Source organism: Arvicola amphibius, chromosome 14 (assembly GCF_903992535.2).
Source record: "Arvicola amphibius chromosome 14, mArvAmp1.2, whole genome shotgun sequence".
Taxonomy (NCBI): Eukaryota; Metazoa; Chordata; class Mammalia; order Rodentia; family Cricetidae; genus Arvicola; species Arvicola amphibius.
This window is the reverse complement of record NC_052060.1, coordinates 44,255,846-44,542,036: the sequence shown is the minus strand read 5'-3', so window position 1 is coordinate 44,542,036 and position 286,191 is coordinate 44,255,846. Positions and strand designations below refer to the sequence as shown.

General features: G+C 43.5%; 6 protein-coding genes, 1 long non-coding RNA gene and 1 other non-coding gene across 13 annotated transcripts; 4 read left to right on the top strand and 4 right to left on the bottom strand.

Annotated features, from left to right (window-relative positions):
- The first annotated feature begins 11,742 nt into the window (after positions 1-11,742).
- Positions 11,743-49,281, top strand: LOC119801416 (microsomal triglyceride transfer protein). 2 transcript variants are annotated; one of them, XR_005283186.2, is made up of 19 exons: positions 11,743-11,920; positions 17,654-17,841; positions 18,995-19,138; positions 23,836-23,943; positions 25,623-25,739; positions 26,026-26,165; positions 26,839-26,989; positions 27,976-28,133; positions 29,529-29,697; positions 30,327-30,434; positions 33,868-34,080; positions 35,735-35,946; positions 37,713-37,810; positions 37,886-38,007; positions 39,280-39,507; positions 44,645-44,769; positions 46,358-46,528; positions 47,903-48,860; positions 48,922-49,281. XR_005283186.2 is itself a non-coding variant. In XM_038311998.2 (18 exons), the coding sequence occupies exons 1-18, from the start codon at positions 11,860-11,862 to the stop codon at positions 48,075-48,077; spliced, it is 2,688 nt and encodes an 895-aa protein (XP_038167926.1). In that variant the 5' UTR covers positions 11,743-11,859; the 3' UTR covers positions 48,078-49,281. The 2 variants fall into 2 exon arrangements, 1 of the variants encoding a protein (XP_038167926.1); XM_038311998.2 differs by having other exon boundaries at positions 47,903-49,281.
- A 19,029-nt stretch (positions 49,282-68,310) lies between these two features.
- On the bottom strand, positions 68,311-82,197 carry C14H4orf54 (chromosome 14 C4orf54 homolog). The gene is given in 5 exon segments (XM_038311551.1): positions 68,311-68,744; positions 76,750-77,103; positions 77,105-78,172; positions 78,174-78,218; positions 78,220-82,197. Coding segments are annotated over 4 exon segments (5,409 nt in total). The 3' UTR covers positions 68,311-68,744; positions 76,750-76,785.
- Positions 82,198-142,975: 60,778 nt separating this feature from the next.
- Positions 142,976-146,459, top strand: LOC119801311. The gene is made up of 3 exons (XR_005283165.1): positions 142,976-143,083; positions 145,211-145,393; positions 145,949-146,459. It is a non-coding gene; the product is annotated as an uncharacterized LOC119801311 (long non-coding RNA).
- A 13,357-nt stretch (positions 146,460-159,816) lies between these two features.
- Positions 159,817-207,974, top strand: Dapp1 (dual adaptor of phosphotyrosine and 3-phosphoinositides 1). Its single transcript, XM_038311523.1, has 9 exons — positions 159,817-160,003; positions 176,296-176,418; positions 180,249-180,382; positions 191,777-191,907; positions 201,124-201,171; positions 202,633-202,695; positions 204,060-204,145; positions 204,705-204,792; positions 207,021-207,974. The coding sequence occupies exons 1-9, from the start codon at positions 159,903-159,905 to the stop codon at positions 207,087-207,089; spliced, it is 843 nt and encodes a 280-aa protein (XP_038167451.1). The 5' UTR covers positions 159,817-159,902; the 3' UTR covers positions 207,090-207,974.
- Positions 207,975-212,771: 4,797 nt separating this feature from the next.
- On the bottom strand, positions 212,772-222,535 carry Lamtor3 (late endosomal/lysosomal adaptor, MAPK and MTOR activator 3). 4 transcript variants are annotated; one of them, XM_038311823.2, is made up of 7 exons: positions 222,424-222,535; positions 222,181-222,226; positions 221,047-221,081; positions 217,193-217,251; positions 214,671-214,804; positions 214,144-214,207; positions 212,772-213,602 (listed from the first exon to the last, which is right to left on the bottom strand). In XM_038311823.2, exons 2-7 carry the CDS (start codon positions 222,187-222,189, stop codon positions 213,529-213,531), a joined length of 375 nt encoding a protein of 124 aa, XP_038167751.1. In that variant the 5' UTR covers positions 222,190-222,226; positions 222,424-222,535; the 3' UTR covers positions 212,772-213,528. The 4 variants fall into 4 exon arrangements, with proteins under 4 accessions (XP_038167751.1, XP_038167752.1, XP_038167753.1 ...); XM_038311824.2 differs by having other exon boundaries at positions 222,434-222,534; XM_038311825.2 differs by having other exon boundaries at positions 222,376-222,508.
- A 2,974-nt stretch (positions 222,536-225,509) lies between these two features.
- On the bottom strand, positions 225,510-275,354 carry Dnajb14 (DnaJ heat shock protein family (Hsp40) member B14). 2 transcript variants are annotated; one of them, XM_038311722.1, is made up of 8 exons: positions 275,162-275,354; positions 259,719-259,890; positions 253,221-253,366; positions 240,936-241,121; positions 239,323-239,417; positions 238,557-238,666; positions 237,900-238,072; positions 225,510-232,896 (listed from the first exon to the last, which is right to left on the bottom strand). In XM_038311722.1, exons 1-8 carry the CDS (start codon positions 275,292-275,294, stop codon positions 232,772-232,774), a joined length of 1,140 nt encoding a protein of 379 aa, XP_038167650.1. In that variant the 5' UTR covers positions 275,295-275,354; the 3' UTR covers positions 225,510-232,771. The 2 variants fall into 2 exon arrangements, with proteins under 2 accessions (XP_038167650.1, XP_038167651.1); XM_038311723.1 differs by lacking the exon at positions 259,719-259,890 and having other exon boundaries at positions 275,162-275,265.
- On the top strand, positions 228,554-228,657 carry LOC119801565. The gene has a single exon (XR_005283247.1). It is a non-coding gene; the product is annotated as a U6 spliceosomal RNA (small nuclear RNA).
- Positions 275,355-276,330: 976 nt separating the features above from the next.
- Positions 276,331-278,547, bottom strand: LOC119800988 (histone H2A.Z). Its single transcript, XM_038311397.1, has 5 exons — positions 278,390-278,547; positions 277,897-277,974; positions 277,496-277,609; positions 277,022-277,151; positions 276,331-276,786 (listed from the first exon to the last, which is right to left on the bottom strand). The coding sequence occupies exons 1-5, from the start codon at positions 278,390-278,392 to the stop codon at positions 276,725-276,727; spliced, it is 387 nt and encodes a 128-aa protein (XP_038167325.1). The 5' UTR covers positions 278,393-278,547; the 3' UTR covers positions 276,331-276,724.
- Between the last annotated feature and the right edge of the window lie 7,644 nt (positions 278,548-286,191).

The window sequence follows — 286,191 nt, the reverse complement described above, 5'->3', positions numbered from 1 at the left end:
GAAGAGGTTGCCAGTATCACATACGTTTTCCTAGGTGGAAAAAAGTTAAAAGTGAGGTTCTTGGTAAAAATGCATTGAAGTTGGGAATTTTAAGTTTTTTTTTATATCCTTACTAAAAACATAACGGATTACACTCCATTCTTTGAGGCTTTCCTGTCCTATTTTGTGAAACAGTGGTATTTCATCGTTTGTAACATTTGACCTTATATGATCTTTTTGCTAAATATAGACCAAGTCAACCGAGAAAAAAAAGCAGTTATTGCAGACCCACCCTTTTTTAAAAAAAAAAAATAGCCTTTTTGATTGATGACTATTGTAGAATTTGGAGATAAAAACGATTTTCAAACTTTGAAATAGAAGACTGCCCTTTTCAATACTGAAGGAAGTAAGATGTAAGTTGTTCTTGATCCTTGCCCTTTGGACATGGTTACATGCTCTTAGATAAAACGGAAATGTCTCTGAATTTAGTGGCAAAACTGAAGTCTTTCTTTAAAATCTCGGGCTATATTTGGGATGCGAGCCAGGGTTCTGGTGTGGATCTCTCGAATCTAAAAGATTTCTGTTAACTGAGCATGGCGTGAAATGTGGATCGGTTGTGATCTGTTAGTAGGACATCTTTTTTCAGCTGCCTCCACGTCAGGGCAGAGAGGAGCTGAGGAAGGATTAGTAACTGGATAGGGAGCCCTTCACATGTAGGTCGTTAGATTCAGGCTGGCATCGCAGTGTGCCAAATCTTTGAGCAGCTGTTCAGTTGCCCCTGTGGGATCTATTTTATAAATAATGATACATTTTTAGAGGTAATGCCTAGCATCCTGGATATTTAAAAGAGTCTTTAAGTTAGGAGGAAAATCCTCATTTTAATTACATTAGCAAAATTTGACTTAGTTATTTGATTTTGTAGTTGCAGAATCAGTCTGAGGTGTGTTTTAAAAAAAAAAAAAAGTACCAGCAAAAGCTGCAGAAAGACGGAAGCGTAAAAAGAGTAAGGTGAGGTCACGCCATTCGAAGCCGTCATTGATTTATAAGACTCGTGTTTATTAACAGCCATGGAGTTTGTCTTGGGATTTTCTACAATGACTAAATGTTATTTTTGTCCTAAAGGCTCCAGAAGTGAGTGTATACTTAAGATGCTCATAGATATAAAGGAACAAGTGAATGTTTCTTGAGCACATGGTTTCAGAGATCTTGTGATTTTGCTCCATCTTGGGAAATAAGCAGTTCCAAATGTAAAGAAAGAAAAAGAATTTGCAACCCTGGGACCAATAAAAGCAAAGACCAAAATGTGATTGTTTTACCCAATGACTGAAAAAACATTGATAGAACACGGAAGAAAGGAGAAAGAATAGCTCTAAAGATGTTTCTTCTTTGAAATGGTAGAAATACAGTTCCATTGAATGAGTCCTGTAGAGAGCACTAGAAGGAAATCGTACTTAAAAAAAATTAGCAAGTTTAGATTTGAATATTTGTGGAATCTGGGGGATCCGCAGGCATCTAAATAGAGACAGGCTTAAAACCCAACATACGTGCTTGTACTTTGAGCCAATAAAAGAGGTTTCTGTGGGTCACAGGTCTGTTATATCTGTGGATTCAGGAATGTAACCAAGGAGAGATGTTACCTGCAGGGAAGCCTGAGAGGGCATTTCCTTTTTAATCAGATACAAGCTCCAAGTGGCAGTGTGGCCTTAAGGATAGCACACCTTAAGTTTTGAAAGAGAAGCCAGAAGTTGAATTTGATGAAATCTGGTTTCTAGGTATTGATATTGCTTTGCTTTTTAAAATATTGAGAGGCCATTATAGAAAATGGTACAAAGGTTTCTAGAGAAATTGAAAATAAAACTACTTACATAAATCTGAGAAAATTATATCACTGCCTTGTAGATATCTGCTCTACTACGTTCATTGTAGCATTCCCCATCACCAAGACAGGGAATCTAGTATCTGTGTCAGCAAATGAATGGATTAAGAAACTATTAAATATGTACAGCGAGCTGTTAGTCCTGAAAAATGAGACCTTGCCCTCTGCCTAAGTATGAATGAGCTTAGAAGACACTCTGCTGTGAACTAAGCTAAAGTACTTTGTGTTGTCACGTATGTGTGGAAAATAATATTGAAGTATGCAGAAAAGGATTAAAGCAGCAGTTATGAGGAAGGGGACACATAGGGGAGGGGAGGAATATGCGGGTCAAAGTAGTGTGTCTGAGATAAACAAGTCAAGAGTGAATGCATAACCTGAGGACTCTAGGCCACAGAGTTCTGCTGTTGTTCTCATACCAATGACGTGGTTCTAACCGCTCTCACTGCAAAGGAAGCAGACAAGCTGGTTGACTGAAATGATGGATATGTTAATTTGCTTCACCATAGCAACTTCTTTACTATTCATATCTACCCCATAGCATTGTGTTGTATGCCTTGCAGTGACATTCATGGAGAAAATAGAGTTTATATGATTTAATCACAAATAAATATTGAGCAGCCTAAATAAATCATATCTGTGTACCAGTTTCAGACAATTGGCAGCCAGTTTAAGTTGGACCACAGATTGTAAAGTAAGAAGAGAGCTACAGATAGAGCAGAGTTTTAGGACACAAAACATGGTAATAAATGCAATTGTGAGCTTCTCCATATGTTTGGCCACATTGGACAGTCACTAAAAATTCCATTTTTGTCAATCCAATTATGACTTTAAGTCTGAGTACTCTTCACAAGTTGGGAATGGTAGGTGTGGGTCAGAGTAACACTTGTGACTAATTTTAGAGAGTCCAAATGAAATCAAATCTAAAGCATGACTTGAAAGATATCTAAAAAGAAGAAACAGCTTCTTAACTATATTATTTCAGCTGGCATTTTGGTTGACTTAGAAAATAGAGAAAATTTTTAAAGATATCTTAAAGCACCTTGTAATTCATGAATATTTAAGGTACTAGGAAAACGCCTTAGGGAAGAACGTCTGTGAACCCCCTGAATGTCTTTGTTGAAATAAGTGGAGCAGCCATGTAGCCAACTGCCTCAGACTGCTGTAACTAGGCACAAAAGAACCCAAGAGCCCCGACAACAGGAGGACCACTGCCGAGCATTTGCTGCGGTGTAAGGGATGCTCCCTGACACCAACAGGAAGTGTGGCAGATGGTCTAGCAGACTCTCCAGTCCAAGGTGAGTGTAGAAGACTGAGCGGGAAGCTCTGAAGTTGCCACTGTGGAATTTGTAAAAACCTGTGTATGGGGGCACTGCTCTGGGGCTAAGCCCAGCACTTTGGAGAAACTGCTTGGGTCTAAATTGAACAGGTCCAGACGACAGGAAGAGAAAAAAGCAAGGCCAGATGCAAGTGAAGGAAGGGCAGGGATGAAGGTCGTGACACAGGTCCTCATGTGCCATTTTACCAAAGTGACAGAAAGGTGTTTGTAGTCGTGAGAGTAGAAAAGCAGTTTTACCCTCTCCTTAAAAGTACAGATAATGCCCAGCCAGCAAGATGGCTTAGTGAATAAGGATACTTGCTGCTAAGCCCGAGGACCTAAGTTCAATCTCCAGGACCCACAAGATGGACAGTAACTTGACTCCTGAAAGTCGCCTTCTGACCTCCACACGAGCGCCATGGCCTAGGCACACTCACAGTAAGTGTGTCCCAGGACAGGCTCCAAAGCTACAGAGAAACCCTGTCTCGAAAAAACCAAAAAAAAAAAAAAAAAAAAAAAAAAAAATACCGCATTGGATTATGGTTGGATTCCAGTTACAGGTACGGTAATACAAAATTAACAGTGAGGCAGATAGAGGCAGGAGACGACTAACCGGTATTTCACACTAAACATGGAGACATTTTTAAGTGGTAAAATATGAACAAAACAAAAAAATTAAGAAAATAATAGTTGAGAAAAGAATAGTATTAAAAAGTGCTTGTATGCAGAAGATATGCCCAAAGGTCTAGCCAGTGAAATCAACAGGGAAAGGAAAGAAGCAAAATTCAGATGGCATGATTGTCTCTCTATATAAAAACCAAAGGTTTCCTAAATCCTCATTTCACTAATTCCCAAGTAGAGCAGAATTTTAGGACAAAAAGTTAACACGCAAAACCCAGTTGGTCTGTGCCGGCAATGTACGGTCTGATCTTAAAATTAAAAAATGCTTACCCCTACCTTGTGACTTAGCTAGAAAGCTAATAAATTTGTAAAGGGCCTAAAGGAGGAATCTGAAAGGCTGGCGGAAAACCCAGGATCTAAGTAAATTCAGAGCTATTCTCAGGTACTAGAAAGTCAAGACCCTAAGAACATGAGTACCTGCTATCCATACTTAGGTTTTTATGATTTTCAAGCATAAAAGAAACCAGAAAGCACTGGGAAAAATACCTGATTCTAGCAATTGTAGGAAAACACAGAGGGTGAGCCAGTAGCCTGTGAGCACTGAAAACTCAAGCCTAAACACGTTGATGTGGGGGTAGGCCACTGGAACACAACAACAAAACGAAAGGACTCGCTAGTGTGTGTATGGGGGGAAGGGGGCGTGGTGGTTAGGTGGGGGGAAGTGTGTATGAGTATTTGCTTGTTTATGTGGGTATTTGTGAGTTCACGAGCACACTTTGTATGTGTGTGTTTAGAAGTCAGAGGTCAACACCAGGTGTGTCCCTCGATGGCTCACCACCTTACTTTTTGAGGCAGGGTCTCCCTGAATCTGGAGAGCAACTATTGACTAGACTGGTCCGCGGGATCCTCCTTCCTCTTCCTTCCCATACTGGTTTGCAGCTGAGCACAGCCATGCCTGACCTTTTAAGTGGGTGCTGGGAATGTAAATTCAGGTCTTCATGCATTTGAGACTAAGCCGTCTTCCTAAATCCCTGAAAAATCTCTGAATGAATAAAAAATAAGCAATTATAGCAAGATTAAATAAAGTAATATTGGGCTATGGCTCAAAGTATAAAGTATCTGTGAGTTCTAATGTAAAGGATTAAGTAAGTAATTGGGCAAGAGAAGACAAAAAACGTGCCAAAAAAAACCCTATTAGTTCTTGTCACTGTTCCATGCTAGGGATGAATGTGGCTCCCTTTTTAAAGAGGGGGGTTGAGCACACTACTTTCTCCCAAAGAGTCTAGAGTAAAGAATGAGAATAAAAAAATAAGAAAAACTGTACATGGAGAATTCTGACAACTCCAATCAGTCAGGGGCTTAAAGTAACCATACCACTAATAGAACACATTGATCATCACAAACTGTGATAAAAATGAGCCTTGAGCTCTGTGGCCCTCTGCTGGAATAATAACTGGAGTTAATATTTCAAAGTTTTAAATCGAAGAAATTTTACAAAATATCAAACAGGATTCCTCAATATTTCCACAGCCAAGGAGAGATCAAGGGGACATGGCAATCAAATGTAATATGTCCTGGGTAGGACATTCGGACAGGGGAAAGGATTAGTCAAACGCAGGCGTAGTCTAGGGCTTTGGAGAGATGCTCAGCAGTTAAGAGCACTTTCTGCTCTTGCAGAGGACCCAGTTTTAGTTCCCAGCACTGACATGGTAGTTCATGATCGTCTGTGATCTTAGTTACTTCTGAGGGCTCCAGCACAAGTGGTACATGTAATTATATTCATGCATAGACATATATACGTAAAATAAATATGTAAAGCAGCAAACAATCTGAATAAGTATGTTTTTTAGCTAACAACTTGATTATTAATATTAAATCAACCATATTGATATAAAGCATTAGCCTTAGGTATAATAGATACAGGCTATATGAGAAGTCTTTGTGTTATTGTAGTTATATTTTGTGAATCTAAATAAGGTTTTTTTAAGTAGTAGATTATACAGAATGTAAAAAATATAAGATAAAAAACAAAATATGAATAATCATAATAGTAATAATTATTGGTTTTGGTGAATATCCCTTTAGCCCTTTTGTGCTCACATCTATATCTATATTTAAACAAGAAATTATTATAAAATATCTTTATTAGCTATTTAGTATTCTGCTTCCAAAAGACAGTAGACCTATGAATAAACAAACTTGCATAATATTTTAAATGGCTTCGCATTGAATTAATGAACCTTAATTATTTTGCTATGCCACAAAATGATGTTGACATATTTTGTTATTTTTGTATATTTTAAGTGCAGTCCAATTCCACAAAATATTAGCATTTGAAAAGCATGTTTCCTCAAATAGAGGCCATTTCCTTATTCTTCATCTCAGTTTCCAACTTTGAGTTAGGGTCACTATTTTCTGCTAAGGCAGATTTTGTTTTCTTTTCAGACAGAGTCTTACTATACATAGCCTTGACTGAAGAGAGAACTGGCCTCCAACTCACAGAGAGTTCCCCGCCTCTGCCTCCAGGGAGGCGGGATTAAAGGTGGGGTCTACCACACCTTACCTAGAGTAGATTTTTAAATATAACTTTTAGAGAGATCTTTTAGTTATATTTTTTCCTTTTTTTTTCCTGGAGATGTGTTTGCTTCTGTTTTTGGATTAAAACCCTTATTTACATAGTAGAGAATAGTATGCCGATAATTGTTACAGGTGCCAACTACAAATTAATATTATTTACTCTGCACATTGAGGGCATCTTTCTAAGACAGTGTTCTCAACCTTCCTAGTGGTGTGAACCTTTAATACAGTTCCTTGTTGTGACCCCCCCCCCCCACCATGAGATTCTTTTGTTGCAGCTTCATCATGTAATTGTGCTGCTGTTAGGAATGGTGATGTAAATATCTGATGTGCAGGACATCTGATATGCGACCCCTGTGAAAGGGCCATTCCACCCTCAACGGGGTGCTTTTTATTGATAGTGTTAATAATTATGTAGCTGTTTTTCTTACCTTTTAAGGTGGTCTATCTTCTTATCTGGCTTTTCACGTGTCACCTTTCCAATTTGTTGATCTGCACTTTGATTATGATGTTCCTGGGCCAGTGTGTGTGTGTGTGTGTGTGTGTGTATGTGTGTGTGTGTGTGTATGTGTGTGTGTGATTCTGCTTGAAGTTTGTAGAGCCTCTTAAGTCTGTTTGATGTCTGTATCTATGATAGGAAGAAAAACAGCTCCCCAAACCCCAAAGTGCTCGTCTTAATCCACAGTGAACATCCATGTTAACAATGTAGATTAATTTAGGTCACTAATTGGATGACCCCACGGAAAAAGACTGTGCTGTGTTATCCACATAGGCCTGATAGAATCAACTATGCTTACACGTGGAGAAGGCAGACGGAAGAGGCCGGCGGGTGATCTGAGGCTGAAGGATTCTGCCCACTCGTGCTGATTTTGAAGGTGTAGAAAGTGGTGCCTGAGACAAAGAACTCAGGCAGCTCCCGAAAGCTGGAAGCCACAAGGGAATGAATTCTCCCCTAAAGTCTTTAGAAAGCGGTGCGCCAGGCTCCCACATCTCGATTTCAGTGAATGATATTCTTGTAGAAGTTCTGACAGCTACTTAGCACGGTGCTCTCCAGAAGTTCTGGGAAACTTTCAAGCACTATCCCCAAATACCATCTTCTGCATTCTATCCCTCATCTCTTGACCAATCTTAAATATTTTATAACTTTTTTTATTTTAACAGTTGCTTTAGAACTATTGGCTTTGTTTCTACTGTAAATTAATTCATTTATTCCTATAAATAATTGGTCTGTAAACGTAATTGAGTTATATTACATACATCTTTAAAAGAAATTGGTGCTTCTACTTGACATTTTATGTTAGGTTTGAAATTTCCATTTTAAAAAGTGCAATAAAATTATTTTGTTATTCATTCTTTATCATTTTATCAAAATTAAATTTTTATTTTCTTTATACGCGTCTGTTGAAATCACTTTTACTAGTTCTCTTCAGTCTGTCAACCTAGTTCTGAGTGACCAGACATAGTATTAGAATCCTTTTAGGTTAGTACAATGCACAAGGATTTTAAGATTATTGACAAGTATGTGTATATGTGTTTATGTATGTTTGCTTAATTCTGTTTCGAAAAATAATGACTGCTTTTACCTTAGATTCCAAATCTCTCATACTTAAACCTCAATTTTACTTTCATTAAAGTTAGTAATTTAATATTTTTTATTTTAACCAAGAAAATCATATTTATTATTTGATATATATATCAAATATATTATATATTGATTTATAATCATTATATTTAATATATTATTTGTTAAAATTATATATATATATATATATATATATATATATATATATATCAATCATTCAAGCATGCCTTGTCACCAAACTATAAGAATTTCTTAACAGTATGTATCTCAGGATTCCACCAAAGTGCTAAGTCCCTTACTACATTAAAATGCCATCACACTTTCAAAAAGGATTAGCTTTTCAGAGTGATTCAGAGTGTCCTGAGTTTTCTTTCCTTTTCCTCCCGCCCTCCCTCCCCTCTCCTCTCTCCTTCCCCACCCACAGTGCCACAGTCTTCCCAAGAGCAGATCAAAGTGTTCTGATGACACAGATAGACTTTTCTTCTCAGAGCTGTTGTACATCCTGACTTGCCACATCTATATCTAATAGGGTAACTCATTTCCTCTAACCTTTAGTGGGCTAAAGTTCATTTATCTTCTAATCTAGGGAAATAAGTTAACTCCTAACAACCTATGACACTCAACAGAACACAGTTGTACTTTAAAATCAGTAAGCCATCTTTAATTTCAAATCTTCCTCCTTTGTCAAGGTAACATAGTAGTGTGTCAGGGCTGGGTGCCACCAAAGGGGGGTTTGTAGCAAAATGTTGTTTTGAAACGTATTATCTGAGCCAGGGGAGGGGAGGGGCTCACCTTTAATCCCAGCACTTGGGAGGCAGAGACAGGTGGTTCTAGGTGAGTTTGAGGCCACCCTGGTCTACAAAAGCAAGTTCCAGGCCAGCCAGGACTGTTACACAAAGAAACTCAGTCTTAAAAAAATCAAAAACAACCCAAAAAACAAAAACAAATAAATAAAAAACAAAAAACCAAGCATATTATCTGCTTCCGTGCTGACTAGTACAGATGGGTGTCTCCTTGAAATTTAGCGTGGAATACCCTTCACAGAAACACGTGTTGTATAAACTTCCATATTAAATCGTATAGTCTTATGCAAGGGCATCCCCTTTAACTAATTAGCAACATTGTCAATTTTATTCCAAGTTCAAAAATTCAAAGACATTATATCTCACATTTTAAGGTTCATTTTTCTATGTTCCTCAAAGTAGTTTTAATCAATGAGCCTGAGCCAAGAGGAAATGGTTGCTTTGGTGACCAAATGTAAACTGGTACGGACGCCAGCTTTCGGTATTTTACGCCATGCTGTCATTCTTCCTCCCTCGTGTGCCATGCGAAACGCTGGTGGGTTCAGGAGACATTGCTCATGTATGCTGTACGCGGTTTGCTCTGTGTGCTAGTGCAGCAAAGGCTGGGGCTTCGTGCCGTTCTCAGCTCATCTCAGCGAAGCCGTCTTGAGACGCCTTCTCCAATGCCTTTGTAAAAAGAGAACCATATAAACTCTAAAAAGGATGGTGTTAGGACCAACAGAAGCGGCCTATTTGTATGCCTTGTGCTGAAACGATTCCTGAATGTCGTGTGTTCTAGTGGAAATCAGATGTTCAAATGAAACAGCTCTCCCCTGATTAGGTAATAGTGATATGCCTTTTATTGGTTGGACTCTGATCCAAACGCCTGACATCAACTAGAACTTTACCCAAAGAGACACGTATCACACACCACACAGTCTAGAAACAGCTGTAAATATATATGATTGTGACTCTGAGGTGAAAATACAAGACAGTTCTCAAATACTAGAATAAGACTCAAAATAGGTCTTGATTGACAGAAATACGTTTGTAAGCACAAACGACTAGAAGGACTGACTTTCCATGTCTACCCATCTAATGCTGTGGGCACATTTGGGGATCTATTAAAATTAAAGCAAAGCTGGAAAGACCTTGTGCCGTGTGTGTTTAATCCCAGCACTTGGAAGGTAGAGACAGGAGGATCACTGTGAATGAAAAGCCTGTTTTACAACTGGAGTTCCAGGTCAGCCGGGGCTGCATAGTAAAGCCCCATCTTAAAAAACTAAAGTAGCAACAGCATCCCTTAGCTAAGTAGAAAGGAAGTGCAAGGACTTTCGCCTTACATTGTGTATGGGCACCTGGTGTCCCCAGATTTTTCCCTGTAAAGCTTCGTGTGTGTGTGTGTGTGTGTGTGTGTGTGTGTGAGAGAGAGAGAGAGAGAGAGAGAGAGAGAGAATACCCTTGTGTGTGTGAGAGAGAGATAATGCCCTTGTGTGTGTGTGTGTGTATGTGTGTGTGTGTGTGTGTGTGAGAGAGAGAGAGAGAGAGAGAATACCCTTGTGTGTGTGAGAGAGATAATGCCCTTGTGTGTGTGTGTATGTGTGTGTGTGTGTGTGTGTGTGTGTGTGAGAGAGAGAGAGAGAGAGAGAGAGAGAGAGAGAGAGAGAGAGAGAGCCCTCGTCTGTCTGGCTCCAGAAAAAGTGGTAACAACAAATGAAGTTCAACTCTCGAGAGGAGTTTAAAATAATTTTCACCTTTCAATTTTGCATATGAAAACACAGTTCAAAGGAAATGCTTCAGTTTGGAGACTTTTCAATTTTACATTTCCTTTTGCCGTCTTATTGCTTGCTATTTTTTACCTAAGCTGTCTAAAAGACTTAAGTTCCAGGTTAGAGGAGAACCCATTTTAAACGTAAAACATGGCCATGAGTGTCTTCATAGACATTCCAATAGCGCTTGCCACCAGAGTTCCTCCTACCTCCCTCCACACCCACACAGCATGCCACTTCATTTATGTTTCTGTCAGGACTCTGGTGGAAGTTCCCAGTGACTAGTGTTGGCTGGGTCAGCTAGTGTGGCTTTAGATGGACAAGGGCATTCACTTTAACGAGTTTCCTAACTAATACTCTGTTGCAAAAGTGGTGAGATCCTCTGAAGCTCTTCTTAGAAATGCAGCTCAGAAAAGCCAGGACTCTGGTCTGAGGACCCAAACAGGACCAAACAGGTCTCTTGGTACAAGCAGGGGTCTGCTCTGGTGACCTCTGCTGGCCTATTAACACCTTAATGGTGGCCTTCCTGGTTTGCTTCAACCTCTGCAGTTTCACATAGTAAGAACAGTCAGCCACATTGCAGGGATGACGGTCTAACACAATATTATCTTTGTCAATGGCGGTATGACAGTTAAATTATAAAACTAAGTAATTTCTATAATGGTTTATGTATAGTGTAAAATTCAAAAATAAGTCTGGTGGTGGTGGCACATGACTTTAATCCTAGCACGGAGAAGGCAGAGGCAGGTGGATCTCTGTGAGTTTGAGGCCAGCCTAGTCTACCAACTAAGTTCCAGGACTACACAGAGAAACCCTATTCAATCAGGTTCATTGGGGTTGGGGCTAATTGAATCACACCATGTTTTTATTATAAACTAGGGAAGTATTTTAACAGTCAGTTAATGTTCTAGCTTTGGTGATGATTTTGTATTTGAGCAGAAAAGTACCACAGCCAGGTTTTCTTTGTTTTGTTTTTTTTTCTTTTGTTTTGTTTTTGTTTGTTATTTTTGTTTCGGCATGGCTCCTAGGTGCTTCTGCGTTTACACATTTGAAGGACTGTGGACTGGTTTAGTTTGGCTCTCAAGATATGAACTTTCTTGGTTTTCCTTCTTAAGTGATACACATTTCTTAAAAGTGAAAGACTAACAACTATAGCCCACCTAGGTTTAATCATTAATAGTGAGCCCTTCCATGAACTTAGGTCCTGATTTTGGAGTTTGGAGTCTGACCTTTCCCCTATAGATAAACACTGTTGTCGCAGATTCTGAGGAGGGTCACTTCCTTGCTGGCTGTCACCAGAGGAGTCCACTTCTCAGAGGTTCCTGGGAAGTGGATGCCGCAGAGGGTAGCCAGGCAGCATGATCCTCCTAGCTGTGCTTTTCCTCTGCTTCTTCTCCTCATACTCTGCCTCTGTGAAAGGTAAGTGCCTGCTGCCTTTTCCTAAGCTTGAATCTCAGTCGTGCGTGTGTGTATGTGTGCGTTGTGTTGTGTTGAAAGAGTTCCTAACTACACAGATTTTGAAAATATATAGGGTTGGAATATCTGGGGGTAAGTGACAAAGTGGAAATGGGAAAAAATTATTTCTGGCTCTATTTTACAAGCGTGGAGATCCATTTTCATTTCAGCCCGCCATCCCCAGACCAGTATGTCTCTAGCTTCAGTTTGTCATTTCTGGAAAAAGATTGGAGCTATTGTTACCTGCTGCTGACAGACCCACAGAATGCAGTGCCTTCATTTGAATTGTAAAATAGGATTTTAAAAACCCAGTCCTGAAATTTTTTTCTAGTTGCTTAGCAATGGGACAGCAAGAAGAATCAGACCCAACTGAAAGAAGGGGGAGGGGTGTAGTTTGATTGCCAAAGAATTATGAATGAAATGGGAAAACATGTATGGAACTCTGTTGGCATTCAAAAGGAATAGAATAAACCAAGTCAGTAAATTAAAGAAAATAAAGCTGTGTATATGGGTTTAAGAAATAAGACATTTTAAAATAGTGTTACTAGTTAACAGTTTCTGCTTTAAGATGAAAATCATGTTAAAAACATATAAATTGATAATGTCAGAAAAAACAAAGCATTTTCACAAGGAATGGTTTCAAATGTGTTGATATGGAATCTCCTATGAATCCACCAGCTTATAAACTCTTTGGCCTTCAGATTGTTGCCTTGTATAAGTATTTCACTTTTTATAGTTCATAAAAAGATATAACATTAAAACTAATTGATCTAAAGGCAATCTTATGGTGGGGGTAATTTCTAGTGCTACATACGCTGAGTGACATAAAGTAATCACACATAAACTTTAAAATTTGTTTGGGATACATGCGACTTTTGATCATAAAGTGCAGTTTGTCTCAAGATCTTTTTGTGTGTGAAATTTCTATGTGGAAAAAGGAATAGCTGTTATTACAGCAAGATACAGAGGACCATAATTCAATTATTTCATCTGAGCAAATAGATTCTTAAAGTAGAGGAAATATTTTCAGCACTTTCAAAAATCATAGTGCTTAAGAGCTAACCCTTCCTTAGGTACAAACAGAAACTTGTAAATCTATGTGACTTGGAATTGTGTTTTGTTGTTTGTCTAATATGTACACAGTATATTGTAGAACCCAAGATCATGATTATTTGGAAAAAAATGAAGATATAGTGGTTTCCATGGCTTCTTTTTTAATTCCTATTCTGCAAACGAAAAACAGCAAGCACACATGGGCTCACACGCACACACACACACACCAGCAGCACGAAGGCATGCCACCTGCGCATGGGGAAAATGTGGCTTAGAACATGACAGTTTGCTGTGTTCAAGCTCAATGACAAATCCAGGTTTTCAGAGGCCAGAGCTTGTGTAACTATGAGGCTGTCCTTGATAAGACAGTGCAAAAATACTTTATGCTTACAAAGGTTACTGAGAAAAGATAAAGAACCTGTACAGGTTGTGAGGGCCCTCTTCCAAAGTCTTCCGAGGACCCTGGGCAAGTGAGGGGCCCAGAGCTTCTGCTTCTTTACATGCGTTTCTTCATTTCATTTCAAAGGCTTTCTTAGACTAAATATTACAAGCATGCAATGCAGGACTCAGCTCTCTCCATCTACACGGAGTAGCCTTTGGTAGCAGAGGACAGCGATTTGATGGTAGATTCTTTGCCCTCACAATGATTGACATATAGCCAGCAAACGACAAGACGGCTCTACCCTCCTACTAACCTTAGGATGCAGGGTAATATGGAGGGCAGTCTGTTTGTTGAGTGTGGACTTCAAAGGCCCAAGTTTTCCCTGGCTGTTATTGGCCATAGCTGGTAATAATGGATCTGCTCTCATTGCTGACTTGGTGGGTTTTGTTTGTTTGTTTGTTTGTTTTTTAAATGTAGGGCTTTCCCTTCCTGTTCGTTTTGTCACCTCTACTTTATTCCTGGTCTTCGCTCAGCCCCTGCTCCACCTTGCATCAATCTCATCCATCTCTCCTCTGCCTTACACTTTCCTGTCAGGTCCTTAAACTCTGTTACCTCTTCCCGTACCTCGCGAACACATCTCCTGGAGCTTCACTCAAACTTCACCTCGGCTTTGCCTCCTGGCTTGAGCCAATTAGCAGTGCTGTTACACTGCCTCAACTTTCGGAACAAAAATGCCCTTGTGTCTACTCTTAAAGAGCAGCAGCCTAAGACAGAAGCTAAGTGGCTCATAGATTGGATGCCGGGTGTTGCCACACCCTGGACAGCATAAACAGAAAGACCAGAGGAAAGCTGGCAAGTAACACTGGAGCATAATCTAGCCATTTGGACCATCTTAAACTTTGAGCATTTGATGGAAAGGGCAGTCCCTTAAGGCCTGTTGGAAGGGGGAGGAAAAGCCAAAGGAGAACAGGGCCCTTCCGGCTCTGGGCTTCCTTGTCCCAGCAGTCAGGAGCTTCTGTGTCATATGCTCCTTGTTACCGCTAAAGAAAAAGCTAGAAAACATCTGCCTAATAGTTTTGAGAACTTTGGATTTTAAGAACTACTCTCTCCTACACATTCTTCCATAATGATTTGTATCAGAAGGCTCCTTCATGTAGTCCACAAACTCAGATTTCATAAATCCTAAACTTCAGAGCCTACACTGTGGGTGTGGGTTGGACTTAGAGTCAGTCTTTGTCAGCTCCCCTGTTCCTGCTTGTTTTTCACAGTTGCTGTGGGAGTTTGATAAGGCAGCATGCAGTGCTTTGTGTCCTATATGATCTCTCTCTCTCTCTCTCTCTCTCTCTCTCTCTCTCTCTCTCTCTCTCTCTCTCTCTCTCACACACACACACACACACACACACACACACACACACACACACACATACATCACACACAGTCCAGAGGCTGAGACAGTTACAGACTGTCTCCTTCCAGGGCTTTTTAACTCCGCCTTCCTTCTATACGTCATGCCTCCGACTTGGCTGGCCTGTGTTTGCACTTTGCTTTGTGTGATGCCAGCTCTCACTCATCCGTCACCTGCCTCATCTGTGTTCCTACTGAAGCCCTCGTCCTCCCTTTGAACCTTTGTCAGACCATGGAACATAGAATTGGGTCAGAAACCTCTTTCAGCTTCCAGTCTCAAATTCCAAGGCTGTGGCCTTGTCCCAATCTCCCTGATGCCCAGAGGCACCTGTTTAACCTCCTCCTCTTCTGCCGTGTTGTTTACTTTGTCAGTTCCCTTTCTTGCTGCTCTTGTGTCTGCACAAGCCCTCTTCAGGGCCTTTGCACTTGCTCTCTCTGTGAGAATGAAGTGGGAGGGGCAGCGTGTAGCTCTTGCTACAGATGTGCACGGGACCAGCCTAAAGCTGACCTTGCCTCACCGAGGTCTACCTATTCCCTTTCCGATTAGACATGTCTCCAATAGCATGGCTGTCATCCTACGGTGTTTGCTCATACACTGATTTATATTTTATGTTCTAGCTCCTTGTCACATAAATATCAGCTTCATAAGAGTAGATCCTTGTATGTAGGCATAGCAGGTGACCCAAGGAAACTGCCCACATCCTAAGAGTTTCTCCAAGCATTGTTGGTGGAGGAAATAATGAATTCCTGGTGCCTTCCCTAGGAATGAAAGAAAAATCAATCTAGAATTTTAGGGGTTTGTGGTAAAAGTAAGAGCATGATCTTTAGGACCAGATAGCTACATTCCCATCATGTCACCATTATTAATCCCCTGAGTAACCCTGGCCAATGGTGTAATCCCACTGCCCTTTAGTTTTCTCATCTAATGAGGAATCTTAGCACTTATTACAAAGCCAGATGCAGTGCAAAATTATAGACAATACACCTGGAGCAAAAAGCAAGAGAAAGAAGGGTTCCAGGCCAGCCTGGGCTACGAAGTGAGACCCTGTCTCAAAACAAACAACAGCAGACCAAAGCTGAACTGCTTAGATTTTTATGACTGTCAGCATATATAATCTTGAGACGATGAGTGTTGGTCTCTTTTTCCTGGAGTCTGTGCAGTCGTTGCATGGAGTGGGTGGGCAGAAGCTGATGTAGACCAGGCTATCCTCGAACTCACAGAGATCTGCCTGCCTCAGTTTCCCAAGTGCTGGGATTGAAGGCACACACCCCTACACCTGGTTATATGCATACTTTTTAAAGGGAAAGTAAGTTATGACATTCTGTTAGAGTTCCCTGGCAAAGCAGCCCCAGTGGCTCTAAGGAAGAACATGCATACTGCATCCTTCTTGGCTGCATCTGTGAGTACATACATAGAAAATAAAGCCAGTTTATGTGACATAAACTTTTTGTGCCTGAGAAAAATTTAATCCTTCCACTGTGTGTGTTGTGGGGATGAGGTAACCTGAGTTGGAAGCTGTGAACTTCTCCTTTGTGGGGTTTTTGTTTTGGCTCTCAGTACTGATTTCTATGCTATTTGATATTAAATCCCCCTGTCCAAATTTAAGGCATCTTAAGATTTTATATAGTTAGTTGCCTTTTTTTTCCAGGCACAGTTAATTTAAACTTATTTCTAGGTGGCTCTTAAATGTTCCAATTTTCTTAAAAATATCACACAAGCCAAGTGTGGTGGCACATAACCTTTAATCCCAGCACTTGGAAGGTGGAGACAGGAGGATCTTTGTGAGTCTGAGGCTAACCTGGTCTACAGAGTGAGTTCCAGAACCAAAGATACACAGAGAAACCCTGTCTTGAAAAAAAAGATGTATATTATTACACAATAATATGCCTGGTACAGATTTATTTCATTTTTATTCATTTATTTACTTTTGAGTTTTTGAGACATGGTCTCACGTTGTAGCTTAGGTTGGCATGGAACTCACTATGTAGTTCAAGGCTTGCCTGGAATTATTATATAGCCCAGGCTACCCTCAAACTTATAGGCATCTTCCTGTCTCAGTCTTCAAAGTTCTGGGATTATAGGTATAAACCACCATTACCCTGAAATGTTCTTTCAACAAGTTTGCTAATTAAGCTATAGAGAGAACTACAAAGAAATCATTCTAAGTGCAGCAAGTATGTCAAAGAACTGTCTCTCTGAAGACTAACACTTTTTTGACACTCAGCTGTTGAAATTAAAATCTTATCTACTATGGGGCTGTAATGACAGATCTGTGCTTTGATCAAAAGCACTTGGTACTCTTCCAGAGGAGCTGGGATTGGTTCCCTGCGTCCGCATGGTAGTTTACAACTATGAGCTATATAGCTCCAGTGCCAGGAAATCCAGTGCCCTCTTCTGGCTTCCTTGGGTACTGCATGCATTTAGTGTACATACATGCAGGCAAAATACTCATACACATAAAATTTTAAATGATCTTAATGAGTTTGTAAAGCAATTCTTGTCAAGACCTCTGCTTGAACTTACAGTCAAGTGATTCAAAGCAACATGACTGTTGCTTTATAAACCATCTTATGCTCAACCAGGGCAGTGTGGAGATGACTTGATTAAGTGATATAAACAGTGGTTTTCTGAAATGGAAGCTTGTTTGCATGCTCATCGGTTAATTTACTTCTGTGTGGGTTTTAAGCCAATGGCTTCAGTAGACAGAGAAGCACAGCATCTCTGGTTCAGCAGGTGCTTGTTAAGCTCCACTGAGCCTCAGTGAACTGAAAGAACGGAATGGTGGCAAGACAGTATGTTCTCAGGCCTGACAGGTGCCTGATGATTGAAACTTGACCCGTGCCCCTCTTTAATGCAGGTCACACAACTGGTCTCTCGTTAAATAATGAGCGGCTATACAAGCTCACGTACTCCACCGAAGTGTTTCTTGACGGGGGCAAAGGAAAACTGCAAGACAGCGTGGGCTACCGGATCTCATCTGATGTAGACGTTGTGTTACTGTGGAGGAATCCTGATGGTGACGATGACCAGCTGATCCAAGTCACGGTGGGCATTTTCTGTCAGAATGAAGAAGCAGCACCACACTAAGACTAGCTGCCAGAAACACATCATCCAGCAGCGCCTGGTTTGTGCTGTTGGTTATACTTGGCTTGCTGTCTTTCCCAAAAGCAAGCGAAGCATCCACAGTTTTTGAAGTTGTTGCTGATCATTAGTGAGTTTTCTCCAAATCATTGAAGCAGGCTGCTCCAGGCTACTGAGTAACTGAAGTCTGACCTCCAGTCCTATGTAGCATCTTAATATGAATAGGGACATTGTATTGGAACCCATTCAGAATGTCCTGGGAGGAAGGGATTTGCTATGCATGTCATGCAAGGAACCATGGAGATGCATTAGGGGAGGCCTCATTTAACGGGTAGAAGGGTAGAGTTGCTAATGAGGGACAGATTCTTTTAATGGACTGAGCCAAGTACTTCACAGAATGACCATGTTTGGTCAGCCATGATGGTTTAGGTTGGTAAGACTTTTTCTAATGTTGATACATTGTAATCCTATGGATTTCTTTTAAAATTAGTTACTGTCAGATAGGTGCACTGGACCAAATACTTGAAACAAATAGCTTTTTGTAGTAAGATTTATTGCAACCCATCTGACAATTCGTTGCTATTTCTTTGGATGCTTTTAGTGGGTGTTATATTTTCAAAATTGGACTAAGACATCACCGTCCATTCCTCTGAGTCATTATCACTAGGACAGCAAAGCTTCCCTGCAGAAAACATTGCCTGCATCCTTGTTCTGTAACTCGGCGGCTCCCCTTTCATTTCATAAACAAGGCAGCAGAATGGGCAGGAATGCTTTCAGACACCTTACAGACAGGGGGACGATGGGGTAGACAGCAGGTGCTCAATACCAGTGAGAAAAGTGGTAACGGCACGAAAGAGCCAAACTCAAGTTGCACATAACTCAAGAGCAGAGTTGAGCATTGTCACTATTGACTCGGGAAAATATTTCTCCTTTTTAGAGTGAACGTCAAGGTGAAGCTTCATAGCTTGGTTAAGGCACTTGTCACGTGATGTGAGTGACAAATGCTAGGGATCAACATTTGAAAAAATGGCGACCTCAAGTGGTCTCCTTCACCACTTTATTTTTAAGAGGCAGATGTGGGAATTTTTTTCTAATAACTTTTCTTTCTCTACCATAGATAACAGCTGTCAATGTTGAAAATGTGAACCAACAGAGAGGAGAGAAGAGCATCTTCAAAGGCAAAAACACAGCTAAGATCATAGGAAAGGACAACCTGGAAGCTCTGCAGAGACCCATGCTGCTTCATTTAGTCCGGGGAAAGGTAAGGGCTTGGTGGTGGTGGTGGGGGGGGAGTTCTCCCTCCTCCCTGTCGGCTCCCTTTCCGCAGGTAGGGCTCTAAGGGAATCATTGTTGCTACCTTTGTTCTCATGGAATCATTTCAAGAACTGAGGGGCAAAGGCTGCTGACTAAATGTCTCCGAACTAAATCAAATCATGCTCTGAGTTCTATTTCCTACCCTGCTTCTCTCTCTCCTACCCCTTCCTCATTAAAGTCTTTGTAACAGAATGAAGTATTGACTTATGGATGAGAAACACTGCTTTTAAAGCACATCTCTCATGAACTATTAAATTAGGAAGGATTCCAGAGCCAGCATAACCGAGACAATCATCACAGCGTGTTAATGCATTCAAGAAAGTAGGCAGATTAAAATGAAAGGTCAGAGCTTAGGTAAATAATGTTAATTTGTGAGGATGTCTGTCTAGACAAAGCTCAAGACTACATCTTGCTGTGTCACCTTAAAGATACAGCGGCTTTCAAAATATTTAGATCTTCTTTATAAATATACTTGGAAAAGCATTAAATATAGTAAAATGATGAGTGAATATTGTAATATCCATCTAGAAGCCCAGTGAGGAAATTGTGTGAACGCTCAGAAGTTTTATATATGATTGAAATCTAACTGATCTTATGCTCCTAATATGCTGGAACCGAGAAGCAATTGTGAACAGCAAATCATCAGGCATTCCACATTCTGTTAGGAACATTGTGGCCACACCGTGCACTCAAATTCAGTCACGAGGCAGAAATACAAGAGGGAGATGGGGAGTTACAGTTGTTGGTTTGCGTGCCTCCAAAGCTCAGCTTTCGACCCCAAAATAACGCTGAGAAGTGTTTTAACATGAAGACGTCAGAAACCTGGATGGCAAACCAGGATGCACATTTGGTTATGAAGTACTGAAAGGGGGACCAGAGGCTGGCGTGTGCTGTTGTCTCATGGGATCTGAACCCCAGCCTCTCAGAGTGCCTTTCTCTTTCTCCACCTGCCAGAGTCTTGACCTCCATTCAACCTTGGTCCCCATGTCCTTCTTTCTCTGGTGACATTCACACCCCTCTAGGCCAGCTGGTCACAACTGTTTGACTTCCCACCTTCCTGGTGCTTTGGAACCCACTCCTGGCCCCCCCCTCATTTCTCCTTTAGCCATCCATATTCATTGAAAGTTATACTTTTCAGCAGAGAAAATGCCCCATCCGCTTGTACACCAGCCCCTCCACTCCTGGCTCCATGCGTCTCTTCTTTCCCCTCCACTTTGTGTTGACTGGAGCAGCCATAAAGCCATAAAGCCTAACGTCCTCCAGGCCCACCACCCTTTGAGATCCCTTCTATTCAAGAGTGTCAAGTGCATTCTATTCTGTCTCCTGTCCATGGCAGCCGCGAGTTTCTCGGGAGCAGCAATCACGTCTCTCTCTTAGTGCTTCCAGCAACTTCACTAGTATAGTGAAAATTCCTGAGTGTTTGTGGAGTAAATTGACGCGAGCCTAAATGGGCCAGTCCTGGTTTATGATTCGGTTAGTTCGTGCTAAGTAAGGGGAACGCAATGCTTACGGCGTGCTGAGCTCTGCTGAAGACACCATGCACGTTGTCCCCTTCTGCTAGTCACAGACCTAGGTGGAACTTGAGTTCTGAAAAGTTAAGATTTCCAAAGGGCACAAAAGTGGCTGGTCACGAAGTTGGCATTTGAAGTACAGTCTCTGCCCTAAGTTCTGTGCCCCCTGTCCTCTCATTGCCCTCCTGGGCTGACTGGGGGATTGTCTATTTTATTCTTCCCTGCATGTATTCACTTACTTGATTTGCATATGGCTTAACTTTATTAACACAAAACATAGTTCTATCTTCTCTGGACCTCCAAAGTGGCAAGCTTCTTGAGCCCATTAAATATTAATTGCATTTATGATCTTAACCACAGCCTATCATTTACAACGCCTTTGCCAGAAGCTGAGTGCAAAGTCTTGTAGGACACACACACGAGGACTCAGTGGCCCCACTGTCCAAAGGCTGGGTGGAGCTGCCACATCACTGTTCCAGGGACACCGTTGTGCCGGCCCCGTGGGAGCTGTGGTTTGTGGTGATTCGCTGCAGCCACAGGTTAAAGTGCATCATTATCTCGCAATTGTACAATAAAGTACTTGGAAGAGGCTCGACCCTGTAGACTAAGCCGGCCACATCGATGTTAGAAAGGTCGTTGTCATCTCAGATTACAAGGAGAGAAACTGCAAAGGCGGGAAAACTGCTCTTGGGCAGCTTCGCCCTAGGCCAACATTAAGTTCTACACAAAATCCTGGGATCTCCAGAAAACCCTTTTGTTTTTAGAGCCCCTCTTTCTCCTCTCCCCATTTAGAACTCTCAAAGTTACATTTTGAAAGAGCCTAACAAAATACTTAGATACATATTCATTGCCTGTTTTCTTTCTCCCACGGTGACTGGTTGATCATGTGTAAGTGTTTCTGCGTGTTCTGATTTTGTCCCCAGGCAACAAACGAAGTTGGGAACATGGCAGTTACCTGTTAATTCATTAACACTGACAAGTAAAAGGTGCCCGTTTGGTTTCGGTTGTCCGTACTGCTAGAATTAAATTCGCCTCTTATCTTGCATTGGGTCCTGGTGTGGATCTGCTGTCTACACCTGGCTTTATAGCGCCTGCTCACACTGACCCTGCAGAGGAGCTGTGTGTGAGTGGTACCGGTCAAAGTCACCGTGCCTTCCCTTGCCTCCGTCCCATACTTCTTAGCTAGGCTCCGTCTCAGTGAGGTATCAAAGATAAAACGGTGAGTCCCTGTTTGCCGGGATCCGTTCTACTTATTTTTGCTGTTTAGGAAAGGATGTAAAATTGCCTTCCGTACTCAGCCCTTGAATTATGAGGGCATCTTCTTCCCTCTAAGGAAGCTGGCCCCGGATTTGATCACATGACTCTGGGCGTTCCCAGCAGTCTGCCTCGCCTCGCTCTCAGTTTGAGCTCCTTGGGTGGGTGGAACTCTCAGCTTGCTGTTCTCTGGACTCTGGTGACTGCGGTTGCAGATCGGAGGCCTGAGCCCTTGGGTATTGAGAATTCATTTCAGAACTAAGTGAAGTTATCAGCTTTATGGCCTGAACCCCATAAAGCACACTCAGCTCCTCTTGTGAAACAGTGTACTGAAGATTACTGCTGTGACAGCCGCACGGTCAGACGTCAGCGGTGCAGCTTATTAATATGGTCACCGTTAAGTAATTTGACATTGAGGACTCTGGATAAGGGTGTCATCTTTACTTTGGGTCAGATTGGTCTATTCTAAAAGTGAACGGTTTTAGCTTTTGAAACAGCAGCCATATAAAGGACAGGGGAAAAAAAAAAAAGGTGATTCCACTTTTCCAGCTGTGGGAAAACAACTACCAACAGGAAAAATCAAAACGTTTTGGTTGTCACTGAGTTTATGCTGGCCTGATTCCGTACCGTTATTGCTAAAGAAAGGAAATCCAGTTTACAGTATAGAGCATCAGAAAGCCAGCTTGGATCTGAGAAATTGCCTGTGGTTTGTTTGAGAATATGATCCTTGGATTTTCAGACAGTGAGGTCACTGTCACAGTTCCCTTTTAACCGCACTATTCCAACACTGAAGGACAACACAGTGGACGAGCTAACACCGATCACAGATACAGTAGCCAGAAAACCCGTCCCTAGCAGGGTGTGTCTAGGAAGTAAAAACAGAGAGTTGAGGCACTTGGGAGGTTAATTCAGGCACAATATTGTCTCCCAAGACACAGGGAATTTTTAGGTAGGCTGAATTACTCAGATTGGTATTAATGAAATTCAGCACATTATTGAACTTTGTATTTCATTTGAGATTTTCTGCCACTGCCTCTGTAGACCACAGTGATTTTTTACAGGGAAGGCGCCTCTGTCCTCTGCTTCTAAACTGCCGGAAGTGTTTGAAGTTGGTCCAACTTGAAAACAGCAGGCTGCCTTCTAAAACCTCTTTGCTTTTTTGTGCTGTTTCTTAACGATAGGTTGACTCATTAAACTGATAAAAGATGTGGTACCAATGAATGTCAGTGATAAAACAGGCAAGTGCTTCCGCTTCCTTCCTACTCCTGCCCGACCAATCTTCTCATTTCCAACTTTCTCTGCCTCCCGGTGAGAGCCTAAACAGTAGCCACAGGCAAGCTGTGCAGTAGAGACAACCCCGCCAGTCCTTCAACTTCTACCCATCTTCTGTGCTGAGTGGCTTCCATGCTCTGGAGCCCTTCGGCCCCCTGGGTTCCACTCATGGGCAAACCTGGCCCTGTCATAGCCTACAGACATCAGGCGTTCAGGGATCTTAGCTGCCACTTGTGGCCGTTGTCACTCTCTTCCCAGAGCCTTTTAGTCGTCGTTTAGTTTGTGTAAGAGAAACGCATGTGCCATGAACGAGAGGAATGCTCCCGGTTTCTCTTTCTTGCACAAGCCTGGTTTTCACAGAAATCCTGACTCTCTGTAATGACTGCCGTGTTCAGAACCTCCATTTTCAGCTCCTATGTTCCATTTCGTGATGACCCAGCTTCTCAGAAATAAAACCTGCTTCTTTTCACAAGAGAGAAATCACAGCTTTGTGCTAACAACATCTCACACAATCAGTAGGGTGAGAACCCGGCCCCTCCTCCCCATATTTAACCAGATCTGATAAACAATGTGTCATTGCTTCATTTTTATTTCTTTTTCTCTTTAGGTCAAAGAATTCTACTCATATGAAAATGAACCTGTGGGCATCGAAAATCTCAAGAGAGGCTTGGCCAGCTTATTTCAGATGCAATTAAGCTCTGGAGCCACCAATGAGGTACTTAGCGACAATTCTAAGAATTCTGGACCTTGGTGCTTGCCTGTAATCCCAGCAACCTGGGAGCTAAGGCCATATCGCAACTTTAAGACAGCCTGGGTAACTTCAGGAAACCCACCAGATCTCCATCGCCCTTATAAAAGCTGCATATGGCCTCTCGTGCGCTAGTACCCAGTGCAACAGGCAGAGACAGGCAAATTCTGAGAGTTCACGAGCTAGCCCTGTCTCAAGGGAATAAGGCAAAAAGAGATAGAGGAAACCACCTTTGGTCTTCTGTAGTCTACATGCATGCATATAAATGTGTACACACATACACACGGAATACACACATGCAGTTACCACATACACACACATGCATAACACATGCCTCCCAAGCAATAATAAAATATATAAAGGGCTGGGGATATGGATCAGCAGTAGAGAGCTTGTTGAGCATGCATGGGGCCCAGTTCAAATAAATAAATAGGCCAATAAATAAATCAGTCAGCATCTTGTCAATAGGTGTATCCAAATTGAAGGAATTTCTGCCTATTGAAATTCCACAGAAAGTTAGAACCGCGGTACTCTTTTAGAAAAGTTGTCTTAGGTTGGGCAGTCAGATTCATTTACATATAAAATTATTTATTGATTAAATACAAAGTTAAGGAATTGGAATCAATTATGTTAAAGGGACTTTGGGTAATTGTTGAATATGCAGAAAACTATGGGAATGCAATGGTTGTTAGGTGTCTCTGTTCTGATGTCTTGTGGGGAGCATATTAAAAATACATTCATGGATTTATCCCAAGGATGCTGAAATTATAGATAAGCAAAAAGCTGAATATCTTTCTTTCTTTCTTTTCTTTTTTTTTTTTTTAAGACAGGGTTTCTCTGTGTAACAGCCCTGGCTGTCCTGGAACTACCTCTGTAGTCCAGGCTGGCCTCGAACTCACAGAGATCCACCTGCCTCTACTTCCTGAGTGCTGGGATTAAAGGTGAGGGCCACCACCGCGTTTTAATTATCTCAGCTATTTGGAATTCAGTGTCAGTGGGCAGAATCACTACTTTACTCCAAGCCCCCTAATTCAGTGAGGAAATAGAAATGAGTTAGAGAGTTAAGTAGATCTCCAGCTATCAGATTTGAGTCACGCTGTACACCAGTCTTCCTGCCCTTAGTTCATCCAGTCCATGAGTGGCGAGCCAAGGGAATGCGCCTAGCCTGCTCCAGCAGCAGCAGATGTAGCGCCAGCAGGGGCCAAGGGGAAAGCTTGAGGGGTTAAACAGGGTCTAGAGTGGGATGTTTTTGTCTACACTCAGATTTTTATTATGAATGACAATGAATTTAGTTAATCCCATCTTGATACAGCCTTTAAAAACACCTCCCATTCCCCTGATAATTACCCACATGACTAGAGATTTCAGTTATGGTTGGGCAGTTTGTCCAAATCCTAAGCTCAGAGAGAAGTAGGAATTGCTCATGATTCTGGGGTCAAGCTGAGGGCATATTTTAAGACTCAACAAAAGAGAGAATCAGCATCCTGTAGGAGCTGTCAAGTACTTCTGCTTTTTGTTTTGACATCCTGCGGTAAGGTGGGGTTCTGCCATGGATGTCAGGAGCCCAGGAATCAAACCTCTTTCTGTGAGAAGGCAGATGCTCCACACAGTGTCCCAAGCATGACGCTCTTAACTTCCTGTTTTAGGTGGATATCTCTGGGGATTGTAAAGTGACCTACCAGGCTCAGCAAGACAAAGTGGTCAAGATTAAAGCCTTGGACACATGCAAAATTGAGAGGTCTGGATTTACAACAGTAAATCAGGTACGGCAGCTCTTGCTTTCTTTGAGGCATCCTATAGTGACATTCTGTAGAGATTTAAAGTACTAGAGAAGAACAAAGCAATATAACTTGAAGACATTTCTCCTTTTTAGGTTATGTTTTCCCATGTGTCAAATGAATAGATATTTCGGTGTGTTATGCGCGTGGGTGGTGGTGGGCAATGGTGTAAGAGGCACTCTTGAAAGTTGAAAGACAGCTGCCATTTGATCCATTTAAAGATTAAGAACAATTACTTTCTACTTATTCACTTATTTGTTTACTTACACAGGTGTTGGGTGTCAGTTCAAAAGCCACCTCTGTCACCACCTATAAGATAGAGGACAGCTTTGTCACGGCTGTCTTTGCAGAAGAGACAAGGGCTTTTTCCTTGAACTTCCTAAAGACCATTGCAGGAAAAATAGTATCGAAGTAAGACAATGCCAAAATTTTTATTTTCCTTCATATATTATTGTATTTAACTTTTTCTTGTATACATTATTGTATTTGATTTGTAAATAGGTGTGTGTGAGTGTGTGTGTGTGTGTGTGTACGCATGTGCATGCCCACCAGGCTTCTTTATTTCAACTGCAAATTCCTTGAAAAAATTGAATTCAACTTGTTCATCTTCATTTTTCACACAATCTAAAGTAATACATGTGAAATACTAGTTTTTCCTGTCTTTTGATGACAGAAAGATTAAGTTCTAGAAAAGAATCACTATTGAGACCATTTTTTTGGAATAAGCTTTGCTGACCAGCTTGGTTAGTAGATGGCACGTGATTGCCTTGAGCATGGTTTTCAGAAAGCAGGTCCAAACTCAAAAGGGCTGACATCCCGTGTCTTGTCCAGCATCGAGGCAGAATTTCAGGTATTTTGAAAGTCTAGACTTAAACTCCCAAGTCTTTGAATAAAACAGTTATACCAGAAAAATTTTGTAATTTTGTGGGGTTTAAGGTGTCGCTGGAGATGGTGCAGCGTGAGTGTAAACGTAGATTGTTTGGTTTTGTGTTTTCTGAAAGAACCGCAGTTTTTGTACCCCCCCCCCCACACACACACATACATAAAATCTTACCCTATGCTGTTTCCATCTGGTTCTGCACAGGCAGAATTTGGAGCTGAAGACGACTGAAGCAGGTCCGAGGCTGGTACCTGGGAAGCAAGTTGCAGGTGTAATTAAAGCGCTTGACTCGAAGTACACAGCCATTCCCATAGTGGGGCAGGTCCTCCCTAAGACCTGCAAGGGCTGCCCTTCTGTGAGTATGAGCAAACCCAGGACTAACGCTGGATTGGAACTGATCCCTTCCCACCTTCCTTCCTCCCTCTTTCCTCTTTCCCTCCCTTTCTTCCCTACTTTCTTGCTTTTCTATCTCCCTCCCTTCCTTTCTTCTCTCTCTTGCTCCCTTCTTCCCATCCTTCCTACCTTCTTTCTCTATCTCCTTCTTTCCTTCCTTCCTTCATCCCTCCTTTCTTTCTGCAGCAAAAAATATCAGCTAATTCTACGAAGGAATCAGTCATTTTAATACAGACCGCATGGTGATTTACCACACAGTTAACAGTCATGGACAGAATCTAGCATTCTATGCAATGAGGTAAAAAAAAAAATACAGACATGAGGAAGTTAAATTGTTGGCTTGTTTCAAAACTGAAAGATGCCACTGATTAGAAGTATTACTATTTTCAAAACCATTGTCCAATAGCTGTAGTGTGTGAGAAAATGACCTTTTCCTCAATATTGCTGCCCTATAAGCATAGATACAGTATCTGAACAGTTCAAAGCCCAACGACAACATGGCACTAAATTTCACCGTGAGGCGAGTAGGGAGCTCAAAGTATTTGAAGATTTAATTTTCAGCAAGTTAGAAAAGGGGTGCAGCTGTGCAGCAGATATCACTTTGCCCTTCCCAAACACCAGACGCTCTGCTAGCAGTTAAAAGTCTGCACACTTTCAGTAATATGCTCAAAGTCTGGCCTCAGATGCTGTTATCACGACAGTCACTGGGACCAACACATCCAACCATCACTTGGCTCTTGTCCAAGGTCCCGCAAGTTCAGCACTAACTGAAGAAAAAAAACAGTATTGTGGAGGCGTGGCCTCCAGGGGAAGCAGGCCGCTGTATTTGCTTCCAGCTTCATACAACATACGAAATGATCTGGGTGACCACTGTGTCTCTGTGGAGACTACTGCCTTTGTAAACTGGGATCAGAATGAGCTCAGCTGCCCCGTGCCTGTGTTTTGCAGCTGGCAGAGCACTGGCAGTCTATCAGAAAACACCTGGAGCCTGACAACTTGTCCAAGGCCGAGGCCGTCAGCAGCTTCCTGGCCTTCATCCAGCACCTTAGGACTGCAAAGAGAGAAGAGATCCTGCAGATTCTGAAGGCAGAGAAGAAGGAAGTGCTGTAAGCCCACACTATTGCTCGGGGTTGTCTGCAGGAGAATGGTTTACACTCTTACTGTCTTTATTTTTTTTTTTAAAAAAAAAATTCATTTACTTTATGTGTTTGAACACTGCTACATGTATGTATGTACACCATGTGTGCCAGTTGTCCCTGGAGGTCAGAAGAGGGTATTGGGTCCTCTGGAACTGGGGTCACGGGTTGTTGTGAGCTGCCATATGGGTGCTGGGAATTATACCTGGTTCTTCTGCAAGAGCAGCTGCACCCTAAATCACTGAGCCATGTCTCCAGTCCTGTTGTTTTTGTTGTGTAAGAAGGACCCCTTTCAGTATTCTATCCTACCTGCAAACCCGTGCTTCTGCTGGCCTGCATTCTCTAGCTGCTCTGTCACAGGTCAGTAACATAATGCTCACTCCGCTGGAGGTACACCAGTTCTCACACTGATTCTCATGACTGTTGTTTTGTGTCCAAGAGTCTAAATTAGTACTGCCTTGGCTTTACAGTTATGCTCTGGTATGGGGGTTGCTTCACTTCTATGGAATTGTGTTCTCAGGCTATTAATCAACTTTGTCTTGATTAATCAGGTTGCTTGATTTTTCAGGTTGCTCTGTAGTCCAGGCTAACCTGAAACTTACTATGTAGCCCAGGCTAGCCTTGAACCTGGGTTGATCCTCCTGCCTCAGCCTCCTTAGTGCTAGAATTACAGGACTGAGCCACTATGAGCATGAGGTCAGTATGTAGTATTTATATTCATTATTCATATTCACATTCATTCATATGTTCATTAGCATGAAAAATCAGTTACAAATTTTATCATGCCCAGACTCAAGTAACCAAAGATATTTTTCATGGCTAGTTTTTAACTAGAATCTTTCTGTGGAAGACAATAACACATCTGTTGTGAATAAAATAGAGCTATACCATGGCATCTTTATTTCTGAAGGGAAAACACTTCCCTCTTATGTATGAATTTAAAATAGTTGCCCATTTTCTATCAGTAATGGTGCTTTGGTTAAACTAGGCGTTTGAGAAATGTGTATATTTACAAATCTAATTAGAGAAAAGTATTTATTCTGGCACTTCAGCTTCTATGTGTTACTCACATAGAGAACATTTTGAGCCTAATTTGTGATTTTATGCACATAATTTTAACATACAAATCTTCAAGTTGTATTTTGCTTAGGCAAGCATAGTGTAGCAGTTTGTATGTTCTGAGAAGAAAGAGAAAGAGAATCAGAGAAGCTTAAGTAGAATTAAGAGATCTTTTGAAGAATGTATTATTCATACTTTTTGTTCAAAGGAAAAATGTACGTCTTTAGGAAGTTCAAGTTAATGAGTGGCAGATTTGTAGCAATTCCGTTGTAAGCACTGGTACCTGAAGAGACGCCTCCATTACAGGCCTCAGCTGGTGGATGCTGTCACCTCCGCTCAGACTCCAGACGCCTTGGAAGCCATCCTGGACTTTCTGGATTTCAAAAGCGACAGCAGCATTGTTCTCCAGGAGAGGTTCCTCTATGCCTGCGGATTTGCCTCCCACCCCGATGAAGAACTCCTTCGAGCCCTCCTTGTAAGTCAGGGATACTGGAAAGACAGTGACCCTGGACTGGGGTGTAGGAAGGCCTTGGTGTGGATCCAGTCAGAGACGAGGTCGAGAGCGAGCCCTCCTAGCTCTCACATTCTGAGTTCGCTGGCCTCTTTTCTGTGCATCAGTCAGCAGCAGCACAGCAAACCTTCTCACTTAGGGTCTTCGCAGGCCTAGTGACCATCACAGCCTATGCTTTGTGACAGTCTGACAATTATGGCCACCTATCTTACATGTGGCAAAGAAGAGAACACTGGAGCTGAGAGTCTATGTGATGTTTCCATAAACAGTTAAATTACTTTCACTTCAGAAATATTCATCTGTTTCTACATACACATTGATGTCCCTGGTTCATATAAAGACTCGACTAACCTGAATAATCAAACCCCTGAACCCTGAAGGGTTCACAGACAGGAAATAAGATCACCTTATAAGGTTGGGCATTCTAATAATCCTTCATGCAAAACTAAACAGCACGTTTCTAAGTGTCTCAAAAAAATTCTGGACTTGTTGTCTAGAAACACAGGATCATTTCCTCTAGATATTTGTTACTTTATTAACTAAAAGTGTCCCTTTGGAATGCTGGAGTGTTCTGATGGCCTGTTTGTCCACAGAGTAAGTTCAAAGGCTCGTTTGCGAGCAACGACATCCGAGAAACAGTTATGATCATCATCGGAGCCCTTGTCAGGAAACTGTGCCAGAATGACGGCTGCAAGCTCAAAGTAAGTGCCACTGGCCCATGTCCTGCTGCCCAGACTGCCCAGTATAATCCACGCTGCCAGCATGGCCACTCCCCAGCCCCCAGCTTCCCTTTTCCTTTTTGCCTACCAGTCATTCCCATCTCCCGTACTTCACGGTTGAGCTGCCCATTAGCTTTCTTGCTTAATTCTGTTTCTCACTGGGATGTAAGCTCCACACAGTTTCAGATCTCAAGTTTACATCCTTCTTTGATTTTGAGCTAATTCTTGTATGGGAATTAGTTAAGGGTCCTCATTCATTCTTCTGTATATGAATGTACATTTTTCTCAAAGCCATTATTGAAGACACTATTTTCCCCTATTGCATATTCTTGGCATTTTTGTGAAAAAAAAATCATTTGACCATTGCTGTGTAGACCTATTTATTCCAGACTGATACCACTGGCTGTTGCTTCTATAAATTTATACCAACACCATGCCATTTTTATGACTGTGGCTTAGTGCTGTATTTTAAAATACAGTAAGGTGATGTCTCTAGCTTTGTTCTTTTTGTTCAGTTCCTTTGGCCATTCAGTAACTTTTTTATTCTGTACAGATTTTAGAATTCTATTTTTTAGTTCTATGAAGAATGCCATTGATATGTTTATATGGATTGCATTGAGTCTGCAGATGGCTTTGGATCATATTCACTAATGATATCAATTCTTTCAGCGTGGAAGATCCTTTTACTTATCAGTGATATCTTCAGTTGTTTAAATCACCATTTCCTAGTGTTCGGTATACAGTGTCTCCCTTCCTGGGTTATAAATACTCCTCAGTATTTTTGATGCTGTTATAAAAGGGCTGCTTTCTTAACTTCCTTCTCAGACATTGCTGATATTTGGAAGCACTACTGTTGTTGGTTGACATTGTGTCCTGCCACTTTACCAGGTCCATTTATCAGTGCCAGCAGTGAGACAGTGGACTCTGTAGGCTTCCCTGGGTTTAAAGTCATCTGGCCATGAAACATACTTATTTTCCTACTTAATGGCTGTTATTTCTATTTCTTGGCTAGTTATTATGGCTCGGACTAAGCACACTGATGAATAGTAGTGCCCACTGAACATTCTTGTCTTGTTCCTGAGAAACCTTCAGCTTTTCATTGTGTAGTGTGCTGGCAATGAATTCACCACCTATGGCTTTTATCATGTGGGACATTCCTTCTACATCTAATTTGTAGAGCGTTATCAGAACCGGAGGTACCATTTTGTCTCGTGCCTCTTCTGCATCTGTTAAGATGGCCATATTGTTTTGGCCTTCACTCTGCTGATATGGTCAGTTGCATTTGTTGGTTTGCATATCTCCGAGGATATCCAATGTATTATTAAGCATATGGCTCAGATACATATGCTTGCCCCAAGTGGAGCTTGGGTTTCAATAGCAAGCATTTAAAAGAAAGTCAGGTGTTTCCTTGTTGACTTTGTCTGGGTGACCTGTAAAGTCCTATGTATTTCTTGGGTTGCAGTGTGTCCCCTTTCATATCTCAGATGCTCTGTTGTTGCATGTGTGTATGTCGATACTTCTTACTGTTCTCTTGATGACTTAACCCTTTACCACAATTGAATGATCTTCTTTGTCTCTTTTGAGTGATGTGTATAGTATAGCTCTTGTCCTTAGAAGTTGTGGGACTCTACAGCTTCTTCCTTGATTGGAACTTTTTCTGTGATTAGTGCAGTCTTCATATGTGAGTTTTGGTGATGTGAATTTACTTGCTACTGATCACCCAGAACTTCGTATCTTAGTCATATTTGCTAAAGTGTCTTTGCTTGTCTGAGTAGGCTATCAAATCTCTCATCTGTTCCATTAAAAAAGAGAAAATAATTCACTTCATAAACATAACTAAATATGGAAAACCAAGTGAATTAAAATCTAGAAATATCTTCTATAAATGGAACCTGTGTGCTTGTTTCCCCAACCCGAATAATCACACAAAAATTATATTAATTACAATACTGTTTTACCAATGTCTTAGCCATATTCTTAGATAACTCTTATATCTTAAATTAACCCATCTTTATTAATCTATGTATCATCACGAGGCTGTAGCCTACCAGTAAGGTTACTGCGTTTCTCTCCTTCAGCAGCTAAATGGCATCTCTTACTTCATCATCTTTCTCCCAGCATTCAGTTTAGTTTTCCCACCTAGCTCTATTCTAGCCTGCCATAGGACAAAGCAGCTTCTTTATTTTTTGCAGCTTCTTTATTAACCAATGGTAATAAACATATTTACAGTGTACAGAGGAGAATCCCACATCAAATATCAATTAAAAGCCTGTTTTCCTATTTTACAAGGTTAAAATGCTGAATATATATATAGTCCCTTCCTCCCTATTCTTATTATGAGTAGTGTTAGATCCTCTTTCCTCTGCTAAAGAAAGACATCACTGTTTTTTCTTCCAAATGCTTGCTGTTAAAAACCATATGGAGGATCATTCTTGATACCAAATGGTTCCACAGGAAGCAGCTGAAGATAGAATGCAGGATAGGCATTCAAGAAAGGACCAGCAACAACAAGGATGCTGAACATGACTATCAGATTTGACAGAAATCAAAGTTAGTATTGCATCTAAGATATTAAAAAATGAAAGATCTCTATATTTCCAACTTCAATAGTTATTAAACAGCTGATTTTTAAAATCTATTTCTGTGTTCAACTTTGTGGCTAAAGACACAATCCATACATAAAAGCACCCAGTCAGCATTATTTACTGAGTATTGACTTTATACTAGGTATAATAGCAATCCTTTAATATAAAGATGCACAGAATATCATACCACCCCCAAAGAATTTCTTGTCAGTTTATCACCTGCAAAAATATCAATACAGTGAGCCCCCTGCCTGCGGGGATTTTCCATTGGAGACTTAACGAGCCGTAGGTTGAAAGTAGGGAGGGGAAATGCATATGCAGTGGCCCAACACAGCATAGCCACTCACTCACAGCCACCTTATACCGAGTACAACAGATATTCTAGAGATGGCTCAAGTAAGCAGGAGGGGGCACATAGATTCCATGTAAACATTGTTTGATTTTTGTCTAAGAATCCCAAGCACCCATGAATCGTGGTATCACTAGGGGGTCCAGGAGCCAACCCCTTGGATACTGTAGTATTAAACCATGAACGAAGGGATCTGGGGTATGGAGCCACAGTTGTCTTTGAGGTGTGGAGGAAGTTTCCTCCATGTAGAATAACTTAGCTTTCTCTGGAAGTGTGCTGACTGTGCGCATTTGGGGTGTGTTAAACACTAAATGCCTGTTACTACTTATGCTCTGCTTCTCTAGAGCACATAGCATGCCTTTGAGAAGACTTAGTACCTTCAGCAAACTGTACTTGGCAGGCAAAGCAAGGTTCCTAAAAGTTTATGTTTTCTTGTCTGAGCGTGTCATTGGGCATTTGTCTGAGGTGTGTGGTGTTGTAGGCAGTGGTGGAAGCTAAGAAGCTAATCCTGGGAGGACTTGAAAAGCCAGAGAAAAAGGAGGACACGATGATGTATCTGTTGGCTCTGAAGAACGCCTTGCTTCCCGAAGGCATCCCGCTCCTTTTGAAGTATGCGGAGGCTGGAGAAGGTCCTGTCAGCCACCTGGCTACCACTGTGCTCCAGAGATACGATGTTTCCTTCATCACAGACGAGGTAAAGACCTTAGCAGAAGGAGGGAGAAAAAACACTTCTGGTAAACCAAATGCCATGTCCTCTCAAGTCTCTCTGCTTTTGGTTTTGGTTTTTCTCCACCACCCCACCCCTTTGCTTAGAAATAACTCTTTAAGTTGTATTTAAGGCTTTTCTAAATCAGCCTCATATTTTGAACAGATAATTCCTGTATGCTGAAACACAACTTCTTATTTTAAGAAACAAATTCTAGTAGTTGGCCAGGTAGCTAAATCCTCCTTAGAAATATCTTTGCTTTTGTGCATTGCTAACGTTTTCAGCTGGCTGGATTGTGTGGTCTCACCTGCTCACGTATGGTGTTCTAGAAGCCGCCGGCATTGTGACTTTGTTAGAGCCGGGAGTGCTTCAGTGCAGAGTGTTTTTCCACTGAGGACGCTCTCTGCAGCTGAGTGTCCTCTTGCCGCTTTTGAAAGACAGTTGGCTGTGAAGCATGAGGTGTGGGCTTTTAAGAAAGACCAACCTCACTGTCGTTCTGGGTGGTTCTCCCCCAGTTGTTTGTTCTCGGGTGAGTTATTGAATTCCTACAAGTCTGAGAGCAAGGGCAAGATTGAGGAGAGAGAAAAAGGCAAGAGGCAAGGAGAACTGAAGAAAATGGCCTGGTGCGTGTAGAATAAAGATTCAAGGGAGGTGTTGTAATCCCTTATAGAAAGCAATCCTTGAAGGAACTAAAGTAGCCCTGTGAAACCTGTATTCATTCCTCCTGGGGCCAATGCTTCTGTGACCTAATTCTGGTCCATTAGACCTTACCTGTCTAGGGTCCTGCCCCCGTACCACCACCACACTGATGGCCACATGTAAACATTGGAGAGACACATTCAAGCCAAAGCGATTGGTGCAGAATGCCGAATTGGGGGATTGCGCATGAGTTGGGCCTGGGGATGTTTAGAAACTGTTTCTACTTTTAGTGTGAACATAAAACTGCTTTTGGAAACAGGCACATTAAATTTTCTATTGAGAAAGAGAGGAAGGGAATCTGAGGTACTGTACTACAAGAAAATACCAGTTCCTATTGCCTTCTCCCCCCAAATTCCCATCGCCACCACAGGAGCCTTGGGGACTAGAGTAGGTAATGCCAAGCACTGTCACAATAACACAGGAACTGAAAACCCTCACAGCTGACCCACAGTTTGCTCCTCATGCTGTGTCTAACATGGGTTAGAGGATATGTGCCTATGTGTTCATGGCAGTCATGAAAGAGATGCAGAAGGTATGGCAGGTCTTAACTGCCTCCGCCTTAGAGACAATTACATCAGTTCTGCTCATGGTCCATGCTAGCCTAGTCACATAGAATCAGCTTAACTGCAAAGGAATCTAGCACATGTAATCGCACACATATATCTAAATAAACACTTGCTATTTTCACTGCAATATCAATTTTAAATTATTATATTAATTTATTGAGAGAGAGAGAGAGTCACCATGGCACACATAGAGAGTTCAGAGAGCTACCTTTTGAAGTCAGTTCTCCCCTCCATCATGTGGGTCCAGAGGGTTGAACTCATGTTCTCATGTTGTCAGGCTTGGTCACAGCCACCTTTACCTGATGACCCACCTCACTGTCCCTCCAATATCAACCTTAAACTCCTTGGGTGTGCTGAGATTAAGCATCTTCTAATAGGTGAAGAAGACCTTGAACAGGATATACCACCAGAATCGTAAGGTTCATGAAAAGACCGTGCGCACAGCTGCTGCTGCTGTCATCTTAAAGAACAACCCATCCTACATGGACGTGAAAAACATTCTGCTGTCTATTGGGGAACTTCCCAAAGAAATGAATAAGTACATGCTCACCTTTGTGCGAGACATCCTGAATTTTGAAATGCCCTCAAGGTAAGATGCATTCCGTATGCCTCTTCCTACTCAAGCCGATTTGTGTATTGATATGGTGCACACATAGTTAATAATCATGACTTGGTCATTACACAGGGTAGTGTTACATAAATCCAATGAATGTCAAATTTCCCCAAAGAAACTCTTTAGTGAGTCAGATAAAACAGCATGCCTTTCACTGGCCGAGATTTGGAACTTGGGGTAGTATGGTAAATTATGTTTGGAATGTTTTCAACAGGACTATTTTCATAAGCAGCACAATGAGACAAAGCGTGTCCTCAGAAAACAGTCTTTCATCTTAACTTTTCCGATGTAGGGAAGTTTGAAGACTTCTATCCGTGGCCCAGGGTGGCCGTTCCTTAGAGAAGAGGAAACAGGACTAGGATTGGTGGGAGTGAAAGGACAAGGAAATCAGAATAAGAGGAAGGAGATTAGAAGCAGAAGGGAGGAGGACTAGGAATAGAGTAAGAATGGAGGGAGGAGCAGGGCAGACAGAGGGAGGGGAGTGGGCAGGAGCAGGTGGGAGGCAGGGCATTTCTGGCCCGTATGGATCAGATTCTTGTGTTTTTTGTTGTTGTTGTTCTGTGACACTCCTTGGAGGAGGCCCTGGCGTATTTGATGCCTCTGAGCTGTGAACCTAGTGATCTGGAGACAGGAAGGAGGAGATAGTGGGCAGAAAGCAGCCTAGGAAATGGAAAGAAGCCATTGTAAATGTGTACATTGGTCTCAGAAACACACACACACACACACAACCATTAAGCTGGCAGGGATGTTGAGGTCCACCTTGCTTGATATGAACCTCTTTCCAGTGTAGGGGTGTGTTTCTTTTTTTTTTCTTTCTTTTCCTGGCAAGTGGTACCAGACTCCACTTGACTCTCCTCCTTGTCAGGAAGCTCACTGCCACTTGGCAACTCTGTGCCACTGTTGGGACTTCATTATTGTGTTCCTGCACACTGATGCCTTCATTGGCTCTGGTTTTGTCTCTGGAGCACAGCAGAACATGTGCAGTGTTCATCCACATGGAAACCCTCTGAATATTTGACAGCATGACCTTTTCAGTTCTAAGCTAAGAATCTAGTGAGCTGCTGATACTGGTGCATAGGAGATAATGTAGTTCCACTCCTTCTTGCAACGTGTTTCTGCCTCAGACCCATTTGAGGGGGTGATATGTTGTAATTTTACTATTACTGATAAATTAGTATGACTAGTGAGAAATGAAAAGATCTCAGTGCTGATTACATAAACATGAACAAGCCTGAAGTACGCGTGAACACTTTAGAGGAGAGAGTCGTCCTGCAGGCTTTATTGAGCTTTTCCTGTGGTAGAAAATACAAAGCTAGCAATCCTGGAAATTTACTGTTCTGCATCATCTGCCAGTGGTGATTTTAGAAGGTATAGAAAAAGTCAAGAAAATGTGTTCAGCCTCCTGTGTAGCACAGCTTCCTTAAATTCATATACTATTTTAACAACTATGATGATTCAAAGATGTGTTTTCTGCCCAAAGCATCTACCAGTCAGCTGAAGACATCTCTTAACTGGGAATCCTTACCCTTTGTCCTTTTGACACCAAACTGTTTCGGCTATTTGAGGAATGAAGGGGACAGCCTTCATGTTGCCACTGATGCCCAGCTGGCACTTCTTTCAGTTGTGTGGCATGAGGAAAATGTGGCCTTCTTTTTATAACACTGAGGATTTGGTTGCATTCCCAATTTTATCTGGGAACCAGACATTGCCATGAATGAGAAGTCTTCTCTTCTGTGTTGCAGCAAAATGATCCGTCGAGTCCTCAAGGAGATGGTTGCTCACAATTATGACCGTTTCTCCAAGAGCGGGTCCTCCTCCACCTATACTGGCTACATAGAACGTATGTGACACCCGGAGAGCTCCCCCCCCCATTAGTGCTGCCGAGCCGTCGCTGAGCCCTGTGTTTTGTCACTAGGTAGCCCCCATGCGGCATCCACTTACAGCCTTGACATCCTCTACTCTGGCTCTGGCATTCTCAGGAGGAGTAACCTGAACGTCTTCCAGTACATCGGGAAAGCAGACCTTCACGGCAGTCAGGTACCCCATGGCCCATGAGTTGTCAGTGGTAGAAACTGCTCTGAGGGAAGTGACACTCTGAGAGCAGCATTACGGAATATGTCTGTAAGCTGATGGTGGCTTCTGTCGTAAAGTTCCAAATCCAAAGTTGAAACCGAAGAAGTAGTTGGTTCGCTTCACTTCCCAGACGTCTGTCTGTAACTCCAAACACACGTGCATTGGCAGAATTGAAGTTGAGCCAGGATTTACTAGTCAAGCGTCACTCACAGATATGTCCCGTGGGGAGTTCTGAGTATTTAATGTATGCATGTTTGCCGTTTCGTTCATCTCTGCAGAGACTGACTTCCCCTTGCAAGAAACTTCATAACACGGTGCACAGCTCTTAAAGAGTTTGTTTCTGTTTCTCCAGTGCGACCAGGAGAGGAAAGAATCAAGTGTGGGCAGTTGAGAACTGCTGGAATTTCAGTCCAAAATTAAATGATGGTTTATCGTTATTATGAATTATACAATCATTTTAGTTTAATGACGATCAGATTGAAACCTTCTCATCGAAGCTACTCAAGCTTCAAAAATGATCCATAGCTATGAAAACCTGATTGCTCATCAATATGAAATGTCCACACCCTTCAATAGCACCCTGGTCAGAATCCCGTACCCTCCCTGCCGAGGCATTGCCACCTGCTCTCTGATATGCCCCGGGAATGCCAAACACACAGTGGGTAGCGCCTGACTATGCAGGATGGAAAATATGCAGGATTCCTTACCTACTGGTCATCAGGGTGCGGACTTTCTCATGGTGTGACCTTATCTCATGGGGAGGCCTGAAACCGTGACATGGAGGGGTATGAATGTGGCTTCTCAGAGCAGCGGACTGGGCAGCACTGCCCTTGCCTCTCCATCTCCTTGCAGAGGCTCACAAAGATGGCAGGCCCACCCTATGAGACAGAGCCAGGAGATAAGCGTCTCGGATGGTGCCCTCCACCAGAATGCTTGTGGCCTTTGCAGCCACAGAGGAGGCATCCGAGCCTGGCCTCTGCCTCACACTAGTGAATATTCACCCTTCTTCACCCCATCTAAGTGAATCAAATCTCCCATATAGCCAAGGGTAGCTGTCAAGATTACATGGCGAAGACTAATTTTCATTATGTTTAAGCACAGAGGTTTAGTTTCAATCCTTGCCTAGTTACAGAAGTTTGGGTCCTGAAAACGTCCTCTTTGTAGCATCAGAGGCATCTCCATCATTACGGAGCAGGTGGGGAGCAGTGGTCCAACCTTGTACCCCTTTCTCCCCAGGTGGTGATTGAAGCACAAGGGCTGGAAAGCTTAATTGCAGCCACTCCGGATGAAGGAGAGGAAAACCTTGACTCCTATGCCGGCATGTCAGCCATCCTGTTTGATGTTCAGCTCAGACCTGTCACTTTTTTCAGTGGATACAGTGATTTGATGTCCAAAATGCTGTCGGCATCTGGCGACCCTGTCAGTGTGGTGAAAGGGCTCATTCTGCTGATAGATCATTCTCAGGTAACTCTCTACCTCTCTCAGCCTGCAAGTGTTTAGTGTGTGTGGTGTGTGTGTGTGTGTGTGTGTGTGTGTGTGTGTGTTTATCCAGAATGCAGGAGCTGAGCTAGCTGGCATTGTGATGACAATGATTATGAAAATCAGTATCCTGAAACATTTTCATGATGTCATACTAGTGAAGGCCTGAGCCATGGCTGACACCAGCCCGTGTTTCAGGTTCATTCTTAGAGAGGCTTGCTCATCCGTAGAGAACAGAAGTGCTTTCAGTTCCTTGACCTTGTTCTCCAGGATTTGCCTGCAGTGCTCCTTGGCTCTAATTTTATAATACCCCTCTTTATGTGGGAGAGTTTCAGTGACTAGTACACTATGGGATTCGGGTGGCTTGCCCCATTGGACCTTCTGAGAAACACAGGAGGGTTCATCGAAACAGCCTCGAGATGAGTGTCTGAGGCTTACATTTTTTCTTTAATGTTTATGCCTTAGTATAATAATATTTAAATAATATTTAAAATGGAATATTGCTAGGTACCATCTTATGGGGCATCGGTATATACTCATTCATATTTATTATATTGAGCATTATACGAAGATTTCATTTAAAATTGACGTGCTGTGGGACCAGCCTCTTGTGAAGAACAGACCTTCAACAGATCTGAAGATCTTATCCTCTGTCTCATTCTTCATCAAGGCACTAGAGGGTTCTGGTTTTTAGGATCTGTTTATGAAGTCACAGGATTTAAGAGCTGAGGCAACTTTAAGTATCACATTTTGTTAAGACACGCCCCCAAAGCATCAATGACTTGGATTAAATATTTGTCTCTGTCTTTATAGCTTCTTATGTAAATTCAAACTAGACATAGATCGCAAAAAAACAAAAAAGGTAGTTTGGTTTTTATGATGTAATAAGCATTTGGAAGCAGTCCAGGGTTAACAAAGAAATCTTCAGGGACCAGAATCTGTGCACTTCAGCTCAGCCTGACTAACTCACTGTGTAGCCCAGTCTGGTCTCAAACTCACAGGGATCTGCCTGCCTCTGCCTTCCAAGTACTGGGATCAAGGGCGTGCGCCACCATGACCAGCTTTAGTATGACTTTTAATCTCACCTTGTCACCTTGTGACTGTGTGCTGACCATGCACCATCTGGCACAACATCCAGTCCCCCAAGGAAGGAAGAGGAGGGCATAGAGCTGGACGGCCATCCAGAAGCCCTGGTAGAATGTCATTGACCAAAGTGGTGTCATGTAGCTATCTGTAGCTGCAAGGGAAGTCGGGTTTCACAGCGTTGCACTGAGTGGAGATGCACTTTGAAGAAAAGCATGTTTCTCCCCGTGTGAATGAAGAGGAAAACTAGGGGTGATGCTCATACTCTCCAACCCTCTAGTCATGCAAAGCAAACCCTCAGCAAACCTGTAAAGGACAGAGAGTGACTATTTCAGGCTTGAAAGCCAAATGCTCTTGATGCACCTATACAGCCTTATGATTCCAGAGGGAAAACAGCCATCAGCAGGATAGTAAGCGAGGACAGCTGTGTTCCAATAAAATTTTATTTGCAACAACAGCCAGTGGAGCAGAATTTCCTGCAGGCTATAGTTTGTTAATCTCAAACTTAAATTTTCCTGTATGGCTTTCCTATTCATTTCCTATCACAAGATACTTCACCCTAGACAAGGTGTGGTCTGTGAGCGATTGCCTTTTCACTATTATACATAACCAGTGTCCATGTGTGGCAGGCTGAAGTATTCGGCAAAGCTGAGGTTATTTCACAAATAAGCTGCCAAGGCCCCGGGCTCTGCAGAACACTCCAGCGATGCCAATCTAACTTCAGAAGCACATACCACTCCAGGTCAAGTGCTGACATTGAAGGAAACATTGGCAGCTGGCAGCCTGTCACAGCCACCAGGGCAGATAGAATTACTCTCTCTCTCTCTCTCTCTCTCTCTCTCTCTCTCTCTCTCTCCCCTTCTCCCTTTTCTTCTCCCTCTCCCTCCCTTTATCTCTCTCCCTCTCCATATCTGCTTTTCTATGTATATCTCTCTGTCTCTGTGTATTTGTGTGTGTGTGTGTCTGTCTGTGTGTATATGTGTCTGTTCGTCTGTCTCTACATGTATGTCTGCTGTCTCTGTCTCTGTGTCTCTAAGTGTGTGTGTGTCTGTCTGTCTGTCTGTCTGTGTGTGTGTGTCTGTTTCTGCCTCTGTGTGTCTGTCTGTCTGTCTGTCTGTCTCTGTCTCACTGTCTCTGACTGGATTGCATTTCACAGATGAGTGTCTGAGAACAAGGAACCTTGTTAGCCAGGAAATAACATATTTTCCTAAATACAAGAAGCAATGAGATGAACTATCAAAGTGTCTATTCTATAAGAAACACCTTGCAGGTCATAGTTAAAATGCAAAGGGATCAACCCCAAATTCAAAATTGGGGCACCTTCTTCTTCTAGTCCATAGACAAAATGTTAAATAAATGTATTCTGGGCCAGTTGAGGATGTACGTTTATGCTCTATATTCTTTGCAGTGTTCCTCAGAACAGACTTTCTTACAGTGAGACAGATTTGTAACTATGTTTCCTCAGAACAGTGAGACACAGAGTTGTAACTATGTTTCCTCAGAACAGACAATGAGACACAGAATTGTAACTATGTTTCCTCAGAACAGACAATGAGACACAGAGTTGTAACTATGTTTCCTCAGAACAGACAATGAGACACAGAATTGTAACTATGTTTCCTCAGAACAGACAATGAGACACAGAATTGTAACTATGTTTCCTCAGAACAGACAATGAGACACAGAGTTGTAACTATGTTTCCTCAGAACAGACAATGAGACACAGAATTGTAACTATGTTTCCTCAGAACAGACGATGAGACAAAGAGTTGTAACTATGTTTCCTCAGAACAGACTTTCTTACAGTGAGACACAGAGTTGAAACTATGTGACTGCTGTGAAGAGCAGCTGAAAAGTCCCATCCTTAGACACCATCTGGGTGCAGCCTCTCAGCCATCATTTTCCTATCAGCGAAGAAATAAATGGCTCCAGTGTAGATCAGCATGATGTTTAAGTGACTTCTCACGTGTAAGGCTTTAGGCATACAGGTGCTAAAAATCTGTTAGTTCCACACATTTAATTATCTTAAAGGAACACTGCACTGTATGGTTGAGCGCCTTTTACAGAGGCAGGGGTGGGCATGTTGGTTTGCTCTCAGAAGCAGATTCGGTAGAATTCTATGTGACTACATATAAGAGCTCTTCCTTTGCAGGGAAGAAAAGGAATCTCTGAGAAAGCCTAAGTGTTTCTCCAAACCACTGGCAGTGAAAATGCGCTTCTCACACAGACATCCTGACTGCTAACTGTGAAATGCTCTTTCTGTGGCCCGGATGCTTTCACATCCAGCTGGTGTGCAGCCAGTGTGAAGGTCGGGATCTACCTCTTAGGGTCCTACACTGGACTAGATGGATTAACGGGTCTCCAGATTCCCAATCAAGAAAGCATGCTGATGCAAGGCAAGGCGTATTCCTGAGGCAGGGTGTAGGAGTTACTTGACAACAGGCATGGGCATGGCATACAGCAGATGTCTGGTGTCATCCATGGTTTTCAGAGGTTGAAGGACACATTCAGGGATGATTGTTGAGTTTTGCAGGACAGGTTGTGGTTCTTTATATTTGTTACAGAGGATGACATAGCCCCTGTATCTTTGGGCAGCCACATTTTTGTCCTAGAGTAAATATAGCTTTAAGCATCCTTAGGGATGTCACCTCAAGTGCCCCAACCCTGGTACAGAGCACTCAGGAGTGTCCTTCAGAACGAAAGCATTTTCATATCAAGGTCAAACTTTCTTATTCCACTTGGGTGTGAGCCAGTTCTCTGGGTTTTCCTGCCATGTTTGGTATTTCTGTTTGTAGTTCAGCGCGAATAGCACGGCCCTTTCTCAAAAGTGCAGTCATGGCATTTGGTATCTGGCAAATGCATGACTTTTTTGGTCTGCTCATGGCAGCTATACAAAGAAGTTAGTCATGCTCTTAGCTGCCAGGAACTCTTCACATCTCTGGAGGAATACCCACATGAAGGAGACAGAGCTGCCTTCCCAGAATCCTGCTCAGATGCAGCCCTGCCTAAGAGCACCCGGTTTCAGTGTAGCACAAAGCATCTTCAGCCAGCATCACCCCACTTAATGTGCATGAAAAGCATGGTAGTTACAGTCTAAATACAGGCGAACAACACAAACCAGTGGCCTCCGGACAGTAAGAAAACCATCTGGGTGGGCTTTCTTTTTCAATGGCCATCGTGCCTTTGGGAAATACAGTGGAGTTTGTGCTTGGCTTGACCACTGTTTGGAGTCATTTCCGATATCAAACAGCAGGGCGCAGAAGCTTAGTTCAGTTGCCTTCCCTTCCTGTTCTAGCTCGGCCCAGGCAGTTCTGGAAACTTGGATACTGTATTGGGAGTTTTCATCTTGCAGTTTTGTTTGCCAGAAGATGTCATTGCCTGTGTTTGCCTCAACATAAAGCTAGAGATGTACTTAAGGACTTGAAGAGATCCTTTGTCCAATCTTCATATTTTCAAAAAAAAAAAAAAAAGCCATGGCTGAGCTTTTGTTGGAAATACCTTCATCTTCCTGGTCCAGTGGTTCTCAGATTCAGTTCTCAGAATCCCGTGAAGGCATACAAGAAGGAGGTTGCTGGGCCCCACCTTTACTAAATCAGAAGTGTGGGGGGTACCTGAGAAATTGCATTTTGAAACTGTTGCTAGATAGTGCTGACTCTCTGCCGGAAGCCACACGTTGGAAATGAATTGCCCCTCCCAAAGAGAGGCAAGGATTGAAGGGAAACAGCCTTCTCAGTTGATACTCCAATCCTCTACTATTTTTATTGATGTATTTAGCAAATGGGCAATGTCTTCTTTTGGTGACCAAGATTAGGATAACATATTTCCAAGTCTTCTTCACTGGGGGAATAGTTTGGTGGCAGAACCCAGGCCTAGTAGGTGAGAGGCCCTGGGCTTGCACTGAAACAAACAAACAAGTGAGCCTTGCTCTAAGAGCCCCCCCAGCCTCCCAGGTTGAGTGTTCACCGTACATCAGGAAGTCAGTGTGTATCTATAGAGGCATTAGCTAATCTCTGCTTATTGCTGTATTTTCTGCTTCTAGGATATTCAGCTACAGTCTGGACTAAAGGCTAATATGGAGATCCAGGGTGGTCTGGCTATTGATATTTCAGGTTCAATGGAATTCAGTCTGTGGTATCGTGAGTCCAAAACCCGGGTGAAAAATCGGTAAGCACAATGCAGAGAAATGCAGGGCTCTGTCTAGGGTGCTGCCTAGCCATTTCCAAATCTGTGCTTTTTGTTTGCAGTTGTAAGTGTGTGGTTAGAAATGATTGTGGGAATTCATTACATCAATAGCATCTTAGAAGCAGGACAGGAGCATTGAGGGTCTTTCTGCTTCTGAAGACCTCCGCAGACAACGCACATCTGGATGAAAGCTAATTCATATTTTACTTCAGTAGCTGGCAGTTGTCTTCCTCGGGGTCTCTACTGCTGTAGTAAAACACCATGACCAGAAACAAGTTGGGAAGGAAAATGTTTACTGCATCTTGTAGCCGGTCCTCAAGGGAAGTTAAGAAAGGAGCTCACAGCAGAAACAGAGGGCAAAGGGCAATAGGCGTGCTGCTTACTGACTTGTTCAGCGTCCTTTTTAAAATAGCACCCTGGGCCATCACCCTCTGGGTGGCAACACCTACAAGGGGCTGGACCCTCCCACATCAATTACTAATTAAGAAAACGCCCTACAGGCTTGCCTGCATTGAGAGTTCCTCTTCCCAGGTGACTCTAACTTGTGTTAAGCTGACATCAAGCTGGCCAGCACGGTTGATTCCTTCTCTGCTTGATGAACAAACACATTACTGCTAAACCATAACCTTCCCTTTCTTGTTCATCCCCAAGATCTCATATTAATATTACAATATAAAGCAGAAATTTAAAGCTCATCTCTGTTGTTGGCATTAGAATCTCTCTTCATTTACTAATTCCCCTGGGTTAAATAAAATGATAATCTCATTTGTAACCAAATTTAAACCTTTTGTGAGTGAAAATAAGAAATACAAGGAAGGCCAGGACTGCTCCTTAGTGTGGTGGAAGAGAAAGTTTATTGTAGACAAAAGGGAGAGCATTGCCAGAGGCAGGGACTTTGAGGAGAGTGCAGAACCAGTGGCCCTGAGTCTGGCCCAGTGAGGAGAGCTGGGAGGGGAGGGGGAGCCAGGAGAGAAAGCGTAGATGAAAGGGACCCAGTAACTGAAATGTCCGGATTATATAGGGAAAGGCAGCTCAGGGAGGGCAGCCTAGCCCCTGGGCTGGATAAGTTTAGGGTAGGGGGCAGCGAATGCCAGCCTTACCCTGTAACAGGTAGGGACTGAAGGATGCTGGGAGAACCTGGCGGCCAGGTTTTGATATGTTTAATAGGCACCTCAGTTAGCCATTTGTCCCAGGTTTGAGGCCTAACGTTTTTTGGTGTATATATTCATTGCGCATAAGCACGCTTTCAAATAAGTATACATTGTTTATTGAGGGCCTTGTCTCCACCCCCTTCGTCCAGCGTCCTTATTGTCACTGTCCTGTTGCCTGTCTTTCCTTTGCTCATTCATCCACTTAAATAATACCCTAAACATTTGCTTGAGTGTAAAGCAGGAGAAGATCCTGGCTAACAACTAAGGGTTGGAGCAACCCTTTGGCCTGTTTTATACTGAGAACAACAGCACAGACATTCTTTTAGAATTTGGCAGACAAAAATTAGAATTCTTTTTTTTTAATGCGTGGACATGATAAATTTGATTTCATTGTGAGCATAATTTCTCAAAACTTCCAGGGTGGCAGTGGTCATAACCAGCGACGTCACAGTGGACTCTTCTTTTGTGAAAGCTGGCCTGGAGAGCAGGGCAGAGACAGAGGCGGGCCTGGAGTTCATCTCCACGGTGCAGTTCTCGCAGTACCCATTCCTGGTCTGCATGCAGATGGACAGAGCTGAAGCCCCGTTCAGGTGAGCGAGTCCGCGCAGAATTCCCCAGAATTCCCCGTTCAGGTGAGCGAGTACACGCAGAATTCCCCAGCCAGTCCTAGCCCACCAAGAGCTTGCATTCAGTCCTTCACATTCAGTTTGAGAATTCAGAGACTGCAGAAGAAACCAAGTAAGTAGCAAGGTAGTTTTAAAGAAGTAAGAGAACAATGGATAAAACAAATAAACAACAACAAAAAAAACTAATGGAATTAAATCCTATTTAATCTAAAAATAACTTTTTAAGGAAGCAAAGGGACTCGGTTTACTGTAGGAGTTACCACATAGTTACAGAAAAACATACCACATGTGCAGTTTCTGTCTGCAATATCTTCACAATTGTTTCCTGGACAAAGTACATCTGGCCATCCATTTCTCACGACCCAGGAGAACCACAGTTGTTTGTACAATGGCACCAGACCTTGTTTAAGTGTGGACCCGGTCTTGAGAATTCGGCCTTTTGAATTTAGAAAACACGTTTCCCAAAGCTTAGGTCCTTAAAATCCTGTTGTACAATTCCCCGTGTATTCCACCATCCTTCTCCATCCTGGGCCCAGCTCCCCTTAACACCGTGGCCTTGGGTCTAGTTGCCAGTCTTTGTAGCAGAGCTATCCTGTGGAGCTAGGACGATTTGAGTCTAGGTAACACCCAACTCCTCCATAGCAGTTTATAAATGTTTCCTAGAACTTATACCATAAGGAATCATTTGTACATTTAAAATAGCAAGTCACAATTTATATCATCTTTTATGATAACCAGGCCAATGTTAAGTACTTTATTTTACCTTACTTTACTTATTTCATGATCCATATTTTAAAAATGCATCAATAATTCAAGAACAAGTACCACTAAGTCACATTTTCCTAGTACAAGCAATAGTGGCTTACACTCAGAACATTAAATGTTTGCTATATGTTTATGTCTGGAATAATTCCCCATAAATACATGCAGTGACCATAAGCGCAGCCATATGACTAGCTAGCCTGGTTCACCATTTTGCTTGGACCATATTGCTGGGAATAGTTCCCTCTCAACAGTCTACTCTTACATCCTGTTGGATGCTTCGAAGGGGAGTGCTCTTGGGGTGGGGCTTCTGGAATGAGTGGTGAGAGGCAGCAAGGCCTGTGCAATTCAACAGCATCCCAGGAATTCAGTCCTTTATTCCAGAACACGGTGTGGCAGGACCTGCAGCTTCCAGCCTGTCGAAGTGTGCTTATTGGTACCAGAAGAGAAGAAACAAGGGGATGGGGCAGCACCTGCAGCTCCTCTACAGAGTTTCCAGAGCAGGGCAGAAGCACCCGGGACCAGCGAGGGTGGCTTGACTGTTTGTAACTCTGCCCTTCCTCTCTTGTTACGCAGGAAATTTGAGACAAAGTACGAAAGGCTGTCCACGGGCAGAGGCTATGTCTCTCGAAGAAGAAAAGAAAGCCTGGTGGCTGGATGTGAACTCCCGCTCCACCAAGAGAACTCCGAGATGTGCAACGTGGTGTTCCCCCCTCAGCCAGAGAGTGCTAGCTCAGGTGGATGGTTTTGAAACCGATGAGTGCTATTTTCCTTGGAACCATTTCTTTGAGAGCTATGTGCTTTGATGTGCCTAATCTTCGCTCTCCGAGAGCACAGTGTTTACATGTGTACCTGTATTTAAGATATTTGTGAAGAGCCATGGAGAACTTCAATGAATTAAATTTCAGCCTATTCAGGAGATGCCCCAGTGTCACTCTGAGTCACTATATGACACTTGCAACAATACGCCTAATTTTTGGAGTACAGTGAATCTAGTTTTGTTTTAAGAAGAAGCTAGTGTCTGTATAAACAAAGAAAACAAAAACAAAACCCTCAAATCATAAAGGCTTAGGCAAATGTGAATTTGATTCAACAGCTTTCAGCCAGAGTGAGCCCTTTAAGCTTTAAACTTTAAGCTTTAAGCTAAGAAGCACATTGCCTAAGCAGGGCAGGAGTGGAGGGACCCCAAGCAAGCCATTTTCCTCCCTTTTTTCTTTTTCTTCTTCCTCTCTCTTTTTTTTTTCTTGGTGTGTTTTTTTCCAAAAGGTTCAGAGACAGGGTGGAGATAAGGCTTGAAATTTTTGTTAGTCAATCTCAAGAATTACTATTTATGTTTTATGTTAGTTTTATAAGCCTAAAAGTAACAGGATTAAAGCATACTGTGACATGTCCCTGCTAGCCCTGCAGTGAGACCACTTGGTAATCACTCTCCCTAATTTTGGAATTATCATACAGGAATAAAAACAGTTGAGTCTCAGAGCATCCATAGTTTTTCTGAGGATGTGTCTATCGGAAGCTGCAGCATGGTGCACAGGTCTTTGTAGAGCACACCTTGTTGAGGATGTGTCTATCGGAAGCTGCAGCATGGTGCACAGGTCTTTGTAGAGCACACCTTGTTGGTACCACTTTCTACCTCACTTGTTTGGTGGTAGAAGCTCCATCTCTTTGACTACAGTTTGTGCAGCAGCCAATAGAGATCAGAAGGATTGTTGCTTCCAGAAAATGATGGATTTGTAGTTTGAAACTATGACACTGAATAAAGACTTTATTTGTGTGCATTAAAGGGCCACACCAAACATTCGAACATATTTATTAATAAGGAAGATATGTTTATTGTAATACCCACCCCCCAAATAGTCGGGTGCTCATTTGTCTAGCAGACATATGCATAAAATGGAAGTTTAGCTGAAGTAGGAAATGAAGTGATGATGAAATAAATGTATGTAATTTGCTGACCTCCTTTTGTCCCGTGTTGCTTGAATCCATGGTTCTTTGATCTAGCTATTTATGAGCCCAGGGACAGATGCACTGAGCTAAGCCTCTGCAGCAAGCCCCACATCCCGAGTCTCTATCGGTGGGTAGTCAGCTATCTGAAGGAAAGAGCACCAGTTTGTCAGGACGGGGCAGCTCGCAAACAACGTGCAACTCGAGCTTCACCAAAGCAACATAGATGGGCACATTTGTGGTTGTGGGGCTGAGGCGTGAGGGAAGTGCTCAGAAACTGAAGTCAGGCTAGGGGAGGTGGCAGGTAGTGATTGGTAGGAAGCGCGGTCCTGAAGCTACAGGACAGGCAGGTTGATCTGGGACACAAACTGAGGAACTTTACTTCCAAGCCTGTTGAATAAACCACAGCTGCCCCGTGAAATGCAATCATTTCTCTCCAAGGGATGGCCTCAGTGCCCTGAGCAGGAGTGTGTGGCCGTGTCCCCTTCACCTAGCTGACTGAACTCCATCCCTAAAGAATGGGTAGTACTTAGTATGCTCCAATATGCTCCAAAGAGACAAGAATCTGTAAACCCAAGGCAAGCAATAACTCAATTTTAGAGAAACAAGTTGGGAACTTAAGAGAACTGGTCTATATGTCAGGGTAGGAAATGAGGTGTTTGAGTCAGAAACTTAACTATGGGCTCACTGGGAGCCCTCTAGTTCTGGCCCCTTTACTACCATGAGTATGAGAAAGCCTTCATGTTGTGAAGAGGTTTGGAAACTGTGGGATCCTCCTAAGGTGGATTTCCAGTGTCTGCTCAGCCAGCCCCTGCCTACAAGACTTGAGGACTCAGCCTGGCTGGCTTCTCTTCCATGGATTGCGATGGCCATCCCTTGTCCTTGATTGCAGGATGGCCCACGACAAGGTGTTCCCTGCTTCTCATGTTAACATTTCAAGTGCTTGGTAGACTTGCAGGGTTAGTGGCTAACTAGACAGAACAGTTAATTCATTGGTGGGGAAAACAGGCACAGAGGGTGCTTTCTGATCTAGAGAATGATAGAATTAGGACTTATTTCTGAACAATGTCACCTACTGCAGGGCCCCACTGCTCTCTGTTTGTCTTCTGGTCTCAAATGTTTCCTACTAAGAGGATCCAGGTGATAGGCTGTATAAAGAAGCAACAGCAACTGCAAAGATTTGAGGAACCAAATTTGGGAATCCAGAGTCCCGAGAGTTCTTGTGTTCCTCTATAGATTCTTTCCCCACTCTCTGTTGTCCGTCTCTTTTCTTTTCCCCTTATCTTTTGCCCAAAGTCCCTTCCTCTTTGAAGAGTGTTTGGTTCCACAGGCAAGTTTGAACTGACAATAGCATATGTACATTGTTTGGTAAAATATCTATAGAATTAGAATTCACACACAATTGCGTCTTATGGAGAAGTCAATATACAGTGTTGCATAGTCATCATAATCATTTTTAGAACATTTGCATCGTTTCTAAAAGAAATCTGTCCCCTTTAACTGTTAACTTCCAATCTTTACATCGCTTACCCCTAGGAAATCAATAGCATCTTTGAATTCTTAGTATGAGATCTTCAGATTTTCATATCTCCTACTAATGGAATAAAATATAGGACTTGTTATTTGATGGTTGACTTCTTTCACATTGTGTTCTTAATGTTTGTTTACACTGTACACAGTACTTCATTCTTTTTTTTGTTGTTGTTTTTTGTTTTTTGTTTTTTGTTTTTCGAGACAGGGTTTCTCTGTAGCTTTAGGAGCCTGTCCTGGAACTAGCTCTTGTAGACCAGGCTGGTCTCGAACTCACAGAGATCTGCCTGCCTCTGCCTCCCGAGTGCTGGGATTAAAAGCGTGCATCACCACCGCCCGGCCTCATTCTTTTTTATGGTTGAATAACTAACATTCGATCACATAGATGTATCATTTGTTTACTTATTCATTAATGGAATGATGCGTGGCATGGTCTCTTTTGCTCTAAGGACCCTGAAAAATGACCAGAAAAATTCTGCAATGTGATAAACACTTTCAGCAAAGTTGATACACCATCAACATAATGAAATCAGTAGCTTTTCTATATACCAATAACAAACTTTCTAAGAAGGAACCCAGGAATGAAATTCTATTTGCAACACATTCAAAAGCTCCCCAGGAATAAACCTACTGAAGGAATTAACAAATCTCAGTAATGAAAACTTAAAGACACTAAAAAGAATTTAAAGGAGATGGTAGCAGTTAAAAAGACCTCCTGTGTTCATGGCTTGGCAGAATTAATATCATGAAATGGCTACATCAAGAAGAGCAATCTACCATGTGCCTCCACCAAAATTCCATGTCATTCTTCACAAAGGCAGAAAAAAAAATAACTCAAAAGTCCCTAAGGGAGCACAAAAGACCTGGAATAGCAAGTGCAACGCTGTGCAGAAAGAGAGATGCTGGAGGCGCAGCAGTGCCTGACCTCAAATTAACTGTGAAGCCTTTGTAACAAGACCAGCTTGGTACTAACACAAAACAACTGTGGGAGAGAAAAGAGGGCCCAGAAATAAACCCACAGAGCCATAGCCACCTAACTTTTGACAAAGGTATTAGGCGCACAGATTAGAAAAAAGACAGCTTGTTGAACACATGGTGCCGAACAGAATGAAACTGGATCCCTACTTTTCTCTTTGCCTATGTGCCCCCCCTTCTCCAAAATGGGTCAAAGACCTCCGTGTAAGACTTGGGGCTCTGAAACCATTAGAGAAAAATTTGACAAAATATCTCAAGACAGGCATAGGCAGAACTTTCTGTAAAGAAACTCTAAGAGCACCGAAATAATTCTAAGAATTGATAAATAGAATTGCATAAAATTAAAGGGGTTCTGAACACCAAATGAAACAATCAGCAAAATAGGAAAGAAAAATCGCACAGAATAAGGAGACTCTCTTTGCCAACTACACATCAGACAAGATACTGATAACTGTAGTCTATAAAGGCTTTTGCTGTGGTTTGAATACACAGTGCCTTCTAATGACTCATATCTGAGCGCTTGGTTCCTGGCTGATGGTGCTGATTTGGAGAGGGAGTTGTGGAAGTTTTAGAAAGTTGAGCCTCACTGGAGAGAGTAGGTCACAGACAGTAGGCCTTGAGGTTTCATAGCCCAGACACACTTCCTGTCCACTGCTTCCTGACTGCAGACCCAATGTGTTTCGCATTCCTGCCACCACGCCTTCTCCACCATGATGGTCTGCGTCCCCTCAAATCATGAGTCAAACAATTCCTCCCTGACCTGACTTTGCCAGGGACTTGGTAACAGCAACAAAAATAGTGAGCAAAACAGCCTGCAAAAATTAAACACCCCAAACCCCAAAGAATGTGATCAGGAAACAGGCGGCTAAACTGACAGCTCTCAAAGAAAGAAATGAAAAAAGCCAGTAAGGACTTGGAAAAGTCTTTAGACATCAGGGGAAATGCAAATTAAAACTACATCAAGATTCTATCTCATTCCAGTCAAATCGGCTCACGTCCAGAAAACAATCCACAATTGCTGGCGATGATGTAGAGGAAGAACAGCACTTACTATTCATTGTGTGGGGGGATGTAAACTGCCAGAGTCTATGGAAATCATCATGATTGTTCCTCAAAAACATCAACCAGAGCTACCGTATGATCCAGATAGGATGCTCTTGGGTATTTCTTCAAAGGGTGCTAAGTCAGGAGACCACAGAGAAACTACATGTTCTCAATAACCAAGGTCTGAAACTGGCTTGTTGTCCGCCAGCCATGAACTGGTACATATTGTACTTATACACAGTGGAGTTATGTCCAGCTCTAGGGAAGAACACAGTCCTGGTGTTTGCAGAAAATGGATAGAACTGGAGGTCATTGTGTTAAGTGATATAAGACAGACTCACAAAGACAAATAGCACATTTTCATTTTCATATGATGCTTAGATTTCCAACGCCCCAGTGTGTGTGTGTGTCTGCAAGTGTGTGTCTATGTGTGTGTGTGTGTGTGTGTGTGTGCATATAACATTAAAGTAGAAATGGAACAATGAAAGGAAATGGATAGGTAAGAAGAGAGGAAGACAACAGAGAGTAACCATATATGTGACATTAAAGCAGAAAGGAGAAAGGGTGGTAAAGGGACCAGCAAGACAGGGGAGTGTACGTGTGTGTGTGTGTGTGTGTGTGTGTGTGTGTGTATACATATGAAAATGTAACAATGAAGTCCAACACTTTGTGTGCCAATTTTGAAAACATTGAAAGCCAGTAAAAACTTATTTGAATCTCGAACACTTTTATAACCATGGAAATGGAGCCTCAGTGTTTAGAATCTTGTGTTGCTTCTGCAGAGGACCTGGGTTCAGTTCCCAACACCTCCATGGTGATTCACAACCATCTGTAACTCCAGTTCCAGGTCAGACTGTGGAGAATAAGTGACTATTGAATACTCAGTATGAACGTGACATCTACAGGGCCTCCTTTCCCAAGCCTCAGGGAATATAGTGGGCAGGGGCCGTAAGGACATGAGAGCTGAAGAACAAGGAGTGCTGGAAATGCCCTCTCCTGGACATGCATGGCTGCTGCATTCGTGTGCTCACAGCAGCTCTGGTTACCCATACATGATCACGCCTGTCAGTCTTCCAGTGCAGATGAGAGTAGGGGTGAGGCCCCACCCCTAACTGAGGAGGAACTGGCAGTTAATGGCTTCCAGGGAGGTGTGAGTCATTTTTCATTACCAGTGTGCTCCAGCAAATAAACCCTCACCCATGCTCATACAGGCAACCTTAATCAAATCCAGTAGGTTAATTAAAAGAAACAAATAAAAAGCCAATCAAACAAACCAACAAGGAAGCAGGAGGGGGACAGTGGGAGTGGGACAGACATTAGCGAGGGTGATAGGAGATGAACGTGACGAAAATACATCATATATCATGTATGAAACCCTCAAAGAGCCGGGCGGTGGTGGCGCACGCCTTTAATCCCAGTACTCGGGAGGCAGAGGCAGGAGGATCTCTCTGAGTTCGAGGCCAGCCTGGTCTACAGAACAAGCCCCAGGACAGAAATTCTCAAAGAACAAATAAATAGTTTTTCAAGTTCTATTGCTTACATTTTCTCAGGCTATGTTGTGTTACCTCAAGACACCTTAAAGGAAACAATACAACTTACAACAATATCATGTATTACAAACATGTAAAATCCTAAGTAAAGGGAAGAAGAGAAAACAACCAAGAAGTTGTACTTGAGCTGAGCCCCATGGTGTCTTCCTCGCTGCCCTAGTCGCTATTTAATAACTGGCCTCTGGCTTTGGCTGTTCCCCAGTCTCCCTTACTGTCTGGGTCATCTGAGATCCCAGAGCACCGTCAGGTCTCTATTTTCAGCTGGCGTGTGTAAGCAACTTGTGCTCAGAGGCCCAGCTGTACCGTTGCAGACTATGAGGGATAAGATTAGAAACAACACAAAAATTCAGATTCCTGAAATCTCCATCACTGGAGTGAGCTTCACTAATTATTCCTGTTACACCAGGGGTCACAGGGGCTCTAGAACATCAGTGACCCAATGTAGTAAGGAGGCCGCTTGTTTGGTTCCCGGCTGCCCAGCTAGCTTAGACCCGAAATTATCACACAGAAACTATATTATTTAAAACACTGCTCGGCCTATAAGCTCTAACTTCTTATCGGCTAGTTTTTACATTTTAATTTAACCCATCTTCATTAATCTGTGTATCGCCATGTGGCAGCGGGTTACCGGCAAAGTTTCAGCATGTCTGACTCTGGCAGCCGCTCTATGGCGTCTCTCTGACTCCACCCTTCTTTCTCCCAGCATACAGCCTAGCGTTCCCTGCCTAGTTCTGTTCTTCTCTGGCATAGGCTCAAAGCAATTCTTTATTCATTAACCAATAAAAGCAACACACAGATAGAAGGACCTCCCATACCAACCCCCTCCATTGATGAGGGTTAATGTATTCAAATTTGACTTGGAGTATCACACGAACCTATAAACCATTTCCACCTCTCTATTTTTACTAGAAAGACTCCTGCTATCATCCTCTGGGATTCCACAGTAAATTTAGGGTGGGCCTTCTTTTTTCATCCTAGGCTTAAGTTCGAATGACCTGATTGCTCGGGGCGTCAATTCCATCCCGCTCTGGGGATCCATCACCACACTTTTGTGCTTGTTCCACTCACTCGGCTTGATAATCAGCTGTGTGAATGCAGTCCCAGAGCTCTCGTCCAGTGTGCGAGGAGGTGCTTAAAGCCTGACGTGGTCCGATACTCTTCAACTAGTAAGGCGGGCCTTAGTTCAGCGATGACATCCGAGGCGGGTGTGTGATCCATGCAGAGCACTTGGATGAAAGACAGTTCCCAGAAGCTGAGATTCTCCATGCTAACCAAAGTCTCCCCTCCCCTTTACTATGTAGCGCACGTGGTATAATCGCACGTGCATGCTGTGCACTGCTCTAGATATGATGTGGATGTCCAATCGTTCCCTGCTCCTAACTGACTTTGCGGGGAGCAGCTTTCACTTTTCGCTATTACCCGGCTAGAACGGAAGCACGGAAACGGCTAGCAAGTTTACGCATCTCCTTCCAGCCTCATGGGTGTGACGCTTCATGAATAACACCTCCTTCTGCCCTTCGAGGCCCACTTTCCCCAGGTGAGCCCTACACTCACTTGGCTCTTCCTTCCTAGTCTCTCACATTTTCTCTAACCCCACCCAACAGACCTTCCCAAGGCCACCCCCTATCTCATTCCCTGCTCACAGAAGCTGTCGGGAACAAAGGCACCTGTATTCCAAGTGCTTTCCGATGTCCCCAGATGGAATTCCTGCATCAACAAAACTGGACGTTCTTCTTTGTCGTCTCCTGCCATTGTGCTTTAGGATTTCTAAGTTTATTTTTCCTTTTTTAAAATACTTTTTAAATATTTTAATTGATTTTCATTGAGCTCTACGTTTTTCTCTGCTCCCCTCCCTGCCTCTCCCCTCCCCTTCAACCCTCTCCCATGTTCCCCATGCTCCCAATTTACTCAGATCTTGTCTTTTTCTACTTCTACTTCCCATGTAGATTCCTATGTATGTCCCTCTTAGGGTTCTCATTGTTGTCTAGGTTCTCTGGGATTGTGGTTTGTAGGCTGGTTTTCTTTGCTTTTTGTTTTAAAAACACTTATAAGTGAATACAGGTGACAAATGTCTTTCTGGGTTTAGGTTACCTCACTCAAAATGATATTTTCTAGCTCCATCTATTTGTCTGCAAATTTCAAGACATCGTTATTTTTTTCTGCTGTGTAGTACTCCATTGTGTAAATGTACCACATTTTCCTTATTCATTCTTCAGTCAAGGGGCATTTAGGTTGTTTCCAGGTTCTGGCTATGACAAACAATGCTGCTATGAACATAGTTGAGCACATGTCCTTGTGGCACAATTGAGCATCCTTTGGATATATACTCAAAAGTGGTATTGCTGGGTCTTGAGGAAGGTTGTTTCCTAATTTTCTGAGAAATCGCCACACTGACATTCAATGGGGCTGACCAGCTTGAACTCCCACCAGCAATGCAGAAGTGTTCCCTTTACCCCACAGCCTCTCCAGCATAAGTTGTCATCAGTGTTTTTGATCTTGGCCATTCTAACAGGTGTAAGATGGAATCTCAGAGTTGTTTTGATTTGCATTTCTCTGATGACTAAGGATGTTGAATATTTCCATAAGTGTCTTTCAGCCATTTTAGATTCCTCTGTTGAGAGTTCTCTATTTAGGTCTGTACTCCATTTTTTATTGGCATCATTTGTTCTTTTGATGACCAATTTCTTGAGTTCTTTGTATATTTGGGAGATCATATATCTCTGTCTGATGTGGGGTTGGTGAAGATATTTTTACCATTCTGTTGTTTTGTCTTGTTGACCGTGTCCTTTGCTTTACAGAAGCTTTTCAGTTTCGGGAAGTCTCATTTATTATTTCTCTCAGTGTCTGTGCTACTGGGGTTATGTTTAGGAAGTGGATTCCTATACCAATGCATTCAAGTGTACTTCCCAATTTCTCTTCTATGAGGTTCAGTGTGACTGGTTTTATATTGAGGTCTTTGATCCATTTGGACTTGAGTTTTGTGCATGGTGATAGATATGATCTATTTCATTCTTCTACATGTTGATATTCAGTTATGCCAGAAACATTTGTTAAATATGCTTTCTTTTTTCCATTTGATATTTTTTTTGTTTCTTTGTCAAAAATCAGGTGTTTAAAAGTGTGTGGATTAATATCTGGGTCATTGATTTGGTTCTATTGGTCATTCTGTCTATTCTTATGCCAGTACCAGGCTGTTTTCAGTACTGTAGCTCTGTAGTAGAATTTGAAGTCAGGGATTGTGATGCCTCCAGAAATTCTTTTATTGTACAGAATTGTTTTGGCTATCCTGGGTTTTTTTTTCTTTCCCTATGAACTTGAGTACCATTCTTTTGAGGTCTGTGAAGAATTTTGCTGGGATTTTGATGGGCACTGCATTAAAACTGTCGATTGCTTTTGGTAAGATTGCCATTTTTACTATGTTAATTCTACCTACCCAAGAGCATGGGAGATCTTTCCATTTTCTGGTGTCTTCTTCAATTTCTTTCTTCAAAGATTTAAAGTTCTTGTCATACAAGCCTTCCACTTGTTTGGTTAGAGTTACCCTGAGATATTTTATGCTATTTGTGGCTATTGTGAAGGGTCAGTGATGTTTCTCTGATTTCGTTCTCAGCCCATTTATCATCTCTGTACAGAAGTGTTACTGATTTTTTGGAGTTAATCTTGTATCCTGCTACATTACTGAAAGTGTTTATGAGTTATAGAAGTTCCTTGGTAGAATATTTTAGGTCACTTATGTAAACTATTATATCATCAGCAAATAGTGAGAGTTTGACTTCTTCTTTTCCAATTTTTGTCCCCTTGATATCCTTTTGTTGTCTTATTGCTCCAGATAGGACCTCAAGAACTATATTGCATAGATATGGAGAGAGTGAACAACCTTGTCTTGTTCCTGATTTCAGTGGAATCGCTGGGAGTTTCTCTCCATTTAGTTTGATGTTGGCTGTTGGCTTTATTATGTTTAGGTCTATTCCTTGTATCCCTGCTCTCTCCAAGACCTTTATCGTGAAGGGATGTTGTATTTTGTTGAAAACTTTTTAAGCATCCAATGAGATGGTGATGTGGTTTTTATTTTTCAGTTTGTTTATACGTGGATTATGTTGACAGATTTTTGTTATGTTGAACCATCCCTGCATCTCTGGAATAAAGCTGACTTGATCATGGTGGATGATGGTTCTGATGTGTTCTTGTATTCAATTTGTCAGTATTTTATTTTTAGTATTTTTGCATCAATATTCGTGAGTGAGATTGGTCTGTAATTCTCTTTCTTAGTAATGTCTTTCTGTGGTTGGGTATCAGCATAATTGTAGCCTCATAAAAAGAGTTTGCCAATGTTCCTTCTGTTTCTATTGTGTGGAACAATTTGAGGAGTATTGGTATTAGTTCTTCTTTGAAAATCTTGTAGAATTCTGAGCTGAAACCATCTGATCCTGGGCCTATTTTGGTTGGGAGACTTTTGATGACTGTTTCTATTTCTTTAGCAATTATAGGTCTCTGTTTAATTTGCTTATCTGGTCTTGATTTAATTTTGGTAAGTGATATTTATCCAGAAAGTTGTCCATTTCCTTTAAGTTTTCCAATTTTGTGAAGTACAGGTTTTTGAAATATGACCTGATGATTCTCTGGATTTCCTCCATGTCTGTTGTTATGTCCCCCTTTTCATTTCCAATTTTGTTAATTTGGATATTCTCTCTCTGCCTTTTGGTTAGTTTGGATAAAGGTTTGTCTATTTTGCTGATTTTCTCGAAGAACCAACTCTTTGTCTCATTGATTCTTTGTACTGTTTTGTTTATATTTTGGTGATTTCAGCTCTCAATTTGATTATTTTCTGCCGTCTAGTTCTCTGGGTGAGTTTGCTTCTTTTTGTTCTAATGTTTTCAAATTTTGTTAACTCACTAGTGTGGGATTTTTTCCAGCTTCTTTATGTAGTCCCTAAATGTTCATTTTTAAATGCACACTTGAGTGTGTATGTCTGTCTGTGTGTGTGTGTGTGTTATGTACATGTGTAAATGCAGGTGCCCTTAGAGTCCAGAAGTCACTTTCAAATCCTCTGGAGCTGTACTTATAGGAGACTGTGAGCAGCCCAATGTGGATGCAGAGAACTCAGCTTGAGTCCTCTGCAAGAGCAATAGGCACTCACAGCCACAGATCCAGCTCCCTAGTCACTAGACGTTTGTTTTTCTTATGTAAATATTTTCTCAAGTGAACAGTAAGCTTCTCAGGCTAGAGCCACACATATAGTCTGCTATATCCTCTGTGCAGCAGATGGTCTATGCTCACCAACTACTACGCCCCGGTGGTGCCCATGACATCCCCAACATGATCTGCTCTCCAGGTCTCTAAGGGATTTTCAGGAGGACAGGTCACTGTTACAGCCTCCATAACTGAGCTGTTTCTTTTGCTCTCACAGTACAGTGCTCCCAGACTACCCTTGTAAGAACAAAAATAACTAAGGACCAGAAAGCAAAGGTTAGCTCTGGAGATGCAGTCCAGTTTACAGAGTGCCTGAATGTGCCAAGGCCTGGGTCTGATCCTCAGCACAATATAAACTGGATGTGGTGGCCCATAAATGTACTCGCAGCACACAGGAGCTAGAGGCAGAAATATTTGGGTTATCCTCTAACACAGCAAGATCAAGACCAACCTGGGCTATAGAAGACTCTACCTTAAGGAAACAAAAGGAAATATATATGTTTTCACAAATCCCTAGCATTTACTGTCCCCAACTTACAAATCACTGTGGAGGACAATAGGACACTATACAGAAATAACTTCCTAGTCACAACTGCATTGGCATGATGTAGCAAATAGTGCTCAGAAGGCAGCAGCTCTCTTGCTGCTTTCTCAGAAGGTGGCCACCCACAGTGACCAAGGCCCCATAGTCCTAAGACATGTAGTTCCCTAACACGGGCTGCTTCTTGCCAGTCGCTCCATCTCAGCAACAGGCAGAACGTTAGTATTTGTGCTTCACACAGGTGACATTTCCCAAGTGATGCTCACGTTATCTGTATGGGGATCAAGTTGGGGAGCCCCAGCTTGAGAGAGCTGTGACACAGGGAACATGGAAGACCCTTCGACTCACAAGACAGCCTTATCTGATGTTCGTACCCCATGGTGGTGGGGAGAACAGTTGTGTAATAGCTTTTGCCTTCTGTGCTAGAACGGACCTTTCCCCCAAACACCAGCTATTGTAGAAGATTATTTAAAGGTGTGTGACTTTTGTTTTTGCTGCATTTGCTTAACTCTGTGAAGCTGTGATTCTTTGCCTGTCTAAAACACCTGATGGCCTAATAAAGAGCTGAATGGCCAATAGAGAGACAGGAGCAAGGATAGGCGGGGCTGGCAGGCAGAGGGTATAACTACAAGGAGAACTGAGAAAGAGAGGTGAAGGAGGACATCAGGGGCCAAACACCCAGCCACCCAGCCACCCAGCCACCCAGCCACCCAGCCACCCGGCCAGCCACAGAGAAGAGCAAAAGTAAGATACACAGACGTGAGAAAGGGAAAAAGGCCAGAGGCAAAAGGCAGTCTGGATAATTTAAATTAGGAAAGCTGGCAAGAAACAAGCCAAGCTAAGGCCAGGCATTCATAACTAAGAATAAGCCTCAGATTGTGATTTATTTGGGAGCTGGATTGTGGCCCCCGCAGAAAAGCCAAAAGAGTAAAACATCCCCCAACAACCAGGGACCGCATCCTCCCACCCTCAGGGTGCTTTGAAGAAGTGAGTGCTAAGATAGAGGTTTCTCACTGAGTGATTTATGGGATGGCTTGCCATTAAAGAGCAAGGTTTCTCTAAAAACTGATACCTTGCTTGTGTTGAGGATAGCCAAGAGCTGTCTTAAAATCCCTCGCGATAAAAAAAATTTCAAGCTGTTCATGCCTTTTAGTCAGTAATTCCACTTCTAGGATTTTGTGCCATGGACATTAGCAGAGATGCTTGCCAAGAGGTATGTATGCTTCAAGGAGCTCAGTGCAGCATTTAACCTGCATAGCCTCAAGCCGCACATTACATTAAAGACACGTTAGTGTGCCACCGCTTAAACACACCCTGATGGAGTCAGGTGAAGAAATAAGACGTAGTGTTGAAAGCCACTCCAGGGGCTGAGGAAATGTCCCAGTGTGCGAGAGTACATACTATGCGAGCAAGACCCGAGTTCACAGCCCTAGCACATGCATAAAGCCCGGGCGTGGCCACTCTTACATTCTCGGCGTTGAAGGATGGGGGCCGGCAGATCTCGGGAGCTCCCTGGCTAGCCGGTCTGGCTGAAACAGAGCTTCATGGCCAGTGAAAGACCCCTGCCTCCAAAACTAAAGTGGGGCGTGACAGACGACATTTAATACCGCTCTTCTTTAATAATAATTAGTTAATAGCTCCTCTGACCTTCACGTGTTTGTACACGGGTGCATGCACTTTCACACCCACAGGCATGCAACATACATATGATTATCCACCAAGAAATTTATAAAGATGTAGGCTTTTAATATTATGAAGCAAAAATGAAGGCTGCAAATTTGCATTTGTAAAGTATCAAATGCACCTCAGAATATTTAAAATTTTCTAAATTTCCTTCATTGAATTTGCATTACATGCTCAAATAAAAGAAGTTCTATTCCTTGATGGACTGAATATCTCTAAACAATCTGTGTAGCATGGATTTGAATTTTTCAAAGACAGAAGTAATAAAATAAAGGCATATCATAGCAGTTGCTATTTCTTTTTTTAATCGTATTTATTTATAGTGAGTGGTGTGTGTGTGTGTGTGTGTGTGTATGTAGACTTCAGTGCTACAGTGTGCATGCATGCCATACTCTATATTTACCATAGTGTGTGTGAGTGTGTGTGTGTGTGTGTGTGTGTGTGTGTGTGTGGACTTCAGTACGACAGCGTGCATGCATGGCATACTCTGATGTCCATGACTATGCTAACTTTACAGCAGAGATGCAGACTTAGGGAATAAAAGTGATTAATAGGAAAGATAGAAATGAACTTGAATACTCTCTATGCAGTAGTATTGAAAGCCTAGAAGCCTTCCAGAAACATTGTCTGTGAGGGACACTCTGGGGCTTAAGTGTCCACACCACTTCTGTTGGGTAATTTCTGTCTCGGAATGTTGAGTATGCTCCTTCTCTGCACTGTTCCTCATTGCCCTGTTCTCTGAACAGCTACACAGCCCTTCACTCCCAGTCCTTTGCAGTGCATCCCCCTCTAGTCCTGGGCGGGGCTGCTGACATGGCTCTCTCTTTGGTGGCTGTTGGCCAGTTCCCTTTCAGTCTCCATGCCTTTGGCAAGGCTTGGACTGAACAGCTTTATAAGCATTCTCGTCATAGTTAGAGGCTTCCCGAAAACTTAACATCTCTCGAGAAGCAGAATGTCTGGCATAGCTGTCATAGGCGTCCATTTTTCCTCCAAAGGACGGTGATTCCCTCCACACTTGATTGACAGCTGTAATAGATGCCCTCCCTGACTCCAAAGCATTGCCCAACGCAAACACCTACCCCTTATTGATTCCCCTCATTCTAGATTTGCTTTTCTAGAATGTTTGTCTGAGCCTAACTCACTTAAGGGCTGATTTTAGAGCCCATTCCTTAAAAGCACTCTTGAAGACAGCCTGTCGTGAGAATGAGGGTCTGAAACTCAACAGCCAGTTCTTCGGCAAACCTCTCCTAGAGGTGGTGGTTCATTCCTAGCTTCCACATCTTAGTTTTAGAGTTACCTGTTGGATAGAGATGGTGAAATGATGTAGTATCCGTAGCTGAGCGAGGCCTTAAGCAGCTGGCAACACCTGCTTCCTGCCTCCCGGAATTCTCGGTTACGGAGTATAGCCTGGACGTTTTGAAGATGTCCAAGCAGGGAGGCTCCCAAGAGGACCCAAAGTCATTTGGTCTGCGGCTCAGTAGAGCTCTGAGCTAAAGGCAGCAACTCACAAGTCTGTAAGAGAGCAGTAGGAGAGAGTGCTCTCTGGTCACTGTCTACAGCCCTGTGGGATAGAGACGAGCCTTTCATGCCAAGCCCAGCTTAACCTGCAGATGTGTGAGCTACACACATGGTTCCTGCTTGAATCTGCTAGGGGTGGCGGTAGAACAGTGCGCAGCAAAGCATAACCAGGAGAATGGGCATACTCTGTTCTGAAGTCTTTACAATATCGCATGCCGCAGATCTTCAATTATTGGGGTTTTGTCAGGTAAACAAATTTTCTATCAAAATGACAGGAAATTGGTTGGAAGCCAGCAAGCTGGGGCGCAGAGGAGGTCAAAGGAGGGACTGAGCTCCATTATTAAGGACAATGGCTAGATTCAAGTAAACTAAAAATCAGTGAAAATTACCTCCTATCAGAAGAGGCGTGGAACTGTTTTAGAGCAAGAATGCCAGTAGTTCATGGTTAAGGTGTCTGCCGACTGCAGCTGCCAGCCTGTGAAGGGCCACCTAGTGAAGGCGGAAATGATCGGACGCTTAACAAAAAAGGACCCTCACACTAGCTCAGAACTAAGAAAACAGATCGGTGTTTATTAAGGGTTAGACTTACAAAGTCAGGATGTTCTGCTTGGACGATGGACGAAGATCAGATCCAAAGCAAACTGAACAGCCAAAACGGGGGCCCAGGGGCAAGCAGAGAGAGGAAGGAAGGGACGGGACGCACTTCCGCATCCAGGTAAATGGTCCATGAGGCCACGCCCCAGTAGGCAGGTAGGTATTAGCTGTAACCTTCCTGCAGCAACCTGCCAATTTGCAGGCCTTTAACCTAGACCTTCAGAGAACTCTGGTCTCTCTCTCTCTCTCTCTCTCTCTCTCTCTCTCTCTCTCTCTCTCTCTCTCTCTCTCTCTCTCACACACACACACACACACACACACACACACATACACACAGTCCCTGAGCCTGCGAATTTCAGGATTACGTGGTTAGTTTTTGTCCCTTTGACTCAAGCTCTGGTTGTCTGAGAAGAGCAAACCTCAACTGAGACAATGCTTCCATATGTTGGCCTGTTGGCAAGTCTTTGGGGCATTTTCTTGATTAATGATTGATGGGGGAGGGCCCGGCTCACGTGGGTGGTGCTGTTCCCTGGGTAGGTAACCACGGTTGTATAACAAAGCAAGCTGAGCAAGCCTGGGGAGCAAGTCAGTCAGGGGCATTTCTCCTTAATCTGTGCTTCAGTTCCCCTTGGAGTTTCCTGCTCTGCCTTCCCTCAATGATGCGCTGCCCTAAATCACTGAATCTGTGTTTGTTACCATACCAATAGGAAATGGATGTACCTGGTTATACAGTAACTACAGGATATGTTTCTTAAATGAGGAACTTAAACTAGAAGTTAGAAGAAAATAAAAACACACAAAGCTTGCTTTGTGAGTTAGAATAAAGACCAACCACAAATGCTTTCTTTATAGTTACTTTTACTGGAAAATAACAACAACAACAAACATTTTTTTTTTCAAAACTGTCAATATAGAAAACCAATCCACAAGATTGCACCGTCGTTTACAAACGCTGGCAGTTACAGGTAAGTCGGCTTTGCACGCCGAGTTTCCTCGTAGTGGTCTTCTGCATGGGCAAGAGCACTTGAAAAGCAAATCCTGGAGGATTTGGCTGGACTCAAAGTTCCCTTAGCCGTGCTCACAGCACTGTACCATCGAATCTCATCAAACCTCAGCTAGGAACTTCTCCACCAAGAAGACTGCATTGATGAATTTTCAATTTTTACATTCTTTCCACATACCATCATTCATAGTCTGGGGCATAGGTCACCATTCTCCAACAATCAACAATCCTTCTTTATGTATTACACAATATACACTCTTCTATCATACATGACTTTCACAGTTCTCACTTTCTCGTCCAACTCCACTGTCATCGCTATGCAAGAATATAATTATATGTAAATACACAAACACACATCCAGATAAGGTGTTGGGTGGAAAGAGGCTATCTCCCAGAAAACAGATACAGGCTGGTAGGTAACTCAGGAAATCCAGGGAAGGACTCGAGGCCACCACACTAGCTTGAAAACAGCAATTCAGCAACCTGAAGAAACACTAAATTAGTCGTGTGTATTTTATTCTGCACCATTTTGAATTAAACAGGAATAAATCCAATAACAGACACAGGAGTCTTCTGGGTCTTGTGTTCACACTCGTCACAAATGGAGTGTGATTCGGATCAGACTCAAGTTCAAGGCACTCCTGAACAAAGGCTACATGCTGCTCAGTGATTTTATGTATCCATGAGGCCGACCTCAGAGCCAGAAACTAAAGACTATATAAGCAATCTCTTGACAATATATATTACTTATGTATACATCTCCTTAGAAATTATGTAAAAGCCTAACAGCTTATTGATTTGATTTTTATGAGCAGTTTTCTCAAACAAACTTACACATAGTTTTCCCCCATCAACAGTACTGATAAAATACAGGGCACCTTTTTCTTTCAAGTATCTGGGTAAAATAGCATACCCTGAGATTTTGGGGTGCAAACATTACACCTTGTAAACTGCAGAAAGAAACTCCTCAAGCACCACACAAGAAAATGTATACCATGATAGTCTTAAGTATAAAGAGTATCATTGAATGTGTTTTCTGTGCACATATACACACTTATCATGAGATTAGAGTCATCTACTTAGACACCAACACTGCACACATTTATTGTGGAAGCATAGCCATCTACTTAGGAATCAATTCTGTCCTTCGGGCCAAGGTAGATACAGTTCAGGGACTCTATTTGGTTTGTAGCAAACACAGGCTTTTGTTTCTACAGTGGAAGAAGAGAGTCAGAACACATCAAATCTTTTTAAGAAGCAAGAGTGAAAAGGTCAAATCTGAGTGAAGAAAAAGGTGTTTGTGTCATGAGACATTTTCTGGTCATATAAGATGGATTTGAAATGCATGCTAACTTTTGAAACATATCACAAAATTTTTCAAGTAAAATTCATTTTTAGCTTAATTACTCAGAGATGGTCCTTTTTGCACTGATGCTTTATCCTGGGCTTCATTTACTCATGGGGGCAATTTCAATAAGTGTTCAAAGAAATACAGTCCTGGTCAACTGAACTTTTATATTGGCTACATTTGCACTTAGTTTTCAGGAAACAGGTCAAACAAGGCCTGTGTCAACTTGACCCCATACCAATAGGGGAAAGGATCAATGGGTTGGAATTCCTTCACAAAGTTCCTCATGATCATTCTGGAAACTGAGCCTCACACATGACCTGAGAAAAAATTACAAAGGCCAGGCCACGTTCTGTTAGATTCAAGCACATAGCTCTATCCAGGGTACTTTTTTATTAGGGGTTTTACGATATAAAATATGACGGGTGGTTCAGTAGTTAAGAGTCCTTGTTGAGAGTTACCGCTTCTTAGGGGTAGAAGGCTTTCTAGATTCTTGGTTCCTCCCACATTGGTTGAAAGAAGAAGGAACAGCTACATCATTCAAATGCTTATGCCAGCTCCAGAGGTGACAGAACAAAGGGAACAGAGATTGGGATGTATGCCTATGATATGCTTTCTTCTCCATCACTCAAGGTAGGAAGTGGTCCAGCAGATGATGCTGCAACTGTGAAATGGCCAATAGCTGGTATAAAAGGCATCAATCAACACAAATGGTGTGGCTATAATTGTATTTTAACCACTTGGGCACATAACATTCTTGGAAACTTGTGGGAGGGCTCAGCCTTTTACATAAAAGCAACAAATAAAATTTTCCCTGCTTCAATTTCTCTCCTACCATGTGAGAATGGAAGACTCAGCTCTGCTGGTGATCATGAACGCTGATAGTAGCCCATGGGCTTCCAACCTCTGAACTGACACGTTTTCTTGAGAAGTGGTGTCTCTTTGTGGGGAGATGGCAAACAAACCCGTAGGGCTTTCCTGAAAGTCTCCTGGGACAAAAGAATCCTTCCTGGTGTGGGTTCTATCCATGCAATATGCCCATATATTGCATACTTTCCATTCAAATCCTTGAGATTTCACACTGCTGCTTTGGGGCCTGCAGGTTGAGATCTTTGAAAGAAATGGGTTCTAGTTTCTTGTTCCAATCATAAGTGACCTGATAGGTAGCCAGCTGGCCTGAAAAAAATGCTAAAGTTCTGAAGTGAATCTCCTATGAGGAAGAAACCATGCTTTCTAAACATGGCCCAAAGGCTTCTTCCATCCCAGAGATCATGCTTCACAGCACCTGCCTCGGAGACGAAGCTTTATTTCACAGCTATTGGCCAGGACTCAGGGGTCAAAGCCACTGCTCTTGCCTCAAATCTTGCTCTTTATCTAAAAGAACTGAATTTTTAGAACTTGTTTTTTCCCCTTTAAGGGTGGCCCTTGAAGTGACATTGAATCTGTTTGTTTTTGAGTCTGGATTAAAAAACAAAAGCATAATTACAAAGTAGTAAAATTGTGAAAACCTTAGCAAATTCAGTATTATAAGGCAGCATAAAATCCTTCACTTCAAGGAACACTTTTAAGTAGAAACCAAATATAGGTCATCAAAGTCAAAATGATAATTTAAAGACTTTATCAGAATGCTTTATCTTTAAACGAATGAGTAACTGAGAACTTCCTTATGGAAGTCTTGAGGAAATACGTGGGCTTTAAAGGGTTTCTAATCTAACTGATTAGAAAGTAATCAAGAAATTCTTCAGTGCATCATTTAATTGAGACATCAATTAGGACAAGCTGAATGTGTCTGCTCAGTCAGAATTGGGTTATACCTGGTCAGTAAAACATCCCAGGGGGTTGGAATCTTAATATCTGTTAAAAACCTGAAGCAAGAAGCAAGCACCGTGACTATAGATTTCTCCTTTGGGATGGCGAGGGCTGGAGGGAACCAGAGCCACTGAAGCAAAGTTCCTTCTCCAAAACTTCAGGCGGCAAATGGTAAGAGGCAGGAAGGAACCTATGAAGGAATCACGAAAGGGGCAGCTGTGTGTGCTGCAAACTTACAGTGAAGGTCGGATTCTTGAGAGCCGCTAATATAGTCCGAGGAGCTCCAAGGTCATTTGTGATCCTATTATTAATTTGCTGATTTGGTTTGCAATAGAACCAATCAGATTCTACGGCCTGCTTTGAATGAACCGTTCAAATACTCAGTGTTCTGTTTGCCTGGTTGCCTGGTCACACGTGCAGGAAAGAAGGCAGGGATAAGAAAGCATACATCCTGTATTAAAGTATAAAAAGAAGTATTTTATGGGGAGAAACACAACCATTCAGTCATCTTAGTGAAACCGAAGTAACAAAAGCCACCTCAAAAGGGAGCTGCTCAGGAAAATATACAAACTTGCACACGGGTCCTAAGAAATAAAAGTTCGTAACACAACTGGTAGGTTTTCAGATGGACTGGCAGTGTTACGATGTGACTTTTGGATTAAAGAACATTCCGTATTTCTGCCTGGCTCCTGCAAAAGAAACAAATGCAAAGAAAACATGGTCAAAGAAAAGATGGTTGATTCTGAAAGAACATTCCCCTGTAAAGGTGCGAGAAAATCTCACACACACACCCCCATCTGATATTTAATTATTTGGCTCATTTCCCTATAATTTGGAACTTATATTTTTTCCATGTGTTTTTGAAACAATGCCTCTGAAGCTACTAGTCATTGCTGACTTCCAGAAAGGGACACCAAGTGGAACCTGCCTTTGGAAACTGAATCGCATTCAACAACTGTTCAAAATGACTTTAGTGTGAAATGTTTAGTTTCTCTGAAATCGTTCACAAGCACAAAACAATATATTGTATGTGTCCCTAAAATTAGTACATAGAACTATAACATATTTAAGTTAAATGGCATCCTTTGTAATTTACCATGCCAGTAATCTAATTAGACGAATGGAACACAAGGAATTCTTGGAAAGCAAATGACCGCTAACTAAATCATGTGGAATTTCTTTCTCACAGTGTGCTGTTATATAAATTAAATATAATGGTTATTACATGTAACTCAATTAAATACATTTTAAGACAGCACTGTCATTGCTCAAAAGTATTCAAGAAATTTTCCCTTTCTTCTACGTTTATTAATTTTTAGTATAATCTACTAGAACTTTGCTTAAGAGCTCTTTTTAATGCTTAAAAAGTTGATATCCAAATGTAAGATTATAAAGACAAAAATAAAATGAACAGCAAGTGATATTTGTTAAGGAGTAAGAAGTCTCTATCATGTGAAAAATAGCCTTGAGGAAGAAGAATCAAATAACAACTCTCTGTTTGCGATCAAGTAGCAAGGCAAGGGATACTTTAGTCCTGTGACCTAGGACAAAAAGCCTGCTTAAGCACAAGATTATTAAGACAGTGAGCTAGAATAATAATGCTTTTGCAGCACATATGAATAGACTTCAACCGTATCTTTTTGTTTCATATTTATACTGAACAAATACATTGAGGCTAAAGGAAATGTTGGAGCATACAGTGCCCACAATTTGGCAGTCCCCTGGAGCTCACTGATACACAATTTGCTAGGCTTGAATTTCTACCTTAACTCACACAGAACAGCAAGAGTTCTTGCTGAACTGAACGTAATCACATGCAAAGGAGGAGTGACCCTGGGATTAAGAATGATTTCAACTGCATAAAAGAACTTGACAGTAATTTGTAGTGGCATTTCCTTTGTATTTTAATAAATAAAGCTTGCATGAAAAATGGAAAATTAAAATAGCCATACTGGCCAGTCTTATAGACCAGGTAGTGGTGACACACACACTTAATCCCAGTAGCCACAATGACACATGCCTTTAATCTGGGCCGATAGCATCACTAGCTTGCCATAGAAACCAGGCAGTAGTGGTGCAAGTCTTTAACCCCAGAACTAGAGAGGATCATAAAACAGGAGGAGACAGTTCTCAGTCTCAGTCTCATTCTGAGGTTTCCTGGAGGCAGGATCACCATTTTGGACTGAGGTAGAGATAAGAGCCACTGACTGGCTGCTTTGCTTTTCTGGTCTTCAGGTTGAACCCCAATGTCTGTCTCTGTGTTTTTATTATTTGTGCTACAGTAGCTCTGGCTTGGTGCCATCCTAAGGCAAAGTTCATAAGGGCTCATTGAGCAGAGAGGAAGGGCACAATAGGAGGAGGGAAAGGGAGGGAGGAAGAAGAGGAAACTCCCCTTCAAAATGGTAGCCAAATGAGATAGTCTTTTGGGATCATATTCAAGGATCATTAATCTAAATACTTGGTGGATATCCATAAAGCATTTTTTCTGCTTCTATTAATTTTATAGAAATTTTGTTTGAAAATTTGAAAGTATTGATCTAATTCTTATTGAAGGTGATATAATAGTAATTAGCCAATAGATTCCATCAGAGGCCTCTCAAGGGGATCCTGGGAGAAGAGGTGAAGGGTTAGTTATACCACGTTAGCAGGGGCTCTCCCCGAGTGCCTTTGCAGGAGTTTAGACCTGGAACACTGACAGCATTCAGCAGGGATTCAGCGTGGACTTCCCCTCGCTCCTCCCAGGCTGGTGCCCAGACAGAGAGGAAAATCAGCACTTGCGTTGGCAGGCTGGACCCAGAGTTTTATAACATGCTGGAAGGCTCTGAGAGATACTAGAATGCCCTGGCACCCAGCCAACCTGCCTGGAGACCAGCCAGCTCTGAGGGGACTGCAGAGCTGTGGGTACTATCTCCTGTCTGGGAAACTTCAGCTATCTGTGCATAAATCCCTGACACCACCCTGGGCCACTGAAACAATAGGGCTGATTTCCTCCTCTGTCAAGGGCCTGAGGGAAATTCCAAGGTATTTATGGCTTCTTATTTTCAAGAAACGTTGATGGTTACTACATTCCAAACTCTTTGAGGTGAGTTGACAGCTCCATCTTTACAGCATTGCCAAGGTTATTCCCATTTTACAGATGAGAGAACTGAGGCTCAAAGTGTATATAGCAGGGGCCCGGACCAGTGAGTAAGGGTCCCACAGTCTGGGTCCTAGCTGTCTGACTTCATGTGTACCTCTGCTCTGATCACAGTCACATAGTTCCCCTTCAACCAAAGTGTTCCAACCCATTTGCATCCCTGGGGAGGGGGTACCCTCACATGTACATCCCACACCTCTCCTCTCCCAAACTATCTCGTCACCGACGACATAACCTCCTGTGTAGCACTGATGATACGGCTAAGGTTCTCTTTGCAACATAGAATGTTATGGCTAGATATTTTTGACACGAGAAAAAACTCATAGAAGTTTGATATATATTGGATATTATCAGACTTCAACTTATTCCCTTCTCCCTGCCTTTCTTGGCCTTTTTCTCAAACTCAGCACACACACGCATGCACACACACACACACACACACACACACACGTGCATACACACACACACGCATACACACACATGCACACACAGGCATTCACACATACACGCATACACACACACGCACACACAGGCATACACACACTACACATACACACGCATATACACACACTACACATACACACACAGAGACACACACGGTCTCTCTCTCTCTCTCTCTCTCTCTCTCTCTCTCTCTCTCTCTCTCTCTCTCTCCATGCTAGTGAAATAACTAGAAGACTCAAATTTCTCTAGGATACAACTTTCATTTCCCACCTGACTGAATTGAAGTTAGGAAAACTAGCACTAGGGCGGCCAGCCTAGCCATGTTCTGCCGTCCTCTCAGAGGACACAAATGGCACGTAATCAATTTGTTACTAAGCTTACTGGCCAAGATACAAAATAAAAACACTGAAAATTTTCAGATAGGCTAAGTTTTGCACAAAGGGTCAGATAAAGGAATGGGAATATTTCATAACAAAGAAAAATGGAGGTTAAAAAGCAAGAGAACCAGGAGAGTGAGGATCTTCTGTAAATGCACAGGCATAGGCTTCAGATGGCCTGGACTTCATTTACTATGAATTGGGATAATCAATGTCTTCATTTGCCCAACAGGGGTTAAGAAGGTATCCACTTATGCTATGGAACAATCCTTTTGTACACTGGGAAGATGTGTTGCTTTCATTGTTAATAAAAACCTGGCTGATGGCTAGGAAGGATTTTCAGGGCAGAGAGAGAATGCTGGGAAGAAGAGGGGTGGAGTCTCGGGAGTTACTGAGCAAGCAGGATGGGAAGTATGCAGATGAGATAAATGAGCCTGGGGCAGCACATAGATTCTTAGAAGTGGGTTAATTTAAGTTACACGAGCTAGCTTAAAATGAGCCTAAGCTATTGGCTGAGCATTTATAATTAATACTAAGTCTCTGCAGTTATTTGGGGAATGACTGGTAGGACATTGTTGCTGGGTAGTCTAGATGGAAGCGTCTACCTACATACTTGTCTGAGGAAGACGGTGACATGAGACCATGTTTTGGTGAGGAAGAAAATACAAAGGTAGACAGAGAACACCTGTAAGCACAGTGCTTGGGAGGCAGAGGCAGAGGAAACAAAGATTTGATGGGTTTCCCATGAGTTTGAGGCCAGCCTTGGCTAATAAGTGTGTGTGTATGTACAATAGAACTTTGGAGAAAGGTATGAGAATAAGCTAGAAAAAAAAGATTAATTCTATGAAAAGGGAGAAAAGTCAATTAAAATAAAGGACATTAAGAATATTATAGAGTTGGGCCGTGGTGGTGCACACTTTAACTTCAGCACTTGGGAAGCAGAGGCAGGTGGATTTCTATGAGTTCAAGTCCAGCCTGGTCTACAGAGATAGTTCCAGGATACCCAGGGCTACACAGAGAAACACTGTTCCCCCAAAACAAGAGAACAACAACAAAAGATAGAACAAAACTCTAGCTATATCCAATAATTGGAAGAAGGAACCACAACCATGGGGTGGGAGGGGAACAAAAATAAGCTATTGGTTGCGGGATGTAAGTTTGGGACTAACTGAAGATGAAGCGTGGCATTCACAGCAGCTCAGCAACTGGACATTGAAGTGTGCTCTGGTGAGAGAGCTGGCAAGGCTGCCCAGCCCTGCACTTTAAGCTATTTGTTCTGTAATAAGAACAAAACCCTGAAAAGAGTAAGGACGTGAGCATATATAGAGATGTGTGTGGTAGGCTGTTCAAGTCAACTGAGTTGATGTGGGGAAGATAAGGCTAACAAAGACACAATTAACAAAGGGCCCAGACTAACTCCTCAGAGAGCAAGCAAACCCTAAAGCAGACACCCAGGAAGCTATCACAGTGTCCTTAGAGAGAAAGAAAGGATGGAGACGGGAAAGATACTGATTGAATGTCCAGGTTTGCAAGCTAAGCCTTTCACAGAAGGGACAGTAGCTGAGGAAGAATCACCTGACTTCTCAGTTTGATACAAATGGATCTAGGTTTGAGGGTCTCAGAACTCCTCTGGAACCACTCAGAACACACCATGAAAGTTGAAAATGGCTACAGCTTTCTCTTTCCTCTTTAGTTGTTGACATATGAGGCTCTCTCTATTCATGGGGTAGAAATAATCCCAGAAATAAGGAGAAAAGAAAGGTCATGAGACTTGCTCAGAAATGAAGAAATAAGCCTTGCAGAAAAACAAGGGACATTCAATTAAAACAAAATCTTTACCATTCTCGAAGGTTGTACCCTAGGTGGCAGGTTTAACGTTGATTAAAGTTTTGTTCAAGTAACTTAACAAAACAAAAACGTGCACACACACAACATCTAAAGAAATAAAGTACTGACAATGTACAGTGCTTTGTGGGCTGGCATGAAAGCCCCCCCAGCAAAAAAAAAAACAATAAACAAACAAACAACAAAAAACACAACCAGGAAATTAGAAGAAGAAAAAAGGGAAAACTTGTAATGGAACACCCAGAAACAAGACTGGTAGCTTTTACACTCAGGCTACACAAGGACTGCTAAAAATAGACAAGGTTGTCTTTGAGCTGAAAGGAACCTTACGGAACGCTCGAACATCAGTGTTGAAGGGGAACACCGTCTCGTCATGTTGGAGTATCTGTTCCTGACTTACAGGGCCATAGTGTAGCACCTTGCGGGGTGATAGCACACAGTGGCTGCAGGGTGCACGCATGGAATTCATACTCAGTGACTGAAAAGTGTGATGGATTTCCTGAAAATCCATATGGAATAAGCATCCCCCAAAGTAAACGGAGACATCAGTAGTCTAACTACCAGATGTTCTCTCCGGAAGCTCAGCATTCTCCTCTGTCTCCTCCCTTTAGGGTAAGGGCCAGCCCCTACACTCTTTTCTCTCGCTCTTTGGACATTTTAGCTAAAATCTCTAAGTCTAGTTTACCTGTTGGTGGGTTTGCTACTATAATTGGATCAAATCCCTTATGTTTGGAACTGAAATCACATGCCAAGATCACTCAGGAAAACCAATTGGGGGCTTTGGACTGTTTGAGCACTGTTTTTCCAAACTGTCAAAGGAATTAGACCCCGCTTTTTAAAATCTGACTTTTCATTAGAAAGTATAATGTGGAGTTCTGAAGACCTTTAATTCATATCTAAGTTTGGCCTGCTAGATTTTGGCCGGTACACACAAAAAGCTCACCCTTGGTTCCCAACTCCTCTGCTTAGATCAAAACTAACATCCTTCTTCCTTTCTTTAGGGCTCTTTGCTGACGTAAACATGGTGCTTCCAGCGAGGGTGGAAATAAATTCAAGGCTAAAGTTCGGCTCTCGAGACACAAAAGTCAGATTTCTGCCTGTGTCTGATGGAAACAGCATCATACTAAACCAAAGAAAGGCCAAAGGTAGCTGCTAAGAGGACCACATGGGGGGAAGGAACCACTGTGCAACCTCCTGGGCGCCCTGCACCTCCACAGCTCTGCAGACTCCTCAGTGATTAGCTGATCCCAAACAGCCCCAGGTAAACATAGCATCTGTCCAGGGAATCAAAGCACTATCCCTATAAGATAGCATATCTGCAAAGCTAATCCTCCTAGCTGAGTCTCCTCTGCAGGCCCACTAGGGTTCCCTCTGTGTTGTTCCCTACCCTGCCCCTCTTCGTAGGTGGTCATCACATAGCCCAGGGCCTGGGCAGGCTCTCAGAGAGGAACAACCCAAACACTCTTGTCTCTACTAGAGCTGAGTTTGTGTTTGTGCTTGACTTCTTAGCAGAAGTCCCAATAATGTGATCCTATACAGTGTTTTCTTATCTTGGAAGACCCTTTGCAGCAATACACTGTCCCAGCAACTGACATTCTGATACACATAGCATGATAGATATTTATGTACCCAAACTGGTAGGTCTGTTTACCTACACACACACACACACACACACACACACACACAGAGGCTTGGGGGAGTGACAACTGTGTCCCCTCTTGAGATAACATGGGAATCTTAGAGTCTGTCATTCCCTTATCGCAGTCCCCCTTTTCCTTTTCATTTGATGTGACTTTCCCAAGAAATGAAAATCCTGCCTGCTCTGAAGGGCAAAGATTATCCCAGACAAGCCTGCCTGCAGCTCTGACACCCACCGTGTGTCCCTGCCGGGAGATGTCTTCACTGTTTTCTCTGTGCTTGGCCTGAAGTGTCCTGGTTCCAGCCACCCACATTCATGCCACCTATCAAGTTCCACGGACTGTATTTCCAGCAGAAATCCCCGCCTGTGAGTGCAGATCAGGCTAGGCGTCAGAAATGGCTTCTCTCTGCTTCCCTTTGCACTGCAGAAGTTGTTCTTTTTCAAAGGGAGCAATGCAGATCTAACGGTGCTTATGGGAATCGGAATTAGCCTTGGAGCGGAGTGGGTTCAGTCCGATCAATACAGCATGAAATGCAACAGCTCTATCCAACGGGTAACTTTGGCTCCAGAATCTCTCACCCTCTTGTGAAGGTCAAATTGTGTGTGTATGTGTGTGTGTGCTCATGTTGTATATCTACCCACACAGGAGACACAATAACAACACTAAGAAAAGAATTCTGATCATTTGAAAACTCAAAACAAGAACTTGAAAAAAATGTAGTGTTTTGGTGTAAGACATTCCAAGAGGAAGATGTGAAAGACGGGAGAAAGGGATTTTTGATGACTTTAGAAAACATCCATTTTAAACTCTTCTTTCTTACTAAGGAAGTAAACAGGTTAAGTTTGTTCTGGTGACCTGAAGTAGGTTATCTGTCTCCCCAGGAGGTCAGGAACACATAGCCTTGTTCCACCAAATCTAGAACAGGCTTTCATTTCTTCCTCCATCCAACCTTGACTAAAACAAAGGCCAAGAGACATTTGGGAGTTCATTTTCCTGTCATTCTCTGGTGGGACAAACATCAGGCCATTTGCAAAGGCAAAGAGAATAAGCTATCAATGGCAGATTGAGGAGTAGGGAGAGGAGGCAATGTGGAAAATAAATTCGTTCCTTCATTATCAGATGGAGTTTAGTCTCCTTTCCCCAGAATTCCCACGTCGACAGACAGCCACTGTAACTCTCCCACCCCCAACACAAGGACACCAATGGTCCTTCCTCTCGCATCAGGACCCTTAGAGTAAGATTCAGCACTCACCAGGAGCTGCTCCGCTCTGCTGTCCTGAGTCTCTTGTCATCTGTGTTCCACCACGAAGCTCATGGTGGTGCCATCAAAGGAAGGGGGAGCGATGATCCGTGGCCCCAAGGGCTGTGAGGCGATACTGATGACAGGCTTGCCGTGGAGCTGGGCAAAGCCCTTGGCCCCCACAAGCTGGGGTGTGGCTGCGGGGGCGGAGGAGGAAGATGAGGCAGGGGACTGACCAGAGGCCATGAAGTACGGGGCTTCAGTAAATGCGGCAGTTGTCTCTTTGCTGGGGGTGTCTGCTGCCACGGAGAGTTCACCGCCTCCTGCAGTGTGAGAGATGGGTGTGGGCTGCAGGGCATTGGGGGGGCAGCACTGTGGGCAGAAATCCGGGATAGATCATATAGGTGGGTCCGTAAGCCCCAGGACTCAGGGCCAGAGGAGGTACAGGAAGGGACATGGGTGCCACAGGTTGTTGCTGGGAGGTCATGGGCACGTCCACATATTGACCTGTCTCGGGGTCAAACAACCTCCGGGTCATGGGTTGAACGGGCGTGTCCACCAGATAATACTGCCCGGTGGTTACATCGAGGAGCATCTTGCGCTGGGTCTGCTGAGGTTGTGGCTGCTGGAAGGGGTCTGTGGGAACTGTGGCTGGGCCTGCAGGGGCTGGGGCTGCCATCCCAGGTGGCGAGAAACAGAGGACCTGAGGCTGGGCCCCCTGCAGAGTGAAGGGCAAAGCCTGTTGGTGGTAGACGGCTGTGGCCGTGGGCGTATGCTCAGGGCTTTGCGGCCCTGTCGGGGCAGCCACTGTTTCTCGGTGGTTGTCAGGTTTGGTTCGCCAAGCTGGCTTACTGGCTCCGCTGACATGAGAGCCTTTGGAGTTACTGGGGACCTGACTGCGGGCACTCAGCGGAGGTAAGCTGCAAAGAGTGGCAGCTGAGGAGCTGGGAGGCCCGTCTCTGGAAGCCCCAGGCCTGCCAAGCTGCTCTCCTGAAGCAGGGCTTCCTTTAAGGGGGATGGTCAAGTAATTCTCACAGGTGCTATTACTCTTCTCTAAACTGATCGCAGTTTTCCTGTTGTTGACCTCATCGGGCGGTGCTCGGGTGGCTGGGGAGATCTTGAGGGATCTGAGTCCCTGGGATTTGATGCCCTTGCCTGTTGAAAGGCTCTCTGGAGAAGGCCCCTGAGGGAATTTGCCCGCCACACCCCCGGTTTTTTGAGCGCTGCTAGCACTCACCGTGAACACGTTCCGGTTGCTGGGGAGTGGGGGGAGGGGCTGCAGAGGTTGGGTTCTTTCCACGTCCTTGTGGACTGGGGGAATATAGAGAGACCTGGGCCTTTCTCTGGCCATGTTCTCAAAGGCAGCTGCCCGGGCAGACACGCTCTCCGTGCTGGGGTTAGAGTTTCTCCTCTGCAGACGTTCTATGGGGCCCCCCTCTCAGGACCACGCCACCTCTGTGTCCCGTGTCTCGTTGTTCTTCCATATGCCCCCAACTGCTTGGTCAGCTTGTCAGGGTCTCCTTCAGGTCCGGTGACCCCTTCCCTCTCCTCGCTGGCAATGAGGGACAGGACATGGCTGTCAGCCATCATGGGCAAAGGGTCACTTTTGCGCTTCCATTCATTCCTGTTGAAGCTGTACAGCTCTTCCATGGACCTGACTGCAGCTGTTAGCTTCTCCAAGGCATTTCGAGCTGGCTTCGGCGCTTTCCCTTCCTCCTTGATGTCTTCCTCTTTGGTTTTCTCTGGGGTCCTCTGAGCCTTGGAGACAATCTTGAGCACAGGCAGGTAAGAGCCTTGCTCGGATTTATTGGGGGCAATGGTGGCCACAGGCAGCCTGCCAGATGCCCTGTGAACCAAGACAGTCCCTTCTGGGGAGGAGTTCAAGATCCTACTGCCACTGCCTGCTTTGCCCACACCTTCCCTGGCCTCTCGGTCCACACCGTCTTCTCTTGGATTCACAACTGCCTGGCATGTGATCACCATAGGGGACAGGGACCTAGATCCTCCAGCGGCTGCAGCCAGCTGCCTGGGCTTGGACCCCGTCAACCCCTGCTCTGGGGTGATGCTGCCCTTGTCACTGCTGTCCCCTGACCCTTTGATCAGTTTCCTGACATCTCTCACCTGGTGGAGAGGTCCTTGGGCCTTGGACTTGTCTCTAACATCTCTTACCTGGAACTGAGGCACTTTTTCCAGATTGTCCCCACCACGGAAGAGTTTCTGCTGGGTCCTGTTGTTGTCCTCAATGGTCTTAAAGAGGTTCGAGTTGCTGCCACTAGCCAGTTTGGGCGTGAGCAACTTGGCAATGTTGAAGTCTGAGCTTGGCTGTTGTACACTCCCCAGCCGGATCTTGATTTCAGGAGCCTTGGGCCTGATCACTGCCATGGAGGTGGCCTGGGCAGCAGCAGGGTACTTGGTGGCCTGCTTCTCTGGCTGTTTATCCTTGGGCGTCTGCTGGATGTTGGGCACGAAGAGGCGAGACATGATGGTAGACTTGCTGGCAGAGATCTCCCCAAGATCAGCCTTCCAGTCCCCACCTTTGGGGAGCTTCAGCTTCCCGATAGGGGCTTTCTCCTCCAACTTCTCTGCCTCTTTCTCCTTCCACGTCCGGAAGGCGCTGTTCTGACTCCGGAGAAAGATGCCCTTCACAGTCTCTGAAGCACTCTTTTTAATTTCACACACATCTGTGTGTCCATCAGAGACATTCCGGCCGGGGCCGGCGTTGCTCTCTCGAGGAGTACTGGCTTTGAAAACAGGGGACTTAGAACCTACGACAGACCCTTCTCCACCTACATCAGACACGCTGACCACGGTGTACTCGGAACTCGCCTCGGAGTGACGCGAGCTCTGCCTCTGCAGACCCCTCTCCCAGGGCTTCTCAGCCCCAGGAAGTCCTTCTGTCTCCTTAGAGGCGCTGGGGGCGCTGCGGCGCGATGCGTTGGTCACTTCTGTCTCCTTAGAGGTACTGTTCCGGCGCGATGTATCGGTGACTTCTCCTCTCTCCATCTTGAACTCATGTTCTCGCTGCATCTTCTTGGAAATGACATTTTTGAGCAGACTTGAAGCAAATTTGGACTTCTTCTGGGGGCCGTCACTGCGAGAGGCAGGCTTGCTACCCTCAGATGTTTCTGACCCATCATCTGTGTTCACCGACCCTGGGCCTTTGTTGGAGCCTTTGCTGTTTCTGCAGGGCCCAGTGGCTGAGCTGGCTTTGCTCTCACTTCGTAGATTGAGGGGCTCCAGAAGTGTGACAACCCGGGAGCCAGTTTGGACCTGTTTCTGGAAGCACAGGGGTGTCTCCACATGCTTGATTTCTCCCTCAACTTTGCTGACCACAAACTCCAAGGCCTTGGTCTGGGGCTTCTTGGCCTGGAGGTAGATCTGGTCTGCAGTCGCTCGGGGGCCACCACCCTTCCTCAGACCTGCAGCCACAGAGGCGGCACTGCTTCTCAGCAGGCTCTGTTCCACCCTGGCTCCGACACCTCCACATTTTAAGTCCAGGAAAGTTGACCATCGTCCAAAGCCCACTTCAGAGAGCGTGGCGGAGGATTCTCGGGAGCTGATGTTCAGAGCCTCAAAGTAGGGGTAAGCAAGGCTCCGGAAGGCCCTGGAAGTTAGGTTTCTCACCTCTTTGTCTGCATCGTCCAGCTCGCTCACTGCACTGGAGGCTCCGCTGGAGTAGTCCACCAGCTCCTTGGCCCGAATGGCCCCACACCTGGTTTGCAGTCGAGCTGGGACTGCAATGAATTTCTTTGCATGGTCCTGAGCCACGGCTGTAGCCGAATTTTGCTTCTGTGAACTTGAATTGTGTTCAGCAGTCGTAGAGACGCGGAGGCTCATGTCGCCTTCATGCTTGGCAGCATAAATAATGTTTTGCTTTGCACACACGTTGCTAGGCTCATTTATAGCCCGGGAAGTTGGCTTGATTGATAGGAGGATCTGGCTTGCTGCACTCCTACAGCTGCTTGCTGCAGTGGCCGATGCCCCTGAGGCTGCCTCCCGGAGCTCCAGTAAAGGCTCAGGTGGAGTGGCAGTGCCAGGTCCAGTGGGTGGGGGAAGAGTGTCACTGTCAGAGGGGCCGCTGCCCACTTCTGTGCTGCTGGTATCACGACCACTGCTGCCTGCACTAGGGCGAGCCAGGTCACTGCTGATGGGGCTGGGAGTCCGGGTGGTGTTGGTGCTCGGCGTGGTGCTGGCGTAACAGCTGTTGTCATCCTCTTCTTCGGTGGTGATGTCTCCTGGGGTCTCATCACTGCCACCAAAGGAAGCATAGTCCACGAACGAGTAGATCACGTTGTTGTCCTCGAAATCCCAGCGAGAAGCCAGCCCCACATCGAAATCCATGCCCTGCTCCACTTCACTCAGCTGGATCTCATGGGTGGTGATGTAGTGTGCGTCCTCATTCTTCAGGGGGTCCCTCTTGCCCTGCGACTTGGTAATAATGTCCTTGCACTCTGTTCCATCACTGACCCCTCCTCCTCTATCCTCCCTCGCTCCCACCCCTTCCCCTGCTTCTTCTCCATTGTGTTGTTGGCAGCTCATTTCCGGCTCACTCTCAAAGCCTAAAGATGAAGAGGAGGTGGCCAGGACCCCCCGTAACTTGGTGGGATCATCCGTTTTGGAAAGGCCAGTGTCTTCTGCTCTGTTTATTGGGGAGGAGGAGGAAGATGAGAAGTCATTCTCACCAGTCCGGGAGCTGGGACATTGGGAAGAAGCAGGACTCTTCCTAGGACTTTGAGCCTCCCTGGCACCGCTGTTGGGTTCATCCTGGGCTTTTGTCTTTGGGCTCCCGGAGGCCTGCTCCGTAGGGCAGTGTTCCAGTAGTAGTTTCGTGGTCTGGGGGCTCTCCCGTCGGACTTCAGCTGAAGCACACATCTCCACATACTTGGCTTCAGGCTGGGCAGAGTCTGAAGGCTCAGAAAGCAGCGGCAGCTGCTGCCTGGGCTCCGGGTTGTCTTGAGCTCGGCTCAACTGGTCCTCCGCAGGCGCCTGTCTGGTCTGAGGGTTCATGTCGGAAGTACCGCCTTCCATTCTGAGCCCTCGCCCAGGTTTCAGTGACAAGAAGAGACAGTGGTGAGCTCTGGGGCTGTCCTGGGGCTCACTGTGGTCCTGGAGGGGCCGCAGAGTGGCCTGAAACAGGTTCCCACGTGCCTTTGGGGCTGGCCCCAAAGCTGTAGGTACCACTGCTACAGCTGCCACCACCGCCCAGTGCTTCGGCCCCTGTGGTGGGGCCTCGGCAAGCCAGACTGTGGTGGGAGGGCTCCCAAGATGGGCATCAGAAGTGGTCTGTAGCCAGGGGGCAGTGGCTCTGGCCGCGATTGTGGCCAGGGTCCTGCTGCTGAGCTGTCCTGTCCAGTTGCTTGTCTGGCACCGTCCGTGGCTGGGGGTCTGAATGCCATCAGCCAGCGAAGAAGTAGCATCTGGAGGTCGACGCCGGGTCTGCCAGAAATGAACGGAAAACATGTGCTGCGTCTGGTGCAGCCTTGTCGCTTTCCTGGATGGGGAGGTAGAGGGTCACGTCATTCCAGAAATATTTTTAGTGTCCATTCCCTCGCCATATCGAAACTACACTTGAGGGTAAAAGGAAGAGGCTGTGAAGAGCCGCCGGAGAGGAGGTGGGGTGGGAGAGGAATGCGGCTTCTGATTCAAATCCGCCAAATGTTCATTGTAATCTGTTTTAGAGCCGTCTAGCAAGTACACAATTACCCTTCACTGGCTGCCATCTTTCTCCAGCCTCTGATTAAATGAATTTTCTCTCCTTGTTCAAAATTCAAATTTTGCACTACACTTCAAATCAATTAAGGAAACGCCAGAAATATTCTGAGTCCCCCTTGTGCATATGGGAATTTTATATTTGCCTCATTTGCGTGCTCTTTCTCTCTTTGGAGAGCAACATCCCATGAGTGACAGTAATGAAAGTTTTCACAGGCAAGAATTTTTTTCAGCCACCTTTCCTTTGGCCATACTTCAATTCTGTGGAACATGACCGCTTGTTTGAAATGGGGGAACAGGAGCAAGCCTTCTAGGATCCTTACTGTGCTGATTCAAAGCTGAAAGGGGAAATTTTCTGAGATCTAAAACCTCCTTAAATACACTCGGAGCTACCAGCACTCTGAAGAAACACGGAAGACAATATGGACACTGTTTGAAATCGCTATAGTGTCTACTCAAGCTCAAAATCGTTCCTCAACTTGTAAACCCAGGACAAGACAATAAGCCCCGTTAAATATAGCCTGGGCTGCAGCTCAGTGATTGGGCTCCCCTGGCTGTGTGCCAGGCCCGCAGGGCACAGAGTCAAAACGCAGGAAAGAACAACGAATATGCTTACCCTTCCTGAGTACAGTGCGGCTCAGAGGGAGGTTCAGAGGGGAAATGTGAGCCGCTGGCATGCCCCATGAAACGCAGCCAAGATCCCAGTTCACCAGCTCTGAGATACAGCCATTCCAAACAAGTCAAGTGTTGTGCAGTCAGATTTGCCAAGGAAACCCAACCCAGGGGTCTGGGCTAGCAACCTATGGGGCAATTCCCTGGGCACAGTCCATGGAGAACCACAACGTGGTTTTGACGAGATCTGGCCCTCATCACCTGCCAGGCCCGGTTCCACCGCTATACATAGTCTGTGTGTCACTTATGCCGATTGGATAAAGTCCTATTTTAAACATGCACATTTGTGGAAAGCGAAAATAACACCGTCAAGCATCCCCTTTTGACATGAATGCCAACCCCACACTGAAGACTGTTCCTTCCTCTGAGTAGGCTTGTGGGTGGGTGGGAGGTAGGCACCCCTAACAAGTGCAGCTTCTACCTTCTCCCCTATTGGGATGCAGGCATCCCAGCGCATATTCTCCTTGGACAAGCTCTCCTCGCTACCACTGAAACATGAACAGGAGAGTCTGAGAGCATCAAGAATAAAATTATAAAAATAAAGTCATATCTCATGGGAGAAAAAAAAGAAATACCTTCTAAATCTTAGTATCTTAATGAGTACAATAACTAGGGACATTTTAATTTGTGCATATATATGTATATAACATTCTGGTTTTTTGAAACAATGTTTCTTTGTGTAGCTCTGGCAGTCCTCAGTCTCTCTCTGTAGACCAGGCTGGCCTCAAAGTCACAGAGATACGCCTGCCTCTGCCTCCCACGTTCTGGGATTAAATGTGTGTGCCACCACTGCGGTGCAATTTATGCATATATTAATAATCGAATCCTGTTTAGAACCTGATGAGTTAAGTACAGTAACTGTACTGATTTTATAGATGGGGAAACTGAGACCCAGAGATGGGACAGAATTCAAATGAACAGACATTAAATCTGCATGACCACAAGGAAGTCACGTAGCTGTTTGAGTTTGGTTTTTTATTTCATATAATCATCCTGAGAACATGTTATGGGCTCCTGGGATTAAGGACCATGATCCTATTAATAAAATGGAATTAAATACAGTCACCTCTCAGGTAAGCAGCGTTTTCAGCTTTGCATTTTAAATTTTCTTTGAGACTGACCATGCCTTGGCCAGTGAAGCCTCAAGACAGCTCCAGGTACTACAGGGCAGGCGTGCTTCACAGCTGAACAAGAGCAGAGTTTCTGCTTATCAGGCAATTATAATCTAAGGAGGAATAGCTCCAGCACTTTCTTATGGCCTTGTCTATCACAGCAACACAACAGTTTATCCCAAGTTTCTTCCTGTAGTTGACAAAATACAGAATTGGAAGGTCAGGAGCATTGCGTGTGAGTTAATTCCTAATTTCTTCTTTTCTTTCTTTCTCTCTCTCCTTCTCTCTCTCCCTTCCTTCCTTCCTTCCTTCCTTCCTTCCTTCCTTCCTTCCTTCCTTCCTTCCTTTCTTCCTTTTTTTGTTCCTTTCTTTGTTTTCTTTGAGACAGGGTTTGTAGACCATGCTGGCCTTGAACTCAGAGATCCACCTGCCTCAGCCTCCTGAGTGTGGGAATTAAAGGCATGCACCACAACTACTCAGCATAATTTCTTAGTGCCCAAAGTTCCTAAAATCTCCCTCCTAAGTTCTGCTCTCTTTGAGCACAACCGTGGCCAAACCTCCCTGAGATTCAGACACAGCCTAGTTCTAATGTAGGTACTTACCTTCAGGTTATCCGTGTGGCTCCTTCTCGTCTTTCTAGGGAAACAATGCCAATGTAGGTGGGGGGAAGTGAGGAAAAAGGGATAATTCCTTCATGTAAAGTCAATTTCCAAAAAGTTTTCTTTAAGACAGACCACAGGGATTCCTTTTAAAAATCAAGCAAGCTAAAAATCTGCAGTAGGACGGACTTGTCAAAGTGAAGAAATATATAAATAAAAAAAAATGACCAACTTTAGGGTAAAGGTAATAATTAAGAACTCCAAACTGTTTACCTTCGGGCATTTTTTAGAGTTCTGGGTCAGGGAATGATCTCAAATCTGCTGCATAGTCTGGAGTCATTGGTAGCCACGGTGCCTTTTATTCTTTCATATGACTGCAATGAACTTTTTTACAGATGAACTCAGGGATTGCCTACCCAACCTCAAGTCCTGAGCAATCGGCAGTGACTAATCCTGCCAGCATTAACCCATGCTAAGCAGGCATGCTTGGGAATCCAGGCAAGGTGTGCCGGGCCGCTAACTTTAGATGGGAATTCAGAGAGAGCAAAGGAAATGACTCAGCATCCTTGGTCTTACCTCTGTGGAGAAAGTGTCTCAGCTTTCCCTGAAGGTTCTCTGAGATAGATCAGTGCATGTAACACCTTAACAAGATTTTGGAAATTAGGAATGATGGCCAGACCACTTATATTTAGGGTCCAGCCATGTTATAAAATGGTAACTAAGCATGCCACCATTCAAGAGAAAAAACAAACAAACAAACCAATTTACTGAAGGTAGGCCATAGGCCGGAAATGAGGGGATGCATTGCATTAAACTTAGCCTCGGGTTAGATGCCAAATGCTTAGCCAAACCTTCTTAGTTCCTCTGGGGTGGCAGAGGAAGGGAAGGCGGTGGTGCCTTACATTCAGTTGAAGGTCTTTCCATAAAGGTGGGTATAGCTCTCAGCACACATTTAGGTGGAGAGGGCTTTTCTGCTGGCTACAGCCGAAGACCCCCCGTGTGGCCAGCCCCTTCCTCCCAGGCCAGTAGAGACACATGAAAATTAGTGCCTGAAAGAAAGCCTCCAACCATCTTTTTTACTCCCCTGAAAGTATCAAAAGGTACCTATTTATTGAAATAACTGCTTCATAATCATAGGACTAAAAAGAAATTATTATTTCCACTTTATGGATTAAAAAATGGGGGAAGCTGAATAAAACTTGTGCCTCATAAGGCTTTCACACATTTTCCCAATTAACAAATGTGATGTCCTGGCTAGAACTGGATGTCAGGTGGTCCCAGCCTACCCTAAGTGGGTAATTGAGCCCTAAGTCTGTGAGGGTGTGGGGGATGGGGTGGTCGCTGTCACAGGGCCATGCCCATTGTAGGCCAATTAAACTGTTTCATAGCCTCAAGCCAGCTACCTGCCCATGGGACCGACTGGTCCAAAGATGTGGAGAGGCAGGCTTAGAAGAAGAGGACTGTCTCTGTGAAGGGAAAACAGCATGGACGGCAGGGGATGAGGAAGAGAAGCACGTTGTGGTAGCATGGAGCCACAGACACGCTAGATGCAACCCCTTAGCTATGCCCTTAAAACTTGGAAGGACAGGAAGGGACAGTTCACCACCAGAAATAAACCCTTACTAACCAGCCCTTGAGGCTGCACATAAGCTCAGATGTGGAGTGGCTGTTCGCTTTGTCCCTTGAGCCAGGAGGCAGATCAGGGGGTCCATCTTCTCTGGCTGCCCGCCTCCTCTCTTTGTCCTTTGAACTCCTCCTGGGCTGTCTGCTCTCCCTTCCTCGGCTGTTATTCCTCTAAGCCCTTGACATGTTGCCTTAGACAATTGCCTCTGTCTGGTCTTTCTCCTCAGGGAGCTATGGAGATGTCAGGTTCCCCATAGGACTGTTGAAAGGAAGATGCTCCCTTGAAGGCCACCCTCGGGTGGAATCTGTAACACTACTTAAACCAGCCTACCTCTCACTCTTGGTCCATCTCATCCATGACCTGCCTGTCATCCCGGCTTGCATGTTGGGTATCCAGATAGGAGGAGGTGGTACAGCGTGTCCCCCGTCTGTGAGGCCAGGGCAGGGAAGAGGTCTCCCTTGCCTTTCACAAGGTAGTAGTTAGAAGCAGGATATAACTAGCCAAGTTAGCCACTTGGGTAATCACATGTCACGTATTTCTGTAATTTGTAGGAAGCAGGTTTTTTTTTCTTTTTAAATCTTGATGTTACATTTTGAGCCCTAACTCTTGGTGATTCTTTGTAGCTTTTTATTTATTTGTTTGTTTATCTATCATTTATTTAGGTTCTGTCTAATTTGGAAAATGTGGGTTAACTATAATGGTACTTAGAATGATCACGCCATATCTCACCAACCTGTATATTACATTATTAGCAAATCACCTAATGTCTTAGTCACTGTTCTGCTACTATGAAGAGACACCATGGCCAAGGCAACTCTTATAAAAGAAAACATTTAATTGGGGGCTGGCTTAAACTTACAGAGCCTTAGTTCAATAGCATCATGGCAGAGAGCGTGGTAGCAGGCAGGAGTGGTTCTGGAGAAGTAGCTGAGAGGTATATCCTGGAAGAGAGAGAGAGAGAGAGAGAGAGAGAGAGAGAGAGAGAGAGGGCCTGACATGGCTTTTGAAGCTTCAAAGTCCACCATTAGTGACACACTTCCTCCAAAAAGGCTGTACCTCCTAATCCTCCCAAACAGTTCTAGTCCCTAGTGAATAAGCACTCAAATATAGGAGCCTATGGGGAGCATTCTTATTCAAAATACCACACCTTACAAAAAAAATTGAAGCTGATTTACCTAGATTTTCTCACTAGAATTCAGCCCCTCTTCAGGCAGGATTGTGTCTGATTTGTTTATTGCTATTTTATTTATAAATTTATTGGTTTTTTGAGATCGAGTTTCTGGGTTTTCTGGGTGTGCACCATCACCCAGCTGTTTTTATTCTAACATCTAGGATAATGGAAGTCTCATAAAAATGAAGCTTTTCCTTCATACATCCCTGGTGTCATCCCCCTCCCCCTCATTCACTTCTCTCTCCCTCCCTCCCAGTGCAGGATCCGGCACACTTTAGGAACAAAATAAATCTCTGTTAACCTGCAAAGGACTGAACAATAGGGAATGAACAAACACTCGTTTATCCTACATCATTTAGTCAGTGGTTAAAATGTTTATTTGGAATAACTGGAGACAAACTAGCAAAATTCTTTAGGGAGCTCCTTACCAACTGAATAGCTAAGCATGGGTTCCAAGTGAAGCATTAAGACACTCTGACCTGTGTGTATATCAATGCCGTTTCAAAAGACACGTTCTATATCCTTAGAAACAAGACTCAAAAGGAGCAAAAGTCACCCTTTTATTTTCCCTACCTTCTAAATTTCCTTAATGACAACAAAATGTTTAACAGAAAATAAAATTCCAAGTACATTGTTATCAATGCAAATGAAAACTCCCTTCTAAAAATTCATACAAATTAAAAAAACCACAAAGACCATTTTTACAGGTGTAAGATGGAATCTCAGAGTTGTTTTGATTTGCATTTACCTGAAGGCTAAGGACGATGAGCATTTCCTTAAGTGTCATACTAAGTGAGGTAATCCAGAAAGACAAATATCATATGTACTCACTCATAAGTGGTTTTTAGACATAAAGCAAAGAAAACCAGCCTACAGTTGACAATCCTAGAGAACCTAGACAACAATGAGGACACTAAGAGAGACATACATGGATCTAATCTACATGGGAAGTAGAAAAAGATAAGATCTCCTGAGTAAATTGGGAGCAGGGAGACCATGAGAGAGGGTTGAAGGGGAGGGTAGAGGTAGGAAGAGGAACAGAGAAAAATGTATAGCTCAATAAAATCAATTTAAAATGTAAATAAATAAATATCACAATGAAAGGCCGTGGTGGTACAGGCTTTAATCCCAGCACTCAAGAGGCAGAGGCAGTGGATCTGTGAGTTCAAGGCCAATGTGGTCTACAGCAGGAGTTCCAGGACAACCAGGACCACATAGAGAAACTGTCTCAGAGAAGGTAAACAAACAAACAAACAAGCCCACTAAATCCTAAATTAAGATCAGCAGTTGAGTCAAATCCAGACTAGACATCTTCAGGCTGTTCTTCCCTTTCATTAAATTAGACTCTGCCTCCAACAAATTTCTTTGCCATTCATTGATGAGCCTGTGTATGATGTAGTGGCCTCCAAGTCAAGCAATATCACTGAAGACGTGCCTTTGAAAGGTCAGGGGTCGTTAACCAATACAGACTTTGCTCTGCCCTCGGAATACTGACTGCTTTCTGCAGGCAGCTGTGAGTGGAGAGGGCTGCCGGGAGATCTGACTTGCTGCTGAGCTCAATGGGATTACAAAGGAAGGAGAATCAAGCCAACAGTCCCGTCATATATTTACAGCATGTTTTCCTAGTAACCATTTATATGGCTGAAAACATTTTCAATAAAACCCTCCAGGGTCTCCTTTAAGAAGATGGTTTCACATTCCCGACTCAAACACCTGCCTGATTTAATGTGCTACTATTTTAGTATGTCATGAAATCATGTGTTCCCTTCTGTAAGACTCAAACTGGCGTCTGTATGTTTACCATCCATATAGCCTCTTGGAAGAGAAATTGGTGCAGAAGATTCTTCTGGTCACTAATGTAGCGAAGCACGGGCAGGAAAGTAATTTTTTCATCCAGGCTAGTACATCTCAATTTTTCCATGTTATTTCCAACTTGGGAATAGGTTCTCCTAATTGGTGGTCTTTCCTGGGTTTCCCTGACTGTCCTAGGGTGACTAAATAGCTCTGCCCAATTCTAAGACTTAGTAGATAGAAGAGCACACACTGGGCCCACTCAGACTTCTCTCTCGTCTCTATTCCTGGAGAAGCCCACTGGATTAACAATTAGATCTAGGTCAGTACTTGGGAACTGGAAAACATCTGTAGAGTGGTCTTTCTCACTCTGTGGGTCACAGGCTGGACACTGGTCAGGCCTGTGAACTGGTCAGGCCTGTGAAACATAGCTCAACATACAATCAAGCAGAGCCAAAATCATCTTTGAAAACCATTTGAATCACCTGTAAGTCCCTCTTCAGGATCTTGAGGATGTCGCCCTGCAGTGGATGAATGACTGTAATTATGCACAGTGCATGTGAGTACGTGGCTGCCAGGAAACAACACATTTGCCAAATAACATCGCTCAGCGTGTCCTTCCCAGTGGCCGACCCCAGTGCTTGGCTTCGTGCCCATGCGAAGCCCAGAGGTTCAACGAGGATCTTGGCTTCTGAGACAGGTTTATGTTTTGGATCCTGACTTCAGTCCTAAAGCTTTGCTCCCACTCTGTTTTGGAAACGAGTCCATTTGGAATCAGCTGGGCACCTCAGGCAGCGCCTCCAAGGAGCCGCTTCAGCCTTGATTAGACAACCAGAATCCGGGCCCAGCGTCTTATCTACAAAGGCAGGTGGGGCTTTCTTTCCCTCTCTGAGGCCTGATTGTTTTGATTTCCTATTTGTTATTTGCCGCCCTTCTTTTATGAAATGATTTGCTCGTCTGGTTGATTTTTCGGGGTAAGGGTATTTAAAGGTCTCTTTAAAGGCCAGTAAATGGATTTTCCATTCCTTATATTGTGGCATATTATTTAGATTATATATAGTGGCCTAAATGAGCACCTTATGAATGTATTTGGGCAGGAAGCATCAGGTTTTAAAGCAAAGCACTACCCCTCTTAGGATGGCCTTCTAGACTGCACTCTTGCCCTTTTGCTGTGACAAGTGGCATCTTAGTCCCTAGACTGTTGGGCTGCGCTAATTTCAGCTTCCACTGCTGCTGGCATGAAGATAACGCTGGTGAGTTAATTGCACTTCCTGTAGGGGGAGTAGAAGTGATCTTTGCTCTAACTTGTCCCAGACAGTGTAGAGCCTGCCTGGTGAGACCCCAGACAATGCTTTAGGAGTAGCTGCTGAGGTCTGGTAAAGGAGATAACACATAGCTCTTAGAACAGTGCCGAGCACGCAATGTGCCTTCCACTCCTGTGCACAGCTATTGCATCTATTGCTGGGTTTGTGGCAATGGGTACCTGGTAGGAATTTAGATCGAATGCACTTTTCTTAATTTCCTCACCTAAGATACTCCAAAGCGTAGAGTTTACCTCTAGTCCTGGATTTGTGTTTAGAAACACAAACAGATTCAGCCAAGCCTTTCCAGGTTTGCTGTGGTCTTCAAGAAGGGGTGAGGCAGGCTTGTGGATTTTGTTGAAAACTTAATAGAAACGCTCAGGAGGAATGACGCTGTGGGTCAGCTAGCTGAATCCCTCTACCATAGCACTGCCGCCAGAAGGACTTGTGTGTATTAGCGATAAGTAGATCTTTCCTCGTTTGTCAAACTCTGTAGAAAAGGACAATAAAATCATGTTATCTGATCATCCTTAAGGGAATTGAATTCTGTATAGATTTAAAAATTAGCCCTACTCTTGAGATTGATCTAATTTGGAAAAATGCACAGATACTTGGTCAGAGATGTGATTGAGTATTTTTTATTAAAAGGGTTCAATGACTGAATCGTTTGTGTACTTTAACTACCTCCTAAGGACCGAGTCACTTATCCGCAGATGGAGCGATCAAGAGGCATATAAAATGTGACTAAAATTAAACGTATTACTAAAATTATACTTCACTGGACTCCATTGCATGTGCTTCTTTCATAAGAATATGTACAACAACCTGCTATATAAAAAGACTGAGGAATCCAAGAAAAATGGCCTGTTGTAAACTAAATAATCACTGCTACAGATTCGATTATGCATGCATAGAGAATGTTGACCCCACCCTAACACATAAATGGCTTGCCTTGGGGAGGTGGTACAGACTTGGGGACGCAGTCTCAACCTGTGGGTTATGGTCTCTTTGGATTCATCGGAAGCACAGATATCCACATTCTGATCCATAACAGTAGCATAACTATAATTATGAAGTAGCAATGAAAATAATTTTATGGTTAGGGTCACCACAGCATGAGGAACCATATTTCAGGGTAGCAGTGTTAGGAAGGTTGAGAATCACTGGCCAAGTGGAAGTTCTTTGGATCCCTGAGGGTTTGGCCTTTAAAGAGTCCTGTGATATAGCCTTCCTCCTCTCTCTTTTACCTCTAGACATGAAGTGAGAGATTTCCCCCTACCATGTATCAAGATTGCTGTGTGCCCCCAGAAACCCAGACACCTAGTCACAGACTCTTTAAAACAAGGAGACAAAATAAGCCTTGCTCTTTTTTCTAATCTGATTATCTTAAAGTGATGGAAACCTAATTAACCTAACTTATGTTGAAAACAAGACTATACTGACCTTCTATATTACTTTTCAAAGACATTATTGTGTTTGTTTTTGGGAAGCTTCCACACATCATTTAGACTAATGTTGACAGAGCTTTCTGTCCTGCCCAGCCATCATTCAGTCCTAAAGAAATCACACAGGGGTCTACATTAGTTATACACTGATTGGCCCATTAGCTCAGGCTTCTTATTAACTCTTATAACTTACATTAGCCCATAATTCTTGTCTGTGTTAGCCACGTGGCTTGGTATCTTTTTTGGCCACACAGTCACATCTTGCTTCCTCTGTGTCTGGATGACAACTGCAGACTGACTTTTCCTCTTCCCAGAATTCTCATTGCCAATCTACTGCCTGGCTACTGGCCAATCAGCATTTTATTAAAAATAATACAAGTGACAGGATAAAAGACCATTGTCCCACAGCAGACTAAGACCATAAAGAAATTAGCTTAAACTTTGTTCCTGTATCTAGTGTCATTTGACAGTCATTATTCAAAAACTTTCCATTCTCATAAACTTAAGTTTCAAAGAAGTTTATATATAGAGATCCACCACCATACTTCTGCTGATACCACTCCACACTGGTTGCTGTTAATGAACCTATAACAAACATAAAGGCCAGACTCCACCTGTAAAGAATACCATGCTTGTTTTTTCACATGCAAACATATCTGACATGCTTGTCTGTGTGTCTCTAGCTCCAAGCACAGTATGGCATACAGTGGCATAAGCAATATTCAAGTTGTTTTTGATAACCAGAATTAAGCGATAGCTGCTATGTATGTGGAATATTTTTTGAATAGATATCACCAATTAATGTCAAAGGGGTAAAGAAGAAGATAGACTCCCAAAGGATCAGACTCCTACGGAAGTCACAAAACCGCTCAGAGGAACCTGGCCATGGGGTCAGCTCAAGACAGAAAGGGTCCCAGGGCCTTGGAAGGATAGAGCCAATGGTTAACTCTAGATGAATAAATATATCTTTAATCCCAGCCAGCCCTCAGGAAGCAGAGGCAGGTGGATCTCTGTGAGTTTGAGTCCAACCCAGTCTACATAACAAGTCCCAGGCCATCCAAGGCTACCTAGCAAGACACTGTCTCAAAACAAAATTCAACAAAACACACCAAGGAAAGCTTTGGGCCTTTCCAGTCCTACAGGAGTGCCCCTTATTATAACCACACTGCAGTATAACTGGTCTTCCTCCTAGACTGCTAAAGACTTGCAAACACTCCCAGCTTCTGTTTCCCTCCAGCCTGTCCCCATTGTGGACTATTACTTTAACTATGCAAAGGTGTGTTGCATTTGTTTATGCTGTGTTTGTTTCATCGTGTAAAGATATGTGGCTTGGCCTGCCTAAGACACCTGATTGGTCTAATAAGAAACTGAATGGCCAATAGCTAGGCAGTAGAGGGGTAGGCATGCAAAGAGAATAAGTAGGAGGAAGAATCCAGAGAACAGAGAAAGTGGGAGAAAGAGAGGGAGACGGCCAGGGCCGGCCAGCCAGCTAGGCACAAGAGTAGGACATACAGAATGGAAGAAAGGTAAAAAGCTCTAAGGCAAGATGTAGATAAAAATAAACAAGTTAAATTAAGTTATAAGAGCTCATGGGGCAAGCATAAGATAAGGCCAAGCATTTGTAATGAACAAAGTCTCCTTGTCTTTATTTGGGAGCTAGCTGGCAGTCCGAGAAAGCCTGCTGCATATCACCAACACAAGAACATTCCAGACTGTTTCCTTTTAATATGTTAGGTATACAGTATTAAGTATTATTCATTCTATGTCTTAATTTTCTGCTTTGTTTTTTTCATATTTTTATCATTTAAAACTGCCGCCATATTCTGAAATCTCCGCTGAAAGAGCAGCCACGGTGGCCATTTCTTCCTCACACACCTCCCCTCAGTCACACTCCCGTAGTTAACTCCTTCCTCCTCTTTCAAGCCCACGCTTCAATGTCACTCTGTCCACGATGCCCACCCTAGCCACTCTCTGCTCAAAGTTGCTCTGCTCCATCTCGGCTCTTCTCCATCTTCTCTAACCGCTCAGCTGTTTCAGGCAGCATTTGTTGCTTTCTAATCCACTGTATATTTAGTTGTTTGCTTTTACCTATTATTCTCTGCATTGTGGACCTGTCCTCTCCTAGAGAATCAGCTCACCAAGGATAGAGGTTGATGTTTCCTTAACTGACTGCTATCCCACGTCTTCTAAAATTCTGGGCATAGCTTTATAGATGTACTTAAACGATGTGTATATCAAAGCCACGAGTGATGATGTATATGGAAAAGAGACTTCTATGGAGGGCTTGGAGCTAAAACTGGAAGACCAGCTGAGAGTCTCATACACGATGTCGGGTAAGAGATGGTGGGACCTGGAGCAGGCAGGAGGACCCGAGTGCTCCAGTCACCCTTATGCATTCTTAGCAACCGCTTGATGATTTGTCCTCACTCCACCCTGGCCTGGCTTTCAAATCTTACTTACAGCATCCTTTTAAAGCCCAGTTTTCATCTTCATACCCCTGAGGAGCCATGATCAACTTCTGCCAAATGCTTTGCCACATCATGTTTACATAATGTCCACCATTGTAGCTGAACACTGGCATTCACATCTTTGCATAGTCACACACGGTGAGTTCTCAAGACCAGCACACATATTACACTTGGTGAGTCCCTCAAGACCAGCAAACATATTTTATTGATATTTACTTTTTGTAACTATACTGGGATTGTGGTCTACTCATAGACAATAGTCAGCAAATCACTAGGAATTATTTTAGGACAAATTTGATACATTTCATTTGAAAGTTGGGTGTATTTGCCAGGCTGTAGTGGCCCATGCCTTTAATCCCAGCACTCAGGAGGCAGAGGCAGGCAGATCTCTTTGAGTTGAAGGCCAGCCTGGTCTACAGATTGAGTTTCAGGACAGCCAGGGTTACACAGAAAAACCTGTCTCGAAACATTAAAAAAAAGGAAGAAAAAAAAGTGGGGTATCTTTTTGTCTTAATTGGTTTTAACTTAATCATCTGGTAACAGCAGATGCTGAAAAACTCTTCCTTGAAGAAGTTATGCAATTTTTAAGTGCATTTTTTTTTATACACAGGTGAGGGAATACCATTTCTGCAATTTTAAAGATTTCAAATGCATGAGAATTCAAGCGTATCAGCTTTTGCGGCTCTTTAAAAATCAGATTAACATTTAAAATTTTAGGCTCTCACTTTCTACCCTGAGTTTCTAGCCTTGAAGGTTTGTTCAGGGTGTCTGGAGAAGCAGATTAAACCAGTTGTGCCGTAGGCTTGAAGCACTGGGCAGCCAGCCAGAACTCCCCAAAGATATTCCCCCCTTTGTTTTTTCCAGCCTGGCTCTGGGGATGAGTCTGCTGTGCTAGAAGAAGCTACCGGAGATGAGTCCTGTTTTACGCAAACTTCTTGATCAGCAAAGCTCTGTTTGGTCACAGGAGTAAAGGTGGCAGCCCTGGTGGTGATCCCCCATGGGGGCCTCAGAGTTCTCTCCTCTGCAGAGCCATGGAAGGGAGGATCAGGTGGCCCTTGGCGGGCTCTCAGATCAGGCTCCATTAGACTTGCCTTTTCTAAATTTAGAGCCCTTCAGTAAACAGCACTGTGAATGTGCTGCGTCCTGGCTGGGAAGCACATGACCTCCTCCACCAACACCTCACACACATTTATAGCTGCTGGGCCCTTCTTCTCACCAACCTGCCACCAGCTTCACCTTTTTACCTTAAAATTCAGTCTCCCAACAGTTTGTGTTCCGTGCCATCAATAAATTAATTTGAAGAAAAAAATGCTGACTCAGAACTAAATAACATTTCACTGATGATTAGGTTCTGGTCTCCAAATGTGCTGGGAAATGTCAGCCAGGCTGTTGAGATCACTGTCCCCATGATCATGATGGGACACTTTGATCCATCTAATAAAACTGTCGGACAAATGACGGCACTGTGCTGCTCTGCCCAGATGAGCCTGAATAGTGTTGCAGGGGCCATGATAAAGAGGTGGACCCTGTTTGTGAAGACGCAATCTTTTTTTTCATCTCATGTTCGGCTTTGGCCCAACAGAAATCTTTCTTTTCTTAGCAAGCACCTGATCTCCCAGTTTCTGTTACCCTCCCCTAAAAAGCAAACGTTAGAATCGGCAGCCCATCTTGTGTGCAAAGCGCAACCTGAGTTCAGAACGGGAAACTGTGAGAGCAGCGGGATTGCGGAGGGGGCGGTGCCGCCAGTGCGCACCGCCCCCATTGCCCGTGCTTTGTGACACATGGTTTGAAACAAGGCCTCTCCACCTTTGGGGTCTACTGTTGCCCCAAAGAATACACAGCACTCCAAAACATTTGCCCACACCCAGCCAATTTCTGTTATTAGATTAGCATAACAATCAAAGAGTTTATAGTAACAATTTTATAAAAAGAATCTTAGTCTAAAAACAAGTAGGGAAAACGTGGCTATGGTGTGATGTTAGTTAAATGTGAAAGAGATTAATACACGGGACAAAGCAAGTGAAAATAACCGGAAACTTTGTCAGAGGTTTATATTTTCCCGTTTTGATTTTCTCTTCTGGTGACCACCAGTTATTTGTGTGTTCTTTTTCATTATTGTTTCTATTGAGCTATATATTTTTCTCCACTCCACTCCTCTCCCTTCCTCTCCCCTTCTACTCTCTTCTATGGTCCCCATGTTCCCAATTTACTCAGGAGATCCTGTCATTTTCTACGTTCCATGTATTTGTGTGCTCTTGACGAGCTCCATCTGCCCTTCTTCAAAATAGGTTAAATAATAAGACTTTGTGCATTTATAAATGGACAATCCTATTGTAGGGGAAAGTGTCCCATGCCATTTTCTTTAATTTACAAAATGTAAATTAGGGTTTCTTCTTTACAAGAAAAGTATAGTAGATGTTTTTAAGTCAGAATATGCCAAACAAAGGCTTTACCAATAGGTGTCGTGCCACAGGAAGAACCAAAAGATTTCAATTAATGTCCCAGTATTGATTAGCTCTTTGACCTTGACCACTTGAGTGGTTTTGTACTTCTGTTTCCTTTTTATAAAACAAAAATAGTAACACCTACTTCACAGGCTTCTTAGGATCAAGTGAGATCACCTCCGTCCTGCCAGCCTACTCAGTTATCAGTCCAGAGACTGCTCATTATGTCCCAGGGATTCAGAGGGGTTTGGTGCTGAAGCTGTGATTCCCCAAAGCCTGGGGACTTTCCACTGCAGTTTTCTACCTTTTGTTAAAATGCTGCATGGTACTGGATCCTATCAGACCTGTAGTAATTGGATACATTGTTTTTTGCTAAACTACCATTGTACATTTTAAGAATATCATAATGATGAGAACATGTTTAAAATCAAATTTGATGGCTGGGTGGTGGAGGTGCACACCTTTAGTCCTAGCACTTGTGAGGCAGAGGCAGGTGGATCTCTGTGAGTTTGAGGCCAGTCTGGTCTACAGAGCAGATACCAGGACAACCAAGACTGTTACACAGAGAAAACCTGTCTCAAAAAGCCACACACACACACACACACACACACACACACACAAATAAATAAAATTTGGTTTCACAGCTTCTTAGGAATACAGCCACTGTTTAAGGTGAAGGGAAAATTGTTAGAAATAAGTTCAGAATCAAAGCGAGAGAAAGCACCAGCCCAGTGGAGTATCTGGATAAGGCATGCTTTCAAGGGGGTGAGTTTGCAGAAGTGAGCCCACAAACGAGAAGTGTATGGTTGTTTTTCTTCAAGAGGGTGAGCTCGGAGAAGTGAAGACAAGACAAGAAGTATACTTGGTGTCTTTTCTAACTCAGGAGTTGACTGTGTGTGTTCCTTATTGCCTGGGGTACAACCTCACAGTCTTGTTCAAGTGACTAACATTAAAAGAATTGGCGCACAGACGTGAGAAGGGACCAGCTACTTTAATCTGAGAATGCTGCAGGACTTTGGGTAAACAAAGGTCTTACTTGGGAGGCAGGGGAAAGGATAAAAACATTTGCATAAAAGGCCTACAAGGTGAGGGAGATTAAAAAGATTTGAATTACTTGTCATAAACAAGTTTTATAGTATTTGAAAGAAAAGACTTATACTTATTTTTTTTGTTTTATTCTTACAAAATCACCCATATTATTTCATGTTTTTCAGATATATGAGGATTGTGACCAGAGTCTACTTTAAATAACATGCCACCCTGACTGGACAATATAAAGAAACAGCTTTGCATTCTTGGGCTTTCTAAGCAAAACAGAAGCAGCATGTCTCGTGACTTGTGGGTGTGGATGCCGTCCAGGGGCTCAACACTCTGGAGACTCTTCCGCATTCCTCTGTAGTCTATTCCGACACCCTGCGTCCAGTGCTCTGGCAGGATATCCCTGCGTTTCCAACACCCGTGTACAACAAGAACTGTTCTGGAGTCTTACAAACCTCTTCTACCCAACTAAAGAAGCTACGGAGACCGTCTCATGAGGCTTTGCCTAGTCACAAGGAAAGTGGCTGTACTTGTATAGCTCAAGGATTCTCCAAACGGAGCCTAGTCTATTTTAGAGCATTGTCCTAGAGTCTTACGGTACACAGCCTATCCAGCCGTCCCTGATAACCCTGAGGAAAATTACCAGGTCTGGACCATTCCTTGAAATGGAATCTGAAGCTGGGTCACTTACAAGCTGTGCATTCTCTGCTCTCCTCTGGCCACTTTCGTCGAGCTCTGCAGACAGAGAGCATTGCAAAGCTCTGTCCAAGCCCAGCCCTGCTTAGTGCCTTGGAACACAACCCCTAGCCTCGATCCGGACTGTCATTGCCTTTGTTCAGGGTTCTTTCCTCTTTCCCTGAATTATGATAGCAGCCTTCTCGCTTGCCTCCTTGCTTTCAGCCCCCTCCCATGCCCTGTCCATTTTTTGGTGTTGACAAGCTGACCCATGTAAATCAAACCTGATACTTTCATTCTCCTGCTTTTGGTCCTTTAGAAACTTTCCATTGTCTGAGAAAAGAGGTCCAAACTCCTCAGCTTGGGTGGAAGAGAGTCTAGGGCTGCTCGTGACCGGCTCCTACGCTAGCTAGCTTTGCCTTCAAGCCACCATGCTTCCTCAAGGGAATGTCTTTGAGCCTGGTGCTGCCTGTGCCTAGAACACCTTTAATTTCACATCCGCTTGAGTTGACCAAGCCCAGCATGGATATTGCTTCCCCTAGAAGCAACCTGAAAGTAGAATGATAGACTCTGAATTTAGCAGAGAGAATGCTTGCGGGACCCACGGAGCATCTAAAAGTAGCAGTCTTAAGAAAGGTCAAAGTGGTGCCCGTGGCACTACCAGATGCACATGGACCAATTGCTAGTTCCAAACCCAGTGAACTATACAGGGTGAAGGGGCCACTGAACTGAATTGCTGTTTTTCCTCTTAACCAATGGACCAACACCAGATATACCAAACAATGGGTGTCCATGAGTAACTCTGGGCTGCGACCTGCTGCGACCTCAGATGATCAAATGGCCAAGGTGCCCCAGAAGAGGCAGCCACAAGTCACACAAGAAATAAAAGATGGAAAATGGGGCAGAGAAAAGTAAGTTTAGGAAGAGGAAGGCTGAGCTCTGGTCATGGTTATCTTCAGTCTGGGTTTGTTATTTCGATGTGAAAGGACTTAGATTCTCACATTGTGCTTGTCAAGAACACAAGAGCGCCCAGCAATTTTCAAAGGTCAGTGTAGGGGGGGATGGAGGATGAAGATAGCTCTTGAAAAGCACCTCCACTTCTGTGGCACTCTGGTTCTTCAGGGTGAGGGACATCAGAAGAATGAGCTACATTGCTGAACTGTGCTTGGATTCTCTAAACAGATGTAGCCCACCTGTCCATCATCTTCCCCCAGAAGGAAGACCTGCCGCAGCTCCTCCAGCAGGCTGCTTGGGTCCTGCTCTCACATACCCCGTGCCACTCTCCCTGGAGGAGGGGCCACTCACTGTTAGTGTCCCAGGCACCTCAATATCAGTGATTCTTATCACTTAGGTTCTTTCCATTTAGTTTCGTATTATATAAACATAGAGAAAAAGAACTCTGTGTTTTGACTTTGAGACAATGTCTCAAATATTTTTATCTGGCCTTGATCTCACCATGTATGCAGGATGAACTTGAGCTCCTAATTCTGATGCCACTACTTCTCAAATTCTGGAGTCACAGGCTGCCATATTCTGTTTATGCCAGGTTGGGGCTCAAATTCAGGGTTTTGTGTATACTAAGAAAGTGCAGTATTAACTGACTCATGTTCCCACCCCTAAGAACTCTATTTTTCAATGACGGAATACTAGTTCATCAGATAGACACATGAAAATCTCATTAAGTTTGGTGTGTCCACAATCAATCAAGGGTTAATCTACTGTAGACATTGCAAAATATTCTTCTGTCTTTTAGCAAAAATATTCCAATATATGCACGTTATTTTTAGGATCTTTCAGTTTAAGTTTTCTTTTCAGTTCCTGCTAGTCCTCTGCCTCTCTCTCCTCCCACCCCCGTCCATGTGTGTATGTGTGTGTTTACGGGTGTTTACTTAGCAAAACTGTCTTTCTGCAAAAATCAACCAACTTACTGCAACACCTTGGGGCTGGGGTTCTTCCAGGAGAGACCATGACTTGCGCGAACCCTCCCTGGCCTTGCTTCGTGCAGCTGTCCCAGGCTCAATGGCCACTGTAGCACAGACAACAGGGTCATGTCCAACTACAACAGGTGTCCCTGATTTTAAGTCTTTCTTAAATTTCAGCAGAGACTGCAGTATGGTCACGGAAAAAAAAAAGTTGGCAGAGGCGCAGGAAGATTGCTGGGGCTGTGGAGTGAGTGGCGTGCTCTGGACATCTCCAGCGGGGCAGCGTGTTTTCGGTGCCAGAGAGCTTTGCTCGGCAAGCCCAACATGACAAAGACGGACTGATTCTTTTCTCTACTGCCACCGGTCACTGGATGACTTATATTGTTTTGCTAGGTAGTGACAAGTCACCAACCACACTAAACCATTGCTCTGAGATAGTTTGACTGTTTATAGCAAGATCAGCCTTGCCAGGGGATCGACAGAAATGTACTTCGGTCAAGCGAATGAAGTCTATTAGCTGCATGGAGAATGTGCTCAATCATCTGTAGATTCTGAGACCTGAGTAGAGATGTTGGGTGTGGAAAACAGTTTGATGAAAGTTTAATAAGTGTATTTTATTAGAAGGATCTGTTGCTTGTTCAAGTACAACCTTTAGCTGACAACTGAAGTGTATAATGTCTTCCATTATGGCATAAGGCATGAGTGTGCTGAGTGGCATCTTGTCCCCCAGAGAATTCTGCCTGAGAAAGCAGACTAGGTCCTTACACTCTGAAAAGCAAATGTCTGCTCCATGTTACTGCTTTCCTGACCCCAGCACACCACTTTTCTCTGTCGTGCTACCCATTGCCTCATTGCAGATATATTCATTCACCTAATTGAAAAGGGGCTCTTCTGGCTGAATAGATGGTTCTGCTGTCATGAACACACAGTTCTTGCAGAGGACCAGTCTGATTCCTAGCACCCAGGCTTAAACCTGCTCTACGGGATCTGATACAATCTTCTGGCCTCCTGGGACATCTGCACTCACACACAGATACTTACACACAGACACACACCTAAACATGCAATTAAAAATACAAAGTGTTTTTACAACTCAGTTAAAGATCAGTCTTTATGACCTTGGGACTTTATTCTTGATAAGAGTATCATATATCTTCTGTGTAGTGTTACAAGATTTCTTGTCAGACTTGGGCCATCAGCCTGCAAATAATGACTCAGGGACTTATTATTGATTATAAAAGCTTGGACATTAGCTTAGGGTCATCTCAACTAGCTCTTATAGCTTAAATTTACCCATATTTTAAAATCTCTGTTCTGCCATATGGCATTACCTCTCTTCCATCTTGTACCTCCTGTCTCCTCTTCATCTCTGGCTGACAACTCTGCCTTTCTTCTTCCCAGAGTCCTCTATGTCTCTGGAAGTCCCGCCTAACCTCTTCCTGCCTAGCTATTGGTCATTCAGTTCCTTATTAAACCAATCAGAGGGTGCCTTGGCAAAGATACACCTTCACAGTGTAAATAAATATTCGGCAGCAGTGTGGTTACAGCTATAGATCAATAGATATCTGTTAGATATGCAAACATTCCTACTTCAGTAAGATGGATTTCTAACTCAGCAACTTGTTTTATGTACCTTCCTTTAAATGATCCAAATTTCCTGCAATTTACTGAAGTATAAATGACAAATAAAACTGGTAAGTATTTAAGATGTACAAGAAGTGAGAGCCAAAATCATGTTTTAAGTTTAATTACTGTGCCTAAGAAATCCATAAAATAAAACTGCCTCTAACCTAGGATATATGATATATACATATATCAACATACATATATATTTCTTATATATGTCTCATAAATATGTATTCACATATATTTCTCATATATATGACATATTCATTTATTTCTTCTCTCTCTTTACCCTCTAAGTTCCTTGTGTGTATAGTATGGCTTATGTTTAATGTTTTTGTGGGATTTCTGAGTATGCAAATGAGTGGGTTTCTTTTTCTTGTGCTGTCTCTTGGGCTCTTTTCCTTATGTTTGTCCAATTTTGATGCATTAGGTTTTTTATCTTACTATATTTTATTTTATTATATTTTATAATTATCCCTTAGAAGCCTGTTTGTTTTCTAATGAGAGACAGAAAGGGAGTGGATCTGGATGGGAGGGGAGGCAGGGAGGAACGGAGAGAAGCAGAGGAAGGGAAATGGTAATCAGGATATATTATGTGAGGAAAGAAATCTATTTTCTTCTTTTTTTCTCTTTTGGTTTTTCAAGACAGGGTTTCTTTGTAGCTATGGAGCCTGTTCTTGAACTAGATCTTGTAGACCAGGCTGGCCTTGAACTCACAGAGACCCACCTGCCTCTGCCTCCTGAGTGCTGGGATTAAAGGATTAAATTGTTAAATAAATTTTAATGCATACATATTATGAACTATTATAAAGCCATTAAAAATCATGTTTGCATTCTAAATGTCTCATAAACATGGCATTGTCCTAGGAAAGAATATCATGTAGATATTTAAACTGTGTTACATACTTATGCTTAACAACATAGACAATAACCTTGAAGAATACTTCTCAGGTTATAGAAAAGTTGATATAAGTTGGTGTTCCTTTGTTTAAAATTAGTATAAAATTATAAATAGGTGTTGATGATTGATAAAACCCTATGAGAAATGTGTTACACTTACTTGAAATAATAGGTAACAGCCTTATAAGTAATATGTTATTATTAATTATCTTAAAGATAAGGGGAAGGAAGCTTTTAGAGGTAAAATAGCTTCACCTGGATAGCTATGTTCACAGCAATTATCATCAGTTCATCGGGTTTCTTTTTTCCTAACCATAATTTCTCAAATCTATTCAAGCAAGAAGGGTTAACTTTACATTTAAATATAATAAGTTTGATTATGTTTAAAGACATAGAAATTTTAGTGTTAGAATAAAATATTCTTCTACATATGTAGCATTACTGAAGAAGTGCAGTAGAAGAATTTTAGACCCATATAATTTTGATTATTTTTTTAGGTGGAGAGAGAACAGGAAATGGATGCAGTGTCATAAGTAAGTTCTGTAGGCACTCGCCTTCCCCAGATGTCTTCAAGGACCTCGTATTTCCTGTTGTTACCAAACAATTTGCCAAAGTTGCCAGCTGCAGAGCAGTTAATATTGGGCTCCTTACATTTCAGGCCAAAATTTTCCCCCAACTTTCTAAAACAATTAGAACTCTCATTCCTACTCTATCAAATGTCAGATGGGTTTACTGGCACAGGCCTGTCGTACCAACTGTTCCGGAGGTTGTACTGATTAGATTTTTTTTTTGTCATTTTAATACAACCTAGGGTTACTTGGGAAGAGGGAGCCTCAGCTTAAAAGCTGACTAGGCCAGACAGGCATTTGGCAATGCCTGTCAGAGACTGCCTTGATTAACTACTGATGTAGGAAGGCCCAGCCCATCCCTAGGCAGGTGGTCCTGGGTTGGATAACACGAGGTAGAAAGAGAGCTATCAAGGAGCATTCCGTCATTGTTTCTTAATTCAGTTGCTTCTTGAGTTCTTGCCCTGCCTGACTTCCTTTGGTGATGGATTGTAACCTGGAAGTATAATATAAAACAAGCTGCATTTGGTCAGTGTTTATCACAACAGAAAGCTAACTAGAACAGAGACTTGTGTGGGAGGATTGCAAAATCAAGGGTTGCTGGGGATCCGGAGTCAGTTCAAGTTCATCCTGGGTATCTTAACAAGATCCTGTCTCAAGAGAAAAAGAGGGCTGGGATTTGGGCCAATGGTAGTGCACTTGCCCTGCATGTGTGAGCTCCCAGATACAATTCCTAATACAGAAAGGGAAAAGTATAGATATAAGTTTCTGTCCTGCCCAGTTCCATAGCCATTCAGCCTCAAAAAAACCTTACAGAGGCTTATATTAATTATAAAGTATTTGGCTAATTAGCTCAGGCTTATTATTAACCAGCTCTTACAACTTAAATTAACCCATAATTCTTATCTATGGTTAGCCACATGATTTGGTATCTTTTCTCAGTAACGCATTCTCATCTTGCTTCCTCTGTATCTTGCTGGTGACTGACTCTCTGCCTTTCCTCTTCCCAGAATTCTCTTAGTCTGGTCACCCTGCCTACACTTCCTGCCTGGCTACTGGCCAATCAGTGTTTTATTAAACTAGTACAAGTAACAAATATTCACAGTGTACAAGAGCATTATCTCATAGCAGAAAAGTGTGTAAAAAAGAGACTTTTGCTTTTTTTCTATTGCAAATTAATTTTTGTTTTAAGTCCTCATTAAAATAGTTGAAACCTTAATTGGAATGAACTTCATTCTCCTTTATTCCCAGCTGATATCTGCTTCACCTCTGCCAGCACGCCATTCCCAGAGATTAGTCCCTGGGTTTTAATGGGACTTGAAATACCAGGGGAAATGAACGTTTGTTAGTATTTTAGAAATACATGCTCCTTCCGTGCAGTGATACCGAAAGACTGATTGAAATCGGATCCCAGACCAAACTCACCTGGATTCACCCTGCGTGGTCAGCACTAGTCTTTGCTTGGTAGTATTAAGTCCTAAAAATTCCACCCTCCTCTGACTTAAAGTCATCCAGATTTGGCCTGAGGATTTATTGCCCAATGGAGACAGAATCCTCTTTACCTAGAAAGGGTGGTCACCCCAGGTCATGCTGGATGAAACTAAACAAGTACATTAAAGCCTAGGCTGGCAGCTGTCTTTGCCTATTAGATAGTCTTTCTGCCCTAGAGCAGATGGTGTGGGCAGTCACACAATTAGGCTGGAAACACAGAGGCTTTGACTTTTAACACTGTGTACCTGTATGCGCATATACATACAAATATATATCAATCACCAACACTTTCATACTATTTAGTTTCTAGGCTGGTCTGTCAAGTGTCTTTTCAGGGCTCTCTGGCTCAATGCTTGGCACACAGTGAACAATCTACTATTTTGTGGCATCCTTGGTTAAATAAGTAAATGATAAATGAACTAACCTTTGCATAAAAGGTGAATATCCACAGAAAATATGCCAAAGAAAAGACTCAACCCATGCAAACTTTTTCTTTGTTTGCTTTTATTTTGTTTCTTTAAGACAGGTTCTCATGTAGCCCAAGCTGGTCTGGAACTCTTTTGTACCCAAAGATGACCCTGAATTTCTGATCCTCCTGCCTCTACCTCCTGAGTGAGTGCAAGGGATTGATCTTGGTTCCTCATAAATACCAGGCAAGCACTTTGCCAGCTGATCTCCATCCCGAGGCCTCAAAAGTATTTCATCTGAAAATTGGCCCGATAGGTGTCTTGTGGAAAAGAGCATCACCTGGTATGTTACGCCACAATGGGTGATCAATCCCTAGCTTGTTGGGTTGTGCTATGGTGATTGTGGGGTGGAAGGAGGGTTTTCTTCTTCCTTTAAATGAATTATCTTCACAGCAGAGTAGTTCTGCCCAGGAAAGCTATAGTGGAGAACCAGCTCAACCTGAGTTTATTGTCTGACACAGGAGAGCCTCTGATAGAACCGCAGGGAGAGCCAGAGGCAAGCAGTCAAAGGGGTGGCAACTGAGCATAGTCTCCTGAACTTTGTGCTGCAGGGAGGCAGGGATCCAATCCCAAATATAGACCTCACAGTGACAGTGGGAATTCATGTCTTGGTGCCTGGCAATGTTTGCTGTTTCCATTATAATAGTTATGGTCATTAACTTTGCAGTTACCTTTATTTGAAATCTAATAGGTTAAGCACGAGGTGCCCAGTGTTTTGTTTGTAATTACTATTACCTCTCTAGAACAGAACATGTTACAAAAATAGGAAAAGGCTAAATAGCTTATTGGGGCTTTTAGCTGGAGAAAGGTCTTCCTTCCCATCTCAAAAATCCATCAACCTGCCCTGCACAGGAATCCATGCCTATAGTCCTAGACATGCAGGAGGCTGAGACAGGAGGATCTCCTCCAGGTCTGCCTTAGCAGTATAGTGAGACCTCATCTCTTTAAAAAAATAAAATAAAACAATGACACTACATTACCTAGACATGTTCCTTCTGTCTGGATTCCAAAAGACCCTAGAGGGTGAGAAAAAAAGCCAGAAGAGGGAGTCATATCCCCAGGAAGTTGTAAGCCATCATGTGGGTGCTGAGAGTCAAACCCAGGTCCTCTGGAAGAGCAACCAGTACTCTTAACTGCTGAGCCATCTCTCCAACCCCCAAATCTATTCTTTGAACTACTGAAATTAGCACATAAATGTACAAAATTTGTAGACTTTAAGTCAAGTATATATAAAAGATCAATTATTAGGGCTAAACAAGGTGGCCTAACAGCAAAGAATGCTTGCTACTCTTCTGGAAGATCTGAGCTCAGTTCTGAGCACCTCCCAAATGGCTGGTAGACACCCATGACTCCAGCCCTCACAGATCTCGCCTCCACATGCACCTTCACACGCATGCCATACACACATACACAAAAATAAAATAATTTTTTAAATACCTAATTTTATGTTCATGCAGTTATGTGTATATTTGTTTGAGTATGTGCAGGTAGCTGTGGAGACCAGGGTCCTTTCTCAGGTGCCCACTATGCTTTGTTGAGAGCATCTCTCACTGGCCTAAATAGGAGCTCACTAAATAGGTTGGCCAGTGAGCCCCAGGGATCTGCCCATTTCTGCATCCCCAGTATTGGGGTGACAAGTGCCTGCCACCATTCCTGTATTTCTTTCTTTTTTTTTAACCTAAGTTCTGAGGTCTTCACGCTGTTCTGGCAAGCACTTTAATGACTAAACCGCCACCTCGGCTCTATTTTTATGTTTACGGACTTGCAGAAAACATTTGGAAAATATTTTAAATAAAATGGTTCTGAGTAAATTTAATAAAAGTCTAGTAATACCTTTATGCTGAAAACTGTAAAGGTGGCTAAAAATAAAACTGAACAGATTTAAAGAGAATTGAGAGTTGTGAGATATTCACAGATCAGCAAATATCAGTCACCAAGTTTTCAGCTCTTTCTAAATCGACTAAATTAGGATTATGGGACATAGTCCTAAGCCAAACCCTAGGGCAGTTTTGTAGAATTGGGTCCATGGTTTCACAGCTTGAACGCCTCGGATGTATTCTATGACGTAAAGGCTTGGTGTGAAAGTATAGGGACTAAAAGAAATGGCACTGTCATTCCTGCAGAGAAAAACTGATAGGGTGGATTAAAGTATTAGAAACTAGACCCACACATTCACAATTTGTTGACTTTCTACAATCAACAAAAAATAATCTTTTCAATACGGAGAGCTAGATTTTCTGAATAAACGTGCCAAGAAAATTAAACCTCATCCTCTCCATCCTACCATTCTTGAAGAAGGAGAGGCGGCGGACAGCTAAACTCTCCTACATGTCTGAGCCTCAGCGGTGTGTCCCTTCATCTCCAGTCATCTGCTCCACACCATAATGTTTCTCAAGAAGGAGGTTCACAACTTCAGCCAAGAAAAGAAATCAATTTTTATGGTCGAACCAAAATATCCTGGTTGTGTGACCAAGCAGCTTCAAGACATTAAAGTAGAAATATGAGAAGTACAAACGGACCTCATTCATCGGAAGGCACGCATGTCCTTGCCACTTGCACGGTTAATATTGAGCTTGCACAAATGCTCATGGCTGCCCTTTGACAGGAATAGTTGTCACGTCTGACACTGATGAACATGGAATGACTTCTGAACGTCCAGCCTGCTGTGTTGACTCATTAGAATGAGCATTCTCTCCTCTTCCTTAATAAATAGTGCAGCAGTACAGGGCTTCTTTGATCAAAGAAAAGCACAAATATAAGGAACTATAGATATGTTTTCTAATTTAGTAGTGTCTAGCATACTTATGGTGGGTAAAAGTTCTGTTGTACCCAGTGACTTCTAAGGTCTAAAACCATTGATGCTGGGTGCCAGGTATCTCATCTACAGATGAGATCTGCTCTTGATCGTGTCTTATTCTCCAAATGCTGATATGATTTAGGCAGTCTTCATCCTCTGAGCTACACTTTAGACACTGTAAACAGTTTTTAAACTGATGCTAGTGTGTTTTGTGGAGCAAGCATGCCACTTCTAAAATAGAGACTGTGGGATAGTTCCAAGGTTAATCTTAAGGAGGAACTGATACTTTGGTTATGTCCATCACTGACTCTCCCCTTGGGGAAACCATGTCTGCTGTGTTTATAGTAGGTGTAGAAGAATTTTGTTCATGTTAAATAATGTGGGGGAGGGGTAAGGGCTGTCAATGCTAACATCTCAGGCTCTGTCTGGGGGTGAACCATCTTGTGGAACCAGAGACTATAATGGAGATATTTCCATGAGTTTGTAAGTTATGGGGATCTTTCTGTTCTGAAGATGAACTAAGGGCCTCTTTAAGGGGTGAAACAGAATAATAGGGAATCAAGATTGGGCTTCACTCTTTTCAAAGAAAAACATGGGGATCCTGAGTTTCATTATTGCAGAAAGAAATGGATAGAGATTTGAAACAGTGCTAGCTGGGGATCTGTGATTAAAGCCAAATAAAGAATGATAACACCCAGTCCTGATACTAATTCCAAATAGCAGGTGAGGAATCCACGCTTCTCCTGAGAATAAAACAAATATTAGTAGCTGTTGTGGTCTTGTTATAAAACCTCTCAAAACTCATGTGTTGAAGCCTTACTCAGAACTGGAGCTTTGGGGAAGTGATTTGATCCAAGGACAACCCATTGATGATCTCATAGTTTGAGGGCCTTATTGAGAGGTGATAGTCACAAACAACGAAACAAATAAGCAAGAAACTCCAGCATCTATCTGTAATTTAATAAATAAAAAGAAAGACAAAGACAGGAAAAACAAAGACAAAAACAAAACCCAACAAACCCGACCAAGGTCTTGATTTGAGACTTTCAGCTTTTAGAACTATGAGATAATGAACTTTAGTTGTTCAAATACCTGTGGTGTTTTATTATTGTGGTCTTAGCAATCTAACATATCCTGGGACCTGTGTTTACTGAGTCTCATGTTCTTATATTCAATCAATCAAGGTTAGAAAATTTCATCTGTACTGAATATGTATAGGCCTTTTTCTTGCCATTGTTTTCCTAAACAGTGTAGTATAATGATTATTTACATAGCACTTACAAATATGCTAGTTATGGAGGTCATCTGGGGTAATTTAAAGCACACATAGTTTATATACATATCCTTCGTAGCCATTTTATATAAGGAACTTGGGCATCCATAAGTTTTGGTATCCAGAGTACTCAAAATCCATCCCCTACAGATCCTACAGGGCAACTGTACCTCCTAAAAATGGGAACATCCTAATCCAATTAAGCAAACAAAGATGAGAGACAGAACATCAGTTAATCGGTTAATCTGATCTATATCTGCTACTCATATATAAACAAGAGAATTCACACAAAATGTTTATTTTTAAGATTTCTATCTTTGTAAAGAGGAAATATAATATGTGAATGTCTCAGAACTAGATTTCTAAAGTGACTTCAGATCACACTGTTTTGATACATTCAAGTCTTAAAATCATTCATTCAAAAGATTTTAATTTTTCGTAAGTATCCAACTCTTAATTTCAATTGATGAGAAAGGAGACATTTCAGAAAGTTATCCATATCCTCCATGAAAGAAAGCAGAACAGCCTCCTAGGCAGCCAAACAGGAAAGGCACCTCTTAGAAATTAGTCTGCTGGGCAGTCCTTTCTACTTCCACATTTGTCATCCTCAGCTCTACCTGCACCATCGCTCATGGCTACAGTTAGAATGGGTGCTGAGTCCCAGCTCATTAGTGGCCACACAGGAGCAGAGGGGGTCTTCATCAAACAATCTGTTGATGAGGGCCGGAGAGGCTGCTGTCCTGAATCTGTCACATCTGTATCAGATCAGTTTTAGACAAAGCACTACTAATTAGGCAGCAGATCGCTGGTTTCCATTAAATGGTCAAGGATGCGATTACAATTTGGTACACTGCAAGGTCCTTTGGTTGAGCACAGCTACATGCACATGCTTGCCCGATTCAGAGAGCTTAAAATCGCCTTGTTCCTGCATTCTCGGAGGAGAGTTGAGCTTCTGCTTGTGGAGTATCGGTCACCAACCTGGCTTGTGTACACATTTCCTGGGACAAGGCAAAATGCACTGCTAGAGAAAAATCATTATAAAATAAACTCAGTTGCCTCTGCGACTGAAACAAAGCAACCTCGCAGCGGAGGTGCCGTGAGCTGACAGACACGCCTACCGAAACAGAGCTGGCCAATGGACCCTTTCCCGTGGACCGTGCACCAGACACCTGACAAAGAGAAAAGGCAACATTGACACGTCGAAATCAACAGAAGCTTGACATGTGAACAGCAGCACAGAACATCCGGTGAGAGGTCGAGCTCCCTCAGGCGCCATCATTTAAGTCCCCGCCCCCTTGTCTAAGTCTGTACCTTGTGCTTTGACAGAATAGACGCATTTCCATTCTGTAGCAACACCCTCCATATGATCCATGAGCTAGATTAGCTCCATCTCTGATTCGGACTGGAAGAAGGGGCATTCAAAGGGAGGTTGGCCGGCCCACGAATTGCTTCTTAGCCTGTATGAAATAGCTGTCGCTCCAGAGGGAAAACTTCAATTGGAAGATTTTTGTCAAAGGCTCTTTGTTTGTTTGTTTGTTTGTTTGTTTCCCCACTTTCCAACTTTGCAAATTTGAATTTCACAAACATCTGGGTATTTTTGCATTACTGCAGAGGATACCTACATTACTGATTCCATTTTTAAAATTCATTTAAAAGGTATTTTGAAATCATTTGTGTTCAAAGCTTTTGTATCCGAAGCTTTTGCATCCAAAGATTTAAACAACCATAAATCAGAAATGTGGGGAGCGGGGAGGTTACATCAGTACTGAACACATGCTGACTCTTACACAATTCAATCATGACTCCTTTCAAAGTATCTATAGTAGGAGGCTGCTTGTTTGTTCCCCGCTGCTCAGCCCCAAAATAATCACCCAGAAACCATTTTATTTGCAATACTGTTTGACCAATAGCTTAAGAGTATTTCTAGCTAAATCATATCTTAAATTAACCCATCTCCATTAATCTGTGTATCACCTCAAGGCTGTGGTTTACTGGGTAAGGTTCCGGTGTTTGTCTCCAGTGGGGCTACATAGCTTCTCTTCACTCCACCTTGATTCTCTCAGCATTCAGTTTAGTTTTCCCCGCCTACCTCTATTCTGCTCTGTGTAGGCCCAAGACAGTTTCTTTATTAACCAATGGTATTCACAGCATACAGAGGAGAATCCCACATCACCTCCACTTTTCTGTTTAAATAAAAAGGAAGGTTTAAACTTTAAAACAGAAAAATTACATATAACAAAACAGGTACAAGCAAGAATTACAGTTACAATATTTATATCTACTTTATCTTTTATCATAACTGAAGAAAACTGTAACTATAACTATCTATTCATCAACTCCATCAAAAACTCCAGAAGGATATAATATTACCTAAGTAAATAGAAAGTGCATTGTAAGGAACTTTCAAAACTCTAAAATTGACAGAGACATATCACTACCTGGACAGTCACCCACAGTTCTTCTGTACCTTTGGAGCATCCATCTTCAGCCCACAGGCCCATAGTATGCAGCAGACCTTTCCATGAAGCAGGAAATTTCAAAGACAAAATTGGAAGTTTGTTAGTCACTTTCTTCTGTGTCCTGAAGAATGTCTGGCAGACTCTTTCAATGAAGCAGGAACCCCGAAGGACCATCTCACCTTTAGGCAAGTTCATCAGTCATTTCTCTGTGGGTTCTGTATGTCCAGTTCACACAGCATACCAGGCAAGAGCAGTTTCTTGCCCAAATGGCTAACAAACTCCATAAGGAGCCTCTTTGATACTCATCTTCTTCTTGAAGTAGATTGGAGCTGTCAGGAACATATATGTCTCATTGTCATGAACTCTTAAGTTCTTAAAATATTTTAAATGCCATGTTCTGAAGGTCTCTGAAAGATCTGAAGAATACCTATCTAATTGAACTATATCTTTATATATCTAGAAAACCTAACATGACTACACACTTGACTATTACAGATGGCTATCTATTAAACTATATTTCTTAATTATACATTACATTTTTCAATGAGCTGCACACACAATACCTTAATCAAGAGTCAAAATACACATATAACAAAATTGACCTTAAATTTGTACAATAGACGAAGATCCATACCAATGCAAAGTATTCATATCTATTTCAAGTATTCATAGTGCATTAGATATTTTAAGACCTGCAGAGATGACTTGAAGGATATGGACGTGTGTGGGTTGTTCACAGCACCTTCCCAGCTCCCTATATCATTTTATATAAGGGTCTTGTACATTGAAGGACTTGGGAAGGGAGTCTTGGGACCAATCCCTACAGATCCTTGAAGCCGTCTGTATTGAGTCCTACATGGTCACTCTAAACAGCTAATGTCACTAAGTTGAGCTGTCCAAGCTTCACTGAAGACAAAACATTCTCGAGCATCTCTATTATATGAAGACTGACCTGCAGTCACAGTGCTGAAGAAAGCTACGAAGACACAGCAACAATGCTTGGTGAACCACCCTCTGCGGGATAATCTCCTCAACAGTATCTGAAACGGTGAGAGATGTGGAACATAAGGCTGGTTGTCCGTGAGGTTCATGGACATTATTGAGGACAGAGCAATGCCACAGTCTTTTAACTCTGAAAGCTACAATGTTATTGTTAGAGTTAAAGACCTTATCTTGAATCTCCTTTCTCTGTTTCTCAGAGCAAAACAAGGATTAAAGGGGGGGGGGAGTTAGAGCAGTTATTTGCCTAGTTGGCTGATCCCCATGACCAGGTTCTTTTCTTGACTTTGCTTGCCCCGTCACATACATGAGCTACATGGAAAGGGGTCTTGCCATGTTAGGAACAGTGCTCTAATGTTGACCGTGTGCTGTCTTAGCACTGGAGGGTCTCTTCTGACGCCTGCCTTTTTTAGCTGTTGGCTAAGCACAGTAACAACTGGCATTGCAGCAATCAGCATTATTACTTGACCGCTAACCAAATTTATTTTCTCCCAACTTTATTAGCTTATTAGTTTCATTCAGCATGATAATAAACTTGTCTAGAACTCACCATGTTCTACACTCTATCCAGGTTGGGGAAAGGTTAACACTGTTGCAAACCGACACTACTGTGAGCAATTCAACACAGGCTGGAGGTTTCTGGGATGTAGCGTTCATGAATTTTAGTCCGTGTTGATTCAGCTGCAAGTTCCCCGTTCCTTGCAGCTGAATGACTGTCTGGTAACATAGCACAGGCAAGCCCACTCATGGTTGAAGCGTGGCTGCTATCTCTCAGAGGAATGCCAGGGCTTAAATGCTTACATATCATATCCTGAGTCTTTATTTCTAGATCAGTGGGTGGATGAATAGAAAGAATTGAGGAAATACACCTTCCTCTGTTTCAGGGAAGGAAGAGGATTATGGGCCCATATTATTGCCATCAGGTGTGAGGTGAACTGTGGGTGTCTGCCGTGAGAAAGCTTGGGTGCTGAGGAATCCGACTGGAGCCCATGTTCTGTGAAGGGGTCCAGGAGGGCCGCTTAAGAGTGCCTTCCCTAATGTCAGCACGCCCATCTTAAATAACACCCTGATACTTAGATGCAAGACAACATAATTCTATGCTGAGAACACAGATCGTAGCTTCCTTTGGATGCCACATCTATTGCCGTCCTGCTGCTGGAGGAGGAGGTGGTCCAGGGTAAGATTTTTCTTGATAAGAATCACATTATAGACAAGAGCCAAAACATTCAGCAGAGGAGATATTAAACATCTCTGCAGTTTAAAGCAGAGAGCATATGAAGCTAAATAAATTGAAATAGAAATACACAATTGCTTATTTGAGAGAGTTCTGTAGGCTAGGCTGACCTCAAACTTGCTGTGTAGTCAAGGATGACTTTGAACTTCTGACTATCCTACCTCCGCATCCTGAACGCTAGGGTTACAGGTACACCACCACCATGCTACAGTCATGCAAGGCTGGGGGCTGAACCCAACATTTCCCACAGGCTGTCACTTCTCCAGCCCTATAATGGCATTTTTCTGTTCCCTTTCTCCAGGTGTTCTTGCCCTTAGAGCATCTCTTTGCATTCAGGGTATCATGATAATCATTCACCTTTGCCCAGAAGAGCCGTCACCAGCATGGGTTCCAGGTAAATCTAGCTAGACTCTCCTCTATAGGAAGCTACTCCAGTTGTGGGTAAATATAGCCAGTCACTCGTCTATAGGAAGCGACTCCAGCTGAACAAAGAGACAATAACAGGACCTCCGGCTGCTCGGGGAGGGGGGGGGGGATGTTCTGGAGCTCCAACAGCTGCTTCCGGAAGTGTTAGTCCCACCTTTCACAGCCTTTCGGCGGAAATGCTTATCAGCTCACTCACAACAGAAGATCTTTGCAGTCGGGCTAGTTGATATGAAGACGCGTGGTAGGAGCTGGTGACGCTTCCTGAAAGAGCCCACCTCACCTGGCAGCTGAGTTCATCGGAGTGCAAGGAGAGCCAACCGTGATGCTCTGTCACAGACATGGGGCCTGGTGCCTGGGGCTGGTCCTGCTCATTTATTCTGAATGATGTCATTTTAGGTGCCGGATTAAGGTTTCAAAATTAGTATTGATGGAGGGCAGGGATATGGTGGGTGTGGGAGGATGTGCTCCCCGCCTCCCCCATACACACTGTCTTTGTGTTGAGAAGGCAGGGCAAGGGTGCAGAATGGAAGAAACAAAGCCTCTCCTCCCTGGCATCTGCTGTTTGCAATCACCTGGCTTAGGTGGGTGCGTTTGCTTTGTTTGCAATCGCGTATCCTCATCTGTGTCTTAATCCTGCCCTAAAAGGCCACAAATCCCATTAGATTAGATCCACCTGAGTAACTTCATTTAATTTAATTACCTCCTTAAATATCTGAAGATAAGACTTCAGGGCATCCATTTTGAGGTTATGACATTTCTGAATAAATGTACTTTCGGTGCTGGTTCAGACATAAGAGACAATTCTGAGGGTCTGAGAGATAGCTGAGTAGATAAGAGAGCTTGCTGCACCACGCTGACGACCAAAGTTCATTCCCTGGATGGAAAGGATCGATTTCTGACAGTTATTCTTTGACCAGCATGCCCGCACTGTGTCAAGCGTACTCCCACACTTGAGAGTGTGTGAGCGTGCACACACCCACACGTGCGTGCACATGCATGCACAGACACTAAACTTAAAAATAAATATACATCAAGAAAAAATAGAGAAAGATGGAGTGAAATGAAAGCTGGGTTTTATGAGGTGGACTCAGTTTCAGGACTAGCTTGGTTTAGAGGGCTTTGCTCTGTCCATCACTCGAGGGGAGGGACAAAAATAAAAACCAACTCTTATGAAAGGGATGCAGGTTAAAGAACAGCTGTGTGGTGGAGAGAACAGAGTTGTCTCTGTCCATCACCTGCCTACCGGGGCTCAGCCAAGGCGTCTTGCCAAGGCCAGTGACTCAGCAGAGCATGCAGCCAGCAGCTACTGAATGACAGCCTCCAAGCAGCTATGCTGGGCTTGTCTATACCAAGAAGCGGAATAACCAACGAGCCATTGTAACTTCAGTCCTACTATTCCCATCTGGAAATGCATGTCCACCACAGCGTGTCTTCTCTGCACACTTCTGCATTACCTCAGTGTTACAAAGCCATGCAGCAAGGGGCTGATGCCTCAGGTCTTCCACTCCCATCATTCACAAGCCTATTTGCTTCTCTGACTGACACAGAGGGGAGCTGGATGGCTCCCAATTCTGACAAAGGCAGCTCGGAGCAGGTAGACAGGATGTGTTGCTTAGCAGTGTGTTTAAGTCAAAGCACAGGGCTTCTCTGAGTTTTTGCTGTACCCAGAAATGAAGTCAGTCTGCGTGGAATAACCCTAAATCAGCAAAAGTGATAAATCCCAAGCTCACTCCTGCTACAGAGAGAGCTCAACTCAGCACCCTTGACACCCTCAGGGAATTACCTGAAGCAGTTAATCTCCCTTGCTGTGGAAGAGCTTGGGGTTGCCATTAGATGGAGCTCAACAAAAGAAAGAACAGAAGATGCAGGATTTTTATGCATTTGAAAGCAGTTTTCCTAGAAAACCCAATGTCTATCGGGACAGTTAAAGGGGTGCCGTTCATTCTTGCGTGTGATTTCAGAGTAAAACGTGCCGCTCTGTGTTATCAGGACAGAGCTGTAAACGCTGACTCTTATGTGAGGTGAAATTTGGAAGTGTGAGCCATAAAGCCCTAGGAATGGATAGACAAATCCATTTGGATGGTCTAGTTTATTTTGTGTCAGAGTTCAGAATGTACGAGCAAACTCAGATGTCGATATAATTTATGAAATGAGGTCTGTCTCCTTCATTTCCTTATTTCTGCCCCTCCATCATTCCCATCACAAGGAGACGTTTTCATATACTGAAGACTTTCGCAACAATAATACACATGGCTGGGAAAAAGAAAGCCAAACTAATGTTGGACGCATATAGTCTGGGTTTGTCCAATGATGGACATGGTAGATGAGCCTTATAAGGGCACACAGCCTTTCTCTCTCTTACTCAATGGTTAATATAAAATAGAAATATGCAGACCAGGGCTAGAGGAATAGCTCAGAGGTAGAGAACACTCACTTAGTGTGTATGAGAACCTGAGTTCCTTCCACAGCACCACACACACACACACACACACACACACACACACACACACAGAGACAGAGACAGAGACAGACAGAGGCAGAGAGACAGACAGACAAGAGAGAGAAAATGAGAGACAGACAGACAGACAGACAGACAGACAGACAGACAGAAATGATAGTTAACCAGTACACGAAAAATATATGTGTTGTAGGGGGAAATGATTTCACCTCAATACCATAAAAAGAAAAAATAATGATGTCTTTGTTAGTAGCCATCCAGTAATTTAGTTCTATTTTATTATAACTATTTATATTACATTGATTGATACTGAAAATTTATAAAGGACATAAATTGCTTAAGAACAACTGTATGCCAAGACTATATTATTATAGAGATCAAAGCACAGATGTAAAGAAAATAAAAATAAATTGCCACATTTATTTACACACTTCATTAAATCATAGTAAGAGAGCTGTAGTTGTAAGCAATGAAGAGACTATGAATTTTAAATCTGCATGTATTTTATGAACTGTTTTGTACTTACTGGTTTTTCAAAGGAGTCATTTACTTTTTCTTTTTCAATATGTATTTCTTCATTCATTTTGTACTGCTCTGACAGAATGCCTAAGACTGGATACATTTTAAAGGGCAGGGATTTACTTCTTAGAGTTCTGGAGGCTGGGAGGCTAAGGTAGAGAGACATGTATTTGACAGGATTCTCCTATGGAACCACTCCCGTGGAAGACAAGGGCAAGAGAAAACACACGTGAGAAACACAAGGGATGAGGGCCAAGCATATTCTTTTAACAGAAGCCCACTTCCACATGAAAACTAATCTGCTCCATCAGGAAAGTAATTCATTCAGTAGAGCAAGGACCTTACTATGTTAATCAATGCTTAAAAGTCCCACCCCTAATAATATGCATTGGAGATTATATTTACAGCGTATGAACTTTAAGTGCAAGTTTATACCACAGTGATATGTGTCTATAAAGCTGTTTAGTCTATCCAGAGACTATTCACATGTCCTTTCCCTATGCTGTGTGTGTGTGTGTGTGTGTGTGTGTGTGTACTGAGTGATCTCCCAGCATTTGGGAAGCTGAGGCAAGAGGATTGGGAATTCAAGGTCATTTTGGGCTCTGTGGTAAGACCTTGTCCCTTAAAAAAAAGAGAGAGAGGTTCAAATATATGTGGAGACACACGTACACATGTGTGTGTTAGGGTAGTCTTATAGAGTGAGGGTAATTTTAGAAGCAGAGTATCTTCTAATTGAACATAAATAACACATCTTTTGCTATAAATAGATGGATGTGAAATGAAGCAGGAAGAGCCACACAAAGTCCAGCACTGTCGTGATCCCCACATCTAGGGCAGACGTCTCCAATTCAGTCAATCAGCTCATGTTTTCATATAAAAATGCTCTAAGGGGCCACAGTCTAGGTTGGGACTTAAGGCGCTAGAGAAACTGTGGGCAAACAGTCACCCAAGCTCTTCCACTGGCCCTCAGTTGATACCCGTGCACCCATCTGACTTTGAGTCTGTTTACATCAGGCACGAAGGTTCTGAGGAATCCAGTACCTGTCAGCAAAGTCCAAGGAAGCTATTTCCTCCCCAAGAATAAGGGGATCCAAGGGAAGGGTGGAAAGAGTTAGACTATGACAGAAAACAATGAAAGACTGTTGTATTTTTAGCTTGTGGTTCTGCACCAGATCTGACTTTAGAATATTGAATGAGACCATGCTACTTTGGGTTTCTATCCTTGCATTTAAACTACTTTCAAAAAGAGGATGTAGACTCCCCTGAGCTCAATGACTGGAGAGTGAGAGAAATAAAAAAAAAATCAAAGATCACATGGCCTTCCTAATTAATGGATGACCTATTGTTTGGTGAGGTCAGGGTGGATGTTGGTAAATGTCTAAATTTGGTACAGGGCAGTGCTACAAAGGATGTTGGTGCTGTTGCTTTGCATTTATATAATGCTTTGCAGGTTGTAAAGTGTTTCACTATCTCATCTGATGCTCACTGAAGCACAGTGGAAGAATCAGGCTAATTATCAACCACCCTGCCACAGAGATAACCTGAGGCTCCAGATACTTAAGTGATTTCCCAAAGGTCACATGGAAGTCATTAGTGTGGGCTTGAGCTTTGGTCTTTTGACTCTAAGTCTTCAGCCCACTGAGTGTTGTCTTCTTCTGGACGTCATGAATTAGAGTATAGAGCCTCTGAAGAAGAGGACAATGGTCTGTATTGAGTCCTAGTGTTTCTGGGCCAGCACTATTGGCCATGTGGGTCTGGGCTTGTTTTCGCATAGCTGATCTTTGATGGAGTCTCTGCCCTCTGCCCACTATATGCCAGCACCACACTTCAGGCTGTGACATCTGAATTCATCTCCAACCAGTTCTCCCCTGGAGGACAATACTCCCTGGTTGAAAATGGACGATTCGGTCTTCTCATCACAGTGAGCTCCCAGAAGAAATCCTATCAGTTCCTGTGGAAAGCTAATATGTATGCTAGGCATTGTTTAGGGAATGATGAATTCGAATGGAAGGTGAAGGCAAGGATGCTGCCTTGTTAGATTTGTAATGGTTCCTAACAAGCCAGAGGAGAGTTCGATGGTAACTGACCTTGTGGTGGTGTGGGGTAGTTGATGCGGAGGATGGAAAGGCAGAGATCGTGAACGGCTTAGAGGAGGGGGTGGAGCTTGCGTAGCGTGGAACTGAGTCTATTTCTGTCTTTGCTACCAACCGAGTAGTAAGACCTTTGGCAGGTCACTATATTTTTCTGGGCACAGAGTCTGCAGTCATAAAACGAAGAGGTTGGACTCTATTGCCTTTAGGTCCCTTCCAACCAAAATACTCATATGTGCGTATGTGATACCTATTGATCGTAAACCCCACATGTTCCTGAATCTAACTCCAAACAACCCCGAATCAGACACATTAATAATACCATAGAAAAATGCGTAGCTGCTCACACTTCGACAGAAAAATAAGGATTACTAGCAGCCTTGCATCATGAGGTTGGATTTTGTTGACAACAGTTAGGTGTTGCAAGGGCAAACAGAAAATCTTTTTGGCTTTCAGACCCTAGACTTCGGTTCTGTGGACATTGCTTTGTTAGAGTTACTCCATTTCAGCACTGATAATTGATTAACAAACTCTATTACTAAAATCTGAAGTCCATTAAACCAAGGGTATTTTTCAAAGTCTCTAGAAGGTAGAATTGCACTAACAGATCATTTATTTATTTATTTATTTATTTATTTATTTATTTATTTATTTTCTTGGCTCTTAAATGTCCAGGCTGCCTCAACTGGCATGCTCTCCTTCTATTATCTCACCGTCATGAAAATTTGTATATGGGAAAAATATGAGCGCATTTTCATGTGATAAATTTCACAAGCTACCCCCTTGTATGTAGTAATGAAATGATAATTTAGCACATTAAATGTAACTCATGGGAATCTAATGATGAAAATGTTGGGGTTTGTGAGGGTCATACCAACCTGTACTTGGGGAACTGAAAGGGAAAACAAGCCAGTGAGTAGTGTTCCAGAGACAGTGCTGACCGCACCAGCAGAAGCTCCTGGCTAGAACATATGTCAGGTCCTCAGGTGGGGAGAGTCTGACTCCTGGGCATCTCAGGTCTCAAAAGCTCTATAAATAGTGCTGCCAAGCAGGGCGCTTTGCTTCTTTCAATCAACACTCCCCGCTGTCTACTAATCATGCTCCGCACAAGAGCACGAAGCTAATAGAAAGGGCGTGCTCACTGCCGTGAAAGGATATTTGCAACTCGCGTCAAACAGTCCTTTGGTGAGGAGCTGAGAGCAAGGTGTGCTTGCCTCGCTCTGTGCGTCTGAAGCTGTGGGTGAAACTTCAACTTTAGATAGCTGAAGCCACAGAGAAGTCACGAGATAGACTGGGTGAGGGACTAAGGAAGAAAGAAAGGAAGGGAAGAGTTGGCAAGATGGTGTTGTTATTGTTTATAGAAATTGCCTGAGAAATATCCAGCAATTTATGCAGTTATCTGTTCTGTTATGACATACTCAAAACGATGCTGCTACCACTAGTTATTATAATAAATATCAAGTAGTATGATAAGTATTGCGAGTATAGTGAGGAACAAGACGTTTGAAATGTATAGGTTAGTGGTATAAACAGATAATGTATAGATTAGTGGTATAAACAGATAATGTGTAGATTAGTGGTAGAAACAGATAATGTGTAGATTAGTGGTATAAACAGATAATGTATAGATTAGTGGTATAAACATAATGTATAGATTAGTGGCGTAAATAGAGAATGTATAGATTCATGGTATAAAAGGATAATGAGCAAATAAGGAAAAGGCACTTAATTTCAGAAAATGTATAATTGCTGAAAAGGAATCAACTACATGATAAATTAGTATTTATCCCAGCTAGCGTTAATTGTCACCTTGACACAGTCTGGTGTCTTTTGACATGAGGGCCTTGACTGAAAGACTGCCTGGATCAGATTGGTCTGTGAGCAGGTCTGAGAGGGGATTGTCTTGATCATGACCTGGTGGAAGAGGGCAGCCCGCTATGGGCAGCGTCACAGGCTGGCAGCCCTGGGCTGCATGCAAAAGCAAGCAGAGTCTGAGAATAACCAGCAAACAGGGCTTCTTACCCCGCCTTGGCTTCCAGGTCCCTGCCTTGAGCTCCTGCCCTAACTTCCCTCAGGGATGGGTTCTGACCCGTAAACCAAATAATCCTTTCTTCTGAAAGTTGGCTTTGATTCGAGTGTTTTATCGCAGAAACAGCAAAGAAAGTTAGAAGAGCATTCAATTTGTGTCAGATGCTTTTGAAGGGATTCTCAGTAAGGTCCTTTCCAGGAGGTGAGAAACTACAAACTAAAGCCAGACAGACGGGGAGCTGGAAGACTGCCTAGCAAAAGAGGAGGAGAGGAAGGGAGTTGCGGAAGTAGCAGGATCCAGAACTGCGGGGCCTGGTGGATCCCAGATGTCTATTGTTTATAGCAAAGGCAGAGAGTGGTTATTGATTGAAAGTTCAAAACCAAGGTCAGGTCATTAGGGTTGATGGTTTTCAATGAACATGCCTGCTGCTGTTCATTTTCTGGTGTGAATACTTTTTTTTTTATAATCGCTATGTAAACAGACAACCACAAGCTTGATTTTCTGGAGATAATAGCACTTACAGTGACATCACCTGAATCCCATCTTAACCTGGCCGTATTGGACAGAATATTAAAGACTGATGTTCTCTGTTTCCTTTCAACCCTTACCCTACATGTTGAAACATTCTATCTTTCCTCTTGTAGACATTTCTTGATAATTGTGCGTATGTCTGCCCGTCATTCTTTTTTTCCCCCAGGTTGAGATGTAGAATTAGTATTACATCTAAGTCTGTGTGAAAACTAAGTCTGTGTCTTTTGGAGTCGGTTTTTACTTTGTTTTGTCATAATGTATTATTCTTAAGGGGATCACCATTTGTTTCAAGCAGAAGACATGAGCCATGGGGGAGCAACTTTAGATGTGCATATATGCATGCATGTTAGGCTTCGCATGACTTTGCCAACAGTTGTCATCCTGTTAAGACTGTACTTTCATGGTTGGTTGACTGGTTGTAGTGTGAAATGAAGTCAACTAATGAATTTCTAAAAGTAGCAGTGTATTACAACGGTGAACATTTATCTCAGTTTGCATAGGAAGTGGCTTAGTTTCTGCCTTCGTCAGGGTTTCTATTGCTGTGATGAAACACCCTAATCAAAAGCAAACTGGGGAGGAAAGGGTTTAAATGGATTATACTTCTACATTGTTGTTCATCACTGAAGATAGTCAGGACAGGAACTCAAGCAGAGCAGGAACCTGGAGGCAGGAGCTGATGCAGAGGCCATGGAGGGGTGATGCTTACTGGATTGCTTCTCATAGCTTGCTCAGTCTGCTTTTTCATAGAACACAAGCCCGGGAATGATACCACTCACAATGCGCTGAGCCTTGATTAAGAAAATACCCTTCAGCTGCATCTTATTGAGGCCTTTTCTTAATTGAGGCTCCTTCTTTTCAGATGACTCTAGCCTACATTAAGTTGACATAAAACTAGCCAGCACGTGGGTATTTTGTCTTAGGATCTCTAATGAAGCTGCAGTAATAGTCTCCAAGGTCTGTAGTCATCTGCCTGGATCTATAAGATTGACTGTCAGCACCTGGAGGGTGATGTCGAAAATGACTGCTGGTTGTACTCCATCCATCTGCCTCATCCTTCATTGCTGGTCAGTGGGCTGTGCTGAGTTATCACAGCCACATCCTGATCTGCTGCTCTCAGGTCAGTAGACTCGATGACAAGGTGTGGTCCCCTCCTTTGCATTTTCCTTGTCTACAGGAAAATAAAGGCAACTTCTATTGCTGTCATTATTACTGTAGGAATATAAAGCAGAAGTCAGTATCTCCTTTTTCTGAACGAGAATCTGGAAGTCAAAAGATAGAAAATAATAAGAGCAAGTTAGCATTCAAGCTCAGATCTCCAGATGTAAGTCAGCCTTTCTTTTTCTTACCGCTCTATCTTTCTATACAGTAAAAGGAAATATTAAAATAATACCCTAGCTAGAGACTGGAGCCAGACAAGAGTGGAGGGCAGGAGAAAGAAGAAAGCAATGCATTAATTTTGAGCAGAGGAGAAATTAGTAACATGTATATCTAAAGGTTTAGGTGCCCTTATTTTGGGGGATATTTGAGTGACACTATTAAGACAATAACTTACGCATATAAAATGATTTTGACTATACAGACACCAGATGAAACCTTTATGGCAGTTGTTGAAGTAAACACAGTGATAGGTGGGGCTATTGGATGGCTACAAAGCAAGACTAGCCAAGGATATTTTCATACTTTTGAGACAATGTAAGAGCATGGACTCAAGAAATTTCTAACTAGGTTATCAGGTGTGACCCAAAAAAAAAAAACATTAGGAGACATATGAATTAGCTTTCACATTCACAGAAGAGTAATTGAGACTCAGAGTAGGCTGACCGTGAGCAGGGCTGGCAGGGCATAGAGGTGTTGTTTGAACTCAGGTCTGTGTGAACCCAGTCTGCATATACTTGCTCTCCTATCACCTGCCGCAAGGTAATAGCCCAAAGACTTAGTTCTTTTCCAGTTCTGTATTGTTAAGTCTACTAAAAACCTCTTTTTGTTATTTGATGATTCTCCAAAATCTAGACACACACACACACACACACACACACACACACACACACCATGATTCCTGTCCTATAATTTCCCAGGCAATCATCTCAATCCACCAGGCTTGTCTCATTTCTTCTGTTCATCTTCCCCATCCATTTTTGCTCATCCTGGTCACCCTGACTTCATTTCCATGGCATCTCCTTGGATCCCTGCCCAAAGCAACCACCCACTGCAAGGCATCACTGCTTCCAGCCTGCTAGGTTGACATAGTCTCTGAAATGACCTGCGATGATGCCCACCTGCTAATATTTAACCCTTGTCGAAATCCATCCCCTTGAGCATGGAGCATCATAGCAAACCACTTGCAATGACTGAAATAGACAAGGTGCAATGGGATGTCACTTCCAGGGGAAGGCAAGACAAGGTTAGACTTTCTTACTTGTCAGATCAGGGCCAGATGCCATACGAGAAATTGCACTGTGGGGAGGTTCCCTAGAAAGGAACTGAGGAAGGCTTCTGACAAATGGCACCTGAGGTTCCCAATCTGGTTGTCCTTGAAGAGTTGAGTCCCACCAATAGCCATACCCAAATCCTGCCCTTCAGAAACAAATGCTTTTTGAAGCTGCTAAATCTTGAGATAATTATTTTTCAGCAATAGGTAACTTCTGGGAATGTAGTTGTTTGTGTCCTTACCATTTCCAGAAGCCTTTAAAGACTCTCATTTGCCTTCAGAAAAGAGCTAAGCTTCTCAGTCAGGCAGTGGGGAGACTTTATCTTCAAGTCCCAGCATGACCGTTAATAATTAATTGAGGATTATTTGATAGTTGAAGGCAGTAGTGTGTAATTCAGATATCAGCTGATGCCATGTTGTCCTTAAGGGCTAAAGAGAATTGGTACCAACATCTAATACACACTGTGTGGAAAATCTAGCACCCTCCCAAAGTATCTGTTTCCTGATGGATTTAAGTACTCATACCCACAGCTGGCCTTATTTTGCTTCTGCTTAGCAAGCAGATTCTCTCTCTATTCCACAGATGCTACCATTTTGTCAACTATCAGCTCAATCCCTTTCCTACATAAGCACAGACACTCATAGGCGCACACACACATACACACACACACACACACACACAGTATACAATACTGCTATATAAAGCAGATTTCGCAAACTTCTAAGTATTTCTTTTATAGCTCAAATAATTTAAGATGAATATTAGATAGCATTATTAAAATATTTGAGAATGTGAAATAATTCTTTACATTTATTTTAGTTTATATTTACTGTAATGAAGACTACTCGTTCATTTCCCAGCTTCCCAGACTTGAATGATGATAAAGAAACTATATTAATTACAACGTTTCGTCTATTAGCTCAGGCTTCTTATTAACTAACTCTTACATCTTAAATTAACCCATTTCTATTAACATGAGTATTGTCACAAGTCTGTGGCCTACTGTAAGGTACCAGCTAATTTATCCTTTATCATAACTAAGAAAAACTATAACTTTCTGTCTTCAACTGTTTAAAGACCCCAGAAGGATATATCACCTATGTAAAAAGGAAGTACGTTATAAGCAACTTCCAAAGTTCTAGAGTTAACAGAGACATCTTGCTGCCTGTACAGTCATCCAAAGTTCTTCTGTAATGTTGGGGCCTACAGGCCCATAGTATCTGGCAGACTTTTCCATGAAGCAGGAAATTTGGAAGACTGTTTCGCCTATATTGGCAGTTTGTCAGTCACTTTCTTTTGTGTCCTGCAGAAAGTCTGGCAGTTTCTTCTGTGAAGCAGAAACCATGAAGGACCATCCCATCATTTGGAAAGTTCAGCAGTCACTTTCCTGTGGGTCCTCTATGTCCAGTTCATACAGCACACCATAATGCTATGCAAGCAAAAGCAGTTTCTTGCCCAAATGGCTAACAAACACCAGTAGAAGCCTCTTTGATACCCATCATTCACTTGAAGTAGACTGGTGCTCCCAGAAGCAAAAGTATCTCACTGTTAAGAAAAGTCTAAGTTTTTAAAACATTTAAATGCCATATTCTATAGGTCTTTGAAGTGTTGACAATTATCTGTCTAACTGAAATGTATCTCTATATATCTAGAAACCCTAACTTGCTTCTCAAGAATAGGGACCTGAGTTTCAATACCCAAAACCAAAAATTAGGTGCAGTAGCAGCGTGTCTCTGTAATCCCAGTAGTCCAGAGGCAAGATGGGAAGTTAAGACAAGAATCCCTAAGAGCTTGAAACCTATCTAGCTTGGTAAACACAGTGCTCAACAACAAAGGCCATGTCTCAAACAAGTGGAAAGTAAGGAGCCATGCCCAAAGCTGCCCGAAGTTGCAGCATATGCCCATCCCTCCTCACACATATGGTTGTGCACATGTGAACATACACATGCTTCACATGTCTGAACACAGATTTTTTAGATGTTAATACTATTGTGCCACTTCATGTGCCGTAAAAAAATTAATATAGGAATTTACTTAAAGCATCTAAACAAATGACCAATTCACCATCATTAGTTTGCAGCTCAATATGCTCCTGCATCAGTTTGACATACGACAAGTAATTTGACAATGAAATTAATTGTGGATGGTAACTACCACAGCATGGAGCTCTAATCAGGAGATGACCATAAAAGCCTGTCAGAGGAAGTATATGCTCTGCTGTCTTTCTAAGTAGGGCAGCAGTGGTGTTGCAAGAGAGCTGCTTTTTTCCCCCTTGGTCTTTATTCCCCTTTCTGGTCCCCTCGGTGTAACAAATGCAAAAGAAAGAAAGTCTTTGTAGTTATAGATAGGCCAGGAGAGCAGTCTCCAGGGAGGGCTCAGTTAACCTTCATTAGTCGCTAACCAGCGTTGGCAGCTTGTTTCTAAATTAAGTTCTGTGGACTAGCTACTCTCAATCTTTCCATGCACAGAGTGACTGTTCTTGCTCCTAGGAGTGATCGCTAAGGAAGTCACAGCAACGATGATCCATGAGGGGGTGAGAACTAATCTCAAGACCGGGGGGGATTTTCGGAGTAATGGATTTTTTTAAATGTCATTTTCAGCTAGGGATATAAAGTAATGATGTAAGGGTATCAGCCAATTAAAAGGATCTTCCAAATTAGAACCAAACAGAATGCTTTCCAAAGAAAAGACAGGGTTTGTGGGCACGGAAATCATGACAGTCGGCCATCAGTCATGAAGACAGAGGTAAACTGAGAAGAACCTCCTTCCCTGCTTCTCTCAGATTTCACTGCCTAGAAAAGCAAATGTCAGACTTCTTAGTCCGGGCTCAGCTTCTCTAGTTCACAGGACTGAACCCAGCCGGGAACCATTTCAGCTGTTGAGAGAGGTGAGGGATATACACAGAGACATGGTTTGCTAAATTTGTCAAAAGACACCTACCTTGGTGTCGTGTTCAATCTTCCTAGAGAACAGTTCAAATACATGCAAGCAAAGTGTTAAAACACGCCTGTCCTGTGGTGGAGAAATAGAATATCTAGGAAGTTAATAGGGAAACCAGCTGATTTGTTGTTGCAAACATGCATCTATTTGAACCAGCAAGTTTGCTCAGTGGGCGAAAGCACTTGCTTTGCAGCCCGGAAAATCCAAGTTCAGTCTCTGGACCCCATGGTGGAAAGGGAGAACCAGTTTCTAAAAGTTGTCCTCTGATCTCCCTGAATCTGCCATGGCACATGTGAACCAGTGAGCAAGCGCGTGCACACACGCACACACATATACAAACATTCTTAAAAGTGCACCTGTAAGAATATTTGTTATAACTACTTATAACAATGAAAATTTAGGGGGGGGAAAACTACAAATGCCTAACGTTGGAAGATGGGTAAGGCCTGTTATTGCACAGATTATGCGCGTGAGCACTGCCCAGCTCTACACAGTGATGTGATAGAAAATGCGCCGTTGCTAACGGGGACTCTGAGAGGAGGGCACAAGGTCAACAGGGGAAGGGACAAGATAAAGTAGTCGGATATGTGTGGCGTGAAGCCAGAATGGGAGATGAATTTGTGGGGAAGAAGAGGGCTGGGAAGAGGAAATGTGGAGGGAAGAAGGCAGTGGGGAGCAAATGAGAACAGAACATGATATTTTGGTGAAGATGAAAGGTCTCAATGGAATCTCTTACTTTGTGTGGTAAATAAAACAAAAAGAGACAGGAGGTGGTGGTGCACACCTTTAACACCAGCACTCGGGAGGCAGAGGCAGTGTGAGTTCAAGCCCAACCTCTTCTACAGAGTGAGCTCCAGGACAGTCAGGGCTACACAGAGAAATCCTGACAAAAAAAAAAAAAAAAAAAAAAAAAAAAAAAACAAAAAAAACAAAAAAAAAAAAACATGGACATTCCATCTGAACTGAACCTCCACCTGACGATAGATGAAGAAAATGACAGAGCCCCACATTGGAGCACTGGACTGAGCTCCCAAGGTCCTGATGAGGAGCAGAAGGAGAGAGAACATGAGAAAGAAAGTCAGGACCGTGAGGGAACCTCCAGCTGGCGACAGATGGGGAAGGTGACTGAGCCCCACATTGGAGCACTGGACTGAGCTCCCAAGGTCCTGATGAGGAGCAGAAGGAGCGAGAACATGAGGGAGAAAGTCAGGAACGAGAGGGGTGCGTTCACTCATGGAGACGGTGGGACAGAACTAATGGGAGATCACCAACTCCAGTTGGAATGGGACTGATGGATCATGCGACCAAACCCATCTCTCTGAATGTGGCCAACAGCGGGGGCTGACTGAGAAGCAAAGGACAATGGCTCTGGACTCTGATTCTTCTGCATGGACGGGCTCTGTGGGAGCCTTCTCAGCTTGGTCGATCACCTTCCTGGACCAGGGGGGAGTTGGGAGGACCCTGGTCTTAGCATAGAATGGGGAACCCTGATGGCTCCTTGGCCTTGAGAGGGAGGGAGGGGAGGTATGGGTGAAGGGAAGGGGAGGGAAGGGAGAGAAGGAGGGGAGGGTAGGGGGAGGAGGAGGGGAGGGAAGGGGGAGGAGGAGGGAAGGAGATGGAAATTTTTAAATAAAAAAAAATAAATAAATAAACCATGAGAAAAAAAAACATAAGTGAATAAATTAAACTAAAAAATAAAACAACAAGAAGGGAAAACGTATCTACTGAATATTTGTGACACATACTTACCTAAAAGTAAGTCATACTTCATTAAAATATTAACTTAAACAGATAAAATATGTACAATGTGCCAGATAAACTAAGCACTTATATGCATCTTATTTGATTCTAAACAGGTCAATAAAGTAGGTATTAATGGTGCCTGCATTTTACAAATGATATATACTCACGGTCCCATGACTATTACTTGTCAGAGCCACAGAAGAGAGGGAAGGATGAAGAGGGTGAGGAAACAAGGGAAGGAAAAAGAGAGAGGAGGAAGAAGAATGGGATGAAAGAAAAGAGGGAGGGAGAAGGGGAATGAGGAGGCAAGGTGAAAATGAGTAAGAAGACAGAGAATCAGCATCTGAAAGGCCTGGGGAAAGATGGAGAGTGCTCCCTATGATAAAGTGGACTCACATACATTGCCATCTCCTTTGCCTGCATTGAGACCATATAACCGGAGGTGGAAAAAAAAAAAAAAACAAAACCTTCAAATCTCAGTGAGCTCAGTGCAGTCGCTGGTCTCAGCAGCTTCTACACATGCACTAAAATATCGCATTTGTTGACTATTTAAGGAACAGTGGCCCCGCCAGAGTGTGTCTCTTTGTGCTGCCTTCTTCCTGCATGCTCCAGCGGTCTGCTTCTTCTGATGATTATTCCTCTTGTCGTCATCTGAATTTTCCCCCTTTCCCTGTGATAGACCAGGTAGAATCATCTCTGGGGATATCTCTGAGGGATTTCTCTAGATTGGGTTAGATAAGCTAGGGCAGCCCACCCCACATGTAGGTGACATGATTCACGGGCCTCGCTGGAAGGAGAAAAGGAGAAAAGCATTTTCCCATCTCCCAGTCCTGACTGGTTGCTAGGTGACCAGTCGCCTCAAGCTCCTGCCACCATCTTGGAGTGCATCATCAAACTGTGAGCTGAAGTCAACCCTGCCTCCCTGGAGTTGCTGCTGGCAGGGATTGCGCTGGTCTGAAAAGGAAAATAGCTCATGCATTCTCTTGTAGGGCAGCCTCCCTTCTTTTTGTTGGGTCTGAACGTTTCCTAAGTAAAGCTTTTCATTTAGTTAATTAGCAAGCCCAAGCTCTTCGTAACATAGAGATGAAGAAATTTTGAAATGTTATTTCTTCAAGATGACTGTTCTCAAAACATCATGGTAAAATCACGCTTTGGGTCCCAGAAAAGGAGTTCTAAGTGTCCCTCTTGATGACCCAGTAACAGCAACCCAAAGCTTTCTGAACTGTATCAGTCAGAGACTTGAAGCGAAAGGTCAATTCAAGGACGTTTTAAAAAATGATATTTCTGTGGCATAAAGCTAATATGATTAGGACATGGGACAAACTTCAGAATTACAGAATCCACCTTCAGAATTATAGAAAAGATCTAAATCATGAAGAGTTTGGAGAGAGTTGCCAGCTATTTTGCTTTCCTCTAAAGACCCAAAGGAAATCTGCTGAGAACTCTCTGGAAATACTAAGTGTTTTTATCTCTGGATGCCTTGGAACAGAGAGGCAGATTTAGGAGGACTATACAATAGTATTTGTCGAATACACAGGATACATTAAAATCAATGTGAATGAATTCCACATAACAAGAAGAATATAAAGAAATAATGGTGAAGAACCCCATGAAACCACATGCAGCACAAGCTGTCGAGTGAGAGGGGATTGGAGCTTCAAACTTAGGTGGAAGCTCAGCTTACTCATCTCCAATTGTACCGATGAAGTCACACTGGCTCCCCAGAAGCCTGACTAAAGGTTGAGGTTGGTAATTCATAGAACAGTGACTCACATGAGAATTATCATCCAATGACAGTAAATAAACAGTACGGGTCAATGCATCACCATGGGGGTGGCACAAAGAATAAATGCTTAGTAAATGGTTACTAAGCAACATCCATCATCATCACCCCCATTGGGATAAGCAAAGAACAGATGTCAGGGGGCTAGAAAACAGTCCATTCATGGTCAAAGCCTAGAGAGCGCCATTAGGTATCAGTCCAATACTAATGAATGAGAACCAAAAAAGAAAGTGCAGCAGTGCGTGCGGAAGAGCTCCATGCGAACACAAAATGAAAACCAGTATATGTTTGTGTCCCATATGGTTACAGAAAGAAAGTGTAAGCATGGTGCTGAGTTTAGGGAGATCACTGTGCTTGCTGTGATGAGACATATAACTCTGAAGCCACCAGAAAGGAAAGGAAGAGAAGAGAAAAACTTCGCCTTTAGCATAGACCCCTGATCATGGGGAAGCCATGACCTCCTGGCCATATCCTCCCCACACAGCTCCAACAGTCAGATTAGGACCACCCCCACCCCTGACCCCCACCACTCAACAGAGCAATGACACATTGTGCTCTCAGCATTCTTGAGTAGCTCCCAACCCATTCTTGAGTAGATCCCAGAATAGCTGTGATCATCCTTTCAAGGAGAGAGGAGTAAGTCACAAGAAGGCTTGGTTTGTGACAGCCCTCCTTGGGCACAGCATCAGGGAGAGGTACCTCATATTGACCGCCTCATTATGCTTGCCATCCTGTTGCTGCTATTGCTGTCCATGAACTATGTGAAGCTGTCTCTCCTGGTCTGAAGTATAATGGAACTTAGCCCCCAAGATGACGGTGCTCTCTGTCTTCCTCTCTGGCTGTCTTTTCTGGGAGCCCCTCACAATTTGTGATCAGCTAGTGCTATGGCTTGTCACCTCTCTACTGTGCATGGTTGGGCACATTCTCTCCTTTCAGGAATAAGCTTCCACCACTTACAGCCACTCACTGTAAATGTCTGTGCTTATACCATAGAAAAATTTTACAGCTAGGTTACTAAAACTATGATTGGGATTTCCTTTGTAGACTGGGGTCTCATGTATGCCAAGCCAGACTTGAACTTTCTATGTAGCCAAGGATGGTCTTGAATTCCTGATCTTCCTGCCGCCATGATTGTGCCACTGGTCACGGGAAGCCATGGCCTCCATGGGCTATGGGAGTGTGTTTTTATTTGTTGTTGAAGGACACATCCCTGGCTTTGTGCATGCTCAGTGAGTACTCTACCAAAGGAGCCAGATCCTCAGTCACAGGATTTGTTTTTTTAAAAAAAATCTAAACTAACACTGATTGCTCACAATTTTCTCATGTCTTTTCCTTTGGTTGGTTGAGGAGGAGTGAGAGTAAAATCTCTCTCCTTCATCTATGAAAACACTTACATTGAAGAGATTCAAGAAAAAGAAATTTTACATACTGTGAAAATCATGCAAATAAAAGTTTATAATATTTATATTAATATCATAAAGTGTTTTTCTCCCATGATACAAATCCAGAAATTTTTTACTTACATTATTTATTGTAATAGAACTATCATGACAAAAATTATATTCTTTTGGCTCAGTCTTCCCTTTAATTCTCAAAGCTGTTTATTTACATAACTCTTCATGTCTCAAATCATATTTATTAACAGATGAATAATATTGATCAAGCTCAAATTTCCCTAAAGTTCTGAGATTCAGCTGTGCCTATAAAAACCAAAAGCAGATTAATAATTAGCAATATTTGCAAAGCTTTTTAATTTCAATCCATTGAGTTTAGTTCACTAAAGTAAGGGCATTATGTCCAGCAGAGGCAAAGCCAAGATCCTTTCAAATACCAGTTGTCACATAATGGCCCCCTGACACCCGAGTGCTCTGTGACGACCCTTTGCAGTAGGTACTGTGAGAATTTGGATATTATGCACTTACCATTGAGAAACCTGGAAAAGACTTAAGGGAAGCATTGCTAACTCTAAAAAAAAAAAAAAAAAAAAAAAAGGATGAGCAGAAAAATCATCAGGCCAATGAAGAGTTTAGGGATCTGAATTCCAGTCAAGACACTGTCCCCTACATATAAAACATGATTTACTACATCTAACCTTTCAGCTAGATAACATTGTCATCTGTGAAGTTCACACTTGAAACCCATGTTATCAAGTTACCAAAAACAATTCATACTTTTAAAGATAAGTGTGTGGGTTCATTAGTTGGTGCTGGACCACTGTCATCAGCTAAGTACAGCCACATGTGGCCAGTGGGCCACAGGGTGGACATGACATCCAAAGGATGCCTACAAGTTAGGCTAGAACCACATGCAGCCAGTGGGCCACAGGGTGGACACGCCTACTGGAGGATGCCAACAGGTGAGGCCAGAGAAGCTTTCACTTAACCATGAAACTTTAAATCCAACCATCTTAGCCTGTAGACACAGTAAGGACCCTGCCTAACTCCATTTTAATGACAGGAACCATTGTGCAGCATTGTTAAAAATAAGTTTCAGGGCCTGGAGGGATGGCTCAGTGATTGCGAGCACTGGCTGCTCTTCCGGAGGTCCTGAGTTCAATTCCCAGCACCCACATGGTGGCTCATAACCATCTGTAATAGGATCTGATTCCCTCTTCTGATGTGAATGAAGACAGGGCACACATCTGTATAAAATAAATAAATAAACCTTAAAAATAAGTTTCCATTTATTGTAAGAGCTGAGTTTCTGTTTTTAAGTCTATTTCCTGGAGCCTGACCTGCCCCAACCCATGACCTAGACTTGGTTTTGTGAATTAATTTGCCTCCCTAATCACATGCCAACCACATGGTATGTTTTGTTTTGTTTTAAGATTTTTCTGTCTTTCCTTGTTGCCCATTGTCTCTCTTTTGTAAACCTGCTTTCCAACTACTCGTGATTTTACTCCCTAAAAGAGAACCTAAGAAATGGATTTGGGGCTGTTTTGTTTAACCCAACTTAGGAAGCAGTTGCTGTTCAGCTCTTGAGTGCACCCTAATAAAATCAAGCTTATTTCAAATTTTACTCCAGTTGCAGTACAGGGCTTATTCTCGCCCAGTGAGATTAACAATAGGTGTATCCTATCTATCTAACCAATGGAGTTGCAGTACAGGGCTTATTCTCGCCCAGTGAGATTAACAATAGGTGTATCCAATCTATCTAACCAATGGAGTTGGTTGTGGATAATGTGGTGTTGATTCTAGCGTGGGGAACTCGAGCTTCATCTGATACGGATGGGAAACTAATTAACCATAACCAGGAGTGGTCCAGCTCTGATTGGCAATTGGGAGAGCTCTTTCTCCTAGCGGGAGAGGACAGTGCACCTCCAGTTTCTGCCTCTGCTTTCCTTCTCTCTGGGAAGAGCCTAGATACACAACAATGAAGGCCTGAGTTTAGGTCAAGGGACTAAGAAGGGAAGAGGGGAGAGTTGCAGCCACAGATGTGATCTGTCAGACCTGTTAAATATAAGATATGAACAAATATATATGGTGATATATACATATATGTTGTTGTTTACTACTGCAAAAATGTTTGGATATTTCAAATGTTTGTATTTCTGAAAGACCATGTGCACACACAGAGATCTATATGAACTCTGCCTGTAGCCTACCTCTTCAAAGTCAGCCATGCAGGAGCACGGGCAGAAAGTGTTGCACGGAGATGAGCTTAAGAAAGAATTGATCTCAGTCAGCTATGTTACGGTCACACACGTTTTTGTCTTACTCAGCACCACTTCCTATGGCCTAAAATGCACCACACTAGAACAACCCCGAACCAAGCTCAACCCATCTCTCTGCTGGTTCAGAATGTCCCTACCCACTGCCTCTGATTCTCCTGAAAACCTCAAAGGCTTCTCTGTGTCTACTTGGGCCACTGCCTCCAGTTCTGTAATTACAGATTCTCTGCATTCGAGGCCAGATGGGCCTGTTTCCTGCTGTTAAACACATGCCTGGATTATCTATGATCACCACTAAGGTCCTGCCTGACATAAGCCCTGAAATATTATGTGTACACATAAAACAGCAATATATTTTCATCACCAAAATGAAACAATGGGATTTACACAGTGACGGAGTCTCCTTGCTCCTCACTCTTCAGCTAAAACTAGTTAGAACTCTTCCTTCTTCCTGAAAGATTTGGTCCTAGTAACTTCATCTTTCCTTTTCACAGGTTTAGGACACTCTGTAATGTGAACCCCATTTGTTAATTTTACTGGTGCTGTTTACTCACCAAACCTCATTGCACTGTGGGGTACTATGTAAAACTCCTAATCAAAACTAGGGGTCTCCTTAGCTAGTAAAGTGCTCACCAAGCATACACGAAGCACTGGTTCGTCTCCTGCATCTCATTAAGAAGGCATTGTGGTGCAGGCCTGTGATTTCAGTAGTGAGGAGGTAGAACCAGGAGACCAGAGGTTCAAGGTCATCCTCAGCTTCATAGCAAGTTGGAAGCCAGCCTGGAACACATGAGACCATAGATAGACAGACAGATAATAGATAGAATAAAAAATAGAACCTTTAATTAGATTTGGAAACGAATAACTCTTTCTTTGATGTAGGATTCCCCTCTATAGGCTGTGAATGCCATTGGTTAATAAAGAAACTTTTTGGGCCTATAACAGGGCAGAATAGAGCTAGGTGGGAAAACTAAACTGAATGCTGGGAGAAAGAAGGCAGAGTCAGTGAGACGCTATGTAGCCACCAGAGGAGAAAAACGTGAGCCGTCAGCAGGAACCTTGCAGATAGACCATAAGCCTTGTGGTTAAATATAAAATAATAGGAATGAGTTAATTTAAGATGTAAGAGCTTGCTAGGAATACGCTAGAGTCATTGGCCAAGCAGGGTCGTAATTAATACACTTTCTGTGTGAATATTTCGGGTCAGGGCAGATGTTGAACAGCCTCTGTCAACATTTCATCTTCATGTTTGGCAATGGTTACTTAATTTTCCTTTCCCTTAGCATAATAGATTTAATAAAAATTGAGTAAATCCTGCTTTTTTTGAGCCAATGTTCCCTTCACATACAATCACATCTTCTCAAATCAATAAAATTATCTTATTCCATAATTCTACTGTCACTTGCTATCATTTGCCTTGCGATGACCCTCTTTCTTGGTTTCATCACAAATGAACTGATAATAGAAGTTCCCTGTGGCTCACAAGAGCAAAGGTAGTCTGACTTCTTACAGATGTGTCCTGGCTTCTGAAACAGAAATCTCCAGCAGTACTAAAGCCATACAGGTTAATAGGATGCCAAAATAAAAACAGGCAGACCTGGAGAGGGAGGGAGTGGGGGTATGGGTGAAAGGGAGGGGAGGGAAGGGGGAGGAGGAGGGGGGAGGAGATGGAAATCTTTAATAAAATAATGAGAAGAAAAAAAAAGAATTGCTAGGCATACAGAAGGAAAAAAACAGGCAATAGTAGATTCTTAACATTTGAAGACAATCATATTTTAAATTTGATATAATCAAAAGATACATACACATATAATTCTCAAATGATTTTAAGTAAGCAAAGGGGCTAGGCAAAGCTTCTAGCCTCTTCTGTCATTGAGTATTTCTAGTTAGCCACTGGACTAATCCTGTCCCTTTTGGGGAGCTTTTCTGGTTATTGCCTTCCTCCCCCTGTGACTAACAAGATTAAAACAAAATCCCTTTGCCTGAGCGTCTATGCAGAATACTCATGTTGAGTTAGAAGCTGCCTACAAATGACTGAAGCTATCATGTGTGTAAGGTTCACTGCTGCGTTATTTTCAGTCATCAAGGAGAAAACGTTTTAAGCAGCAGTTGGGTCTGGTGTTTAGTATCTGAAGTAGTTTTAAGAATCTAGGGCATCCAGACACTGTCTAGTCATTAAAGCTTCCCTTACATTGCATTCTCTAACTTGTTTCCCATGCCTTCCAATCAGCTCGCATGTCCTTATCACATGGGGCCATGCTGGGAGGCAAAGACAGACACGCAAGGCCTTTAAAAGTCTTGCCTTCCGTCCAGGAAAGTGAAATTAATGTCTTCAAAGTGCGTGAAGCCCATCCCCCACCCCCAAAAAGCCCAAGTGGGTGTCGCTGATGAGAAGTGCAGAGGCAATTTGGAAAAAAGAGAGATGGTGTGTCCCTCATAAGCCAAGGTGAGGCTGTGAGACAGGAGCAGTGTCTTAAGGTGATAGGAGTAAGATTAGCGTGCAGAGGGAATGAAGGACGGCATCACAGGTAAGAAGAACGTACGTCGAAGTGCGGACATCTCTCCTGAGGGCTTCTTCATGGAGGGTGTAATTTTCAACCTCCAGCCTTCCCTTCCTCCAGAATCTATGGATGCCTGGCTACTGTGGGGTTCTGCAAGCCCCCGAGCCCTAAATGTACCTCTGCAGAGAGGCTATGTGGAGACCAGTTCCTAGAATAGTGATGAGCAGGCTCTTGGTTTCTCCAGTACATTTTGAAGGAAAGAAACGAGCAAATGTCAGATTCAAATAGATGGCTCAGGAAAGATAATTTTAGTTGACTATTTAGAACTGGACGCCCGTCTGAGCACGTCCACTCGCACAGATATCAGTTACCTTTGGTTGCTGGAGAAGAGCAGGTGTCTAAACAAAGCTCCTGCTAGTCACACTGAATGACAATGACACTGTACTCCTCCGCTACCACGGGGATCAGTGTGCATGTAGCAGGCCCAAGAGCACCGTCTTTCCAAATGGCTTTTGAGGACATCTGTCCCTAATTGTGTATCATAGCCGGTGGCCACATCTAAGGCTGACACTTTGTACCCAAAGGATCACGGAGCTGTGCAAATATAACACACCAAAGAGCAGACGATATTCTTTTCGCTAGAAAGATAAATGTTCCAAGATAAAAGAATATAAATAAAGGAAGACATGAGAATATAAAATGTGCAGCCTGTTTGGGTGAGAACCATATGCTTCTGGAAGTGATATGGCAGAGCGAGGTTTTTAAAAATAGGTTGAGCTGAAGACCCAACACGCTTTGGCAGGGCCTTTAGAAATCAAGCTGGAACTGATTGGGAAATTTCCCCCTGGTGGCTAGCTCTCATAGTGCAGAAGATGCTGTGCAGGCTGCTGCCGGGAGAAAACTCATTAGTTGTCTTCATTATTACTGTATCCTGAGTGATGCTGTCAGAGCTCAGTCAAAAGCATGAGGCTTGCTGAACAAGGCCATGAGGACCTGTGAGAGGGGCTCCCGGGAAAAAGGCAGAGGGGCCCTTTACCTCAGGCGCATGCTGTTCCCTGGCTTGCTCTTGGATGTGATTCCAGGCCTCCTGCAACAAACATTTGCGTTCAGTCTCTAAGACACGTTCATTCTCCTTGGAGTCAGAGCATAGCTATAGAACCCAGCCTGATGAAAGGATCTGCTCAGTGCCGTCCTTGGCATGCCCCGAATCCAGGCCTTGCTTTTGTGCATTCTCAGATATAATCTATAGTACCTATAGTACGTGCCGGGCAATTGTTTTTCAATTGATCTGTCCTGAGAAGTTCTGGGAAATGGTGGCTCTGTTGATATTTATTATGTGCTTACTATTGTTTATTTCCATGTCTTGTTTTTCTAAACTCAAACAACCAAACTTGGATGGTGGTTTTCTTGGTTGCATTCATGTATAAAGATAAAGAGAAACTGATATAAAGTGGTATATAGCCTTAGACTGAAGTCTGCCCCATTCTTTAAGGTCCTCAAATCCCAGGTCTTAAGGATGGATTTGCATAGGTTGGTGACAGTCACAATAATAACGGGCCAGGCAAAGTTTGCCTATGGTGCAGCAATGGCACGACTCTTAGGGCAGTAATCAGCGACTCTCTGATTAGGTCGGCTGTACAAGAATGAATTCCCACTACTGCGAACCTGGCCGGAAACCCATAAACATGGAAGTCATGGGCCCTAGAAAGGAACCTATGCTGTTGTTTATTAAATGGATGTCCTGTCAAATTGCCTTCTAAATAGTCATGTTCATATTCAGATCTGTGCTTTTTTCAGCTTGCTTGGTTAAAGAAGCTTCTTTTTGCGGTAGACAGTGGCTAACAGAGACTCATAACTGGTCGGAGTACTAAGGGTAAATGACAGTTGAGCGCTCACCTCAAAGTGAGATGTTTATAAGAATCTACCCAAGGAGTGGGGAACATCACAGAAGAAGGAGAAGAAAGGATAAGGAAAAGTACTATTAAGCTCTGTTTTCTAGACATCGCACGGGCGTTACACTATGAACTCACAGCGGCTCTAGTTAACTGCATAAAGTCACATCAGTCACAGGTCCACAGCAGAAGAGGGAGGGGCTCACAAGGCTCCGCCCCAGCTTAGAAGCTGATAGCTCTTGGGAGGATCATGTTTCTTCTGTGGTGTTGCCCCTGGTAGGTGGCCTGTAATCACACAGGCAGCACTAAATGGGCTCAGGGGATTATGAAGAAGAAGGAGAATGTGGATGAGAAGGAAGAGGAGGAGGAAGGGGAAGGGAGCAAGAGGAGGAGGATGGGCAGCAGCATGAAGTTGAGAAGAGAACGAGTTGAGGGTCTTTGAGATAGTATAAGGGTGAAGTTGGGGTGAACATAAAAAGCCAGCACCATGTGCATCTATGAAATCATCAAAAAATAAATTAAAATTTTTAAAAGAGGGGGCTGGATAGATAGCTCAGAGGTTAAGGGTACTGGCGGCTCTTCCAGAGGACTCTGATTCAACTCCTAGCACCCACAGAGCGGCTCACAACTGTCTATAACTACAGCACCAGGGGATCTGATACCCTCACACAGACACACATGTGAGCAAACACCAAACACCAATGCACATTAAAAAACATAAAAAAAGAGGCCGGGTGGTGGTGGCGCACGCCTTTAATCCCAGCACTTGGGAGGCAGAGGCAGGCGGATCTCTGAGTTCGAGGCCAGCCTGGTCTACAAGAGCTAGTTCCAGGACAGGCTCTAGAAACTACAGGGAAACCCTGTCTCGAAAAACCAAAAAAAAAAAAAAAAAACATAAAAAAGAATCATCTGAAAAAAATTCTTAAGGCTGGGAATATAACTCAGTAGTAGATTGTTTGTCTAGTGTGTGTAAAGTCTTAAGTTCAGTCCCTAGCACTGGGAGTGGGGGGGGGGGAGTAGGATGAAGCTAAATGAGAGCCAGCCCAAAGTTAGACCTCGTCTGCTGTGGATAAATAGTAAGAAGTTAATCAAGGTTATGAATGACTTAGAGGTATGCTTCTAGAGACATGAACGATAAACTAAATGTTTTTTTTTTAACTAGTTAAGAACAAAAGTCTCCATCTTGGCATCATACAGTAGGAACTGTACCTGCTCCAGAAACAGTGAGAATGACCCGGGAGATCAACTCAGTGTAAGCCACAGCGAATAAAGCAGAAGAACGACGCACGCTGCCAGTTAGGACTGTGTGGGTGTGCACCATCCTTCACGGCATCAACGCACACCCCACCCTGTGGACCAGTGACTGCAGCTCAGCCACTAATCTAGAAAGGGGCACTTTCATCTTCCAGGTCTTCCCAGAGCAGAATCAGCTATTAGGACTGATATTAGGACTCATACTGGACTCTGGCCTCAAGTCCAGTCACTGAGGGAGGGCTAAGGACACTTCCTGACAAAGATGCAACAGCAACAAGGAGAAATGGGTCACGAAAGACAGACAACCACGGAGGACACAGTTGGTGCTGAGCTAAATAATGTCACTAAGGACAGCTCATCTGGCATCAATCAGAGATGCCACAGCATTTGACAAGTGATCCTTGCTGGGTAACAGACCGATGTGTGTTAAGGATAATAGTCTGTTTGGTTTCATTTGCCGATTTAGAAAGTTATACTTGAGGTAAATTTAAGGTTGTTTCCCGCTTTGGAAAATCTTTCCAATTAGGGACAAGAAGATGAAAAGAATCCTCAGAGGTCAAACCTCTTCTAGAAAAATCTCAGCACAGTGATGTGAATGTTACATGTTTTATTACACACACACACGTATTATAACATGCATATATTATATTATATATATATATGTATATATGTGGCCTAAAGGCCACAATCTTGCCTTTTAAAGGTGAGAAGAGTCTTTTCACTTAATGGCTGAAGTGGAATTGTATTTATTTTGATTTCAGCTACAATACCCAATGATACTTGCCTTTGGTGTATTTTAATAGATTATTAATTACTTTTTAATTACCATGACCAAAATACCTTACAAAAGCAGCTTAAGAGAAGGTGACTTCGTCTTAGCTCATGATTTTCAAGGGTTTATAGCCCACAGTTGCTTGGGCAGATCATCGTTGGTAGCGAGAGCACTTGGGAAGGCATTCTTTACGTCTTAGTGGACAGAAAGCAGAGAAAAGTGGCATACAGGAAATGGCCAGGACACGATATGGCCCTGGGGACACATCCTAATTGCTATGCTGCTTCTAACTTGTGTCCTAATAATGATAACATATGAATCACCAAAAATTCACTTTTTAACTAGGTCAGAACTCATATGATCTAACTGATTCTGGAAAAACACCACAGACACAGCCAACACCAAGTTGTGCTTCATTAGCCAACAAATTACCCATCACAAACAGGTTGGTCTTGATTGTGTCCAATCCTAAGATTCCTGAAGAGTCTACAGTGCATAGGAAGTAAGGCTGTTATTGTGACCTGGGGGAGCACAAGGGTACCCCAGTAACATATCACTGAGCCAAGTACCCATATGCTTTCCTGAGAGGCAGAATAGCAAGACAGCCCTCAGGAAAACAGCTGGCCAAAAGTAGGTTATGTGGAAATTTTGATGATGAATTCTAGATGCCTCTGGTGCAAAGTGAGCATCTTCATTTACTTCCAGAACAATTACTCGTGTGCCACTAAGTATTTTCTGGTTAAAACGGTTCAAAGATTAAAATAATTAGAATAACTACTATTATTTTTGCTTGACCTATGGAGATCTTGAGCACATTAGGTAAATAGACTTTCTTTTACTGAATGTTAAAGAGTTTAATAAAAATATTCTTGAGTAATAAAAGCAAACACATGAAGTGGATTTGATACTCAGCTGTGGAATATTTATGTTTGTTCAAAATGAAGCAAACATGTTCAAACATGTGTTGAACCATTGATACTTTGCGCAAACGGTAGCCTTTGCTCTGGACTCCTGAGCTGGTGCATTCAAACGCCTGACATTCGCCTCTGCTCATAGCCCTTCTACAAGTTGCTGCACAAGAGACTGTATTTACCTCCAAACAATTCTGGATTCTTGTATATTTCCTTACCTTATAGTTTGAGGGGAAAAAAAGCAGTCATTGGAAAGAAAAATACATCTGAGTAATTTACAATTTTTTTTTTGATTTTTACATAGTTTCCAAAAAGCCAAGATGGGAGGGTGTGTGTGTGTGTGTGTGTGTGTGTGTGTGTGTGTGTGTGTTTCTCTTATGAAATAAATTAACAAATACATAACAAGATATTTCGACAAGTCTGAGTTTTGCCAGAGTGTTTGGCTTAAAACCAACGTTCAGAAGTTGTGAACTCTGAAAGGAGAAATGAGCAACATTATCTGTGAAAGCGATATCCTTGCTCGCTTTCTGTCTGTGCCGAGACAACAGGTGACAAACTCAGAACTGCCACCAGCAGCCTAAGGACTTCCTGTAAGCTCTCAGGGCCTCCATTCAGGTAAGGCCCCATCCTTAACAAACCAGTCACTACAGAAAAGAATTTCAGGATGAGCCAGGCTGAGTCTGGATGTTTATTCGAAATAGAGAGGCACTCAGGGAAGGTCAGGCCCACCTGTGAGCCTCTGTATGAGCTTTGCAAAGCGGTTTTATTTACCTGTCTTAAGAATAGCTAATATACCAGTTTTGGAGGCATTCAAATTAGAACTCAAGGGTTATTAAGAAACTGTGAGACCCGAAGTGGTTTTAAGTTTTAATTGCTGTGCCTAAGCGATCCATTAAAAAAAAAAAAAAAAAAAATGCCTCTAACCTGCAAGCCCCTTGCCCAAAGAAAGTTACTCCCTAAGATTCCGGAGGCTGTTGTTCATGTAAGATAACAAGTCATAAGTTTCCACTCCCCTAAATAAGTTTGTTTGATCCTGATTGAATGTAGGAGGACATAGGAAGAAAGTGTCAGAATGCATGCTTGCCCCTGATTGGTCCTGATGGGAAATACGGTGGCCTTATCAGGTTTTTCTTTATAATCCTCAGTACAGTGTGACTCAGAGCTATTTTCAGGGAACCCCGGAATGGACCTGGCAGGATTCCATCGCCCTGGCCAGTATTTAATTAAAGCTTGCTTCAAATTTGACTCAAAATTGTGGTTGTGGGATTAACTACCCCTAATTACGATTCTCACCCAGTTCCGGGATTAACAAAACCTCCTCCCTCTTGTTTCTGATAAGAAATTGCAGGGTGGCTCTGGGGTCCCTGGAGTAGATTACAATCTGATAACATTAACCATGCACCACAAGGGTCGCCCAAGGGGGTTAGGACACAACTTTCACTGTAAATGAGGTTTCTGGTGAGAGCTCACACAATTGAAGGTTTTTGGTTGAAAAGGGAGAGAGGCCATTTGCACTTCGCCTTAAGCTTAGCTCACTGTTAGTTTAACACTTTTCCTTGAAAATATCTCCATATTAAAAAAAAGTCTATGCTTTTAAACCTAAAAAAAAAAAAAAAAAAAAGAAAAAAGAAAAAATGTTGTCTGTGCCAGCAACCTCCTCAGCAGCTGTCAGTAATTGTGCTATAATTCTTGATTCCCAGCTGGCCAAAGGCTTCAAAAGATTCTGGAGTGAGGGGCTCCCTTCCCTCCCTGTCTCCCCATAATTTCCCCCGCCTTTTCATCTTGCCTTGTTCCCACGAATGGGAATGATGTTGGGTAAGTAAGCCTTCCTGGGACACACATTTCCCCCATTCCAGGCCAGTGTGGCATTAAAGGAAAGTGTGAAGTCCACATCCATACAAGAGCTGTGGTCGGTGTCTCAGGTTATTCTTCCTTTCCCAAGCCAGCTCATTCCCGGCAGGTGGTCTCTCTTGCTAATCTTGTCCGAAACAGACAGCACACGCAGGCTGCCCATCATTAAATCAATGTCCCTCATGCATGCTGCCTCCCATCGCCCTGAGGCTGGAAGACTCTGGCTACACAGCACTGGAGACTTCCCCTCTCATCCCCAGGAAACCAACTTCTCTGTGGCAGGTGTCCATGAACTAATCTATTCTATAGATGGTTTGCAGGAGAGTCCCCGGGATCAAATGACTCTGCTCTCTGAAATTCCCTTACTGAGCAATGCCGGCGCCAGGTTCACAAGATAGGGCCCCAAGGAAATGGGTCAGCCCACGTGCAAGCTCGGGAAATGAAAACATGGCCTTGGGTTTAACTGTGGGGAGAACTTTGAGTCGGACTAAATATAACAAGTTGAAAGACAGAGAGGGCTGGGGCCCCAGCTCTGGGACTAACATAGACAACTCTGGGAGGCTTAATTGCCACAGGTGGGTCGCATGGTTCTTTTAACTCTCTTCCAAAAATAAATGATTAATGGAGCCTAACTGCTAGTGTTGATTGTTACAGTCATTTTAAAAGTCAGGCTGAAGAAAGGTAGTTGAGGGGGCAGGGAGAGGAAGTTATCTGTGGGACATTGAGGTGCGGGCTGGTGAGTTGCTCAGAAGTGATTATGCAAATGGATTTTCTTCCTTAGAAGATGGCTTACCTGCTGGGCCTGTTTAATTCTTTTCTAGACGACAGTCACCAGGTTTCTTAAAGCCTCCGGCAAAGCGTTTGCCTTGCTGTGGTTCTCATTCCCCACAGGTGTGGGATGCCATGAGTTCTGTGTATCCTGGTGGTGTGTAGTACCATTCATGGGAAGAGAACCCAGCCTGTAGGCAAGAGGGGTCCTATCTCCAGCCACAGGGATCTCTGTATGAGAAAGCCCAGCATGGATCCCTCCCCGGGTAGATACAGGGATGATCACATGAGGGCCTGGTTCGAAAGGTGAGTGACCATCATTGAGGGGCCCTTGAAGGAATTTTAGCATCTCAATAATCATCTTGAATAATTAGGTGATAACAGCCACCCTCACTGCGTATGAGATGCGTTGGCCAAACAATTTGATATGGAGCATCAGATATAGGTTACTAGGGACAGGGTGCTCAAATCGGTAGCTGGGCCAGGTGGCTCAGGCCTATGAATCCTAGCTACTTGGGAAGCTGGGGCAGGAGCATTGCTACTTTGGGCTACAGAGTGTGTTCAAGACCAAACTGGGAAACTTAGTGAAGCCCTGTTTCAACATTTAAAAAATAAATTAAAGGGCTGGGAGTGTATCTCAGTGGTACTTGCCCATCATTCAGGGGACACAGGGTTCAACCTGAGGAACCACAGGGGAGTGGGAGAAGCAGCAATCTTGTAAGACAAGTCGCAGGGAATAACTTACTTTATGGACTACCAGAAATATGGAGAGCTGACTCTATTCTTAATTGTCATTCTAAATAGCCTCCAAATTTTCACTTTACTCCCAATTTAAAGTCAAATGAATCTTCTTCACTGCAGGTGAATGAACTGAGATGACTCTGTTGCTGTCCCTGGAGCCCAGCTCGGATGTGCTGCCGTTATTTGTGTTCGTCTATGGTCTTCCATGTTTTCCTCAAAGGCAGCGGCCACATGTGTCCCTTTCACTACCTGTGTAGGAGAGGAAAGTTTCCTCCAACTCCCTCCACTAGGGTAGAAAACAAACAAACAAAACATTGACAGGAGAAAAAGGAAATAAGCTATTTGCGTCTTTTATATACACACAGGACCCTTCACAAGAAAAACATAGCAAAAGCAGCAGCTAGGGTCAAAGTCACATGCAGTAAGCTTGATGTGAGTGGTAAATTACCCAGTGTGTCCAGACAAAGGTGCTTAGGAGAAGGCGGACAACTGCAGATTCTTTTAACAATGGCTAGAATACAGGTGTCTCTTGGCCTCCACTCCCCCATTGTTATCCAGGAATCTGGCATTCCCTTTGGTGAGTTCTTAGGCACATTTACAAAAGAGTTTAAAGGCCAACTCGGAAGGCAGGAAGCAGAGGAATCATTTTGTTTGAGAGAAGACAACATTTTAAGCTGGGTGTGGCGCTCACTCAGCAAGCAGCTGAAGAAAGGGCGGGTCTTCAGAGAACAGTGAGAAAGCCCAGGGCTTCGGAGAAAGCATGCTTAGGCTTTGGGCTAGTATCCAAAAGCAGGAAAAACAAGAAAAAGAGACTTAGTTCTGGGTACCGAGAGCAGCCCATTCCAGACTCTTGTGTCTCTGGACAAAAGATTGTGCCAGAGTCACAAGCTTAGCAATAAAAACTGTGTTAAGGGAAAACCTCCCATGACAAGGAGCAGGCTAGTAAGCTGAGGGAAAAACCCCAAAGTCCGGTGTCACAAGAATGGTGACCTTTTATAGGGCATTACATAACATCTGTGTAGCACATTTGTGCTAATGTCATTTTTGCTAATGTCCTGTTATTAAAATGAAGCCCAGTGGGGAGGCTTCCAGTACTTCTCTGCCTCTGCCTAGGTTAATCTTGACACTGCTTCTGCAGGCCTTACACTCCTGCAATACTGGCTCAGGTTTTAAGAATGACTCTCTTCATGGTACAAGGAGGGACCTTGTATATGCTTTTAGGAAGACAAAATGGGGCAACCCCTCTTCAATTTGCTATTTGTCAAGAGCCTTCACCTCAAAATAATTAATATTCCAGAGCAGCATGTGGGGGCAGCATATCCTGCATGTCTTACCTACCGTCACCTAATTCAGCAGTTGTGAGGTATTCAGCGAGCTATGGAACACACTTAGAATTTGCTGTGGTATAATGCTCTTGTAGCCTGTAAAGATTTGTCACTCGTACTGATTTAATAAAACACTGATTGGCCAGTAGCCAGGCAGGAAGTATAGGTGGGGCTACCAGAGTGGGAGAACTCTGGGAAGAAGAAAAAAATAGAGACACTGTCATCATCCAGAAGCAGAGGATGCAAGATGAGAATGACTTAGTGAGAAAAGGTACCAAGCCACATGGCTAAACACAGATAAAAATTATGGGTTAATTTAAGTCATAAGAGCTAGTTAATAATAAGCCTGAGCTAATAGGCCAAATAGTTTATAATTAATATAAGCCTCTATGTATTTTGTTGGGAACTGAACAACTGCAGGACCAGGCAGGATAGAAACTTCTGCCTACAAAAACTCTCAAATTGCAAAAAGATTTCTCACAAAGCCTTCAAAATGAGTTCTCCAGCCACAAACTGAAGAAGGTAAAATAAAATAATAAAATAAAATAAAAATAGCAGATCTGAGTCAAGAAAGCTCTCCCTACTCTGGGCTCAGTTTACCCTCCACCATTAAATTCCTACAGAAGAAGGAGCATAATCCTCCACAAACATCTTTTCATCCTCTCTTCCTCAAGTTTTGTTTCAAGCCTATTCCTTCATATTTTCCCCCTCAAACTCTTTTAAAATGGATAAGTTCTGAGAGCCCCAGGACACATTAGCTTGTCAGTCCCTGGAAAGTCACTGCACAGTTTGCTCCCCAGGTTGCTGGATCCAAGCCATCCATCTGCCAGCTGGGCATCCCCATGTTTGCATGTGTCCAGAAGTTTCCGGAGAAGAAGAGTTTCTCACCGTCCCTTGGGCCTCTGCCTGCAGCTCTGCTCCCTGAGGCTCTTGCTGTTGTTCTGCTCTTGAGGGAGAAAGCCCCTTTCAGGCTGCAGGAGTGTCAGTACCACTGCGGGCCAGAGTGTGATGCCTTGGAGCCATTTGCATATGCTCTATGGTTGCAAATGCTGGTGTCCCTTTCAGGAAGGGAAGACTTTTTTCCTTCCAGTGACCCCCTCAAAGCTGAAGAGCAGGCTGTAAGAGCAAGCAGGAAAGGCTCCTGAGCAGGTGGAGTAAGCCCACAGCAAACTGCTCACCCCGCAATGAGCCACAGGGGTGTTGGAGCAATTCAGCCCCCAGAACCTCCCACTCAATGGTAAGACTTTTCCAAAGCTCTCTAAGCTACGCTCGCACTACCAAATGCATTGACTGCCCTGTCCTAAAGAAAATTGATGGTAAACATCTGCCCCCTCCATACTTCCATGAGAAAGCTGAGCTTGGAGGGACCCTGCAGAGTCTGGGGTAGATGGTGTGGAAAAGAAGAAGCTGGGTAAACATGGGCGTGTAAGCCTCCAGAATGCGTAGGCATCTCCTTGGCACGCCATGTTACTAGATTAGCCAGATCGCATGGATTAGGAGAACCTGGAATTATTATTGTGAGTTATTAAAGAAAATATGACCTCAGAAGGCTGAAGGTACTGGGATCTCTTAGAAATAACACTGTTAAGCACTGTAGTGCTGTCTCCTTCCAAGGCATAAAATCTCACTGGAGAGTGTTAAAAATAATTTTAAGAGGTGCTTCCCTGCCAAAGCAAAGAATTCCAATCAGACCAGATTAGACCAAATCAAAAATGCCCATGATTAATAAATGTAGCGCTCCCAGGTGGCACCGGAGCATGGCGGCGGTAGGGGGAGTTCACACAAACCCTGAGACCACGTGTTTCTTTTCCCTGTGTGAGCCTAAATAGCCTGTGGGAGTGGTCCTGACCCTCCCTGGGGAGGGGGTCAGCGCTTGGTGGGCTTCCGGGAGGTGGAGTCCGGACCAAGGCAACTCCCAGGGGGAGGGGGCGTCCCAGCCGGGTATTACAGAGAGTAAGGTAGACTAAGTCACTAAAGCCAGCCATCTACCTACTCCTGGCCCTGAAACCATGAGTATTCACCTGTGAGATTAACTGCCCCAGAAGCCCCTTCATCATTCCCTGGAATCGTCTTCCACACCTTCCCCCTTTCTCCTTTTCCCATGTCTGACACACCAGTTTGCGGGGATGGGGGTGGGGTGTAAACACTAAATCTGGTAAATTTTAAGATCCCATTCATGGGCTCCCACCCCTGCGCCCAAGGTCATCAGTGTGAACAAGCTACCTCTGTAGCCATGGAAGGCCTTGCTGATGGAAGGCACGTGGGCACTCTCCATGGAAACCACCGGGCCCCCACAGCTAGCAGTCCCCTTATATGCGCTGCAGCCAGGGTGCACAGAGGCAAGGGGACTCAAGATTCCTCTGCTGCTGCCATCAGAGCAGGGAAAGCTGGTCTCTATCCTTCTGAAAGGTTCCCTTTCTTTCTGAACAATAAAAGGAAAGAAATAAAAAGGAAAACATATGACTGCTCCTAGGTGTGGCGGAGGAGAAAGTTTATTATAGACAAAAGAGAGAGCCTAGTCAGAGGCAGGGACATCAGAGTGACCCTGAGCCATGCGAGGAGAGGAGGGGGGAAAGGTGGGGGCAGAAAGGGGGACCAGGTACAGCAGCTAGGAAGGCAAAGGTACAAGACGGGGTAGGTAATCAAAGTGGTTGCATTATATAGGGAAGAGCCTCTTGGGGAAGGGCAGCCCCGTTGGTAGAATGTGGGGTATGCCAGCCATAGCCTGTGATAGGTAGGGACTGAGGGATGCTGGGAGGACCTGGTAGCCAGACTGCTTTGATATGTTAAGTAGGCAAGTCAGCCATTTGTCTAGGGTTTGAAACTTAGCACTCTCCCTATACAGTCCCCTGACTACCAATAGCACACACACACACACACACACACACACACACACACACACACACCGAGGGATGGCAGAGACCTTTTTTGTTTAGGAATGTTGATGGATACCAGCCCTAAAGCTGACTAGGTCCTGAGGCACCGTGACTTGACAGAAGCTTTACAGTATAAACTGTTTCTCCAGGAACCACAAATCCATCACTAAACCATCTTGATCTGCAGACTCTGGCACTGGCTTGGCTGGCAGTACTCAGTCTTTGCAGAACGAGACTCAGTTGTGGGGGCTGTGAAAAATAAGGATTCCAGGCTTCTGTTGGGGAGGTTTTAGGCACCAGCTCTAGCTCCTGCCTTTTATTTCCACTGTGCCAACTCCAAATTGCCCACTCCCGGGCTCTTCTCAGCACACACTTCCAGATTCCTTCAGATTTCCTGGTTCCCTTCAGGGCCAAGTTCAATGCTTCTGCTCTCGTTCCCTAGGTCTCAGTCTTCAGTTCCATCATCTTAGTCTGTGCCCTCCCCTGCTTCCCTCCTCTCTTGACAATACTTTTTCTAGAAACGTCTTCTGGTTTCTCGTAACTCTGCTCTTTGTCCCACTTCCACCTCTTGCAGCCAAGTCAGTCTCCCGGTAGGAAACTATTGCACACTCTTTCCATTGTGATTCTGAGAACCCTAAAGTCGTTTTTACCATTAGAAGACAGGATTCTACTGCAGTCGTTTTATAGATATATTCAGGTTTATTTTAAATGAAAAAAGGGAAAAATTAAAATCTGTGTTTTGTTAAATAGGCTAAGGAGAAAGAAACTAACAAAAAGCATAGTAAATTTGTAGGGGAAACATGTCTTAGGAATAAAATTTACATTTTGCTCATGTAAATCTTTTTGGCAGTAATCTCAAGGTTTTAGAAGTTGGGGATGTAGCTAGCTCAGTTGGTAAAGTGTTTTCCTAGCACAAAGTCCCGCTTTTTTATAAAGTAGATGTGGTCACACAGGCCTGTAATCCCAGCCCCCTGAGGGGCAGAAGTGCTCTGCTATCTGTGGAGTTCGAAGGCAGGTTGAGAAACCTGAAGTTCTGTCTTGACAATTGAAAAACAAACAAACCGGATGGTAGAGGCTCATTCCTTTTATCCCAGCACTCAGGAGGTAGACGCAGGCAGATCTCTGAGTTCAAGGACAGCCTGGTCAACAGAGTGAGTTCCAGGACAGCATGGGCTACACAGAGAAACCCTGTCTTGAAAAAACAAAAGGGGGAAAAAGTGTAGTTCATTATCTTCCAAAAATGTGATAATACCTTGAGATAAACTCATTAGATTTCCACTACTTTAATGATAATGCAAACGGGAAAGGTGAAGCAAGAGGAGAGTTAAACTCATCAAACAGTCCCGGCCCCAGTACAGTATGACTGCCACCTAGTGGCGAGATATCCTCAGCACAGGGGTCCTGACATGGTCCTTGTAGGGAAACTTGGTACCTTGCCACTGCGAGGCTCATCCCTAAACTAAGGCCACCACTGGGTGGCGGGAGTAGTTCTATTTTCTGCAATGCCAACTTTCATAGCTTCCAGGGTTATTGTAAGAAATGCATATCTGTTGGTCCAGTTTCAAAGAAAGTTGTAGAAGGACCTTTAGCGAGTCACAGTAGGACAGCCAGAAGCGTGTTGCTAAAGTCTGTCATTCCCGTTGGCTCAGTAAATAGCTGGTGATTTTTAAAAAGGCGCTATCGTTTGCTGGATTTTGAATCCCTGGGGTGAGTAAAGAAAGAGCAGTGGTCTAAGATAACGGACAACAAGCAAACCCATCCTAAGCCTGGCAGAGCAGAGCCACGAACAGCTCCATATTTCCAAGCCTCTGTTTCTCCCATGACGCTCTCTGGAAGTACCAAAACCCTCTCCTTCATTTCTTTTTTTTTCTATAATTTCTTTTTATTTTTTTAGATTTTAATATAATTACATCAGTTTCTCCCTTTCCCCCCTCCAGCTCCTTTCATTTTCCCACCTCTTGCTTTCTTTCAAATTCATGGCCTCTTTAATTGTTGTGTGTGTGTTCCTAAAGATATAAATACAGCGCTAAGCCCATATAATATTATGTATGTGTGCTTTGAGGGCTAACTATTTGGTTTTGCTTGGTATGTGCTTCCCTGGCAAAGACTATTTCTCCTGCTCTCGGCATTCCTGAGTCGCCTGCATTAGGGCTGAGGCCTCATAAGCTTTCTCCCCTCCACGTTAGCACATCTATGGGTGTGGTCCTTGTTCATGTCGTGTCTAGGTAGCCATGTTGGTGAGTCTTCCTGGGGTAGCTCCTCTGACATTTCTAGCGATGACCTCCCTGTAAAGTTCCTGTTTCTCTGGCTCTTCCAAATGTTTTGTCCCTACTGAGTCTGAGGTGCAGGAGTTGCACTGTGGATGCATCAGCTGGGATTGAGCACCAAAATACAGCACTCTGTATTTTGTTTAGTTGTGGTTTGCTGGAACCGAAGTTTCTTTGGTGAGGTGTGAGGATTATAGGTACCTGCTGGTATAAGAACAGATATTCAGGATGTAGTCAGGTTTGGTTTGCTCTTAAGCTGGTTTGGTAAAGTGTAGGTTCCCTTCCAAGAGCCACGACTTCATTTGTGACAGGTAGCTGGTTGGCTGGGTGCCATGGTTTCCCTCTTGTTGAATGGGTTCCCAGTCATTTGTGAACTCCAACCCCAAAGTGTTTGGAAATCTTGGTTGATCTGTCTCCTCACTCTTGCCAGCCCTGGTAATTTTAAAGTTGACCCATAATCATGTTTAATCTTATGCAGATGCCTCTAGGAAACCAAAACTATCACAACGACTACAGCTGGCCAGTTGCTCTGCTCGTTTTTGCTTATTGTCACTGACGTTGATTATCTCATAGATGAGGGTCAACGAAGAAGACAAAGCAAAGACAGGATAAGGCCGGTAGCATCCAGCAGAGCTCAGATGACTTGGCTGCATCGTGTTGAGTCAGCGGCTGCTTTTGCTGCCTAAACGCAATAACTGGAGAGTTGGAGGTTTCATTTCAGCCCATGCTTTCACCGTTCAGAAATCGGTGCCGAGATGATTAAGCATGACCTTTCCATGCAGATGGTGTCTCGCTTCATCAGCACGAACGGCACCTGTCACAGGAACCCTCAAATGCAGATGTTAGCATGTTTCAGGACACCGTGTCTTGAAGTTGGAAAGCGAGTGGCGCCGGGAAGGCTTGGCAGAAGGCGCCTAATGATCCCCGGTGGAGAGCTACTCTGCGGGTCTAGGAAACTAGGGAGCTTGAACAGTGCAGTGCTCTCCTGATTTCTGGAGTGATGTAGGAACGCTGCTGTCCAAAGTCATGTGGCTCCCTGTAACAGGAGGTTAAATACAAATGGTAAATACATACGAATGGTAAATACACACGAATGGTAAATACACACAATCCTGAGCATCGACACAAAGCCTATGTAAGGGGCGTAAGTAACTCTGAATATTTGTTTTTAAAAAGTTACTTATTTTCTTTACCTAATCAATAGATCAAGGGGAAAAAAGTGTGTTTCATCTCAACAAAGTAGCAAAATGTTGTGACAGAAATACTCAAGTTTGGTTCCACCAAGAGGGAAGTTTAGCCACCAGGAAATTCACGAAATCTAATCGGGAGAGTAGAGCTGGAAAATCCATGCAAATCTGCAGAGTGGGATCCACAAGAAAAGGCAAAACTTATGAAGGCTCTTGACCAATGAGAAAGAGTTACCCAGTGGTGTAGGGGAAGGACATTCTAAACACAAGGAGAGGCAGATAATGAGCTTATGAACTCCTTTAAATTAAATTAAAATGTTCATTATAACCTGCAACTCAAGACATCCTTTTATAAATGACCTGTGTTATGCGAGGGCCAAGCAAAGTTTGGAGGCATAATATTTTATTATTCTTTCAAAATTTCTTACGAGTCTATACTATATGCTGAGTGTATTTCCCACTCTCCCTTCTCCACCACTCCACACTCCTACTGGTCCTCTTTGTTACCTATACAATATTGGATTTGCTTTCATTTAAAATACATATACATAATTTATGGGACTATATGAAATCCTAGAAACCACAGACGAGAGAAAAGACACAATATTTGTCTTTCTGAGACTAGCTTAATTCACTTCATAGGATGGTCTCCAGCTGTATTGTCTGCCTCCATTCTCCCACAAATGATGTAATTACGTCCTTTGTATGATGAAAAATAATTCTATTGTGTATGTAGAATATATCTTCCTTCTCCATTCCTCTGTGTGGGACACCCATTTTGGCTTCATAACTTCACTACTGTGAATATTGCAGCAATATGGAGTCAAAGCCCTTTGTTGTTAGTTCTTTGAAATTTTCATATACTATGTTCTCATAGTATGTATCTGTGCTCCCATTCACCCAGCTCTGCATCCCCTCTTTTCTTTCACCCATGAAGTCCAATTTGTGCTGTTGATGTAGTCTTGGATGTGTGGTCTTCCACCGGAACATCATCAACTCACCAGAGACCACACTCTTAAAGAAAACTTCCTCTCCTGGTAGCTCTCAGTTGTCATCAACGCCTTGCCTAGGAGTGGTCCTCTGTGTCCACCTTCCCCTCCACCTTTGGACTTGGGACCGTTTAAGCATGCACAGATTTTGTGCAGGCTGTCACAACCACTGTGAATTTATACGTGCAGCTGCCCCGAGAAGCTTCTATTATCAGTAGATAGCGGTTACCATAGAGACCCACAGCTGGTCTAAATGAGGAGGATTAGTGATGGCAGAATGTTCAGCCCTAAATGGGACATCTGTATCATATCCCTTCCTCCAAAGGATCAGAGAGGACATAACAGCCCAAGAAACAGAGGCAGTGGAAATCTACAGGGAAACAGTCTCCCCGACACAATAGTTCTTCTACCTTCTCCAACGTCTGCTGTAGAACAATCCTCTGTATGCTGTGTAAGTATAGGTCGCTATGATTGGTTTAATAAACAAGCTGACTGGCGGATAGGTGAACAGGATAGAGTCGGGCAGGAAAGCCAAACTGAGAATGATGGGACGAGGAAGGGAGGAGTCAGAGGAGTCGCTAGCCAGATGGAGAGTGAGTTGGACACACATAATGGGAAAGAGGTAAAAGCCACAAACATGGAGGCAGCATGGAACTTGCCCACAGAATTAGGAGGACCTACTGTGGACATCACCTTGGGGAAATGGCCTGCAGTGAAAAATGACTGGCACTTATTTCTGTAGCTCTCAGCTCAGTGTAAAATAAAGACTATCCTATTCATGAGTGGGGAGGACAGGCAGGTAGAAACAAAGAGAGGGCTCATGATGGTTAGTCTTGACTGTCGACTTCATTGGCATTAGAGACATGTAGATTAGTAAAACATGTGTGTGATCTGTGTGTTTTCGTCGACTGATGGATTCAAAAGTCGAACGGATGATGGAAAAGTGGATTATGGAAAGCGAGCCTCAGTGATGGGTGCAGTCACTGGACGGGTGTCTTTGAAGGGTACGCCTTGGTCCTTCTTTCTTCTTCTTTTGTATCCAAACTGCATGCTGCACTGAAAGTCCTTTACACAAGCCCACCGCCGTGGTGTCGGCTTCACTCCAGACATGAGTGATGGAGCTAGCTCACCATGGACTACAACTAGAAGCCCGGATAAACCTTTTCCTCTATGTGTTATTTGTTCAGATGGCTTGTCACAGTGCCAAAAGGCTGACTAAATGGGGTACCTCCACCCTTAGCTGTGGTAACTTTGGTTCATGGCAGTTGTGAGAAAAAGCATGTGGCCTTTATTTCCCATCTGCACTCAGGGAGCTATGGAGATAAAGAGGCCATGTTTAATAACAAACAGTAGCAGAGGAGCTCAGAGGATGATTCTCTCTGTTGATGGTGATGGTGGGCTTGTCAGGTGACTAGACGAAAAGCAGATGTTGTGATCTCTGAGCTTTCTGTAAAGATAAATAGATAAGAAAAAGCAAAGGCAGTCTTCCCTACCCTCATTAGAGGAGTGCAAATATTAGATGTCTTTCTTCCAATGAAGCATCTTCTTTTATTTGGGGTATTGTTTGTTTGTTTGTTTATTTTGAGATAATGTCTCATTTTGTAGTCCTATTGGCCTGGATAAGAACAGTCATGATATTAACGTGATAATTTAAAGAAAGGTTTACCAGATTTTGATAAAGAAAATGTTTCTGAAAAGATGATGGTCAAAGGGATGAGGAGACGGTGCCGAGGATAAAGTGCTTCCTATATGAGTGTGAGGACCAGAATTCGGATCACACGATGCATCTGAAATCTAGTCAGGAAAGGAGGCTGCCTGCAGTCCCGGTACTCAGAAGGCAGAGATGATGATCTTCAAGGCAAGCTGGCTGGTTAGACTAACCAGAACTGGTTCAGAGGGAGACCTTGCTTAATTAATAAAATGGTAAACAATCAAGAAAGACACTTGACATCAGTTTTAGGCTTCCACATACCTGTGCGTGTGTGACCACATACAACACACACACACACACACACACACACATGATGATTCTGATGTGGAATTTCCCTCTGTATGCTGTGATTACCATTAGTAAATAAAAAAAACTGCTTTGGACCTATAGCAGGGCAAAATTTAGGTAGGCGGGGAAAACTAAACTGAATGCTAGGAGGAAGGAGGCAGAGTCAGGAGAAGCCATGTAGCCACCACCAGAGACGGATGCCTTTAGCTAGTAAGCCACAACCTCGTGGTCATACACAGATTACTAGAAATGGGTTAAGATATAAAAGTTAGCTAATAAGAATCTAGAGCGAATGGGCCAAGCAGTGATTTAATTAATACAGTCTCTGTGTGATTATTTTGGGCCTAAGCGGCTGGGAACCAACAAGCAGCCTTCACTCCAACATGATTCCAGATGAAACTCATTGGTGGAATGCTTGCCTTGAGTGCATGAGGCCCTCAGCATAGCCAAAGGGGGGAAAATCAACAAAGAGTAAGATAGTCCAAAATTGTTTAAACTACTTTCTGCATACATACCTTGAGAAGGTATTTGGAAGCAAAAATGAGGTTCCTTAATACAAAAAAAAAATTAAGGTTTGGAGAGAAATGGCTTGGTAGTACTTACTGCTCTCATAGGTGGTCATGGTTTATTCTCAGCACCCACATGATGGCTCACAGCTGCCTGTGACTCCAGTTCCTCCAGTTCCAGGGAATCCGATGCCTTCTTCAATTTCTATGAGCCTTGGGCACATACAAGCATAAAAGAAAACAAAGTAACTCATAGGCATAAAAGAAATAAATTATGAGAAAAGCAACAGCTTATGTATCTAATATAAAGTGTGCTGCTAAATATGATCTAGTTTAAATTATGCTGTGAAATATTTCTATGTACACCCAGCACTTTGTAGACACCAACTCTTAATTGTGGTAGATAGGACTGAATGATACTGGATGGGTAGATCCGAGGCAGGGCTAGGAAAGGGGGGACACCTAGAGAAAGGGAGGGACACACAGAAGGCTGTTATCAAAGGAGAAGGCAATAGATGGGGAGCAAGATAAGAAAGGGGGCCAGGATTTATCCCTACTGCATGTACTGGCTTTTGGGATCCTATTCTCTTTGGATGTATACCTTGCTCAGCCTAGATATAAGTAGGGATGGCCTTGGACCTTCCACAAGGCAATGTGCCTTCCCCTCTCTGAGGATTAGAGGATGGTGGGGTGGGAGGGTGTGTGGAGGGAGGAGAGGAAGGAGTGGGAACTTGGATTGGTATTTTTTTCTTTCTTTTTTTTTTAAACCTTAACTGAATAGGTTTTTTTTTAAAAGATTTATGTATTATGTATTCAGTGTTCATATATCCCTGTAGGCCAGAAGAGGGCACCAAATCTCATTACAGATAGTTGTGAGCACAAGTGGTTGCTGGGAATTGAGCTCAGGACCGTTGGAAGAGCAGGCAAAGCTCTTAACCACTGAGCCATCCCTCCAGTCCAGTAATTTTTTTTGATCTAATAAATTAAAAAGGGAAAAAAAAGGAAAGGGAGCCCAGGAAAGTTGAGAAAAAGAGAGGGGTCATAGGCTGTTACTTCCCCCTAAAAAAAAAAAAAAAAAAAAAAAAATAGAAAAAAATGGAAGCCCCAGAATGTGCTAAAATGGGAACGAATGAAGAAGGGAGTCAAACCCTGAACAAAGGACGACAGGAAGGGAGAGGCAATCTGCTGCACTGGCTGTCCTGCTGTCCTGCTCCCCCTGATCAGTGCTCACGGTCCCTCCCTACCCTACAAAAGCACTGTAGTTGCTTTGTGTGCTCAGTTATGTGTGTGTTAGCAGGGGTGATTCTTTCCAAGACTGTCTCTGGGAACCGAGGAATTTCTCAGTGGCAACCAGAGGAAGCCAGGGCCCCGGGGACCACTGGGAATCAGAGACGAGAGGAAGACTCCTAAGGAGACAGTAGCAGCTTCTGACTACTGCCGCTGTAGAGCATGCTCTCCCCAATCTTCATTCTAGCAATTTCCTTATGATACCTAATGAACTAGCCCCCTGGAGAACCCCAGTTCATCATGGGATAATGGAGGAGGTACATGCAGGCAGGAGGCTCTTTATACACCCACTCCCGCCCTTCCAGGCCGATGGAATTCACCCATGTATAGAAGTCTAGATAGCACTGCAACTCCAGCATACATCACTCCACTGAAGGCCAGTGAGCGCTAATGTGACCTGCTCCCCCTCAACAGAGGACCAGACAGCTGCTACTCTGTAACTTTCTTTTGAGGTCTTCTCACTGAATCCCTTCCCTTGTTTATTTATTTCTGTTGTTTTGAAACAGGCTGGCCTTAAAGTCACCATGTGGAGGAGGGTAGCCTTGAACTTGTGATCTTTTTGCCTACCTCCTAAGTGCTGGGATTACAGGACTCTCTTTGGTGTTGTGGATGGAACCCAGGGCTTTGGGCATGTGTGTGACATGAGTGTGACAGCCTTAGCCCCCTGTCCTTCTTCCATAAGAGAAATAGTAACTGTCCCCCAACCTAAGCTTCAAGGGGATCTTGGAAAGAAATTTGGAGACAGTACCAAAAACAAGCTAGGATCAAGTGGGACTGGTTGTTTGACTCTAATATTTTTTTTTATTTTTGGGTTTTTTTTCGAGACAGGGTTTCTCTGTGGCTTTGGAGCCTGTCCTGGAACTAGCTCTTGTAGACCAGGCTGGTCTCGAACTCACAGAGATCCGCCTGCCTCTGCCTCCCGAGTGCTGGGATTAAAGGCGTGCGCCACCACCGCCCAGCTAATATATATATATTTTTTTTTAGGACAAGGTTTCCCTGTGTAACTCTGGCTGTCGTGGAACTCACTCTGTAGACCAGGCTGGCCTCGAACTCACAGAGATCTGTCTGCCTCTGCCTCTCCCTCTTGAGTGCTAGGATTAAACGTATGTGCCACGACTGCCTGACTTTCTCGCTTTTTTTTTTCTTCCTTCCTTCCCTTCTTTTTTTTCTTTAACTCTGATTTTTTAAACCCACTCAAAAGATGTTTCTGATGTAGAAGTTTGCTTGGTGGTCCTTGCGCTGGTGCATGAGGTGGGTGTGCGCATGCGCCTTCCTCTACTTTTTGCCTGGGGGGAAGCTCCAGTTCGGCGTTCTCCGGAGAGTCTGAACTAACAGTTCAATCCTGGGTGGGTGGTCTTTCTGTTTCCTTTGGGCAAAAACTGCCTTGGTGATGCACTGTGGGTGTCAGAGGTGCTGCGAGTTTGCACACTTCCTGACTGACAGAACACCCCTGCCTATGCCTCAGGCCCTGGGTGGCAGTGTCAGTGGGAGGAGCAACCAAGTTTCACTTCCTCGCTAGTCAGAGCCTCAGCCACAGCAGGCTCCTGTCTCACTGAGGAGCAGTGTGTGTCCAGCCCTGGAGCCCATCTCTCTCAACGGCACTTGGCAGGGAGGCAGCCATCAGAAGCAAAGGAACGAATGGGCAGAGCGGAACTTCTAGGAGGGAACATGAGTACCCAGGATCCCTCAGAGCTGTGGGGTCGATCAGATGGAGGAGCAGACCTGCTCCAGGACTTGGGGTAAGAGCTTTTTCAAGGAGTGTAACTTGCCACTCCGTGTCAACGTTCCCGTCAATCAGTGCGTAGCTTCTGTATGTCTCTTTCCTCTGCCACCCCAATCTTCTACCTCACCATTCTATTGATTTGTGGGAGCTTGTTGGGGGGGGGGTGATTCATTGTAAAAGTGTAAGCTAATTTTTTCTTAAGTGAAAACAGTTTGATTGAGAACCTGAGACAAAAATGAATGGTTGGGCATCCTGTAACAATTGGGGCAGAAGTGGGGTGTGTGAGTGGAAACTCCTACTTTCTTTGATAGTGTGCTCGTTTATCGCTACTGTGGGGCTGAAGAGTTCTGAATGCTGACTCTTGGCAGCGAAATGGGTCACAGAAAGGCCACACTGTTGCGAGTAAAAGGTTGTTGGTTTTTTTATTCCTGAAGAAAAAGAACGAGGAAGTTTGCGCAGCAATCTGGTCTTTATGGTTCTTTCTTCTGACATGGCACTTGGGAGCTCTTTCGTAGACTATTTTCACAGTCTCTGGAAGGGCAACACACCCTCGTAGCCAGCCACAGTCCAAGAACTAGGTAGCGACAGCTCGGATTCAGAGAGGTCGAGAAGGTTAGGCTAGGTGGGACCATCAGAGCGCATCAGAAGGGAGCCTAACATGAAAAGGCTACTCAGAGAGAAAAAGGGGCTTCCTTGGGGACCGAGCCTTGCACCCAAACATTGTGCTTCCCAAGAGAGGAGATGCTGGACTTGCTGTTTATAAGTAGCTGGAATCCCTCATCGCCCGGTGACATAAGACCTACTGTGTCATCGCCTGGTGACATAGACCTACTGTCATCTTGCAAAGGATGAAAGTGAGCCCCAAACCCTGTTTTTATCGGTCACATCAGTGAAGTAAAGCTGAGAGCACCTGCTAGAGGCCCCCTCCTCCTCTGAAGATAGGTGGAAATCTCTGTTTACACTGAAGAGATTATATGGTTTGGGGTTGTCCTACTGTAAAATTTCTCACGGCCCTCAGCTGGCTCAGCAGGTAAAGGTACCTGTGGCTCAGCCTGAGCTCTTTCCCTGGAACCGGGGCTGTGGTGGAAGGGAGAGAATTGACTCCACAGAGCTGTCCTCTGACCTCCACGTGAGTGACGTGGCAGGCAGGTACCCACATACTCACACACACACCATGTACACCTCTAGTAATAATAAATTAATAAAAATTCTAGAAATAGCTCTCAATAATTCTTTAGATTTAAAGCTAAGGTCTTGGCAAACCAGACTTGACAGCTAGGATTTTTAATAAAGGAAACTCCTCAAGAGGCCATCAGAGTCCCAGAATCTCTTTGTGACTCTCTTTGACTCTAAAATAGAAGAGGTAACAGCTCTTCTGAGAGCATCCAAACCAGGGTTAGAGGCAAGCAGGGCAGCTGCTACCTTTCTGCCCAGCTCTGGAGGCTTTGTAGCTATGTTTTCGGGCCCCTTAGTCCACTGAAGTATGACACCCCAAAGGAGAAGTCAGCCCCAGAAAATATTCGACTCTGTCTCTTTAATTAAATCCTGAAAGCAGGATCTATGCTTCAGAGCGCTGAGCACAGAGGACACGAATGAACCTGTATGTCTGTGCCCGGTGTTGACACAGATCCCATGGCAGAATGAAGCCACTGCAGGTGACCCATAGGCTTCTCTCCCTAAAGAACAAACACCTGACCCCAAGTCCTGAAGGCCTGAAATCAGTTGTGTGTGTGTGTGTGTGTGTGTGTGTGTGTGTGTGTCCAGACATCTCAACATCAGAAGACCTGGATATTTTCTCGACTATCAGAGTTTGGCTTCAAGAACAACGCAAACTCCGGTTGTAGAAACTGTTCTACAGCATGGGGCTCAACCTTGTCTGTGCACAAGACAGGCAAAAGGACATTTTTATTTGGTTATTTTTTTCATTCTTTGCTTTATGACTGGCACGATTCAAGGTAACTGAGGACGACTTGAATTTCTTAGTCTTCCTGACTCCACCTTTCAAGGGCTGGGATCACAGGTGTGTGGAGCCACGCCCCATTATATCAGGGCTTCCAGTATTGGAGGCAAGCGCTCTACCAGCTGAATTACTTCCTCGGCCTCTGTTTTGTTTCAATTCTTGGTGCCCAGGCCATGCATGGCACACACACACATACACACAAATCTGTCTCTTGGGTGGATGGACATCTGTTTCCTTCCCCTACAAGTATCTAAGGCAGGACTGAAATTGAGAATCAAGGTATACAGAGTATATTCTCTGAAGTATTAAGTACAGTTTTAGCATTTATTTTAGTTCTGTTAGGTGTGTCCCTAAATTTCGAAATCACTAGTAAGTTCTCGCGTTCTGTTTGCGAGTTTGGGACCTTGTGGCTAATAACTTCATGGAAGTGCATTTTGCATGTAAATTCACCCAGTCACTACTAGCATCTTTTTGCCTCCCTTGAAAAACAGGAAAGAGCATAGTTCATTTCAACGTAATCAATGGTCTACCTGTGTGGGGAACAAGAAAGCCTTGATTTCTCGAATTCCCCTACTTCCAGACACTGGCCTGTTGGAGCTTTTTGCTCTGCTAAGGAATAAGCAAATAAATGAGACTGCTGGTGATTTAACCTCCGTCCTGCAAAACTGAATATCTAAACACCAGCAGAAGCCACTCTTGGCCCCCGGCACCCCAGCGACAAGCTCTTCATAGGAGATAACCAGAGGAATCCTGGCAAGGACCTGTTGCCTCTGGCCGGATTCTGAATATAAATGAAACTCAGTCTTTGAAACTTTAATCCACTTTGGTGACGTCTGATCTGTACCAAGCCAGAATAATCCAGTTTTTTCGAAACTCCATTTAAAAAAAAAAAAGATTTTATTTTTGTCATGGATAGATAAAAGATGTCTAGATTTAATGACTTCAATTTTTAAATCATTTTAATGAGCTTCTTCAGTTATTAGATGTTTCTTTTTTGTTGTTGTTTTGTTTTCTGCGGTGCCAGGGATGAAACCAGGGACCTTGTGTGTTTTATATAAAGAGATAATTCAGTGGAGGCGTACACCCACAGAAAGGGGTGGGGACTAATCTTGGTTCTATAGAGAGATAATTCAATGGAGGCGTACACCCACAGAAAAGGGCGGGGACTAATCTTGGTTCTCTAGTTCCCATTTTTCTTCAGGCTCCTGAATATGTCATTACTGTAAATTAGACCCAGAACTGCAGCAAATCCATCCCTGGCCCTTCCAGAACACATAGGAACACTGGCTGTATAGTCTCTAAAAGAGACATGGGCCCCCACAAGCCACTCAGCTCCGTTAGAGTGCCAGTCTAAAAGCACTTATTTTCCTCTTCAGTCCATTAGTGAGCCCCAAAGGCGAGGGGAAACAAAGCCCTGTTTGTTCCAGAGGTGTAGGAACAGGGCAGGCCCAGGCAGGAAGGGAGGCAACAAAAGCTGGCTCTGTAGGACCAGCTATGTGGCGGTGGGTCAGGCACTGGGAGGCTCTGCACACTGGCCACCCAGCCACAGCTCCCCTCACCCAGCACACCAGCAAGGACCACAGGACTGTCAGAACCCCCAGGGCAGGAGGTGGTGTTGGGTGGGTCTTGTGTCCAGTCTGTAAAATCTTATCTGAAAAGGGATTATAACCCAGCCACAGACACTCCTACCGAGAGCAAGGACAGGGGAGCAGGCAGGGCCCACTTCAAGTCTACCAGGACATACAGGCACGGGGAAAATGGTGGGGAGTCCTGTGGGTCTTTCAGGATTCAAAGACAGGTCCAAGGAAAAGCTCCAGATGAGTCTCAGAGGAGCTTTTAATGGACAGTAAGGCAGATCCGGCTATCAAGGGAAGGTGATGCAGGAAGGACAGCCGTTGGCATGGCAACTTCTGCCGACATCAACGAAAGTGTCTGCAGGGGTTAAGATGGATGTAGATTAAGCCTCCCTATGAACCTTGCCTGGAAATTCAAAAATAGAACCGTCCTCCTCATTGATCCTACTGCTGTGTTCTTTCTAAGAGTCCCTGGAATTTGAGCTAACAGCTGCCAGGGATACATACCCCTCTCCTTACTGAGTCCATCGGCCCTACTCCCTACCTCAGGCAAATTACACAGGCGTTAAGACTGAGACCCGGGAGTTGGCTGATTCCAGTCTGAAGCTGATGCAGCTATCATTTCCAGAGAAACGTAAAGCAAAGATCTGACTCTTCAAAAAACAGCTGACTTCTCCTCAAGGACTGACATTTTCATGAGGATGAATCTGTTCAGGAGACCTAAACAGTGCAAAGCTGAGATCATAGGTTATGATCTAATTTTAGCTTCTGAAACTAGATGGCCCACGGTACAGAGAAAGACAGGGAGGGAGAATTCTTTTTTTAAATGGGAGTTCACCTGTTCTTAAAAATATTTGCAAAGTGGGGAGCGCGCACGGGCACTCCCAGCAGTTGGGATGCTGAGGCAGGAGGAAGGCTGGTGAGTTTGAGGCCTGCCTGAGCTAGATGGGGAGGCCCTGTCTTTCAAAAAGGAAGGGAGGAAGAAAAACAACCTTTGTTGTTTCTTATATGTAAGAGAAAGCCAGAGGTCAGAAAACAAAACAACAACAAAAAAGTCAGTTTTTAGTAAAGGTACAGGTGACAAATGATTTTGGCTTCATGACTTCACCACAGCTGCTCATACACGCTATTGTGACACTAGACACACATAAGAGAACACACACACACGGCGTGATAGTGCACACGCTACTGTGACACTAGATAAACACAAGAGAACACGCACACACAGCGTGATAGGGCTCCAACCAAACACTAGCTGTGGATAATGGCATATGGATTTTATATACTTTCTCTTTCTCTCTCTCTCTCTCTCTCTCTCTCTCTCTCTCTCTCTCTCTCTCTCTCTCTCACACACACACACACACACACACACACACACACACAAACACTTTTCCCTAACCATTTCAAACTGTCCAACCATCCTTAGCTCTCAGTCCATACAAACCAAACAGTTGGCGGAACTGGTCCTTGGCTGGCAGTTTGCTGGCCCAGGAAATGGACAATGATAAATGCCATGAATTCCCCTTACAAGGCAGTCAATTTGTGAACCCTGATTCTGGCCTCCCCAAAACACACTTACTCCAACTTTACATGTAAGGAGTCTCGGGACCTGAGCAATCCAACTGGCTAAAGCTCCAGGGTGGTTGGGTTCAATGCAAGCGCTTATTTTAAAAAACAGGTGCCTTCCCTGTGGTGACAATCATTAGCCATGCTCACCTACTACACCCACTCTGTGACCCTCATGACATTCACAGTGCTCTATTAGGCAGTGTGAGGCATTCCTTTCGGAGATACAGCTGGTGACTTTCAAAGCCAAGTGAACTGGCCAGGTGGCAGATGTAAGCAGTGGGGGCTGATGGCCTCCCGCTGTGCATTTCTGCTTTGTTGAGTCCCCCCCAATTAAACAATCATGGTGACCGGTAGGTCAGTCTTGCCGGCTTACCACGCACAACGGGGTCTTATGGCCTTTGCCTGTAGGAGCATTTAATTCACATTTTGCTGGTGTTACCCACTCGAGAAAGTGAGGAACCTATTTCTTGCCATATGCCCAGGTTTACAAAACCCACATTCTTGACCACAGAACCAACTTCCTAATTTTCCTCCAACTTCTCTTTTCATTAAAATGGTACACTTTTTGGTACACATGTGAGCTGAAGGAAAAAAGAAAGTTCTATAGCTTCTAGAAATCAGCACAACTTACTATAACTATAAAAGCTGTCTGTCTTTCACTGCTTCACAATAGATAGGCCGTATGGACCGGCCGGCATCCCAGTGAGCCAGAACCTTATTCGATTCTGTGTATGTTCAGTTTTCTGGGCCTAGAAAAGAAAACAAAAACAAAAAACAGGCTAAGAACGTTATCAAGTCAGGAAGTGTCAACAGAGATGTGACCCCCGGGAGAGTGATGGGGCTTGTTTTTCTATGGACTATTCTGAAATCTTGAATTCTAAAAGTAGAAGGCGTCTCTTCCGTGGCTGTTTGATGTTGTGTAAGCAGTGAACTGTCTGGGATGTTTTGGTGCTAGCGCGTTTCCTCTTAAGTTGGCTTCTTCTTTTCCTCCTGTGGGTGATTCCCTTCCACTTAAACATTTGGGAAGCTGCCCCACAGGTCCCTAACATTGGGAGGGGCTGCTTGGCTGCATTCTTTGCTCGTCCGCCCATTCATAAACCCGGCGATGGAATGAGGACATTGTGCAAGGCTGGAAGGGTCTGGAAGGAAAGCGTGGACAGGACAGAAGCAAAATGCACCCTGTGCACAGCAAGAACATGCAACAGTTTGGGCTGAGGGCCTTACGCTGCCTGGGAAACACTCTGTCTCTGGAAGGACACGATGCAGGGGGGAAGGTGGCCCTGGATGATGTTTGGCAGCTGAATAAGAAAACATAGCACGTTATAGGGATGGGGTGGGTACAGGTAGGGTGGGGGTCATGAGTATAGAGATAGGCTGACAAGATTGGAGTACTAAGACATCCCAGGCCCCTCCTGGAGGTCGCATTCAGTCTGGCTAGCTCTAGCCAAGCGGCCATCTGGCTCCTGTGCTATTTCACTTTCAGAACCAGGCCCAGAAGGCTTTTTTAAAATTGTTTTTATTGAGTTATACATTTAGGTCCAATCCCTTCCCTTCCTCCCCTCTCCCCTTCTACTCTCTACCATGATCCCCCCCCCTCATACTTCCAATTCACTCAGGAAATCTTGTCTTTTTCTCCTTTCTTTGTAGGTTCATGTCTCTTAAGGTCCTCTTTGTTGTCTAGGTTCTCTGAGGTTGTGGACTGTAGGCTGGTTTTTCTTTGCTTTATGTCTAAAAGCCACGTATGAGTGAGTACATATTATATTTATCCTTGGTTTTTAAACCCTTGCTTGATTCCTGGCTCAGATAGTAACCTTTTCACACTCCGGCTCATGCTACCTGTTCCTTGCCTGGAGCTGAACTTAGTCTTGGCACTGCCGCTTGCCCTCCTCCAGATACTCTGTGGCACACTCCCAACCCCACCCAGCCCAAGCTACCCAACTGGTATCTAACCATGCTATCTGAATTCTATAAGATTTGCACCTTTAAAACGCATACGTGTAGCCATTTAACTTTGACATTAGGATTACATGAAAGAATGCTGTATTTTGGAGACACTTATGAGATTATATAGGCCTGGCATATCATGGTTGAAGGAACCCCAAAGAGAGGGCTTCCTCTCAGACCCCACATTAGGCACAAACCACACCCAAACACCTGTTTTACAGAGAGATCCTTTATTGAGTGGGGAGGAAAAGTTAAATCGGATGCTTTCTGACTCAGGCAGAAAAACAGCAGCAAATGACCTTGCAGGTGTCATTCTAAAGAGGAGAAAAAGGGGAGGTCTGTGTTAGAAAGGGCAAAGATGTGGTGGTGGAGGAGACAGAGGATGAGGGAGAAAGGTAAGGGGTAGGGATAGAGAGGAGACAGATGCGGAACACGCACTTGGCGGTTTATAAAGAAAGGTAAAGGGGGAACCCTGTGTTAGGATGCGGTGCTTAATTTTATTTGGACATGTTAATTAGTGAACCAGCAGCCTCAGGAGAAGAAAGTGGCCAAATAAGGGAATAGATTTTGGTGGCTAGCTTGAGGGATGTAATCTAACGTTTTCTTCAGTAAGGTGGAGGGGATAGGGAAAAGGGCAGGGCCTGCCAGAGTCATGCTCCAGTGGACTAGTGTCCCTTCAGTGATACGTCAATGTTACTTAACAGTTGCTCATCAAAAACTATATAAAAGAGAGCAAAAAGTTAAAAATGTCTTCTCCCTCAAGAATGGGTACTATTGGGCCAGAGAGAAGGCCCTGTAGGTCAAGGCAGTTGCCACCAAACCTGACAATCTGAGTTCGATCCCTGAGACCCATGTGGTGGAAGGAAGACTCAATTCCAACAGGCTGTCCTCTAGCCTCCACATATGCCATGGCATGCCCATACACACACACGCATGCACACATGCACACACAGACACACACACACACACCTCTCATATACATACACATACACATCTCTCTCATACATACATACATCTCTCATACACACACACATACACACCTCTCTCTCACACACACACCTGCACACATGCGCGCATGCACACACATGCACGCACACACATGCATACAAAATAATGGGTATTTTTAAATGGAAGCATTCTTTCAACTATTTATCGCTCTTCTGTGTGCTTGAAGGTGTTTATAATAAAAAGTTAAAATTATATTGATCTGTTAATTACTAAAATTGGGAGATGAGCCAGGAAATGGTGCATGCCTTTAATCTCAGCACTTAGGAGGCAGAAGTAGGTGGGTCTCTCTGAGTCTGAGGCCAGCCTGGTCTACAGAGCTAGTTCCAGGACAGCCAGGGCTGTTATATAGAGAAACCCTATCTCAAAAAATAAAAAAAGGAATTGGCAAATAAAGACATTAGTCATTTCTACCAAAACAGCATGTCTACCTAAAATGACATTGTTCAAAAATCTCTCCTGTATTATAAATATATTTTTCTGTGAACACACATGTCACATACACAGCTGAATTGTATTCATGATTTTGCTCTGGCTTTTTGGTAGGATATCCATTATCTTGGTCTTTGTTAAAGCAAGTGCTGGATCTCATCTTGGGGTGGGATCTTGTTAAACTTAGGATACTGGGGTTAGTCTGGATTCCAGAGGGTCTAAGATAGATCTGATTAGCAGATGATATGGACTTTTTGGATGCTTGTAGAAAAATGGAATTAATTGCATGGTCATCACATTGTATTTTTGAGTAGGACGATGAGGTAGCTGGGCGTGAGTGGCCACGGTTCAGGAGCCTAGAACGCCTCAGGCAGTTCATAGATTGGTGAATGGGAGACAAACTGCTGACCCGAATAAGGGATGTGGGCGGGAGTCAGGCACGCCATGGAACACTGTAAGTGACTCACACCCCAGAAAGCGGAACTCTACTACTTTTGAATTCTTTTGTTTTGTTTTATCTTTGTGTATCCCCACCCCCCACAGCGTGAATTTTTTTTAATGTAATAAAAGACGTTGTGAAAACCTTGAGACTCACAAACACCTTCTAATTCCTTCTTTGTGTGCTACGTGCTGCGTATTTCTAAAGCTGCCTAGGTTTGTATCACTGCTCCTATTGTCCGGACTCACACCTGTGCCTTTCACGTTTTGGGGGTGACATTTGAGCCTTTGCAGGTGTCAGTGCTATGGTATTTGGGAGTCAGGCCACCTATTTCACCCCTCCTTTTGGAAGGGAGCCCCTCGGGAGCAGGGCTATAGGTCGTTCATTTTACCTTTTCCCTGCAAGCCTACCTTTTGTCAAAGAGCATAAGTGCTAAAACTCAAGGCTGTTGACTTCAGCCTGGTGATGTCATACTCTACTTACTCAGTCCTCGTCCATCCAAGGCTTTTTACTGGTGAACTAAACCAATACCAGTTGGAACCATGTAGTAGACATGAGCTGGAACAAGGATCTCCCTGTCCATAATTTTTACATTCCTTGGGGTTTAGGGCTCATTCCTCATACCACAAGGGTAGGTTGCTACTGGCAAGAGTAGTCCTAAGACAGCTAACCCCGAACCAGCACTTTCTGAGCGATACAAGAGCGAGCAGAGAAAGTGTCCAATCCACTTGATTTCCCTCAGGGGCAGAACCTTCTGAGGGATGCTTGGATTTGGAATCCTTGACCAGTCAGCACAGGCAGTTTCAAGTTCCTACCCACAGAAGGCTTTTCCCAGGGCAAACTAAGCGTTTCCTCTTTCACACTTTCGGGGAATGATGCTCTCACACTGTGCAGGCTGGCCTGGGGCTGAACACAAGGACTGCGCAGTTTCTAGCCTAGTCTCCAGTTAGCGGCTACGTCCTTCTGCCCTTCCAGTAGCTAACGCCTCTGGGCTTCTCTTTGTGTGACTGCTGTCTTCTCTGCCTCTGTTGTCTAGATGGCTGCGTCACTATCTGTGTGTGTTCTCTTGTTGGGAGCTGTGAACCCCCAGATCCTGAATTTCTTGTAAACAACTTGTTTTCCCCGATCTGAGTGCCTACAGCTGCTCTGAGCACGAGACCCTCAGGAGTTGCTGATGTCAGGGAAGTGGTTTCTGGTGGGTTTGGCTGGGGCCTGGCTATCAGTTAAGGATCCCTATATAAGCTGCCCCTGAATACAATAAAGGGGGCATTCTTGGGGCATTCTGGCATCAAGGATGACCTGTGTCTCTGTCTGTGTGTCTTTGTGTGTTTCAATCTCCAGCCCCTTGCCCGGTTCACAAACAGTATGGTGCTGCATTCTCTAAGTTCCAACTGCACAGAACATATATACTTCTGCCTGGCTGGGTGAGCTGTGGGATCCAGTGTTCTCTGTCTAGCTCTCTACCCCTCCCTTCCTCTTTCTTCCTCTTCCTTTCTTCAATCTCTTCTCTCCCTTGATTCTACTTGGAAGTAGGTCCTGATGAGAGAACTCTCGCCCACCCCCAGCCCTCCTCTTTCTCATTCATTCTTTCCCTAATTTTTTGAGATTTGGGTTCACTCTGTAACCTAGCCTGGCCTTGAACTCCTAATCCTGCTGTCTCGCTCCCTTGCCTGCTGGGATTCCTAGCCAGCAGACGACGTCCTGCTGCATCTCTGTCCCTTTGGTTCCTGCGTCTCTGAGTCACTGTATCTTTTCTTCCATCCGTCTGTGTGCTTTCATCTCCCGGAACATCCAGCTTCATTCCTCAGATTCCAATAACAGGTTGATCCTGTGGCTTCAGTTGCTAGGTATTTGTGTGCTGTGCCTCTGCTGTTTCCTAGAGCCTGGGACAACTGGCCTCACTATTTAGCTCTCTAGTAGGGCATATAAATGGGACATTTAGAGCAATGACATGGGAAGTCCCAGCCACGCTGATTCCATCACCAAAAACTCCCTGCTGGAAAGACCGTGGGGAGACTCAGCCTCCCCCAGACAATGTGCTGCGCCTACCTGAGCTGTTCTTTAACTTCCTCAACCCTGTGTAGAGCTTCTGATTGCCTCTCTCTACTTGAGAAGTTTAGCTCAACCCCGTGGGTGTGTGCCACACTTCTGTAGTCAAGACCATCTTGTCTTGGATATAGCCTGACTGCAATACCAACCGCAGCACTAAGAGCTCTTGAGCTAAACAAGAGATGTTTTTATCCGACATTGACAATCTCTGATTGGCACAGAGAGAGGCCAAGAGCTTTGCCTTTCCCACAGTTGAAGCATCTAGCACCGACTCTGTGTCCAAATGAACACAAATGAAGCCAATGCTCAAGCAATCCATTTGGAACAACTCAGATCAGATCAACCCAAGAGAAGACAACTTGGACCAGGGAAGCCCAGCGAGGTCATCTCATGTTTTGGCATCACCGTCTTCACAGGGAATGTGAAGCCAACCCGTAGGTTCAACCGCAGATCTGTGCCGTGGCTTTAGGGAAGGAGAGTGGCACAACACTGCATGTTGCAATGTTTGGGGAGTGTCACTGTCATTCAAAAATGAGGGCAATTTGAAACAGAAGGAAAAAAGAAAGAAACTGTTGAGTTCATGTGCTAGCTGTTCAACTCCAGAGCCTTTTAGCTCCTTTCCTACAACCAGGGGTTTCTATTCCTGCTTTAGGTTTAAATGTATGGCCCTTTATAACTCTAGACAGAATCCAGATCTGCTCTTTGCCAGGAAGGGGGGATTTAATTAAATATGTGAACAATCTGAGCCAGGCAGTGGTGGCACATGCCTTTAATCCCAGCACTTGGGAGGCAGAGGCAGGAGGATCTCTGTGAGTTCAAGGCCAGCCTGGTCTACAAGAGCTAGGTCCAGGACACGTTCCAAAGCTCCAAAGAAACCCTGTCTCAAAAAACCACACACACACACACACACACACACACACACAATCTGTAGTAGTGGAGCCTTACCTAACATGTGCAAGATTCTGGGTTTAACCCCCAGTACTGCCAGGAAGGAGGGGGCAGGGAGAGGGAGGAAAAGGGACAATAAACACCCTCAATGAATATGCAAACCAGCAGCTTTTCTTGCATTATTTTGCATGGCTCCCCAACATGGACCCAGTGCTTCAGCTAGGCATTCTCCTTGTCCCTGTGTGTTATATGTAAGTTGACCCCAATGTCTTTGCTTGTGTACTTTCCTCCTAAGATGTCCTTTCTCTTACTACCTAACAGGTCAAATATCCGTTCTTAAGTTTAGATCATGATCACCTTCCTTCATGAAGCTTCCCTGGATCTTTCCTGCCTCCCATGTAACACTAAGACATCAGCCATGAGGGATTTCTGGTTGTGCTAGTCTGAAGACCCTTCTCCTATAGGTCTTTGCCTCTCTCTTTTCTCCTGATGTCAAACATCAAACTCAAAGCCATTAGGGATCCTGAAGTAAATGAAAGGTCTTAGGATCAAGGGTCTTTCACATTTATGTTTCTCAAATTCCTAGCAGGGTAACTATCATTTAAGCCACAACAGGTCTGGGGACAGGAATATATATTTCTAGCAAGATGTCAGGTGCTGAAGAGGTGGCTAGCCCAGATTTTGAGTAGCAAGGCTTTGCATTGATTTCCAGTGGCAACGTCATTAGTGGTCTGGTAGTGAATTTAGTGGTTTATATAAATATTTGTTCAAAATAAATATAAAAAATAGAAGTAAATAGAATATAAAAAGGATAATATTTTTCTTGTAACATTTTCTTTTTTGATTTCTTTATTTTGTTTGTTGTTGTTGTTGTTGTTGTTTGTATGTTTGTTTTGAGAGGGTTTCGTTGTGTGGCTCTGGCTGTCCTAGAACTCACAGAGCTCTACCTGGCTTGGGTGTTCTTTTAACAAATATACACAGGTGTGTATGTGCGTGTGCATGCATAGTTGTGTGTATGCGAGCATGCAATGATACATACCGTGTATTATTTCAAAAGTTTCCAAGTCTTTTCTTCAAAGGGCAGAGCATAAATGAGACATAAACTTAGACCAGCAAACTAAAATACTAAAATCCAAAGGACAACGTCGCTTAGTGTTTGCAGCATGCTGGAGCAGCCTCCCCAAAGGGTCTAGCCTGAAAAGGCACTGGGATGAAGGCAGGCAGGGCTGAATTGAAGGCGAGCTTTCTGGATCCAGCCTGCCTGTGTTTTCTGTGGTTGAATTTATTTCCTGCACCTTACTGAGAGGCAGCTATGAAAACTATTTAGTGGGTGGGTGTTTCCTAATTTGCTACTGCAGCAGGGAAGAGATAACACCACTGTTTCCTCCAAGGTCAACTGCTAGTTTTGATATTCTTACAAACCCAGGCCAAATGTGCTGTTCAAGTCTGATTGTCTACGCTCTGTTAATGCCACAGACCTTGAGACACAACTGTGCTCTCATGTAAGGAAAAAAGGTGACTTATAACACATTACTTCTAAAACACAGTTACCAGTAGTAATTTCTTCACCTTGTTTCTCTACAGAAAGTAAGACCAAAAGACTTGAAGTAGGAAAATAAGCCTTATTCTAACCTGCATAGCCACATACTACCAGTGGCTAAGGGAATGTCTTGCATATTAGTGGTATATAATTTAGTAAAGTTTGCAGCTTGTTCTTTTTTTCAAAAGTTAAGAAATTGGGAAAATGTATACTAGAAGGTAATATCTCAAGACATGAAAATAAGGTTTTCTCTCTGAATATTTTGACTCTTGGTATTGTCATCTTGACACATAACAACCGGAAGTTTCTGCTGGCAGGGGACCACATGGTTCCTAAGCTAAAGCATTTGGAGCAGCTGGAGCCACTGAAGAAGAGAAAGCATGGCCTCTTCTCCCAGCATTGCTCGCTCTGTTCCCCATATGCTTGGCTCCAAGATGGATGGATGCTCATTAGCTTATGTCTTCTCTTAGCATTGCCCGCTAGTCACCTGGTTCCTTACTGCACTTGATTCTAAAAGTATCAGTCTTACTTTTAAAGACTTACTTTTAAAGTCTTACTTTTAAAGAAGAGCATGGAGCAGGCTCAGGCCACCTTGTGTGTGCCCCATGGCAAGACCAGACAGACATGGTGACGCTCTGTTTGGCACATCAGAACTTAGCTTTTAGATAGAATGCAAAATGCAAAACTTAAAAGGTCCTCAGAGGGAATGAGAGCTCTGAGTGGCAAAGGAAGCAAGAGTCTGTGATATAAAGGGAAGGTAAAGGTGATGGACAGAGAAGGGATACATCCCGGGTGCTTTCAGCCACTTGTGTAATTCCACCTACCAGAGGGTTCTGCTGAAGAAAGGGCCACTAGCAATTGCAGGGTTAGGAAACCGGTGAAGTGCGAGACATAGGGAGCAAATTCCTTCCACAGTCTCACGTTCACTCTTCACTGCCCAGGCTGACGCTTTGTGCACAGCCACATCACCACTGATGCCCGTGCTGTTAGCAAAAAGATGTTCCTTCAGAGCCTCCTTAACACCATTTATCCCATCATGCCGGTATTATCTGAAGGACTGGCCGTCTCTGCCTCACCATCACCAGAGCCCTGGGACTGGAGGTCCCTGCAGTTGGCAACTACCGCCCTACCTAGCTTTCTATTATCTGAAGTAAATGGAAATGATACAAATTAGAATAAGGAAAGGTCACCACAGCGGAGGAGAATTCACTAGGTGTAGCCGAGTGATTCTCGCCGCTTCGTGACAGTAACTAACCTACTGAGTACTGACGTATCTCACTGGTGTGAACATGAGCAGTTCTCACCACTGGCCTGTGATATACAGCTGTTATTACTCTGACTTTGGATATAATGGAGCTGAGGGTCAGGCTGGTGAAACAAATTGCCTAAAGTCTTGCTTTGAGAGAAAGGCGTCACCTGGATTGGGACCCACACAACATGGCGCCAGGGTCACTAACCCAGTTACCACACTGCACTGCCACAATGATGTATTTAAAGACTAAGTGAAGGACCTGTCACTAGGATAAAGGCCCAAGGTGCAGAGCCATGGCCTAGATTGTTCTTTATCCTTGTAGAATTAGGTATCTGTCATTGAAGCCAGAATTGAATGCTAGCTAAATTCATGCATGGGCACATGAGACACAGGTGTGTGGTAAACTGTCTCCTGGAGAAAGAAACAGGGAAACTGAGGCTCAAGGATAAGAAAAGGGCTTTTGTTAACTGTCTTCCTTTCACCACATATATGCATTACCTTTTCTAAACCACGAAGATCAATTGAAAACACAGGCACATGAAGAGATCAATTTGAATCTCCTTGGGACTTTCCCAACTCCTCAGATATTCGTCAACTTGAAACAGTGTTTGACTTGACAGGCCAGTGCTCATTATGAACATCAGGGTTTTTTGTGCCCAGCCTCATTTTTCTCATGACCATGGACTGTAGGGCAGTTTGGTTTCCTCCCCATAAAACTGCCCTGCGCTTGGGAAAAAGTGAGAGAGGACAGAAGAGAGAGGAACCTGGTCAATGCTCTTACAACTGTTTTGTTTTTATTTCTTTTTCTTTTTCCATTGTCATGCTTGTGTGTATGTACACATGCTTGCATGTGTGTGGACACGTGTATATTACGAAGGAGTGATGTGAATGTGAAGGGTTAGTTGATGTTGGGGAATCCTTCTCCATAACTCTTCCACGTTACCCACTGAGGCGACATCTCTCAGACTCAGAGCTTGTGGGTAGGACTAGTCTTGTGAGCAAACTTGCTCTGGAGATCCCCTTTCTCTGCCTTCCCAGGGTGTAATGACAGGCATACTGGTCCATCTCCCCAGCATCTGCTATGGCTACTTTAGCTTGGGCCCTTTAAACACTATTAGTTTACTGGGCCGCCTCACAAACTGGGTGGTTTGGCCAAGAATAATCCTCTCTCACACAGCTTTGAGGGCTACAAGTTCAAAACTGGGGCATCTCTGAGGTCAGCTCCTTCAGAAGGTTGTAAGGAAGACCCAGTTTGAGGTCTCCCACTCTCTGGCTGCCATCTTGGTCACACAGTATTCTCCTGCATGGAAATCTCTCCTCAGCTTTCCCGTTTTACAGGATTCCAACCACACTAGATTGAGCCCACCAGTCTCGCCTCCTTTTCACTTCTCTCAAAATAAGGTCTCATTCTTAAGAACTGGAGGTTAGGACGATGTGGGACCGTCAGAACATAATTGGCCTGTATCACGCTGCTATGGACCTCTTCCTTCCCTCACACTCATCCAGGGGCTTCCTTGTCCTCATGCTGGGATTGAGAGGTTGGCCTCTGGCATCCTTAAGATGGAGAATATTGCTAGTTAATCTTTGAGAGGAAACTCCAGAGAAGGATCGCCCGTGGCTCATCCCGGAGGAAAGTGCTGTTCTGTTTTTTTGTAGGTGGTATCACGGCAACCTCACACGCCATGCAGCTGAGGCGCTTCTCCTCTCCAATGGACGTGATGGTAGCTACCTACTAAGGGACAGCAATGAGCAGACCGGACTCTATTCTCTCTCCGTGAGGTAGGTGCTTTAGGACTTGGTAGATGTCAGTCCCATCCGTCGATTGTTCGCTTTACAGCACTCAGACTGCCAGACAGTAAGCACTCCCTGATTCCTGCTGAGTCACCAGATTAAAGGATTTCAAACTCGGAATAGTAAGACTGTAAAGAAATCTTCTCAGGGCTGGAGAGATGGATCGATGGTTGAGAGCACTGGGCTCTTGGAAAGGACCCAAGCTCAGTTCCTGGCATCCATACCAGGCAGTTCACAATAGCCTGTAACTCAAGCTTCAAGAAGATCTCATAGATCTACATGGGCACTTGCACTTACAGGACACACACACACAGACACACATGCACATACACACACACACACACAGGCACATACACATCTTCCTTATTCCATTCACTAGCAGGAAAAATGTGTCAAAACCAAAAGAGACTTTGGAAATTATTTAATCTCAACCTGTCACTGGACACCTGAAACCCAAAGCGGTAGGCTGTCTGGCTTGACTCAATCAACAATGAAAACAACATTGTCATCCGAGTTCCCGGACTCAGCTCCTTTTTGCTATTCCTTTCTTGCCTGAGAAAAGCCAGAATGATTTGTAACCCTGAGTTTTCATAGTCACAGACTCCAGTAGACAATGTGCAACTTTACATTTTTTTTTCAAAGTTTCCCCACATGGTGAGTTAATCTAGCTCCTCTGAGTTGCACTTGGCTTGTAGTCCTCAGACCCTCCCTGGAATCCTGGCTTCTAGTGGCAAGCAGTGAGTTTCCTTGGGTTCTTGTCACTTTGGCTGGACATGCACACAAGGCTCTACAAGTTTTCCACTAATAATGGCCACTGTATGACTGCGGCAGCACCTCCACAAATCCAGGAGCGCTTGGAGGACGTCGTGCAGTCCCTTCTCAGTGCCTCAAGCCAGTATGGTCCTCTGCGGTCCTCTGTGCCCCCCCCTTCCTGTGGGACCCTGGCTGGACCCCTGCTGCTGCTTGCATCTCCTTTCCATCTAGTGAAGCAATCTGGGTTTATTTGATGTGAAGTTTTGTTTTTAATCCCCTCATCTCTCTCTCTCCATCTCCCTCTCTTTCTCCTCTCTCTCTGGGAATAAGCTGAAAACTGGATAAGAAAATAAGATAGTATTTCCCAGGTTGGGGAGACAGCTTTGTTGGTAAAGTGCATTCCTTGAAAGCACAAGAAACTGAGTGTAGGTTCCAAAACCGAAAAGAAAGGAATGGAGGGAAGGAACCAGGAAGTCAGCTATGGTAGTGTATATTATCAATCATGTTGCCATGGAAACAGATACTGCTTACTGGATAGCCAGACTAGTCTACTTCGTGAGTTCAAGGCCAGAGGTGACTGGTGTCTGGGACAAAAACCAAGGCTGGCCTCTGGCCTCCACATTCACATACAACAGACATGCACATGAACTTGCACATACAAGTACGCATGTATGCAGGTGAACATTCATGAATGCACACACACAAACAAACCCAAAAACTATTTCCCTAAACATGGCAAATTATCAGAATGTAACAGCTTCCAACAACACAAACTGATCATACCACTCTCTCTGCATATGTTAAAGTCCAGGCCGAGCTTGGGTGGGTTCTCTGTTTAAATTCTACCAGCCTGAAATAAGGCTACCAGCTGCAGCTGGGGCTGCTCTCTGGAACTCAGCATCTCACGGTTAACTTCCTCCTTGCCTTTTACGCTTTGCTTTCATTTCCTTGCTGTGGTGTGGCTAGGGACCCTGTTCTCCTAGCTGCCTTTCCAGGACCAGCGTGAACTGACAGATGCCACTTCAGGTCATGCTATGTGGCCTGCGTGATGTACTCGGCTTGGATGTGTGCTGCCTTCCTGGCAGCCCAAGCTCATCTCTCTGATGTCCACTTCTGGGGACAGAGAGGGTTCTCTTTCGCGGAGCTCGTGTGAAGAGGTCAGGCCCACACTGGGAATCTTCCTATTTTAAGATGAACCAATTTAAAGATTTAACGATCCGTGAAATCTCTTCACCATTCCTCTAGATTAGTTTTTACCTGGATAATTGGAACAAGGATATACACTCCATGGGATTAGGCTTGGGGCATCTATGAATGCTCCCTGCCATGCCTTCCATTCCCTAGCAGTGAGTCTGCATGCCTCTTTGAAGGGGAGAGGGAGATAGGTAGAGAGTGAGGGAGAATCCAGGCAACGAAAGGGGAGGTATATCTACTAATGTTTTGATGTTACCCTGGCAAATTTTATTTATACATTCTCTAAGTAACAGGACTAGGGGCTAAGGTAATAGCTCATTCAGTAGTAGTTAAGTCTATGCAAGAAAAAAAATAAGAATAACTTGAGTTTGACTCCCAGCACCCACATAAAAATTGAGCATGTTAGTACGTAATTCAAAAACTACGAAGGAGGACACAGAAGTATCCCTGGGGCTCACTGGCCATAGCTAGCCTTGCTGAGTCCATGAATTCCAGGTTCAGTGAGAAACCTTGTCTCAAAAATTCCAGGTAGAAGACTCTTGAGAAATGACCCCCGAGGTTAACCCCGGGCTTCCACAAACGTGCACACGTGTGCTTATGCACACGTGAGAACACATGTACATCATCACAAAGAGGAAATAAAGAATGGGGACTCAAAAACTACCAGTCCAAGATGGGGAAAAGTTCTTGCTTTCTCTTCTTGATAGTGAAGGTGAGCGTACGACAGGGAGACTGCTTGTTAGGGTACTGTAGTGCACGGTTCTCCCAAATATCTCAAATATACATATAGATTGGATAATAAACATATAATTATTGGATATCGGATATAATTGATGTTTTATATGTGTGGCTCATCTAATCATAAGCTGTTTATAAACAGATTGCATACATTTCATCTTCCTGAAAAATTAAAATATAAGCCATTGGTTTTCATTACAAATACTTGGTAACACTTAGGGGGGAAAAGCTACCAGCAGAGGTGACAGACTCCATAGGCCAGTTGTTGAAAGGTATGATTATTTTTTATTCATGTGTTTGTTCATTTCCTTGATGATAGATATTTGAAAGCATGCATTCTGTGCCAGCCATCTTAATTCAGAGACCTTGTTGGCAAATAGTACAGACTGGTCCCAATAAAAGCAGCTCAAAAGAGGATATTAATAAATCAGACATAAAATAATTAACCTCTAAAAATAAAGCTAACTTAAAGGATGAAACTAAGGTAAAGGATAAAACATAATTCCAAACAAACGGCCGCTGACAAACATAAAAATAGACAAGCTGGGCGGTGGTGGCGCATGCCTTTAATCCCAGCACTCGGGAGGCAGAGGCAGGCGGATCTCTGAGTTCGAGGCCAGCCTGGTCTAAAAGAGCTAGTTCCAGGACAGGCTCTAGAAACTACAGGGAAACCCTGTCTCGAAAAAACAAAAACAAAAAAAAAAATGACAGGCTTGGAAATGTGACATTTTATTCAGTAGACAGTCTCACAGGCAAGAGAGGAGAAGACTAGGGACATATAACTCACGGACAGAAGTGGATTTCTGACTGACTCCCAGACAAGGGAGTGCCAAGGACAAACACATCATTTCTGTCACCTCTGTCTTCTGGAATTTATGCTTTATGGACATTAATGTTCAAAAACCCTTGTGGTCAATCCAAGAGGAGATGGGGGGACCATCTCCTCCCTTCTGGGAGAGTGAAAAGTTAAGAGTATTCTCTGCCAGAAGAAATGAAGGACAGCCTCAAAACTCCTAGTGATTCGGATGGCTTTGTGTTTCGCGTTCTCAAAGGCTCGTGGTGATGCTCACTGTTTGCCTTCAAAAAGACTCATTATTTGTTAAATAACATTAAGTACTTTTGTTTTCTTTCAGAGGCAAAGACTCTGTCAAACACTTTCACGTTGAATACACTGGGTACTCATTTAAATTTGGCTTTAATGAATATTCAACTTTAAAGGATTTTGTCAAGCATTTTGCAAACCAGCCTTTGATCGGAAGCGAGACAGGTAAGCCATCTTTGTCCAGTTGTTGTTGTTGCTATAAACAAATACCTGGGATGTGTGATTTCTTAAGAAGGGCATTATAGTGCATATCTCTGTGTGAGAATTTGCCCAGAATCCAGTGACTCCTGCTGGGGCTAAAAACATTGCATAATGAGAGACAGGGGCTGTGTACATCAAAGACCAACCCCTCACCACAGCCCAAGGTTGCCTGGAACTTTTGATCCTTCTGCCCCAGCCTCACAAGTGCTGGAATTATAGACTCATCCTGCCACACCAGGCTCAAGTCAGCATCTATAACAATCCCATCCTTGGTACAGTCCATTAGCCCATTAATCCGTTAACAATATAATAGATTGATATTTCATGGTTGGGACTAAGCCCAAATCACCTTTGAAAGTTTGATCTGGTCCTCCTGTTTAAATATAATGAAAATTAAATCTAGCATTAGTTTTAAAGGAAACGAATTGTCTTCAAGCCATAGTATAAACTGTAGACTTTACCTCTGAAATACTGTTCCAGGAAGAAGAAGAATAACTGAAGTAGATTTCAACAAATTTCACACTTGTTACTCTTGAATCTTATGCCTGTGATAGGAAATTGCCATGTTCAGAAACAAATTTCATGTTGTTGTTTCGTGTGAAACATTAAAAAATATGTATATGAAGGGGGCTGGAGGGATGGCTCAGCAGTTAAGAGTACTCGCTGTTCTTGTGGAGGACCTGGGTTGATTTCAGGATCCCACACCAGACAGCTCACTACTCTTGGTAGCTTCAGTTCCAGGGGTCCCACCCTCTTCTAGCCTTGTGGACATGCGCGTGCATGTGGTCCTTATACAGACAAACAAGTGCACACACATACATGTAAACAAAAATAAGTATCATTTTTAAATGTAAATATTAGGATTTCAGCACCCTCTTTAGGTGAAAACAAGGTACATTCTACAAAAGTATACATCTTCTCAAAATGCATTAATAGATTGTTCATGGGATATTAAAAGCTCACATAAGCAGGAAGATCCTTGTGAGTTTGAGGTCAGTTGGTTCACATAGTGAGTTTCAGATCAGTTAGGGCCATATAGTGAGACTTTAGGCACTATTTCCTTAGAATGTGCTATTTTATAATACAAACATAAAGAAAACACAAGCCAAGAAGGATTTTTCTCCTTATCAATTTAGGCATGGACGCTGACGGGAAACTGGGTCTGTATGAAGCACGTAGCTTATATGTAGAGAAACATTTTTTTGGATGTAGGTGAGACCCAGAGAGCTTAATTTGAAGCACTTTCGAAGATAAATGTCACACGCAATACCCACAGCGATCGAGTGCTCAATACTGAAAATATTGATTAGAAAGCATTTCTTATGCACAATAAAGGCCCATGTCTGTCACCTTGGCTTCTTACAAAGTTTTAGGACTGGACTTTCGTATGACTTGGAAAGATGTGAAATTTCCCATTTCTGTATTTAGACAAACTGGAAAATTAATATATATATATACATATATATATGTGTGTATATATATATATGTATATGTGTATGTGTATATATATATATATATATATATATAAAGCCATTTTGTCAGCCAGCATTTCATTGGTGTAACAATATTAATCCCTGAGCTAAATGGGCATGTGAGTAGGAAGGGTTTATTTTGTCCGATGGCATCAGAGGTTTTAGTCCATGATGCCTTACCCCATTGCCATCATGATGGGAACACACAGAAGTGAGAACCATTGGGCTCATGACCAGAAAGCAAGTGGCTGAGTCCCATCTTAATACCCCTTCAAGGGCACACCACCAGTGACCTAAATTTTTCATGCTGGTTCCACCTTCTCAGAAGGCCAAGCCGGGGGCCACGCCTTTAACACACAGGCCTTTGAAGAACACACTAGCCTTTGAAGGACATTTTCTATCCAGACTCAAGCACACATGTTGGTGCTTGAATTATGTAACGTGTTTATCTATAAAGAAAGTAAGCAAAAGGTCGCCTCTGAATTTATGGTTTAGAATTCCAGCTTTATTTACTCTAAATGATGAAAAAAAATCTCAGTTTATCAACAGCGGGAAACCTGCAAGAACCTGTAGCCTGAAAAACTTAGAAACACAGCCGATTGCCATAAATTTGCACATATCAGTTTTCTCAGAAAACTCCCGAGTGGTCTTTCTGCACATCAGTGTAGAGGAAAGAGCTGTGCCGTCCTTGGTTTCTGCTTTTGGGGTATGTCGCTGCGACAGACCCCAGTATGAATCAGTGTCTAGCACAGATGAAAGACACAGAAAAGAAACCACAAAACAGTCTCTTCTCTTTATACTGAAAACACCAGGTTTACGGGAGAATATCCTGAACTCGAACCTTCAGCTTTAAATCTGTCCTTTTCCTGGCGGGACTCCTCTGGGCCCGCCCTGATGATTCCCCCCCCCCCCATCCCCGTCTTTAACCAGCAGTGCTCTCCTAAACGCACTGGGGATGGATACTCCTTCCACTGCTACCTTGGCCCGAGCAAGCATTTCAGTTCCCCTGACCCCTGCCCTGCAGCTTTATTTCCTGCTTATGTCGAACCGACTGGATTTTATTCAAATTCTTGGTTTCTAGCCGTGGAGCAGGGTGACTTCATTTCGACCACCCCTTCCTTTGTCCCTCCGATATTTGCGTCAGTGTCAGGACTGCTGTAGCTGCCAAACCATTGTCTCATTGTCACTGCCCACCTTCTCTTCTCCCCAAGCAGAGTCAGTTTTGCCGTTTAAACTTCTCTCCTAGACACTATTTAAATCTCTCTTATGGTTCTCTGTGCTCATTACTGGACCTTCTCAAAATTAAGAGAAAGGTGCGCATCCTGCCTCCAGGCAGATTTCAAAGGCAGGCTGAGACCGAAGTGCATGGAAGGTCACCTTCACCCTGCCTTTGGACCAATAGACAGCCTCCCTGTAAATACATTATCCTGACTAAAGAAGTCTCGCGACCAAGTGTAGTGGCACCTGCAATTCTAGCACTCAAGAGGCAAAGGCAAGAGGATCACAGGTGCAAGGTGAGCCTGGGCTACACAGCCAGGTGGAGGGTAGCCTGGCCTGCAAAACAAGACCCTGGCTTTAAAGGGGACTGGAGTGGGGCTGGCGATTGATGTGAAGGGTTTAGAATTAGAGTTTAGGGAAGTGGTTTCTCCAAAGTTAAATTTTCCGTGTGTTATTACTATGACTCCCATTTTCCTTATCCTGTCCCCTGGCTGTTCTCTCTCATCTCCGTTATCTGATAAATAATTTGCTCTTTGGAGCTCGATTCAGCCGATGGATGTGAGTACCGAGTTAGAATACGTTCACTCTTCTTGCTTATCTGTCCCCACCAGATGAAGGCAAAGCCGCCAAGGCTTGTCCAAGGGAAAAAACTCATGACACTTGAGCGCTCTAATCTGCCCTCTGTGGGAGTAATGGGCTTCCAGAGAACAAGACAGTGTGTTGACGTCATGATGATTGTTAAGCCTAGGAGGACTCCAGAAGTCTGGAGTCACCACTGTGGCCATGAGGGATGACGCATGGCAAGCAGAATGCCACCTTCTAAAAATAGCCGCTTTCTTCTGGTTCACTTACTCGTTGGCTCCTGGTGGGCACGGATGGTGGTACACACCTGGAATCCCAAGTTCAAAATCGACCTGGCCTGCATGGCAAGGCCCACTCTCAAAAAAATAAAACACAAGGACATCTGATAGTAGCTCTGAGTGATCAGGAGACTCCAGGCTACATTTCTCGTGGTTTGAAGAGGAGCACAGAAAAACTCCTTTTTCACACATTGAACAAGGCTCTTCCAGAATGCTTTTCTCTCAGTCTTCCAAAAATCAGATCTAAAATTCAATGTTTTAGGTCACTCCTGTTATTTAGTCCAAGACCCAGCTTTGCTCTGCAGTGTGTTTATAAAGAGAGAGACTTTTGGCCTGACTTGGTGGAACAGGACTGTAATTTTACCTAATCAGGAGACTGAGGCAGGAGCATCACAAGTTCAAGGCCAGACTGGGAAACTTAGCAAGATACTATCTCAAATTTAAAAAATAATACTAAAGAAAATAAAGAGGGGGGTCGGGGCGGGGGCTGGGTCTATGCTTCAGAGGTCCGGTGCTTGCCTGACGTGCACAAGGGGGATGTTGCCCTAGGGGGAGGTGACGCTGGTGGGAATTGCTGCTGCCTCTGAGGGCAGCAGGAGATGCAAATAAAACAGCACAGACCTCAGGTTTGTGTGCCACAGTGGTAGGTGACAGCTTCAGGAGACTGACACCAGAATACGTGGTTGCAGGTCACAAGCAAACCTTTGTCTTAGAGACGGGGGAAGATGTTGGTCCAAAGGGACACACTTTAAGTGCCTGTTTGCTCCTTTATCCCTAGATTCTGTTCCTTAAACACTCAGTGTGCTTTTTAATCTGAAGAACTCAGGCTTCCCAAATCACATCTAACCTATCCTGCCAACCGTGTGCACTCTACAGTTCCCACTTCTGTGATCTCCCTTAGAGTTTGTATCCATTCAAAGTTCTCTGCATTAACATCCAGGAACATGCTAAGGATGTGTCTAATCCCCCAAACCTTAGCATTTCCTATGTCCACAATAGCGCTCTGTGACAGACTCACTTGCCTTCCCTCAGGCAGATTTGATAGTTGTACGGTTTTTATCATTCACTTGTTCAAACCATCTTCTTCTGCATATTAGCATAAACCTGTGAAGAGGAGCTTGTTGTGAGTGTTGCTTCTTAACGTATCCTAGAACTCGAAAGAACAATTCTAATCATTTTCTTAGCATGCCACAGGTGTCGGGGTAGGGGGGTGGGGGTGAGGATGAGGAAGCGAGGGATTTCTCACAGCGCTCAAACACTCCTGACAATTCCAGCTAGCAAAACTAACACAAAGCACAATACAGGCCTATGCTTCTGTGTTCCGTATCTACCTGGTGGTGACTAAATTCAGGATCTGCCTTTCGCTTGTCAGGGATGATATCGAAAAATGTATATTCCTTTTAAACAGCACTCAGTAAACTTGGGTATTTGAGAAATGGGTTTAGTATAGTGAATTTTCACTGAGCCTAATTAGCTAAGTTTCATGCATACAGTCATAAAAATGTAGATAAATGTAGATAAAATTTTTATTTTATTTATACTGAAGTATCCAAGTATTAGCAAAACAAAAAATGACATTTTCTCATATTTAAATAGCTTCCAGTGAAAACTGTCATGTGCATTGGTTTGTTCTTAATAATTCTAGGCAGCTTTCGTCACCTAATCCACACAGGAAAACATGCTCTGTGCTCCAAGCCAGGCCCTCTGTTTCTGACTTCCCCAGCTGGTGCAGCGTTGGAGACCCTATTCGGTTCTTCCCCAAATGTCAAATTTCCACTTCTGTCTTTGGCTTTGATGTGGGGCTGCCCAGGCTTCTGGTAAAAGTCACGGCTCCTATTATTCATCTGTGGCCCCAGCTGGCTTCCCCAGGTGGTAGTGCTTTAAGCTTAATGAGTTTAAGAGTTGTATATGCTGTTTCTGGAAGGAACTTAATGGACAGCTTGGAATTTTTGCCAGACCACAGCCAGGCATCACTTCCTCCGTTCATGCGGGGCAGTCGTTAATGTTCTGCAGTTAGGGAGCGAGCGAGGTGTGTTTGCCAATGAAAAAGACAAGGCGGGTGTGAGGCTCCACTCTGGAGAGCTTAGCAGGTTCCAGGTATTCGGCTCAGGGGTTTTCACACCTATCAGATTATTTAATCTTCCCAGCTGCCCACAGGAACACATGCAGTGACCCCATTTTCAGATGAGGAAATAAAAAACCCGAGGTTTTACATTACTTACCCGAGGCTGTGCGTCTAGCCCTAACCCTCAGAGCTGATGCTGGAATTCGAGCTAAGCATCTTAAGGCGCAGGTACTTTCCGGGTTTACTAAGTGATGGAGGCCTATTGTTCTAAAGAAGGTGGATGGGTTTCAACTTCCGCCTTCCGCCTTCCAAGTCACGGCTGTTTGCACTGCATTGGTGAGATGCCATTTGAGAGATAGTTAAGTATTTTTATTGCATCTAGTTATTTATTATTTATTTTCAATGCACACGTGGAAGTCAAGGGAAAACTTTCTGGAGTCCGTTTTCTCTCTCTCTCTTTCCACCATGCGGGCCCAGTGTGAAGCGCAGGTCATCAGGTTTGGCAGCAAGCGCCTTCACCCACTGAACAATCTGACTGGCCATCTCCTTCAAGCTTGCACTAGAGAGAAACATCTGAAAGCATAAAAAAGCTACCTAGAAAGCATCCTAAAATAGTAGATCATCTTTTGAGAATGGACATCAAACTGCCTGAGTAACTAAGTAAGGCAAATACAAACAGAAGGATGGGTGGAGTGCTCTGGAGAGGGAAATGGGAATCCAGACTGGGAACTGGGACCATTGTCCTTCAAAGGAATGTCATAGTTCCAGGAGGCAGACCATGCATTGGTTACAAAGCTTCTCATCTTCTTCATCCCACTTTGGGGCCCGTGTGTCTGAACTGCTTTCCAGGCAGTTAGAAATGGAACATATCTTGGGACCATTTAATTCTCCTTTACAAATGAACAAACAGACGGGGGCAAACGTTCTCATCCGCGTTCCTCGAACTGCTCCAGACGAATCCCATCTCTTCAAACAGTATTTCCACATGCGAACTCTTGCCCACAGTGGAGAACAGTGTGCATGCAGCAGAGATTCCCATGGCAACACCACCTGAGGCTGGGAATAACGGGCATGATGAGCAGACCTCCAAATTCTCCATCCCATGCTAGCTTCTGCCATTTGCCAGCCCCAGGTCCTCGGGTTCATTATGCTACCTGTTCCAGCTTCGGTTTCACCATCATCTCAAACCGAGCTTGCGGTAATAGGTTCATAGTTTGCTGCCTCTTTGTGAATGACTTCAGATGGAAAAAGACGCATAGAACGATTCTTGATGCACGTTCACCCTTATGACTCATTCGCCAAACCTCTTGGCGATCAGTTACTCTGTCGAACTCAAGGTAGGAGCTGCAGGCTCTCTCTTTGGTAAAGCGTGAAATAATTAGTGACAGGTGTGTCCATCAAATGGTTGTAATGTCGCCTCAGATTTTAAGCACCAGTGCCCTCATATGTGTGGTAGAATCAAGGGACCACTCCAAAATAGGTGACTGACTTGCCTCGGACATTTGACTAGAATCTTCTGCCTTAGCTAACTGGCCTACTTCCCTTTCTCCCCGGGCTGGTAAAGCTGCTATAATTGTAAGTGAATGTTGGCTAATGTCAAACAAGCACCAAGGGACCAGGAAGAAGCACTGTACTATTCATTTAGGATCCCCACCCCTAAAAAGCCACATCCCACTGGCAGGGACAGAAGAACACATGTTGGCATTTGCAAAGCCATTTTCTGAACCCCAGAACAGTAGAAACAAAACATAGATGACTATTATCTCATATATTTAATTTAATAAGTATGACTGAGTGTTAACCACCAGATAGACACTGTTAACCACTGATAAAATAGAGGTGAGTTAAATATCATTATTTTTAAAAGATATTTCTTTTCTTTGTATGAGCATTTTGTCTGCATGTGTGTCTACACTACACTACAAGTGTACCTGATGCCCACAGGGATCAGAAGAAATCTTCAGATCCCCTGGAACTAGAGTTACAGATGGTTGTGAGCCATCATGTCAGTGCTGGGAACTGAACCCCGGTCCTCTGCAAGAGCAGCAAGTGCCCTTAACCTCCAAATCACTGCTTCAGGCCCCTCAAAAACCATTCTTGATCTCAGACTCTCTATGTTCCGCTGGGAGACCTGACAAGCTAACTTTAGTACATAAAATAAATATGAAAATGAAAGTTTCCTAAGAGTGTGCCAAACTACATTCTGTTTGCAAAACAACGCCGGGGCCTGAGGCCATTCCGGTCTTTTCCTGAATTTCGTCTAGAGGAGTCCCTTGGCACAGTCACGCTATGCTGTTGGGTATGGAGTTACAGATGTATCTGTCACGTAAACTCTGTGCCATCAAACCTACCTGAAGGCAGGCTTCATGTCTGTGGCAGGAAGCAACCTTCATGAAGCACAGAAACTGAAGTGAAACTTGGAACCAAGTGGCCAGGGCAGGCAGTTTCTGATCTGCTTCCCTCTCTGACCTCTGCCACGCCTATCCCCCATCTTTCCACAGCCACCCTCCTCCCCTTTGCACTTTTTATCAGACTTGGACTCTTCTCACCAAGTCCTATGGTTCCTTTGTCTACATTGACCAGCCCAGAGTTTCTGTCCTGTAGAGTGAAGACACTCTCTTGGGCTTTGGGTGGAAGAGTCCTGCATCTCTAGCGGGCTAAATTTAAAAACACTGGAGCGGCAGGGGAAGAGGAAATGCTTTAGGGCATTTACGCAGAACGCAAGGACAGGCTGAACCAAAGTGAAGGGAAGAAGCCAGGCCCAGGCTGTCAGTGACGACACTTCTGCAGGGGTTTAGCTCTACCTTTCTCAAAGATGAACCGACTGCCAACAATGTTTGTGAAGCAGGACATAGCAGTCAGCTTCTACTGAAGTTTCTGAGCCTTCCTTCCAGAAGAGGAACTCAATGAAGTGAATCCAGTTACTTCACACATGCACATATGCACATGCATGCACACACGGGTGGTGGGGAGGGGATGAAAGGAGGAGGGAGGGAAGGAGAGAGAAAAGAGGAGAGAGAGAAGGAGGGAACAATGTAAAGAGGACTTAATGCTTAGTGCTGGAGAGATGGCCCAGCCTGCTCTCCTTGCAGAGGGCCAGAGTTTGGTTCCAAGCACCCACTGCCTGTAACTCCAACTCCAGGGGATCTGACACCAGCACGCACATGTACACACATCCATGCACACAAATGCGCACACACACACACACACACACACACACACACACACACACACACACTTTTTTAAAAAAAATCCAAGTTCTCAAATATTTAGTCATTAAAATGAATTTCACTTAAGGACTTTTAAATGTTCTTTATCAGAGAATAATATCTGGTTTTGTAATCTTTCCACAAACACCCTTTATCTGGTGCACAGCTCAGCCTTGAAGGAAGTTTAGCTGTTTGTACCAGTAAGAGGAAGAACCAAAGCACGGAAAAGCTGCACTAGGTCAGCAGGTACAGAGGGGCAGGAGAGGGCCAGTCCAGCCTGGTCTTGCTTGGTGAGCCCAGGAATCCTTCCACAGTGTAGGAGCAGCTGCCTGGCATAACAGTGTGGGTGTTTCTTGGGAGATAGGACGCTAGCCCCGAGCTCACCCAGCATCTTCCTAGGGGAGCAGTGTTCACACAGCCCTGAGCTCACCCGGCATCTTCCAAGAGGAGCAGGGCTCATATAACCCTGAGCCTACTCTCAGACTGCTCTTGATTTAGGTAGCTGAGCTTTCATTCTGACTCCCGCCCCACATATGACTGATACATTCTCAGAAAGGCTCACAGTGATTAAAAGAAGAAGAAAAGGAAAAAAAGTGCATATGATGTGCAGGAGCAGGCCTGTACCCTCTGATAACTGCCAAGCTATTTGTCATTGTGAGCCCAGTGCTACCGATGTGAATAGGATACATAAAGGGACCCAATCCTGTTGTTCTCACAAGCAGCATCTTTTGTCTTTTCTACCCGCCCCTCCCACTTTGTGGCATCCAGGGTATCTGATTGGACAGTCAGTCATGTTGTATGTAAGCACTGTATGGTGTTTTGGAGGGTACCATTATCATTAACGTTCTGGGCTTTTGCACCACTGAGAAGCTATTTTTTTTTTTTTTTTTTGTCACTGTTTGCCCCTTTCCATGGTTTTTTCAACTCATCGTCTCAAAGATGGCCACCTATGAAGACTGCCACTCCCTCCCCCACCTTCTGTCCTCTCCCTTTATTCATTTGTTCATAATGCATTTTATGCCAGAAATGCACTGACCTTGTGCTTCTGGTCCTCAGACTGGATCAGGAAGATCAGGCACCCTGTGTCTGCTGTTGTGGCCCCATGGCCAACGCAAGTATTTGGCACTGAGCAAAGCAAATGACTTATGGCCTTCGGGTCCTGTACAGTTCTGAACAGAGCTACTATAGGAAAGACCCTCTTAAAATAAAAATCAAGAAGGAGACTGGAGGTAGAAATGGGCTCTTGCCTAGCCCATCTAAGACCCTGGGTGTTATCTTTAACAATCCCACCCCCACCCCAGAAAATCAGCAAGAAGCCATCACAGTAGAAAAAAAGAAAAAGCCTTTGACTTTCTTTGTAGTCAAGTCTCTAGTTTCTGATTGACTGATCAGTTAGGGAAGTTCAGGGAATGGGAAATGTCAGAATGCCAAGTCAGAAGTTCTCTGAGCCTCTGAATGATGTTCCCAGGGCTTACTTGTCTGGACCGAACCTCCTCTCTGCCTGAGCCTCTCTTATTGATGGACACCTAAGCAATTTCAAACAAGCTTCCATCCGCTCGTGCAATACTCACCCAAGTCCCAGACTCCCCTGGGGTGCTAGGAGAACATGGGGGAGGCCTGGGAGGCTGTGATTTTGAGGCCCATTGATGTTTGTGTCAGTTCTGCTCTTCAGGAAGGGCAGCAGCATAGACCTTCCCCGTGTCCTGTGCTTTGTCCTAACAGCTTTGTTAAAGTCCATTTGCAAATTTCCTGATTATTGCCTCAGGTCTAGCTCGATCATCAAGTTTCTTGTGAAAGCCTTCCTTCCTTCCTTCCTTCCTTCCTTCCTTCCTTCCTTCCTTCCTTCCTTCTTTCTTTCTTTCTTTTTTTCTTTTCTTTTATTCTTTCTTTCTTTCTTTCTTCCTCCCGTCCTTTCTTCCTTCCTTCCTTGCTGTCTGTCTGTCTGTCTGTCTTTTTTCCTGGTTTTTCGAAACAGGGTTTCTCTGTGTAACAGCTCTGGCTGTCCTGGAACTAGCTCTGTAGACCAGGCTGTCCTCAGACTTTGAATATTCCACTTTGTCTACATTACTCTACAGATCTTATCACCCTGTTCATTTAAATGACTACATTGATTACTCATCTCAATCATGTTATAATATGTCTCTGCATCCAAGTTGTGTGCCTTGTGTGAAGTTGGTACTCTCTGGATGCTGAGAAGACCAGTAAGCACATGTGTATGACAGTAGACGAAGAGGTGAGAAGGCTCAGCTGGGAAGACAGGGCACTTGCTTTACAAGCCTGTGACCTGGGTGTTACTCTGGGAGTCCCACGGTAGAAAAACAAAATTGACTCCAAAAGTTGTCCTCAGACCTCCACATATCACACACACACACACACACACACACACACACACACACACACACACACACACACAAAGCATTAAATAAACAGACTTTACAATCCTGCCAGTCACCTAGCTAACAATTGGGTCTTCCCTTGGGGTCATATTGGATTATATGTATGTGTTATGTATGTATATTTCTGTTTTCATTCAGGGACCTTGATTGTTTTGAAACATCCTTATCCAAGAACAGTGGAAGAGCCTTCCATTTATGAATCAGTCCGAGTCCACACAGCAATGCAGACAGGAAGAACAGAAAATGACCTCGTGCCCACTGCACCTTCTGTAAGTGCCCACCATGCTCTTCATTGAATGCCGTCGGATGTAGCAAGAACTAAAGTTCGTGGGCTCATCCGAACGTTCTAGCTTGGAGCCCACCTAGTGGCACACTCTCATAATCCCAGCTCTTGGGAGCCTGAAACTTGAGAATTGCTATGAGTTCAACCTGGGCTGAATAGGGAGTTCTTTGTTAGCCAGAGCTTTCTTATAGCACCCTGTCTTGAAAAGCAAACAAACAGACAAACAAAAAATAACAAAACAGTTTATTTTAGAAAAAGTATAAAACTTGGACTATATTACTATATTTAAAGGCTATAATTTGGCCCATCTGGTCTGAGGAAAATTAAAAACAAAATGAAACAAAAAACACCCCACAAATGCTTTGGCTGAGTGTAGCTCAGTGTTTCAGGGCTTGCCTGGTATTGTGAGGTCCTGGATTCCATCACCAGTAAAATACACACACACACACACACACACACACACACACACGGGAGGGGGGGGGAATACCTTAGTGATAGGATTTGAAAACTTAGAGAATGTCACTGACACGAACCACACAGGTTTACTGGAGGGTAAACGAGAGAAGCACTCACCGAGTTCACTAAGCAGTCATTCTCTGTCAGGCTGCTTAAAACCTGGAAAAACAATTCCCTTTGCATTTCAACTGTTCATGAAAGAAAAGCCTTCTCCAGCTTCACCATAAGACTTGGGGTACAACTGGGTATGGGGGTGCATGCCTTTAATCCTGGCACTCGGGAGGTAGAGGCAGGCAGATCTCTGAGTTTAAGACCAGCCTGGTCTAGAGATTGGGTTCCAGGAGGCCAGGACTACATAGAGCAACCCTGTCTCAAAATACCAGAAAACAAAAGCAAGACAAAACTTGGGGTGCTATTTTTCTAGCCTTCATTCTTCACTGACTAGCAAACATAGAAAGTATTCATACTTCTTTACAACATGAGCCCCCATTTAGTATGCGTGTTACAGAATCGCTCGCTCGTTGTTCCTCCCAGAGTCCATCAGTGCATGTTCTGTGAACCACAGTCTGTGGGTTCCTCCTGCACCCGCTCCCTTCCCCATTCTCACGGTTCTTCTACATGCTCTCTCTTCCTGGCTTGCTGAAAGCTTCTAGTAGGAGGAGTCTCAAGTTTTGCTGATGATAAGAAAGGGCGATGCCCAAATAAGACACCAAGTCTACACTTGAAAAACAGCCTCTTGCAATTATGCCAGCTACCAACCTCATCAAACCGACGAGGCCTTCCTATCTCCGAAGTGATTTTTTTTCTTCTGTTCTTTGATGCCAAAGAAGGCTTCCTTATATGTACCACACTGGGTGTGATGGTGAGGTAGGCAATTCTAACACCAGGGAGGTTAAATTTGTAGCAAGATGCTGTGCCCATAAACGAGGAAGGATGCCTGGGGTATAACTCAGTGGGTTACACAAGCTGAGGACCTGGGTTGAGATCCCTATACCCATGAAAAAGCAGGGCTCATTGACACACAGGTCCTTATTCCCTGTGAGAGGTGAGAGGGAGAGGCAGGGGAGCCTCTGGGCGCCTCAAGTCCAGCTAGCCTTGTGTGTGTCTCTAAGGCAGAAGGTGAATATATCAAGGTTGCACTTTGACCTCTATATACGTACTGTAGCACGTGAGTGCACACGTGCAAGCACACACATGCAACACGTACACAGGAACAATTGCTTGTGTGTTTTTGTAACTTGAATAGTTAACGGTGTGCCTTTTTTTTTATCATTTTTCTACAACCCCTCAAAAATTGGTTAAGAAAGATGTGTGTGTGTGTGTGTGTGTGTGTGTGTGTGTGGTGTGTGTAAGAGAGAGAGTGAGAGAGCATGCACACGCGTGTACACTTGTGCGCAGGGGAGGCGGCTTTATTAAAGGGTTCGCGAAAGGAAGCATCAGATGTTAGAACCAGAGCAATGCAGGGAAGCAAAGTGAGTGATGCGCATTCCAGAGTCAGAGGGGACCAGACCATCTCCTTCTTCTGCTCAGTTCTGGTTTCCATCCCCCAGTCCCTTCTGTTTCCTCTTTGCTTATTCTTAGCTCTCTAGCCATCACAAAGCCACCTCCTGTGTCAGCTGTCTGCCTGACTCCCCAGTCTCCTCTCCTAGACTTTTTCTGGTACTGAGAAAAAGTATATTCCATACACTCCGGTCACACTCCCCCTTCCCCAGCTTCTCCCAGATCCCCCATCTCCCTACCCACCCAATCCACGCCCTTTCTTCCTCTTTAAGAAACAAACAAAAAACAAGGAATTTACCACAAAACAAAACCCCAAATATACAAGCAAAATGTCAATAAGACAAAAAAAAAATACCCTCCAAAAGCACAATGAGAAAAAGTCTACAAAAACACCAGTGAGTTCGCTATGTGTTGGCCAACGATTCCCAGACATCAGGTCTTCCCTGAAGTGTGGTGAGTATAGCCAGTTGAGATGCCGTTGAAGGAAAATGAACTTTGCCTTTGCTGGCAGGTATCAGTTGCAGGTAGTTTCTTGGTGAGGGTTGGGAACCCATGTCCACCTTTCCGTCTTGGACTCTCCCAGATGATTCGTGGTCAGTGAAACTCTCATCTTCTACAAATATCTTTCTTTTTTCGATAGTAAGAATCAGCCAGTATGTAATCTGTAGCTTTGGTCTTAGCCGGGAAGACTAGGACCCTTTCGAGCAAATTATGGAAGTCATACACTTTCCGCTTATTCCATGTGTCAGACGGTTCACCTGCCCAAGTATGTAGACACCGGAACACAGGAGGAAATTTTTAAGCAGTGTTTAGTGCTTGGTCAACAAGGAACACAGATTATATCATGAGAAACCCATGAAATTGATTCTGTACTGATACTGGCCAAAACAGCAAAGACTGTTTAATAGATCCTGAATGATTCTGTACTGATACTGGCCAAAACAGCAAAGACTGTTTAGTAGATCCTGAATGATTTCTCATCACTCTTTGCTTACGGAATCCTGAATTGGCATGGTCGAGGGAAGAGTTCTGGTCAGATTGGAATTATTGTCCCCTACTGAGCGCAAGGGCTCTCTGTGTCCTAATTGTCCCAAGCAGCCATCTGATGTGGCACCTCTGTCTTCCAATTACAAACTCTGAGCTGTCCACACTTCTGCTTTCTCTTTGGTGAATTCAGTTCCTGCCTGAGCCCGCTCTGTGGAGAAAGGACATTGCATCATACCTGTAGAAGAACTTGCTTGAAGTAAAATTGAAAGTATCCCCATTCCCCCAAATGCAGGCGCTTACATTAAAAAAAAAAATCCTTTGCCAGCTGCATTTAGGGAAATTGTTATCCATGTATTGTAAACAGCAAAGCATTAGGTTCCTGGGATAAGGTTAATTTAATTAATTCACTTGTTGAACTGTTTGAAGTGTCCACCATGAACCTCTCTTTAAGTGCCTTGAGTTTTGCAATAAACTAGACAAAGACCCACCCTCACTGAGTTCCCATTTTTAGTGCACGCAGCAGACCATAATCAGCATAATATTATAATACCAAGCAGAGGACAGGGCAAGCCTCTCTGAGCAAGTAACATTTGAGCAGAAATGTCATTTAAAGGAAGTAGAAAATGTGTTATGTGTGTATATGAAATTGTCAACAAATAAAAAAAGCTTTTGAAAAAATAAAGGAAGAACAGTTCACATTCAAGGGGTAATGCGATAGACAGGGAAAGTACCACAAAGTCCCCGAGGCAGAAATTCCACTGAGTGGCTTCAAGGACTAGGTCAGCAATGCTGGGAGGAGGGAGCCAGGGGGAACCTGAGGCACAAACACAGGAGAGAACCAGGTAGAGCTGCTCCCCAGCTGTAGGAAGGTTGAGGCCAGCTAAATGTCCTGAGGGTGTGAGGAACTTCACTGTCCAGGGCAGAGCCTTTGCTCTGGGTGTGGACAAAGCTGGAGTGTTAGTCACAGCATTTAAGACCTCACCCTTTGAAAGGGAATCTCTAACTGCCAGTGTTCAGTGGACTTGTGGCTAAGTTAGGGGCAGGAGACCTCATAGGACATAAACTGGTCACCTTCAAGATGTTGTGAAGGTATAAGACAACCTGAGGATAGACTGGATGTGTCCATGTGTGTCCCTCGCCTGTGGGTGTGGTGTGTGCGTTTAAGTTCTTCATTACGGAGTTATCTATATATAGCTGTACCCTCTGAAAATCTTCCATGTGTTATATTGTTTTCTAAAATACAATTAAGTAAATTCCTTACTATTTTATTATTGAGTATATCAGTTTACTTAGAACAGTCATTCTGTTGGGTTTTTTTTTCATGGCATTTTAAGATCTGAAACAATTTCAAATTTACAGCAACTGAAAGAACAATCCAAAAAGCTTTGTTTTTCCTTAGTCATTTAAGAATACATTGCTTATAGGATGCCTGATCATTTTGAACACTGCAATGTGCATTTCCTACAAACAAAGACCCTTGCTTACATGACCACACACAACCATCCAAATTAGGAAATTGCTATGCCACAGATCCACGTATTTGTATCCACGGATCTCAGTGGCGTTTGTTTCCTGAGGCAGTCATTTAGAGCACAAAGATCCTGTCCTCAGTTTTGTGGCTCCTGTCTCTTGAGCATCTTTCATGTCTGAACTCCTGTTTTTCCTTGAGTCTCCCCCACTCTCATATATGAAAATTAAAGGCCAATCCTCTTGTGAACTAGTCCCCATGTTGGCTTGTTCTCATTGAGTCATGATTAGGTTGGGGTGTGTGGTTTGGTAGAGACCACCACGGGGGACGACAGACTGTAGCGCCCCTCCTGCGTCCTCAGACCCACCAGGTTTACAGTTTCTCCCATGAGAACAGGTTTGATCACGTGAGAGGTATCGCCGGCTTTCTTCACTTAAGAAGCACTTTATTGTTTTTGTTATTAATAAAAATTCCAGGAAATCTACTGGGGACGAATATGCACACTCTTTTCCTTGCTAAAATTCGGTCCATCTGTTGGTGTTTATTGGCTTCCTTAACCACAGCTTGGGTTACTGAGAGTGATGAGCTCAGATGCTCTTGGTTCGATATGATTACTGCCTGCCAGGCTGCCATAGGGAAAGATCTCCGCTTCTCACGTTATCCAGTATTTTTGTATTGATGGATTAAGATCCTGACCATCACAATTTATTTTGATCTTCCCAAAATTGTGTGGTATTTGGTGAGTAAAAGCCCTTTCAAGGCGGCTTCTGTGTCTATGGCCTCCTAACGTTTTTAGCAAGGTGCCCCAGACTTGACAATGCTTTCCTTGTGCTCATTTCTAGAATCAACTATTATTCTTAAAAAAAAAAATACCTTGTTGTTCTTTGTCTTTTAAAGTGGTACTGTACAACTTTACGTCTGAGCCACGTGTACCTGTTTTGATTGAAATGTCACTTTCCTACCTACTCGGGGATTAGGAAAAGATATATGTGTCGGCATGTGTACCTATGCCTTGATGTCTGTGTCTGTCTGTCCATCGGTCCATCAGTCCATCTATTCTTCCCTCCGTGGATGCACAGCACTGATTGAAATCCTTACCCAAACCAGAAGGCTCACTCTAGGTTTCTCCCTTTGCATGTCTGTGACACCCTTCTCCTGAGGGAGGACTGCAGATCCCATTATCAGGAATTTGCTGATCAATGGAGTGTAAGCAGTCTCCAGCCACTACTCCTGCTGCCCATGCCCCTACCCAGACTTCCTGCTCACCTCAACCATCAGTTCCAGGCCACTGCCACTGCGCTCTCAGTGCAGACGTCTGCTTTACCGCTTTCTCTGTGAAACCACACTGGTTGCCACTGCCACCCATTTAGAAAGACGTCCTCACCCGGCCCAGCTTCACTGTACCCACCAAGCTGCTGCTCCCACAGCATCGCCATCCACATGAGTTCTCCCTGTTCTCTGCTTGGGCTCCACCGCTCTGTGCCCAAGGTGCCCGAATGTCCACACACTCATCCTCCCTGAGGACTTTGGATGTTCATGGCCCTCTGTGAGGGAGGCAGCTTGGCTAGTCTTTTAGCGTGGAGCATCTAGGCTGTTCCTAACCTGGAGCTGTTTCAAACATCTCCCCGGCTACAGAGCATAGTGTGGTTAAGGGTTTGCCATACGATTCTTTCAGTTCTTCTATCTGGAGACTCTATCAAATTGTATTCTCGGCCCTTCCATCTTCAGCATTTCACCTGTCAACACCACAGAAAATACTAGGCTTAATACATTAGACAGAGGTAACATTGAGAATCATGATCCCTTAGCTTGAATTCAGTGGCTAATCCTATCAGAATCCTTTACCAAACATTTTACCCTTAATCGTTTTATCTCTTTATTATCTCTAGCAACCCAAAATGATAATTTTTAAAAGTTTTCTTAATACTTAACCCAGTTTAATTTTTTCTTTTAATTTTAAATTTAAATTTAAAAAAATGAAGTATATGCTGTGCATGTTTTCCCTGCATGTATATCTGTGCTCCACATGCTTTCCTGGTCCTGCATGTATGTCTGCGCTCCACATGCTTGCCTGGTCCTGCATGTATGTCTGCACTCCACATGCTTGCCTGGTCCTGCATGTATGTCTGTGCTCCACATGCTTGCCTGGTCCTGCATGTATGTCTGCACTCCACATTCTTGCCTGGTCCTGCACGTATGTCTGTGCTCCACATGTTTGCCTGGTGTCCCCAGAGGCCCAAAAGGCCCCTGGGTTCCCCTTTAACTGGAGTTACAGGTGGTTGTGAATTACTGTGTTGGTGCTGGGACTTGAACCCAGTCCTCTGGAAGAGCAAGTTCTTGTAACCACTGATCCATCTCTCCAGCCCCTAAGTTTAGTTTTCTTTAACGTCAGAATAATTCACAGTGGTTATATGACGTCAGCCTCGGCAGGCTTGATTAGCGCCGTTGAAATGCACATGTAAGAAGTTCATCTTCACCTTCCTGTCATCAGAAGTGGCTCTGGGCTATTTCTCATCTCTGTTTCTTGGAACTTTGGGGGTTCCTCTTTCTCTTTGGTAGGAAGAATTCACCTCAGGAAAGGAAACTCTGGAAACTCCCATAGAAAGAACCTTGCCATCAACAGCGTCATTTCCCAATTCTTATTTGTTTTCTTCTCGATGAAGATACGTTAAGAGAGCACATTAGAACAAAATAACCTTCCAGGAATTCAGTCTGTTCAGAAGGCTACAGGAGTGGGAAGGTCTTCATTTTAGGGCCCTGGCCTGTGTAGATTTGCCTACCGTTCCATAATTCATAGGTACTAAGTACTGCTGTCACCTTTGAACTAGTGAAAAATAGATTAAAATAAGTGATCCATTTGTATTTCAAATCCCGTTTTGAATAGACGAGGTATAAATACATTTGCACTTCTGACTATCGTCCCCGTGGGATGTGAGTCTCCTGAGATGGCTCTGGAGTGGAGGAGAGCATGTAGGAGAAAGAAGACTATGGAAGAAGACAAATATTGACAATTCTGCTTCATAGTTCTCTCTTAAAGCTTTAGAAAATACAGCCCTGAAATAAAGGAATCCTTTTACTTTTCTTAATATACTGTCCCGACTGTAGTGATCTCACAGTATCAGTCAGGATTCCCAAGGCCCCACACAGATGCCAGTGTCTTCAGATGTCCAAGAGCCTTGTGTACAACGGCACGGTGTTTGCCTAAAGTATCCACATCTTCCCATGTACTTGAAATCAGACTTATCACACCAACATAATATAAACGCCAGGCAAATGGTTAAAAGACTGTTTAAGAGACGATAAGAAAAAGGATATATACATGTTCAGTATAGACTAATGATTTTTTTTTCCAAATGTTTCAATCCATGGTTCGTGAACCCAAGAGTGCAGAGCTGATAGATACACAAGCACCCATTACATATGAGTGCTTATAGACTAGGATTCCTGCAACGACACAAGCTGCTGCTGTTCACAATGTGTACTACCAAACACCACCCACGTTACCAAACACCACCCGCACTACCAAACACCACCCGCGCTACCAAACACCACCCGCGCTACCAAACACCACCCACGCTACCAAACACCACCCGCGCTACCAAACACCACCCGTGCTACCAAACACAACCTGTGGCAGTTTTCATTTTCATTTTTTTATTAAGGATTTTTTTTCTTGCCAGAAGGTGGCGATGCACACCTTTAATACCAGCATTCGGAAGGCAGAGGCAAAGGCAGGCGGATCTCTGTGAGTTCGAGGTTGGCCTGGTCTACAGAGCAAGTTCCAGGACTGGCTCCATAGCTACTTAGAAATCCTGTCTCAGAAAAATAAAAATAAATAAATAAATAAAAAGAAAAAAGAATTTTTCTAATACAATCTTCTCATTTTACATAGCTATGCCCATTCCCACTCCCTCCCCTCCTCCTGCCCCACCCTTTCCTACATCCTAGCACCCCCCCACATCCACTCCTCAGAAAGGATTAATGCTTCCCATGGGGAGTCAACAAAGTCTGACACTTCACTTTGAGGCAAGACCAACCCCCCCCCATATCTAGGGTGAGCAAGGTATCCCCAGCTGTCAGTCCAGAGTCAGTGAGCTCTCACTCGCTCAGGTCAGCTGTTTCTGTGGGTATCACCATCATGGTCTTGACCCCTTTGCTCATATTATCGCTCCTCCCTCTCTTGGGCTGGTCTCCAGTAGCTCGCCCCTGTGCTTAGCTGTGGATCTCTATATCTGCTTCCATCAGTTGCTGAACGGAGCTTCTATGATGACAATCAATGTAGTCCTCAATCTGATTACAGGAGAAGGCCAGTTCAGGCACCTTCTCCACTATTGATAGGAGTCTTAGCTGGGGTCATCCTTGTGGATTCCTGGGTATTTCTCTAGTGCTGTATTTCTCGCTAGCCCTTTAATGCCTCTCTCAACCAAAGCATCTCTTTCCTTTCTTTCTCTCTCTGTCCTTCTCCCTTCTTGAGCATCCAGTTCCCTCACGTTCCCTCCCCTTCTCCCTTCCCCCTCTTTTTTCACCCTCTCCCCCTCTCCCTGCCATACTCCCAATGTGGCTGTTTCCAAGTAACCAACAGATGAGCCAGCCTCCCGCAGCACCTGGGAGAGTTTGAAGAATGAAAGGGGACCAGCTAAAGATCAGGTTTAGCTGGGGGGGAGGGGGCAGTGGGCAAAGTGCTTCTGTGGAGTATGGGTTCACCCCGAGTTCTGCAAGATAAAACAGGACTGGAGCATAGGCCAAACATGGGACAGTTCTGGACTTCATTCCGGCCTTTTTCTTTTGCAGCTTGGCACCAAAGAAGGTTACCTCACCAAGCAGGGTGGCCTGGTCAAGGTAAGGGAGCATGGTTTGCTTGTGCCTCCACAGGGAAGACAGCAACCAGAGGCTCAACTCTTGACATTGACAGATTTTTTTCAAAAGAAAAATTATAAACTTATTTTAAGTCACTTACATTTAATGAAAAATGGCTTGACTCAAGTTCTCTGGCAAAGCCCCGTGTAAGAGTAACCTACAGTTTATATTAAAAAGGAAGCCCCATGTAGCATGCTCAGTGGAAGGGTTAAGAACAAATGGGATAAATTAACTTTTGAACATTTCTGCTCTTTTTTGGTTTGTTTGTATTTTGTTTTTGTTTTACAAAAAGCCAAACTTTTATACAATGTTTACTGAAAGGTAGGCCAAATACATCACTGGTGCTTTAAGAAAGTTACATTATAACGTGCCAAGGTAAACATAGTTTAGGTCTTTACACATCCAGGTCGCCTGATTGCTCCTTGTCTGCAATTGTCCTTTAAGTTCTCTTACATTTCCATGGTGTGTGGCCACTGTCATCTCGTGCAGTGTGGGCTCTTGTCTATCTCAGGGGTCAGAGTCTTTACCCCTCCTTTTCCTGGGAACAGCTGCTTGACTCTATCTTGGCCATGCAGTCATCCGTGTCCTCCCTGGACTGAGTGTCCTCCCTGGACTGTGTGCTCCCCGAGGATGGGAAGCAATCCTATTCATAGCCTATTTGTTGATTTGTTTGTTTTGTGTTCAAATCTCACTGTGGGTCTCACTCAGAGCCCAGGATGATCTCAGACATGCAGGCTTACTCCTCAGTGCCCTCCGTGGTAGGATTGCCAGGCATGTACACCCATGTCTAGCCTGGATGGCTTATTCCTGAGTCTTCTATTGTCCCTTTTAAGTGGGCGCATTGCCAGCTGAGACAGAGCAGAGCTTTGTTAGGACATAGGAAGGAAATAGCTACAGTTTTTGCTGTGAGTCCATGAGTCCTCAGGTAAAATTCAGAGTGGTATGTGGTTAGAAGTTCCTAAACCTCAAGGCTTATTTGTGAAATAATAATGATGATAATAATAATGATAGATGGCAATGCTTTATATGTGTTAGTTATATTTTACTCGATATACATTATATATAAATAAAATTTCAAGAGTATACATGAATACGTCTGTAAGTCTTTGATGTGGGGATACAGCTCACAGGATGTTCACAAAACTGATATCTATTTTTATTATAGTATTAATAAAATAGAAACTTGAGTAGCTCGTTACAAGTCACCTTGAATGTCTACAACAGCTGCATCTATTCATTTAAATAAGCCAGCGCTATTTCTATTGCGTTCTTAGAAGATAAGATCCTATTATTTTTAATAGCTATTTTGAAACTTTTCTCAAAAATTATACATGAAAATAACTTAGGCGTATTTTATCTAATCATTCGTATGCTTTTAAAATGAAAATAAACTGTCAAGTTTAGATATTCTGTATCCAAAACTTAATTTTTTTTCCTCCTCAGACCTGGAAAACAAGATGGTTCACTTTGCAAAGGAACGAGCTGAAATATTTCAAAGACCAAATGGTAAGAAAGACATCAACACCCCGCTCCCCATTAGAGTTCAGTTCTGTAAGGTTCCCAGCATCCTCTGAGGAGTCTAGAGACCTGAGCTCTTTCCCCTGTGTATCTGTTTATAATGGGGTGGGGCAGACTTGCCAGGGAGTCTGTTTGGAGGTCAGAGGACAAGCTGTGGGAGTTGTTTCTCTCCTTCGGAAATGTGGTTCCTGGGGATCAAACTCTGGTCATCGGTTTTGATTTGACCACAAGATTCTTTAGCCACTGGGCCACCTCGCCAGCCTGATCTGCTCTGACTCTGTGAAAAGCAGTTTGCCTCTTGGGTCAGTGCAGCTGTCACTCTGTGGAGCGCACGGTTCCCTCCGTTTGGGGCCGTGGGATCCCTCCCTTGCCACACTTTATTCACTGTCCCTATGAACCGGTGTCCCCTTTTATTAAATGCACATCCATTGCTCGGGTCCATTTTGTCACACCTCCTTAAAATGATCTCCCTTCTCTTTGGTACACAAATTTTCTGCAAAAGTAGAAGTTTATAAAAAAAGATGGACGAAAATACCAATCCTTTCCATGTGTTGAAAATCTATCTCCATCTGATGTAAATTGTCAAAAGCAACATTTTTTTAAAAAGTAGATCTGTCAGTTATGTGCGTGAGTATGTGTCTGTTTTGGGGGTGTGTGCACGTGGGTATTGGTACCAGGCCGGAGGCATGGACCCTTTGGTGCTGGAGTTACAGGCAGTTTTGAGCCGCCTGATGTGGGTGCAAGAGCAGGTCACCCTCTTAAACAGTGAATTACCTGTACAGCCCAACAACGTCTTCCCACTGCTTAGTCTGTGCAAGGCTAGCTCCCAGAACCCAGGGTGTGCTTCCCTTTGCCAGGCCTTCCCATCATCTGTAGTGAGATTTCATCTGAATTTTAATAAATAAAGCTTGCCTGAAGTTCAGAGAGTAAAACAGCCGCACCGATCAGCCTTACAGACCAGGCAGTGATGACACACACCTTTAATCCCAATAGCCACGCTAGTTCACCACAGAAACCAGGCGGTAGTGGTGCACGCCTTTAATCCCGGCACTAGAGAAGAATAAAAGATGGGAGGAGACAGCTCTCAGGCTCAGTCTCATTCTGAAATTCTTGGAGACAGGATCGCCATTTTGGACTGAGGTAGAATAGAGAAAAGAACCAGTGGCTGCCAGTTTTGCTTTTTTGACCTTCCGGTTGAACCCCAGTTTCTGTCTCTGGGTTTTTATTAATTGTGCTACAATCATCTGTTATCTTCATGAAAGGAAACTGAGAGTTGCACACAGCAGAAACCTCGTTAAAGAATGAGTGATGGATGTGCGTGTGTGTTTATTATAGTTTCCCTTTTTCCCCAGTCACCAGAACCAATTCGGATCCTAGACCTAACGGAGTGCTCAGCTGTTCAGTTTGATTACTCACAGGAAAGAGTAAACTGTTTCTGGTAAGTTGCTTTCATAAAGGAAACGTTCCCAAAAGTCTATTAAGCCAAGGAATAGAAGACAACCCCATGTGTACACATCTAGATGGGAGGGACATGAGCCTAACACAAGGACATTGATGTTAGTGCCTCCAGCTGCAGAGCCCATGGTGGCTTCAACAAAGAGGCAGGGTGGCTAGGTTCAGGCTGTGAGCTAACTACACAGCTGGAACTCATTCAACCATTCACAGGCTCTGGACCCCTGGGGGCTCAGCTGAGTAGACTCCTATTCCACAGAAGATATAGACAGCAAAAAGATGGGGGGGGGGTATACATACATTTCTTTGAAGTCTCTTGGGAGACTATAAACCTCGCCTGTAATAATAGAAACTTAAAGTTTCCTAGGTATTTATGTCATTGCTGGTAGAAATTGCTAGGTATGCACCAATTCTTCAAAATCACCATGATAATTGTGGGAGCCCTCATCCATTCTTCTTCCCTTGGAAGGAGCTCACACTATGGGACCAGGGTCTAAACAACTAGCCATGCTGACTACCACACATTCCCGCTTTTGTCTCGTCAGCTTGGTGTTTCCATTCAGGACATTCTATCTCTGTGCAAAGACAGGCGTTGAAGCTGATGAGTGGATCAAAATACTGCGATGGAAGCTGGTGAGTTGCACAAGTCTCCCGCCATCTTGTCTTGATAACTAACACGCTGGCGACTGTGTGCCGTCAGAGGAGGCCCTAGAATCAAAGGGGAGTCTGTCTGCGACCTTGCAGGATAATCTGCGTATGCTTAAAAGGTGTAAATGGAAGAGGAGGCTGTGAGAAGGAAGTGTGGCATTGTGCTTGGGTTTCAGGCTAGCCTTAGCTACAGCTGCTGGCAGTCAAGTGTAAGGCAGGTTGGCCAGCCCCATTTTGTCTGGAAGAGAGTACTGGGATGGGAGGGTCTCAGAGAGGAACCTTAACACATGCTTCAACTTGGAAAGCCTTTAAACTGTCAAGGAAGGAGCTGGGGAAGGAATTTGGCTCCCAGTGTAAGCTGTGCCTTGTGTGTATCAAGAACCTAAGGTGTTTTATCTTCCTGCTGTGTACTTCCCTAAGGGGAAGACAGTTAAAATAATTTACCAGCCTTTACATTTTTCACCATGTACGTTATAGAGTTGATAGCCAAGTACAAGCGTCCTAAAATTTCCTGTAAGTGTGATATGTTGGCAGAATTTTTCATTGAGGCCACTGGTCAGCTCTGTGCCACCAGCCGGCTTCCAAATAACCATACAGAGACTTATTATTGATTATAAATGCTCAGCTGATAGTTTAGACTTCTTACTAACTAGCTCTTTCTTCTTAAATTAACACCTATTTCTTATCTATGCTCTACCACATAACGGTACCTTTTCTCAGTGGAGCGTGTCCATCTGCTTCCTCTGCATCTGGCTGGTGGTTCTGCCTCCTTCTTCCCTGCCTAACCTCTACCTGCCTACCTGTTGGCCATTTAGCCCTTTAGTCTGCCAATCTGAGTGTCACATCTTCACAGTGTATAAAAGGAGTCTTCCACAGCAGTAATATATTAGTCTGGTTTTTGTTTCTCTCATGAAAGACTCGAGGCAAGCTACTTATGAAGTACATGGGGTTCACAGTGTTTGAGGATCAAGGATATAACACAACTTAGCTTCTGAGGAAGACCTCTTGATGGAACATAAAGGCAGGGACATGTGGAGGATGGAAACCTCACACTTCCAAACAGAAAGCCAGAGATCAAGTAGGGTTGAGAGTGTGTGGGTCAAGCTCAGACTGCTAGAACTCTCTCCAATGGCAGTGTACCAGTAACATAGGACCTTCTAGTAAGTCCCTTCTTTTAAAGACATGATCACATCAGTGCCACCACCCTTGGGAACAAGCCTTTACATATTACTGAATTGAAACCCTTGGTGTATTCGAAGGCAAAACACAATTTTTCTAATCTCTCTCTCTCTCTCTCTCTCTCTCTCTCTCTCTCTCTCTCTCTCTCTCTCTCTCTCTGTGTGTGTGTGTGTGTGTGTGTGTGTGTAATTATTATTGTATTATAGGTAGTGTCTGAAAACGGATATCCTTAAGGCCCAGCTTATAGCTCAGATGTATGTGTGTGTGTGTGTGTGTGTATGTTTGTGTGTGGAGGGTAATTATTGTAACTTTTATCTATATGCAGTGTCTGAAAATGGATATCCTTAAGGCCCAACTTATGGCTCAGTGATAAGAACAGTCCTCAGTCCTTCCTGGTTAAAATAAAAAAGCAACAAAAAACAAAAGGGGGGGCATGCTGTGAACATTGTTGAGCATCCAAGTGTTTTGGGTTGCTTGTTTTGCTTTATCTTTTGGTTTGTTTTGTCTCTGGTTTGAAATCCAAGTTAATACAGTGCTCATGTTGAGACTGCTCCCATGGTGATTCTGAGCGGGGGGGGGGGGGCTTCATTATGGCCAACCTGGGCTGAAATCACTAATTCCATGTGCTTTGTTATTGTCTGAGTGACACCTGGTTATTTTAGAAAATTTAAACTAAAAAGTAGTTCAAATACACACTTTCTGACTTCTCCCTGGACAACTGGAGCTTTAAGAAAACAGCCCTTCTCTGCTGGCTTTCATCAGTTCCCTCCACCTAACAGTCTCTGCCAGCATCTTTCTAAGGCCACAAATGCAGACCTGAATCTTCCATTTGTTTGAGCAGTGTTGTATCACACTTTCCCAGAAGCGGTACATCGATTCCCAGAGTGTACACATTGTAAAACCATTCTACAATGTCTGGAGGGAGAATTAGAAACAAACATTAAGAGGGGTAATCTATAGCTGCATGTCTTCCTTACTCCTTCCGTCTGTATCTCAAGTGACTCAATGATAGCTATACCTATTTTTTATTACAGTCAAAAATAAGAAAACAGCTGGATCAAGGAGAGGACACTGTCCGAACTCGGTCATTCATCTTCAAATAGAACTTTCTTGGCTCAAGGGCAAGGTGGAATGTTCCAGGTGCTCTGATCTGTGGCAGGCTTCAGAGGAAAGGTCATTAAGGGATTTCCTCAAACAAAAACAAACACAAAGCAGACCGTGGTCGGGAGCTGGATGCTGTTTGCTGATTCACGGAAAACAGCTGGCAGGACCCAGCTATCTGCTCAAGAACACAGAAGCAGCACCCTGCTGATGGAAACTGCCTAACCTCCACTGCCAGGTGGAGCCACTCAGAACACAGCGCAAGACAAATTGCTGGTCTGCTCTCTCAGTGGCTAAGGCTTGTTGACTTTAGTTGCCTGGCATTCTGCCCCAAGTCACGGTCAGCACAACTAAGCTTCAACAGCAAGGAAGCGGCAATATGTTCGGAGCGCAGGCTTTTTAAGGAAGCAAAACAAGATAATAAATGCCAAGGACTTTCAAAGGAGGGGCTGCTTTCGTTTTGTTTATATACAAAAACCTCAAGAAGGGCTGGAGAGGTGGCTCAGCCATTAAATGTGCATCTGCTCTTGCAGAGAACCTGAGTTCAGTTTCCAGGATCCACATCAGATGGCTCACAAACACCCATCACTCCATCTTCAGAAGGATCGGACGCCTCTGGCCTCCTTGGGCACCTGCGTTCAGGCACACATACTCACACACATGCACATAATGCAAAAAAAAAAAAATTAAAACGTTTCCAAAAAACGAGAAAATGTTCATCATGTTTATTTTTGCTTTTAAGAGGCTTAGAAATCAGACTGGTGCCACGCCACGTTTGACAACCTGAGAGGGATCCCTAAAACTCACATAGAGGTGGAAGGAGAGAACCAACTCCACAAAGTTGATCTTTGACTTCTACATGTATGTCAGCATGTGTGAGCCCCACATCACACATAACACACACAATAATTGCTTTTTTTTTAAAGCTTAGAAATCCAGTGGATTCTTTACTCCTAATGATAACTGTGAGAACTACATGTCTTGTGGGTAACTAGATAGATAGATTTACTATATGTAAATTAACCTATAGTGAGGAGTGAGGATGTACATACAAGAAACTGCACAGTGAAGGGTGATAAGCAGTGGGTGACTTTTAGTTTATGGTTATCATTACAAATGTAATAACACACTTATAAGCACTAAGTTAGAGACGTCCCCATAAAGGATGCCCCCGTCTCTTTGCAGGGTAGGCTGTATGAGAATAGCCCTATGTAAAGCACCCCAAGATTATTAAAAAAACAATTTCTGTTACATAGCTCTTGCAAACTAGGATCCCCCAGTGACAGACTGGTGTTCAGAGGCCACAAATAGGTCTTGACTTCTATTATCGCTGTTGATGTGGCTTTTAAGGACAGAAGTTAGAGGGTGATGAGCCAGCGGGTGGAGAACTGGTGGAACTCTGTTCTCTCAGCACAGCGACAGTGGGCAGCACTTTCGCCAGTGTGACCAAGACACTTGAGCGAACAGCTGATCAGAACGATTACTCTGTGGTTCTTGATGTCTCAGCTCACCATGCTTAGGGTGTGGTGCAGCTGCTCACATCATAGCACGCAGGAATCTGAGCATGGCAGGAACAGGGAAGGGAGGAGCCAAGACAAGAGACCCCAGGAACACGTACTTCCAGCCAGGTCCAGTCGCCCACATTCTACCACGTCCTAGTAATCTGTTCAAATTCTGATCCATTTGAATGAAATAAATGAATTAAACCTGTCATTAGGTCAGCTCTCTCTCTGGAATGCCTTCAAGGACATACCCACAATATTTTTGGTATTTCCCATTTACAGAATTGTTAAATTTTTTGTTGTTGTTGTTTATACAGCTAAGACTCAGAAATTATTTTTTTCCAACAGGTTTTTTGGAGTTGGGTTGTGGATCAGTGGTAGAATGCTTACTGCAAGGAGGGGCATTTAATTTGTTATGTTTGTGTTCTGTGGAATAAAGCAATGTCAAGATAAAATGTATTGTGTCAAGTTTGCAAAATAAGGAGTTAACAATGGCCTCTCCTCGAGATGTACCATTTTGTTTCCTTAGAAAAAAAGTGTTTTCCTTCATGTGTTAAATATTCTTTTTACTTTCTGTAAAATTTGTTTATTTATATTCTTTGGTTCTGTTTACTAAGTAAAAAGTGCATGATTTTGTTGTACATGTCCAGTTTTATTTTGATAACATTTATTGCTTTCGAAGCAGAACAAGATGGAAAGGCCAGTTAGATACTGGCACATTTGTGGTTTATTTAAGGCACTGCCTGGACTGCCTTTTGGACAAGCATGACTTCACTTGCCACCTGGAGCAGAATGACCTGGCAAAACAGCTGCTTCAATGGGTGGTTGCCCTTAACAACCTGCTGACTGCCACCGGAAGCCTCTGTAAAATCTTGCTTGCTTGACCACCCACGTTGTGGTTTTAGAGTATAAAATGAGAATACGAACAGGACCCAGGATGGAGGCCTTTCAGGAGCTGTCCTGGCCCTGGTCCAGCCGTGATGTTGCCTCTCTTCCGCTCTCATCAGCGTGGGAATGTTTTCTCCAGAAAGATTCCCATAGACTTTTAAAATTTAAATACAGCTGATTAATATCCTAAATAGCAATGGCACTTCAGAGAAAACTGGAAGCTTAGGAAATATGACATTCCTCCAGGGATTTAGTGGAATATGAAAAGAACAGTAAACACACACAGAGAGACACATGTGCACGCGCACGCACACACACACACACACACACACACACACACACACACACACAGCAGTCAATGCTGTGAGGGGTCTGGGAAGCAGTGGAGGGGAGTGGGCAGGGCCCCAGACCATCTGTTAGAGGGACTGACAGGAAATGGGGGACCTACCACACACACACACACACACACACACACACACACACACACACACACACACCTATTTGCCTAGGACCAGGTCACACACTTTGTCTGTTCTTGGCTATCCAGTGAGAGCATCACGCTTTTACCTCCAGAGAAGAGCCTGGTCGGGGGCTCTTGGCTAGTTCCCCAAATCCAAAATAGCAGAAGGGAAGGTGTTATGTGCAGAGGGATCAGAGCAGGGAGATGTGGGAGAAAAGTGAGGTATGTCTGTCCAAGTTCCCCTAAGACAGCCAAACGTTAGCCATTACTGTCAAAAATTCCTTCTGGGAAAATCTTGCCCCACATATTCCTACTAGGACAGTAAAATCTCCCCTTGGGTGAGGGAAGGCTAGTGCAGCTGGAGTAGCCAGCCCCCGCTTCAGGGCCCCTGGGCATCAGAGCACTGAGGGGTCCCTCTCTATCCCCTCAATCCTACTCAGGTGGTATGAGGCAGTGCCTTAGCCTCTCCTCCCCCATCCTGATGACGCGAACCCGCTGGGGCAGAGAATAGGAAGACTGTGGCAGAGGAAATAAGATCCTACTTCCCTTTCCTTCCACACTTCAGACCGTCACTAAGCTCTTCCTCACCAAGGAAACCATATAGTGGTTTGAGCCAGGCTTGAGCCATGGCGTCAAGTAGAGTTAACCACCTGTGCTGGAGGACCAGTTATACTTTTTAAAACGTTTCTGGCCTGTCATAGACAGGGCTTCTATAAGTCATTAAAAATGATTTAAGGGGACTGGAGAGAAGACCAGAGAGAGGTTCCTAGCACTCATATCAGAGAGGTCACAACCATCTGTACCTCCAATGCCTCTTCTGGCCTCTACAGGCACCCATACACATGCCTTCCCCCATCACATACATATACATAAATAGCAAATTAAAATGAAGTGAAATTGTAGATCCCATTTGAAATACCAGATTCAGCAGACATCAAATTAGTATAGATGATGATGATGATGATGATGATGATGATGATGATGATTGGTGGTAGGGAGAGGCAAGTAGTTAAGCATCAATAATTTTCTACCAGTATAGAACAGCCTGGGCTATGGGCCACATTCTGAGTAGCACAGGTACAGCTGTCCAGCAGGCAAAAGAGGGAGAGCCCACTTGGGAAGGAATCTTTGTGAGGTTGGCAGACTTTGGGATGCAAATGTGTAGTTAGCAGAGCTGGGCAGGACTCTTCCAGTCAGCTGACAGATCTCTACAGAGAGGAAGAAGCCTGAGTGGAGAAGGTCTCCATCTCTGGGTATACTCCAGTTGCACTTCCCGGGTCCTTGCACCAAACCCTTTTAATGAATACACACACATATAAACCCCACAGATTTGCTCGAGAACCAATACAACTTTCTCCGCAAGTATCTCATTTTGTTTGTTGCTTGAAGAACTTTAAATTTTTTTTTACTTATTGTTATTGTGAGTGTGGCCAATTTGAGCTCGCTCCCCAGACTTAAACAGGAGAGAACTGACTCCCAAGTTGTCCTCTGACTGCCACACATGTACACGTGTGTATGCACACACAACATTAAATAGGTGGGATTTTAAGTTATTCTAGTTTTATGTTACCTTTGCAAAAGAATATTTAGCAATTCCCATCTGTAGGACTTTATAAATGATTAATAATGTATCCAGGCTTTCCCTGAGATAGAAACTCTACAGCAGCATGAACAATTAATAATCTTCAGGTTAGGGGGCTGGAGAGATGGCTCAGAGGATAAGAGCACTGACTGCTCTTCCAGAGGTCCTGAGTTCAATTCCCAGCAACCACATGGTGGCTCACAACCATCTATAATGAGATCTGGTGCCCTCTTCTGGCCCACAGGGATATATGCAGGCAGAACATTGTATATATAATAAATAAATAAATCTTAAAAAAAATTCTTCAGGTTACACACACCTACTCGCACATCTTTCTTTGGGGTGTTCAGATGATGCAACCAATCTTTCCTGCAGTACTGAGGATCAAGTCCTGGGTCTTACATCTGCCAGGTGAATGCTCTGTTGCTGAGCTGCAACTCTATCCTTTCAAGCAAATTTGTTTGAGCATGCCAGAGTTGCCCAGGCTGGCCTTAAACTCCACCCTTCTGTTTCAGCCTTCCCCACAGCTGGCCACCTATACAATTATCACCTCAATAACAAGTTAGCTACTTTATTCTTCTTTGCTTCATGTACCACATTACTGGCAAGAACTTTCCAGACATCAAGTGGTAACCCAGACAGTAAGAATTCTGCATTTTATTGGGTGCATCTCAGAGCGGACAGTTTATAGCTCACCAGAGACCCAATTAGTTGTCACGTGCCCTAAGTAGCTGTGCTTCGTGGCTGTGGAGTGGCAGCCGTCTCTCACAGCACCTGCACACCTGGTTCCCTTCCTGGCAATTCATCTCCTATTGTGCTGGGAAGCGAGGGGAGGAAAACTGCTTCACGTGGAATCCGAGGACAGCGCTAGCACCAACTCCAACATAGAAAGCTGTCCCCAGAGCAGACATTCCAGGCCAACGTCGCCTCTACGGCTGTGCAGTGGGAGCGCTGGAGACTGGCGCACGGGCAGTGCCTGTGAACTGACTCACCCCAGCGACGAACTGACAAGGAGTCATGGCTGAGCCACTCCTGAACCTCTTAGGCATATCTAGCAGATAAAACCTCGTTCCTGATGATTCAGTCAGACCCATGGATGAGGCTTTGACAGTTTATACTAGGTAAAACAATCTCCAATACAACACCCACAAGAAGCATTCACTGCTGATTCATGTAGCTGGAGGACAGAATTAATTACGTCCATTACAGTTTTGAAAGTCTGAAAGAAGAGGCCTATACAAAGCTCATTCTGTACTTTTAAAAATACTATTTTATTTATATTTGTGTATGAAAAAATGGCTATACTGTCATTTTCATATACATACTGATACTGGAAACAGAACTCAGTAACATGGCATGTCCAATGTAGAAAGAACACAGTCATTAAAGCACTGTTACGGAAAGAGAAGAGACATCATGAGCAGTGATTTGAGTTCTCACTGAAGAGCAGCACCCTCGAAGAAGAATCAACTCCATTAGTAATACTCATCTACCGGAGATCACAGACAGAGGAGGTTAGTGATTGTACTTACTTTATTATTTTACTAAGCCATTCATCTTCCTCACACTCAATGCAAAGAAATAAAATATAATCTTAAAAAAAATACGCCCTCATTATTATTCTCATAAGCGTCTCTGTGGCCTGTGGCATGGGAGCTCTGTGCAGCAGGTGTGCTTGCTGGCTCCAGAGCATCCGTGTGCCGCTCTGGTCCCGATGACGGGACAGACACCACTCTTTATCAGACATCCACACAAACTCCATGGGAGCTGCACTAGAATGAACCATTTTTGTGGCGTTCCCAGATCTCACTAAGTAAGAAAAGACTTTATACACATAAATATAACAATTGATCTGTCTATAAATTACAGTTACAGGCTCTCCTTTAGTGTAAGGTGGAAGAGCGGCCCTCTGGACACATAGATACAAGTATTACTGTGGTCTAAAGATTGCTGGACTGACAGGGTGTTGTTGCGGTGAAGACAAGGAAGACATCAAATCCATTGTTAGATTAGGACACTTCCACAACTTTTATCAGCTCTTCAAATAATGGAGCCAGTTCCTTTTCTAGGCTGACAATTAGTCCTAAAAGAGATTTAAGAAATTAGAATGTTAGAAAATTCTTCTTATGAATGGTGAGCTAAAATCAACCCCCGTGAGGGTTTGTCGAGCATCTCACCACAGCAACAGAAACTAAAAAACTAAATTCTCAGTCATGCTCAACTTGTTTATAAGTATTCAAAATCTTAAAATTATAATTTAACTGATGGGTCTATAGAATAAAGTCATTTTCAGCATCAAATGTGTCCTGCTTATGTGTCTGTAACCCTTCATTTCCGTGGACTGTTTTAATGTAAGCTATAAATAACACACGAACCGCAATGCGGGTGTGACTAGCTTCTACAGCACCAAACCAATCTCTTGACCATCTCATTTGCATATGGAAATACCCTGGATGATGGAGAAGCCCCCTCCCCCCCCTTCTGCAGCTGTGGAAACTAGGAATCAAGTGGCCACGGCACAAATGCAGGTGGTTGACAACAGCGGCCACCAGGCCTGGCTCCAGGACAGTACTATAAAGAATACAGGCTGCATGCTGCATGCGCAGGCCATCCTTCTAACATACCTGTGTTGGCATTGCTGCTGGCTATGAAGCTCACCACCAGAGGTAAACGATTGAATTGGACCACCTGGAAGGAGAATAAGGTCTAAATCACATGCCGCACAGTGAAAACAGTTATGATTCAGCTGGAACAACAGATTTAAACAGTAAGGCAAGGCTCTTACCTGTCACAACAGAGGAACCGTGTTGAGGAACCCCAGCTGTGCGAGCTAACGGCACCATCTACTGGAGCTGACAGTGACCTAATGCGCATTTCACAGGCTAACAAGCTCTTAATTTTTAAAGTTTTAAGTGTTTTCCTACAATAATTATTTTCTGATATAAAAACATCAAAAATAATTATTTTGTGATATAAAAACATCAAAAAACCCTAGTTTTAGTTAAGTACTCTGAAGGCTAAATTTTTTTTAAAAAAATTCTGTGCCCCTCATACTAAAATTTAGAATTATACCAAAACAGTTTATACAAAAGATATAAAAATGACAGGTGAGCCAGTGAAGCATCGGTAGCTCTACATCGACTATACCAACCTGGTAGGTGTCATAGTAACAGATGATGCTTTTATTTTTGGAAAGTCCGAGCTTGCCGCCTTGATCTGTGGCAAGGGCGAAGGTGGACAGGAAGCCCGGCCTCAGGGCCTGCTCTGGAGCGCTGTCGCTAGCCACTGTGGGATGAGCGGTAAACAAAATGATGCAGGGCATGGCAGGAAGAGGCTAACAGCAACTTTCAAAAGAGCACAAGCCATAAAAACCTAGGCACAAAGGTACATTTACAGTGCCGAAAACCCCACGACTACTACCTGGGTCTCAGCAACTCAGATGGGAAAAATTACTTAATCAGAAGCTCAGTATTCATAACTCAGGGAAGAAACGGTGACTTCCATGATGAAGTGAATATTCTGGTCATCTGAGGATATGTGAGAATAAAATGTGAAAAGCTACAAAATCGTTTGCTCTCATAAAAACCCCGGAAGCAGTGTCTCTCGTAGACACTTACAGTCCCCTGACTCACTCAAGGCTGGACTAGTTACCCACATCAGCTAAGCAGGGGCTCCAGTGTTTCATGGGGACTCTGTAAAACTGCACTAGGGCTGGAGAGTTACCTGAGCAGATGACCTGCCCACAGCCACCCATGGACAATGTACTCTGTCACGGCTTGTCACCAACTCAATGCACGGCTCCAGACAGGCCGTGTGCTCTCTGTACTTGATATGTTAGTGTGTAAAATGGAAGAACTAACCCAGGTGGTCTCTAAAGAAGGTTATAATCCTAATGTCTAAATTTATATGTCTATCCTGACATGGAAAAGAAACTGTAAACTAACAGAACACCCCACCCCAAAAAGAAATGTTGGCTGAAAAACTGTCAATAGAGGCAAAAGAGTCTTTTAAATTTCCTGCTTCATGGAAAAGTCTGCCAGATACTATGGACCTGCAGGCTGAAGATGGGTGCCCCAGTGATACAAAAGAACTTTGGGTGACTGTCCAGGCAGCAAGATGTCCCTGTCAATTCTAGAGTTTTAAAAGTTGCTTACAATGCACTTCTTGTTAACTTAAATAATATTATATCCTTCTGGAGTGTTTGAAGAGTTGAAGAAAAATACAGTTTTCCTTGGTTATAATAAAAAATAAAATAAATACAAATATTGTAACTGTAATTCTTGCTTGATATCTTTTTCGCTGTATGTAATCTTGCTATGTGAAAGTTAAAACCATCCTTTTTATTTTGACAGAAAAGGGGAGATGATGTGGAATTCCCCTCTGTATGCTGTAAATATTTTTTATTGCCATTGGCTAATAAAAGCTGCTTTCAGTCAATGACTTAAAAAAGTGACGCCAGGCAAAAAAATCTAAACAAAGATATAGAAAGTAGGCGGAGTCATAGAGATACCATATAGCAACCCCCCCCCCAAAAAGATGCAAGCCACCAGCCAAAACCTTACATGTAAACCATGAGCCTCGTGATAAAATATAAAATAATGGGTTAATTTAAGATATAATAGTTAATAAAAAGCCTAAGCTAATAGGCCAAGCAATGTTATAATTAATATAGTTTCTGTGTGATTATTCAGGTCTTGGCCAAAAACAAGCGAGTAGCCACAGCCTACAAACATCCACTTGGATCATGCCACAAGACACAAAAGTAAGCAATCTGAGTTCACACTGACTCTGTTACAGCAAATGCATATTAAAAAAAAGGTGAGAATCAGCCAAATTCATGTTGGGTGGATCAAAACACATGTGTACACACATGACAGCCTCAAGAATTAATAAAGATGCATTTTTAAAACTTCTTATATTCAGATCAACTAAAGTAATTATGACATTAAAGTTTTAAAAAACATTTCGAATAAAGAATCAAAAATCCATGTAAGATTTAAAAACCACCAATCTGAACTAGTGATATGGTTCAAGGATGACCGCCTGCCTGCCATGCACACTCACTTCCAATACTAAAGATATATTTAATAGTTTGCATTATCATAAGCATCTTCAATGAAAAACTGGGCCTGCTGTTAGTATTCAGGCATGTACTGGCCTGCTCTTGGGGTTCCGACAGCTACGTCCTCAGCTGCACTGCTTAGAGCACCTCCTGTGCACGTTCGTTCCCTTTTCAAAGGCCCCTGCCCACCTCCCATTTCTCTTTGTCTGTCTGTCTGCCTGCCTGCCTGCCTGCCTGCCTGTCTGTCTGTCTCTTCTCTTCTGCTGCTTCTGTTCCCAGGGGCCAGTCTCCCTTCTTCTCTCCCCTCTTTTCCCATTCACTTTCACCCATTAGAAAAACCTCTCCACGTGAGCTCTGTCACATGGCATCTTTCTCTCTCGTGCGTTTTTCTAAATGACAACACCTATGGTAAATGGTAAATGCATGCAGATTCTAGGTCCTGCAGACATGGAACCCTGCAGGTTCCACACCCAGTCTCCAACAGACAAAAGTACCTATTTCCTAAAAACTAAAACAGTCTTTCCAATTTGTTGAAATAAGCTTTATGCATTTCTAACTATTTAAAACACATATTTCTGTCAAAAGTAAAATGCACAAAGCACTCAGTTTACCTTTAATAACAGGCACCCCGTCTCTATCTGATACAACAATTGCATGGAGCCCTTCAACGCTACAAGAAAGCAAAAGTCAGTATTACAAAATCATTTTGGTTTCTACAAACATGTACCTCAGACTCACGATGGTAATTCTCAAGTGTATGTGTGTATGAGGGAGAGACAGAGAGATGACGCAGTGTGCTTGTGGAAGGGAGGCGACAACTTCAGGCCTCTTGTCTGCCACAGCATATGCCAGACTAGCGGCCATGAGCTTCTAGGGATTCTCCCACTTCACTACAGGAGTACTGAGTCCAGGCAAGTTCTGAGGACCCAATCTTGGGTCTTCACCCACTGAGCCGTATATTCTCATTATTATTTCTTTATTCTGTGTGCATACTTGTATATGCACCACATGCAGGAAGGTGAGTTCCGAGGTCAGAAGAGAGCATTAAATTCCCTGGAGGGGGACTTAAAAGCAGCTGAACCACCCAGTGAGGGTGCTGGGAACTTAACCTATCCCTGTCGTTTGCAAGACCAACAAGTGCTCCTAATTATTGAACCATCTCTCCAGCCCCTCAAAGTTATATTCTTAAGAGAAAAAGAAGCTTCAGGTTTGGAAAATGTAACTTAAGCAACAAATTATAGAACAAAATGTGTAAGTAGACCTTGTGTGTATTGTGTATTGCACACACACATACATACACGCACATGTGTGTAAACGTGTACACTCATATCTGTGTCTGTTTGTAAGAAATAAATGCCTCTGTCACCAACCAGATGCTTCTAGCAGCAGAACTACATGACTGGACGACAGGCAGAGGAAAATTCTAAATTCTGAATTTTATAAATTTATTGTCTACTCAAAAAAATTATCAAATAAAAAGACAAATGCTCAATATGTTATACATGTTATTCAAAATGATTAGAAAAATCTGTGCACAAGATTTTGTAATTGCCATAATAATTAATTTATATAGTAACCAATGTACCGAAAGAGGAGGTGAAAAAGTAGGGTGTTCATTCTTTTTACTGGATTACAAATCCTCGGAGACACAGCCTAAGAACACAAAACAGCCCCATTCTTAAAGCACTCCTTTCTAGAAACCAAGGCACAGAGAAGCTGTTTTCAATTCTACACACAACAGACCAAGAGCGATCTGCATAGATTTTACTAATAATTGTTGGGTCACCAACAGACAAATTTATAAGAAGTAAATTTTATTATTCAGCAAAAATGTAAAGCTTACTAAACAAACTATTTTCATTCTAAAAACAGTGTTTCTTCCACTAGTTTTAACGACATCAGCTGGGGTCTATGGTGTGGCTGAGTATTTGCGATGTGGCTGAGTGATTGCAGAGCACACATAAGACCCTGATTCAGCCCCTAACTGTTTCCCCACCATCTCAGCAATCCTGCCACAAAAACCAGCCAAACTGTTCTTCATATAATTATAAAACATTGGCTATTTTAAAACATAGAAAGCCTAAGATGTTGGGAAAGGGGGGGGGTTACAACTAGATTTTAAAATATAAACCCAAGAACAATATTTAACAGGGAATTAAAAATACATTTTATTGATACCTGGAACTAGTCTGGTTTTGTGGAGAAGTATAGAGATAAAGCAGTTAAAACCATGGACCTATGAAGCTGGAGAGACAGCTGGAGAGACAGCTGGAGAGAGGACTGGATGCTCTTCCAAAGAACCTAGGTTCAATTCCCAGCACCTACATAGCAGCTCACAACCATCTGTAACTCCAGTCCTGGCAACTTGACACCAGTCATACACACAGTGCACAAGCAAACATGCACATAAAACACCCACACTCATATATAACAATTTAAAAATAAACAAAAACAACAAAAATGCATGAACCCCACTAAACCCACACTTCTAGCAACAAATCTGAGTGTTTGCAATGCTACTGTCCCTCGTTCTTTCTCTTTCTGTTCTTAAGGTGTAATAAATCTGTTTTCAAGAAATAATCTGCAAATATGAATCAGAGTGCACTCAGTCCTTATGAGAAGGGTGGCACTAATCCCTTCCCTACCGTTATGCTATGGCAAATAATATTCTGCCCCTTAAAAGTGCTGCAGACTGAACCTTCCAAGCGCACGGCAAATTCTCTATCACTGACATACCTTCCCAGCCCTTTACAGCATGCTTAAATTGCACATATCTCTTGTATGAGCCTTACCGTAAGGAAAGCAGCCTGATGAAAACACACACACACACAAAGGAAATCTCAGGGACTTCACAGTATGGAAAACACAAAGGAAGAAACACGGAAGCCGATCAGAGGTGACAGAATAGAAAAAATGCCTGTTCCTTACGGGAAGGCAAACAAAAGAAACAGTCACCCTGAAATGACTCGGTAAAACCAGCCAAACAAACAAACAAAAACCACTTCAGTTTCTTTTGCTTTTAGCTGCTGTTTCGAGTTATTTGCAGCTATGTAGCAAGCCTATGGTCGGCAGACAACGTGTGTGGTGTCACACCCGCATCAGTCTCACAGCCGCTGCCCTTACCCACCGAGACACCTAACCCTCGTGCTCCTCTGAGACAGGATCCCCACTTCTGTCACCTTCCCAGTGCTGGGATTCCGGGCCTACCCACACGCCCAGCTCACTTTCACAGTGTTTCTAATGTTTTAGTACACTAAGCAAACACCAGTCAGTGGATCGGTCTGTGTACTGGTGCGTTTTTTGGCAAGTAGATCCAAGGTAGGGTCATGTGGGAAGAGGGAACCTCCACACAAGCCGCGGGGAGGCGAGTCAATAAGCAGCATTCCTCCATGGCTTCTGCTTCGGCCCCAGCCCTGCAAGACGAAATAAATCCTTTCTCCCTGGGCTCCTCTTAGCCAGTGTTTTTTTTCACAAAAATAGAACATAAACGAGGACAGTCTGCATTCCCAAAACTATTTGTAAGTAGTAATGAGAAAAGTTTTAACGTTGGAAGAGTTATAAGGTCAGAAAGCAACTGTTAGGTCTCCCACTAGTCACTAAAGTTTCCCTGCATGGCTTTAGCCTGTACCACTGTTTCTGTGGCCATGTGTTAGCATGTAAAGCTATTAACCGCCATCATGCCGGCCATCTGTGTGAAAAAGAACCAGCAGTTAGTCTCAATAGTTGACCATTTATTCAGAGGAAGATAATTAAAATTAATTTAAAGATTTCCCATTATTTCATTTAACACACCAATAGTGTTTTCTTCAAGACGACATAAGAAAAATACAACATATGAGCTGGGCGTTGGTGGCACACACCTTTAATCCCAGCACTCGGGAGGCAGAGGCAGGCAGATCTCTGTGAGTTCAAGACCAGCCTGGTCTACAAGAGCTAGTTTCAGGACAGGCTCAAAAGCTACAGAGAAACCCTGTTTTGAAAAACCAAAAAAAGAAAAAGAAAAAAAATACAACATATGAATTAAAACAAGAACACACTGTCATTAATTTCTACGGATCTATAATCAGAGTAAAAGCATAAGCTAATATGTGAACACTTTCAACAATTAAAGCAAGAGTCCAGAAAAAAAGAGTTCCTTTTTCCAACCTAAAGATCCAACCTACGACCCAATAAACAACTATGATAAGTTGTTTTAAAAAACTTTAGAATGGCAAGAAATCTAAGTTCTGAGCTCCAGCACCTATTTCCTATTGAACATAAACGAGTCATGTGACAGCTCTAGTTTTCTGTTACCTATCTGTAAACTCAAGCCATTCCTTATGATACTTGGGGTTAGTTATGAATTTAAATATGGGAAATAATCACCATGACACATATAAAATACTAACCTAAAAGGGTGAAACAAAATAATTGTAAAATTAATGTTACACAGAATTTATTTGGCAACAAATGAGTATTTTCTTACCTTGGCAACTTTTTGTACAGAAATCGCTTTAGATCCTGAAAGAGAACAATGTTTTAAAGATCATATTACAGTCTGCTCTCATAGCCCTGCCATATCCCCCTGAAAGGACATAAGTCACTATTTTTAACGGTCTTCCATCTTTTACTTGTATAACTTGGAAGAGTTAACTAACCTTTTTTCTAGGCCTCAGCTTCATTAGGTTTCATTGTATGTACTCAGGGATAATCACACACTCTGCATGACAAGAATGCTGAGAATTTTAGTAATGTATGTATGTCAGTGTACCTGGCACAGGGAAACACAAATACACACTTGCCGTAAAGCGAGATGTGTTTCACAATAACTTACGTCCTGATAACACTGTATTCACTTGGCAACAGTTTACGAACCTCCTCCCATGTCCATAGAGATTTTCCATAACCGTTTTTAATGAGCCTAAGTCAATTAGATAAACTACTCTTATATTCAGTTTGACGAAAGACGACAATGTGATGCATTTAACATAGAACATGGTTCAGACTAAGAGAACAGAACGATCTCGTCTCATTACAAACTCATCTGGAAACAGTCACTGACAACTGAGGTATCAATTATAAGCTCCACCCTAAACGTGGGCTGATTTCAACCTTTATCTCCAACCCTGAATGAGTATTTTATTCCATGTCACCGCCACGAACTTACTTTTGCTCTCGTCTTAAACAGACACACAAAAACGGAACAAAGTTTGCAAAAGGGGCACCCGTTAGAAATCCTTTTACATCACAACAGTGAACCTAATGAGACATCACGAGAACTTAGTGGGAATCGGGAACAATACCAATGGAACAGGCACTGATGGGAGGGCGGCCATACCTCCTTTAGAAGTGTTAACTGCCAGGAACTCCTGTGAGCCCCAATAGGATTGGGAAGTGGGAAGAATACAGTTCTCTCAGGCTAAGACACATTAGTGGTCCACCAAAACCGTTCCTGATAGACACCCAGGACCCTGCGAGTCCACTCTCACATAAGTCCCCTATAACGGACCCGGGAAGACGGGCAGGGCTCAGGACAAAACCAATTTCTACCTCACCCCACTCAGTGGCCTCATGCAACCCTCCCACATCCCCTTTCTTATCGGGAAGGGGTGCCACTCACATCCGCCATGATGAACCCCTTTCTCCAGCAGGATCAATCTGTACGCCTAGAAGAGAAACTTCGTGACTCCCCCAGCACCCCGGGCTGATGTCCCTTCCCAGACCCAGCATCCCGGGATCCACCCTCGCCAGGCCCGGCGAGAGCCGTAGTTCTGGGTCTTGAAACCCAGCCGGGTGGCCAGCCCCGACGGCCCACCTCCGCCCGCCTCGACAGAAGGGGTCCCCGCGCGGGAGAAGGGGCGACCTCTGCAGACCCTCGCGCGCTCCAGCCTGGGGCGACCTGCCCGGGTGTCCCCACAGTTCAGTCTCCTCTCGGAAGCCGCCTGTCAAGTCGCTGTCACATGACTCGTGACCTCCTCCGCGCCCCAGGAAGAACTTCCTATACCCTCGCTCCCGGCGATTCGGAAGTTCCGGGGAGGCTTGGAGGAAACTGCGCCTGCGCGCTGCGCCAATTGCTGCCGGGCTTGCTCCTGAGGTCCTAGCACCGTCTCTTTCACCCATCTCACCTACAGCGGAAGACGTTCCTGTGCGAGTATGCACATCCTTTTCCATATATATATATATATATATATATATATATATATATATATATATATATATATATATATATATATATATATATATATATCACATTTGAGGAGCACGGACTGAACAACCTATATATGCTAGAAGTCCCAGGTCCCTAGATGACCACATTTTCGTACTCTTTGAATTTTCACTTAAAGTCAGTTCAGGAGCCATGAGCGGTAGGCTCGTTTGTCACGTCCGTTTTAAACATGCAAGTACTGGGCTGCCTCTTAGGCTCTGGGTCTACATTAGTTGTGTCTTCTAAAAACTGTCTATATTTTGTTTGGTGTTTTGTACATTCATGAAAGCCTAGCGTAAGGGGAAGACTAGAACGCTAGCAAAAAAGGAGAACACTCCAATTTCTTTGGCCCAATGTTTCTCATTATTGACGCTTTGGCAATTCTTCATGGTAAATGGCTGCAATGAGGTCAGCTTAGTGGACTCCTGTAGAAGCCCAGAAATCACCCGGGATCAAAGTCACAGCCCAGTGGCCAACTGTCTGGGGTCTCAGGAAAAATGAAATTGGTGGCCTTTGCTACAGATTTTCTCTTACCTCATGTATTCTTAACAGAAGTGTACCTTGGGGGAAAAAGGCAGATGTATGGGAATATATACCTAATCTTCATTTCCTATCCCTAAAAGTAGGAGCGCAAACAAAGACATAGAGGAAATGTTGTATTACCTACAATTGTCTGGGAGGATGGCACTGTTAACTACTCAGCTCAACAAATGACCTCTGCCTAATCAGTTCAGATTGTTTCAAGTGACATGAGAAATTGAAAGGGACATTCTTAAAAGTCTTTGCCTTTTCATTATTAAAGTACTTCAATTAAAAATTATTATTTTGAGATAAGGTCTCACTTTATGTCTGACTGGCCTAGCATTTGCTATGTGGACCAAGCTAGCCTCAACCTCACAGAAATCTACCTGCCTTTGTCTCCTGGGTGCCGGCTCTAAAGGGCTGGCTAATTTCTTTCTTACCTGTGGGAAACTGCATAACATGATTCAGGTCCCATTCTCGCTGGTTTCCTAACTCTTCAAGTCATGGCACCTGGGTTATTATCTTGCAGTTTTATGCCTTCCACAATGAATCTGTTTGGAACCTACCCTTTTCAAGTGTGTTCTGTCTTCATCTGCTCTTGCTTACTGAAAGCTGAAAAATGTCCTTCCTGTATCATCTTGCTCCAATCCAGAAGCTCTCAAAACACCAAGAAGCCTGATTCTCCTTCGACTTGTCTTGGAATTCCGCCTCTGTCAACCAACAGTTGTATTTGTTGACCTCTTGGCTTGCACCGCGTTTTCTCTAACAATGACTCACATGTACATTTTTCAGTTCTGGATTGAAGCCCTTACTTCTCGTCAATGAGACCAAATCAGTTTCCATCTGTGTTAAGCTTATTATTAGTCTAATAGTCAACTTAGTTTGGGCTCATTATTAGAAGTTTCTTTTCACAACTAATTGGTTCTGTTACTTCGCATTGGCACATCAAGATGGGGCATGTTGGGGGATACGTGATCAAGTAAACCATTGAGAGATACTGAAGACACAAGCTACATCGCCACTTAATAATGCCAAAAAAACTGCTAAAAGTGTGCATATGACCAGGTGCTCAGCAAGTTGTTAGAAATATATTGTCGTAGCCTCCAAAGAACAACTAAAATTATACTCTAAAAACCCAAATCTAATCCTATAACTCCCTCCTTAAAGGTCTAAGATTTTTTGACAACTGACCTGAGGTGTAATATCATCACCATGATTTGTATATCGTCTTCTGAAGATTAGGGCCCTATCTTAATTCTCTACCTACTTATACTAAATCATCCCACAAGTTTTGTTTTCATTTCCATAAAGTTTTAGTGCTTTTATTCTTTGGAAATTTCATACAATGTATTCTGATAAGACTCAACTCCTCCAAGGTCCACCCTCATTTCCATACCCCCAAACATGGTGTCCTTTTTCCCTTTTCCCAATAATTTTTCAAGTCCAGTTTGTGCTGCTCATATACTCCTGGGCCTGTGGGACTATCCAATGGAGCACAATCAACCTACATGGGACCACCCTTAAAGAAAACTGACCCCCTCTCTCAGAAGCCATCAACTGTCCATAACTCCTCAATTAGGGCCCATGAACCCCTCCCCACTCCATGCTAGAATACTGACTGGCTTGATCTTGTGCAAGCAACCTAAGCTGCCATGAATCCTAACACTTTCAGGATGACAGTTGGCACACACTGTATGAAGCCTTTCTCTAGTATTTCACCTTGCTCTTCTTTTTTTGTTTTTTTGCCTTTTTGGTTTCAGCTTAAGTTTACTTTCCCAGTGAAATCTTCCTTTACCTTTCCAGGACAGCTCGGGTGCTCTAGGTAAAGGTTCTCATTGTCCTTTGTGATCCTCTCACATGTATCAAGATTAAAACTAGATTTTCCTTGACAATAATATTTTATTGATTTAAATTTACACTTAGAGCTTTGTCTTGTTCAGTGAATAATTCCCAGCTCTCAGCTCATGACCTGTAATACAGCAGGGATTTGTACATTTATTGAATGATTGAATGAATGAAAGAATGAACATATGAAGACACAAAATATGCCAGTAGGTGGTGGCACACGCCTTTAATTCCAGCACTCGAGAGGCAGAGGCAGGCAGATCTCTGTGAGTTCAAGGCCAGTCTGGTCAACAGGGTGAGTTCCAGGACAGCAAGAGCTACAGAGTGAGACTCTGTCTCAAAAAACAAAAGGATAAAATATAATGAAGACAAGCCTCTTATGGTGAGAACATCCCTTCTTTTTATTAATATGTTGAGATAAATTACAGACTGAAAGACAAAAATTCATAAATCATTCATTACAACATTCATTAAAAATCAAAAGCAGCTTAAGTTCTCACAGGAAATCTTAGATAAGTCTGATATAACATTAAATTTTTACAAATCAGACCTTTCATTTTAAAACCTAATTATGTGATCTTGAATGCACTGTGAAGATCTCCTTTATTAATAGTACTTCATTTTCCTAACACAAGGCTTCCATTCAAATCTCACCAGACCTTGAAAATATATATCACATCCTGGAAATGACCTGCAGCTTTAAAAAAAAAACAAAAAACAAAACAACAAAACGAACAAGAACTTTAAATGGAAAGTTTCACACATAGCAACCTAAAGACCAAAAATAAAGCACTTTTAAATATAAATAAATTATAAATACGAATTCATTCTGAAGGTAATGTGAAAAGGCTATGGAATGTCACTCAAAAGTCCCTTCCAATGTTCACAGTACCGCTGGAGGGCTAAGCAGAATCTTGCTGGTACTTGCATCAGGTGTCTGTTGCCTCTATGCAGTTACTAGACATTCCAGCAAGCAGTTACCCCGAGTTTTAATAACTTCTAAACTAGGACATTTCAAGGACCACTTCTGGGTTACTGGACTCAGAAAGATACAATTTTACTTGACGCATGGGCCTTAAATTGGAAATCTGCATTAAAATGTGGACATAAACTGAAAGGTTTCACATCAATGAAATCCTCTTCACTAATGGTCAAATTTTGAAATAAGAATACCTACTGCTAATGGAAGCCCTGCTCTGTGCAAACAGTATGGTATTTACTAAACAATCACACATCTGAGGTATTAGCTGGAAAATATATACATTATATATACACTTATACATGGACACACCCACAGAATATTCACAGATCTATTGGCCCCTATACCAGCAGAAGATCAAATTAATTGAAAAAGAATCACGTAATAGGAAAAAGTTACACAGCAGGCATTTACAAAAATGTGGTTACATAATCCTTAATATAAGGAGCATGTGTTGAATCATTGCTTTGAGGAAAAAATGTTTTCCATTTATATGAAAGTATCTGTTTTATAGAAGTGAAAGCAAACAGGGAACCTGGCTTCAGGACTGTGAAGCCGACCAGATTATTAAAGGTTGTGCAAGAATTGCTTAAATAACCTGGTTCTTTCTGCTTTTGTTTTTGTTTCTTATTGTAGTTGAAACAGTCTTACAAGATACCCAGGCTAGCCTCAAATCCTTAAATCCCCTGCCTCACTTGGTGGTTTAAGTATTGGGACTATATGTATGAGCTACCATGTCTAACTTCTACTTGTAATGGAAACTGGATTTATAGAAAAACAAAATGTAGAGGTTATTGTTAGGTTTTTCTTTTATTTTCATTGGTTTACAGAGAATTTTAAAGATTCCACTTATTCTGATATGGCTGGCAGACAAAAGTTTTTTTAGCTCATGAATTGGAATTCAGGATGTTCATTTTCACACACTTTCTATGTAGATAATAAAAAATGCTATGGGTTTCCTTTCCGTTTGCCTCACTCAATAAAAAGCTAACCAGAACCAGATGCTCAAGCGTCGAGTGGGGAAGCTAAGCAAAGACACTCGTTTCTCTTTAAACCGCTTGGTCCTTTGCTATAACACTTGCCTGATTGAAAGGATGGCTCATGCGGCCCTCTGGCCCACCAGTAATCATTTCACCGCTTTAAAAAGTGGGGGTTTTAAAATTAAACATCTCAGAACACAGTAACAAGTGTATCGCGTGTGAAATAGCTGCATTCCAATGTTACTAATAAAGATAAGGAGAGTGAAAACTCATTTACTTTACATATCAGTGTAAAAGTTTGAACAGCAAGAAAAATTCAGCATAAAAGTGCATTTGAAGTCAAGGGCTAGCATTCCACACTCCTGTTCTTGGGGACACCTGAGCTGAACAAAACAGTGCTTTCACACTCCCGTGCACATGAGCACATGTGCGCGCGCACAGACATCCTATATACTGTAAGGACCTTGATTTTGCTTATCAATTATTTGACAATCATGAGTAAGCATGTAGTAGTTACGAAATGATCGTACTCTCAAATGCAATCAGGTCTCAAAATGTTGTTTTCGCTTATTAGACGGAAAACTTGAGATTCCTCAGTGGTCAGTTAGCCTATTTGGTCAAAAAAAAAATCCTAAGACTTCAAGATAACTAAATAACTAATGTTAATGTCTTCAGGAAGAAGGGAATGGAAAAAAAGGGAAAGTGCTGTGTTCTTTCCTCCGCAAGTGTGTGGGTGAGCGTGTGTGCATGCTTCTCTGTGTGTAAGGAGATGAAACATCAGTTGCTAATAGTGTAACTACCATTCCCAAACTTCCTAGTTAATATGCAAAGGTAAAGAGCTACTGGGTAAGGATGAAAGCGAGCAAATGAAATTGGGAAACTTCATGTGGCTATAAGGCAGGAAAATATTGGGCTTTGTATCACAGCGTGAGTAGCAAGCACGCAAAAAATCTTTCAGCTCGAGCCATCTAAATACACATGAAGTTAAATTCAAAGCCACCAACTATTTCCTTCCACAATTCAGGCATCGTTAACAATTCAGTCATTGCTTGTTTACTTTATATGTAGCTTAAGATACCAGTCACTCAGTCAGCCACGACCACAGCTAATTCCAAATTCTGTTTAATCTAACCCCATAAGTGTCATAAGAATGATGGGATACAGCAATGAACCAGAAACAATACTGTCCGAAGCCATGTGTGACTCTATGCTGTGTTAGTGTTTCTCAACCTGACCTATCTTCTTCTATCCCTTTAAGGATGGGATTTAAGTAGGTTTGGTTTTTGTAAATATCTATCACATTAATATAAATTTCCCACTAGAACTGGAAAAGGAGCTTAAAGATTTTCATTCAAGTTCCTACAAATTTCTGATAGATACAAGCTTTCAAAGTTAATTAGAACTCTATATTTTAAGTGACTTATTCTACAGGCTCAAGAGAATATTTAAAATTCTGTGGCGTGTGCGCACTTTTGCAGCACATGTATTAACAGCAGAACAGTACAGAGAAGAGCATGGCTCCTGTGCAAGAATGACAGAAAAATTCATGAGGTTTCTCTATGTTTTAATCCAACGAAAGGCAAAAAGAAACTGAAAACAGGCACAGTGAACTCCTTTGAAGAAAAAAGTGGGAAGTAAGATCAGGGACGTCAAGACTAGCAAATGCAAAACCATGAGGCTCACAGGCCACACGGGGTGGAGACAGAACTTTTCAACTGCAGGTTTCCACTAAAATGAAAAGACAGAAAACTGTTATTGTGCTTGTGGGTGAGGGCTTACCGCCAGCTTTGGTCAGAGAAACTGATTTCTGTAGTGGGCAGAAGTGACTTCAGAGCTCATAATGGTCACAGTAATGAGGAGACATGACTACTGAGTGTTCAGCGTAAGGGGATACCTGCACTACCCACTTCTAGGCTCAGAGAACACTGAAGAGCAGGGGGTGGAAATAACGCGAGAAGTGGTTATGTGTTCCGGACCACTGCTTTCTGGCCACGACACAGTTACCACACCGTGATTCTGCACATGGTCTCTATAAAGTCGGGCCTAGCCACATCCCATTGTGGATGGGGGGGGGGGGGGGCTCATGAGTATCTGAGCATCTATCTAGCGGCTGATGAGGGAGGGAGACATTTCCTTCAGGGTTGCAGGCACTGGTAATGTGCCGATGTTCCTGTAAATAACCCCTCACCTATTCCCTACATGCAACACAATGAAAACTCCTTGGGTCATCATCATCATCATCATCAACAAAAAGACTGAAGGAGAGAGGGCCATAGGGGGTGAAGATGATGGAATGTATTATACATGTGTATGAACATGTCATAATGAAACCCATTACCATATGTAACTAATATGCATTAATAAAACACAGCTTTTGAAAAAAAAAAAGGGAGAAAATGAAAAACTTAAACCTAGTCACCAGGGCGAAAGAGCTATAGCATGAAGAGGCTGGAGTCTCTCTGAGGACACTGCCTATGGAATTAAGATAGAAAAGAGAATCTGAGGGCAGGCTGGTGAGATGGCTCAGTGATAAAACACTCCCTGCACAAGTCTGAGGACTCCAGTTCAATCCACAGAATTGAACAAGGCATAAGAAGAGAACTCACTTCTGCAAGGTGCTTTCTGATCTCTACATGTGCACCTTGGCGCATGTACACACACACACACACACACACACACACACACACCATAAACATAAGAATAAATAAAATTTATAATAAAACATTTCAAACAGTCGCAAGAATCCCAGGAATGACCAGCGGTTGAAGCCCTCACAAGCTTGCGTAGAATGTTCCAGGTTAAAGGCTGTGCTAACAGAGCAAGGCAGAAAACTGAACAGACTGGGACAATCAGTGCAAATCTGGCTGGAGACCATAGGGACAACTAAGGAAGTTACTGAGCTGAAACAGTGTGTACAACACGTCATTCTTCAGATCAAACACAGATAAAACAAGACTTCAAAAGTGCGCTGGACTTAAGAAACCCTTACAATGAAGAGCAGAGGACTTACATGAACAAGAAACTTAAGAATTTAGTTGTCACAGATCTTTAAAAACAAGAGTTTTGAAATGGATATTTCAATGGCTATGTTAAACATAAGAGCCATGATTTTCATGGGAAATGGAAAACTATGTGTTCTTCTGAATGAAAATACACATTATAGCCGGGTGGTGGTGGTGCATGCCTTTAATCCCCACACTTGGGGGAGGCAGAGACAGTGGATCTCTGTCTACAGAGATTCAGCCTGGTCTAAAGAACAGCCAGGGCTACACAGAGAAACACTGTCTCAAAAACAAAACAAAACAAAACAAAACAAAAAAGAAAACAAAAAACCATCCCACTTTATTACCAGGTGTGGGAGCACATTCCATTAATCCCAGCATGGGTGGGGTGGGGCACAGGCCAATCTCTGTGAGTTCCAGGCCAGCCTGGTCTACACTGAGAGCTCCAACCAGCCAGAGCTACGTGGTGAGACCCAAAATACAGAAAGAAAGTGATGCAATGAGCAAGCACAAAAGCATCACAAAAGCAGCATGGCAGTCTCCTCAAGGACCAGAGGACTCTGGGAAGAGAATCACTAAGTCTTATCATCTTCTTCCAGAGAACAAGATCAACAACTGATGGAAATACAAAGAAGTTAAAGGAATAATAACAGTTTGATGCAATTCAGAAATCTGCAAACTGGACGCTGAAATGAGAGCTGAAAAAGATTTGAATGAAAGAGAAGTAGAAAAATACAAGCAGCTATGTTTAAGGCATGCAACTTTAGGGAACCATTCCCATCAACTAAACAACTCTAATTCAGGCTAATCGTCAGACAGGAAGTTTGCTGAAGGAAGCAGAACAGAACTTGGAAGGCTCTGAGAACAAGGCCCAGAGTGCCCTGGAATTGTGAATGTGACATTAGTGTAAAACTCAACCCCAGTTTATCACAAGCAAAGAGCAGTGATCCCTACATCAAGCCCTCGGCCTTCGTGAGAACATGGAGAACCCATGGACAGACACATACTGAGGAGCTAGAGGCAGCCACTGTGGTACATGGTCCTTTGAAGGTGTTCCTCAGAAGCTAGAAAAGTCAAGATTCTACTTTAGAGAGTGACAGAAATATGGATGATGGTGAGGAAAAGGTTCTTACGAAGCATGACTAGATGTGCAGCGCTTTAATAGTTTTATATTAAATGTATGGTGTGAGAACTTCAGGATGAACCTTTTCTTTGCGTACTCCTCTTGTTACAGGTCCCGTTTTTAGGCATGGTGGGGCTGTCCAGACACCTAAAACCATGTGTGTAATTACAATCAGGTCTTTCTTCTGGATACTCTGACAACAGAATACAAGAGACTGTTTTCAAGACAAGTCAACAGATGACAAAACAGCAATATTTAGAAAAGAATCCATAAGCAAAACCACAAAGTCTCTCTACCTAACATTCTCATTCTTGAGCAATGGGATAGGACAAACTACCAAAACTGTGTTTGTAATTCCTTAACTGTATGAAGCAAAACCATGAAGCCATTACTATTGTTAAACATAGAAGACCAGAAATCATTTCAAACCTAGAAAGCACCAGAACTTCAAGTCCCAGCTGTGTTTTCCCACCATGTATTACAGATTGAGTTACAAGAAGCTGAGTCTAAAGATCTGATGAGTTGCCTGGGGGCAAGTGAGCTTAGCTCAGAATGCTCAGATGAGGTCTTGCTGTCAATCACAGCTCCAGCTGTGAGATCGTGCTCTGTCAGGTAAGTCAGCGGCACTTGGAAAGGCACATCGCTGGGTGTTAGTGGTCATTTTGTTCTTATTATATATTTGTAGAAGAATCCATTTGCTTTGGGGTCCTGCTTCAATAATATCCATGTAATTGAATTTCCATGGGAAGAAAGTTCATCTTTTGCTTCATAAGCTTCAGTAGCCTTGAAATGAACATTTGGGGCTAACTTTTAATTACCGGAATTGTGACTGGCATAACTGCAACTTACCATTGAAAAGTCATTTAGCATAATATTTGTCATCATATTTTCTTTAAAATCTATCTTATAGCATTTTGTTCCTATGTATGGCTTAGCAATTCATAAAACTAAAGAGCATACTGATAGTATATACCAGTTCATTTATCTCATTACATATTCTGGAATATAAGAACAATATTAAAAATGTCAATTCCTTCTACACTGTTATAAGCTTTTACATAAAGTTTTGTCTTTTCTTTTTGAAAAAGTTTCATTGTTTAAACTCCACACACCCAAATACCTAATGGAAAATGGTACTGTGTCATAAACATTCATTCCATCAGCCTAAACGGAGCGCCTCATGGAGCTAAATGCTAAAATAATTTAAATAAAAGGCAAAGCATTCATATATACACAAAATGATTCTAAAATTATTTACATGGCAAAGGAATAATGGAGAATCACTAAAACTGGCAATTGCTACAGGTGTGATAATCCTCTCCAGACATCGTAAGGAATCATGTAAGATTTCAGAGGGAAAGTAAGTGCAGAAGCATACTAAAATATTTAGTTTTCCGCTCTTACTACTGAATGCGCCAGTAGGTCATCAACAGTCCAAGATTTCAGGAGTCAACTACTCAGCTTAGTCTTTAATCAAGTCTTCTTCGGCTTCACGGCGAAATGAAATGTACAGAAAAGACAGAGTACGTGGGAAGGAGTAGGTGGGACTTCCGGCTTATCCCCCCTTGTAGAGACTGGTCAGCCGCTCCAGCTCTTTGCAGTTGTCCATGCTTAGAGCATCTGCCTTCCTTCGCAGCCGCTCATCACGGTACACTTTAGCAGCATACTGCATATCTGTTTCTGTAAACAAATATTCGTTAGTTAACAACAATTCACATCACCTTAGTTGATTAAATTTAAATAACACTTTAGAGAATTCATACACACACACACACACACACACACACAAATAAATTTCTCTGAACTGACTTTAAAGAAAGAACCAAATACAATTCCTATAAACAGGGTCTCTCCACAGACCTGGCTGTCCTAAAGCTCAGCCTGTGGACCAGACTGGCCTTGAATTTGGACGTCCTCCAGCCTTTGCCTCTGAGTGCTATGATTAAAGGTGTGTACCATCACACCCATCAGGTTTTTTCTTTAGATATAACTTTACTTTGACTTAGCACACAAAACCAACACCAACAGAGAATAAGGCTCGAGCCCTGCCATCTCCTCCCAGAGCCCTTCCCCTTTACTCCAGAGCCCAGTGGCTAAGGTGCTGGGATAACTTCTCAGCTTTTCTAAAATATCACCTGAAACCAGGACTTACCATGGCTCTGTGTGGTTTATGATAATCCCAACAATTAAGAACACAAATTAAGCTGGGTGGTAGCACACACCTTTAATCCCAGCACTCAGGAGGCAGAGGCAGTTCGAGTTCGAGGCTAGCCTGGTCTACAGAGCTAGTTCCAGGACAGCCATCAGTACATAGAGAAACCCTGTCTCAAAAAACCACTCCCCCAAATAAAGACACAAATTAAAATAAAACCCTCCTCTCCCTCCGCTTTCTTTTTCCTCATGAGAACAGATTTCAAGATATAGCCCAAGCTGGCTTCAAACTTGCCGTCCTTCTGCAGCAACACCCTAAGTGCCAGGATTGTGTGTGCTTTCACACTTGGGGAAAAAACTGGAAAATACAGCAGTCCCCCACATATACACAAGTACTGCCCCCACACAACTTGAAAAATAAGAACAATTCCGCCTGCAAGAATTAGATGATAAGACTTTACAGCTGAACATATTACATGGCTTGGTCATAGGAGAATCAAACTGGCAAAGCTGGATGCCTTCTCCTTCCCAGACAGCCTTCATAATTACAAAAGGAGTGACATAGGCTATTGGAGAACTATCATCAGCTGTGGATGCTGGGTGCTGGTCTACTACCCTGCTAAGCAGTGTGTGCCCATCGTACAACAGCGCCATGGTTGTTATGGGGTAACTAACCACATTCTGATTGGACTTGAGGTCCACTCCACAGGAAGGAATTCACACCTGGTACTGTAAACCTGGTCACAACCCTGTGGCTGTGAGATCATAGGCCCAACTGGAAGAGCTATGCTATTGTTTTGCTAAATGGACACAGTAAGCTTGTCTTTAAACACTTGTCTAACCCAGTGAATAACACGCCACCAGCTCTGAACAGAAAGGGAGGTGCTCTCTGCCGACTGTGACTGTGAGTGACTATGCTAAAGGCTCCCCCATGGGGCATTCCCACCCTCCCCACCTAAGCTTGGGGAGAATGAAGGGAATGAAAGCTGGAAAGGCTGGCTGTGGAACGATGTCTACCAGGAATGACATCACTGATGCTCTTGAATCACAGTGGTTGTGATCTGCAAGATCTGGGTCATCAGTACTCTTGCATGGAGCGGGAGGAAGGCCCCAGCCCTCTCTGAGGTCTCTACCGAGTTAACAGTTGGCAAGGGGAGAGCATCATGAGGCTCTACAGCTATCTGCGGTTAGTTGTTGCTGAAGGGAAAAGGGAGAGAGATTTTCTTTAGTGGTGTTACAGAACCAGTACAAAGATGCCCATGTTCCTGTACATACCCACACTCCCAAAAGGAGCCCTAGTTAAACACGAGAGAGGGAGAGAGGGAGGGAGGGAGGGAGGAGAGAGAGAGAGAGAGAGAGAGAGAGAGAGAGAGAGAGAGAGAGAGAGAGAGAGAGAGAGAGAGGAAAACAGGAAGACAACTGGGAAGAAAAGAGGGAGGAATCAGCAGGAGTGTGAGGGAAGCACGGTGGTACTGGGAGGTGAATATGATCAAAATACTTTATATACATGTATTAAATGTACAAATTGGCACCCACATGATCAACTAAAATCCACTTAAAACCTGAGAGGGCTTGCAAAGGAATTATAGACACTAAAAGACAAACTTTAGCCACATTTTTCCCCTGAATGGGCTATGCTTGCTGGTGGCATATGGTGACTCCTTTAAGAGAGGTTTTCATGATTCAGCAGTAGCAGGGAAAAAAGCTGCAGTTTTGAAATGCCAGCTTTCTGGGCCATGCTGCCAGGACAATGTCTTTCGGGAGGCCAAGTATTTGGATGGGGTTTGTGAGCAGAGGCTGTGGCTTGCTTGATGGCAACTTGGACCGGCTGTGTGCCTGGAAGTGGGGCAGTGTACATGGCTCTCAGAGATGGCTAGCGGCTTCACCATGCTGGACTGGGCAGGGCAAGCAGGAAATTCTGTATTACCCCTAGCAACGATGCATCCTAAGTTTTTAAGAAGTGCTTAGCATTTTAAGAAGCCGTCCTGGTCAGAAAAGGATTACAGCTACACAATAAAAACAGATTCAGACACATATAGACCTCTAAATGGGTCACATTGTTAGATAAATGTACATAAGCTTGGGAAAGAGAAGAAAAAGAGTACAGAGAGTTATAAAAAAGAGTACATAGTTTTTTAAAAAATAAAACAAAGTCTTTAAAGAGTCAGAGTACAGACAGTCATAGGTTAAAACAAAGATAACAAAATAAATATTAAACTTGTAGAAAAAGTAATAGACTAAAAACAAGCCATGTAAAGATGGAAAATTCAGAGAGTCTGGATTATATTTAATTCTGGGGACTGCTAAATTAAACCAAGTTAAATTATGTAGTTATAATTTTCCTTAGGTATGATCAAAGATAAAATAGATATAACTGTAATTCTTGCTTGATAACTTTTGTTATATGTAATTTTACTATGTTAAAGTTAAAGTCTTCCTTTTTGTTTAAACAGAATAGGGGAAATGGTGTGCAAGGTCCTTCTGTCTATTGTTGCTTTTATTGGTTAATGAATAAAGAACTGCTCTGAGCCTATGGCAGGGACAGAACAGAACTAGGCAGGAAAACCTAGGCTGTATGCTGGGAGAAAGAAGGGCGGAGTCAGAGAGAAGTCATGGAGCCGCTGAAGACTGATGCTGGGAACTTTACCGGGTAAGTCACAGCCATGTGGTGATATACAGATTAATAGAAATGGGTTAAATTAATATAAAAGTTAGCCAATAAGAAGCTAGAGCTAATGGGCCAAGCAGTGATTTAATTAATACAGTTTCTGTGTGATTATTTCGGGGCTCAGCAGCCAGGAACAAAACAAGCGGGCTTCTTATAACAACCCAGTATTATGTGTAATTAATAAATGTGTGGTGATTTGAATAAAAAATGGCCCCCATAGGCTCATAGAGAAAGGCACAATTAAGAACTGTGGTCTTGTTGGAAGAGGTGTGGCCTTGCTGGAGGAGGTGTGGCCTTGTTGGAGGAGATATGGTGTTGGAGAAGGTATGTATAGCCTTGTTGGAGGAAGTAAACTTATTGGAGAAAGTGTGTCACTGGAGATGGGTTTTGAGGTTTCAAGTGCTCAAGTCAGGCAATCTGGACATAGAACTATCAGCTACCACTCTAGCACCATGTCTGTCTGCATGCTACTGTGCTTCCATAATGACAACAGACTTAAGTCTCTGAACCCATACGTCATGCCCAATTAAATGTTTTCCTTTATAAGAGTTGCTGTAGCCAGAAGAGAGTGGCACTTGCCTCTAATCCCAGCACTTGGGAGGCAGAGGCAGACAGATCTCAGTGAGTTCGAGGCCAGCCTGGTCTACTAAGTGAGTTCCAGGACAGCAAGTACTGTTAAACAGAGAAACCCTGCCTCGAAAAAACAACAACAACAAAAAAGAGTTGCTGTGGTCATGGTGTCTCTTCACAGCAATAGAAACCCTAAGACATATGCTAACACAAATAGGCCATAACTAAATACTAAATAACACTTAACACTGGTACAAGCCACTATGCTGAATGCTTACTGAGTAATGTGTTATGATGATAAGGTAACTCGTTCAGCAAGAAGCAACTTGATCTTCTAGATAATGTACGGCTGGAAGAATATATCTATTTAACAAAAATGCTCATGAAACACAGTGAGACAAGATCCATTTAGTAAGTTATTATACTGTGCCAATTATTATGGTTTGCCATGTGTAGAAAAATCATTACAGTCAATAGACATGTTAGATTGCTTTCAGGGTCTCCACATGCTAAGACACAAGGACGTGTACGTCTCTTACACAAAACATCTGTGTTTGCATGTCCTACAGATATCCTCCTGTGCATGCTGCCTCCATCTTACTAATGCTGCCTGATATGGTGGAGATGTCATGCAGAGAGTTGTTACAGTGGATGGCTTAGAGAACAATGAAAACAAAACCATTGGCACATGTTCAGGACAGACACACCTGCTCTTTTGATTGACAGCTGAATGAATCCATGGATGAGGGATGCCTCAAACATAGAGGGCTGACTGTACTCATTCGTGTACTGGATTCCAATTATAAACCAGGTAATTTCCTTCCTTAAGTAGCATAATCTACTGATGGAGGAGGGTCATCTGTCTATTTGCTACTTTCATTGGTTAATAAAGAAACTGCCTTGGCCCTTTGATAGGACAGAAAATTAGGTAGGCGGAGTAAACAGAACAGGATGCTGGGTAGAAGGCAGTGAGGCAGATGCCATGACTCTCCTCTCTGAGATGGATGCAGGCTAGAATCTTCCCGGTAAGCCACCACCTCGTGGTGCTACACAGATTACTAAATATGGGTTAATCAAGATGTGAGAGTTATCCAATAAGAGGCTAGAGCTAATGGGCCAAGCAGTGTTTAAAAGAATACAATTTGTGTGCTGTTATTTCAGGTGTAAAGCTGGCTGTGCAGGGGCCGGGCGGGACGAAAAGCAGGCCTGCTCGCCTCGTCACTATAATCTACTACAAGCATTACAGAGACTCTAAAGTTTTTCTAAAATGTTAGAAAATATTTGATAGACTTACTCTGCTGTCTTTCTTTCCAACAGTTATTTCGAATATTCGTCACATAATCTTCCTCCACGCTCTTTTCTACCTTTTGTAATAGTGCTCCTTTGTATTCGCTTTTAAAGTCCTTACTGACGTAATAAACAACGCCCAAGTTTTCTGTCTGCATTTTAATAGTTTGTCCTGATCCACTGCAAAAAAGAGATATAGGATCATTTTTCATTTAATTAAAACTATATCCTAATATTCAAATCAAGAAACAAAAATAAAAGCAATTTAAAGTTAACATCAGTATTGGTTACATTCTTGAAAACTGCTCCAAACCACTTTGCACAAAGTACGCACTTTTTGGTTAAGATTCCTTTGTCTTCCCATCACTTAAGTACGTCATTTCCCATTTAATGACACACGCCCAAGACCAATTTTTTCCTTTTCCTTTCTGTGTTTCATGTCAATGTATTAACTACTACATTAAGTTCAAAGTCAAACATAACACTTTTGTCCTGATCCAAGTGGGACAAGTATACAACAGCAACAATCATACAAATGTATCACTATTTTTAGAATTAGAGATTTTCTTGTAAAAGAGTTTGGCACTTAAAAACATCAAAGGATCCTTCAAGGGAAGAAATAAAACAGCAACAATTAAATGTAAAATTTCACTTAGCTACTTACGATCTGGGATATAAGGAATAAGGAGGATTGGAGACCATCAACTGGCTTAACAACGACACTAGGATCAGCACAATAATGGGCATCAGCTGGATGAACACAGAGAACCCTCCCTATAAAAAGAGCAGAGAACAACAGTGTAATGACTGCCAGCAATCCAGTGGTTCCTACATTCTGACAAGTATGAAGACCATCTGTGGCCATCTAGGACAGTGCTTTCAAACTTGCTGAATAATCTCAACTTCCTGTTATAACCCCCAAAATACAAAAATACTAATCCAGTCTCCTTTGAGAGACAAGGAAGCCTCCTCCTGCCATGCACACCGAGTCACCCGGGGTTGCAGGAGCTGGGCTCAGGCCCCTTCCTGTCTCGTCCAGTGTCCTTTCCATGCAGCTTTCTACATGAGGAGTTTCATTAACACAGGCAATCAGGTATGCCTGCATTAGAACCAAACAAAGATTCTCTACCCAAGGGTTTTCAGCATCATTTCTAAATTTTTCCAGATCAATAGAAAGAAGCCACCTTAAGAACGTACAAAATACAGATATACCTTTATCAGAATTATGCAATACCAAATCAAAAGGCCCATACTGCCACCACCCTATCCTGACCTCTACTCCTGTGTCTCAATTATTCTCATAGGACGTCACTTGCTAAGAGAAAACTCATTATTTCCTAAAACAACTTGCCCTATTTTTAGTCAATTCTAATTGCTTTCCTGAACTAGAATTTGTCATTTTAAGATTTATAATCACATTATAAACATACATCTGCTCTTTCTTCTTCTCTTTCGTGGCCACTGTGTCGGTGTTGATGTTGCTGGCTGTAAGCAGCCCGGCCATTTGAAAATGAGTGTACACTACCTAGAAAATTAAAGACGAGGTTAAATTAGTGAATCCCGTTTGCCTTGATGCTACAAAAAAAGACACACGCCATCATGCACACCTTTCTTGAGAGTAACTAAATTACTGGATGTTTGTTTTAACAATGAATGTTCACTGTCTGATCTTGCCTCTACCTTCCAAATCAGATATGAGTTACCGTACCCAGATTTCTAAATTTCTGTGTGAAAATGTGGGAGAGAGTTCCTTAACAATGCTCCACACATGAAGGGCCATCACTGGTGGTGGTTGTTCCTACAAACCTTAGGTCTTTATTCTGAAAATTCTGATTTCTGCACTTAACTATATCACATACATCTAGAAATCCAAAGAGAGTATTACAATTAATGTTTTAAAAATGCTAATATATTAAAGTATAAGTGGATCACAGATGGACATATTTAGTTGTTTTCAAATGGAGAGAAGGGCCAGAAATGACTACTATTGACAAAGTAAACCATGTTATAACTAACAGAGAGCTTCAAATTAACTATTAAGAAAAAAGTTTTGTTTCCAAGATTTCTGACTTTTGCCAACATATTTTAAGTCAAAATTCCTAGTTTTAGTAACTTTCCTTGGAGGTAATAGACTCCAATTTGTCAAAACACAGTTTAGAGTTTTGATCATTCACTTCTATTTACAACTCAGGGATGCTTTGCAAAGATGCCCATCAGTGACAACTCTCTTTCTCTATGAGACTAAGACAGGCTCCCATCAGTGACAACTCTCTCTCTATGAGATTAAGACAGGCTCTCAGTCAGATTCTCATTTTGAATGGGACATTTTCCTCAGCACTTTACGTCAATGTCATAAACAAGCTGAGAGCTTAAAATATTATTCTTAAATTTATTTCCACATAAACAACTCACAGTAAGTGAAAATAAGAGTTTACATTGTTTATGCCAGCACTGTTAGATCTTCTCACATAGTGGGAAATGATACTCCTTGCCAGACTTGTTTAAGTGGCTGCTCCTACTCTACCACAATAAAAAGGCATCTAAAAAGTTTATGTATCAATCAGACTGTCTACTACTTCAATGAAAATACAGATGAGGGCCTTTACATACATTGGCATTAAGAGTCTAGGGCGTTAATGCCGATCACTCCACCCGGATACCAGATGCTTCCCCTGTTGTAACCTCTATGACACATAACCTCTGGCCTACACTCTTTTCCTTCAGCTTCCACTAAGACAAGTCATCTACATCCTTTAACCCTTTTAATTAAAGACAGGCCCAGTGACCATGGTAACCCTTGATGCTTCCCTCCTTTGGTGGAAAGCCTGTGGGAAACACAGGCAAGATCCTTGTGCTCCAGCCAGTAACTCCACCACTTGGGAGACTGAGGCAGGAGGGCTGCTGTAAGGTGGAGATTAGCCCAGGTTACATAGTGAGCTCCAGACTAGAGTGAAACTCTGTCTTAAAACAGAACGAAGCCTGGATGAGAACACTGGAAATCTTTATGAAGTCTAGCTGAAAAAACAAAATAAGCTCAGAGTACCTGAAGGAAATCCACCTCCAAAAAAGATATTGAACAGGTCCTCCGGAGTTATGTCGGCTTCACAGCCTCGGTGGAAATTGAACCTGCCGTTGTTTTGGTGATTACAAGCTTGGTCTTCACTGCCCGTGAGGTCATACTGTTTTCGTTTCTCTGGATTGCTTAAAACTGCATAAGCATTTCCAATCTCTAAAAAAGCAACAAGCAGCAGCATTAGAAAGTAACATCTTCAGTCTGTAGATTGTCTCACATACAGAAGCATCAACTCAAATATTACTTGAAATCAACTGAGAAAAATTACAAAATGGTAACAATTTCTTTTAAATAGTATATGTATATTTTTGCAACATCATGTTATCTCAATAGAGCTTTCTGTAATAGTCAAATCTTCCCACTGCCTTGGAAACAAAGGAATTGCCATCTCTCCCCTGCAACATTACACCATGGCCTCTAAAACACAGTCCCCCACTTTATGTTCTTAGAGTGAGCCATTCAAGATTGCTCAACTACACAGCATGGATGGACGTCACACACTTTTAATCCCAGCACTTGGGAAGCCAAGGCAGGAAGATTTCAAGTTCAAGGCCACCCTGACAAACAAGACTACTCCCAACAATCACGGTGGTATCCAGCATGTATGGAGAACCCTACCATTCCCGCCCTTCGCTGGTTAATAGTTTCTCCTTCGCAATAAGATCCAAAGCTTACTTGGTGAGTGAGTTGTCTGAGGTCAAATGCTCAGCATAATATGAATACATAGCCAATATATAACCCAAGACATTTCTGCTGGAAATCTTTTTCTTTTTGCACACCACCACCTATTTTATTTCTAAACAACTTGTTTTCCTTACGACAGAAAACTCCACATGAGAGTAGAGACTGTCTACGCCTGTGCTGCAGTGCCCAAGGGTCCAGCGCAAAGTCTTACATGTTGTTGCTGTTTGTTTTGGTTTTGTAGTTGGGTCTCACTACATGGCCCAGGCTAGCCTTGAACTATTCAACCATTTAGTGCATGTGCAAAATTCAGGAATGCTTGCAGCTCTTAGCTATTTAGAGAATTAAATACAAATTTTATTTTGATGTTCAGAATTTTTTCTTCAAATGTTTTACTTTGTGATAATTATAGATGCGTACACACTTTTAAAATACACAACAGATATCCTCTACACCTTTTTCCTAATTTCTCCTAGTGATAATATCAATTATAGCAAAATATCATAAATGGAGTACTAAGTACTAATTATGTCAATAGAACATTCTTTTTTTAAAAAGATTTATTTATTTTGTTTACAGCGTTCTGTCTGCATGTATCCCTGCAGGCCAGAAGAGGGCACCAGATTTCATTACAGTTGGTTGTGAGCTACCATGTGGTTGCTGGGAATTGAACTCAGGACCTCTGGAAGAATACTCAGTGCCCTTAACCTCTGAGCCATCTCTCCAGCCCCTAGAACATTCTTTCAAGTACTCTAATTCCTCACTTTGTATGTGTGCAGGTGTGTGCTGTGGACACGTAGGCCAAGGCTACAACCTGATCAAGTCAGTTTTTTTCTGACCACCTTTCTGTGGTTCTGGGAGTGGAACTCAGGTTCCTGGGTTTGCATGGCGAGCACTTTTATACTAGCTGAACCATCTCACTAAGGGGTCCTTTTATATAACTGGATCCAATCCCTGCTCCATCCTGTTGCTCCTCAATCCCTGACAACTAATGAACTATTAGTCAGTTCTCTATTTTTACCATTTCTAGGATGTTGAAGACCCAGAGTTGGGGATGCATACCTACAATGTCAGCACGTGAGAAGCGGAGACAGAGGACCTTGAGTTTAAAGTCAACCTGGGTTACATATTGAGACTGTCACACACACACACACACACACACACACACACACACATACACACACACATATGTATATGTATATATATATATATACAATATATACAACATATATATGTTGTATAAATAACACAGAATAAAAATAGGATTACTTCATATAAATAAAACTCTTTGGAACTGACTCATTTCAATGAGCACAGTATCCAGAGAGACCCAGCTAGTCGCATGGCAGGAGGGTGTTCGTTTTTATTACTACATAGTACTCTATGGTAAGGATACAGCACTGTTGGGTTAACTGCTCATGCTCTCCATGACAGCTGGGCTCTTTCTAGTTTGGGGCTATTATAATAAAGCTGCTATATGCCTTTACCCCAGGTTTATGTATAAATGAAAATGTTCATTTCTCTGGGATAACTGCCAGGAGTGCATTGCTCAATTGCACGGTAGCTCTGAATTAGTTTTTTGATCAACTTCCAAAGCTGTTCTGCAAAATGAGTCTCATTTTACTTCTCTTCAACAATACATGAATAATCCATCCCAGGCACCCAGAGCCTTTAAAAGGAGCTGGTATACTTTTCTATGTCAGCCATTATGATAGGTGCACAGCACTATCTGATATCTTGGTTTCACTCTGCATTTCTCTAGTGGCTAATGATGCTGAAGTCTTTTCATGGGCTCATTTGCCATGGGCAAATTATCTCCAGTAAAATGTCTTTTCTTGTGTGTGTGTGTGTGTGTGTGTGTGTGTGTGTGTGTGTTTGGTGTTGTGCGACATGTGCGTGCATGTTCATGTATGGATTTATCTGTGCATATGCAAATATTTGTGTTAGCATTTGTTTAAAGGCCAGAGAATAATCTTTGGGCGTTGCTTCCTCTGCTACAACCTATCTTAGATTCTGAGATAGTCACATTGACTTGAGCTCCCCAAGTACGCTGGACTCAATGCCAGCGAGCCCCAGCAATCCCGTAAGGATGCTGAGTGTGTGCTGCCAGCCATGCTTTTCTTACCATGGGTTCTAGGGATCTAACCCAGGGCACTTTATTAAGTCACCTCCGTAGCCCCTTCTGCATCATTTTTAATGATAATTTTAAAGGCTTTTATTAGCAGACATTAATTATACATAATAATGGGTTTCACTGTAACATTTTCATATGTGCATACATAATGTATTTTGATCATATTCATCCCCATTAGTCTCCCATTCCCTCTTATCCCCACCCACTCCCTCTTGTCCCCTCCTACTCCCTCTTGTCCCCACCCACTCCCTCTTGTCCCCACCTACTCCTACTAATCTTTTTTCTTTGCAACTGGCCCCATTTCTACTTTCATGTCTTAAATTCTTTTAATGTATTTTGTGTGAGTGTGTGTGTGCGCGCACGCAAGCGAGCGAGCAAGAGAGAGAGAGAGGTGCATGTGGAACAACTATGTCTAACAGAGTTCTAAAACTCCATGTGAGGTCCTAGTTCTTGGGATGAGGACAACTCTGTTTACATCTTTAACTTCGAGATAGGAGATGTCTCTGCTGAAGATTTTTTCTGCTTTAACTGCTTAGGGTTCATTCAGTTTCTCACATATGAAAACTTTGTTTTGGCCAAGTTTGAGAAGTCTCCAAACTTTCACTGTCAGCTCTTTACGCTCTGTCTCCGTCCTGGTCTCAAGAGCCCCGCAGACCTGAGCATTAGATCTGTTAGCGCTTCAGGCTCTATTAGGCTGCTTCTTCAGCTCTGTTACGTTCCTGGTTGTCCAAATGGGAAGTGTCTACTTTTCTTTTTTCTAGTTTGTCCGTTCTTTACTCATTCTGCCTTTTCTTTCATTCATTCATTATCAAGTGTTTCAGATCTTTACTTCTGATAATGAACTTCTGCTTTGTTCAGCTTCTGCATTTCTTTTCTGATCTTGTTTGCTTTTAGCTCACTTACTTTGAGTCTTCGGAACAGCTGTATCATTGCCACGGTAACATCTTTATACACAGTCCTAGCTTTTCTGCCCTTCCATGTGGGTGTCTAACAGAGTTCTAAAACTCCATGTGAGGTCCTAGTTCTTGGGATGATAAGAGATTTTCAAATATAATTCTGCTATTTTGTCTACTGTGAGGCTCTGCATCTTAAATGCTGTGCTTCAGCTTCTTTCCTCGTGCCATTCCAATGGTGTAAGGGACACTACCTCACACTTCTTCCCCTGTGCTATTTCAGTGGTGTAAGGGACACTACCTCACACTTCTTCCCCTGTGCCATTCCAATGGTGTTGGGGACACTACCTCACCACTTTCAGGCAGGAGCACACTTCCTTTCCCCTCAGACTCTGATGACACCAAGTGAAGGAGTGGGGACCTCCTCACTAACACTGGGAAGACATGGGGTTTCCAGATTCGTATTAAGCTACAGTGGTCTCCTGGATAGAAAGAGAAGGGTGCCTTATTGCTGCTCTCCACGTGGTTTTATTGACACCATGAAGCTATACCTTTGTCACGTCTGGATAGTGGTCACTATGCCATCCCTAATTCTCCTTGTGGTGGTAAATCCAAACTGCTAGCATGATTAAACTGAAAACTGCCTCGGAGATTGATAGCCAGTGTCTGTGGCGGCTTTCCACAATTGCATGAGGGCTCTGACTGAGTGCGTGAATTAGCCTCTGATGGAGTCATGTGCCGACATTATTAGTAGACACTGAGGGTAGGAGGGGGGTCCAATTGGAGGAAGAATGCCGTGTGAGTTATGCCCTTGGAGATACATCTTATCCTGGCTTCCTTCCTGCATCTCTTTCCTTTGCTTTCTATCTACCACCATGTGAACAGTCTTAGCCTGCCATGCTATGTGCTTTCCTTCATGACAGACGGACACTTCTCAAATCATATACCCAAACCAATCTCGCCTCCCCTTAAGCTATTGTCTCAAGTATTTGGTCAAGCTGGTGTGAAAGTAACTAATTCACCACCCCAGTGGGGAAGAGTGGCTGTTCATCTCTAGGGAGGCCGGCGTGCGGCCCCACAGCACCCCACGGACACTGGAATGTGGAAGAGGTAAGGGACTGTGCAGCTTCTCCTGAGGCTGGAGAGATGGTCCAGCAGTGACGAGCACTTGCTCTTACAGAGGACCTGGGTTCAGTCCAGGGGATCTGATGAGGGCACGTGGCACGCATGTGCTGCATACACATACATAAAGGCAAAACACACATGATAAGTAAATAGTGGAAGGAAGGAAGCTGAAGGTCCCAACTCCTCCTCTGTCACTGACCTCTCAGGGAATTAGGGCATCTGTTACCACATGAGGAAGGCGTGTGGTCCAGTGTGGGCCACTGAGGGGCCAGTTCCTTCTGCAGTATTTGGGCACAATGGAACAGTTGTTGTTGTTGTTGTTGTTGTTGTTGTTATTATTATTTTGGGTTTTTTTGAGACAGGGTTTCTCTGTAGCTTTGGAGCCTGTCCTGGAACTAACTCTTATAGACCAGGCTGGCCTCAAATTTACAGACATCCGCCTGCCTCTGCCTCCCGAGCACTGGGATTAAAGGCGTGCGCCACCACCGCCCGGCCCAGTTATTACTTTTTTCCCCCATGTTTCTCAGTGCTCTGGGGTTGCCAAGTCCCCCATCACCTAACCTGGAAGGTGTAAGGACAGATCTACTAGACACTCAAGTATCCCCTGCCACACTGCTCCTGAGTCCTGAGTTTATAGATCTTCTCACTGTCTGTCGGTCTTCCAGGGTCCACTTGACCTGTTCACGTATAAGCTTTTCATCTACCTGGTATGGAGAATACGGCCAAAGTCCGCTATCCTATCCAAAAGGCCACTGATGTTTAAACTACTCTGCCTCACTCTCACGTCCAAGCCTTTATTCCCGCCCCTTTCTCTAACCATAAAAAAATCAAACATCTCACAAAAAAGTTCTCACCTACAATATGAATGATTATCCAATGACTCTCGTCCTAATGCTACTTCATTTTTCATCTTTTCTCTTTTATGCTGCTGAGGATAGATTACTCAAGAATGCTAGATAGGTACTGAACACTTAACTAGCTATATGTAGAAGGAAGTGGTGGGCTGTGTCCCGCCACCCGGCTAGCTTTACCCAAAATAATTACACGGAAACTGTATTCTTTTAAAACACTGCCTGGCCCATAGTTTCAGCCTCTTATTGGTTAACTCTCACATCTTCCTTTAACCCATATTTAGTAATCTGGGTAGCACCACGAGGTGTGGCTTACCAGGAGAGATCTTAACCTGCGTCCATCTCGGAGAGGAGCAGCATGGAGACTCCCTATGGAGACTGCCTGAAGCGTCTCCCCAACTCTACTTCCTTGTTCCCACAATTCTGTTCTGTCTACTCCACCTACCTAATTTTCTGTCTCTTAAAGGGCCAAGGCAGTTTTCTTTATTAATTAACCAATGAAAGAAACATAGACAGATAACTCTCCTCCATCAGCTATAGACTCAGCTCTTTAAAAATACTAAGGGTGGGACTCTCAATAAGTTACCTAAGCCACCTTGAAGGCATGCTGCATTCTGCATCTCAAGTAAGCCTTGAACTTGTGACCTCCTGCCTTTGTCCCTCGAGCACCTGTAATCTCAGTTTTCATAACCAGGCCCACCATTACTTGTCCTTCTGACTTTTCCTCAGCTGTCCTTTTCTGTTCAAGTATTTCGTTACAGCGAGTCTCCCGGGAGAAATGGAGCAAGTCAGTAAATCTTCCTGAGTCTCCATTTTCTCATTATGAAAAAAGGGTGGCACTAGCCCCATGACACTTTGTTGGGGAAGATGTGGTTAGGACAGGCCTCATGTGACCTAGGCTGGCCTATATGTATCTGAGGGTGGCCTTGAACTCCAGATCCTCTGGCCTCTATCACCCAGGTGCTGATATTACAGACGTGTGTCATAAAGTAGTACAGCCTCGTGGGAGTTTTAATGAATACTATATGAAAACAAAAAGAAAAAAGGAAAACCCAGTAATGAAAAACTACAAAATGTCTGCCGGATTGTAGGCTTCACTATGCTGCAAATGGTTCTGTGTGAGGCTCAGCTCTCTTCTATGAGTTACAAATTCTGTAAGGACGAAGGGATCTCAAACCCCTCACTTAAGATAAGGAAAAGTCCCAGAGGTAGAATTAATGTCTTTGTTCTGAGAGACTTGCTCTTGATCTACAACGTTAATATTAAACTACCAAAAACCTAGCACCAGGCATAGCACACGATCCATAACTATTTATGAAACAAACGGCTAATGCCCTCAGCTATGACAGTCTGCTGACGGTGTAACAGTGTACTCAAATATCTCTGACATGCCCCAGTCTCTGAGGATGATCTCTATCAGCTTGGTGGGGTTTTGTTTTGTCGTGTTTTGTTTGGTGGAGACAGTGGATAATGAACTAAAGCCTTGTGAATGAGAGGCAAGCACCACCGAACTACACCCAACTCAAACACAGGTATGCTTTAACGGTGTTTATGTCAGAGACAACAGAGGGAATCCAAGCCACTAGAATAACTTGTAAAACATATTTAGGTACGTTTTAAAAGTCATAGTGAATATTTCTCTGCTTTAGTAAACTAGACAAGCTTCGTGGAAAGACAAAACAGCCACATCTAGTCTGCTGTCCTTGGGAGAATTTGTCTGCCTTGCAAAAACACAAATGTATTGTTTAACTTAATTTGCTAACCTAATCATGTTTATTTTTCTATTCATGAAGAAAATAACATGCAAATGATTTCCATTTTCTATAAAATAATGTTTCAGTGTGATCAAACTTGACTTTAGTTTTCATATAAAAGAAGGGAGGTCCTTCTGTCTATGTGTTGCTTTTGTTGGTTAATAAATAAAGAAATTGCTTTGGACCTATAGCAAGGCAGAACTTAGGTAGGCAGGGAAAGCTAAATGAAATGCTGGGAGAAAGGAGGCAGAGTCAGAGACAGAAACCAAGCCATGGAGCTGCCAGAGTCAGATATGCTGAACTTTTCCGGTAAGCCACAGCTACATGGCGATATATAGATTAATAGAAATGTGTCAAATTAATATAAGAGTTAGCCAATAAGAAGCTAGAGCTAATGGGCCAAGCAGTGATTTAATTAATACAGTTTCTGTGTGATTATTTCGGTTCTGGGCGACTGGGATGAACAAGCAGCTCTTTCCTTACAACATAAAAGAAAGAGTGGAGGCTAATTAGATGGCTCAGCAGGCAAGGCACCTGCCGCAATCCCTGGGACTCACACAGTGGAAGGAGACTCAGCAGGTAAGGCACCTGCTGCAATCCCCGGGACTCACAAGTGGGAGGAGAGATCCACTGCTGCAAACTGTCCTCTGATTCCACCTACCAGTTGTGCAGACCTGAATATGCATGCAGGCATGTGTGTACAAGCACACATATAAATAAATAAATAAATAAATATTTAAAAAATTAACTATATATATACATATATATATATATGTACACACACACACACACACAGTGTTCTGCAGGCCAGAAGAGGACACCAAATCTTATTACAAATAGTTGTAAGCACTGTGTGGTTGTTGGGAATTGAACTCAGGACCCCAGAAGAACAGTCAGTGCTCTTAACTGCTGAGCCATCTCTCCAGTCCAAATACATTTTTTTTTTTTTAAAAAAAGAAGATAATGCCAAAACACTGCTTCTGCTTAGGGAGAAACAGTTTCATTTCCAAATGGAAGACTGGCTAAGAATGCAATCAGACATTTAGGAAGTGCATCACGAATGAAGCCTGCCATGTCTGTCTGACAGAACAGGCTACAAGACAGTGAACTACTTTTGCTCATTGAAAATGTGTGGGCTACAGCTTGAACTGTCTGTCCAGTTTCTACTGGGTGAAAATTGGCTCCTGAACTCCCAATTCTGATCCCTTTGGAACTAGTAAATTAACATTCTTATATATAGATGACCACCCTTATACTGGCTGTGTGAGCCTCTTCCTAGAGATCATCATCTCCTACCATGCTGATCAATAAGTATTATTCCTCCTTTACAAAATAGAGCATTAAACCATGAATATGTAACACCCAACCTTTAAAACTATCTTTTTTTGTTTGTTTGCTTTTATTTTTTTTCAAGACAGAGTTTCTCTGTAGCTTTGGAGCCTGCCCTAGAACTAGCTCTTGTAGACCAGGCTGGCCTCGAACTCACAGAGATCCATCTGCCTCTGCCTCTGCCTCTGCCTCTGCCTCTGCCTCTGCCTCTGCCTCCTGAGTGCTGGGATTAAAGGCGTGCACTACCATGGCTCAACTAAAAACCCCACTGAGTGAGACCCCATTGAGTGTATGGCTGGCTTTGTCTGTGACACTTGTGCTATTTGCTGCTTCAAAAGGACAACAGCAACTATTGCAATACAAGCATCTATACTCTTAGTATTTTTATAAGGCTAGTAACGCTCACATGACCTTGATGCACAAGTGGGAGAAACCAGGTTAGCATTCTTTGGGGGTTTTAAGTGAGTGAGTATGTGTGTGTGTGTGTGTGTGTGTGGTGTGTGTTACTGAAAACCAAACACCCTTGTGCACACTAGGCATTCTACAGACAGCGTAACGATCTTCTGTTTTAAAGTTACTTTTACTTTATAAGTGTTTTGCATGCATGTAACTGTACCTTGTGCCTTGAAAGGTCAGAAGAGGGCATCAGGTACCATAAGACTGATGATGTTATAGCCATCATAAGGGCTATAAACCTAGATGTTGTGGAAGAATAGATGGTTGTGAGCCATTGTGTGGTTGGTGGTGGTTCCTGGGAATTGAACTCAGGACCTCTGGAAGAACAGTCAGTGCTCTTAACCTCTGAGCCATCTCTCCAGCTCCCTATTTTTGTTTTTTCGAGACAGGGTTTCACTATATAGTCCTGCCTGTCCTGGAACTCACTCCGTAGACCAGGCTGGTCTTGAACTCACAGAGATCTGCCTGCCTCTGCCTCTTGAGTGCTGAAATAAAGGTGTGTGCTACCACTGCCTGGCTTGTTCATTATTTTTTGAGTTTCTCACGCAGCTCAGACTGACCTTCAACTCACTAGTAGCCAAGGAGACCTTGAATTCTTGTTCCTGCTTGTACCCTCCTGTACTTGGATGGATTACAGGTGTTCAGAACCACACCTGGTGCCAAGCCTAACATTCTTAACATTACGAAGAATTACTACTGTTTACTTTTATGTGAATGAGTATTTTGCCTGGATGCTTGTACCACATGGGTGCCGTGCCTGTGGGGACCATAAGAGGGCGTCAGATCCCCTAGAACGGGGTTACAGACCGTCCTTCAACCTGGGTCTTCTGGAAGAGTATCACGTGCTTTTAACAGCAGCACCAGCTCTCCAGGCCAGGAAGAATTACTGACAGCACCAGGCCATCACAGACACATCGTGTGGATCACACAAATATTTCTAGGCATTTTGAAACAAAAGATTTGCTTCAATTTTATTAAATTTGCCCTGAGACTTTGATGTATGTAAAGGATCCATTCTGAGCACTGACACTCCCCAGCATCTGCTATGCTCCTCCTCTAGAAAGTCTACACTATTTCTTGTGTGTTACCCACTGAGTCTAAACTGGGCCACCTGTGTGACCATGGGGCTGGAACTAGCCACCAGAGCCTGGTGGGCTTATGAGACAACAGGAAAAGGTTTAAATTAAACCATTTTAACTCATAATGTTGAACTGTTAAAATGTTTTCTATAACTTCTTTTTAACTTTTATTTATTTATTTATTTATTTATTTATTTATTTATTTATTTATTTATTTGTGTGTGTGTATGTGTGTGTGTCCCTTGCATGTGTTCACACGCATACACACATGTGTACCGGTCATAGGCTGACCTGTAGGAATTAGTTCACTTTGAGTCCCAGACTCAAACTCAGGACGCCAGGCTTGATGGCAAGTGCCTTTAGCTGCTGAGCCATCTCACTCGCCCCAGGTTCCCTATACTCCAGATATGCAGAACTCATATACTCCAGAACTCATATACTCCAGAACTCATATACTCCAGAACTTAAGGAAATGCCACTTTGCTTTTCCACAAGCACAGCTTTGGCAGGGCTTTCACTGGAATATATTATTAATTCCCAAATGTATTTTCCTTGGCAACTTCCTTCAACAAATAAGACTGCTCTGTAAACAATATCCTCCTCCCTCCCTACCCACCTCTCTCTCCAGCCAGAAGAAAACAAAAACAATTTTATAGTATATAGCCCTGCTGGCCTGGAACTTGCTATGTAGACCAGGCTGGCCTCAAACTTGTGATCCTCCTGCCTCTGCCTCTTGAAAGCTGGGGTTATAGGCATGCTCCACAATGCTTAGACTGTAAACCATTTTAATGGTATTATTTTGAAGGACCAATCAAGTCTTCTTTTTTGAAACATTTAAAACAAAAGTACCTCCTTTGTTCCACTCTAAGACCCCAGTGTGCTACTGAAAACACCAAACACTGGCTCTATGAATATCAAATTCACAAGAATCAACAATCACAAAATTACATTTCATGTGTATAATACACTGTTACAATGAAACTGTAACAAAACATGAAATCATTGCTATTGATTTTTTTACTTAATAATAAGCCCAAAGCACAGGAGTCAGCCCTGCTGCCAGCAACTCTATCTTTCAGAGAGAAGCCAGAGAGTGCTTCCCTGGACAGGAGCAGTTAAAGGAACCATGTGCAATCATGGGGAGGGAAGGGCAATGCGGACAAGACATAGTCGTGTCTCTCATTACAACACACAAAAGAGGAGATTATGAAGTCAGTTATATAATATTTGTGCATATTTAATATAATACTAAACTCACTAAAACTTAAAAGTAAAATAGAAAACACAGACAGGAGATAAGAAATCAATGTTGAAGAAGCAAAAGGAATCCTATCCCTAGAAAGACACACAGAAGGGAGAACTGTGCTGAGCCTGGCAGTCCATACCTGGCACCTCAGCACTCAGAGGCAAAGCAGTGAGACTGTTAATACAAGACCAGCCTGAGCTGCACAACAAGACCCGGGCTCATAAACCCCAGGGATAGAGGTGCAGCTCAGCAGCCAAATGCATGCCTAACATGTAGAAGGCCCTGGGTTTGAACTCTAGCATCATCAAACCTGACCAGGTGTCCTAGAAAGATAAAAACACTACCAACATCCCTAGAATAGACTATCTAGGAAATCATCATTCCAGACCCTGTCCAGGAAAAACTCATTAAAAGTGTCCCTTTCAGTTGACTTGGAGCCAGATGTCAATGCTGGAAGGGAATGCAAACCATCAATCCTCAAACAAACCTAGAAGACACTCATGCTACCTAGGAAAGTGACTTAGGATTGCGAAGACCAGCCACACTGCATTTGCTCGGCTGAATAATGGAAACCAGTTTCAAAGGTGTTTCGACAGTTCTTAAGCTGGTTTCTAGATACATCAGAAGAAAGCAGAATCTCACATTCTGAAACACTGTAAAGTGCATTCTAAAAAAAGACCTCATTGAAGTTTTATAAGTTACTTTACTTTTAAAAGCATCCGTGGCTCCAGGGGCGTGGTTTTTGTCAGGATGAAACTTCAAAGCGAGCTTCCTATAAGCTTTTTTCAAATCTTCATCACCAGCATCTTTTGTGACTCCCAGAACTTCATAATAATTTTTACATTTGTTTATGCTGTGGACAAGAAAAGGTATGATATGAATTTCAAGCAAGAGCACAATGCTACTCTCTATTCCTCAGAATAGGATGAGGGATATCTGTGGCTGTAATGACCTATCCAGGCTGTTTGCACCATTCTCTTTGGTAAACAGACAATTCCTCCACCCCTGAGAATGTCCACATCACAGTTTATCAAAGCTACAGGGAAGAATAGGCCATGGTGAGCACAGATGAAGGGCACTGACTGCAGCTAGAATGGAAGAAACTCCTCAAAATGTGTCACAACTAAGGAGTAAACATGGAGAGAGCATTAGTGCACAGCGCAGACCTAGGGAGCACATGAGCACGGCGAATGTCTACACAGGAACCGCAGTGCTCTCCCAGCTGAAGCCAGCACAAGCTAGTTCCACACCATGGCTACTGAGAATTTACCTGAGTTACTCTGAAAAATACAAGGATCCTGTATTAATAAAACAGTCAAAAGCAGTGGTGGGGATTAAAGAATACTTGTTAAATCCAATTTCCACCAGTCCATCCCCAGTGATCATCTAGTACAGTTCCTTCTTCAGTTCTTCCCAAGGCTTATATACTGAAGTTAGGAGTGTTGAAAATATATCAGGAATAACAGAGAAATACTGAAGGGATTAGAGAACACTGAGAACCACAACCAAACTACCTGACATCCCAAGAGCCAAGGTGGGTGGGTGTAAGGGCTGCAGCGGAGCTCAGTGCCAGGGAGCACACAGCATGGATGAAACGTGAGGCTCGTTTTTTTTTAGCAGATGTGCAATTCTTTGTACAATATTTTGTAACTTTAGTTGTGTTCCATATTCTGTCTTGAGAGCATGACAACAGGTAAACTAACTGGGAGTACTGGTAACTAGGGGCAAAACTGGGAAAAGATGTGGGAGAAAAGGGAAAGGGTGAGAGGGAAAAACTTCACACATCAATTCACAAAGAGCTGAGGCGGGTTTTACCATCACAGTGCTTGGTACCTCAACAGCCATCCTAACTCCCCCTTTATAATGGAAGCATCCACGAGGCACTGTGTCCATGGAAAGGAGACAGGAGAAGGATACAATGACAGAAATTACACAGTGCTATTGGATGATCATCAAGGACAGCAGCCACTGTGGCACAGAGCTAGTCTCAGTCTAGGAGACTCCTGACATATGCGGTGGCAAGCTTATTGGAGCCTACAAGATTGTACGTTCCAGAAGCCTGATATTGAACTTCACAGTGTGGGAGGGACTTCGGTTTTTCTTCGATCTGATTTTGACTGTGCCCTGATTCTTTCCTCGTGTAGTAAGTAAAGTATTAAACTTTTTTTTTTATTTTACAGGAGCCCAAGTTTGACAGAATTTGAGCTTTTATAGGCACTTTGGTATTTTAGAGAGACTTTGAATATTTTATTTTTTGAGACAGGGTCTCTCTGTGTAGACCAGGCTGACCTCAAACTTACAGAGATCTGCCTTCCTCTGCCACCTGAGTACTAAGATTAAAGACATTTGCCACTATGCCTGGCTGATTTTGGATATTTTAGAGACTGAAGTTTTAAGGTTTGAATGTTTGAAGATGTTGAGACACTTAAAGTTTGTAATATGTTTTATATTGTGATACAGACAGTAATGCTATCTTGGTGACAATAAGAAACATTACAGCTGAACAGTGATGTGTGTGCATTAAGCTGACAAAGGGCCAGCTGTCCTGGATAGTTTTATGACAACCTGACACAATCTGGGGTCATTTTAAAAGATGAACCTCAACTGAGAGAACGTCCCCACCAGACTGGCCTGTGGGCAAGCCTGTGGTATGTTTTCTTGATTGATGACTGATGGGGAGGACTAATGTTGGGTCATTAGGGAATGGTGCTACTTAACAGAGATTGGGAGGTGTGGCTTTGTTGGAGGAAGTGTGTCACTAGGGGTGGGCTTTGGGTTTCAGATGCTCAAGCCAGGCCCAGTGTCTTGCTTTTCCCGCTGGCTTTAGATCGGGATGTAGAAGTCTTAGCTCCCTCTCCAGCACCATGTCTGCCTGTGCGCTGCCATGCTTCCCACTGTGAAGACCATGGACGAAACCTCTGAAACCATGTCAGCCCCAACTAAATGCTTTCTTTCATAAGAGTTGCTGTGGTCATGGTGTCTCTTCACAGCAACAGAACACTGACTCACATCATAGCCTTTCCATCAAGCTGTGGGTCATTTTTCTTGTTATTGCGACCAAATGCCTGACTATGGCAACTTAGAAAGTATCTGGGTTTATTCTGACGCATACTGGTGGGGAAGTCCGCCACAGCAGGGAAGATGTGGCGCACACTAAAGCACAGAGGGCAATGAGTGCTTGCTAAGCTCAACCTCTCCTTTGTATGCAGTCTGTCCCATGGAAGGGTACTGCCCATCCAGAGAGGATCTGCCCACCCCAGTTAACCTACCCTAGAAAATCCTTTCCAGATGTGCCCAGATGCAGCTGTCTCCAGGGTGAGTCTAGGTCCTGTCACACTGCTAGCTAAAATAAGCGTTTGCTGAGTGTTTAGTTTGTTCTTTTCTGAAAGATCCAAACTTTCTGCATCCTTAACAATAAAACAAACCTTTAAAAAGAAATTTCAGAGGACATAGTTCATTTACACACATATGCATTCTCCCCTGTGCTATCTTAAAACTCTGCCAGCAAGAAGACCAAAAGCAGATACATACCACCCACTTCCTAACCCTGGGCCAGAAACAGAAACCCAAGTAAATCTCCTTTCTGAACAACTTGGGAAGCAAATATTGTATAGTGGAGGCCCGCAGTACCTGTCTGGTCCATTGTTTATACCTTCTTTTGCTGGACTGGAAATATAATGACAGGAGCGAAAAGTCATTTTTCAACTTCCTCTCTCTTTTTAAATGTGTTACAGATGTTCATTTCAATCGATCCCAGTGACTGAGGATATAGTTGGTACGGTAGGTGCCTGACGTGCATGAAGCCCTGGGTCCAGTCTCTATACCGGGTGTGGTGGCAAACACCTATGACCCCAGCTTTCAGGAGGTAGAGGCAGATCAGAAAATCAAGTTCATCTTCAGCTGGAGAGAGTTCTAGACCATCCTGAGCTATGTGAGACTTTGTCTCAAATGAATACATAGGCTTTCGATTTATTTATTATTAGATTTTAGATAAACTGGTGTTTAGGGAAACACTTCCGAGTTAAGGCATCATCCTTCTGATGTGTCTAACAACTGTAATTTATCTTCTTCTAACTTAAAGAACTGAAATTTAACAAGACCAGCCACTGCGGTCTCAAACCTGCAACCCTAGCACACTGCCAGGGAGCTGAAGCAGAAGGAACATGAGCTCAAGATCAGTCTAGGCTAAGCAGCAAGAGCTGGTCTAAAAACAAAAACAAACAAACAAAAAAGGGTAAAGAAGGACAAGGGGCATTGAAGCTTAAATCAGATCTGAAGGTCCGGTCTCTGTAGTTCCAATGAGCTGGATCTGTATAGGAGCAGTCGCGGACACTGGCAATAGCTGCCTGATAGACCTGACATGTTTAATACAAAATGGCTTTACAATGATGTATTAAAAACTTCAAATAAAATTCATTTCCTCAAATTTTTAAGACCTATTTCAGCTCAGAGACAGACAGCCTCGTGGCACTGACCGCTTGCTCGCTGAGTTACACACTTTCTCTTTAGTCTTACTGCAGCCTCGCGCTTACGCAACGGGAGTGGCATCGTTGCGTGGCTTCTCCCCACTGAGCCAAACTGTTACTGAGCAACTTGTTCACATAAGCATCTTCTCTATCAAGTCAGTGTGCCTTCCTGAGGAAGATCCCTTGTGTATAAATAAAACAAAACACAAAATGGCATGGTGCAGCTCTGGCCTCTCACCTGCCGCCTCACTAGAGCCACGTGTGTGAAGCCTGTTGCAAACATACACACTACGCAACTAGGCAACTTACATACGAGGGACTGATGGAAATATTTCAAATAACTTAGGGATTTCACTTAGAAGAATGCTTCATAATTAGTCCCAGAAGGGATTTTTATGTATACAATTTATATTAGATAGACATAGTTTATATTATATAGAATTTAAAAGATACAGTAAAGTTATTGGTTTAGAGAATCAATCTGTAATGCTGGAGGTGATGCTTCTAAAGAAATTCATCTATTCATAAGGAACGTGATCGTAAATATGGCTGGACCCTCAGTCAAGGCTAACTCTGCAGTCACTTCATTCCATCTGTAAAGAAGCCCACGCTTTTACTAGTCTTCACAAGTCCCCAGCCTCCTCAACAGCCTTCCCTCCAGTCTCACATAAGAGAAGATGACAGGCGTTCCCGCGAGTCTCTGCCTGCCCAACTCTGATAGCATGTCTGCTCTTCCACCATTAGTGCTCGCTCATTCTTTCATTCTCAGGATGTCCCAGAAGCACATCCCCTCACCTTTGGGGAAAATGAAAACAAGCACACATACACACACATAGGCATGCACGCAAGCACACTTACACCAATGCTAAAACAAATATACCTCCCTTATTCATTGAAGTTCCTCTCTTGGGGGCTCTCGTATGTGTGTTCTCCCTCCCTATAAGGGAGAGGAACTATAGACTTAAAAAAAGCAATAACACCACATCTAGAAGAACATCATTTTCTAAAATGTGCAGCTGTAGTTTTGTTTGTTGGTGACACTTCCAAGCAAATAAGTGATTCTATTTGGGGGGAAGAGTCACAAAAATCACAAACAAGACAATTCAATTTGTAATTAGAAAATTCATGGATTAGTTGAAGAGATGTCTTAATGGTTAAGAACATTTGCTACTCCTCCAGAGGACCCAGGTTCAGTTCTAAGCACCCACAACCATCTGTAGCTCCAGTTCCTGGGGGATCAGATGCTCTTTTCTGGCCTCTACAGGCACCAGGCATGCATGTAATGTACATATATACGTACATGTAAAACACTCATCCATATAAAATAAAAGTAAATAAATACAAACAAAGAGAAACAAGATTCCCGGGGCGTGCTCTCCCAGTGTAATGTAATGCCTACAGGAAAACAACCTGTTTTAGGAGACAGTTTCAAGCATACTGCTTTCTTATCGCTTGTCCCCACAAAAAGCCAGGAGCAATCTCTCACTCACTTATTTAGTTAATTCTGACAAGGTGCGGCCTTGTGGAAGTGGTCGGCAGCCTTTGAAATGCTTGCTACCGCTCACATCAGTCACGTCCTCTTTCATGGCTGCACCCTGACTAGGGAGTATGTTTTCTTCATCATCATTTTCTTCATCGTGATTTCAGACACAATGATACAATAGAGTTTTAGTATGCACATATAGAGGGGGAAAATATGATAGAAATATATCAATGTTAGACTCAAGACATTGTGACAAGCGGCTTTCATCACTGATAAAATCTGAGTCTCAGAGTATATGTCATAGAAATTACGCTGCATGAGGAAAGGAAGCGTCTAAAGGACAGGAGACGTGGACCCACCCTGCTGCTTTCCTGGCTTCCTCACATCAGGTCACAATGCCATGGGATCCACCTTCCTGATTCGTCACCTCCAGAGTCCATCACCTGCCAGCACCAGCTGCCCAGGAGAGCAACATCAGGACACTTTCCTTAGCTTCCACAGGAGCCGGACAGGGGTGGTACACACCTTTAATCCCAGCACTTGGGGGGCAGAAGCAGGCAGATCTCTGGGTATTTGAGGCCAGCCTGGCATACAGAGCGAGCTCCAGACAACCAAAATAAATAAATAAATAGATAAGTCACCCAAAACTTCCACAGGAAACAAAATAATCTATTCTGAAGTATTTCATACCTCTTAGCTTAGCCTTTTTTTCAAGAAAACCCTTTCTTATTTATAAAATTAGTAACACAGTATTTCTAAAATCAAGTTTCTCGCTGTTCAGCTCCACCCCACTCTGCTGCCTACAAGAGAGTATGAAGAGAGACCCAGAGGAGACAACCAGACAGGGCACTGTGGTGTCTGTATACAAAGGCAGTCTCACAGAACTGGAAAGGAAAAAAGAGGGTGCTAAGGCAGGAAGTGTAAAGCATTGCTGCCCTGACTCTCAATTTTCCTCCTATGAAACGCTTCCATTTTCAACTGTATATGACAACACAGCAATTCATCTTACCCATCCTACTGGTCAAACAACACATAGAATCAACGCTGAAGTCATTACTTTACACTTGGGTCGTATTGTCAATTTAGAAGAATGGAACCTTCCGCAGAGCTTTGTAAAGACTGACCTCACCAAGACTCTGAAGCACCGGAAGCCTTGGGAACACCTTTGTTTCCTCTCTATGCAACTGTACCTTCCTCTGGCATTATGACATCAGTTAAGTTTGATCAGAATCAATGATCAAACATCATCTCATTACCTGAGAACTCCGTCTACTTGGTCTTTGGTGTAGACTTTTCCTCCTTCACCACTACTCGGGGTGCCGTCCTTTGTGCAGGTAGGCTTGCTCTGGTCCCCACCCCCTGGAGGTTTTCGGCAATGTGCGCTGTTTCCAGCGGAGCTTCCATTTTTCATAATTATTTCCAATAATGCTGTGGGAAGACAGACAAAGGGAACTGTACCTACTTCCATCAGGACACAGATACGCAACTCCACAAGAAAAGAAAGCAGACAAATTGCAATGATGCTTTCCAAAAAGATTTAACATGGCTTCCTCCTCCTTCTTTAGGGCTGTTGGGGTAGGGGTGGCATTGTTTTGTTTTCCCTTTTATTTAGACAGGGTCTTGCTATTCATTTGGACTGACCTAGACTCCTGTGGCCCATACTGGCTTTGAACTCTCAATTCTGTCTGAGTTTCCAAGATTACAGGTACAAACCACCAATTAAGGCTCTACAATGTCAAACAACAAACCTCCTGCTGCTGGGTGTGGTGGCGCACACCTTTAATCCAACACTTGGGCATAGAAGTAGACAGATCTGTGAACTCCAGGCCAGTCAGAGCTGCACAGTGCAACCCCGTCTCAAAAGCAAAACCAAACAAATAGTAAACATTAGTGATTCTTATAGTGCATGACTGTCTACAGACATTAACTGTCACTTGGGAGAGTTCAAAGACATGTGACATTAATAACTAGAAATCACTAGCATCTAATTGTCATTACATGCTTATCACACAGTAAAACTAGAGAAATCCCTAAAAGATATCATTTCAAAGTAATTAATGAGACTATTTTAAAAAAAAAAAAGGTAGGCAGATCTCTGAATCCAAGGCCAGCCTGCTCTACAGAGTGAGTTCCAGGACAGGACAGCCAGGGATACACAGAGAAACCCTGTGGGGTGCGGGGAGGGGGGGCGGGGGGGTGACGACAAGCAACAACAAAAAAAGAAGCATAAATTAGATTTCTATTTACTTCTTAGCAGCAACAATGGGAACAAAGGATATTGGAATACAATCTTTTTTTTTCCTTTTTTAAATAAGATCTTTAAAGTAGAAAACCTAATTGTCAACTTGAGCTGAGCAGTAAGATTCTTTCAAATACACAAAATGGAAACATTTAAAGAGGCTGGAGGGGCAGCTTAGGAGTGCTCACTGCTCCTGCAGGGGTCCAGGTTCAGCTGCCAGCATCCATATCAGGTGGCTCACAGTCACCTACACTCCAATTCCAGAGGATCCACCACCTTATGGAACCTGCACACATCGTTGAGAAAACATGCACTAAAGAAAGAAACTGCACTGTTTACATTTCAGACAGAAGGAAACTGTGTCCTTGAGGGCAGAGGTGCAAGCATGAACAGTGATCCATCTGTGTGGATAAATGTAAACACTAAAGACAGAACAGCAATAATGTCTAGGGTTTACTTTCATAATCTGAGAAACAGAGGCTAACGGCAGGGTGGAAGGAATGACTAGGTGAGGTCGGTCAATACATTCCCAGTGGTTAAAGATAAATGGTGCAATACGATTAATTTTACTATTGTCGTGTGTGTGTGTGTGTGTGTGTGTGTAAAGTATGAAATTTTCCATAAAAACTAAAATTAAACAGTACGTAATTAAACTTAGGACAAAAGAATAGGAAGATTCACCAGGATGGTAGTTTGAACAAAACTCAGTCCGATAACCAACAACTTAACTAAGGGTAACTTCAAATTTATTCAGCTTGAACTAGGAGATGTTAAATCAACTGATGCTGTGGTTTGCTTGTTTGTTGTTTAAGACAGAGACTCAAGTAGCTTAGGCTGGCCTAGAACTAGCAGCAAAGGCTGATTTTGAACTTCTTATCCTCCTGCCTCAGCCACCCAGTGTTGGCTTTACACGTGTGTGCCAGCATGCCACACAAGTGTGCTAGGGATTTAGGCTTCTGTATAGTAGGCAAGCTCTCTACCCACTGAGATACATCTCCAGTGCTAGCGCTCTCTCTCTCTCTCTTTCTCTCTCTCTCTTTCTCTCTCTCTCTCTCTCTCTCTCTCTCTCTCTCTCTCTCTCTCTCTCTCTCTCTCTCTCTCCCCTCCCCCCTCTCTTTCTGTAAACACAAAAGAATGAAAACTGGAAGCCTTATATCTAGATGATAAAGTTACTTCTTCCAATCTCAAAAAAACAGTGTCATATGTATGAACTACAATCTAGGAGCAGCTGTGCTCACCTTTAAAGAATAAATCAATTATAAAACTGTAACTTAAGGCTGGGAATGGTGGTCCACACTTTTAATCCCAGCACTCCAGACATAGAGGCAGGAGCATCTCTGTGAGTTTGAGGTCAGTCTGGTCTACACAGCAATTCTGGGCCAGCCAGGGCTACAAAGTGAGACCTTGATTCAAAAGGAAGAGAGGGAGGGAAAGAGGGAGGAAGGAAGGAAAAGGGAAGAGGAAGAAGTAACTTAAATCACAAGTAGGCTGCAAAGCAAAACAAAAATCATCATGCATAATGATAAAAAGAGACAAATATTTATCACAAAATGAACCATCCAGACAGTGAGATACTATTTGGAAATAAAATGACACTAAATATTAGCATGCCTACCACACAGATGACAGAGAACACATTCTGCTAATCCAGTGAAGCCAGGCACAAAAGACCACATACTACATGGTTCTATGGATATGAAAAGCACAGGCCTGGAGATGTGGTGCATAGGCAGAGCTGGCCTAGCGAGCCTTGGACTGAATCTCCAGGAACACTGGAGTTGGGTGGGAGCCTGGGAAGGCTGGGCATACAGAGGGAGGAGAAAGGGAAGGAGAGAAAACAAACAGAGCAGGTAAACACACACTTAGAAAGCAGATTGGTTTCTGCCAAGGGCAGGGGTTAGTGGGTCAGAGGAACCTCAAATGACACAAGGCATCCAATAAGCCATTTTATTTCCAAGGTTTGGAAGTGTTCCAAAATTATGGCATGAGTTGCACAATTCTGTGAATCCACTACAAACCCACTTAAGTCTGTACTTTCAATGAGTTAATTATTTAGTATGCACATTATATCCAGAAAGCTACTATACATATATAATATTAGTTATATATTTAAAAACTCCAACTGCTGTTGTCAGATTTGCAAAAACATATCTATTACTTATATAATTCTTTTACCATGGCTAACAGATGAGAGGTCACCAAAGAAAGAAACTGTATTTTATGACAATCTAATTGGAGGTGATATAGTAATCAAATAGTTATTAACAAGAAAAATAAAAGACCTACCATATAGCTACCTTCCAGCTGGAGTTCAGCCTGCATTTAATATAACCACAGTGGAATCAGAATAGTCTATGCAGCAAGTAGTGATCCACGACATGTAAATAGCAAAACTTAAAAAAAAAACTAATGCAGATGAAGTAGATCTCAAACCCAAATCCTCCTGCCTCTGCTCCTCGGTACTAGGATTACAGGAGTGTATCACCATACCAGGTCAGGAACTTAAAATTTAAATCTCTCTAAATTTTGAATAAAGCCAAAGAGAATTAAGTACCAAAATCATAACCTCATGTACAAAATCCCCTAATATATGATGACAGGAACAAACCATCAACTGCTAAAAAGGTATGTGTGGATACTAAGTGTCTATGTGAGAAGCAAAAAACAGTACATGGGCATTTGCCAAGCTCACAGACCTGAAAAAGAGAAACCAAATAACCAACAGGCATTGTAGGTAAAGCCAAGGAGATACCTGACAAGATGGGTTTCACCCACTTATAAGAGCAGGAGAGCCTGGTCCACACTTACAATGAAACTGCGGTGACCAGGATCCTCACTGAAAGGGGAAGGCACAACTAAATCAGCCAATGAAAAGGGGGGTGGGGAGGACAGGATGGGTGACTCCTTCCCTGAGTAGGTGACATACTTTAAACACCAGACAAAGACAGAAGCATCTCTGTATAGTTGGAAAGGCTAAATAAACAAACATTACATAAGGAAGTAATGTAAGCAATTAGTAAAATAAATACATACGAAAAGAAAATGATAGTGCTCAAATGATGCAAAGGATTGGTATGAGAAAAAGTCACTAAGTGTGACCTCCAAAGTAACCGTGTGCACCAGAAAGCCTTGACAAGCCAGTGAAGGAGACTGCTCTACAGGAGCAGTCAGAACTGCAACGCAGAAATCACGACTTACCAGATCCCAGGTGAGGAAACACAGGCAAAGAGTGAGGATGGCTCAGCAGATGAAGATGCTGCCAAACTGACCTGACCACCTGAGTTCAAATCCCAGAACACACAGGAAGGTGGAAGGAAACAGCCAACTCCATAAAGTTGACATGCACAAGCACACATACATGCACACACATACATGCAATACACACACACACACACACACACACACACACACACACACTAAAAGAATATGAAATCAAAGGGTAAAAATATCCATTCAAAAACACAGGGTTGGCTGGGCATGGTGGGTCAGGCCTGTAACGCCGGCACTCAAGACAGCAGAGCCAGAGTCAGAAAAACTACCACTTGCTCGGCCAGCCTGATCTACACAGTGAGTTCTGGGCCAGCCCAGGCTAACAGTGAGACCATGATTAAGTCAGCTAAGCTGGGCGTGAGGGTAGACCTGTAACACCAGTGCTTGGGGAGCTGCAGCAAGAGCAGCTCAAGTTTAAGCTTGGGCTATACTATCCTGTCATTTAAAAAAGGCCAACCTGGAGAAAACAAAGTTACTTAAAACAACAGATAGTATCATACAGAGGAATAAGACATACAAAGGTAGAAAACTTCAAAATTGAAAAATAAAAATTTTGAAGGAAAGTAGTGGATAGTGAAGATGAAGAAAAGTTAACACATGGAAATAGACATCGTGAAGAAAAATATAACAAGAAATAAAAGAAACTAATTAGATGACTTCTGACATATAAACAAAACATCTACATGACATAATAAAATACCAGACATCCTAAGAGTAAACAACACCCGAGATACACTCAAGTAAAGTTAGCTGAGTATCCACACAAAAACAAAGCAAACAAACCAATCAATCAATCAAATGATTTATATGGAAGAAAAGTTAGACCATCCTCGGACTTTTTCCATCACTGGCACTTGCACAAGACCCTGGAGTATCCTCCTTGCATACCCCAGAAAATGAAGTGTGAGCTAATGACTCACTACTCACTGACATGTTAACCCTGACGGTCCACTTGACAGGCTCCAGGATGACTGACAGGCAAGTCTCTGAACATGTCTGTGAGGGATTCTCCAGATGAGCTTAAGTGGGGTAGGCAAAGCCCCTCTACATTTGGGCAACACGGTTCTATGCCATGGGCTCAGTTCCTGCACTCCATGACAAGGGGAAAGCAAGCTGAGGACCAGCATCCATCTCTCTGTTTCCTGATACATGTAACTGAGCAACCTCCAGGTCCCGCTGCCAGGATTCCCTACTACAGTGGGCTTGACTTGAGACAAATAAGCCCCCTTCCTTAAATTGCTTTTATTGGGTATATTATCCCAGCAACATGGAGAGTAACAATACAGCCACCAAACTTCAACAGTAAAGTCACAGTAAACTGCCTTCGGCATTCTAGAAGTTAAGGAACGTAGTTCTACAAACTCACCCTGTGACCCACTAGGAAACAAGCTTCAGAAATCCAAAATAATGACATATACCCTAACATGAGGACTGGTGGCAAACATCACTGGATATTTGTAGAATTAAGACTGAATTACAGTTGAGAGAGGATGTTGGGCAATAATACTGTGTTCTGACACTAGAAATATTCTTTAACTAGTGGGCTAGAAAGCTACAAGTTTTCTCATTCCTTCCATTCCTTTTGTCAGCTAAGGTTTGCAGGACCTAGGCTTGGGTCAAGAAACAGCTTTGGGATCAAACTGGCAATCACTGCCAAACACGAGACTGAGTTTGACATAGCCTGCATCCATGGGGTGAAGGAGTTGATGTACAACACATAACAATAAGAACTAAGTGGCGGCTGCATTTCTCGGTGAACAGCAGCAATGACATGGAAATGAAGACCGCGAGTGTGGGGGTCTGAATGTTCAGTCACCAGGGAGTGGCACTCTCTGAAAGGATCAGTGCGGTCATGCTGGAAGAAGTGTGTCACTGGGAGTGGGCTTTGAGGTTCAATAGCCCAAGCCAAACCCACAGTGTCTTTCTCTTCCTGCAGATCAGTATGTAGCTCTCAGCTACTGCTCCAGCTCTATTCCTGTCATGCCTGCCGCCATTATGATAATGAACCAAGACTCTGAAACTGTAAGGATGTCAGCAGTTAAATGCTTTCACTTATAAGAGTTGCCATGGTCATGGTGTCTCTTCACAACAATAGACAGTGACTAAGACAATGGGAATGAACAATGTTGCACTAGACTGAAAAAGAGAGGTGAGTACGTGTATATGTGTGTATATGTGCGTTACAAACACCAAAACATATATAAATTTAGAATAGTCATTACTCATAATGGAATGCCAGCACAAACAACAGATATACATTCATGTATATCTATGTATTTCCCAGCTCTGTCTACAAAGAGGACTGGACACAATGCTATTGCTATAGCAATGAACTTATCTATCTCAGTGCCTGTATATAATGTACTAAAAGAAGTCAGGCATGGTGGGGAACTGATTCCTTTGGACAGAAAATATAAAACTCGTTTGGGCTACAAAGTAAAGAAGTTCAATAAATGATGAAGATATGTCAAAAAGACTCAGGAGCCAGCTTTAAAAGGACACCCACTGATTAACTATGGACGCCAAAGTAATGATGATGAAGGTTAAATGGGAATCCATGAATTCATTCAGAACAGAAAGATTAAAGGGCAACTAAAAAAATCTAGAAAGAATGATAGAATTAAACCCCACTTTTTAAAACAATTACCAGAACTTAATTAAGGGGAAAAAAATCATTGCTGTACATTACAAAGAGGTGGAAAGCTTGTTGAAAGGAATGTGTGTGATATTTGTATGGTTGCAATGATTTCCCCCATGAAATATTAATTACAATGAGGAACAGCCAACTTTATAGTAGAAAACTGGCAATCAACATCTTAACTGGAAGATCAAGTAATCTCACTAGGAAAGGCCAATTAAAATCACATGTCTCTTGGGGGCTGGAGAGATGGCTCAGTGGTTAACAGCACTGCTTGCTCTTCCAAAGGTCTTGAGTTCAATTCCCAGCAACCACACGGTGGCTCACAACCATCTGTAATAAGATCTGGTGCCCTCTTCTGGTTTGCAGGCATACATGCAGACAGAATACTAAGAATGCTGTATACATAATTAATAAATAAATCTTTTTTAAAAAAATCACGTGTCTCGACAATCAACAGCTTAACTGGAAGATCAAGAAGTCTCACTAGAAAAGGCCAGATTAAAATCACATGTCTCTTGACAATCAACAGTTTAACTGTAAAATCAAGTAATCTCACTAGGAAAGGCCAGATTAAAATCACATGTCTCTTGACAAGCTACAGCAAGAACAAAACATCGCTTCTATGATCTTCCTGCAAAAAACTGTATGAGAAAATAGCAATCAAACCAAATTTCAGGGAATTCTACAAAATAACTAATTATACTCATCAAAAATGTCAAAATCAAGAAGCAAAATGTACGTCAAGATTTACAGACTATCTAATGGCCCCCACCCCCTAAAAAAACCAACACAGGGCTGGAGAGGGGGCAGCTTAGAGGTTGAGAGCACAGAGTGCTCTCACAGATGACCCAGGTGTGGGTCCAGGACCCACAGGTGCTAACAACCATCATAACTCCAGTTCCAGAGGATGGAATGTCCCATTTTGGTCTCTGCAGGTACTCCATGGTGCACAAACATTCAAGTAGGCAAGACACTTGTGCACAGATAAATATAAGGATAAATAAATCTATTTAAAATATTTAAAAGGGCTGCAGAGGCCTAGCTCAGTGACAGGGAGCACCTGCTACTCTTGCAGAGGGCCTGGGTTTGATCTCAGCACCCACATGGCTGTTCACAACTGTCTGTAACTCCATTTCCTGGGAATCTGACACCTTCTCGTATCCTCTGAAGGCTCCTCAACAATATGGTGCACATAAGCTCATACGTGCTTATACACATAAACATAAATAAAAATCACCTAATAAAAATATTTTAAATGTTAAAACACAACAATGACCCCCAATTTTTATCATAAGAGACACAATGGGTCCACTGTCAGAATGTAAATGAATGCATGAACTAACAGCCTAAATGTGATTATTATCATGTGGTTATGTACAGATGCTCGCATCTTATAAAATATACAGAGAACTATCTGCAATGAGACCGTTTGTCTACAGCCACTCTAGGTGGCTCAGGGAAAATAGACAAATTGTATGTGTGTGTAAAACAGAGGATAACTATAGCACACAAAATTCATAAAAACTTGAACCCTAACGTTTGGAGGGTTCATTATTATTCAGGATAGCCTTGCATTACTTTATAGTCAGCATCACTTAATCACAGGGACGTGTCCTGACGTGTTCTAAGGCAGTTCCACCATTGTGGGAACACAGAGTGAGTGCACTTGCTAATCTCAGGTGCAGCTCTCCAAATATGACATCACAGCTCTAAGAACCAGGACATAGCTAAGGAAAATAGAAACACAGGCTAAAAACTGTTTAAGCAAAGACTGAATGCTTACCTTGATTGGAAGGAACGATATACACTCATAGGCTGACTACCTTTAAAAAGACAACACAGGCCTCGCGGTGGTGGTGCACACCTTTATTCCCAGCACTTGGGAAGCAGAGGCAGGCGGATCTCTGTGAGTTTGAGATCAGCCTGGTCTACAGTGTGAGTTCCAGGACAGCCAGGACTGTTACACAGAGAAACCCTGACTCAGAAAAAAAACAAACAAAAAACAACAACAAAAAGGGCAACAAACTAGCAAGACACAGTGGCACAAAACTTTAGTACCAACACTCAGGAGACTCAGGAGATAGAGGTAGGCAGATCTCTAGACCAGTTTCAACAAACAAATACCGGGCAGTGGTGATGAATGCCTTCAACCCCAGCACTCAGGAGGCTGAGGCAGGTGGATCTCTGTGAGTTTGAGGCCACTCTGGTCTACAGAGTGAGTTCCAGGACTGGCTCCATAGTTACTGAAACCCTGTCTCAGAAAACCAAAACAAAAGCATACAGACAGATGAAACACACACACACACACACACACACACACACACACTGCATTTCACAACCCTGTGCTTTTAATAGAGTCCCAAACAATGAACAACCTAGTAGTCTCAGTGTCCCTAGTACTTGTACTGTGATGCTGAAATACCATTTTCCACTAAAAGAAACCAAGATTATAAGACATAGGGTTAGCCAGGCAGTGGTGGTGCACGCCTTTAATCCCAGCACTCCAGAGGCAGAGACAGGAGGATCTCTGAGTTCAAGGTCAGTAGTGAGTTCCAAGGATAGCCAAGGCTATATACTGAAACCCTATCTCAAGAAAGTAACTGAATAGTAAATAATAAACTTTATTTTATTGTTGACATGCTGAAGACATCCTTTTACAGCAATAAATATATGTCCTAATCATCATTTTCACAGGGGAAATGCAGCTTGTTTTGCCAATTCTCATTTGTAGAGATCTACATTCCTCAAAAAGAAATTTATAGTTAATTTAACTTTGGACATGCTTTATCTGTGGGTGTATCAACATAGACCACATTACATGTAACCACATGTAACTATAAAAGTTTTATTTGGGGCTGAAAAGATGGTAAACAGTTACGAGCACTGGCTGCTCTCCCAGAAACCTGAGTTTGGGTCCTAGGACCTAAATGGCAGCTCACAGCCATCTGTCACTCCAGACCACCTCCTCAGCCCTAAACATACATACACATGTACTCCCACACATGGGCGACTCACAAAACTAAGTAAGCAAGTTATTTTATAAAGACAAACGAGGCTCTCAAAGGGACGGTGGGCTGGGAACATACCTTACTTGGAGAGTGCTTGTCTAGCATGCATGAAGCCCTAAATTGACCCCAGCAGCACACAAACCAGGTGTGGTGGTGCACACATATAATCCCAGCAGTGGCAAAGTGGAGGCAGGAGGATCTGAAGTTAAAGGTTATCCTTAGCTACCTATAGGAACACGGAACTATAGAAATCACACCATCATTCCCATTTCCACCGGACGCTCGTTCTCCTCTAGAACGGAAATGCCATGCAAGAAGATTTTTGTCACATTATCTACTTACTCCTAAAACACTGTCTGGGACTAGGGAGACGGCTCAGCTTGCAAGTGTCTGTAACTGCAGTTCAAGGGAATTCAAAGCCCTCCTCCCACCTCTGAGAGCACCAAGCATACACACGGTGCACAGACATACATGCAGGAAAAAAATCCAAACATGTAAAATCAAAATAAAACAAAACTCTGCATGGCACAGAGAAGTGTGTGGTCAATAACTATCTGTTGAATAAATAAACTCTCATTGTTTAGACAAGAAAACTGTAGCTCAGGAAGTGGAGATTTCTGTCTAAGGCGTAAGTTTAAACTCAAGTTTAACTCTTTCCTCAGCGCTAACATCTGAAACAGACTCACTACCAGTGGAAATTCGGAAGTCATTTCCTAACACTTAACTGGATGATACAGAAATAATTGTTTTAAATGTTCTCATCACTGAATTTTAATTAAGCCAATTAGGAAAAGAATGGAATGCTCTTAAAGGAAACAGGATGTATAATGATAAGGATACACATGATGTTTAAAAACCTGACCAGTTTAGGTGAGACAAAAGCAGGAACACTTTTCAGTTCTGTATTAAATACAAAGTAACGAGACAAAAAAAAAGCAGAGAAATAGGCATCACCTCCCCCATGGCTGAATAAACTAAAAGGATTACTGTAACTGTTATTAAGCGGGTAGCATGTACAGACTATCCACCCACTTAAGCCTATCTGTTCACTCATTACAGTGGATGCTGAATGGGCTTCTCTGTGGTTGAATGCCATCATTTGAGTCAAAGTGCTACCACATTCTTGAAAAGAATAAAAACGCTCTTCTCAAACAACAACAAAAAACCTATACTAGCCAGACATGGTTGCACACACATGCCTTCATCTTAGCCCTTGGGGGGGCGGCAGCAGGTGTGTCTCTGAGTGCAAGCTCTACATAGTGAGTACCAGGCCAACTGAAGATACATTGTGAGATCTATCTCATTAAAAGGAAAAAGAGTTGGGTGGTGGCAGTGTACATACCTTTAATCCCCGTACTTGGGAGGCAGAGGCAGGTGGATCTCTGAGTTTGAGGCCAACATGGTCTACAGAGCAAGCTTCAGGACAGGCTCCAAAGTACAGAGAAATACTACTTTCTCAAAAAAGCAAGGGGGGGAAAAAGGAAGGAAAAGAAGGAGAACAGATAAAGAAAGAAAGAAAGAAAGAAAGAAAGAAAGGAAGGAAGGAAGGAAGGAAGGAAGAAACTACACTTCAAAGTAGCCTCCGATTACTATGAAAATCTAAAAATTGAAACACCAGTGTGTGGGGCCAGAAGGATGACTCAGTGGTTCGTCACTTGTTGCTTTGCTACAGGACCTGGGTTTGGTTTCAGCACCCACATAATGGCTCACAAACCATCCTTAAATCCAGGCCTAGGGGATCTGATGACCTCTTCTCCTCTCCGTGGGCCCATTCAGGCAAAGCACATACACAAAATGAAAATAAACTAACACGACACAAACAATGCGAACAAAGCCTCAGAGTGGTGGCGCTGTGTCCTTCTCCCCAACGCTAACCCACACAGACTACGCAAGCACACAAAGGGAACTCTAAGCCGGGCGGTGGTGGCACACGCCTTTAATCCCAGCACTTGGGAGGCAGAGGCAGGCGGATCTCTGTGAGTTCGAGACCAGCCTGGTCTACAAGAGCTAGCTCCAGGACAGGTCCTAAAGCTGCAGAGAAACCCTGTCTCGGGAAAAAAAAAAAAAAAAAAAAAAAAAAAAAAAAAAAAAAGGGAACTCCGAGGTGAGCATCTGAAGTCTGTGCGAGTCGATAACCTCACAGGCAAGAACGGTCTCAACTACAACATGGAAAACGATAGCGTCCTTCATCCATCTCAGTATCAAACTTTTCATCAGTGAAAACACTTGCCAGCTTATTAACGTGTTTTATCCGATTACCTTCTTACTTGATAGGAAATCCTAAGAGAACAAAAATCCTGGAGCATAACTAGAATTAATCTTGTGGCTCCCCATCATCATAAGAATAATGGAAAGGAAAACACAATATTTTCTTTTGCCATAGTACAAGCAGATCCAAAGATGATCCAGTCAACTTCCTGAGTTGTTTGGATCATCACTCAAAAGCTCCAATTTCCCCCATACAGAACCTTTATCAGGGTCCTTCAAGAACATTCCAGATGTTTCTCTCGTTTGAGGTCTTATTTAACTCCCATAAACATCTCCTAGGAATACTCTAAAAGACAGTTTTTCACAGAACAGTCACACGACTTTATTTTGGGTCACATCAACTCTGTGATGACATCCTAATTTTGCATATAATTAAAGCTTAGAATAGCTAAATATCTTGCCCCTGGTTATAGAGACGGCAGACGAAGTCTGCATTTGAACTGTTTTTAGACTACTCCACGATTATACCCAACCACTTTATTTGACAATTACCCAGCATTCTTGTTAATATCTTTCTACCCGACTTTCTCTCCTCCATACATTAATTGTTCCTATACCCATGTCCTTCAGAGCAACAACGATGCTGTACTTTTACAGTGTCCATTAGGAGATTTATCCTAGCTGTTTACATGATAGAAGCATGGCCAGCTGTAAGTTTGGACTAGCTTTAAGGATGCTGAGATGGTTTCACTTGTGAAACAGAGAGGATAGTCAAAATGTATTCGATGCTTTTTAACCGCCCGTTCTTGCCCTAGAAGTACCATGGGATCCGTACACTGTCTCTGCTGCACACACGAAAGGCCAAGCACAAGAGTCTGTCTACCTTGAGAAAGGGAGCTGGGTGGTGAAGAACCAGGCCTGCAAAGCAGGTGACCTGGCCTAGAGGTTCTGCTTCTTTACTGTTAGAACGGCTCCTCCAGCACCAGATGACAGCTAGCTGCAATCTATCTACATAGTACAAGGGATGCGAGAATAATTTCTGTCAATGAGTTCTCGGATGTGGCACCAGAAGCCCAGACAGCACAGCGAAAACTGACAAATGAGACTGACGACCCAAAGCTCAAGCTCCCGGTGACACAGCTGACAGGGTGGGAAGATGGCCCACGGAAGGAAAGAGAAGAGCTGCAAGCTGGAGACGTCAAGGAGTTAATGCCCCAAATATATAGAGTCCCACAGCAATATCAACGAAAACAGTCTGATTTTTAACTGGGCAAGCAACTTAAGAGAATATATAAATCTCCAAAGAATATACAAATGGCCGGATAAACACATGAAAACTGTCCAACATCATTAATCATCAGGGGAAATGCAATCAAAACCTCAGTGAGCTATCATCACGCTACAGTCACTAGAACAGTCACACAAACAAAACAAGCAAACAAAAACAAACTGGGAGTGTTGTGTTGTATCAGACGCTAGGAAACTGGAACCCCCGTGTCTGTCGCACAAAATGGTGCAACCGCTCTGGAAAACAATGTGGTAGTTCCTCAAAAAACAAAATTAGAACTACTCCGTGACCCAATAACCCCACTTCTGGGAATATGCGCAGAACTGAAAGCAGGTCTGTAGACACTGGCGCTGGGAGGGGAGGGCATCACTCACAGCACAGGACGGGTGGAAGGAACCCAAGGCTCCCTGACAGGTAAACGAATAACCTGCGGTGGTGGCCAATGAGGGGGCTCAGACCTGTGCTCCGTCCCCACGTGTGTGGAGAGACCCTTTCCCTCTACAAGGTGTCACCTGATCTCACGCACACATACACACTCCACCCACCCACACACAGTAAGTATCTCCCCAAAAAGAAAATGTGATGTTTGAATGTGCATGTGCACACTCACACCAATGCACGTGTGTATATAAATAATAAAATGTTCTTTAGCGTTTTTTTTTTTAAAAAAGGAAATCTGGCCTGGCGGTGGTGGTGTACGTTTTTAATCCCAGCAACTGGGAGGCAGAGGCAGGTGGATCTCTGTGAGATCTTGTGACAGAGAAATCCTGTCTCAAAAATCCAGAAAAAGAAAAAAAAAAGAAAAAGGAAAAAGAAATCTGTCAAATATTGCAATACAGATGAAATATGAAGTTATTAAGTGAAATAAGGCAAGCATACTGAGTATTCTGCATTTCTCTTAGATCAGGTACCTAATTAGTCTAATCTATAAAGAGTGACATCAGAATGAGGGCTACCGAGAGACAGAGAGTAAAGGGGGCTATCTAACTGGTACGGTAGGGATCCAGGGTGTAAGATAAAGCGCAGATCCTACAGCGCACCAGGTGGAAATACTTAACACTACTGAACTGTACACCTAAGAAGGATTAGGATAACAAATCTTATGTTGCACTCCCTACAATTAAAATGAACTTTTCTTTCACTCTTTTCCTGTCCTAAACCAATGTAACAAAAAAGATAAAGCGAAAAGCACAGAAACAAAAGGCTTCGACAATGCAGAAAGAATGAAGAAAACAGTAAAGTCAAACAGAGGCCCTGTTTATTAAGTTTACTCTTAATTCTCTTAACTTGAGACCACAGTAAAATATCTCCCCATCGGCGAGGCAAACAGTAGTAGTTAAATAAAGACCTTTTGGAGATAAAACTCGGCTACTCCTCTGACTTTGCCACTTTCTGTATGACCTTGAGCAAGGGATTTTCATTCATTCATTCACTAATTCATTCATTCATTCATTGGTCAGAATCTCTGCACAGGGATTAATCTGGTCAAATAATCCTGTACCTGTACATGGGATTGTTCGGAGGAATAAATGAGGGTCCTATAAAATACTAGGCACAACTCTTGGCGCTTTGGGAGTGTTGTGTGGACTGTATTACCTCGAAGCCTAGAGAGTTAGACAATGAATAAGGAGAATTAAAGTGGGGTAAGTCCAAACCCTACTCTTCAGCGATTTACCGAACTTGCGGGTACTTAACGGTGTCATATCAAATCAGACACTAGAAATCATTAATAACTTCACCATCCCTGTCAAAAGTGGAGCTGTCTTGTAAAGGGCTCTCTCCCTCTCCCTGGGAAAAGCAGTGTCATCTAAGGTATTCGAAGATACTTAAGGAACGGCTACATACAGAGCCCGGGGATGGTGAAACCCGATAAGCCACTGGAGTCCCGCTCCTGTCACTTCACAGGGGCCTAGGCTGGTCGGGGGAGGGGACCCGTCACCCAGCACCCCACTGCGCCCGGCCGGTGTCCCCCGAGGGCTGGAGCGGCCGCGGCCCGCGGGGCGGAGGGCGCAGGGGCCGGGGTCACGGCGGGGGCCGGGGCTCACCGCGCGCGGCCGGCAGCGGGTACAGCTTCTCGGCCTTCTGCAGGAAGCGCTGGGCCTTGTCGCGGTTGCCGGCGCTCAGGGCCTCGCGAGCGATCTGCACGCATTTCTCTGCCTCGTCGCGGTTGCCCTCCATGGCTCGCGCCTCCTCGGTGTCGGCGGCCGCGCAGCTGCGAGGGGGGCCCGCCGCGGAGGAGGCGAGGCGGCCGGGCGGGCGGGGCGCGGCACGGCGCGGGGAGGAGCGGGCACCGCGGCGGCGGCGGCGGCCCGGCGACGGGCGGCCTCGCAGCTCCGCCTCCTCACGGCCGCCTCCCCGCCCCCCGCGGCCACAGCGGCGCCAGCCGCGTCCCTCCCCGGCCTGCCGCACTCCGGGTCCCGGCGGTCGTAGCCAGCCAGAGCGGGTAGCCCGGCCCCTAACCCCTGGTGCGGCCTCGGAGCCCGCCTCCCGCGCCCTCGGGGCGGGGACAGGGGACCCGCACTTTCAGTTCGATTCCCAAGGACCCCGAGGCCCCGCCCCTGGGCCTATAGGTCTGGAGAGGCCTCCGGCCTGGCAGCGGAGGCATTGCGGTAGGGGTCCCACAGGTGCGACCTAGGCGTCCAGGGCTAAGAGCCGCCTCCACCCCAGCCCCCCCTTTCCAGTGGCACTTCTGACCCACATCTCTCCTGCTGTGCCGCCGCAGGTACAATGCAGCTCTTGGTCACTTAGAATCAGCTGTAACTCCATAGCAGGAAGTGGTTTTCACCTACATAGGTTGTTTAGCACCTCCTGCTCCCATGTTGGTTTTGCCTCACGAAGTAACATGCAAGCACTGTCTCGGCTACGGAAGGGTCTCAAGCTAAGGAACATGCTGTTCTCATCCTGTTACCCTAGTCTATGAAATTAGCGCACCCCCAACCCATGCCGAGCATTCCACACTCCGCAGCTGTGTCTGGTCACTGTAAACATGATTATCTTCCACATCTCAAGTTCGTTCAGCGGAGCTATCTCGTTATACCCCAGGGTCTCTACAGGTCCAGCTGTCCCACATTACTGTAACTGTCCACAGGACAAATACAGCATGGCTCCTCCTGCAAGTCCTAACAGTTCATTATATGACAAAATTGACTACGACTCGTTGCTCTGCAGATGGACTGTTTAATTAGCGAGCAAAGAATGAGACCTAGGAGACGCGTTCAGTAAGCAGGTGTAAAACTAGTTTGGGATATGACCTTTATTGAGCTTATCCACCAGAGTGGAAATAATGTCTGTACAAAACCAAATGTTTGTTACTATAACTTCTGCATCACAATTAAAATCCAAACAGTTTTTTAAAAACAGTCAACTCAATCAAAACCCACTACTTCAGAATCGATAGCTTCTTTGAAGCCACAGTAACACTTAAATATGGTTAAGACTCGAATGCAGAAATTTGGTTGGTTTGGAAGGCTAACTAAGCCTCCAACTTGCTCAAATAGAATTACAAAAGGCAAAATTGTGTTTTTCACAGAGATCAGTCCACTGGAATCACCAACACTGGACAGCTGTTAAGAACAAGAGTCCTGAGATAGTAAGGAATCCAGGCATCCTTAGACGGTCTTCTGTTGTCCCTTCTTCCCAATCAGAGACTTGTGGATGTGCGGGATGACACCTAGGAGAGAGATAAGGGTTAATTAATTCTACTGTTTGTGGAAATATTCTTTAAACACTAAAAATCAAAGCAGGTAACTCTACAAACTGAAAGGTCTTTAAAAACCATGAGGTCCAAATAGAGAAAAACTGATGTAAACTAAACCATGATTTTGAGAAATACTTAAATATCCTCTTAGAAGTAATGAAATTTAATTTTCTTAGTGAAGATGCAAGAAGTTTCAGTGATAACATACCACCACCAGCAATTGTAGCCTTGATCAGAGAGTCCAATTCTTCATCTCCACGAATAGCGAGCTGCAAGTGACGTGGGGTAATGCGCTTTACCTTTAAATCTTTTGATGCATTTCCTGCCAACTCTAGTACCTAAAAGGCAAAATTCTGATCAATCTCCCAACTTCCCTTCAGTCGAGATCCATGAAGCTGGCCAAACCTCAGCGGTGTTTTTAATCTACCAACTGTCGTCATCCCCTCCCCACTACCTGAATGACAAAATTATGCAAAGAATTGAAGGGGTACGCAATTGCTTTTGCAAGAGCAGCAAACTCCAGCTCAGCAGGATCCTTGGCTGAACACTAGCTCCCTCTAGTGCTCGCTCGCGCCGCGCTCAAGGCCTGGGAGTTTTCTTGCATCACTTTCCTCCTTCCCTCTCGCCACTTTCCCCCGCCCCCCAAACCTTTTCCAGCTCACAGGCGTACACTCCCGTTTACCTCTGCGGTGAGGTACTCCAGGATGGCTGCGCTGTACACAGCGGCGGTCGCGCCCACACGTCCGTGGCTGGTTGTCCTAGATTTCAGGTGTCGATGAATACGGCCCACAGGGAACTTGATTTTTTTTTTTATGCACACAAACAAAAATGCACAAAGATCAAAGACGGAAAGATGATGTGCGCGCCAAAGCCAAGGACGGTGGTGCACCATCGCGCCCTGGCAGTAACACGCGCGATCGACGCCCCCCCCCCACGCCCCAATATTCAGTCTCTGCAGGCCAAGTCGCGACACATCACCCACGCAAAGATGGAACACCCATGCAAGGCGCCGACAAACAAGCAAAGGGGTGCAGAGATAAAGGCCGGGTCACCCCAACAGCGGCTGCGGCAGCGGCTACCTACCTGCAAGCCGGCTCGCTGCGAGCGGGAAACCGCCTTTGTCTTGGCCTTTCCGGAGTCTTTTCCAGCCTTACCGCCAGCCTGCGGCGCCGCCGACGCCCGCGAGCCCGGGAGGGACGGGAGAGGATAGAATTACCAAGGCGGCGCGCCCCTCCCCCACGGCGGCGCGTCCCGGGGGCCAGCGCGCGCTCGCTGCCGCCCGCCGTGGTCTCCGGGCCGCCGCTCGCCCCCGCCCTCTCCCCGCCGACCCCCGCCGCGCGCCCCCGCGGCAGCGGCTGCGCGCCCCCGCACCGGCTCCCAGCGGCGCCGCGCGCGCCACCCAACCGTCGCCTCCCGCCCGGTGCTCCGGGCTCACAAAACACCTCCCTCCGCTCGTCCCGACCCCGTCTTCGCACGTTCCCCACTCGCCGCCGCCTCGCCCCAAGCCCCGGGGACGGCGGCCCCGCCCGCTCGAAGCCTGCGGCTCGTGGCCGCCCGGCGTCCACTCTCACATTACCATCTCAGACCGTGCTGAAGATCGGAGAAGCGAGAAAGAGTCGAGGCCAGGCGGACGCGCAGCGAGATCCCAGCGCCCACTCCTCCGTCGGACCGCGATTCAAACTGCGCCGTCTCCCGCCTTCCTCGCGCCCTTTATACCGCAGAATGTTCCCTCATCCGGGAACTCGGCTGGCTCGGCCCACCAATGGTTGCCGCCCGCCTTCGGGACGCGTCCTTGAGGTTCCAGCCAATGGGAGAGGATGGAGCGGGGCTGGGGGCGGGCGCTCGCGAGCTCGAGCGCTGATTGGCGCGTGCGGGTAGCGGGGGAAGAGTGGGGGAGGCGGCGGGACGGGACCGGGGGAGAAGAAGGGCGGCGCGGCGGGAGGGCAGAAACAGAGCGCTGCGCCACCGCCACCGAGAAAGCGGACGGAGGCGTCACGTGCCCGGAGGGAGGAGCCGAGCGGCTGGGGAGGGGCGCGCTGGCGTCCTCCCCACCGCAGCCCCCCCCTACCCGATTCCCCGCCGGGTTCGGGCGACCACGTGAGCTCTCCTCCCGGTCTAGCCTAGCCCCTGGCTGAGAGCCTGGGCCTCACAGCTCGCCTCCGGCCCGGCCATTCCTCTCTTCTCCGCAGATCTCAGGTCCCCTCTAGCTCCTCCTTTGTGACAGGTGGCTCAGGTCAGCTTCTGCTCGATGAACCACTTCCCTGATAGACTGACTCTTATCCCCCCTCCCCACTTCTGCCCTCACCTCTTTGGACCGCTCACCCCCTCTATCCTGTCTCCTAATAGCAGCAGGGCCAATTTACCTTGGTGATAACAAATAATTTTGTCCGCACACAGAAAGCTTAGGATGGAGCGTTATTATAATGAAATCGTCAGCCATAATTTTGCGGAGACTCCACATCCATGGGATGTGCCTCATAGCCTAGTATCGAAAGTTGATTTATTGAAACATCAAAGCTATTATGTGTCAGCTTTCCTACACTAAAGATTTTGCCACATGAAAAATGTTGGGTAAATGTCAGTGGGGTAACCGTAACATGATTCACAAGCAGTTACAGATGGTCCATGTAATCAATTACAAATGCTGGGCTTAAAAGAAGTGGGACTGAGCCGGCGGTGATGGCGCTCGCCTTTAATCCCAGCACTCGAGGCAGAGACAGGTGGATCTCTGAGTTCAAGGCCAGCCTGGCCTACAGAACGAGTACCGGGACAGGCTCCAAAGCTACAAACAAACTACAAAACAAAATACGGGACTGTAAGCACGGTACTGTCCTGATGCCAGCCACTTAGATATTCAGTTAGCAGCTTGACAAAACCTACGTCATCAGGAAACCATAATGATCTAAAGCTTTCATATTTATAGTACTTAATATGTAACACTTTTAAATAAAAAATTATTGTGTGGCCATGTGGGTGGGTGCAGATGCGCACGCCATGAGGATTTTGTGGAAGTCAGATGACACCTTGTGGAGTGGGTTCTCTCTCTCCACCTGAGCATGGGATGCAGGGATGGAGCGCAGGTAGTCAGGCTGGTACAGCGAGCACTTTTACCCTTTGAATACACACCACCAGCTCAACAGTGTGTTATACTTTCTGTGTCATGGAATTAGCAATGTGAAAGAATTTTGAAACATAAACTCTACATTATGTTGGGCTTCAGTTTGAAAGATTTTATAAAATTTGGGACCCTTTCTGGTGCCAGGAGATTAATGCCAGAAGAGAGGCTCCCCAAAATTTTGATGCCAAGGCTTATTGGAACTAAAGAATTATAATGATGCCATCATATGATGCTAAAAAGAAAATACCCCAAAACAAGGAAAAAGACAAAAAACAAAACCAAAAATACCTGCAAATCTCCTGCAACCCCAGGACTTAGTAGGCTGCACCAGGAGATTCACAAGCAGAAGGCCAGTCTGAACTACACACACAGCACTGAGGAGGCAGAAGCAGGCTGATCCTTGTGAGTCCCAGGACAGCATGGTGTACACACTGAGTTCCAGGCTGTGTAGAGTAACAGAGTGAGACCCTGTCTATAAAAACAAAACAAGAAACCACAACCAAATACCTCAAAGCAGTTTCATTGGTAGAGCAATAACAGCCTAGCAATTTGCAAAGCCAGGAGCTTACAGCCCAGCGCTGAGGGAGAGAGAGAGAATTATTGAGCCAAGCCCAATATGACACTGAACATTGACTTCTGATGAGATTTCTTGCTGTTTACCTCACAGCCAGCTTTATTTCTTTCCTCAGATAATTCTGTGCAAGTTTTTTGCTATAAAATCCAGCTAAGAATTAACTGTTTCTCCACTGGAGAATGGTAGACAAAATTAGCTCACAATCAAGTACACATGAATTCTGCAATGCCTCCTCACTGTATCATCTTAGTTCTCACACACACCCCCTCCCATTTTTGTTTTTATTTGTTTTTTTTCTTCGAGACAGGGTTTCTCTGTGTAACCGTCCGGCTGTCCTGGAACTTGCTCTGTAGACTAGGCTGGCATAGAAATCGCAGAAATCAGCCTGGCTCTGCCTCAGGAGTGCTGGGCTGGGCTTAAAGGTGTGCACCACCATACCTTGTTGGGGACTATTATTTTCAGGTGTGTGACTTTTGTTTATGCTGCATTTGTTTAACTCTGTGAGTCTGTTACTGTGCCTGTCTAAAACACCTGATAGCCCTAATAAAGAGATGAAGGGCCGATAGTGAGGCAGAAGAAAGGATAGGCAGGGCTGGCAGTCAGAGAAGTATAAACAGAACTCTGGGAGGAGAGAACAAGGAGAGGAGGACATCAGAGGCAGCCATGCAGGCAGTCACTGAGTAAGAAGGAAAGAAAGATATAAAGAAATAGAGAAAGATAAAAGTCCAGAGGCAAAGGTAGTCGGTATAATTTAAGAAAAGCTGGCAAGAAAAAAGCCAAGGAAAGGCCGGACATTCATAAAAAAATAAACCTCCATGTGGGATTTATTTGGGAGCTGAGTTCTGGACCCCTCAAAAAGCCAAAAGAGTAAAACATTCCACATTAACACCTGGCTCTTTGTTGTTGTTGTTGTTGTTTAAAAATTAAAAAAAAAACCCACTATCTTAATTCTGTAGCCTAGGGTAGCCTGGGAAATTCTATAAAGACCAGTCTTTCAAACTTTGTGATTCCCCCTGCCTTTGCCTCTGATGTGGGATTCCCCTCTGTATGTTGTGAATACCATTAGTGAATAAAGAAAACTGGCTTGTCCTGATAGGGTTGAACAGAGCTAGGCAGGGAAAACTAAGCTGAATGCTGGGAGAAGGAAGGCAGAGTCAAGAGAGAAGCCATGTACCCCCACCAAAGACAGACACTGGACCCTTGCTGGTAGGCCACAACCTTGTGGTGAGACACAAATTAATGGAGATGGGTTAAATTAAGATGTAAAAGCTAGCCAATAAGAAGTTAGAGCTAATAGGCCAAGCAGTGATTTAATTAATACAATTTCTTTTTTTTTTTTTTTTAAACTTTATTTATTTATTTATTTATTTATTTATTTATTATGTATACAATATTCTGTCTGCGTGTATGCCAGCTGGCCAGAAGAGGGCACCAGATCCCATTACAGATGGTTGTGAGCCACCATGTGGTTGCTGGGAATTGAACTCAGGACCTTTGGAAGAGCAGGCAGTGCTCTTAACCTCTGAGCCATCTCTCCAGCCCCTAATTAATACAATTTCTGTGTGATTATTTTGATTCTGGGAGGCTGGGACGAACAAGCAGCCTCCTTACAACAAATTGGCACCCAACATGGTTGACTAAAATCCACATAAAACCTTCCTTTTTATTTAAACTGAAAAGGGGAGGTGATGTGGGATTCCCCTCTGTATGCTGTGAGTATCATTGGTTAATAAAGGAACTGCTTTCAGCCTGGAGCAGAGCTATAGGGGAACAGAGGTAGGTGGGGAAAACTAGACTGAATGGTGGGAAAAAGGAGGTGGAGTCAGAGTGAGAAGCCATGTAGCCCCGCTGGAGCCAGATGGAACTTTAGCCAGTAAGCCATAACCACATGGCAATGCATAGACTAATAGAAATGGGTTGAATTGATATGTAAGAGTTAGCCAATAAGAAGCTAGAGCTAATGGGCCTGATTTAATTAATACAGTTTCCGGTTGATTATTTTGGTTCTGGGTGGCTGGGAACTAACCAGCAGCCTTATTATAACAGTCTTCTATGTTGAGCTTATATTAAAGGTTATTAACCTTTTGAAAACTCAAGTTTCACAGTGCTTTCACATAGCTGTTTAAAGATTAAGGAAAGGGTACGCAAAGTACATGATAGCCTGTGCTTGACTGGCACACAGTAAATGCTTCATAAATAAGGATAACATATATAACATATAAGGATAACAAGGAAGGTGTGGTGGTTAAGAGAATGTTTCCCATAGACTTATATATCTGGATTCTTGTCCCCAGTTAGTGAAACTGGAAAGGATTAGGAAGTATGGCCTATGTACTTGGGATGAGCTGGGGTTTTTTTTTTTTAATTTATTATGTATACAGTATTCTGTCTGCATGTATCCCTGCAGGCCAGAAGAGGGCACCAGATCTCATTACAGATGGTTGTGAGCCACCATGTGGTTGCTGGGAATTGAACTCAGGACCTCTGGAAGAGCAGCCAGTGCTCTTTACCACTGAGGCATCTCTCTAGCCCAGATGAACTTTGAAGCTCATATAACTATGCCAGCATATTCTCTCTCTGCCTGTGTTCCTGCAGATCAGGCTCTAATAGCCCCATGCCTGTCTGCCTGCAGCCTCAATGGTCATGAACTAACTCTCTGAAACTGTAAACAAGCCCCCAATTGGATACTTTCTTTGATACAGAGTTGCTTTAGTGTCTCTTCTTAGCAATAGGAAAATAAAACAAAAGCATAAACAAAGTAATTTATATATCTAATCTGTTTGTCCTGACTAGTATTTTTGCTTCTTTTGAGTAGAAACAGAAAGCTTAAAGGCCGGCTTCCAGCCTGGATCTTCCTTCCTCCTCCAACCTGCACTCTCTATCCAGTCTCTCTTCTCTTCCCCCCTCCCTGCTCCCCTTTTCTTCCACAACCCACTAAATAAACTATACCCACTTTCAAAAAAAAAAGAAAAAAAGAGAAAAAGAAAGCTTAAAGGCCACCCAAAGTGTGGTTGAATGAGAGGAATGTTGCTCATAGTCTTGAGCATTCAAACACTTGTTCCCAAGTTTGGAGAGATTTAGGTGGTACAGCCTGGCCAAAGAGCTTCACCCAACTTCCATCCAATTCACAATGCTTACAATTAAAGATGTGAGTTCTCAGCTACCTTTTCTTCCTGCCGTCCCTGCCATTTGCTTCTATGCTTTTCTATGTTGATAGAGACTTGCCCATTGGAACTGTAAGTCAAATTAAACCCCTTATGTAAGTTGCCATGGTCATGGTGGCAAGGACAGAAAGGTTCGTGATACAAAAGTTGGTACTGAGAATGGGGTGTTGCTATAAGACCGTAACCATGCCTTTTGGAGGCGTGTAGATGACTTTGGGACTTTGGACTATAAAAGTGGCCGCATGGCATAAGTAGAGCCTAACAGACCAGCGTAGTAGGAAGCTGGAAGACAGTAGTGCTGAGAGCCATGCAGACTACGGGAGACCTGCCAAGGAGATCTGCATGCATGGCATGGAGCCAGCCCAAGAAAGAGCTGTGTTTTGTAGACAACAAAGCTGGAGGGGTGGAGCCTTTGATACTAGAAATAGAACTACAGAATTTGGTATTTGCCCTGTTGAGTTTGGTCTTGCTTTGGGCCAGCATTTCCTCATTATGTCGTCAATCCCGCTAGGTGAGAAGGACCACTACCACAATTTTCTAGCCAAGGTTGAAGCAAGCTTTATTAAATACTGGCCAAGACAATGGACACTGGCTACATCCATAGCTGGGATTCCCAGAGTATGGCTGCAAATCACATTGGTCAGAGGCTTATAAAGGCAAACCCCACAGACCTACATACATCCCAACTTCATTCAGTCAGGGACAAGCATACATCCTGACATACTTCTTGTCTATATACTTCCCACCTCCATGTGATCAAGCACATATCCTGTGCAGTTGGAGCAAACCAAACTTGTTTACAGAAGGAAAAACACAGGGCTTATTATCTTATGTAAACAACAGCCCCCAGCATTCCAGGAAGTTATCTGCCCTTGGGCAACTGGGACTTACAGGTTAGAGGCATTTTTGTTGTATAGCTCTCTTATGCAAAGTAATTTAAACTTAAAACATAATTTCAGCTTTCACAATGTCCCTTTTCCTCTCTTTTGGAATGGTAATATATACTCTGTACCATTATATGCTAGAAGTATTAAAGTTGCTTTTTAATTTTCCAGGGGATTACCATTAAGAGATTTCCTTGTGTCTTAGAAGAGACTTTGGACTCTTAAATTGCGTTGAGACTGCGAAAGACTATGGGACCTTGAACGTTTGACTAAGTATAATTTACCTTCTGATTTATCCACAAGCCGATGGGGACCAGGAAGTAGAATGTCATGGTTTAAATGAAAATGTTCGGGTCTTAGTGTTTTTATTGCTGCGATAAAATGCTACAACCAAAGGCAACTGGAGAGGGAAGAGTTTATTTCAGCTTAATAAGTTATCCAAAGAAGTCAGGAAAGAAACTCAAGGCAGGAACCCGAGGCAGGAACCGATACAGAGGAGTTCTGCTTACTAGCTTGCTCTCCATGGCTTGTTCAATGTGCTGTTTTCCTTTTTTAAATTTTCTTTTTTTGTTTTTTCAAGACAGGGTTTATCTGTGAAACAGTCTGGCTATCCTGGAACTCCTTCTGTAGACCAGGCTGGCCTTGAAATCACAGAGATCCACCAGCCTCTGCCTCCAGAGTGCTGGGATTAAAGGTGTGAACCACCATCCTCTTAGTGTGCTTCCTTAAAGAACCTAGGATCTCCAGCCTAGGGTTGGCATCGCCCACAATGGGCTGGTCCCTGCCACATCAATCACTAATATGCAAGCATTTTCTCAATTTAGAGTCCTTTTTCCCAATGACTCTAGCCTTATCAAATTGACATAAAACTAACCAGCACAGGCCCTCAGGCTCAGGCATTTGAACACTTGGTCCAGGTTGGTAGTGCTGTTAGGGAGGTTGAAGTAGTTCAACCTTGTTGAAGGAAATATGTCAAGGGGTGGGGCTGAATTTCAAGAAAAAATTTCATGCATTTCACTTCCAGGTCACTCTCTCTGTTTTACACTTGCATTTGACAGTGTGAACTCTCAGCTTCCTGTCCCTGCTCATGCCTGTCCCTTGCTGTTAGGCTTCCTTACCACGATGGACTTTTACCCCTCTGGAACTGTAAGCCAAAGCAAACGCTTTCCTAAATAAGCCGCTGTGGTCATGATCTTCTAGCGCAGCATCAAGAGAGTAGCTTACACACACAACCGAGTCAGCCAGCCTCCCAACTAAAACCCTGAGTTAGTTTAACACAGCCACACAAGTTTGCCTTTTGTTTCAAAGAAGAAGACAGTATTCGTTTATCTTCTGCTCACAGTAATTATGTGGTGAGCTCCCCAGTCCCTTTCCTGGGCTGAAAAGGATACGGTGCGATGTGTTACTATTTTGGGTTATCTTTGCTGTAGTTGTGATCTTGATAATACATGTATTTATGTGTCCATTGTTCAATGCGATACCAGTTTTGTAGGATGCTGGGGATTAAATCTACGGCCTCCCTTGTGGTAGGCAAGTACTCTACAGAGAGCTACAGCCCCAGCCCCACAATCACCAATGTAATAAATACTCTTATCACAAAAATATAAAGTAACGTGAAGGACATGGTCCCACTATTAT

Bases quoted from the DNA above. Each gene is read 5' to 3' on its own strand.
- LOC119801416 (XM_038311998.2), top strand. From the start codon at position 11,860: ATGATCCTCCTAGCTGTGCTTTTCCTCTGCTTCTTCTCCTCATACTCT. The intron at 25,740-26,025 runs GTACGGCAGCTC...TTACTTACACAG, and splicing joins GATTTACAACAGTAAATCAG to GTGTTGGGTGTCAGTTCAAA. The intron at 29,698-30,326 runs GTAAGTCAGGGA...GTTTGTCCACAG, and splicing joins AACTCCTTCGAGCCCTCCTT to AGTAAGTTCAAAGGCTCGTT.
- Dnajb14 (XM_038311722.1), bottom strand. From the start codon at position 275,294: ATGGAGGGCAACCGCGACGAGGCAGAGAAATGCGTGCAGATCGCTCGC. The intron at 238,073-238,556 runs GTAAGTAGCTAA...TCTTTTTTGCAG, and splicing joins TATTCCTTATATCCCAGATC to TGGATCAGGACAAACTATTA. The intron at 232,897-237,899 runs GTAAGTCTATCA...ATTTGTTTACAG, and splicing joins TTGGAAAGAAAGACAGCAGA to AAACAGATATGCAGTATGCT.
- Lamtor3 (XM_038311823.2), bottom strand. The intron at 217,252-221,046 runs GTAAGAAAATAC...GCTTTCTTGTAG, and splicing joins CTGTACAAAAAGTTGCCAAG to CGTTGAAGGGCTCCATGCAA. The intron at 213,603-214,143 runs GTATGTTAGAAG...AATCTCTTTTAG, and splicing joins CAGCAGCAATGCCAACACAG to GACTAATTGTCAGCCTAGAA.
- Dapp1 (XM_038311523.1), top strand. From the start codon at position 159,903: ATGGGCAGAGCGGAACTTCTAGGAGGGAACATGAGTACCCAGGATCCC. The intron at 176,419-180,248 runs GTAGGTGCTTTA...GTTTTCTTTCAG, and splicing joins CTCTATTCTCTCTCCGTGAG to AGGCAAAGACTCTGTCAAAC. The intron at 191,908-201,123 runs GTAAGTGCCCAC...TTTCTTTTGCAG, and splicing joins TCGTGCCCACTGCACCTTCT to CTTGGCACCAAAGAAGGTTA.
- LOC119800988 (XM_038311397.1), bottom strand. The intron at 277,610-277,896 runs GTAGGTAGCCGC...AAAAAAATCAAG, and splicing joins CGCAGCGAGCCGGCTTGCAG to TTCCCTGTGGGCCGTATTCA. The intron at 276,787-277,021 runs GTATGTTATCAC...TCTCTCTCCTAG, and splicing joins GGCTACAATTGCTGGTGGTG to GTGTCATCCCGCACATCCAC.